This window comes from Bos grunniens, chromosome 11, assembly GCF_055505025.1.
Source record: "Bos grunniens cultivar Pamir isolate PY7600 chromosome 11, Bosgru_T2T1.0, whole genome shotgun sequence".
In the NCBI taxonomy this organism is placed as follows: Eukaryota; Metazoa; Chordata; class Mammalia; order Artiodactyla; family Bovidae; genus Bos; species Bos grunniens.
In genome coordinates, this window is record NC_141175.1 from 83,551,688 (window position 1) to 83,795,480 (window position 243,793).

Below are 243,793 nucleotides of genomic sequence, written 5' to 3' on the forward strand. Positions count from 1 at the left end.
CTTAATATTTTGGTCATGGCTATAATTTATTTGATGTTGGTCATTAATCAGAGATGCAATCCTCCAGTTACAGTACTGTTAATATGGAGAAATGCAGTCCAATTAATGTCTTAGTTTATGACAATTTCTAGAAGAATGCTTTGATGAAAATTAGAAGTAGAATATTTGTGTATTTCACTTAATGCTTCCTGTAAGGGTGTCCAGCACATACCAGGTGACAAGTTTAATAAATATTCCAAGGTATATTAAGCAAAAAAAAAAAAAAAAAAGAGCAAGTTTGTGACTAGCATGTATAGAATATTTACATGTGTGCAAAATGGGAGGGGATAGGTAAATTCATATTAGTATTTGGTTTTTGTGTATATAAACATTTTTTGGAAGGACACATACACACAGTTACTTATAATAGCCAATCATCCTGTTTGAAGTTGTGGAAGGGGCTGCATAGACAGAGGGCCAGACTGGGGGAGTGGCTGTCACTGTGGGCATTTTCATACTTTTTTGAGTTTTGAACTTTGTGACTATATTATTTGTTCAAAAATGAATTAACTGCTACTGCTAAGTCGCTTCAATTGTGTCCGACTCTTAGCGACCCCATGGACTGCAGCCTACCAGGCTCCTCCGTCCATGGGATTTTCCAGGCAAGAGTACTGGAGTGGGGTGCCATTGCCTTCTCCAAATGAATAAAAATAAAAAACAAATAGAAAATTTTATGTTTTAAAAATGAAATCAAAGAGGACACTAATAGATGGAGAAATATACCATGTTCATGGATTGGAAGAATCAATATAGTGAAAATGAGCATACTACCCAAAGCAATTTATAGATTCAATGCAATCCCTATCAAGCTACCAACATATTCTTCACAGAGCTAGAACAAATTATTTCACAATTTGAAAAAAAATAAAAATAAAAATGAGTTATTACTCTTGTGAAACTTTTCTTATAAGCAACAGAGCTATAATTTTCTTTTTTGGTACTCTTTACTCTTGTTCATTTTACCCAAGCCATTCTAAATAACCAAACTGCAACATCTGGGACATAAATTACAAAAAAATTTTGCTGTAATTACTTTTATGTTGGTATGTTATTTGAAAACTATAAATTTAGGGGGACTATCAATATGACCAATTTTACAGTCTGTAAATTTGATGGCTTTTTCAGAAACTATGGCATTAATGGTCCACAGAAGAAAAAAATAATGAAAAGATTAAGAACTACATAAAAGGGAATAACCAAATACATGGGCCTGAAATGCAGACCTCAAGTTTTTATAAATGTTAGCCTTCTGGGAAGCTTTCTGGGTTCATGGTTGGGAGGCAGAGAAGATGTCTGTGAAAATCATGGAGACTTTGCAGAGTTCATATTGAAAACCACTGAACTATATAATTTAAGGGTTGTTTCCAGCTCAACCAGCATTCCACTACAAGAAAGACAAAGAAAAGCAATAAAACGATATGTAAGATGAGTCCTTTTAGAGGAAGTTAAAATAACTTGGTTTATTGGTAAGACTTGACTATACTATACAGTTTCTTGGGCTCCAAAGTCATTGCAGATGCTGACTGCATGAGATTAAAAGACACTTTCTCCTTGGAAGAAAATCTATGACAAGCCTAGACAGCATATTAGAAAGCAGAGATATTACTTTGACAACAAAGATCCATATAGTCAAAGCTATGGTTTTTCCTGTAGTCATGTATGGATGTGAGAGTTGGACAATAAAGAAGGCTGAGCACCAAAGAATCGGTGCTTTTGCACTGTGGTGTTGGAGAAGACTCTTGAGAGTCCCTTGGACTGCAAGGGGATCAAGCCAGTCAATCCTAAAGGAAATTCAGTCCTGAATATTCATTGGAAAGACTGATGCTAAAGCTGAAGCTCCAGTACTTTGGCCACCTGATGTGAAGAGCAAACTCATTAGAAAAGACTATGATGCTGGGAAAGATTGAAGGCAGAAGAAGGGGACGACAGAAGACGAGATGGTTGGATGGCATCACTGACTTGATGGACAAGTTTGAGCAAGCTCCAGGAGTTGGTGATGGATAGGGAAGCCTGGCGTGCTGCAGTCCATGGGGTCGCAAATAGTTGGATATGGCTGAGTATTATATCAGTACATATTTTGATCTACTCAGTTTAAACAAGAAAAATGGTATTAAATATAACAAAGGATAATGTGTATAAACATAAGAAAGAAGCTCTTGATTATAAAAGTGTTAGTTAACAAGGAAGATCTTCAACCTTATAAATATTTGACAAAATCAGAAGTTCCTTAGGTGATGTAGGCATTTGATGGATAAAGTATTCCTTTTGAACCTTGAGTAACGGTCTCCATAGACCATTTAAAATGTGTTTCAAACAAATGATTACTTGGTGAAATAATTGTTTTTTTTCTTTATTATGTAAATAATTCAATATTTAGGCAAGATTACTTGTTTAAGGCTTCATATTTTCAAGTTGTATACTACCTGAATGGTACATAGCAGATCTTTCTGACCCAGGAATTGAACTGAGGTCTCCTGCATTGCAGGCAGATTCTTTACCAGTTGAGTTACCAGGGAAGCCCACGTATTTTGTAGATTGTTTAAATCATCCACTGTTTTAATCACTATAGCTTTTTTTTTAGTGGTTATAGGAATGATTTATGTTTATCTTTAATGCAGATGAGAAAGAATTTACAAAATTATAAATCAACATTCATTTAAATTTGTATTCTGTGTCATAATTTCCCTTATAACCACCTCACTGTGTCACAATATTATATGTTTGTACAATATTTATTTCCCCAATAGCTTTTATGATCCCTAACATGCTACCAATATGCAGAGTAAAAATTAATCTTACAGTCAACCTTAAAGTTTTCAAGTTTGTATAAAACAGCATAAAATGTATACTAAAACACACTTTTTAAGCTAACCAATGTCTTTAGCATGAAATGATTCAACAATACAGATTGGCCAGAAACTGATTTTTGGTTTGGGGAAAATATTATTTCCCTAATCTATTGGTAGCACAATTGACTACTATCTTAAACTACTCTGAGAGGTATTAAATATTAAAACAATTTAACTATCAGGAGTCTATTGCATCAGTGTGTGCTGAATCACATTTTGAATTCTGAATGTAGTTTCACAGACCCTCAATAATGTTATTTTGCTGTATTATATTTTGAATTCTCAGATAATTATAAGATAATAAGTGTTCCTGAAGTAAGTTAATGATCAGAAACTCCTAATCCAAGAGGATATTTAGGTGTTAGCTTTCAACTAAAAATTTAGTTAAATGATTACAGTAACATCAAGTCAGGCCAGATAATCACACGCTAAGTTTTTAATCATTCTCCCACTAGGAGATGCCACAACTTATTCAAACATTTGTTTCAGTGTTTATCAGCTTTCACTATGCAATGGATTCCACCTAAATCTCTTAGGCTACATTTCAGTGAAGGAAAGAAAGAGAATGGGTAATTTTCTAAGTATTTCCCCCAAGTTTTTATTTTGACAAATTTTAAGACTAAAGAAAATGGACACATATATCTTTCATTTAATTGCAAACATTTACCACATTTGCTTTCCCCTGCCCTCCCACCCATCCACTCATGTGTCAATCAATCAGTGATTGATACTCAAGGTTCAAAAGGAACACTTTATGCATCAAATGCCTACATCACCTAAGGAACTTCTGATTTTGTCAAATATTTATAAGGTTGTCTCTATCATCTACCTATCTATCCATCTCTGTGTCTAAGTTGCAACCATCACTACAGTTCACACTTAACTACTTCTGCTTATAAATCATAAGAAAAAGAACATTCTCCTACAATACCAATCTCACTCTGAAAATTAGCACTCATGCTGAAGCTGAAACTCTAATACTTTGGCCACCTCATGCGAAAAGTTGACTCACTGGAAAAGACCTTGATGCTGGGAGGGATTGGGGGCAGGAGGAGAAGGGGACGACAGAGAATGAGATGGCTGGATGGCATCACCGACTCGATGGACGTGAGTTTGAGTGAACTCTGGGAGTTGGTGATGGACAGGGAGGCCTGGCGTGCTGTGATTCATGGGTTTGCAAAGAGTCGGACACAACTGAGTGACTGAACTGACCTGAATATTACATAGTGTATCATTCATGTTCAACTGGGAGAATGTCTTTTAAAGCTACCTTTAAGAATTCAAGAACTGGCCCAATTTCTTGCATTACATTTGATTGTTATGTCATGTCAGTCTCAATCCAGAACACTCTGATTGCCTTTTTCTTGTTTATTTTTCTCAATTGTTTCATGAAAACTTTTAATGACAAAATAGGACACTGCATAGATAATTAATAAAGAACTTTCTTCTACTGAGACACCCTTTATATTAAGAGGATACCTTTCTTTAAAAAAAAATTTTTTTTTAGTTTTTATTATTTTTTAAAATTTTATTTTATTTTTAAACTTTACAAAATTGTATTAGTTTTGCCAAATATCAAAATGAATCCGCCACAGGGATACATGTGTTTCCCATCCTGAACCGTCCTCCCTCCTCCCTCCCCATACAATCCCTCTGGGTCGTCCCAGTGCACCAACCCCAAGCATCCAGTATCGTGCATAAAACCTGGACTGGCAACTCATTTCATACATGATATTATACATGTTTCAATGCCATTCTCCCAAATCTTATCACCATCTCCCTCTTCAACAGAGTCCATAAGGAACTGGAGGAAGACTGCTTTGCACTGTTGGGTTGGTTTCTGCCATACAACAATGCTAATCAATCATGCTGCTGCTGCTAAGTCGCTTCAGTCGTGTCCGACTCTGTGTGACCCCATAGATGGCAGCCCACCAGGCTCTCCCGTCCCTGGGATTCTCCAGGCAAGAACACTGGAGTGGGTTGCCATTTCCTCCTCCAATGCATAAAAGTGAAGAGTGAAAGTGAAGTCGCTCAGTCGTGTCCAACTTTTGGTGACCCCATGGACTGCAGCCTACCAGGCCCTTCCGTCCATGGGATTTTTCAGGCAAGAGTACTGGAGTGGGGTGCCATTGCCTTCTCCATAATCAATTATAATTATATATATATCCCCTCCCACTAGAGCCCCCCACCCCTTCCTCCCATTTCACCCCTTAGGTCATCACAGAGTGGCTTGGCTTCCTGCATTATATAGCAGCTTCCCACTAGCTATGTATTTTACACATGATTGTGTATATATGTCGATGCTACTTTCTCAATTTGTCCCACCCTCTCTTTCCATCACTGTGTCCACAAGTCCATTGTCTATGTCTGCATCTCTATTTCTTCCCTGCAAATAGGTACCAATTTTCTAGATTCCATATATATGTGTTAGTATACAATGTTTGTTTTTCTCTTTCTGACATACTTCACTCTGTATAACAGAATCTAGCTTCATCCACCTCACTGCCACTGCCTCAAATGCATTCCTTTTTATGGCCGAGTAATATTCCATTGCATATCTTGTTTGTTTTTAATATTATCTTTTTTTGAAGAGCATAAACCTACTGTCTTGTAGAATGTTCTACATTCTGAACTTCAGAAATATTTCCTCCTGATTAGTAATCTTGTATTTAATATGTAATGAGTAGAATTATATGGGAGGTTGTGTGAATATCTTGTTACCTCCAAACCTTTCACCCAGTGGTTTTGGCCTCTAACGATGATCCTTGTCTCCTATTACCTTGATTATAGAAATGGTATTTTGCTGAGTTAGTCCTTCTATCTACACTTATCAGCTATATTTCTGCATATGCATCCTTACTATGGTTGAAGTTAAGGATAAAAATCAGCCTTCAGTGTGAATAATTCATCAGAGTGGTCAACTTAGTGGGTTGGCACAGTTGGTCAGTACATGCAGCTAAGGAAGCCAAAGACATAGCTTTAGTGTTCATATGGAGCCAATTACCTGGGCTCTGTTTCAAGGCCATGGGTACAATTTTCCTCTGCCAGCTCAAGAATGTGTGCCAGCCACCATCTGGGTAACAGGGCATGAAATAGGGCTAGAGCTGTACACATCATTCTATTCAAAACACAAATTCTACTAAGGGTGGATCGTCCTTTTTTACATGAAAGATGACAATTATTACTATAAAAATTCTATTTTCCCAATTTCTTTCTTTAGGTCCTATTTTATGAATATGTAAAGATTTTTGTGACTTGCTTTTCTATTTCTGGCAGGGATTAAGGACCAGCTACTCTAAATAATACTTGTGCTGAAAGAAATTAAACACGATGTAAAATATATTCTAAAAAAGGCATTTGAAGTTTAAAAAAAGATGATGCACACTGCCAGAAAATTTGTTCTCTTAAAACCTCCAAAAATCTAAAGGCCATTTTTAAGAGAAAGCAAAAACAATCATAGAAGTAAAAGAAAAAAAAATGTTGAACAATTCAAACAAACATTGTCTGAATAAAAAAGTTACAATAGTGTCTACTAGTATATAAATTGGAAAAGGATATGATCAGTGCTGCTAAGTTGCTTCAGTCATGTCCGACTCTGTGTGACCCCATAGACTGCAGCCCACCAGGCTCTTCTGTCCCTGGGATTCTCCAGGCAAGAACACTGGAGTGGGTTGCCATTTCCTTCTTCAATGCATGAAAGTAGAAAGTGAAAGTGAAGTTGCTCAGTCATGTCCGACTCTTCGTGAACCCATGGACTGCAGCCCACCAGGCTCCTCCATCCATGGGATTTTCCAGGCAAAAGTACTGGAGTGGGGTGCCATTGCCTTCTCCGATGATCAGTGCTAATGTGTTTTAAATCCTTTTATTGCTTATCTGTAGTTTACTGTTAGACCTTATTATATTAAACAAGCATCTTAAAATGTAATGGTAATCATTAAAAGAATAGAAAGAGTATATAAATTCCAAATCAACAGATGAGAAAAAAGTTCATTAAAAAAAAGAAGAAGCCAAAAACTCAATAGAATAGAAGAAGATGGGAAAAAGGAAGGGGACAAGTGAGATGAATAAAAAGTAAAAGATAGAGTAGGAAGTTCAAATATGTCAGTCATTATAATAAATGTAAATAGACAACTCATTAGTAGAATGACAGATTGAAAATCTATAAATCATTAAGATAAGTGTTATTTCTAAAAAACACATCTATAGTATAAGGACACATAAAATTTGAAAGTAAAAGGTGGAGAAAGTTTAATCAGGCAACTACTAATGAAAGAAATCTGGTGTGGATATATTAATACCAAAAAAACAAAAAAGAGGATTTTAAGGCAGAAAAGCTTATGTATAAAGAAGGTCACAAACCAATGAGAAAGGTTTATATTTTATTTAAATATATATATATTTAAAAAGGCTTATATTTTCACTAAGAAAATATAACAATTCTAAATAGAAGTGAAGAGAAAGTCACTCAGTCGTGTCTGACTCTTAGCAATTCCATGGACTATATAGTCCATGGAATTCTCCAGGCCGTAATACTGGAGTGGGTAGCTGTTCCCTTTTCCAGGGGATCTTCCTAACCCAGGGATTGAATCCTGGTCTCCTGCATTGCAGGCAGATTCTTTACCAGCTGAGCTACCAGTGTGCAACTAATAAAATCATCATGGTGAGAGATTCCATAACTTTGCCCATTACTGATAGGACTATAGACAAAAAGATAAGCAAAATTTTATAAGATCAGATAGGTACAAACCTGACTAAATGGACATATACAGAATTCTGTATCCAACATTAAAGAATACACTTTCTTCTCAAGGTTTTATAAATGGGGCATTTATAAAAAATCATTTTGTACTGGGAAATGAAGCAATTTTTCATCAAATTTTGAAGTTATTGTCCTGGTTAAAACCTCAGACCACAATGTAACTAAATCAAAGCTTAAAAATGAAGGATAAATAAAAATGTTCTTAATATTTGGGAATTAAAGTAAATTTCTAAATTAATCATAAATCAAGGAAAATTATAATGGATATTAAGGATAAATACTGAGAACTGAAAGAAAATAAAAATATTTGATATAAAAATTGAGAAAAGCAATACAAGTAATATTTTGAGAAGAACTTTTAGTCTTAAGTGCTTATATTAGAGAAAAATAAAAGTTGAAAATTAGTGAACTAAATATACAACTTAAGATATTCACAAAAGAATAGCAACATTAATCTAAAGAAAGTTGGAGGAAGAAAATAATGGAGGTGACATAAAAAAATCAGTGAACTAGAAAACAAAGACACAGTAGAGATAATCAACAAAGAATTGAATTAAAAACAAGAAAAACATTTGGCAAAACTGAGCAAGAAATAAAAAGGAGGGAAGACAAATAAAATATTTAAAAATAAATTAAAGGAATAAGATTGGAAAGGAGGAAATGATAGTAATTGAACATTGATTAAAAATTTCAGTTAAAAATCAAATATTTCAGATTATATATAAAATCCAGATTATAAATAAAATTGAGTTTTTAAGATAGAAACCTGGCACAGTAAGGCATGATATTGGAAGTACAATTTTGGAAAAGTGATATAGGAGGGTAATACCAAATAAATTAAAAAGAAACTATATTAATAGCACACCAAGTAAACTTTAAGACACAAAGTTCAAATGATACACTATGAGAGACATAAAAAATTATAACTTAATAGTTTCAAGTCTCTAGCAAGTTGTAGGAGTTTAAAATATTTATGACCTTAACAAAGATGCACACACATATGAAACTACAAGTAGAATTTGTTAAATTCACTGTCACAGTGGAATATTTTAACCCATATCTTTCATTAATTGACAGACTGAATATGTTGATAAAACCTCTTTGGAAAACCACTCGGTATTACCTTGTAAACTTAAAGACTTGTGCTAACCCTGTGGTCCAGGGTTTCCCCTTCTAGGCACATGCCCAAGAGAAACTCTTGCACATGTGAGCCAAGATGTTTGTATCTGCAGTGTTTGTAATTGCAAAAATTTTAAGCAATCCAAATGTCCAACTGAACTGACAGTTGGCTAATTCTATGGTAGAACGATGCAGAACTGATAATTAATGCATTTCAGCGACACAAGTCAACCTGTATAAATTATCATTTTAAAGTAAATAGACCATCTTCAGAAGAATTATGCCATTTAAATAAAGTGTAAATAATGCAAAATAAATATTATGTTATGTTATTATACAACCATATGTGATAAAACCACAAAGAGAAATATGGAACTAATAAGCACAGAATTTGTGGTAGCAAGTCTATGAGACATACAGCAGGTGGGAGCTCACACGAGAGCACACAGGAGCATCAAGATACTGGCCGTATTTTATCTTTCAAGCCCAGGACAGGTAGCAGCTTGGAGATTCATATATTTATTGCATATATTATAAATGTTCTTTTGCACTTATTCAATAATCAGTATAGATAACACGATATGAAATGATTGTAAGTAAGATTGAATAATGGAGAAGAAATGGCAACACGCTCCAGTATTCTTGCCTGGAGAATCCAACGGACAGAGGAGCCTGGCGGGCTACAGTCCATGGGATCGCAAAGAGTTGGACATTACTGTGCTCACACACACACACACACAGAAGATTGAATAAAGATAAGTATGACTTTCAGAATCCTTAGCTGATTTTGCTTGGGGAGGGTCTGGAAGGTATTGAATTTAAAATGTAGATATATTAATGAGATAATTTCTCTTTTTCCAAATGTAATACAGATTCAGAAAATGTTTTCAGAAAAAAACAGTGAAATATCATGAGCCTTTGTATCTTCTCCAAATTCTTTAATGTCCTTTTTGTTTGCAGTAAAAATTAGACCTGCCATGATGGATTTACCAGTCCTAAATATACGTACATAATTTATTTGTTCCTTTCTTTTGCTCATGTTTCTTCTTTCCTGTGTCTTCCTGACCTTTCTAGTTATGGTCCTTACAAACATAAATAATCAGCTGGGATCCCTTGTAACTTGAGTGAGTGGGATGGGATGATTCAGCCCGTGTTTCCCCTGAAGTTCGCAAAACACTCTGTTTGTGGCAACATTCAGGTCCTTGGAACAGACGGAACTTGGTTCCTGTAAGAGTCCAAACAATGAGTCTCTGGATAGCTGAAGAAAAGTTGAGTGGAAAATTAGGCCTAAGGTATCCAGTACTCTTGCCTGGAAAATCCTATGGATGGAGGACCCTGGAAGGCTGCAGTCCATAGAGTCGCTAAGAGTCGGACACGACGGAGCGACTTCACTTTCACTTTTTACTTTCATGCATTGGAGAGGAAATGGCAACCCACACCAGTGTTCTTGCCTGGAGAATCCCAGGGACAGGGGAGCCTGATGGGCTGCCGTCTATGGGGTCACACAGAGTCGGATATGACTGAAGCGACTTAGCAGCAGCAGCAGCAGCAGCAGCAGCAGCAGCAGCATGAAGTCAATAAAGGGGTGATCTGTAAGTGTGTATGCAGGTGGAGACTGTGGAGAAACTGAGGTGCTAGGAAAGCTTAAAGTAAGTAATAAAACAGGGACACATTTGGGGAACAAGGCAAATGTGATAGGCTTTTATTTACTCTCTGTACTGTTTGGAGGATGTGAGCCTGTTTCATTAAACTTAGCAGTCACAAAGGGATGCTCTTTCTGCTTCATCTTTGAAAAAAGTGTTTGTTTTAGATTATTCCATCAAAGTCACTTGTTTCTTTTATTTACAAATTTATATACACATAATATTTCACCCTTATTTCTTAATAGGACATTGAGTTTCATCAATAAAAGTGTCACTATCGCAGAGGGTCGTCAGTGATATGTAAACCTGTAATTTAGGCAGACTACGAATACAAGCCTAACCATCAATCATCCTGCAAAGATGAAAAAAATTAATTTAGTTTCAAAGGAACATTTGAATCATAAAACAGTGAGTAAAGATTGCATTTGAATTAGAAAACCGACATTAGTTTATTTTTAGATTGCTTCACAGCAGTCATTTCAGTTCAAGTCCCTACGTCACTGATGTTTTTCCAATCACGTGCCTATTGATTCCTAACTCTCAAGTCAAGGAAAGATAGCAAATAGATCACCTTTTAAAATGAGTAAATGAAATAGAGTATGCATACTTGTTGCATTCAGAGACGGGGAGAACTATTTTAGTCACGTTCCTTTCACTGCAAAACAAACAAACAAACAAACAAAGTCAGAGATTACCTCTAGTGCCTAAGAACTTTTGGTCAAATGACTTATATCGCAGAATTTAAAGACTCATAAAAATAAATATGTCTCACTCAAACAATTGCTAAGTATCATTTAGAATTACAGAAAAAATGTTATGTTTATTTTCTTAATTCCAAAGTCATTCAATGCCTGTTGGATCAATAACAAGTCTAATAACAATATTCTAACTTTATCAAAGTGTGGGATGAGAACTATGGAGAAAATAAATTGCTGCTGTCTAAAAATGCTGTAGGCCAGAATCTACTGCCTTTTCCCTCCCCTGACTCTTCTCCATCCCCTGATAGTACATTGTGTGTGTGTATGTGTGTGTGTGTGCACTTGGATGTGTCTGACTCTGCAACCCCATGGACTGTAGCCCAGCAGGCTCCTCTGTGCATGGGATTTCTCAGGCAAGAATACTGGAGAGGGTTGCCATTTCCTACTCCAGGGGATCTTTCTGACCCAAGGATTGAACCCACATCTCTTGGGTCTCCTGCCTTGGCCGGCAGATTCTTTACCACTGTGCCACCTGGGATGCCCAGTATTACATTAGGAAACATTTAGTACTATATATAAAAAAAAAAAATGGAGTAAAGTGTTGTCTTGCAGAAAGAAAGCAGAAAACTGTCGTTAAAGCCTAATTTTCATGATGGTTTACTCTTGTCAATATCAGAGGTTATCTCTCCTATAAAAAGTTCATGAAGGCTTGGTTAGCTCTCAAGGAGTATAAACATTGATTTTGATAAAGTTGATCTCTGGAGAGCTTTAAAAAGTATTTCATATGCACAGTTTCCTTAATGAACCCAGATTTAAACAAGCAACAAACAAAAAAAACAAGTACACCAAATTTTGAAACTGTTGTAAGGAGGGTAAAGTGAAAGTCACTCAGTTGTATCTGACTCTTTGTGACCCTATGGACTCTCCATGGAATTCTCCCGGCCAGAATACTAGAGTGGGTAGGGTAGCCTTTCCCTTCTCCAGGGGATCTTCCCAACTCAGGGACAGAACCCAGGTCTCCTGCATTGCAGGCAATTTCTTTGCCAGCTGAGCCATAAGGGAAGCCCAAGAATACTGGAGTGAGTAGCCTATCCCTTCTCCAGTGTATCTTCCCAACCCAGGAATCAAACCAGGGTCTCCTGCATTGCATGTGGATTCTTTACCAACTGAGATATCAGGGAAGCCCTAACACCAAATTTTGAAACTGCTGTGTAATGGTGAAGAGATGAACTGTATCCAGGACTTAGAAGTAATCATTTGGTTTTTAACTTGATGCTAAAATCAATTATGGGTAAAACAGAATTTTTAAAGACAGTTCAGTTATATCACTCAGTCGTGTCCAGCTCTTTGCAACCCCATGGACTGTGGCACGCCAGGCTTCCCTGTCCATCATCAACTCCCAGAGCTTGCTCAAACTCATATCCATCAAGTTGTTGATGCCACCCAACCATCTCATCCTCTTTCTTCCCCTTCTCCTCCTGCCTTCAATCTTTCCCAGCATTAGGGTCTTTTCCAATGAGTTGGCTCTTCGCATCAGGTGGCCAAAGTATTGGAGTTTCAGCTTCAGCATCAGTCTTTCCAATGAATATTCAGCACTGATTTCCTTTAGGATTGACTGGTTTGATCTCCTTGCAGTCCAAGGGACTCTCAAGAGTCTTCTCCAATACCACCATTCAAAAGCATCAGTTCTTCAGAACTCAGCCTTCTTTACAGCCCAACTCTCACATCCATACATGACTGCTGGAAAAACCATGGCTTTGGCTAGATGGACCTTTGTTGGCAAATAATGTCTTTACTTTTTAATATACTGTCTAGGCTTGTCATAGTTTTTCTTCCGAGAAACAAGTGCTTGTCTTTTAATTTCATAGCTGCAGTCACTATCTGTAGTGATTATGGAGCCCAAGAAAATAAAGCTTGTCACTATTTCCATTGTTTCCCCATCTTTTTGCCATGAAGTGATGGGATGGGATGCCATGATTTTAATTTTTTGAAAGTTTTAAGCCACATGAACAGTCATATCAATATAATAGGGTTATATTTCCTCTGCTGTTTTTTACAGGGTCATTGTCATCTGATACTTAAGAGATAATAATGAATCCCTATTTGTACACAGAAGAAAAAAAAAGATTTTTCCTAAACAGTTGCATAAGGGCTCCCTTGCATCTATTTTTAATATGCTCAATCCACTTGTCCACAGCAGATTCAAAAGATATGCTAAAAATTCTTTTTGGATGTACACAAATCCTGATTTAAACTTACTGGAAAAGTCAGCACAGTACTCACCGTACTCTTTGTGGTAAGAAAGAAAAAAAAAAGTTGCTTCGTATCATAGCTATTGGGGATAATGCATTTTGTTTGTTTTAGAAGTGAGGTAGTTGACAAACTTAATAACTTATAATCAATGTGATTACATGATTTACATGGTCTTGGTTGAGATCTGGACTTTAAGTCCTCCCCAGGTAATTCTAATCATTCCCAGGGTTGAGGATCAGTGGGTTAAACCAATGAAGTTTCCTGGAGGCCTATTGATGGCCTTCATTTCTTTCCCAGATGAGAAGGCAGAAAGCAGTGATTCTCTTAAACACAAGGAAGTGTAAGAAGTCTTGACCTTTTAATCACCTGGGGAGCTTTACAAATACCATTGCCTGGGCCACTGGGTAGAGAACCACAAGCATAACAAATATAGGAATGAAAGATTCATATTACTACAGACTTAAACCTCAATGTACCCTAATTTATACTTTAAATCATCTTAACAGTAGTATTAAATTGAATCATATAAAAATGCATACAAATGTGCATAAAAATGGTCAGACATCAATCTAATACTATTAAAAATACTCATGTTCTAAGTGATTGCAGTTTATCAGTAGCAATGCTAAGAAAAGCTGCTCTAAAACAATTTATTAGTTTGTAAAAGGAGAGACTGTCTTAGGTGAGGATTGAGGTGAGGTAACAGGTAGGAAAGCCAGGGGTCTCCAAATGGAGGAAATAGGCTGCAAGTGTCTCTTAAAATTCTGTGTTGCTATGACACCTGGTTCCACCTGAACTGAATGTTTCTCAAGCCTTGAGCTAACAAATGCGTTTTTCTTATGCTCTGTTAATGAAACTATGTATTGGAATTTGCCTTTCTTTGGAATATGCTTTGGAATTTACCTTTCTTCAAAATGGTTCCACCTAAGACTAACTTTTGGCTGGTAATAGTTCAACAAACCAGTATTCATATTAATTGTTTTATGGCTGGGAAATGATACACTTTGTGCCATCCTATCTCAAAAATGCATATTGTGGGAGAGGGACCTGGTGAAACTCTGTCAACCTTGAGGTGTCTCTCTTATCTGATTAATAACTTTCTAACAGACATAAAACGGCTTGTTAAGACTAGCGGTGGGGGGCACTCTCCATCCCCCTTCTGATGTCTATGTCAGAAGCGTTCTCTGTTCCTTTTTATACTTTAATAAAACTCTGCTACACAAAAGCTCTTGAGTGATCAAGTCTGGCCCCTGGTCCTGAAGCTAAATCTTCTTCTTCAGATATCAGGAATCTGACACCATTCACCATAAGCTATTAGGATGATGAAGAAGTTAATAACGATGATTTTGATGATAATGATGATAGTTAATATCTATGGCCAAGTGTTAGTGTGTTAAATATGTATATTGTTGCATTAGTCATCATTGAAGACCTTATAATAGGTACCAAGATGACTCCCTTTTTATAGGTGAGGGAACTGAGTTTGGGGAAATTAAATGGTTTCATCAAGGTTACGGTGATATTCCATGGTAGTGCTAAGTCTTTAATTAACACTTACCCCTCAATCAGCAGGCACCAACTCAACCTGGAGAGAAACTCTATGAATATAATCTACGTGGCAAAGCCACCAGAAGAAATTCTAACCATATTACACCCAAGAGAAATTACACAGGAGAGAAATGCAGTGAATGTAAAGAATATGGGAAAGTGTATAGTTATCCTTCATTGCTTAGGATCCATGTGTGATAGATCTCAGCTGGTAAGAAGTCCTATTTTAATTTTGTGTGTGTGTGGTGGTGGGGAGGCAGAGCTCAGCTGGGGAAGAGAAGCGGGTTGTCAGCCCCCGATCATGAAATTGCAGTCCTGGAAAGTACCTGCTCGGTGGCTGTGAGAGACTGAGTGTCCCAGGGTGGGCTCAGTGTGGGAGTCTCCCCTGAGAACTCTTCCCAGCCGTGCGTCATGAAGCATCAGCCTGAAAGGCAGAGGCAGGCAGTAGGGGATCCCAGAACACTGTCCTGATGAAGGGATGTTTTTTTCACATCCTCTGCACTCCCCAGGCTTCCCTGGTGGTTCAGTGGTAAGGAATCTGTCTGCTAGAGCAGAGGACACAGGTTCAATCCTTGGGTCAGGAAGCCCCCTGGAGAAGGAGACGGCAACCCACACCTGCATTCTTTCCTGGAGAAACCCCACGGACAGAGGAGCCTGGAAGGCTACAGTCCATGGGGTCACGAAAGAGTCAGACACGATTTCGTGACTAAACCTCTGCATTCCTCTTGCTGGGCCCCATGCTGGTGAGTAACTTCATATCTGAATTTGCAAAGATCACATTGTAGAAGATGCACTAGTTTTTCTTTACCTAAGGTCAAAAATAGAGGTCATTATCATTATTATTTTCAAATGTCAGAATTAGGAAGGCCTGGAAGATATGATCTAACACTACCTACAGGCATAGAGTTTTATGTTTTATTTTGAAAGAACCCAGGTTGAGAACAAAAGGTAAAATTCTATATCAGTTTCCTGAATAGTTGGTGTAGGGAAATGAAATAATATTGCTTGAAGAAAAACTGTTGCTTCTTGTTATACTTAAATAAGAATTTTATTTTTTAAGAATTAGAAGTTTGAGATTTCTTAGGTGCTGAGTAAGTCAGAAGAGGATTTTCTAGTTTTTAGGGAAATTTTAAGCAACTCAGGCATAAATCAAAAGACAAAATTTGTTGGTTACCTAGTTTGAAAAATGAATTTTGCATAAAATTGTTTAATGTCACAGACAAATCCACAGAAGTTTAATTCATAACAGCTGAAATTAGCATTCTTTTGGATGTTATTCAAACTAAAAGTGTGATGATGGTGTGGGAATAGGGGGATGATGTAGATTTAATGGCTCAGCAGCTCTGCCAGGGCAGAGAACATCTCTGTTTTGCTCACAGTTGCATCTTCAGTGCCTAGCAAAGTGCTGGGCATATAGTCAGTGCTCACTGAATATTTACTGAATGAATGAAATAAACCAACCACAGGAATGTCAGGGTTTTGCCTGAACCATAGACATGATGGCAGCCAAGGATTTGAATGTCTTGAGGATTATCTTTCTTAGCATTTCTATTATCTGCCTCTTTGTGTCTTGCCTTATTCTTTCAGTCCAGGTCATCCTTGTGACTGGAAACTTGATCATATGGAACACGTGTGTCCACATCTTACATATTTTGCATTAAAAATGTCTCTACTTTTAGAATTCAAACTCTAAGGAGAAAGTTTCTGATTAACTCAGGTGGAATTCAGCACTTACTATTAGAACAGTCACAGCAGTTGGAATTATGTAAGAGCATGAAAGCCTCAGCCTCTGCATGGTTGGAATGAGGAAATGGGCTTTTGCCAGTTTTCTACTCTGCAAACTTCATCATCTTTGAATGATGAAGATGATTCTTCATCTTCAAACTACTGGGTCATGAAAAGAAAAAGGAGATATAGTCCCTGTTTCTAAGGTATATATTCTTTATGATGATTCAAGACGACAAGATCTGAAGGACAGGAGCCTTCAGATGTGCAGAAGACACTAAAGTAAATGCAGGTTATTATGATGGAAATGTACAAGATAGAAAATTATAGGAGATCAATTGAGAAGTAATGAGAATAACTTTCCCGATTATGCCTAGAGAAGAAAAATGTGATTTCAGCAACATTTGTCACTTAAGTGTTTCTGTTGAGCAACTACCATGTGGCAGTTATTGCAAATGGATCATGTTTAGATCAGTATGATCTGTGAGTTTTTCCCCAAACAAGCTGGAATCCACTTGTGTGAAACTGACTCATAGGAAACCAACCATATGATACCAACAAGGAGAAACCACAAAATCTACTTAAAGAATTATATAGAGCTCCTTTAGACAATGTTTATCAAGTTAAAAACAATAAGGTTGGCATTAGGAATTCTTCTTTTCATTTTCATCAACAATCCCTTACCCTCACCCAACCAATGATGTAGCTATTAATATATGTATGTTGAATGTACAGTAGACAATAACAAAGTTGCTAATCTCTTTTGCTTTTTGAACTTTTTCATAAGCCTAAACTTCTAAGGACTATTTCTTTCTCTTTACTCCTTTTTCCTCTTTTTCTTTCTTTTCTCTCTCTTACATATACACTCCCTTCTGATGTGCTTCTGATATACCCACTTAAAGAGGCTAAATGATCCCTGAAAACCTATTGTTACCTATAATTTCTACATACCTTTCAAGTCACCAGTGTAAAGCACGCCTTGGATTTTTAAGCCATACTGTTGCAACTTGCTTGGTTTAAGGAGAGGTCAGAATGAGAGATAAATTTTAGCCTAGTTCCACAACTATCCATGTGGAGCTTCAGTGTGAAATTGTGCTTTTATTAACTAGATCCTGTTTGAGCAACTTCCTAAATATTATATAAATTCAAAGCATTCTATTGCACATACATCAAGTGAATGAATGCCAAAGAATGTCTCATTTTTCCTCATTTTCCTCAAGTCTCATTTTTCTTCTATTTTTGAACAGCTTAGGTTGGGAATCTCTTCAGGCTTGCTTTCTGCAAATCGCTGGGTACAAAACATTATTGCAGATGTGGAAAAAATGTGCAGAGAACCTGTGCTTCTGATAATGCCTGACATGAAGAAATGCATCTGAAGGTTAGTCCTTGAATACATTTTAATCTTTCACTTAGGTCAGCCAGTGTTTGCCAAGTATGTGCTATGTGCTAGAAGCATCTCTGGACATTGAGGGTACAAAGATGAATAAGACATGGGTGCTGTACTTGATTGATAAACATCAGAGGTAAATTTTCATTAGAGAATTCACGTGAGCAAGTTAGGGTATAGTTGACATAAAACATTATATTAATTCCAGGTGTACAACATAATGATTTGAAATTTGTGTATGCTGCAAAAGGATCATCATAATAACTCTAGTTAATATCCAGTTATCTTAATTATTAAGCCAGCAGGCAATGAAGCTGGTTCTACTGCACAAGTTTCCCCAGTTTGTTCTCTGTTGGTCAAAAAGAAGTCACCTGAATGGGTCTTTCCTTTACGAAGGGTAATAAGGTGATGCCGATGGGGGCTACCTTGTTTCAGGTATCATGTGCTATTGGTCTAGGATTGGGCTCCACGAGCTTCAGGTGCCAACTGAGTAATTGGATACTGACTAAACTAAGCAGGATAACAGAGAGGGGGCAGGGAACTCTCTTTGCCTTTGAAGTTCTGACTCAAATACTGTGCTAAACCACCCTTTAGAGCTGATGAAAGTCCTCTTGACCTTCACGTCCTATCTTCTGAGAATGAGCATCTTCAGAGAAACCACCATCTCCTTGTGGTAGAATTGCCTAAGGCCTTGCCAACAGGCAGCTAACTGGGAATCAGGAGAGATCCAGAAGCCGGCTTTTTCCCTGTATGTCCTCCTGCAGGCCTTTATCCAGACCCTGTCTGTGAAGTGAAGCAGCTTTCTAGTTATAGTAACATTTTTAGGCACTAGTTTTCCTGAGCTTGACCTGAGCTTAAGAACTATATCAGAATGGGATGGGTTGCTTGGAAGGAAGTTAATATGGTTCCCTCGTTGAAGTGGTTGGGGTTTGTTACAGAAGAAATTTCTGTATGGAGTGAGTGGATAAAGGTCACTCTTTCTAACTCAGCAAATCTATTGAGATTATTATTCAGGTGGTAAAAGCAGATAATGCCCATCCCTTGAAGAGATGTTTTAACTTTTGTTTTAACTAGGCTTGTATCTGTCTAGTATTTTTATAACTGACCTAAAAGAGGTTTATCAACAGAAGGGAAAATTCAAGGAGAGGACCAGTATAATGTTTGAATTTTTCTTATACCCCCCTCACTGCAACAATGATCTAATCACTTATTTTATATCTTCTTAACTGTTGCTTCCCTAAATGTTATTTACATGTAACTGGTTAGAATTACAGACTTGGTTTCAACAAAGGGAAAATAGAGGTTTTGGAAATAGTTTCCTGTTTCTGTTACAAATATAAACTGTTAAAAATTGTAAGCTGCTAAGCAGTGCTGAATTTTGCTGTTTTGCTGAAAATGTGATCAAACAGGGAAAAGATGCCTTATTCATCACGTTTCTTTCTTTATGTTCTCTTGGGGTTGCCAGCTTAGCAGATTATCTGAATCTTAATTATGTTAGGAACTAAGTACAAACAAATCCTCTGGTTTCCTCAGGTGATTTTTAAAGAATAAATAACTATGAGTTACTACCCAAAATCAAAAGGGAAAATAATTGAAAATTAACCAGAAGAGGGACAGAGATGATGTTTCATTTAGTCATCTTAAGAGACCTACTTAACCAAAGCACTTATGTAACACATTTCAATGATATTAAGCATTATATAATTAAAATGTACAGAAGCTGCTCAGGTGAAGAACTATGAATTTGTATGCAGAGTATTATCAAAAAAAAAAAAACTGTTGTTCTTCCATATTTTTACTTATAGTCAATATAATACTCAGATGGCTTCAACTTTTCCCATCTTGGTGATAAAGTAACTGAGGTCTAAAGAGGTAAGAAGCCTAAATTTTCATAGCTGGAGCCAGAAGCTAACCCTAGGTCTGCCTTCACTACAAACTCATGCTTTTGGTGGGATGATATGAAAGAATAGCATTGAAACATGTATATCACCATATGTAGAAGAGATGACCAGTACAAGTTCGATGCATGAAGCACAGCACTCAAAGACCATGCTCTGGAACAACCCAGAGGGGTGGGGTGGGGTAGGAGGGGGGTTCATGATGTGGGGACACGTGCACCCATGGCTGATACATGTCAATGTATGGCAAAAAGTACCATAGTATTGTAAAATAATTATCCTCCAATTAAAATAATTTTAAAAAACCCCGGTTTTGGGGTAGGCATGGTTTCCATTATATCAAATGCATGCTGTGATTTTCTAAGAATTGTACAGGCTTCCTGAGAAGTCTCTTGAGAATCTGATTATGTGTTATGGTGAAATGATGGGAGAGACAGAAGAGCGCTAGTAAGAAGTTAGGTTCTATTCAATGGGAAGTGTATGTGGGACAGTGTAATACTTACAGCTTTTTTCCCTACTCCTGCCTCTTAAAAACATCATCAATTTTTAAAGACAAAAGTATCTCAAACAAAACTAAGTATAAAGGTTCATTTTATGGTGTTAAAATCGTATTCAAACATTTTATGATGTTTTGTTCATTGCAGTTTATTCTGATGAACGTTTCTTTCCAATCTGGTTTTTTAGCTGTCTTGTGAGTAAGAGAACTTGGTATTTTGTTTTGCAAGTTGTACACTCATCCCAGTGATGGTGGTGGTCATGGTCATGTTGAGCTGTGTGTGTGTGTGTGTGTGTATGTGTGTGTGTGTTGGCTCACACACACATACAGAAATGCAGGTTCTGTATTCTGTAAAACAAGGTTACTGCATTTCTCCTGAAACATAAAGTCTTGGGACCACATAAGTAGAGTTTATGACTACAGTATAATGTAAGAGGTATTGAAAAGAAAATGTGTGGAAGAGAATATTTTCCTTTTAAATATTAAATTTATATTAGACAACAGTGCTTAATGAATATTTGTTTGTTAATATTTTTCCTATACCAACAGTTGTGGGTGGCTGTGGGCCAAAAAGACCAGCACAGTGGAATACACTAAGTTGAATATTGGTGATTCAAAAGCCAAGGTAGGTATAGAAAGAGGACTGCATACCCAGGAGCAGAACTAATCTTGGGGTTAGTTCCAAGTTTCTGACAAAAAGCCAGAAGCCGGGGGATCTTGACACTTGACCAATCATGAATTTGATTTCTATCTCATGAAGACCTTACTGTGAGACTCATAAAGAAAAGAGTACAGTAAAGACAGTAAAAATAGTTCATGGCACTCACGTCTTTAATACTTCACCACATTTCGACTGAGCTCTGCTTCCATGATGCACCTCTGGTCTAGTGGGAACCAATCCTAAATTGAGCCTGGCCTGGAGATCTGTTAGTGCTAAGATTAAACTTTATGCTAATTGAACAGGAAAGGAACAGGAAAGATTTTTCTTATCAGAGTCATTGCTGGAACCTATAGATCTGATACAGTGTTTCAGAATCTTTTCAGAAGAATTACCCTTTGAAAGTGCAAATATGGCCCTTAGACTGGCTTTTCTGAGTCCTCAACATTTTTATGAGGAAGGTTTTCCTTTTCTCAAATCTTGTGTCCCCAAAGAGTGTGGGTAGTGGATGCAGAAGATGAAGATAGAAAGGATTGTTATCTGGGCGTTAGGTTACCTGTCCCATGGTTGGGTCCCCCTCCTTGCTTTCAAGCCTTAGGAATGGATTTGGAAACTGGTTAGGAAAACGAAAACAAGTAGGTAGGGGTTTGAGGTCTACAGCCAGGTTCCAAGCAATGGTTTGTCATTATTAAATTCAACCACTGACATGAATTGATGAATCCCTGGGTAGCCACTGAATCACAGGACATAAATGTAGGATACAAGCTAGAAGTCAGTCTTTGTGGACACTATGCCAGGGTACATTTCTAGGCTCATGAGAAATTGAGCACTTGTTTCCTAACACTTAATTAACTTCTAAAGGTCAAATTTAGAAAGTAAAGCTTGATTTTGAATTCTGGTAAATAGGCTCAACTTAGGTGCAAATTTAAAATGAATTTACTTTTCTTTAATCATTGCCCTCAACTCTGATTTTAGCTTTTCTTGTGAGTAGCATCTTAAATGATGTTTTGGGCAGGATCTGATATCTTCCAGCAGTTTCTAGCTTAAAAAAATCCATACGGGTTAAAATTCTAACCTTCTATATAACTTCAGTTTTGTATTTCTTACCACCTGGAGTGGCAAGCATTGTGTTACCTTTGATACTCTTTGTTATTGTCCTCCTCCTCTTTGTAGTTCCCCTTACATTCCTATTAATTAATACTGGTAAGCCAGGAGGAGAAAGGTACTCCTATCTCTTCCTTAACTGACCTCCATGTGGTTTATTCATTATTACTACTGGTCTGGACAACACTACCTAGCCACCGATGACCTCCAAGTGACAGGTGTCCATAGGCTGGCTATCTGGAAATGCACATGTGTTTGGGATGATCTTTTGTGGCAGGGCCCTTTTATGTGGGACTGAAGTGTCTTCTTATCACACAGGTGCCCCTGAAGAAAACCTGGCTCTGGTTTAGGATGAATCTCTGTGACCTTCCCTGGCAGCAAGCCTTCGTTGGTCTGGTACAGCTTAAGTCTAACTTCTCTCTCTGTCTACATGACCCTGAAAAAACACACTTTCTACTACTTCAAGTGGAGGATGTTCAGGCCCTTCCTGGTTTCCTCCTCTCTTTATCCTGCTTTCTCTTGCTAGTTTCCCACCTCCCTGGTTCTAGAGGCATGGAATGGGGGAGATCTCTACAGCCGCTGTATAAGCAGACATCCTTGGGGGAATGAGATCATGTTTTCTTAAGTAAAAATTGCTCAGCATTGTCCAACTCTTTGTGACCCCATGGACTATACAGTCCATGGAGTTCTCCAGGCCAGTCCAACTCTTTGCGACCCCATGGACTATACAGTCCATGGAGTTCTCCAGGCCAGAATACTGGAGTGGGTACCTTTTTCCCTTCTCCAGGGGATCCTCCCAAACCAGGAATTGAACCCAGGTCACCCGCGTTGCAGGCAGATTCTTTACCAGCTGAGCCACAAGGGAAGCCTGTTCTTTTCTTAAATTGCTGAATGAGACCCTGGGAGCCTCCCTCTTCACTTGGGGAATGTCTACATTTCACATAGGTTTCTGGTCTATTCTCTAGGTCAGTAACTCAGGACTCCCACAGTTACTTTTGTCCCATTTATAAGTGAAAAGGAGAGTTGGAGCTGGGGATTGGGATGAGGCTGAATTGATGACTTGAGAGTGTTAGGACAGGTTTGTCTGCTTCCTAGTAAATTCTGACACTTGTTTCTGGATTCTTGATGTTGGCCATCCTGTTTAAAATGTGGCATGGTCTATGCCTCTTGATTTTCAGCTTTGGGTCTTAGGTGCTGATTCAAGAGCAGCAGAAAATATCCCACTCAGCTTTCTGTTATACTATCTTTTCTTTCTGCACAATTTTGCCTATCAGTGTGTTTTTTCAGAACTTACCCTATCTCCAAGTAGAGAATAAAAGGACACAACTGAAGCACATTTATTAATAGAGGATCATATAACTTAAATCCAAAAGGCAATACTTTTAAGGGTAAAAGAACTTCTCTAGTCAAACAAGGATGCTAGGATAATGCCTGTTCATATCATTTGTCCCTGGAAAATTGGGATCTGTGTTCACAGTAGCTACTGGCTCCTTGAATGTGTCAGTTCTTCATGGAATGCCTGTATGTGGTTGTGCTGAAGTGAGGATAGGGGTACCAGGTGTGTCCTGGTCTCCAGAAGGAGGCAGACTGTGCAGTTGTTAATGGCTGCTGAAGGTCATGCTCTCTGGAGTACCTAAGTCTCCACAGGAGGTTAATAATACAGAGGATAAAGTTATATAATTATAGCATACATCACTTCTGTAAACTTAGTTCCTCAAATACTTTTGATACACTTTTGGGGCCAAACTCTTTGGATCATAAAGGTGGATTGATTATACATGGACCCTATTGTAAGGAGTTTATGATCCAATGTTGGAGAAGGATGAACAAATACCTACATCACAGTAGGATGATAGTATCTTACAAAAAGTAACATGGCAGAGTTTCTGTCTCAAAAAAGTAGAAGGCAAGCTATTTTAAAAGGGTACTTTTGTGGTATCTTATAATTTGGTGACTTATTTCAGAGCTTAAGCTGGAATTGTAAGACAATGGGGTGATGTTTCACAAACTGCACTAATATGAAAGTTTATATTTTGAATCGTTTGTGTAAACAAGGATCAGTAATCTTGTTTGGTGGCTGCACGACTTTGAGGAGATATCCATGTCCAAGGGCAAAGGAGAAGCCCCAGAAAGATGGTAGGAGGGGTGAAATTGCATTTAGAATCAAACCCCATACCTGCCAGAGACTCTCAGAGGGCTCAAACATACGTTGTGTGCACCAGGACCCAGAGACCACATACAGACTGAGACAGAACTGTGTTTGAGTGTCTCCTGAGGAGGTACCCTGGAGAAGGAAATGGCAGCCCACTCCAGAATTCTTGCCTGGAAAATCCCATGGATGGCAGAGCCTGGCAGGCTACTGTCCATGGGGTTGCAAAGAGTCGGACACAACTGAGTAACTTCACTTCACTGAGGAGGTATGGGTCAGCAGTGGACTGCTGCAGGGGCAGGGGCCCTGGGTGCAGTAGACCTGGGTACGGCATAAGCCCTCTGGGAGGAGGTCACCATTAATCCCACCATAGAACCACGAGAACTTACACTAGACTGGGGAAACAGACTCTTGGAGGGCACAAACAAAACCTTCTGTGCACCAGGACACAGGAGAAAGGAGCAGTGAGCCCACAAGAGACTGACCCAGACTTGGCTGTGAATGTCCAGCAGTCTCTGGTGGAGGTGTGGTTGGCATTGGCCAGCTGCAGGGTTGGGGACATTGAGTGTAGCAGTGTGTGCATGGGATCTTCTGAAGGAGGTCACCATTATCTTCATTACCTCCACCATAGTTTGGCCTCAGGTCAAATAGCAGGGAGGGAACACAGCCCGCCCACTGACAGAAAATTGGATTAAAGATTTACTAAGAATGGCCCTGCCCATCAGAACAAGAATCAGATTCCACCTCAGTCAGTCTCTCCCATCAGGAAGCTTCCATAAGCCTCTAATCCTTCTCCATCAGAGGGCACACAGACTGAAAACAGCAATCACAGAAAACTAACCAGTCAGATCACATGGACCAGAGCCTTGTTTAACACAGTGAAACTATGAGCCATGCTGTGTAGGGCCACCCAAAATGATGGGTTATGGTGGAGACTTCTGACAAAACATGGTCTACCGGAGAAGGGAATGGCAAACCACTTCAGTATTCCTGCCTAGGGAACCCCATGAACAGTATGAAAAGGCAAAAAGATAGGACGCTGAAAGATGAACTCCCTAGTTCAGTAGGTGCCCAATATGCTACTGCAGATGAGTGGAGAAATAATTCCAGAAAGATTGAAGAGACAGAGCCAAAGCAAAAACAACACCCAGTTGTGGATGTGACTGGTGATGGATGTAAAGTCTGATGCTATAAAGAGCAATATTGCATAGAAACCTGGAATGTTAGGCCCATGAATCCAGGCAAATTGGAAGTGGTCAAACAGGAGATGGCAAGAGTGAATGCTGACATTTTAGGAATCAGCGAACTAAAATGGGCTGAAATGGGTAAATTTAACTCAGATGACCATTATATCTACTACTGTGGGAAAGAATCCCTTAGAAGAAATGGAGTAGCCATCATAGTCAAAAAAAAGAGTCAAATGCAGTGCTTGGATGCAATCTCAAAAATGACAGAATGATCTCTAAACAAGACCAGGAGCTGACTGTGGCTCAGATCATCAACTCATTGCCAAATTCAGACTAAAATAGAAGAAAGTAGGGAAAACCACTAGAACATTCAGGTATGACTTAAATCAAATCCCTTACGATTATACAGTGGAAGTGACAAGTAGATTCAAGGGATTAGATCTGATAGACAGAGTGCCTGAAGAACTATGGACGGAGGTTTGGGACATTGTACAGGAGGCAGTGATCAAGACCATTCCCAAGAAAAAGAAATACAAAAAGGCAAAATGGTTGCCTGGGGAGGCCTTATAAATAGCTGTGAAAAGAAGAGAAGCAAAAGACAAAGGAGAAAAAGAAAGATATACCAATTTGAATGCAGAGTTCCAAAGAATAGCAAGGAGAGATAAGAAAGCCTTCCTCAGTGATCAAAGCAAAGAAATAGAGGAAAACAACAGAATGGGAAAGACTAGACATCACTTCAAGAAAATTAGAGATACCAAGTGAACATTTCATGCAAAGATGGGCACAATAAACGACAAAAATGGCATGGACCTAACAGAAGCAGAAGATATTAAGAAGAGGTGGCAAGAATATGCAGAAGAACTATAGAAAAAAGATTTTCACGACCCAGATAATCACAATGGTGTGATCACTCACTTAGAGCCAGACATCCTGCAATGTGAAGTCAAGTGGGCCTTAGGAAGCATCACCATGAACAAAGCTAGTGTAGGTGATGGAATTCCAGTTGAGCTATTTCAAATCCTGAAAGATGATGCTGTGAAAGTGCTGCACTCAATATGCCAGAAAATTTGGAGAACTCAGCAGTGGCCACAGGACTGGACAAGGTGTTTTCATTCCAACCCCAAAGAAAGGCAATGCCAAAGAATGCTTAAACTACTGCACAATTGCACTCATCTCACACACTAGTAAAGTAATGCTCAAAATTCTCCAAGCCAGGCTTCAGCAATATGCGAACTGTGAACTTCCAGACATTCAAGCTGGATTTAGAAAAGGCAGAGATCAAATTTCCAACACCTGCTGAATCATCAAAAAAGCAAGAAATTTCCAAAAAACATCTACTTCTGCTTTATAGACTATGTCAAAGCCTTTGACTGTGTGGATCACAATAAACTATGGAAAATTCTTCAAGAGATGGGAATACCAGACTACCTGACCTACCTCTTGAGAAACCTGTATGCAGGTTAGGAAGCAACAGTTAGAACTGGACATGGAACAACAGGCTGATTCCAAATAGGAAAAGGAGTACGTCAAGGCTGTATATTGTCACCCTGCTTATTTAACTTATATGCGAGTACATCATGAGAAACGCTGGGTTGGAAGAAGCACAAGCTGGAGTCAATACTCCCAGGAGAAATATCAATAACCTCAGATATGCAGATGACACCACCCTTATGTCAGAACATGAAGAAGAACTAAAGAACTTCTTGATGAAAGTGAAAGAGGAGAGTGAGTGGCTTAAAACTCAACATTCAAAAAACTAAGGTCATGGCATCTGGTCCCATCACTTCATGGCAAATAGATGGGGAAACAGGGGAAACAGTGACAGCCTTTATATTTTTGGGCTCCGAAATCACTGCAGATGGTGACTGCAGCCATGAAATTAAAAGATGCTTGTTCCTTGCAAGGAAAGTTATGACCAACCTAGAGAGCATATTAAAAAGCAGAGACATCACTTTGCCAACAAAGGTCCATCTGGTGAAAGCTATGGTTTTTCCAGTAGTCATGTATGGATGTGAGAATTGGACTATAAAGAAAGCTGAGTGCCAAAGCATTGACGCTTTTGAACTATGGTGTTGAAGAAGACTCTTCAGAGTCCCTTGGACATCAAGGAGATCCTACCAGTCCATCCTATAGGAAATCAGTCCTGAATATTCATTGGAAAGACTGATAAAACTGAAACTCCAATACTTTGGCCACCTGATGTGAAGAACTGACTTATTGGAAAAGACCCTGATACTGGGAAAGATTGAAGGCAGGAGGAGAAGGGGATAACAGAGGTTGAGACGTTTGGATGGCATCATCGACTCAGTGGTCATGAGTTTGAGTAAACTCCAGGAGTTAGTGATGGACAGGGAAGCCTGGTGTGCTACAGTCCATTGGGTAGCAAAGAGTCGGACACGACTCAGTGACTGAACTGAACTGAACTGAATCTTGTTTGGAACCATCTTTGTGTGTCATAATAGTAAATTTGAATAATGCATAAAGATTAATCCTGGAGAGAAAAATGAATTCAAAAGAGATACAATGTAACATTGTTCAGTTAATCAACATGTGAAATAATTCTCTGATTGTCCCACAGCATTAAATTTTTTTTATAAAACCTTTCTTTAATCTGAACTCAGTAACTTATAAAGCATCAGGAAATGTGTTCTATAGTAAGTTCATTTAAAAAAAATCAAAATCCAAAATAAAACCATACCTTAATAAATAAGGTTCATTAGAAACTTTGAAAAAATTTCAAGCTGGTTTTTTTTTCTTTTTAAAGTTGAAGTATACTTGATTAATGGTGCTTTCCTGATGGCACTGGTGGTAGAGTCCACCTGCCAATGCAGGAGACCTAAGAGATGCAGGTTTGATCCCTGGGTCGTGAAGATACCCTGGAACAGGAAATGGCACTCTGCGCCAATATTTGTAGTTTTTAAAAAAATTTTGAAGGAACCTTCATACTGTTCTTCATAGTGGCTACACCAATCTCCATTCCCACCAACAGTGTAGGAGGTTTCCTTTTTCTCCACATACTCTCCAGCATTTATTATTTGTAGACTTTCTGATGATAGACTAGTTTTCTTAGTTGGTTAATGCTCAAGAACATTTTGGTCAAGACAGAGAGATTAATTCTTAAATACAATCTTTGTTGCCTAAACAGGGCAAGCAACAGCTATACCCAAATGTTAGACTTGGAAGTAAATGTTTTTTGGCTGTTATGGAAAATGGATGAGAAACTAGAAATCAGTAATTGCTATGAACTAGTCAGTGAGTCATTTTCAAATACATAGAGCAAATGTGCTCTGTTTCACAGTAAATGTAATTGAGCAGTAATGTCTATATATATAAATATTATTTTAATCTAGTTATGCATATAAATATTTTCTTTCTTCCTTTATATTAGAAAATAGAATTTCCAGTTGCATAGTATTCTATAGTCTTCTGATCAATATTTTGTGTACCGAATTTACTTAAATAGGTAGTGAGGTAGAAGGGACTTGAAGATAATTTCTAGCCTAGTTTCTTCCAGTATATAATAATATGCTGGACATGCAGGTATAAGGCACTTTACCTTTCTGTCACTCACTTTTCAAGACCAAATATGCTTATCTTAGTTGAAAACTCTTTGCTTTGAAAAGCATTTCACAACCATTTTCCCATTTTATTGATTTAAATATCTCTAGACAAAGACATAATGTTATTTTTTGCTGTTGTTTTTTCCCCAGTGGGAAATTGAAGTAGAGGGGTTAAGGTGTTGCTGTAAGCTACCCAGTTATAAACTGCGAGAGCCTGGAAAGTGGATCTTGTGGTTCCCATGCATTTTTGCATTCCTATGTCACCACGGCACTTCCAGTCCATGGAGGCCAGGAAAGAGGAATTATTGAAGAAATCTCTATGATAAACAGTCATATTTTATATCATACAATAAATAGTTTATGGGTTGTTTTAATATACACTAAGGCATCTAGTCGGAGAAGGTAATGGCACCCCACTCTAGTACTCTTGCCTGGAAAATCCCATGGACGGAGGAGCCTGGTGGGCTGCAGTCCATGGGGTTGCTAAGAGTTGGACACGACTGAGTGACTTCACTTTCACTTTTTACTCTCATGCATTGGAGAAGGAAATGGCAACCCACTCCAGTGTTCTTGCCTGGAGAATCCCAGGGACAGAGGAGCCTAGTGGGCTGCCGTCTCTGGGATCGCACAGAGTCGGACACAACTGACGCGGCTTAGCAGCAGCAGCAGCAAGGCATCTAGTTATTTTAATAACCTTATAGGCAGAGATGATAAACATTGTTTTATAGATAAGGAAATTAAATTCATAGAACTGAAGTGACTTGTACAAATTGGCACAGAGAGCGAGTGATAAAAAGGGAACTTAAATTCTATGTTTCTAATTCCTGGACTGTTATAAATTAGTTGTCTCTTAGATCAGTTGTCTTCTTGGATCTCAACTTACTCTTAGAAATGGGCTACTTGGTGATGCTAACTTTAGCGTGGTGGACAGAGAAACACAATTCACAATTCTGATTCTTATTATTTTCACCCACTAGAACTTTTTATCTTCTTTCATTAAATTTAGTACCTGTTACTAAAACTATGGACTAGAAAAATTTTTTTGTTTTAAATTTAAATGATAGACCTCCTTGGACCCTGAATTTTAGTCTGTTCAGTAAGCCTAAACCTGAGAAAACAGGCCCCGAAGAACTAGGTCTTGTTTAGTTGACACACTTTCACTGACCCTTAGCTCAAATTGTTGCTTTCCACAGGTGCATATGTTTACAGCATGCCGTGGGATTTTCTATTTCTTGGTCCTCATATTTTCAATGGCATAAAACATCTCTTGAACAAAGATTATAAGGTGTCAGAGTCCATCACAGTGTGTTTCAGAGATAAAATATGCAGAGCCACCTCCTCATGCCAGGCACTATAATAAGAATTTGGGTGGAAATACAAAAGAGCATTGTGGTTTCCCTGGTGGCTCAGCTGGTAAAGAATTCACCTGCAATGTGGGAGACCAGGGTTCGATCCCTGGGTTGGGAAGATCCCCTGGAGAAGGGAACAGCTACCCAGTCCAGTATTCTGGCCTGGAGAATTCCATGGACTATATAGTCCATTGGGTTGCAAATAGTCAGACATGATTGAGTGACTTTTACTTCACAGAAGAATAAGACAAAGTCTCTCTTTGGGCCTACGCAGTGAGAGAGAGACGTGTGAACACGGTTATCTTACTCTGCAAGTGATGGAGTGGAGCTGCATATGAAGAGCCAAGGGAGGAGGAGAAAATGATATGAGCAGGCCATGGGAAGTTAGTAGAAACTGGATAAGCAGACAAAGGGAGACAACATTAAGACAACCCGAAATCTTTTCTAAGAAAAATTATACAATATCAGTATAGCTGTGGAATAACTGTATATCTGAAATTCAAAAATAGTAATTGTTGAAAAAAGCATTAAATTCAATATGTGCACTGCAGTTTTCCTATATATTAATTTGGTATAAGCTATTTTAATTGCAGAAGTTACATGTTCATGCTATAAACATGTTTACATTTCAGGAGAATATAAAGAGACGATGTGCCTCTGCCTTACCTAACACCTCTTTCCATGGACTGTTCTGAATCTTTCTGAACTTGTTTTTAATATACATTCAAATGGCTATATTCTTACCCTAATTATCTTTAAAAACATTCATAGGAAAATTAGTTTCATGTTAGGAAGTTTCTGAAGAGGTCTCCTAATATTTACCAGCTATAAGTTCAAAGACTGACATTGGGAATCATTTAGTTCAACCTTGTCACTTTGTCGTGTCAGACACTGAGACCCTGAGGGATTAAATGTTGCTGTGGGTCATCCATGCAGTTAATGACAACACTCCCTCTCTCCTGTCCACCAGGACCATGATTTGATGGTCCTCTTCACTTCATGGACTCAGGCTATCTCAACCAACCATCCAAACAAAAAAATAAAATAAAACACCCTATGTTTCAGGGTATTATTAAGATTTTTTTAAACATGCAGATAATGAAAGCAAGGTGCTGGTGGTCTTGAATTCATGCCTGTTCCCTAAATTCTGTTTCTTTTCTTTTTTTCCCTGAAACTATATTGTGGAAACACACCAAAAAGTCTCTCTGAGATGTAGTGGTTTCTATAAATGTTCCTATTTTTAAGATATATTAAAATAATGAAACCATTCACCAAGTTGATAACTGATTATTCCCAATAAAAATGGGGATAGAGGTAGCAAGTGTGTATATTGAATGATTAGGGCATTGATGACTCAGGAAAACTGATCATTGGAATCCCTGGAATGAATGCTGCTCAGGGTATCTCCTCAGATTTACCTATCATTAGAGTAATATGGCCAAGAGGCAATTTATTCTGCATTAATTATGTATTAACTTTGAAAAGCAAGTAATTCTTCTTAAAATGGCCTTCTCAAGTGAAGACAAGTTTGTAGTTGCAAGAACATCACTAGCAATTTTTTTTTCCCTTTAGGAAAAACTATTTTTAGGAAAAATAAGATTTGCATGTATTGAAGTTAACTGTAATCTCTTAAACATCTGTCCTGCTTCAGGGGCAAATAGCAAAGCTAAATTCCTTATTTTTGTGTGGCTTTTATAAAAACCCCACAGAACCCAGAGTAATAGATTTTTTTAACTGAAAGGAAAACAATTATTGTGAGTGTAAAATACCAAGGTGGGTTGTGAAAATTGGAAAAATGGCCCTACCTTGAGTACTAACCCGTGTCTCTGGCTTAATCCCATTTTTGAGATGTGACATTCTCTCCCAAGCTCATCATGACTCATTCCAATTCTTGACTAACAAGAATAAACTTATTCTCACAATGGTGATCGTGACCTTTGTAGCGAGCGAAGCCTCATCTTTGCTGTTTATTCCCTTTAAAAGCCCATGTGTATTCATTGATCAGAAAGTAAATCTGTAATCCTGTGGGTCCCAAGGAGTGCCCACACCATATAGCAATTAAACAATGAAAGCCCTTTAAAGAATGGCAGAGGTCCAAGGTACCGCCAAATATAAATGGTCATTTCTTTCACAAGTACTTTATGTATCTGGTGTAGCATTTCTGCATAGACTGGATTATGGAAACCTGTATAGAAATGCTTCTGCTGTATATTTATAGTTTACATTTTTGAACTATCAATGAAGAATACTGATTTGCTTTAAAGGTCCTACAGTAATGCCCAAATGACCCCAAACTAGGATTTCATATGATTTTCTTGTTGTAAATTTTCAGTTTTACATACTGACTTTTTTTGACTCTGAGTTGTCTTATATTGTCTGAATTTTTTCTTATTTCAATGAAATGTATACAATTTATAAATTTGGATTGTCTTCTGTGTCGAAGTGCCTTAAGTGCAAGCTTTCTTTAAAAAAAAAACAAAAACAAACCTACCAGCCCGTGAAAGATTTATCATTCTGAGAAGTGTCAAAAAAGATGTATTTGGTGGCCATGAGCCCGGGGAAGTACAGCATTTTGCCTGTGTAATATCTCATGCTTCATTTTTATTACAGTGACTTGCCTGTAGCATGGTTTCATTTCAGTGTATCCTGTTTCTTTCAGAACTCCCACCCATGCTAATTGTCATGGCTAATTAGTCTTACAGCAAAAAGCAGACAAACCAACAGAGGATAGGCTCTTTCAAAGAACAGCTTTGTAAAGGTACATTTTCCTGCACAGCAGTGTGGCTGACGAGTAAAACAACCTGACAAACACTGACTGCTTAGTCTGGAAGTGTCATATATCTTGACATTAACCTGTATATCATACATTTTGTATGTCAGGATAGGCTTTTATTCACCATTTAAATTGTTAGGAAATACACATATCAGATGAGTTGTTCAAAATAACTCTCCCTTTAATGAGAAATAAGTGATTTGATTAATAAGTTATTTAATAAGTAAGGGTTGATGTACATAAAATTTGCAGGCCAAGTTCCTCTGCCAAAGAGGCCTTTTTAGGATGGACAAGGATCCCTTACCTTTACCCTCTAAGATGAAGGGAGAAAAATCTCTGAATCGTAAATTCCATGTAGGCATGCTTAGAGACATTGGGATGAAAACCTTGTAAACTGGATTCGGCTGGTATTGTGTTGACACTCAGCCACTGCATGTGTGTGAAAGCGTCAGTCATCCAAGATACATTTACAAGGGAAAGTTAATAGGAAATCTCCCAAACCTGTGAACTCCCAGAACCAGGGAGTACAAACCGAAAGAGCACCAGAGCAGTGGTCTGGGTTGCAAGTGCTCTCAGGGCACAGCTCCTGCTATTGCAGGTATTACCTTGTTACCACCACTTACTCTACTGGGTGCCAGCTCTATGTCAGGCACTGTAAGTATAGCATCCCTTTACATCCTAAATGAGTTCATTTTGAAAAAGAAAAAAACTGAGCCTCAGAAAGATTGTAACACTCTTATGGCCACAAACCTAGGAAGGAAGCAAAAAACCAGAGTGTCTCTGTCTCATCAGATAGTGAATATCACAGCCTTATTTAGTTGGAGGAAGGGAAAAGGGACATTTGAAAGAGAGATGTTTTTTTCCCATAGCAAAAACTTGGAAACCTTTTACTGTTCCGGAAATGGTTTTCCTCCAGAGCAAATCTGTTAACCATTTCTATTTCAAAAGCCATGATGCATCTGACTCACTTTAATGAAAGAAACATAATAGGAAGAGGGTTTTCTTCTTTGAAACTCAGGTATTTTAATAGCTGAGTTTCCTAAAAGTGATCGCTATGTTATTCTAAAAAAAGAATGAGTCATGTAAACAGTGCATTTCCTGAGAAAGGTCATTATCAACAGAGTACAAGATCACGTGTAATACGCCTATAGGTGACTTTTTTGTGTTTAGCTGAAAAAGGCTTCTGGCAAAGACAAAAGATATCTGAAGTGACATATTCCTAAATCTGTTCTGAGAACTGCCACGTGAAACTCTGTTGTGGAAACTTGGTTTCTTAGCAAGGGTCTAATACTTTGGCTACCTCATGCGAAAAGTTGACTCATTGGAAAAGACCCTCATGCTGGGAGGGACTGGCGGCAGGAGGAGAAGGGGACAACAGAGGATGAGATGGCTGGATGGCATCACCGACTCGATGGACATGAGTTTGAGTGAACTCTGGGAGTTGGTGATGGACAGGGAAGCCTGGCGTGCTGCGATTCATGGGGTCACAAAGAGTCGGACACGACTGAGCGACTGAACTGAACTGAATGTGGTTTAGTGCCAGGCACATTTGGAATAGATTTGCTTTGTGGCAGTTTCAGACAAGGGGCCCTTGGGTTTCTGTTTCTTTAGGCTAATGTTCTTGACCACAAGGTGTTCCCTTTTGGCTTAATGTGCGAACCTGGCAGGCTTCCCATGAGGACCAACCGTTTTACACAGACAGCATTTTCTGCTCAGTGCTTCTGCCTACAGTGTAACCTTCCTATGAGTCTTTAACAAGGTGCCTTTCTCCTTCAGCCAGATGAAACATCCCAGTGGAAGAGAATTAAGCAGGAGTAGAACATCACACCCTGAAGAAAGGCAGGGCAACCTACTCCAGTATTCTTGCCTAGAGAATCCCATGTATAGAGGAGCCTGGCAGGCTACAGTCCATAGGGTTGCAGAGTCAGACACAACTGAAGCCATTTAACACACAGGCATGCACGCAGAACATCACAAAGAATTCTGGGAGCTCTAGGGGATATTCAGTGTTCTCATCAGGGTAAAAAAGAAAGTGCTGGGGGAGGAATATGCCAGTTTATTAAAAAGACTCAGAAGCTTTAGGAGCTTTAGGATATGATTAAGTATCAATTTAGTATGAGAATAATTTACTTCCTGTGGAATATGACACATATAGAAGTTCAAGATTTTACTTGCATGGCACTAGAGGAATGATGTGGAGTGGTCAGAAGGATCACTCCTGCCCATACTTACCGCCCCAACCACCAATTGTCTACTCAGCCATAAATTCCTTAGAACTGGGGGCAAATCTTATTCTCAGATGTAGCTATCCTTTTTTTTTTTTTTTTTTTTTTTAACACCGTGCCTGGAACATACTGGGGACTTAAGAACTGTTTGTTGAAAGAATAATAGAATCCTAGTTTAGAATTCAAACCATTGAATGATAAAGACACAATATTTCCACTTAGGAACTGCTTAATCTCTTAGTATCTTATAGATAAACATTCCGTTCAGTTCAGTCGCTTAGTCATGTCTGACTCTTTGTGACCCCATGGACTGCAGCATGCCAGGCTTCCCTGTCCATCACCAACTCCTGGAGTTTATTCAAACTCATGTCCATTGAGTCAGTGATGCCATTTAACCATCTCACCCTCTGTCGTCCCCTTCTCCTCCTGCCCCCAATCCCTCCCAGCATCAGGGTCTTTTCCAATGAGTCAGTTCTTTTCATCAGGTAGGGCCAAAGTATTGGAGTTCCAGCTTCAGCATCAGTCCTTCCAATAAATATTCAGGATTGATTTCCTTTAGGATAGACTGGTTGGATCTCCTGCTGTCCAAGGGACTCTCCAGAGTCTTCTCCAAACACCACAGTGCAAAAGCATCAATTCTTCCATGCTCAGGTTTCTTCACAGTCCAACTCTCACATCCATCCATGACCACTGGAAGCACCATAGCTTTGACAAGATGGACCTTTGTTGGCAAAGTAATGTCTCTGCTTTTTAATGTGCTGTCTAGGTTGGTCATAACTTTTCTTCCAAGGAGCAAGCGTCTTTTAATTTCATGGCTGCAGGCCCCATCTACAGTGATTTTGGAGCCCCCAAACATAAAGTCTGTCTCTGTTTCCATAGTTTCCCCATCTATTTGCCACGAAGTGATGGGACCAGATGCCATGATCTTAGTTTTCTGAATGTTGATTTTTAAGCCAATTTTTTCACTCTCCTCTTTCACTTTCATCAAGAAGCTCATTAGTTCTTCTCTTTCTGCCATAATGGTGGTGTCATCTGCATATCTGAGGTTATTGGTTATTTCTCCTGGCAATCTTGATTCCAGCTTGTGCTTCATCTAGCCCAGCGTTTCTCATGATGTACTCTGCATATAAGTTAAATAAGCAGGGTGACAGCATATAGCCTTGACGTATTCCTTTCCTCATTTGGAACCAGTCTGTTGTTCCATGTCCGGTTCTAACTGTTGCTTCTTGACCTGCATATAGATTTCTCAAGAGGCAGGTCAGGTGGTCTGGTATTCCCATGTCTTTCAGAATTTTCCACAGTTTGCTGTGATCCACAGAGTTAATGGCTTTGGCATAGTCAATAAAGCAGAAGTAGATGTTTTTCTGGAACTCTCTTGCTTTTTCGATGATCCAGCATATGCTGGCAATTTGATCTCTGGTTCCTCTGCCTTTTCTAAATCCAGCTTGAACATCTGGAAGTTCATGGGTCACGTACTGTTGAAGCCTGGCTTAGAGAATTTTGAGTATTACTTTATTGGCATGTGAGATGAGTGCAATTGTGTGGTAGTTTGAGCATTCTTTGGCACTGCCTGTTTTAGAGATTGGAAAGAAAAGTGACCTTTTCCAGTCCTGTTGCCACTACTGAGTTTTCCAAATTTTGTGGCATATTGAGTGCAGCACTTGCACAGCATCATCTTTAAGATTTGAAATAGCTCAACTGGAATGCCATCACCTCCACTAGCTTGTTCATAGTGATGTTTCCTAAGGCCCTCTTGACTTCACATTCCAGGATGTCTGGCTCTAGGTGAGTGATCACACCATCGTGATTATCTGGGTCATAAAGATCTTCTTTGTATGTTTCTTCTGTGTATTCTTGCCACCTCTTCTTAATACCTTCTGCTTCTGTTAGGTTAACTATCTTATAAATGCTTATTTAATTTTTCAGTGGAATATTTGGATGTTTCTTAGTCTTCAGTTCAGTTCAGTCAGTCAGTCGTGTCTGACTCTTTGCGACCCCATGAATCACAGCACACCAGGCCTCCCTGTCCATCACCAACTCCCGGAGTTCACTCAGACTCACGTCCAGCGAGTCAGTGATGCCATCCAGCCATCTCATCCTCTGTTGTCCCCTTTTCCTCCTGCCCCCAATCCCTCCCAGCATCAGAGTCTTTTCCAATGAGTCAACTCTTCGCATGAGGTGGCCAAAGTACTGGAGTTTCAGCTTTAGCATCAGTCCTTCCAGAGAAATCCCAGGGCTGATCTCCTTCAGAATGGACTGGTTGGATCTCCTTGCAGTCTTAGCACTATGTATATGTTTTTAACCTTGAGTTCTTCTTTTGAAGACTTTCAATGTGGCTAGATGTCTTGAGAGAGAACAAAGACAACACGGCTTAACTTCTGATTTGTCTTCCTCTTATCCAGCAAGAAGGACTTTTATACTGTAAACTAGAATAAACCTGACTAAGGGCCAGGAAATCAATGTGGAGCAGTGGTCAGAAAGGACCTATGCATAGGTTTTCAGTGATTTCCAGTCTGTATACACAGACGCATTGCATCTGTAGGTAATGAAATGATGATTGATGTGATGGGGCAAATGCCTTCAGCACATTTAGGAATATCACAGAGATGAAGTCATCTGGGAGACTGCAAATACTCTCGTAGTTTTGATTCTTTTCCAGAGATGAGGATGTGGGTGCAAGTAAGTTTTAGGGATGTAATCCCAGGAAGCACAGAATGGGAGTAGGAAAGTAAGCTGCAGGGAGAAGGAAAGCCAGCAAAGGTGCATTGATTAGTGAATTATTCCTGCTGAAAATTAAGCTCATCTCATCTTATATTGTGAGAGACTGTCAGATATGCCTCAGTTGTCTTACCAAGGGGATCCATCTGGGGTTTTTAATCCATCAAACTTTATCCCTCATTAGGATGGCCTGGAGCATTAACCCTCTGGCAAATTCTACTCTGCTTTGGGGTCTAGAAGTCTTCTTTGTCCCTCTGGCAGATATGAAGGAAGTATGCAGTGACCTTCAGAGAAGACTGAGGCGGTAATGAGTGGGGTTCTCTTGACATCTGCTACAGAAAGATAAAAGTAATCTTAAACTGCTATGGAAAACTCCAGAATCTTTATACCAGTGAAATGGATGTTCATTTCCAGAAAAAAAAAAAAAAAAACAAAAACCCAAAAAACCCTGCCTATTGTTTTTGAGCTCTTAGAGAAAAAGCAGTGAAACTAAACGATGCCAAGTAAGCCTTATTTAAAAAAAATATTAGAATGGTTCATCTGATGTCTTGATTTAGAAGCTTATGCAATCAACATTTCCCTCCCTATATCCTATAGACAAAAATGGATGAAAGTGCAGATGGGCAAATTCACAGGTAATTGATCACCATACCTAGCCTGTTGATGACTTATTCTTTGTCATCCTGGGTCAGTGTGTTTAGTCCTTTAAAGCTAATACTTTTTATTTTGAAAAATATAAAAATATCTCATGCCCACAGGGATTTTGATGTGTCCTTTCACTAAGGCAAGCTTTTCCTCTCAGTCATGAACATCTCTGACCTCGATGAAGGTGTCTGGTGGCATGCCCTAAAGCCTTTCCTGCACCGTTGTTTGTTTTTTTGTTGTTTTTAAATGCTTTGATTGAAGACATGGAAGGCATATCTGAAAAATTTCCATCAGATAGCCCCTATGAAAGGTGACATAACTGGGTTCAATAAAAGCTCTCAACAGACTGGAATGATGACCTGAACCTCATGATTGATTTTTATGAGGGAGGAAATGTAAAATCTTTCACACAAGTTCAAAAAAATTAAAATATGCCCGAATAAGGTGAGGTGTATTCTGGTTTACAGTAGTTACTATAAGAAAAATCTAGGGCTTTTAGTTCATTGCAAGCTGAAAATGAGCTAATTTATTTTAGCTGTCAAAAAAAAACTAATGCAGTCTAAGATGAAAGACATAAAAGCTTTATGTCCAGAACATAAGAGGTTGCACTGCGTGTCTCACTAGTTCAGTTTTATCTGGTGGATTGTACTGTTCCAAAAACTTTTTCTGAGCTGGTGAGAACATTAGAGGTCACTTAGATCCTGAGTGTGTGTTCCCATGGTGGTGTTCAAGGTATGCTGGGCATATGAGCAACCTAAGGATGAATAGATCAGACCTTCCAGGAGGACCCATATCACTTATCTGGTGAGAGAAAGGGGACCAAGTTGCTTGAGTTGAGTAGTTTGAAAAATGATTTTCAGGTGAAACCACATATTGATATAATTATTAAATCACATATATGATATTATGAAGTAGAATACAAAGTCCACATCACATTTTAAGTTAAAATATGAGACTGCAAAAACATTTCAGCTTGTAGAAGGTGACTTTTGAGAGCTATTTCGAGAACTCTTAAAGCCATGGGTTCAATTTCCTCTGCTAGTACTTTTATTCAACAAATATTTGCTGAATACCTGCCGTGCGCTAAGCACTGGTGCTAATTGCTTGAGATATATCAGTGAGCAAAAGGAATGATGAGTCCTGCCTTGATGGGAACATAAGTAAAAAAGTTGCAAAGTAAAGTTTATTTTGTAGGTGAAAGGGTCAGGACACACAAAGTTAGTTCTGTTATAGTCCTAGTTAGAGTCCTACACTTCTACCCTTTGCTGGCTCTGTAATCTTCGTCATTTCTTTGTCTCAGTTTTCTCGTCTATGTAATGGCAGAATGAGACATATCTACTTTTTTGATGGGAGTATTCAATAAGATAACCTGGGCCAAACACTTGGGAAAGAGACTGATCTAGAGCACATGTTCATTATGTCAGCAGACGATGGTCATATTACAGAGGTCAGGTGACTTGCTTAAATTCACACCATTAGACAGCTACAGCTTTGTACTCAAGCTCCATCTTTCAACTCCCACTTCTGACCTCTGTGTGTGACAACACAATTCTGGGTGTTATGACCTATAGAATAAACAAGGTTTACTTTGACTGTTTCTGTTATTAAAATCAGATATAGTGAGAAAAAAATCAAGAAAACACATAGATGCAGAAAATGAAATAACAATAAAAAGGACACAAAAAGAAAAGCTTTATAATCATAATATCTTAGCAGAAATTTAGATGTGATCTATCAACTTTTTATTTTTTAATTTTTTTTGTTATTTACATTGTATTAATTTCAGGATACAGCAAAGTAGATCATATATAATATTCATATGTTTTTTTTTTTTTTTGGCTTCTCTGGTGGCTTAGATGGTAAAGAATCCTCCTGCAAAGCAGAAGATTTGGATTCAATTCTTTTCCATTATAGGATATTATAAGATATTGAATATAATTCCATGTGCTTTACAGTAGGTCCTTGTTTATCTATTTTATATTTAGTAGTGTCTATCTGTTAATCCCAAACTCCTAATTTACTCCTCCCTCCCTACCCCTTTGCCCTTTGGTAGCTATCAGTTTGTTTTCTATGTCTGTGAGTCTATCTATGCTTTGTAAATAAGTTAATTTGTATTTTTTTTTTTAGGTTCCACATGTAAATGATACTATATATGTTTATCTTTATCTGCCTTAACTTCACTTAGTAGGATAATCTCTTGCCCTATCTGTGTTGCTGCAAATGGCACTATTTCATTCATTTGTATGGCTGAGTAATATTCTGTTGCATCTTTGTCTATCTTCCACTTCTTTATCATTCATTTGTTGATGGGCCTTTAGGTTGCTTGCATGTCTTGGCTATTGCAAATAGTGCGATCAGCCCTCTTTTTAATGCAGAGTCTTTAGCAGAGTTATATTCTGTACAATCCTGACTTTTCCTATTTATTATTAAAGCACATGCTTTGCCCCATGTAATCAGAAGCTTTCTCTTTTTTTCTTTTATAAGAGGGTTGGACTGGACTATCAGCAGGGCTCTTTTTCCATTTTGCTTTTGTTGTTGGTCATGCCGTGTGGCTTGTGGGATCTTAGTTCCCTGACCAGGAATTGATCCTGGGCCCCCAGCAGTGAAAGCACCAGGTCCTAACCACTGGACCATCATGGGATTCCCTCAGAAGTTTTTTATTACCATCATGCTTAGTAACTACAAAATAGTCTTCTGAGTGTGTGACACTTTTCTTAACCATTTTCTTCAGAGTGCACATTTAGTCTGTGATAATAAAAATCTTGTATGTGAGTATCTTTTATGGCCCTCCTGTTGTAAAAGTGCCCTTCTTACCAACAGGGAAAGCCCAAACTTCTGCAGATGGTAGTTCTGCTGTGTATACTGCTACTTCATGGAACTCAAGCCTGAGTCTTCTATTTACCCTCTCAGACTTATTTAACCTCCCCAGGCAAAAATCTTTCTTTTTGGACATAGTTTTTCACCTGGTTCCCTTTGTCTTGGATAACCTCTTTAGATAACTTCTTTGGCTCCCATGTCATTGCTCTTCTAGAATATTCTCTCTGAATATCCTTTGCTCCTCATTTAACAAAAACAAATTTATCGTGTCCCCACTTGTGTCTCTTGCTTTTCAGAACTTACCCATGATATCCATTGGTGAGATGGCTGAAAGAGTGTTTAATGGTGTGTGTGTGCAGCTGTGTGCATGTTCAAGTGTATAGTTTTGAACTAAAATTCTGAAAAGCCTTGGAGCACTTTTAAGTTTATGGCTTGTTAGACTCTGAAAGAAAAATTATATGAGTTGCTTTTGGGTTAGGTGTTAAAAAAAATATACTGCTTGGGGTGTTTATTGGGGGAAGTTTTATATAAGCGGAAAACATTCCCTGCCACTCTGATATATACTGTACACAAAAAGATGATCAATCCAGATCTTCTCTAATATAAAGAAAATACGATCCATAGCTTTTGGTCATAGCATTTCAACTCTGTGGCTCAAAAATTGAAACAAATTTTTCCATAAAATGCTAGAGAATGATGAAGGCCTCAGGGAAGCAAGTGTGCACGGGCCTCTCATCCTGGTGCTTTTTGGAATAAATATACAATATTACTGATGTTTTATCTGAAGGTCACAAAGTGTACACAGTGAGGGCTTATATGAGTATCAGGCTTTCTGAATTAAGATTCAGAATTCGTACCTAAATTTTATGGCTGTGTACCGTTCCACATGACTGACTTTTTCAAATACATCAAATATTCTTTTCCAGTATAATTAATGCTAACCTACTGACATTATCAGAATGCACATGAAACTCTAAATGAATATGCCTTTATATTTAACTCTTAGTTCTTACTTAGAGGCAGGGAATCATCACAAAAACAGAAATAACCTTCCATTATACCAGCAACTGTCAGAGCAGCATGTTTGTTGAATTGTAGAGATAAGGCAATTATGTACTCAAGATCAAATGTTTATAAATCTGGAGACCAGGAATGATTCAAATTTGAATTTTTTTGCAGAATTCCATAAGGTATTACAATGATGTATGATCACTCTGCTAACTAATACAAGTTCTGAATCTAATTTTGTCCAAATTTCTTTACTCGTTTCCCTTTTGATATTTTTGTAACTCTAGCACTCCTGGACACTAGTTTTTAGACACACTGGAACAATTGGATATTTTCTCAAAATAATCATACAACTTCTGGAACCTCTAGTGAACATTTTTGGGGACGCATTCCTATTTTTTCATTGCCATTATCTCTCAGTATTCTTTCTTTGTCCTCACAAGTTTAATGTATCCGAGGTCAGGAGTTAGAGAGTCAGAGCCAGGACTTGGGTCACCAGCCATGGCATTCCTGGGACCTCATGGACCTCAAAGTGGATAACCTCCACTGCTGATGAGCTCAAAGGTTTTCTTTCCGTTTGTCTTGTCACTTCTAAGTCTACTAGATGACTGGAGTCTGTTCTGCCTCCCCTTGGTTTGATTCTAAGACAAGACCTGCAGACAGAATGCAAGAGCACTATAGACCCCTGCCCCTCGCCTGACTACACTCCGATGGATGCCAGAACAAAGATGAAGAAGACCACTGTCCTTGTATAGGTTATACGATTTTGAGGGAGAAGAATTCTAAGCTGGATGAGAGAGGAGTATGAGACAGCTGCCCTCCATTTCTCTCTTAAGAAAGCCAAGATGCTCCTCTCATGTAGGGTACAACAACCAAGCATTTCTCTATTCAGATGGATATGTATTTAGTCTCTCAGATGCCTGCCATTGTGATTGGTTCTAAAAAGACATAAATGTGAAAATATATGTCTTCAGTGAACTTACAATTTAAGAGGGTGTGACGAAGGTGACAAGTGAAGGGACTGAGAGGAACAAAACTATGATGTTAGTGAAATGCATGGGAGGTCTTACTAAGACTTGCTGGAAGAGTGACCAGGTGTGTGCATGGTTAGTGTGCCACTGGGGGTCAGAGGCCAGAGACATCATATCTGTTTTGGGAAATCAATTCCTGAGATAGTATTTTGAACTTATCTTTAAAGTAGAAATAAGATATTAAAAGGTGGCTATGGAGGGAAATCTGGGTGTAGGGTACGGCACAAGTGAAGAGCAGCAGGGAAGTACCGTGATCTGTTCAGAGGGTGGTGGGTCACTTTTCAGGCTGCAATGAATATGTGGTGGGGGGGCAAGGACTAGGATATTAAAAAGGCTGAAAGATAGTCTTGGATCCCAGCATGGAGAACCTTGAATACTTGGCATGGGAGTGTGGCTTTTATTTTTTGAGCTATGGAGAGCCTTCAAAGAATTTTTAAGGAGGGCAGCGGCCTGAGGAGAGGTCTACTTTGGAAGATCCCCTGGTGGCATTTCATTAAATGTATTTGGAAGGTGAGAGCCTAGAGGGAGAGGTGTGCCAAGAATCTACTACAGTTGTCTAGGCAAGTGTAGAGGAATAAGAAGGCAAGAGGGAAAGGAAACAAAGCAAGCTAATGGGGCTTAATCATTGATTGAACTTAGGAGGATGTGAGAGAGAAGGCATTAAGGATAACTTTGAGGATTTGAGTTGGAGTAACCAAGAATTTTGGTGCTTAGAAAAGAAATTGTGGAGTCATAAAGGAAAACTGATTTAAGAGAGAAGGAAGAAAATTGGCTTGTTCATTGATACATTGAGAAAGTAGCACATAAAGGCAGACAGGGAGAGATGTCTCTTAACAAAACATGTAGGCATAAAACACAGGAGAGAGAGCAGGCATTTGGGATCAATTTCTGCAAGGGGGAGAATGTAGAGAAGAAGACTGTAGAGGGAGCAAGTTGGAGGTGGAAAGGAGTCTACTAGAGGGGCAGGGAGAAGGAATTTTAAAACTGTAACTGTGGATTCTCCTGTATTGAAGTGCCTGTTATTTTTTAAGCACCTTGTGAGCTGAATATTTTTGAGACACTCACCACCCCTAAAAAACCAAATCTCTAGAGATCAGATCATATTACCATCTTCTGGGTCAACCTTAGCTATCATTTAGCACATAAAAATTGGTATGCCTTCTTTTTCTTTGTGGCTTTTCTTTATCACCTCCATGACTATCCTCGCTCATTTATTTGTTTCTTTTGGTCTCCTATCTAAACTGTTCGCTGTCTATCATTTTATTATGACTCCAAGTTTTCAGTGTTCTCTAGTGATAAAAGCTAGGTCAGGCTCCAGTTATAACAGGGGCCTGGCTGTTGCTTTAAAATCAACAAAAGCTGTGACTTTGGGGGTCTCTGTGGTGCTATTTGCTCTCACTGCTTTACTGTTACTGTCTGCAGAAAATAAAAAAAACCCAAGACTTCAGTATAAAACACAGTGGAGACAAACTCTGTATGGGTACATGTGTGTGTGCATATGTGCACATGTGTGCTCATATGGGAGTGAAATTAGCTCATCTGATGATATAATCCATACCAGTACCATGAATGATACCAGGAGTCCCGTGTGATAAATATTAGTAGAAACTATTTAAAATTAACAAAGAGTGATGCCAGTCTCCCACGCCATTTAGGGGTGACTCAGCCTTAAAACTTTGCTGTCAATAATAGTTTCCAAAATGCTTTCACACATACACCATGTCTGGCTCTAGCCTTTTTCTAACCTCACTTCCTCCTTCTCTTGCTTCCAGTAATTTGGCTCCAACAGCCCTGGCTCCTTACTGTTCCTGGAAAGTACTAAGCATGTGCCCATCTCAGGGCCTTTTCCTTGCAGTTCTTCTGCCTGGAATAGTCTTACAGATGCCAATACAGTTTGCCTTCTTGCTGCACTCAGATCTCCTCTCAGAAAGCAGTTCTTCAGATGAGAACCTGCCTCCCTTTCTCCACAAAATACAGACCACCTTGTCATTCTTTACCCCCTAACCCTGGTTTACTTTTCTTCTGAGCTCTCATCACTCCTTGAAGGTGTCCATCCACCCATTTATTTGATTTGTCTTTCTCAGTAGAATGTAAGCTCCAGGAGGCCTGGAACTTGGCTTTTGAACAGCTGCATCACTGATGCCTAGAATAGTGACATTCAAAAAATATTTGTTAAAATAAATGTTCAAATGCATGAATTTGATTTCTTAAAATAATTTTGTGAGGCAGGCTGGGCAGACAGCCCTGTTTATAAAGTGGAGACTGGGATGAGGAGACTTTGAATGACTTGCCCAAGGCAAAGACTTGAGATCAAGGTCTCTTGGCTCCAACTTCATAGATGTCATAGTTGATCACTTACATGCCCATGTAAAGGGTACCTCTGACAAGTTTTTAATCTTGGGCTTTTGGACTAGATTTAATTTCATGCATACTTTCTAATACGTTGTTTTCTTAAGCCAAAGCTTTTTGCAACTATTAAAAATTCTTTTGAAATTTTGTTTTCTTTCTTCTCTGGAGAAATCCAGGGCAAGAGGATTGTTTTATTTTTGCTGTGTTCAGTAAGTGTCTAAGGCATGTATTTATGAAGAGCTGAGCTACAAAATGGCTTTGTCTTTCCTAGCATTATGCAAACAATCTTTACTGTTGAAGGAGAGTGAAAAAGATTTCGTGTTCCTTCCAATTCATTCTGCCACCAGCTCAGAATCTAAAGAGAACTCTGTGCTGTGATCAACTATCTGAGATTCAGGAGCAAGGCCAAAATAGTATGCATAGAAAGGCTTCCTATTAGTTGCCACTGTTGGTATAGTTGTTATTGTTGTTCATTCACTGAGTTGTGTCTCCCTCTTTGAAATCCCATGAACTACAGCATGCCAGGTGTCTCTGTCCTTCACTATGTCCCGGAGTTTGCTCAAACTCATGTTTGTTGAGTTAGTGATGCCATCCAACCATCTCATTGTCTTATCTCCCCCTTCTCTTGCCCTCAGTCTTTTTCAGCATCAGGGTCTTTTCCAATGAGTCTTGCTTACTCTTTGCCTGTTACTATTTTAAATTATGGAAATTTAAAATGTAATGTGGTACTGCCTCTGCCCTCAACAGACTCACTTTTTATAAGGCAGGATAGTCAAGTGAACCATTAATTACATAGTACAAATCAATTCTGAGCACTGAAGAATTGATGCTTTTGAACTGTGGTGTTGGAGAAGACTCTTGAGAGTCCCTTGGACTGCAAGGAGATCCAACCAGTCCATCCTAAAGGAGATCAGTCCTGGGTGTTCATTGGAGGGACTGATGTTGAAGCTGAAACTCCAATACTTTGGTCACCTGATGCAAAGAACTGACTCATTTGAAAAGACCATGATGGTGGGAAAGATTGAAGGCAGGAGGAGAAGGGGACGACAGAGGATGAGATGGTTGGATGTCATTACCAATTCAATGGACATGAGTTTGGATAAACTCCAGGAATTGGTGATGGACAGGGGGGCCTGGTGTGCTGCAGTCCATGGGGTCGCAAAGAGTCAGACACAACTGAGCGACTGAACTGAACTGAACTGAACTGACAAATCAATTCATGCTCTGAATGCTCTGACCCCAAACAGGTTCTTCATCCAGATTGGGGCATCAGGTGAAACTTTCCGAGAGGGCAATTAATGCTTGATATGTTTATGACATGGAGCTAGATAAGAGCCAGACCACATAGATATTTGTGTGCCATATTCTGTTTACTTGTTTAAAAAATATCATTGGCTTGGGAGGAATTTTAAGTAGGAATTGATGTGACTAGATCTTTTTCTTAATAGCTAATAAAATAGTTAATGCAATCTAGGAGAGAAGTGATGATAACAGCAGTAAGAAGGAAGGGAGAAGAAGTCAGGTTTTAAGGATACTAAGGAGAGAATTTATTGCCAAGATATATTGATTGATGGAGGGTGGTTAGTGAGGAGGTGCGGCCCTGTGTGATGATGCCCAAATTCCTTCCTTAAGCTGTATGTGGACAGACAGCTTGCTGTTTACTGAGAGAGGGGCTAGAGGGAAAGGAATTTTGTTGGGATGAAATGACAAGTTTGTATCTGATCATGTCATGTTTGACATCTAGTTAGAGATATCTCAAAGTTATTTGGATTACATACCAGGAGCTTAGGATCAAGAATGGTTAGATGCATATTTTGGGAAGTTTATCAGTGGGAAAAGGAGTCAATACCTTCAAAGGAGAGTCTGTAGAATGTGAATAGAGGAGGTTTGAGAGTAGACATTTCAGGAAAACAAACATATTAAAGGAGAGAAGAATGAAAAAAGTTAAGGAGAGAAGAAGATGGCTGAGAAAGGGTGATTTGAGAGTACAAGGTCACCAGTAATTGACTCTTCGTTCTTTCTGCAATGTTCTTATATTCTGATACTTCTTTCTTTAAATTGGCTCATTTGAGTTTTTCAAAACATGGACTTCTATCTTCTTACAGGGTTTTTAAAAAGTCACCCAACTTACTTATTTCCCATCAAGGAGGCAAAAGGTATGCGTTTATCTTTCCTAGAGACAAATCAAGAATATCTGAATCCAGACAGGTAAGAAATTATCTGTCACCAAAAAAGGAAGTTTACCATTATTCTAAGTAGTCACAGTTTGAAACATTCTCTTGCCTAGAATTGAAAGTGGCATTTTCAAAACTGAAACAACATGACACCTAGAATTTAGCTGCTACGCCTTGTCACAGCATTACATAGAGTAAGACATAGACATTAAAGAAGGCACAGATCAGAACACTGCACACGTGCGGAGTGGAAGACAATACAGCAGTGAGTGGCCCCCTTTCATCCAAGGATAAAACATACAAGCATGGAAAAAACCCCGAAAATCGAGTCTTAGACAACCAAAAGTAAGTTTTAGATCTTTGTAGTTCTAATATTGCTGATTATGGTCTGTTAGTCCTCTCTATCTCCCCCAAATCTTATCATCCCTGTGTATTTTAAGTTTAATCGCTATATAAAATGAGTAGGGCCCAGAGCTGACTGTAATTGTATGGGGAAGGGGAAACAAGGTGGCAGAAGTTCAATAAGAGAGTGGGATAGGTCATGAGACCAAATTTAGGGAATGTGGGAAAGCATAAGCATTTATTTTCATTCATTCATTCATACAGTAAATAGGTATTGGGGACTTAATGTGTGTAAACACACATCTTCTCCAAGGGCACAAATGTAGTCAAGTAAATGATGCATCCATGCAACTGGATTACCAGATAGATCAAGAAGTAGTAACAGGCAAGATACAGGTGGTCATCTACACAGGTTGTATATACAGGTGGTTATATATGCAGGTAGTTTGGAGAACAAAAACATTACTTTAAGCAGAACTATACAGAGAAGGTTAAAAGAGGGGATAAAGTTTGAACTGTATGGAGTAAGACTTAGGAATAGTAATTCTCAATTGTGGCTGCTCAACAGAATTGCCTAGCAACTTTAAAAAATGGTCAGTAAGTAAGTATCTCATCAGACCATCTAAGACACAACCTATGGTAGAGGGGGTCAATTACTTAAAAAAAAAAATTCTCCAAGTGATTCTCCTATGCATTCAAGATGGAGAACCACTGAATTAAGTTAGGGAGGAAAAGAAATTTCGAATTCTTTTCTAGTCTATGTTTCGATTGTTATTAACTGAACACGCTTAAGTAAAATACTCATTCTTTTATAACCAATTTATTCTTCTATGACTTATAACTCCTTATAATTTATTTTTTATTTTATTCCTTTGCATATAGCATTTAAAAATAGTTTCAAATTCAAGAAATCAAGAATGCAATTGGGCTTTATTTTAAAAAGTCTTCTAAAATTATTCTGAATTTATTATAATTCACCTTAATTTCTAATTAAGCATGTACTTTTGATTATTTCTAATTATGAGAGAACTGTTCATTTATGGTCACTCTGTCTTAAGGCAGGCAAGTGCAGGAATAAATTTTGAAAAACAGATGTTTACTGTAGGCTTTGGGAATTTGAATATTCTAAATTATTCAGGAATTAATAATTTATAATTAATAAATTAAATTAAATCAATTAAACTAATAATAAAGAAGCTACTTTCCTAGGTCATTATGCATAATTGTAGTTATTATATGTGCCATTCAGTTGTCTATAGGGGAGAATTATATTATGCTGATAAATAGAGCAAATGGAAAGCTATGGAGAAAGTTTAAATGCTTTTTATTTTTAGAGAACATAGGTATTACATAATTTTTAAATTATATCTCCACTGTAAGTAAAGTAAGCAAAACTAAATGAATAAATAGCCAGACAACATCAGTCTAATTGGTCCAAGTTCCACTGTTACAAAGATGACGAGGGAATATCCAGCTATATTTGCAGATAAATTGATATAAAGTAATTGGTAATATTTATTTCTCTACTCCTAAATAATTTAGAGATAATCATATATGGGGTCAACCATCTTCAAGTGGGGCCACCATTCCAAATGGATTTGCCTTACAAAGACTGTCAGATTTTTGAAATTAGCAAAAAAAAAAAAAAAAAAACTTCTACAGCTACCGTAATAAAAAGCATTTTATCAGATTTTTGTTCTTGAAGCCTGCTTTTGAGTAATTTCCTGTAGTCTTACTGTACTGTTGCTGATGTTTCATAGTGAAATTCGTTAATAAATGTAAAGTGATGTTGACCTTAGACATGTTCTTCAGCTGAAGCATCCTACTGGTACCCACTTCAAGAAGTCAGTCCCTGAACTTGATAGAAGCCCTATTTCCCTTGCCCACTTCTACAAACAAGATTAAATTACCTGTTACTGGCTTCCTTGCTATTAACCCTGAAGAAAGTTTTTAAGATTGCATGTGATTGTTTATATAATCAGAACACTAAATTAATTTTATTGCAGGTATGTATTCCCTCATAGCTCAGTTGTTAAATCATCTGCCTGCAAGGCAGGAGACTGGGTTCAATTCCTGGGTCAGGAAGATCCCCTGGAGAAGGAAATGGCAACCCACTCCAATATTCTTGCCTGGAGAATCCCATGGACAGAGGAGCCTGACAGGCTACAGTACATGGGATCGCAGGAGTCAGACACAACTTAGCAACTAAACCACCACCAAACCACCATTAATATAATATGTTAAGTAGGTTATTAGGGAGAAGAATGATTATTTATTGAGCTGTAATTCACATAAAATAAAATCCATCTGTTGGGAGTATACAGTTGGTGGTTTTTAGTACATCCATAAGATTGTTAAACTGTTACCACAGTCTAATTCTGGAGCATTTTCATTAACCTAACAAGAAACCCTGTACTCATTAGACTACTCTGTTATGGTTGCTATGTACCACTTATAGTAAAAGCTATCTCCAGCTTTCCCATTATCTGTTACCTTCATTTCTGTGACTCTATTCATCTTTCACAATTAATAAAATATATCATTTGACCTTCAAAATGATAATCTCAGGATTTGGGAAGATTTTTGATACATTTTATAGTCAAATAAAGATTGTCCATGTTCAATATGTTTAATGTTAAACTCAAGTAAAAATGCATATATATGTATATATAAATGCATTTACCTATAGAAATATAAATACAAATGACATTTTGTTAATCAGAGTTTGTGGTTATATAGGATTCTCCATTCTACAACATTCACTTAATACTGTTTTTTTCCTTGCCTGGTATAAACTGAGACTCTAGAGTACCTTATGACTCAAACAGATGTGTATGACCTAATAGTCTTGTTTAAATGTGATATTGTAGAAAGGCCTAAGAATATCAGATACAAAAGAAAATTATATCTGGCATATTTTATTTTTGCTATTATTGTCCAGAAAGAGATTAATATAGCAAAATCCGGCTAAGCACAATAGTTAATTAATATTTTGTAAAATGGAGGAAAATGGTCATAGCAGGCACTATTTAGTTTCTATTCAGACTAATTCTGGTCCTCCGTTAATATCCAGTTGAGCATCTAATACATACAAGATCCTGTCATGTGCGTTATGGCAAACTAAGAATTACTTTTCAACTGAAAATTGGAAGGGCTAGTCTGTAAATTGTAAACATTGGCTTCTAATCTTCCAGGTGGTATTTGAAAATGAGTTCTCCTGGAGTCTGATAATTAAGTCCCTTGCAGAAGCTTCCTAATCATCAGAACCATCTGTAAAGGACAGGGTTAAATTTATTTTTTTCTATCATGCAACCACAGATTGGTGTGACTGATTTTTCTTTTGTCACATAAATAGATTGTTTACTTATTCAGTGACAAAATAATTTGTTTAGTCATCTACCCATCTTTTGCAGCTTAGCCTTTTAACAACTTCGCCATGGTTTCCCATGTGATACTCTCGTTGTTGGTGTTTTCTTAGGGGTTGCCCTGAAGAGCAGTTCTGCAAACACATTAAGCAGCCAGACAAAACATGGTTAAGAGTACCAAATGTAATTCAGTGAATAAAACTAAAGTGAGCCACTAATAAAGAATGGGTTGGAAATGATGGAGCAATTCTGGAAATTCCAACAAAGAATGAATAGAAGAAATTCCTATTGAAAGTCCAACAGGGAAATAAAAATTGTTTTCATTGAAGTTATTTTTAATAGTATGTATCTTATAGATGTTTTTGACTTATTTCTATAGTATCCATGTTGAGTCTATACTTTTTATGTTGTATAATCCATTGTTTCTAGATAATTTGCCTGATCATTGGTTTGATCTGATTGATAGTACAGATGTCCTAATTGATTGCTCATGAATTAATCATTATATCAAAAACAAACAAAACCAAAATTAGCCCAGCTTAGCCTGGTGAGGATGGTGGTAGACTTCATCCCATATTCTGTAGATATGAATTGCTATATGTCTAGAAACATTTATGAAGATTTTAGATATAGAATTTAAAATACAGGAAATAGTATCTAAATATTTCCAAAACCTCAGTGGAGTTTATGCATTAAAAAATTCTTGGTTTAGCCTGTTTAGCAAAGAAAGGCACTATCTCCTGGTAAATAATCCTAATTTCAACATTTTATCCTTTTGCAAATTGTAAATCTAAACCACTGAGAGATTATTGTTTGTTTTAGTTTATATCTACATTTCAGAAAATTGCTGAAGAAACCATTTGCAATAAACATAATAAAGTGGATTCTATGAAAAGATAGTTAAATGTGTTCATAGGATATTGGGAAAGAAATTAAATGTGTCTACTTCCTGGTGGCTCAGACTGTAAAGCGTCTGCCTGCAATGCGGGAGACCTGGGTTCAATCCCTGGGTCGGGAAGATCCCCTGGAGAAGGCAATGGCACCCCACTCCAGTACTCTTGCCTGGAAAATCCCATGGATGGAGGAGCCTGGTAGGCTACAGTCTATGGGGTGGCAAAGAGTTGGACACGACCGAGTGACTTCACTCACAGGATATTGAGAAATAAGTTATTAGAACTGGAAAAATGTACATAATAATTAGCATAATTATATAATTAAGATTCTGTTGACACTACATAAAAGTTCTGAAATCACTGGTAATGTAATCATTTTAACCAAACAGGTGGGGCAAATTGGCCAATCATCATGTGATCTTTTATAATAGGCTCTACATATAATGTATTAGAGAAATTAGGATAGTTCTGAGAATGGAAAATGGTACCATTAGGTATTTGTTTTCCCCAAGAGACACTCTACTTTGTTCATAATTTGTATTCTATACATCTAGTTGATTTGTATATGCCATTGCAATTAAGAGTTTTGTTTTTATGTAAAGAATACATATTTATCTGTGTTAGTTTGTTAGGAGAAGGCTAGCACAGCGTGTCACAACAAATATATTACTTGTGGTGGTTGCTATGCACTTAGTACTCAAGAATTGCCTGTGAATAATCCAAGCCCTTCTCTGAATGTGAATTAAGGCCCAAGAAGGTTAAGGGATTTATCTGAAGAGGCAAGACCAGAATTTGAACCCAGTCACCTAGCCCGCAGTCCAGTGCTTCTTTATCTATGCATCTAGCACATATTTTAAGGCATGCATTTTGTGCCAGATACTGTTAGAGTCAGTTATTATGTTACATACTCTAAACACAGGCCACCTCTTTTACTGTAATTTTCTATCTTTTTATTGTCTGATCAGATAATAGCTCTTTATTTTATCCTGCTCAGCAATCATGTTAATACAGAGTTGATTTTATTTCTGCCTGATCAGCTTATAAATCTTACAGTCAAACTGTAAGCCTCAAGTTAAAATCTCCCTTTGTTATGTATTTTTAATTAATATAACCTAATATAGAATGAGGGGCTTCCCAGGTAGTTCAGCTGGTAAATAATCCACCTGCAACATGGGAGACCTGGGTTCGATCCTTGGGTTGGGAAGATCCCCTGGCGGACGGCGTGGCAACCCAGTCCAGTATTCTTGCCTAGAGAATCCCCGTGGACAGAGGAGCCTGGTACAGTCCATGAGGTCACAAACAGTTGGACATGACTGAGCAACTAAGCACAGCACAGCATAGTATAGAATGAAATAGAATGTAACTTCATGTTCATCAATCAGCAATGCATTCATTAGTAGGGCTTTTGTCTCATGTAATTGAAGCTACTTCTGATATGAAGAAAAGGCCAGTTTTATGCCCTTTTTTTTTTTTTTTTTTATCCTGTGGGCATGGTAATAAAGACTACTGGCTAAATGTTTGATCATAATGACATGAGCTTTCTGACTCTAAGGAGTTTCAGTTCACTTGGGAAATTCACTTATAAAATATACAGATTGTTAAATTAGCAAGTTAGATATAAGTCATAATTATAGGCGATAGACTGTTATTTTCATGCAGGCAGAAACTCTGTCCTGTTTACTGCCCTGGAATCCAGCATGATGTCTGATACAGAATAGGTGGGCTTCATAAACATTTGTTAAAGGAGTAACTGAATAAATACATGAGAGACTCCTTGTTATAGTCAATAAGCTGAAAGAGTTCAAAGGAGAGAGAGAGAAGGATGGAGGGAGGGAGGGAGAGGAAGGCAGATGCAGAGAAGGGGAGGGAGAGATTGATGATGAGAGAGAGCTGGAATGATCAGAAAAAGCTCAAGGGCAGGTAACGCTTATAAGAAAAGGTTACCTCAGGGATAGAATCTTATTGATTCAACATTTTTTATTTATATGTTTTTGTATTCTAAAAGTTTTGACAGTGAACATGTATTTAATTCTAGTCAAAGTTATTAGTTAAAAAATTGCTGGTCCTGAACAAGGATGAAGATGTGAGGGTTTGGATAAAGAAGAGGAAGGAGAGAATTTCAGGTGGGATGTGTGGCAGTAGCCAAATTACAGAATAGAAAAGGACAACTGATGTTAGGAAGGGCTGGATGGAGGGAAGAGAAGCAGGAGATAGGCAGATAAGCTATGTTGGGGCGATTTCTGGGCTGGTGGTGTACCTTTGGCCTTCTAAATGTCCCATCTGTACAGACTGATTTCAGGACCCAAGAGGGGTCCTGGTTCTCTGAAGTTTATCCCTAACTACTGACAGATTGCTGAAAAAATACAGATAATTTTCATACTTTAATCAACCTCTCATCAGCACACAGTAAATATCTCTTTTAGATTTGTCTGCTTGGTATGAATTATTTCCATTCTAACATGAACAAAGAATTTGAGAGCAGAGGCTGTTAACTGTATGGGCCAAGAAACAGGAAAACAAGGAAACGTGAAAGCATTGCTGGGTAGGAGAAAGATCCAAGAAGGGGACTGGGGGCCAGGCACATCACTCCTTCACAGTAGTTCTGTCTTGTGACTTCGGTAGCAGCAAAGGTCAGCAGTGTTGGAAATGAGAGGTTGCTTGGGCGGACCCATTTTCTATGTAGGTTCTCCGGATATTCATCTGCTTCACTCCCTTGGAATGTAACATCCAATTTCTTTATTTTGGCTTTGACTGTGCTTCATGCTATGGAAAGAACTCAGGCTTCATATTCAGGTCTAGCTGTGACTACAAAGGCAGATCTCAGTTCAGTTCAGTTCAGTTCAGTCGCTCATTCGTGTCCGACTCTTTGCGACCTCATGAATCACAGCATGCCAGGCCTCCCTGTCCATCACCAACTCCCAGAGTTCACTCAAACTCATGTTGGTGATGCCATCCAGCCATTTCATCCTCTGTCGTCCCCTTCTCCTCCTGCCCCCAATCCCTCCCAGCATCTGGGTCTTTTCCAATGAGTCAACTCTTTGCATGAGGTGGCCAAAGTACTGGAGTTTCAGCTCTGATGCCCATTTATTTTATGATAATGATCAAATTCTGTAACATCTGTTAGCTTCTATATCTCTAATAATGGGACATAATAATCCTTCACTGATAGGGTTTTATATGAGTGAAATGACCGAGCTTTAAGAAGTACCTGACATGTGATCCTTCCTAGTTTCCTTTTCCACTTCTGAAGTTGACCTCTGTGGGCTTATTTCACCTTGGGGATTTGTTTTTCCTTGTTTGCTCCAGCTTGTTGAGAATTAATAACCATTAAGAATGATCATTTACAGGACTACAGCCCATAAAAGTGTGCCTTTTAAACAGTAGGCATTTGGAAATATCAATCACTTCATGTTCTAAATGAACAACAATCAGAAATATTGTATGTGACAAAGCATTTTTCCCCTGTGCTAGGAAACGATCCATAATGTTTTGCATTTACATTCAGTACAAGTAGACTTGCGACTTCTTGGTACAATCATTGAATGCTGCAAACCAGCATTTATTATCTTCCTGATCTTTACAGATTGGGTTGCTTCAACATTTTATAGGCATTTATGACAGTATAACTTTAATTGTTGTCCAGATACAGACTGTCCAGTGGGTGGGTTTCCTTGTATTGTTGGCACTTTATTTCATGAAATGACATGGCTTAAAGTGACAGGAAGTGACCTGAAGCCTCTCCTCTTGCCTAGAGAGCAGGCTGTAGCTAGCCTCAGCCATGATATATAGGTAATGAATGGGGTGTCCTCAATATGGTACTTTGAGAGAGAGGGAGCCTTAGGTCATCTTAGTCCAGAGAAATCACAATTTACCTGACCTCTCAACCCACTGGAATAGAAAACTTTGTGGGAATGACCTTTCTGGTCTCAGAAGCTGGAGAGAAATAAAAAAATTTAAATCACACCACATTAATTCCCTTAATTAAATTACTCTAGTGGCTTTTCATTGTATTCAGAATAATATTCAACTCCTTACAATGGCTTTTGAGATCCTCCCTAATCTGTTCTTGCTTTTTCTGATTTCATCTCCAACCATTTCCCCTCCTCTCCTGTGGGAGCTAGTCATTCTGAGATTCTTTCTGTTTCTGCTGCTGCTGCTGCTAAGTCGCTTCAGTCGTGTCCGACTCTCTGCGACCCCATAGATGGCAGCCCACCAGGCTCCCCCATCCGTGGGATTCTTCTGTTTCTAGAGTGCGCCAAAGTCCTTCTACTTTAGTATGGCACTTCCTGTTCTCCCTGCCTAGAACATTGATCCATGAGCACTTACTTCTTGTTATTCAGTCTCATTTCAATGTCATCTCCCTTGAGAGCTGTTTCTGACCCCACTAAGCTAAGCTACAATCACCTTTTATTTTTATTTTTTTAAATTTTTTTTCTTTTTTTTTTTTCTTTTAATTTTTCTTTTTTTCAATTTTAATTTAAAAAAATTATACATGTGTTCCCCATCCTGAACCCTCCTTTTAGATCTCTAGCACATCCTGTGTTTCATTTTCTTCACAGCATTGAACACTGTCTGAAATTATATCACTTAGCCTTTAACTTGTTTATTATCAACATCCCTCCTGCAGAATGTAAGTTTCATGACTATAGAGGATTTGTGTGTGTTGCTTGCTGTTGCCTCTCCACTGCTTACACTGGTGCCTGACCCACAGTCAGGCGCTCAATACATACTTAATAAATATGTATTAAATAAATAAGTTGTGGAAATAAGCAATAGAGAAATGGAAGACAGAAATGAGGTTTGAACTGATCACCTTTATATTCATAGATATGCAGTGCATAATTTTTTTCAATTATTAATGATTTGTGAATGGGAACAATCTACAGATTGTGCCATCAAAAGATTTCAAGTTTGTTTTCCCTTTCCCTGAATAGGAACACTGGCCAATGATATAAAATGAGAATATGTATGTCTCCATGCACTTTCTAAATAGGTTAGAGCTTACTTTTGGTATTTATACCATGTTGGTCTAGTCCTGCTCCCAGAAAATCCCAGGCAAATGAACTTGAATAAGAGACCTCCAATAAAGATTTTATTATTATAAAAACTCAGCTATTTTCAAATATGATTGGGATCTAATGATTTTATAAACTGTCAAATTACATCAACAAGAAATATTTTTTGAAGGTGGGCTCTAAATCTATTGCATGAACCAGAGCTGCCTAGATTTAAGCAGTAATATATCCTTGGTAAAGTATAGATTACTTCAGTCAAAATAGCTAAACCAAGCAAAAGTTTCTGGCATGATGATTAATTCTGCAAATGGGTGAAAGAATAATAACCTGGTTCCCAAGATTGCTGTCACTAAGCCTTGAGAGGTGGCAGTGAAGGGAAGAGGAAGATGGTTGCTGGGTCCCCAGTAGAAATATTGGGCTGGCCAAAATGTTAGTTCAAGTTTTTTGTGTTATGGTAAAACCAGAATGAATTTTTGGGCTAACCCAATATCACCGTAATAGACCTCAAGTTCTCAGCCTCCTTACCCTGTCTCTTTACTTCTGACTCTGCAAAAATAACCTAACAGAGGCACTTGCATGATAAACGCCTGCAGGAAAGATTAAAATTCTTTATTAAAAGGGAACAATAGACTATCTCATCTGATGTTTACTCACTGTGGAAATGGAATTAACTTTATTCTACAGACTTCATACAGAATAAAGAAGATGGCAGATGCATAGAGACTTGCCATTCCTTTTTAAAGGGTTTAATTTAACAAAAATGAGACTGCATTTTTTTCCTAAGAAATTAGCTTCTTAAAATAGACGAAGAATCTGGAATGAACATTTGAGGGAGCATAACATTTGCTTTTGACTGATATATAATATATAAGTACGTCAAGATCACTGAAATCTAAACTAAAATACAAAGGATGATTAATTCCTCAGGGATGTTTTAATTTTGCATACCTATGTGTTAGTTTTGTGTACGTTGTATGAAATAAACAGCAATTCTTTTTTTCTGTCTTCTTGAAATATCAGGATTTTAGTAATGCCTTTTAACTTAAGATCGGTTGCTGTCATTTCAGTATATTTAGGTCTGGTGACTCGGAAAGCTATTTGGGGCTTTGTTAAACTTCAAATGTTATCCTACATAAAGAATTAAGGATTGTTGAGGTTAATTTGTATTCTATTGCTATTTTTCTTCACCACTGAGCAACTGAAATTTTCTAAACTACTCTTATTCCATTTCAGCAGGATTTATGTTTTCAGAATAATAGCTAAAAAAATGGAAAGATGCATTAATTTGGTGCATTAGGAAAAAAGTAGAACACAAGATATTGTATTGTTACTACCTGTATAATTCATCTTTTTATCCAAAAGAATAAATTTTCTTTGTACTCCAATTTTTATCTTTTAGTTTATAAATACTTAATGTGAAGCTTATAGGTTCCTCCAAAAGCCTCCTTTTCTTCTTAAAATGGACTGTTAAGTTTGTTTATTTGTATGATGGTTTTGATTCAGAGGGAAAAAGGGCCACTAAGTAAGCATTGCTTCCTGCTGAAAAAGTGACATAGCAGACAGGTTTCATACCTAGGGCTCAGATTTCAAAGAAAACTTTAATATCAATTTGTGAGATCTGCATCAAGAAACACATAGATTCTTGCTAAAAAGTGAAAATCCTGATAAAGCACAAATTATTTCAAATTATCCCCACTTTAGAAGACAATAAAATTAGGAATTTTTGAGTCTTGGATTTCTACTTTGCAACCCGTTCTGTCTTGCAAGTTCTGATACTAGTACATTCCCTAAATCTTGATATCTGACTTACGATCCTGATAATGCCCTACTCAACATAGTACCCTTGATACCGGTTCAATAGCACAGTCACCTTGCACGTGTGTAATGGAGCAATCACATGTGAGAATTAATATTTTTGTTCTTAATTTGCACTTAAGGAAAAATCAAGGACCTCATAAATTCGGTTCAGTCTATAGCCTGTTGCATATAGAAACTTCATCTTGGTCAGTGCCTTAAGTTCTGACTCAAATTTTTTTCATCCTTAAACTGCATCAGTTTCCCTGGAAGACCAGTTTTATATCTCTCTCTTCAATGCGAAAGGTAACAAAAGAACAATAATCTCTTAACTTCCTCTTTCATTGAAAAAGAGGATATCTTCATTTTCCCTTAATAGTTTCTCACCCTGAGGTGGAGAAGTTGCAAATCATATGAAGTACCCACTGATAAGTTCTTGGCTGTAACAGAACAGTACGGCTCTCAGCATCTCTCATTGGCTGTAGTTCTCATAGGGCTTGGCAGTTAAGTGGAGTCTGTTTACTTTGGCAGTGGCTCTCCCAGGGCCTCCTAAACTGGTGCTGTGTTCCCTCTACTCTTGGCCAACTCAGAGTGACTCTCTCCATCCTACCTACTAGAAGGTTATTTATAGTAGTCCCCCTTCTGAGGAACCATTTCCTTAAAAAAGAAATATTTCCAAATACTTTTGAGTTGTACTAGGGAAGCATTGCAAGGAGATCCAACCAGTCCATTCTAAAGGAGATCAGCCCTGGGTGTTCTTTGGAAGGAATGATGCTAAAGCTGAAACTCCAGTACTTTGGCCACCTCATGCGAAGAGTTGACTCATTGGAAAAGACTCTGATGCTGGGAGGGATTGGGGGCAAGAGGAGAAGGGGACGACAGAGGATGAGATGGCTGGATGGCATCACTGACTCGATGGACGTGAGTTTGAGTGAACTCTGGGAGCTGATGGACAGGGAGGCCTGGTGTGCTGCGATTCATGGGGTCTCAGAGAGTCGGATATGACTGAGCGACTGAACTGAACTGACTGAGGGAAGCATAGCCCTTCTCTAGGGATTGAACCTGGGTCTCCAGCATTGCAGGCAGATTCTTTACCATCTGAGCCACCATAGAGGTCCAGTATAGCCCTATATCAAGGAAATAAAGTAACTGATTAGAAGAAATTGAAATTCCATTAAAACAGTGTAAGGGTGTTTCATTATGAAGAAAGAAGAATATTTCAGAGAAGCGAAGGTAGGATATACAACTGAACACCAAGAAAAATCAGACCTGAGAGCAGGGGTACCAGCAAAAACCAAGAAACTTTTCTCCCTTACCCTTTCCACTTACATAGATGTCTTGTCTGTCCTTTGCTACAGATGCAGTCTTGCTGGCCATCAGTATACACGGTCTGAGCATGGTTTCCCCAGCTTCTAAGTTTATGAGAACATCTAGATCCAGAGGCTGTTTCCAGCTGTTACTTCTTAATCTCCATTACACGTCTTAATTTGAAATCCTGAGAAGAAAGAATACATCTTGGCCCATAGACCAGAGATCTGAAACTCAGTTTCATCCAGTGTGGTCAGGATTGGTAGAATGTGATAGAAATATGGTGTCAGGGTCCAACTGTATTAACGGAGGCTATCAGTGGGAATGGCAGTTTGCCAAAAAGAAAATGTAGAATAAACAGGTTTGCTGCTTGAAGTGTGTACTCTAACTATAGTTTAGTGTTATGATCCTTGGTGCCTGTTAATTTTTTTTATTTCAAAGAGGGGCCTACATCTAGTGAGTTTCCTTTGCCTTAAAGAGTATGTCTAACTGGTCAAGATTGCTAAGTTGTTCTCACCCTCCTGTCTTTTTGATATTAGGGCATCTTGGCAACAGCTCCAAATTTCTCTTGAAACATTTAATCCACAGGGTACAAGAACACTTCCAATTAAGGCCAGGGTGTCCCAAAGTAAACACGCAAACAGAATTATAATAAACACTCAAGTCTATAAGAAATAAGTAATTATAAAGCTTGATATCAGATTTTCTCCTTGCTTTGGCATTTGCTGAGAATCATTTGGTGGTATTGGTTTGTAGATACATCACTCCAGTCCCTGCCTTTACCATCATGTCATGTATTTCTGTCTCTGTTTAGACAAGGATATCCGTCATTGGATTAGGGTTCTTTCAAATTCACTATGACCTCATCTTGTTGACTACATCTGAAAAAACCCTATTTTCAATAAAGTTCACAGATACCAAAGGTCAGGACTTCTGCATATCTTCTTAACAAACACAACCTGCAACAGAGATCCTGCTTCAGGGTCACATACATTTATTTCTCTTGTTGTTTGTTGGGAGATGCAGTCCACCAAGGGCCCCTGAATGATCTAAAATACAAGGTCTGATATGCTCTAAGCCTGAGCCATTTCTGTAGTTGATTGAGCAAGCAATGAAGGCAATCCCAATGCCATGGCTATCTGACCTCTCTCTGTGTGGGAGGGGGACAGGCTTATTTACTGCTTGCTATAAAAGTTTCTGAGCCCTTTGCCCCAGGTTCCTCTAGTGTGGTGCAGCCCACAAGGTACCTGCAATCTAGGACTTACTGTCACTCTGCGGAGGCGGGGACAAGTGAGATGGTGCTACCATGCCAATACTGCAGCTTGTCTGCTGTGTGTGAGTTTCAAACTGTCTTTCTCTGATCCAATCTCTCATTGTCTTCTTTTGACAACTGTGGGGTTATGCAAGCCAACCTGCTGTGTGCTTCATCATCTCCCTTGGGATCCTGTTACTCCTTGCCATATATGAGACTGGAGTTCTTCCCTGACACTGGGCTTCTTCTTTTTGGCCTTTCATTCTTTTTGCATTCTGAGGCTTTACATATGCCATTTCTCCACCTAGGATGCCCTCTCTGAGGGCTCCATGCATGTGTAATCACAGAGGGTTCTGCACCAAGAAGGGAACAGAGCTTGCTTTAATGCCTACTTTAAATGCTCTGCTTTTCCTGTTTTCTGGTCTTAATTTTTGAATAAAGGCCTCAGCATTCTTATTTTATACCGGGTTCCACAAATTATATAGCTTGTCCTGCCTCTCTCTGGTCAGGTGATGGATTTTCAAGGCTCAGCTTAGAAATAATAATCAATTGCCTCTCTTCCTCCTCCCATCACTTTCCCATTTATTTCTTGCTCTTGTTCCAGTTGCTAGACGGATTTGCAGCTGTCCTATGGAAATCACATTCGTTTTAATTCTAAAGGCTTCAGTTGGCAAAAATCCAGGGGTTAAATAAATTCACTTGCTTACAAAGTATATGTCTGTTTTGGCTTCCATATTAAGAAATCAGCATCATGAACTCAGGCACCACTCAACACCTGAATACATAGTGCGGAAGATATCTTGCTAAGGTGCTAAGGCTGAGTACCTACTGGAAGAATCTCTATGTTTAGAACAAAGACAGTGTTATTCATTTCTTACATCTGTATATATTTCTATAATTTATCATTTTGATATATATATTTTTATCCTTTTCAGTTCTATCTGCACTTATTTTTTTTTTTACCCCAATCTACCACCCTTTATTCACCCCATTATAAGCACTGTGAAAACATTTAACTTGTATTTTTCACTGGTAAAGCCCTCCATGACTTGGGAAGTATCCTGTTGGGTGATTCTATTGCTTAAACTTAATTTTACTAGGCTTGTTCTGAAGACCAGCATACAGCTTTGGCATCCAGGCAGAGACGTCTGGTCCACAGATCTTTTTGCTTTAGTGAACAGAAGAATGAGGCAGCTGTACACTGCTTGTAAAACCTGTGGCCACAACCTACATAATGAAAGGAAAAAACTGACACTTGCCAAAATATGAAAGACCTGACCACGGGAAAAATAAATTTTTCATAAACCAACTGGATTGGAAGACATGATTATTCAAAATGGCCAGGTTTGTAGGTTATAGAAATCCTGATAATTATTCTTACTAACTTTGCCTTAACTAATATGAGTTTACTTACAACATGCATTGTGAAATGAAGCAAAATACTTCATAACATTAGTGATGTAAACTGTTCTCAACATCACTGTTTTCTGAGGGGAAACAATGGGATATCTCTAGCATTAAAAATTTACTTCAAATAATGAAGTCACTTGAAAAAAGAGGTACACCCACACTTTTTTCTTTTATGGAATATTCCTTGTAGACTATCTGATAAATGTCTTATTAAGTGACTCAGTATATCTATGGAAACTTAAAAAGAGTACATTTTTAGTTTGAAATTTCATACAAAGGTAATCCAAGCTCGGTATACTTTATGCCAATTGCTATTGGCATTTTATGCCTATATATGGAATGATTCCTGATGTTATTAGCATTTTACTTTCAAAACTTTCTCCAGGTGCCAATTTGACTTCCATTTCTTTTCTGCTTTACTCTACCACTGGGTTTCTGTTTTAAATAGGACCCACTAGAAAGAGGAAACTGGAAGTTTTAGCACTTGGGAACTTCTGTGTGAAAAGAATTGCATGTTCTCTCTTTGTTCCATGAGAACATTAGCACGTCCCCTTCTCACTTTACTTCCACCTCCCTGTGTTCTGATTAGGCTAGTGAACAAGTTGACAGGCTTTCACTGTGTTCTTTCTAGGGGAAATGAATGTGCCCAGTGCATAATAACAAAGGGATGAACTTGATATACCAGTTGTACCTTTTCAGTATAGGTGCAGAAAGAATTTCTGTTGATACAAGTTTTCACCTTTAGGAGATTCTGAGTTTGTTCAGTCACTAAGTCGTGTCTGAATCTTTGTGATCCTATGAACTTCAGCATGCCAGGCTTCCCTGTCCTTCACTATCTTTCTGAGTTTGCTTGAACTCACGTCCATTGAGTCAGTGATGCCATCTAACCATCTCATCCTCTGTTGCTTCCTTTTCTTCCTACCCTTAATCTTTCCCAGCATCAGGGTCTTTTCCAATGAATTGGCTCTTTGCAAGAGGTGGCCAAAGTATTGGAGCTTCAGCTTCAGCACTGTCCTTCCAATGAATATTCGGGGCCGATTTCCTTTAGGATTGACTGGTTTGATTTCCTTGCTGTCCAAGGGACTCTCAAGAGTCTTCTCCAACACCACAGTTCAAAAGCATCAGTTATTTGGTGCTTAACCTTCTTTATGCTCCAGCTCTCATATCTGTACATTAATAGTGGAGAAACCATACCTTTGACTATATGGACCTTTGTCAACAAAGTGATATCTCTGCTTTTCAATACACTGTCTAGGTTTGTCATCACTATTCTTCCAAAGAGCAAGTGTCTTTTAATTTTGTGGCTGCAGTCACCATCTGTATTGATTTTGGAGCCCAAGAAAATTAAATCTGACACTGTTTCCCCATCTATTCACCATGAAGTGATGGGACTGGATGCCATGGTTTTAGTTTTTTGAATGTTGAGTTTTAAGGCAGGTTTTTCACTCTCCTCTTTTGCCTTCATCAAGAGGCTCTCTAGTTCCTCTTCCCTTTCTGCCATTAGAGTGGTATCATCTGCATATCTGAGCTTGTTTCTATCTCTCTTTTTAATCTTGATTCCAGCTTGTGAGTCATCCAGCTCAGCATTTCATATGATGTACTCTGTATGTAAGTTAAATAAACACGGTGATAATATACAGCTTCGACGTAATCCTTTCCCAGTTTTGAACCAGTCCATTGTTCCATGTCCAGTATGAACTGTTGCTTCTTGTGCTGCATACAGGTTTCTCAGGAGGCAGATAATGTGGTCTGGTATTCCCATCTTATTAAGAATATTCCACAGTTTGTTGTGATCCACATAGTCAAAATCCTTAGGGTAGTCTATGAAACAAGTAGATGCTTTTTTTGGAATTCCCTTGCTTTTTCTGTGATGTAGTAGATATTGGCAATTTGATCTCTGGTTCCTCTGCATTTTCTAAATCCAATTTATACATCTGGAAGTTCTCAGTTCACATACTGCTGAAACCTAACTTGAAGTATTTTGAACATAGTCTTGCTAGCATGTGAAATGAGTGCAATTATACAGTAATTTTCCTGGAAAAGGCAATGGCAACCCACTCTAGTACCCTTGCCTGGAAAATCCCATGGATGGAGGAGCCTGGTAGGCTGCAGTCCATGGGGTGGCTAAGAGTCGGACAGGACTGAACGACTTCACTTTCACTTTTCACTTTCATGCATTGGAGAAGGAAATGGCAACCCACTCCAGTGTTCTTGCCTGGAGAATCCCAGGGATAGCGGGGCCTGGTGGGCTGCTGTCTATGGGGTCGCACAGAGTCGGACATGACTGAAGTGACTTAGTAGCAGCAGCAGCATACAGTAATTTGAACATTCTTTGGCATTGCTTTTCTTTGAGATTGGAATAAAAACTGATCTTTTCCAGTCTTGTGGCCACTGCTGAGTTTTCCAAATTTGCTGGCATACTGAGTGCAGCTCTTTCACAGCATCATCTTTTAGGATTTGAAATAGCTCAACTGGAATTCCATCACCTCCACTAGCTTTGTTCACAGTATTGCTTCCTAAGGCCCACTTGACTTTACACTCCAGGATGTCTGGCTCTAGGTGAACGACCACGCCATCATTTGGTCATTAAGAGCTTTTTTGGTGTACATTAAGGATTTTTTTGTATCTGAGTTTGGATATTCTGAATTCATTTCTTTTGAATGCGACATTTAGAATTAGTCTTATACGTGTTGCAGCTTCTCAAGTAAGAATAATCTGGCTTATTTAGTTGTTAACTTTTACTTTGACACATGCACAGAATAGATTTAGCATCATTAAAGTCACTTTTTGAAGTAGCAAATATCAAATGGGATTCCTGGAATCCTCAAAAGCGGCTAAAACATAAGTAATTTTTAGTTTTCCCACCACGAGCTAAATATAGTTACTTTGGACCTTGCAGAAATCCAAATACAAGAAAGTAAAAAGTAAGTAGTAGTCAGAGTGCAACCCATGATATATGAACAACAAATACCCGTTGGTCCCTTTTCCCAAAACATCATTGTCATAAGAAAGATACTGTGGAAACAACTTGTGAGCATTTGATCAGTTTCCCACTCTTGTGGGCTGAGAATATCTGTAAGTTTAAGAAAATGCTAATACATTTAGAAGTGAAACATTACCAAATCACATCTCTTGGTCTACTTGAGCCCCATGTAGCCTGGCCCATCTGTCTCCAGATCAGACCTGAAACCCTAGTTTCAGGAGAAGCCACTTAGTTATATGCTTTAATAGCCAGTAGTTGTTATTCTCCCAAAACTTCTCTGTCACACAAAACTGCATTTCCCAGAGTTATGCACTAAGTAGAAAGAATGAAGTAGCAGCAGGTCATACCCTCTAATAGGACAGTCCTTTCTATAACCAAGGGGTTGATTATATCTATTTGCAAGAGTCAACTGAAAAGGTAAAATACTTGCTTTCCTCTTCTTTTCAATAATTAGACCACCTGATGCAAAGAGCCGACTCATTGGAAAAGACCCTGATGCTGGGACAGATTGAGGGCAGGAGAAGAAGAGGGCAAAGGGGATCAGATGGTGGATAGCATAGCCTACTCAATGAACGTGAGTTTGAGCAAACTCCAGGAGATAGTGAAGGACAGGGAAGCCTGGCTTGCTGCAGTCCATGGGGTAAAAAAGAGTTGGACATGACTTAGCGACTCAACAACAACTTCTTTTCTACTAGGAAAACAAGCTGTGATTTGTGTGCTCTGGTTCATATTCTTTGTCACTTTGAGAATGGAAATTTCTTTTTTTTTTTTTTTTCTCCAAGTGGTACAATGGAAACTGATATTTTCCTTTTTATTGACTCTTGCTAAAAAATTTCTATATTTCTTCCCAGAGTGATCATTTAAGCTAGAAAACATGTCAGCATGATCATCATCAACTACATATGCTTGACTAAAATTTTTACTTTTACATTTGTGTTTGCTTTTCTGAAATAATCTTCCATTTAAAAAATCTTTAAATTCCATAATGTCAGCACTACTTAAGATCACATTATTTAAAGAGATTTTAATACATTGACTGATAGGACTAGATCCTTAAAAAGATGACACTGAAATCTTTTGAAATATATGTAAACTATATTTTGTAATCCTACATAGTGTCAAAGTGAACTGGTTTAGTCAGGTCGACAGTTACATTAGCTTAGAATTTGTAAATATCAGCAATTCATTTTGTCACTAGCGGAATTTGCTGTCAGGGATTTTGACTTTAGCCAGCAAAGTGAAGGGGCCCGGCATGCAATCAAATACTTAAAATGCAATGTGAGTAATGTCCCCAAAGAATTGTAAAAGCATAGAAGGAGTTTCTAATATAGTAAGTCATTCTTCTCCCCAGAAAAAAAAGATTCTACTCAAGTATCCCCAATAAGTGAGGTGACTCAATAAACATAACTTGAGAAACTTTCTTGATATAAAAATAAAATACTTTGAAGCCTCAAGTTTAATTTTTAAAAGTCACTTCTATTTTGTAGTATACTATGCTTCATAGTGGGCTTCCCAGATGGCTCAGTGGTAAAGAATCCACCTGGAAATGCAAGAGACATAGGTTTGACCCCTGGGTCAGGAAGATCCCCTAGTGGAGGAAATAGCAACCCACTCCAATATTCTTGCTGGGAAAATTCTATGGACAGAGGAGCCTGGTGGGCTATAGTCCATGGAGTTGCAAAGAGTTGGACATGACTGAGTGACTGAATATTCATACTTCATAGTATGTCAATGTTTGCTTAAATAAAAATATTTTTCCATTTTGCTATCAGGACAAGAATTGGTTCTTTAGGAATTTGCATCATTATTTATCCTATGGTTATAAATATTTTGATTTAATTCTGTATACAGGCTGAGGGTTTCCCTGATGGTTCAGTGGGTAAAGAATCTGCCTGTAATGCACAGGAGATGCAGGTTCAATCCCTGGGTTGGGAAACGTCCCCTGGAGGAGGAACTGACAACCCACTCCGGTATTCTTGCCTAGAAAAGTCCCATGGTCAGAGAAGTCTGGCAAGCTACAGTCCAAAGGGTCAAAAAGAGTCAGACATAACTGAGCATGCGTGTGTGTGCACATACACACACACAAACAAGATTGGTTAAATACACTCATTTAAAAAGTAAGAGTATAAAACAAGTCTTGGGCCTGGGCAGTTAAAACTCAAGTAAGATCTAGGTACCTGAGGTCACAATGAGGGAAAATTCTAAATAAAAGGAAGTAACCTCTTTTACTACTTCCTTTCTAATGGAAAGTAGCCTCTCACTAGGGACCCAGACTGTTTGTCATCTAGAACCTGATTCCAATGAAAGTAGCTGCTGATCTCCAAACTTTGCTAGCCAGCAAGGACATTCGAGCCTGCTAGGAAAGATCATAATAGATAACCTTGGGACATCAGAATAAGAGGCACAATGCACACACAGTCCTCTTTACTCACCTCAGATAATTGCTTTTTGTCACTTTAGACAGAGACAGAGACAAGAGAGACTGTGATTATAATATGAACAGGCCCAGAGAGGGCATTGACTTTAAAACTATGGTTCCCTTTCTTCTAGGTGGTTGCTGTTCAGTTGCTAAGTCCGACTCTTTGTGACCCCATGGATTGCAGCACAACAGGCTCCTCTGTCCTCCACTATTCCCCAAAGTTTGCTCAAATTCATGTCCCTCAAGTCGGTGATGCTATCTAACCATCTCATCCTCTGCCATCCACTTCTTTTGCCTTTAATCTTTCCCAGCATCAGGGTCTTTTCCAATGAGTCGACTCTCCGCATCAAGTGGCTGAAGTATTGGAGCTTCAGCTTCAGCACCAGTCCTCTCAATGAATACTCAGGGTTGATTTCCTTTAGGATTGACTGGTTTGATCTCCTTGCTTTCCAAGGGAATCTCAAGAGTCTTCTCCAACAGTTCAAAAGCATCAGTTCTTTGGTGCTCAGGCTTCTTTGTGGTCCAGCTCTCACATCCATACATAACTGCTGGAAAAATCATAGCTTTGACTAGACGGACCTTTGTTGGCAAAGTGAAGTCTCTACTTTTGAATACACTGTCTAGATTTGTCTTAGCTTTCCTTCCAAAGAGCAAGTGTCTTTTAATTTCGTAGCTGAAGTCAACATCCACAGTGATTTCGGAGCGCAAGAAAATAAAATCTGTTATTGCTTTCACTTTTTCCCCATCTGCTTGCTGTGAAATTTTGGGACCGCATGACATGATCTCTGTTTTTTGAATGTTGAGTTTCAAGCCAGCTTTTTTTACTCTCCTCTTTTACCCTCATCAAGAGGCTCTTTAGTTCTTCTTCACTTTCTGCCATTATCATCTTCATATCTGAGGTTGTTGATTTTTCTCTAGGCAATCTTGATTCCAGCTTGTGCTTCATCCAGCCTGGCATTTTGCATGATGAACTCTGCATATAAGTTAGATAAGCAGGGTGAGAATATACAGCCTTGACGTACTGCTTTCCCAATTCTGAAGCAGTTTGTTGTTCCATGTCTGATTCTAGGTTCTAACTGTTGCTTCTTGACCTGCATACAGGTTTCTCAGGAGACAGTTAACATGGTCTCATTCCTACCTCTTTAAGAATTTTCCATAATTTGTTGTGATTCATACAGTCAAACGGTTTATTGTAGTCAATGAAGCAGAAGTAGATGTTCTTCCAGAACACTCTTGCTTTCTCCAAGATCCAGCAGATGTTGGCAATTTGTTCTCTGGTTTCTCTGCCTCTTCACAATTCAGTTTGTACATCTGGAAGTTCTCGGTTCACATATAGCGGAAGCATAGATTGAGGACTTTGAGCATAACCTTACTAGCATGGGAAATGAGCACAATTGCATGGCAGTTTGAACATTCTGTGGCATTGCCCTTCTTTTGGACTGGAATAAAAACTGGCCTTTTCCAGTCCTGTGACCAGTGCTGGGTATCAAGACTTTTTTAGAAATAATTTTTTAAGGTGCTTTTAAAAAATCTAGGTTCAATTACAGTTTTTTTCAACAGTAAATTTTTAAAATTATTTTTCAAAAGGTTGCAATTGATAAATGTGTAGTGGGTACAAGTTATAATGTCTTCTGAAGTTGTGACGTATATGTATTCCAAGTGGAAATGCAGTTGTTGAACTAAATTTCAGACCTGAAGTACTTGTCATTACTTTTTTCTTTTTTTCATCTGCAACACATCCAGTGAGTCTGCCTTCATGGAATGTAATTCTTAAGTTAGAAATATAGGCTTGGTCAGAAAGCAGTGAGTGATGGGAAAACATACTACTTAATTTACTCAGTGGACATTCAGTATTTGATTTGCTTTTAAACATGCTTGATTGATAAAATTAAATACTTTTCCTATTAAAATAAGCATAGTTAGTAGTTTATAGTTGAAAGGAATTTAGAGATCAGTCAAGCTTACACTTAATGAATGAGGAAAAGAAAGGCCAACAAACTTTATGTTATTTAAGGTGACACTGCTACTTGACAGTAGAACTTGGACTTGAAACAAGTATTTTGGTTCATTACTTATCATGATACCATACAGTTATCCCAGATAAAGAACAAGTTAATTTACAGAGTGAAGAGGAAAATGTATAATGACAACCTCAGACAGCCTTCTGAATATTTCATCTGACTTTGCTTCTATTTTTCTGAATTATCACAATGATTATTTGTCAGACAAACTTCACAGGATTTTTAAACCTTCCACCTTAATATATTGATAATAACAGTCACTGAAGAAAATAATAGTTTACAAATGAATATATATGTGTGTGTGTGTGTGTGTATATATATATATGTAAGTCTTTCTTCTTTTAGAGAGTTGGAATAATGGAACGGTACCATCAATTCCTCAAGAAAGTGCTACTTTCTTCTCTCTGGTGATTATTTAAATTACTGATCAAAAATTTTAACTCATATTGCTTAGTGATACCCTAGTGTGTTATAGGGCAGATTTTCTCTCTAGTCCTTGTAGACTGTCATATCATTTTTGGAAGCTGCAGAGAAACTCTTTTCTCCATTTCCTCCTAGGGAAGTTCACCACCACTTACAGTCAGGGCACAACAACACACTTGGACTATGTCTGTACCACCCTTAAGACAGGGTTGTCCCAATTGGGGTTCCTAAAGTTAGTAATGGAGATTTGTACATTACTTTTAGTATTATAGGAAGCCTAATTGAAACTGAAGATTTATTAATTTGCACAAGATGACTAAAATGCCAAGCAGGTTCTTTGCTTTTGTTTTGGAGTTACATTAACTCAGGGTGATTATTCATGCTTGTCAGTGCTTCTGATTGGCGGCCACAAAGACTCTTGATAAATAAGGATAGAGAAAGAAATCAATTAATATGTAATGAATGTATTTTTTTAGTAGACAGTGATCACTAAAATGTAGGTAATAAAAACCTCATAGATGAGAATCATAGAAATAGTAACTTTGTCTATCAAAAAGGTATATAAGACCAGGTATATATTTTATTGTGTACACAAAATTATAGATTTCTGTTTTTCTCCTTCCATTTTACCTTTATAGAATCTTTAAGATATTTTTACCTTTATAGAATCTTTAAGATATTTTTATTTTGAAGATGAATATACTCTTAACATTTGCCAGTGAGTTCAATAGTGTATTTATTTATTTTTTAAATTTTATTTTATGTTTAAACTTTACAATATTGTATTAGTTTTGCCAAATATCGAAATGAATCCGCCACAGGTATATCCGCGTTCCCCATCCTGAACCCTTCTCCCTCCTCCCTCCCCTACCCTCCCTCTGGGTCGTCCCAGTGCACCAGCCCCAAGCATCCAGTGAAACGAGTCGCCAGTCCAGGTTCGATGCACGGTATTGGATGCTCAATAGTATATTTAAAATGGTTTAAAATTGTTGAGATTATAGTAAGTAAAAGTTACTATGAAGACATCTATAATCTCTGTTTCAAATCCCAGGAAATCATAATCTGATGGGTAATAGATGATCAGTTCAGTTCAGTTCAGTCACTCAGTCGTGTCCGACTCTTTGTGACCCCATGAATTGCAGCACGCCAGGCCTCCCTGTCCATCACCAGCTCCCGGAGTTCACTCAGACTCATGTCCATTGAGTCAGTGATGTCATCCAGCCATCTCATCCTCTGTCGTCCCCTTCTCCTCCTGCCCCCAATCCCTCCCAGCATCAGAGTCTTCTCCAATGAGTCAACTCTTCGCATGAGGTGGCCAAAGTACTGGAGTTTCAGCTTTAGCATCATTCCTTCCAAAGAAATCCCAGGGCTGATCTCCTTCAGAATGGACTGGTTGGATCTCCTTGCAGTCCAAGGGACTCTCAAGAGTCTTCTCCAACACCACAGTTCAAAAGCATCAATTTTTTGGTGCTCAGCTTTCTTCACAGTCCAACTCTCACATCCACACATGACCACAGGAAAAACCATAGCCTTGACTAGGCTAGAATAGATGATCAGAGGAAGAAAAATGAATATTCTCCCTGCCCTAAGTCCATTTCCTTTAAAAGGTAGCTTCATTAGTACACTCAGTTAGATGATTATATTAACAAAGCTACCTTTTCTTGCTTTGATCTAGTCTCCATGCTGTAGTTATTAGAAGATCCTTTGCAGATCACTTTCCAATGACTTTTCATTGCCTTTGCCATAATCCTCAAATTTTTTGAGGCTGACTTTGTCTTCTGCCTCATCTGTTATTTTGCCTTGTTCTTTCTGCTGTAGCTTTATAAGATTTCTTCTAGGTCCTCACATGTGTGAATCCATTTCCCTCTCTTTACCAGGGAGATTCCTACTCATATTTGGGGTTCATCTTCATCTTCTGGTAGTGGGGCTGTGTTCATATGTGCCTGGCTGCTTAGCCTGAAGTGGTCTTGGAACTGTTGCCAACTGTCTGGTTGGTGGGTAAGACCACCAACCCAATAGGCTATCAGGAGGATTCCAAAATTGAACTTGCTGGTGCCTTTGTCCTTATGGTAGAACAAGCTCCCCCGGATGGCTACTACCAGTGTCTGTGCCCCCAGGAGGAGTCCAAGTTGCCTCTTGATCTCCTAGAGGCTTTGTAAGGTTAGCAAGTGGGTCTGGCCCAGCGTGTTTTTCAAATGACTGTCTCTGCACTAGGTCTCAGAGCATGTGAGATTTTGCGTGTGCCCTTTAAAAGCTAACTCTGTTTCCTACCTCCTTCTGCCTCTCCTGTTTGCAAGCCTCACTGGACTTCAAAGCCAGATATTCTAGAGGTTCATATTCCCAGTGGAGCATCCCCAGACTGGGAAACTGGATGTTCAACTTGGACCCTTCATTCCTTGGGGCAATGTGATTGACTTTCTGTTTGTGTGTTGCCTACTAAGGGTGTGGGTCCTGACTATGTTGTGTCTTTGCTCCTGCTACCCATCTTGCTGGGGTTATTTCTTTATATCTTTAGTTGTGGAAAATCTTTTCTGCTATTCTTCAGGTAGTTCTTATATATAGTTGCTCTATAAATATATTTTGGTGTGCCTATAGTGCAGAAGCAAAAGATACTAAGAAAAAGGTGGCAAGAATACACAGAAGAACTGCATTAAAAAGGTCTTAATGTCCCAGATAACCACGATGGTGTCATGGTTAGACCCAGACATCCTGGAGTGTGAAGTCAGGTGGGCCTTAGGAAGCATGAGCAAAGCTATGCGCAAAGCTAGTGGAGGTGATGGAATTCCAGTTGAGTGATTTCAAATCCTAAAACATGATGCTGTGAAAGTGCTGCCCTCAATATGCCAGCAAATTTAGAAAACTCAGCAGTGGCCACAGCACAGGAAAAGGTCAGTTTTCATTCCAATCCCAAAGAAGGGCAATGCCAAAGAATGTTCAGACTACCACACAGTTGCACTCATTTCACGTGCTAGCAAGGTAATACTCAAAATCCTTCAAGCTAGGCTTCAACAACATGTGAACCAAGAGATCCAGATGTACAAGCTGGATTTAGAAAAGGCAGAGGAACCAGAGATAAAATTGCCAACATCCATTGCATCATTGAAAAAGCAAGGGAATTCCAGAAAAATATCTGCTTCATTGACTATGCTAAAGCCTTTGACTGTGTGGATCACAATAAACTGTGGAAAATTCTTAAAGAGATAGGAATACCAGAATACCTTACCTGCCTCCTGAGAAACCTGTATGGAGTTCAAGAAGCAACAGTTAGAACTGGACATGGAACAATAGACTGTTTCAAAATTGGGAAAGGAGTACATCAAGGCTGTATATTCTCACCCTGCTTATCTAACTTATATGCAGAGGACATCATGCAAAATTCCAGGCTGGATGAAGCACAAACTGGAATCAAGATTGCTGGGAGAAATTTCAATAGCCTCAGATATGTATATGACAACACCCAAATGGCAGAAAGTGAAGAAGAACTAAAGAGCCTCTTGATGAAGGTGAAAGAGGAGAGTGAAAAAGCTGGCTTAAAATTCAACATTAAAAAAGCTAAGATCATGGCATCCAGTCCCATTATTTCATGGCAAATAGATGGGAAAACAATGGAACAGTGAGAGACTTTATTTTCTTGGGCTCCAAAATCACTGTGGATGGTGACTGCAGCCATGAAATTAAAAGACATGCTCCTTGGAAAAAAAGCTATGATACACCTAGATGTATTAAAAAGCAGAGACATCTCTTTACCGACAAAAGTCCATCTAGTCAAATCTATGGTTTTTCTATAGTCATGTATAGATGTGAGAGTTGGACCATACAGAAGGCTGAGCACTGAAGTTTTGATGCTTTCATACTGTGATGCTGGAGGAGACTCTTGAGATTCCCTCGGATAGCAAGGAGATCAAACCAGCCAATCCAAAAGGAAATCAACCTTGAATATTCATTAGAATCATTGGTGCTGAAGCTGCAGCTCCAATACTTTGGTCATGTGATGTGAAGAGCTGACTCATTGGAAAAGACCCTGATGCTGGGAAAGATTCAGGGTGGTAGGAGAAGGGGTTGACAGAGGATGAGATGATTGGATGACATCATCACCTCAATGAAATGAATTTGAGCTAACTGTGGAAGATAGTGAAGGACAAGGAAGCCTGGCACACTGCAGTTCATGGGGTCCCAATGGTCACAGTCAGACATCACTGAGCGACTGAGCAACGATGTAGTGGGGGCTGAGCTCAGGGTCAGAGCTCTACCATCTTGCCCACCATCATAAGCCATATTATTTTTTATTTTAAATTTATTTGGGTATATGTTTTGTTGGAAGGAAAAGAAAGGGATATTTAAGGCCCAAAGTAGACATCAAAGAGGTGGGGAGGGGATGGGGAATTAGTGTTTAATAAGGACAGAGTTTCAGTTTAGGAAGGTGAAAATTCAGGAGATGGATGATGGTTAGAGTTGCACGAGAATGTCAATGTACTTAGTGCCACTGAACTGTGCAGTTAAATGTGGTTAAAATAACATGTTTTATATTTTGTGATTTTTACCAATAAAGAAATTCTCCCTCTTTAGCACTACATTGAACAGAGGATCTCAAGTCAGTTTAGAGAAAAGCAATATTTTTAATTTAAAAAATCTACAAAAGTTCTAATTTTGAATTCCCGAGACAATATATAAAAGAGAATGAAACTTTTATAAGTATTACCCACACAGATCCTCTGAATCTAGAAAAAAAACTGATATGGTAGAATAGATAATGCAGAAAATTATGCTTCCCATAGTTCTGGATTTCAGTTGATTGAATATACACAGAAGAATACAAATTTTTCTTTCTTCTAATTGGAGTTCATAGCAGATAGTTCATTCATTCATTGAGTATGCATTGAATACCTATTGTGTACTTGGAAATGTAGATAAGTAGACTTGATAATTAAAAGAAAATCTTGAGTTACTTATAGTTTTATAGGACAGATAAATAAATGAGCAGGAAAATAAAATTTAGTCTTCTAAGTCCTATAATATGGTGTTGTTGGAATTCATAGGGGAAATATCAGTCTTGGAGTGTTTAGGGATGGTATATAAATGATTGAGACACTGAATATTTAATACCAGGGATGACATGATCAGATTTTCATTTAGAAAGTTGTCGCTGACTGCCGACAGGGGAACAGATTGAAAAGAAGTGAGGTTAGAGGAACGGAAACCAGTCAGGTGGCTGTTGTCGTGCTGATAATAGCTCACGCTGAATGAGTGCTCACTATGTGCCAGGCACTTTCTGAAAGCACTTTACATATATTTATTTAATCCTCACAGCAATATTATGAAATGAGTTGTTTTTTCCTCCCTGTCATTCTTGCTTTGCAATAGAATAGAGATTTTAAGAGTTTTCCAAGGTTGTACAGTTGGTAAGACGCAGAGCTAGGTTTTGAATGCAGTCAATCTGGCTCCAGAATCCAGGCTTTCAACCTTTATGATATGCATTTGCCTCACAGACTTATCCAGAAGAGAGATTAATAAGGTGAAAGAAGTGGCATTGGGGCTGGTATTGAGAGGATTCTTGGAAAGATACTGGCGAGCTAAAATCAACATGACTTGATGCTTGATTAGATTAGGAGGCTAATGGAAAGGAAAATGCATGAGACTCTTAAGTTTTTGGCTTTGGCAGTGGGGTGAGCGGAAATTCCTTTCACTGCAATTGGGATCCCAAGAAGTGGGCTGGTTTTGTTGTTAAAAAATAGTGAATTCTGTGCATGCTAAGTTTGAGGTCTCTGTGGAATATCTTAGTGGAAACATTTAGTAGAGTGTTAGAAATGTGTGGAGATTGAGATCTGGATTGGAGATATATATTTAAGAATTACTGGCATATTCATACATATATGTGTGTGTATACATATATATGTGTGTGTATACATTTACATATATGCATGCATATATACCATATATATGTATATATAGTTAAAGTAATTGAAGTGGGTAGGGTCATACTAGGAAATGTTTTAGAGTACAATGAGAGCTAAAGAGAGAACTGTGGGCAAATCTATTAAAGGAAGGGTACAGGAGAAGATTCCATAAAGACACTGAGAAGGATGGAACAGAGAAGTAGGAGGAACATGAAGAGAGTCACGGAAACCAAAGAAGAGTTTTAAGAAAGAGGAAATGGTCTTAGAAGAGTCAAGAGCTATAGAGGAGCTAATCTGAAGTCAGAAAATGAAGAAGTTTATAATTTTGGTGAGAACAGTTTCAGTAGAGTAGTGATTGTAAAAGCTCCACACTTCACTGGATTAAAAAGTAAATGACAACTGAGAATGTATAGACAGTTACTGTATATACATCTTCAAGAGTAGTTTTATAAATTTTCAGATGGTAACTTTTATTCATGTCTTATGAAAATAATTTTCCACCCTAGAGAACCAGACAGGGTTATTTATTACTACCTACTGGGAATTAGCAGATATCCTCTATTTAGTGAGATTTGAGATACCAACATTTCTTTCCCATCAGCATATCACTGGTACATGAAATTCTATCATTAATATTGCATGGCTTTGAGCTAATGCTCCTGGAGAGGGATAACAGAATTAAGCTTCAAATAGTTATAACCCTTATATGAAAACACATTTATTTTGTCTTTTTCCTGGAAGTGATAAGAAGAGAGCAATTCCATACAGGTAACTTAGGATGAAAGTCAGTGAGGGAGGAGGCACAGAACTGGGGGGAAGCAGCTGGAATTCAATACATGGAGGGTATATCTGAAGAATATATGTTCGTGTATTTGGATGCAGAGGAGGATGGGCAGGAAATGATAGTCCAGAAGATAAATTGTAATTCCTTCATGCTCAGCTTTGCATAGAGCTCACCCCTGTCTGCAAGCGTCTACTGCCCTGACTGTGTAAATAACCACAGCTAATTAGTGCAATTTACAAGTAGCAGTACATTTCACAAAACATTTCTGAATACTTCTCGAGTTTCTCTTTGTGTCCTTAAGGGAGCAGTTATTAGTACGCATGTGGCTTGTGAAAGTGCCTTTCTTTCTCAGGTACAGTTTGAATGATGAGGAAACAGCAGCAGAATACTGGCTATTTTGAGGGAAAGGAATATAACAGCTGATGAGATAGCTATAGAAAAATCTTTTGTCTTCTTTATGAGTTTAGATACTATTGATGTTCAGAATAAATTCTTGTCAGTTATGTGTGTGTGTGTGTGTGTGTGTGTGTATTTAATCTTAGAGGTGTACTTTTCCCATATGCTGGGAGTGTGTTGACAGACACCACTGATGGCCAGCTAAACACCTCATTCCACTTTGGAAATGTGCTGTTGGAAGAAAGAAGCATGGGTCTTGAAGTGAAATCAATGTCTGTGGATACAGGGCAGAATTCTTAAAAAGACGATGGAAATTCTCCTGAGGAAGGCTGGAAAATTGAGACAGTTTAAAGGGAGGACTGAGAGGAAAGAGCTCATCCTAAAGCAATTCCCTGAGAAGGTTTAATTCCTTGGATCTTTCCCTCTACCTCCCATGAGGTGACAAACAATGAGAAAAGTCACAGTTAACTTATAAAGTTCAGTTTAACCTTATGATGTTATTTATAAACTTCATAAAAATTCTGATCCATCTCTGTGTGCTGGTAAAGTTAACATGGAGAGAAGGAAGTTAGGAAGGTAGATCCTGCCTCCTCCATATCAGAGTTTCTTCTGCTGCCTGTGGAATATTACCCTTTACAGCAGATCACAGAATACTGTAATTGCTTCCTATGCCCACTGTCCCAAAGTTAGACTGCAAATTGACATGATATTCAGAGATATTCAGAGGGGCCTGTGACTGTCACAGGAAAGGCAAGGGGATATTTATAGAACAAAAATGAACTCAAAACCACAGTCTGTCAACAGACTGAGGGTGTACATGTTTTTAAGAATAAAGAATGCAATGCATGGCATCTGAAGGAAGGCTGTGGAGTAAATGTTTTTCCTAGTGTTGGTTTGTGGGCTTCAGAAGCTCTGGCAGCTCTTGAGTCAATAGGAAGAATGAACCCCGCCCTTCAGTGTTATTGGTACTTTTGTTCTCAGCGGTTGGAGCAATGGGTAGCCATACTTTCATTGGTTCCCATGCTGCTGCTGCTGCTAAGTCACTTCAGTCGTGTCCATCTCTGTGCGACCCCATAGACGGCAGCCCACCAGGTTCCCCTGTCCCTGGGATTCTCTAGGCAAGAACACTGGAGTGGGTTGCCATTTCCTTCTCCAATGCATGAAAGTGAAAAGTGAAAGTAAAGTCGCTCAGTCGTGTCCGACTCTTGGCAACCTCATGGACTGCAGCCCACCAGGCTCCTCCATCCATGGGATTTTCTAGGCAAGAGTACTGGAGTGGGGTGCCATTGCCTTCTCCAATGGCAGTGATCTAATTTTTGTCTTTTAATCCATTTAAATATACCAACATGTATAATCTGGTCACTGCTGCTGCTGCTGCTGCTGCTGCTAAATCGCTTCAGTCGTGTCACTCTATGCGACCCCTGAGACGGCTAGTAACAGAAAAATTCGTTTGGGTTTCTCCTTAAGATGGCATGGAGAATCCAAAAGAACTTTTTGGCCAACCAAGTAATACTGGTTATCATCCTTATGAGAAGTCTTAGGAAATAATCTCAAAGCTTCAGCTCGAGGCGCGTTTCACTTAAAAAAAAAAAAAAAAACACACCCTATCTTTCAGCTTAGTATGTTATTTCATGGATTTTATTTCTATGTGAAAAAGAAAGTGAAAGTGTTAGTCATTCAGTTGTGTCCGACTCTTTGAATCCCCATGGATTGTAACCTGCCAGGCTCCTCTGTCCATGGGATTTTCCAGGAGTGGGTTGCCATTTCTTTCACTAGATATCTGCATACCCCTCTCTCAATTTGAAGAAATATTTTACCATGTTTGCTTCAAATCTCTGCCCTCTGTCTTCCTTTGTCCTCTTTCTCCACTTACCCCTTCTCCTCCTCTTCTTTCTTTCCCCACCTCCATCTCAAAGAAATACAGATTACAAATATAGCCAAAGCACCATCCCTCTCCCTTCTTTTTCTCTCTTCTTCCCCAGAAGCTGGTGTGTATCATAATAAACATGATGTGGAGTAGAAAGCATGTTGCCAAAAGATACTTATAGTTCATTTACATCTATGTAAATTTTAAAAGTGCATAGAACAATACTATGTATTGTTTGATTAAAGAAATAGGAAGACTCTTTCTGCATAATAAATAGAAAAAAAACAACCAATTCATGAGGATTTATGTTCACAAGCAATAAAAAACTTGCAGCAAGTCAAGATATACTGAACTGACATATCCACTCAAGGACATCTTAATGTTCTAAATTATTAGTCAATAGTAATCTGTCTTCATATACTTAATAAGAATACTTTTAGTACTAGAGCTACAACTACTCCTTTTTTATCAGTTACATATCTTTTTTGGTATATAAACCTAAAGCCTTATAGATATGAAATATACTGCATAATAAAATGCTTTCCTTGGTTGGGTTTAGCTGGTAATAAAGTAATTAAATGCCCTGACTTGGAATTCCAACTGATTTACTTCAGTAGAAATTACCCCATAAAATTCTCACCCAGTTGTATAAGCTAAGTCTCCATTCTATTGCATTTTAAATTATTTATAGGGATGCTGAGGTCTAGGAAAATGGAAACAGCAGAACTATATAATATACTAAGGTTAGCTTTTTCAATGATTGGTCAAGGTATATGTACTTAATAAAGTTAAAGATAATATTAACAACCTAGCAAGTCAATTTTCTCTGTGAAGCATGCCTAAATGCATGACCCCCAATAAACTTTCTTTTCTTATTCTTATCATTGAATTACATTATTTTTGTTTTTTCTCTATTTTGTATGTTTACTTTTGTCTTTTCTATACTAATAGTGTCTAACACAGTACTAGGCACTAGTAGGTGTTGATGAATAATTATATTTTGCATGGTTTTAAATATTTTAAAATAAGAATTTATCTTAGGTATAGGATTATGTAAATAGGAAACACGAAGGTTGTGGTCCTTTAAGAATGTAAATTTACTGTTTCATCCATCTGATTCTTCATTCTGCTTGTTAAGATACTAAGAAAAAATTGTAGAGTAATCCTAAAGAAAAATATAATAGGAACTAAAAAATAGAGTCTTTTGCATGGTATTTTAATTATTATGCTCTGGGTTATTATTTGTGGTAAAAAGTGTTCAACTAAAAAACTAGATTCGATTCATTGAATAGTATCAACTCTTTGCCATCACAAACATGAAACCATTCTTATTTTTATTCTTCTTACTGCTTTTTTCTATCATTTTCAACTAGGTCTCCCGACTTTCCCTTTCCTATTCCTCAACAGAACTTGGTCAGATTGTGTCATTTCCTAGTGACATCCAGTATTTAGAGGTTTTATCCATTTTAAATCTCATTCAAAGTTCTGTCTCTCATTTTTCCATATACCAGGCCCCAGAGTGTTAGGATGGGAAGAAAGGAGAAAGTTTCTTTATACAAAAGATCACTATGCTAGTCTCCTTCCTTTGAGTTGCTGCTGCCGCACTGGTTAACAAGTATTAGTCATCTATATCCTCTGCATGGTTGGTGCCCACATGTTGGCTGTCTTATGTATATATATATGTACAGTGGGTCAGAGGCTTGGAGGAGCTATGGGGTCTTCTCACTGCACAGATTCCTACGTTGGCAGCTATAATGCCAGATTCATCACTTCTACCCAATTTTTTTGCCTTAAACTGCTGCCACTGATATGTACCCCACAGTCTTTTGCTCCTGTGTATATATAGATGGTTGGATGGCATCACTGACTTAATGGACAGGGGTTTGGGTGGACTCTGGGAGTTGGTGATGGACAGGGAGGCCTGGCGTGCTGCAGCTCATGTGGTCGCAAAGAGTTGGACACGACTGAGTGACTGAACTGAACTGATATGTGTATATGTGCCTACACATGCATGTATGTGTGTGTGTGTGTGTGTGTGGTGTGTTTTCTTCCAGCATTGACATTTTTTATGGTTGTACTAGTCAAATGACTATAGCCCACTTACCACCCATGATGTCCATTTGACCTATGGGAAACTTACTTACCTTGAGCACCCCAGAAAAAGTGGAGATTTCTTACCCGCAGGGCATCCCAGATCCTCTGCCTGTCATCTCTCTCCAGCTGCCTTTTCTCCTCCAAAGGCACAGGGGAAGATCAGCAATTCCCCTTTCTTGATCATAACTCCACTACTCAATGAAATAGTAATCACAATTTTTTTCAGGAATCCCCAATCTCTACAGTGATTCCCTTGGCATCTTCCCTCCTACTTGGTTCATGGAATTGTCTGTGGATGGGGATAGGAGGTAGGAAGAGTAGCTTCTTCCTCATGTTCCCCATCCATCCTTAGTCTTAAAGGCTGTCTTAGAGGCTGGGGAGGTGGGTAGGAATATATGCTTGTGGTAGCAAAAACATTTCTGTGGCCTCCTTGTGATTTTATGGAAACTTTCTGATTCTAACCTTTAGTGGTTCTCCTTGTATGCGGGCATATACATTTAGTGCCTCTTAGTCCTCAGATTTAGGCCAAATTTCCTACCATATTTTGTATTATAGACAGTTTCCAAAATAGCTGGCAATAGTCAATTCTTCCTGCTATACATGCCTTTCCTTGTGAGGTACCTTCTCTTTGTGTGTGAACTGGATCTAGAAACTCACTTCTTTTTTAAAAATTTATTTTTAATAGGAGGGATATTGCTTTACAATATCGTGCTGATGTCTACCATACATCAACATGAATCAGCCATAAGTACACATACGTCCCCTCCCTCTTGAACCTCCCCACCATCTCCCACCCGTTCCCACCCCTCTAGATTTTCACAGAGGACTGATTTCAGCTCCCTGAGTCATATAGAAAATTCCCACTGGCTATTTTATGGGTGGTAATGTATATGTTTCAATGCTACTCTCTCAATTCATCCCACCCTCTCTTCCCCACCCTGTGTCCACAAGTTTGCTCTCTATGTCTGTGTCTCCACTGCTACCCTACAAATAGGTTCATCGGTACCATCCTTCTAGATTCCATATCTATGCACTAATATATGATATTTGTTTTTCCCTTTCTGACTTACTTCACTCTGTATAATAGGCTCTAGGTTCATTCACTTCATTAGAACTGACTCGAATACATTCCTTTTTATGACTGAGTAATATTCCATGGAATATATGTACCACAGCTTCTTTATCCATTCCTCTACTGATGGACATCTAGGTTGTTTCCATGTCCTAGCTATTGTAAATAGAGCCACAATGAACATTGTGGTACATGTGTCTTTTCAATGATGATTTCCTTAGGGTATATGCCCAGTAGTAGGATTGTTGGGTCACGTGGTAGTTTTATTCCTAGGTGCATAGCATCTGGCAAAAGTGATGAGATATGACTCTGGAAATTAGGTTATAAAATCCTGGCACTTCCATCTTATTTGTACTCTTTCTCTGAATCTTCTCACTCACTTGCATTAATGAAGCAAGGTGCCATATGTGAGCTACATTATGGAAAGGGCCACATATCAAGGGGCTGAGGGAAGCCTCTGGTCAACAGCTGCAGGGAGTAATTCCTACCAAGAACCATGTAAGCGAGCTAGAAAATGAATCCTTCCCCAGTCAAGCTCTGAGCAAAATCTTGATTGCAGCCTGTTAACTCTGAAACAAATGACATACTTATGTGGCACTGGGATTTCTGACTCATTTATTATCCTGTGAGATAACAAATGTTGTTTTAAGTCACTAAATATTGGGGATATTTGTTACACAGCAGTTGATAACTATTACAAACTGCTAATTCTCTTTGTATCTTCTTTATTGATATTGCAAGGAGTAGCTAAGATATAAGCATTTCATTTGTACTCATCTCATTGTCAATTATCCTATAACATATGGTTTAATAAAGCTTATTTCTTAGGGATTTTTTGAAAATTTCTTTTAGAAATTTGAAGTTTATTCTCCTCATTTTCCTTGTCTGGCAAATATCTTAATTATCTTTCTGACCAGGCAAGATTTCAGGTGATTTTGCTTCTGAGTTTTTTGATGGCAAATCTAAGTATTAATACATTGCTAGATAAGGAAAGTTTGACTGGAAGACTATTTTTCTTTAGAGGTCAGTAGATTACTAGGAATACCAGGCTTTAACCCAATATCTGCTTTGAGTATAGCCTATTATAATATAGAGTTTTAATTAAAATTTTTAAAGAAATATTTTCAGTCCCTTTTCTCTAATGCTATTCAAGAAAGGAGCGAGATGAGAAGGAAAGCAGATTTTCCCTTTCCCTAACCAAATATACATACCTGACCTTTCTCCTTGATGTGTCTGAAATACAGTCCTTGGGAAAAAAAACCTGCCAGATTAAGTCTCTTGAGAATTTTTCCAGTTCTAAAAATTTCCCTTGCTCCAGATATCATGGATATATATTTTAAATTGCTATTGCTTAGAACAGGCAGGCAACATATTTTTCTTCTCTTTTTAAAAAATAAGTGTTCTGTCTTTCCTTGTTTTTTATTCTGTGTGTTTTATTCAGTAATATGTACATAAGATAGCATAGCAATCCTCCTAACATCCTAGCCCTTGAGGGAAAACTGTCTTCTTGCCCATTCAATGGCATTCATACTGTATTTCTGAAAACAACTCTTTAGTTTCAGTTTTATAACTCATGTGACTTCCTCTTGGATTGACCCCTTGATCCATATGATCATCTCAATAGATGCAGAAAAAGATTTTGACAAAATTCAGCAACTGTTTATGATTAAAACTCATCAAAAAATGGGCATAGAAGGAACCTACTTCAACATAGTAAAGGCCATATATGATAAGCCTACAGCAAATATTATTCTCAATGGGAAAAACTGAAAGCATTCCCCCTAAGATCAGGAATAAGACAAGGGTGTCCACTTTCACCACTATTATTCAACATAGTTCTGAAAGTTCTAGCTATAGTAATCAGAGAAGAAAAAGAAATAAAAGGAATCCCGATTGGAAGAGAAGTAAAATTCTCACTCTGCAGATGACATGATACTGTACATAGAAAACCTTGATAGCATCAGAAAATTACTAGAGCTAATCAGTGAATTTAGCAAAGTTGCAGGATACAAAATCAATACACAGAAATCACTTACATTTCTATATACTAACGATGAAAAATCAGAAGAGAAATTAAGGAATCAATCCCATTCACCATTGCAACAAAAAGAACTAAATATCTAGGAATAAACCTACCTAAGGAGACAGCAGAACTGTACACAGAAAATTATAAGACACTAATAAAAGAAATCAAAGATGACATAAACAGATGGAGAGATATTCCATGTTCCTGGGTAGGAAGAATCAATATTGTAAAAATGACTACTACCACATGCAATCTACAGATTCAGGGTGATCCCTATCAAATTACCAATGACATTTTTCATAGACCTAGAACAAAAATTTCACAGTTCATATGGAAACACAAAAGACCCCAAATAGCCAAAGCAGTCTTGAGAAGAAAGAAGAATGGAGCTGGAGGAATCAACCTTCCTGACTTCAGGTTATACTACAAAGCTACAGTCATCAAGACAGTATGGTGATGGCACAAAAACAGAAACATAGACCAGTGGAACAAGAGAGAAAGCCCAGACATACACCCATGCACCTATGGGTACCTAATTTTGGACAAAGGAGGCAAGAATATACAATGGGGCAAAGACAGCCTCTTCAATAAATGGTGCTGGGAAAACTGGACAGCTACATGTAGAAGAATGAAATTAGAACACTTCCTAAGACCATACAAAGAGATAAACTCAAAATGGATTAAAGACCTAAATGTAAGACCAGAAACTATAAACCTCTTAGAGGAAAACATAGGCAGAACACTCGATGACATAAATCAAATCAAGATCCTCTATGACCCACCTCCTAGAGTAATGGAAATAAAAACAAAAGTAAACAAGTGGGACCTGATTAAACTTAAAAGCTTTTGCACAGCAAAGGAAACTATAAGCAAGGTGAAAAGACAACCCTCGGAATGGGAGACAATAGTAGCAAATGAAACAACTGACAAAGAATTATTTCCAAAATATACAAGCAGCTCATACAACTTAATGCCAGAAAATCAAACAACCCAATCAAAAAGTGGGAAAAAGACCTAAACAGACATTTCTCCAAAGAAGACATACAGATGGCTAGCAAACACATGAAAAGATGCTCAACATTGCTCATTATTCAGTTCAGTTCAGTTCAGTTCAGTCACTCAGTCGTGTCCTACTCTTATGCGACCCCGTGAATTGCAGCACGCCAGGCCTTTTTGTCCATCACCAACTCCCGGAGTTCACTCAAACTCACGTCCATCGCGTCGGTGATGCCAACCAGCCATCTGATCCTCTGTCGTCCCCTTCTCCTCCTGACCCCAATCCCTCCCAGCATCAGAGTCTTTTCCAATGAGTCAACTCTCCGCATGAGGTGGCCAAAGTACTAGAGTTTCAGCTTTAGCATCATTCCTTCCAAAGAACACCCAGAGAAATGCAAATCAGAACTACAATGAGATATCACCTCACACCGGTCAGAATGGCCATCATCAAAAATCTATAAACAATAAGTGCTGGAGAGGGTGTGGAGAAATGGGAATGCTCTTGCACTGTTGGTGGGAATGTAAATTGATACAGCCACTATGGAAGACAGTATGGAGATTCCTTTAAAAATTAGGAATAAAACCATCATCAGTCAGTTCAGTCACTCAGTCGTGTCCAACTCTTTGCGACCCCATGAATCACAGCACGCCAGGCCTCCCTGTCCATCACCAACTCCTGGAGTTCACCCAAACTCCTGTCCATCGAGTCGGTGATGCCATCCAGCCATCTCATCCTCTGTTGTCTCCTTCTCCTCCTGCCCCCAATCCCTCCCAGCATCAGAGTCTTTTCCAATGAGTCAACTCTCCGCATGAGGTGGCCAAAGTTCTGGAGTTTCAGCTTTAGCATCAGTCTTACCAAAGAACACCCAGGACTGATCTCCTTTAGAATGGACTGGTTGGATCTCCTTTCAGTCCAAGGGACTCTCAAGAGTCTTCTCCAACACCACAATCCAAAAGCATCAATTTTTTGGTGCTCAGCTTTCTTCACGTCCAACTTTCACATCCATACATGACCACTGGAAAAACCATAGCCTTGACTAGATGGACCTTTGTTGGCAAAGTAATGTCCCTGCTTTTTAATATGCTATCTAGGTTAGTCATAACTTTCCTTTCAAGGAGTAAGCATCTTTTAATTTCATGGCTGCAGTCACCATCTGTAGTGATTTTGGAGCCCCCAAAAATAAAGTCTGACACTGTTTCCACTGTTTCCCCATCTATTTCCCATGAAGTGATGGGACCGGATGCCATGATCTTCGTTTTCTGAATGTTGAGCTTTAAGCCAACTTTTTCACTCTCTTCTTTCACTTTCATCAAGAGGCTTTTTAGTTCCTCTTCACTTTCTGCCATAAGGGTGGTGTCATCTGCATATCTGAGGTTATTTATATTTCTCTGGGCAATCTTGATTCCAGCTTGTGCTTCTTCCAGCCCAGGGTTTCTCATGATATACTCTGCATATAAGTTAAATAAGCAGGGTGACAATATACAGCCTTGATGTACTCCTTTTCCTATTTGGAACCAGTCTCTTGTTCCATGTCGAGTTCTAACTGTTCCTTCCTGACCTGCATATAGGTTTCTCTAGAGGCAGGTCAGGTGGTTTGGTATTCCCATCTCTTTCAGAATTTTCCACAGTTTATTGTGATCCACACAGTCAAAGGCTTTGCCATAGTCAATAAAGCAGAAATAGATGTTTTTATGGAACTCTCTTGCTTTTTCCATGATCCAGCAGAAGTTGGCAATTTGATCTCTGGTGCCTCTGCCTTTTCTAAAACCAGCTTGAACATCTGGAAGTTCATGGTTCACGTACTGCTGAAGCCTGGCTTGGAGAATTTTGAGCATTTCCTTCTAAAAAACCATCATATGGTCCAGCAATCCCACTCCTAGGCATATACCCTGAGGAAACCAAAATTGAAAAAGACATGTGTATCCCATTGTTCACTGCAGCACTATTTATAATAGCTAGAACATGGAAGCAGCCTAGATGTCCATTGACAGATGAATGGATAAAGAAGTTGTGGTACATATACACAATAGAGTATTTCTCAGCCATAAAAAAGCATGCATTTGAGTCAGTTCTGATGAATTGGATGAATCTAGAACCTATTATACAATGAAGTGAGTCAGAAAGAGAAAGATAAATATTGTATTCTAAGGCATATATATGGAATCTAGAAAAATGGTACTGAAAAATTGATTTAGAGGGCAGCAATGAGAAACAGACATAGAGAATAGATTTATGGATATGGGGAGAGGGGAGAAGAGGCTGAGATGCATGGAAAGAGTAACATGGAAACTTACATTACCTTACGTAAAATAGATAGCCAACGGGAATGTGCTGTATGTCTCAGGAAATTCAAACCGGGGCTCTGTATCAACCTAGAGGGGTGAGATGGGAGGGAGGTTCAAAAGGGAGGGGATATATGTGTAACTATGGCTGATTCCTGTTGAGGTTTGACAGAAAACAACAAAATTCTGTAAAGCTATTATCCTTCAATAAAAAATCAATTAAAAAAACTCATGTGAGACAGCTGTTTATGCTCCATTGGTAATGTACTTTTGTATTTAACATCATATTCTAGTACGTCAGATAAAAAAGGATAATTAGTCATTTCTTTCAAACAGTGTCCTGGCTCTTTTTCTGGGTTCCGTGCTTCACAGGTCTCCTCTCAGGCTTGTCAGCGTCTTTCCTTCAGTCTGTATTTCCACCTTGGAAGGAACTCTTTTCTTTTTTTGTGTTGTAGTTATCAGGGCTCAGTCTGAGTTCTAGTTCCTCCAAAAAGTCCTTTAATACTCTTCCACTTTTCTCTCTAATTGGCTACTGCTAATGAATTGTTGAAAATTTTTGATTGTTTTCATTTCTTAACTTAGACATCACAGTCTAAGTCCATGCCTTTTCTATGTAGTTATTTTCTTGAGACTAAAAGTGACCAGTAATTGGTAGAATTTTAAGCTTTGGAAGGTTGATGGGATGGACATTTTAGGGTCAGGCTATCTTCCTAGTTAGGCTTCCGTGGTGGTTCAGCTGAGAAAGAACCCACCTGCCAATGTAGGAGATGCAAGAGACACAGGTTCGAACCCGGGGATGGGAAGATCCCCTGGAGAAGAAAATGACAACCTGTGTGGGTGAGGGTAATTTCAAATGGGAAAATTTCCTCCTTCCTCATACCCTTTATATCTCTGCTGGATCCTGTTAGTATACTTCAAGATTTCTCCTTAACTGCTTGTTGATCACTGAACCAATCAATATAATTTTAAAATATAGTTCTGTTCTTAGCAAGATTATTGTGAATGTGTTATTGATATATTGAATTTATAGAGCAACAGTTGTGAGTTTTTCTGGTCAAGATTCTTTTTGGTAGCCACTTGTGAGTCCAATATATACACTGCAGCTTAGTTATAACTTTTTAAGAGACCCTTGAAAAATCACAGGATATAAGATGGTTAACTGCTAGAATTGAAACCTATGGGTGGAAGTGACAGTTCACATAGAAGAGGAGGACCAGATTAGACATCCCTCCAAATGTTAGCCTAAATAGGATTTTAGTTCAAGCTCAGGGTGTGTCTGGGGCATGGGGAAGGTGGAGGGAGGGGGAGAGAAGGAAGGAAGACGATGGAGAGCAAAATTGAGAGGCAATGTTATCAATATAAGTGAGTAATAGTGTGAGTTTTATGGAGTTGAACATTCAAATACAATAAATGATTCATGAAAATTGAACTGAAAATATTGACCAACTTTGTTGACACCTAAGAGGCATAAATACAATTATTCATTTGACATGAAAAACTATTTTTCCTTTAGGAACTGGAAATATACAAAGATCTCAGTGTTGGTAAAGTTCCACCTTTATGTAGAGAAAGTAGAAAAAAATGCCCATTCAGATGTTTGCAAATGTTTTAATATTTGGAATTGAATAGATAAGACATCTATTTGAATTTTCATGTTAGATATATTTCATTACATGTAAATGTAAAATTGGAGACTTAAATCCCACAAATATTTATTAACTGCCTGCTGATGATGATATGCTGAGAGAAGGTAAGAAAGGTGATAGAAGATGAAGTTTGAATTTTATTTTGTATAAAATGAAGAATCTTAAAATGAATAGTAGAATGCTATACAATATACATTTAGCATTTTATTAAATATTTCCTACAGCTTAATTGGATTTTTCTTGTGTACAGTTCTATTGATCTTAATACATGTATAGATTAAAGTAACTATTACAACAATTAGGCTACAGAACTGTCCCATCACTCCCAACACTCCTCTTAGCGTCACAATGTTACCCACACCTAAGCCCTGGCATCTATAGTTTGTTTTTCTTTTTGAGAATGTCATATAAATGGAATCATAGACCATGTAACTTGTAGGGTCTAGCTGCTTTCACTCCACATAAAGCCTTTGTTGTGTGTATCAATAGTTTGTTTCTTATTATTGCTGAATAGTGTTCTACTGTATGGATATATCACTGTTCCGTAATCCCTCATCTATGGAAGAATATTTGGCATTTTCAGTTTTGGTGATTATGCATAGAGCTACTATAAACATTCTTGTGTACAGATTTTTGTGTGAATGTAAATTTTAATTTCTCTAGGGTAAATCAAGGAATGGGATTGCTTGTGTCTGTACAATTTATAAAAAGTGTCTTATAATTTATAAAAAATTATAAGAAATTGCCCAAGCTTTTGCCAGAATATCTTTCTGTTTTGCATTCTTACCAGTGGTGTATCAGAGTTCTAGTTGCTCTGGATTCTCCCCAAACTTGATATTTCAATAGAAAAATTAGCTGTTCTTATAGATGTATAGTGATGTCTCATTTTGATTTTTAGTTGTATTTCTCTAATCACTAATGATATTGAACGTATTTTTGTGTGTGTTTGCCATCTTTCTGTATATCTTTTTTGCTCAAGTGTCTGTTCAAGCTTTTTACCCATTTTAAATTGGGTGGATTGTTTCCTTTATGCTGAGTTCTGAGAGTTTTATATTTTGGAAAGCTCTTACATTGGTATCAATGCAGACAGCAGATTAGGCAAAAATATCTAAAGGCACAGAAAGAAGGGAGGGGGCAGTAACTGATTTTCTACTATGTATGGCTTCTTCTGTTCTGAAATGTTCTTGTACATCTGTTAGTATTTTGGATTCATGCTTATTTCTTGACTCTGAATATCTACTTGAATAGTGAATGGCTGACCTGACTTACTGGTTTTGACAGACTGCAGCTTAGTAACAGCTTATATACTTGCTTCTCTCAACAACGAGTCAGTTATCACCACTCCCATGTCACAGATGAGGAAACTAAAGGGCTCGGAGAGACCAGCACTTGTCCAAGGTCACTTAGATGGTGAGCTGGAACTGGAACCCAGCAATGTGGTTTGTACACCATGTCCTCTTTCCATGGTACCAGAACAGATTGAAAAGCAAAATATATTCCATTATCTGCATGTAACCACTTAGGGAGGGCAGAAACCCTGTGACCAGACCGTACATTAACCATTTATACCGTATGTATATGTGGTATATATTTTGGTGATGGTCTAAGATTCTTGAGTATTTTGGGGTGGGAAACTCAAGACCTGATCTCCAGTATGCAGCTCCAAACTTACGTGAGATCCTCAGTCATATTTCAACCGTGTGCTAGCTAATAACTCTGCTTTTTTACAAGTAGAAATTATTCATAATTTTTTCCCATCAAAAAGTGCCAAAGTAAATTTATTTAATTTTTATTAAAATAGATAGAAAGTTCTGTACAGATTAGTAAAATTATATGTAAAACCAGTTACAGTTTAAAAATAAAATATAGCTGGAACCACAACACAGCCTATTAAATTGGAACATTATTCTAAGCTTGGATGTGAATTACACAAAATGACTTGAGGAAAATCATATTTTCCAAACCTAGCAGATGTTATTATGCCTCTCAAATCCATTTCCATTTTTTTTTTAACTCCTCTGAATACAAATTTCCCCAACTGGTATTTATGGTCTTTGGAAAGTCATTTAGTTGTTCCCAAGGACAGAGAAGGTATTAGAATCTTTGTAGAGTGGTTCACAAAAGCTAAGTGAAAGAGCTGGGAGATTACCCTCTAGGACTGACCCCTACACTGGGTTAAACCTCCATTCTTTACAGACCAAAGGCAAGTATTTTTCCCTGTCCCTCACTGGAGAATTACGGATTTATAGAGAAGTCTTTACACGTGATTATACCATGAAATTTGAAGGAGTGTTAAACTTACTTGGGCTTAAGAAAGCTTTTCTAGGAATACTGCCCTGGCAAAGGTGAGGTATTTTCATCAGATTTATTAGCCAAGAGAGAAAAGCTTACTTTAATGTTCCCACTGGCCCCTTAAGTTATTTCTGTCTATCTGCTGTGGAGGAAAATAATTAAATTATTGATGTTTGTTAGCCCCTATGTGCAACTGCTTTTTCATTTATATTGTCCATACACCCAATGTAAATATTCCAGACTTCAAGTAAATCAGTGACTCAAGACCAAAGATATATTAGTTTGACTAGTGATGCCAATGTTTTCATTCCATCCAAGGTAAGTGGTATGGACTGATTTTATCTGCTGCCAACATTAATCCCAGTGTGATTAAGTTCAGAATATTTAAGTATGTATTTCCAGGGCTTGAAAAATTCCCGTGCCTTGGATTGCTTCAGAAATGTAAACCAACCTTTCTTTAATTATCACCCTCTAAACAATATCAAAGGGTAAATACAAAGGCCCAACTATCCCATTACTGGTTCTGTGTGCAGCCTGCCAAATACTCCTGGGGAAATGAGGTGGCCAGGGAGAAGGACTGGCAATCTGTTTTCCTGGAGTCACAATTTAAATGTGATCTTGAAAAAAAAAGAAATGTCTTATCTCTCCATCCCACTTCTATTCTGGGGCCCTTTGTTCTGGGTTCAGCTGAGTCCCATCTGAGAGTCTATACTATGCTGATATCATATAAAATATGATTGGACATTTGGCACTCTCCTCCTCTCCCCAAAAGACTTCATTTTCCAAATATTGGGTGAAAATATTTCCAGATTATATTGAAAGCTATAAAGTGGCTTTAAAAAAAGAATTCTGTTGAAATAAGATTTAAAAAATGTCGTTCTGGAAACATTGGCAAACACCTCAATGAAGTTTTAATAAGAACATTTTTTGGTGATCCCTTAACTCGATGGACGTGAGTCTGAGTGAACTCTAGGAGTTGGTGATGGACAGGGAGGCCTGGCGTGCTGCGATTCATGGGGTCGCAAAGAGTGGGACACGACTGAGCGACTGAACTGAACTGAACTAACTGACAAAGCACTTAGAGATCCTTCATCTATCTGAGGTATAAGGGAAGAAGCCCAGAGTGTTTGTTTCCACAGATAACCATTCACTTCACTTTGCTACATTGATACACTTTGCAATAGAACTGTTAAGAAGCAGAGAATCCAGTGATTTGAGATATCTCTAAAGAGAGAAGAAAGTAGTATTGTGCTTTGTATCACCAAGGAGCCACTGATGCAATAATTCAGGACAAATCCTTTCTTGTTCCCTTTGAAGATGGCAGCAAAAAGACATTTCTCAGGGGCACTTGCAAAATACTTGAGTGGCTTTGATTTGCGGTGTGAACCTTGGAGATCACACTAACCTGGGCAGGGGCAAAGCTTGATGTCCCGAGGAAGTTGTTTTACTTCTTGGTGCTTAAGTAGGTAGTACAACATGGCACTTCCAGCATTCTTAATAAAGAGCTTCTCCAGTGAATTACAGTAGGAAATCTCTGCTTCATCACCAAAACTTTTAAACTATTTACTCCTTAGACAAACTATAGCAATGTAGTAAAATAGTTCAAAGGGGGAAACACCCAAAACAGCATGTCTCCTTTAGTGAAAATACTTTGGATCTTTTAATGGCAAGAAATTGCTGACTCTCTCCTTTTATTACTTAAAAATGCTTTAGGGCTTTCATTTTTTTTTTTTTTTATGGATAGAAGGGGAAATAGCCACATGTAGCCATTTAGGAAAATTTTATTGGAATATAGTTGATTTACAATGTGGTGTTCATTTCTGCTGTACAGCAATGTGTATCAGTTACACACATATATGTATCTACTCTTTTTTAGATTCTTTTCCCATGATATGCCATTACAGAATATTGAGTTCCCTGTATTATACAGTAGGACCTTATTAGTTATCTATTTTATACATAGTAATGTATATATGACAATCTCAGTCTCCTAATTTATCCCACCTCCCCATCCCTGCTTTCCTCTGGGCACCCATAAGTTTGTTTTCTACTCGTATGACCCTATTTCTGTTTTGTAAATAAGTTTGTTTGTACCATTGTTTTTAGATTGCACATATACGTGATATCATCTGATATTCGTCTTACTTCCCTCAGTATGACAATCTTTAGATCCATTCATGCTGCTTCAGCTGGCATTTTTTTTTTATGGCACTGTAGTCATTTTTGAGGAGAATAAAGGAGCATGGGTCATTCCATAATTTCAAAACAAATGTCGTGTTATTTAATGTATAAAAGGAACAAGATAATGGGAGAATTAATTACTTGGCAAAATGCTTAATGCAATAAAATAAGAGAATCGGCCCTAGGATGAGGTCATGTCCACAGTGTTGTGGGGCAAGTGGTGTAGGCTCTCTGTTTTTGTCTAGTGTGTCAGGGAATTTACAAGCAAACCGACAGTTTTAGATTTCTGCTCTCCCCCCGTGTTCTACTACACAGTCTACATAAATGCCTCACAGTCTTGGTGTCAAATAAAAACGGTCTCACTTGACTTTGGGGGATTATTAAATAATCTTTCCATACACAGAGAGCTCACACACAGTCCCAGGGCTGGAATCTCACCAATTTACTTCATCAAAATGTTTTCTTATTCCTGTTGAGCAAAATAGGGTTTAGCCAGTTTGAAAGTTGTTTTGCAGTTGATTTGTAGTGTTTTTTTTCATTCTAATGGATTAAGATAAACACTTACACACATACATTTACTGCATGAATTCTACTTCTGACATTACATCATTATTATTGTTATTATTCAGTATTATTAACATTGTGTGTGTTGTCACGGGAGTCATGTCCAACTCTTTGTGAGCCTGTGGACTGTAGCCTGCCAGGCTCCTCTGTCTGTGGGATTCTCCAGGCAAGAATAGTGGGGTAAGTAGTTTTTTCCTCCTCCAGGGGATCTTCCAGACCCAGGCATGTAACCTCCATCTCTTAAGTCTCCTGCAATGGTAGGTGGGTTCTTGACCACCTAGCGCCGCCTGGGAAGCGTATTGTTAACCTTGCTGTAGTCAAATGTATACATAGAGGAATCAAGTATTAAAAATGAATTTAGAATGTTAAGAGAACCATTACGGTGTTGGTTTGGATGCTGCAAGACAGGCCTTGTATCCTATGGATCACATGTTCCAGTTTCAGTTGGGGCGTATTTCTAATTGAAACAGACTCCTGGGCTTTGTTAAGTTTGAGTTTAGGTTCTGAGCCTGGGTTTGGCTAAAGTTTTTTTGGTGACATCTCTGTCGTAGTCCCTAACACTTGATTTTAGCCACCACCAGCTGTCGTGTGAGCCGGCAATCTCAGCATTGGGACAGGGCCCTGAGACTCCTTGGATCAGCAACATTTAAATAAATATTTACATAGATATTTCAGATTTCCAACCTGATGTGCCTAACTCATCCTTTCCCCCCAATTTCCTACTACTTTAAATCTGTTCTTTCCTGGCAAAATAAATTTTACGAAGGCAAGTTTCTTTTCTAGGCTTTCAGAAATTTTTACAGAGAATAAAAGTTTAATCAGTTTTGCTCTTTATGAGAAAAATTCCAATAATGGAAATGGCAGATTTCTAGACTTACACATTATGTTTTCTACATTTAACAAGAGGAAAGCTCTTAAGCAAGAAGGAACACAGATGGTTTTTATTAATATTCATACAATGTTACTTCCCACTCACAATAAAACACATTAAAATTGAATCAACTAGTTAGCAAATATACCTAATGTTAATTCTCCAATCATGCTGTTCATATTTAGATCTTCACTCTGATGTTTCTTTCTTTGTTAGAAGTTATAAAAACACCTGCTTTCCACATCATGTCTGTGTACAATGTCCACAGCCTAATACCATATAGAACATTAATTCCCATAAATTATAATTAGTTTTTCAAGCTTCTTCTGCAATGTTATTGTCTATAATTAATATGCAACATAAATTTAAATGAGCAGAATAGTAAATAAGTTTTAATACTCAAAGTGCTTTAAAATTGGGGCAAAACTTTCTGTATGTGCCTAAAATCTTAGGTCTTCAGTCACTGGCAGATTTTGTAAACTACGCCTTTATCAACAATATAGAGACTTCAAATGTAGGATAATCATTCTCAGTCAGAGGTAATTTGGCCCTCTTCCCCAGAGGATAAATGGCAAAGTCTGGAGACCTTTTTGGTTGTTGTAACTGGGACGTGTTACTGGCATCTAGTGAGTGGATGCCAGAGATATTGCTAAACATCCTCCAACACACAAGCCAGTCTTCTCCCACCCCAACACACAGACATACAAACAACAACACACTAAAACATTATTCAGTCCAAGGCGTAAACAGAGCCATGATTGAGAAATCTTCATTTAGGACAATACACAATATAATTTTGTGATAAATAAACTGGGCAGCTGGGATATGTTAATTTAAAGTACCAAGGAGTCTTAAAATATATTTCTTTGATTTTTGGAACCGGATATTATTGATTTTAAATGAATTTTAATTTAATGTCTTGTCAGGGAGGAAAATGTAGAACAATGGAGGAGAAAAGAAAAAAAATAACTGCAGTGTTTTGTTTTCATTAATAGATCAAATTTCAAGTGTAAATTCTCTGAAGGCATTTTGAGTCAGCTTTAGTAGATACGTAACTAGGAGAAAAGGTCAGTGTAATTCTGCAGGACAGCCTCTTTAAAGCTCTGTTGCAGAGCTATAGCTTAAGAGAAAAAGTGTTGTAACGTTGTTTCTTGGAATAGGAGTAGTTGTCAATACTGAAAAGTTTATTTGATTAAGTCTTACTCATCCTAAGAGTTTTTCAGATTTCCCCTCCTTCCCCAAATCAAATTAATGGATAGCTTTTCCCCCTAGAGCTCTTAAACAGCAAAGTATTTTAAAATTTCTTGTTTTACATAATCATTAACAATAGATACCTAATTTTTTTTTTAATTGTACTTTTAAACAGCTCTGGTGAAGTTTGAGATAAATGCTCCTCAGATACAGAATATTAAAACTCAATTTACTCACAAGCAAAACTAATTCCATAGAATATATGCTGCATGAAGGCAGGTACCTCCACTACCATGAAATTAGGTCTGGTTCCCAATACCTGGAATAATTCATTGCTGTTGTTCAGTCGCTAAGTTGTAGCGGTCTTTGTTGTAAGGTCTTTGCAACCTTACGGATTGCAGCACACCAGGCTTCCCAGTCCTTCACCATCTCCCCAGTTTGCTCAAACTCACGTCTGTTGATCTGGTGATGCTATACAACTATCTCATCCTCTGTCACCCTCTTCTCCTCTTGCCTTCAATCTTTCCTAGCATCAGGATAAGATGAATTCAGGAAATATTAGTGAAATTAGCATACATAATCTAGTTGTGCCAGTCTGTGGATGATTCTGTAATGTCCCTATGTTTAAGCAAGTAAAACTTGCACTCAGAAGAGACTACTTAGAATGAGAAGCTGTATCAAAGAGTCTGCAGATTTAGTTATATATTCAAAAAGCCTGGAATAAGCAAGTCTAGGGTAGTGGCTTCCCTAATGCCAAAGTTTTTTAAGTGCTGGTGGCTCATATTTGCTGTTGAGACCACTTTTTCTCACTTCCTTTCCCAGAAATGTGAGGATTGTACACTGTAGACACGACTGCAGTCAGAGTGAGCGATAGAACTTACATTCCTTTTGCTACAATAGCCCCCTATCCTATATACTGTGGAGTGACAGCTGCCACCAACACGACATTTACTTACACAAAACAGTTTCACTTAAACTGGAAATATTCTGGTTTCTTCAAAGATATTTTATCCATTTTAACGTTTATTCCTTTGGCTCTTTTAAAAGCTTTCTTTATTCACTTTTGAAGTGCATTTAATCCTATTTTTCCAACTATAACTCATAGTGGCATATGAGCCATTAGAATTTTCTTGGGTACTTCATCTGAAATGAGTGAATGGACAATATCTTCACTCCCGAAATTATAACTTCTGCCTAAGAACTGATGATTCCCACCTCTTAACTCTATTCCAGGCCTCTCAAGCAGCTCCCATGATACTTCTCTAACTTTATACTGGAAAACTATTTGGATCTCTATTGGTTTCCAGTTAAACTTGCCTTAAAGTAGACTCACTATATTTCCCCTCCCAGAATTTATTTCCCATGTTTATATTACACTTAAATAAATAGATTTTCTGTTTCTATCCATGACAAAATCTGACAAATCTTAATTCAGCCTTGTTTCTCAGCATATTACAATTCAATCATTAACAAACAGATTAAGTTTTTCATGACTGATGCTTATGTTCTACAGTTGATTATTCATGTCACCTGGTTAGCAGCTGGCCATTTAATATAAAATTAAGAAAATATTTACTATCTGTAAAATGATCCCTTAGACCTTTCACATTGATTTATGAATCTTTATTGCTGGTATGTGGAGAAGGCAATGGCACCCCACTCCAGTACTCTCGCCTGGAAAATCCTATGGATGGAGGAGCCTGGTGGGCTGCGGTCCAAGGGGTCACTAAGAGTCGGACACAACTGAGCGACTTCACTTTCACGCATTAGAGAAGGAAATGGCAACCCACTCCGGTGTTCTTGCCAGGGAGAATCCGAGGAACGGGGGAGCCTGGTGGGCTGCCGTCTATGGGGTTGCACAGAGTCGGACACGACTGAAGCGACTTAGCAGTAGCAGCAGCATTGCTGGTATGAGGAAAGTTATATGAAAGCTAACATTCTGGAAAGCTGCTGCTGCTGCTGCTAAGTTGCTTCAGTCGTGTCCGACTCTGTGCGACCCCATAGATGGCAGCCACCAGGCTGCTACTTTTAGTTAAAAATCCAATAGGACAAAATATCATCAATAATAATACTTGACATTGGCCCAGGGTGGCTTCCCACTAAATCTGAATTACAATATACTCTCAGGGTTATGGTGAAAACTGTAGTTTAGTCTACTTTACACATTTGGAAAGGCAAGTACATAAAGACTGTTCTTTTTAAGAGTCATACAATAAATTAAAAGGAAGAACTAGGATTCAGTTCATATTTATATATTTCCAATTCAGTATCTCCTCTAAATCCTATTGCTTTCCACCTTTGAAAAATTGTACTTAGTGGGAATTTAGGATTAATTTTGTTTTTATTTTGTCCTTTGAATATACCCTGCTCCTTCTTGTCTCAAAGCATTTGCACATGATATTTTCCTGCTTGAAAAGTTCTCTGCTTTCTCCCAGCTTTATTTCCCTTTAGCTAATTAAATGCCTTGATTTTCATATCCCAAGTCCAGTATCTTTTCTTCAAGGAAGCCTTCACTTACATCCCTTAGTAACTCGAATGCTTGCTATAAATATCTGTAATTTTTTTCACAACATGTTACAGTATTCTGCTTTTCAGTCTCTGTATGTGTGTGTGATTATCTATTTAATGACTTTGTTTCCCCCTTAGACTATAAGCATTATAAGAGCAGAATTTGTGTTGATTTTGTTCTCCATCGTGTCTGCAGGGGGAAGGATGTCTAGTACATATTAGAAATACAACTGTATACGGGAATATAATACTTGAAAAAAGTAAGATGATATGTTAAAGGAAATTGTATTTAAATTGTGTAAGAAAAATAAATAGAAAAAACACAAGGAGAGAATGTTTGTTTTGGGCAGAAATTAGCTTCTAAAAATCCTGAGACCAAAAAAGGAATTCCATGAACCCCACTGAAATTTTCTTAAACCTGGAGATAGTTCTATAAGCTGCTTTCTATTATTTATTTACATTACTAGCAACAGTAAATGTTAGTGTGCTTACCATAAGTTTTACCATCTTATATCTGCCTAAAGATTTTGATCACTAACTACTAAATAATGGATTCATTTGGGGTGCCCTGCGTAAATGAGGCATTTTATGCAGACAAGAGTAGACACTCCTTTAGCATAAAGTTGTTCTCTGTGATTTATTTTATGGTTGAAATCTTTCATTAAACATCTTCTCTGGGAATGGACACCGTATGCTAGAAAAGAAGTGAGCGGAGAAGGTCAAAAAAGGATTTTTAAAAATGCTAATGAACTATTTACTTTGATTTACTTGGCCTTTCAGTCCCATATAGTTTCATATTGAATTTTTTATTTCCATCAATGAAATTTTCTTCAAAAAGTGTAATTTCTTTCACTAGTTGACCAGAGTAGAATTCTTCAATGAGTGTTTATTATGTGCCAGGTACTTACTAGGTCATGCTGATAGTAAGATAAGATGCATCCTTACTCTTCAGAGAGATGGCAGACTCTTGAGAAGTGTTATGGGGAGGAAATTTCTCTTTCCTCTGGATTTGAATCTGAACAATGTTAACTAGGAGCTGTTGGGGTCTACCTTGAATAGCCTGAGGAATAAACTCTGGCCGTAGGATGGATTTTGAGACAGAGGGGTGTCCTGTGGGTATTATGAGGGTGCAGAGGAAGAGGACTAGACTTACAATGATTCTGGTTATGTTTCCCAAGGAAAATGAGACTTAAGCTTATTCTAGAATAAGCAACAAGAGTTGACCATGTGAAGAAGGAAGAACTGGCATCTTAGAAAGAGGGAAAAGTATGGGCAGAAGGACAGAGGAAAGAAAGACTTTTGAGGAGAGGGGTATATATTTCTTCAGGAGTAGCAGGGACCTTGGGAAGCATCTTGAATATCTTCATAGGATAGTTGAATTTTATTCTGAAGGTGGCAAACATCATTTGAAGAATTTTAAATAGAGGTGATTGGTGATTGATTAGACAATTTGATAAGATTCAAGAAGGAGTGTAGGATAATCCTTTAGATTCTGATCTGGGCAAGACAAAGAATATAGAAGGAAGAGTAGGTCTGACAGGTAGGTAATTAATTGGTTTTTCTCATTAAACTAAAGCTGTAGTATATCCAAGTGGAATTGTGAAATAAGCAGTTGGATTAAAGGATTTGGAGACCAGGAAAGCATTTAGGGCTACAAACAGACAAATATTTACAAATGGATGATTATAAAGGTGGTAGTTGAAAGCAGAGGTATGAATATGATATTCTTAGCACACACAGGGAGAAGGGAAAGGATCCCTTATTTGTCTTGTGTTGAAAGTATTTTGATTTTGCCATCCAGCATTCATTCATCTTACCCTTTCAAAGAATACCCCATGTTTCCTTTGGGTTGCTACCCCTAGCTTTTATCAATTGACATTGATAGTGTGATTGGCTGTGGGTCGCTATGTAAGTAGGCATCAGTCAGTTGGCATATTCCATTCCTCTGGCCTCAGTAACTGGTTCATTGGTGGGCATGTGACTGAAAATAGGCTATTAACAGTAAGAAACAGGACGTATTTGGGCTGTTGTGTGCATGCATGCTCAGTCACTTCAGTTGTGTCTGACTCTTTGTGGCCCTGTGGGCTGTAGCCTGCCAGGCTCCTCTGTCCCTGGCATTCTCCAGGCAAGAATACTGGAGAATTGTTGCTTGCCTTTCTCCAGGGGATTTTCCTGACCCAAGGATTGAACCCAGATCTCCTACATTACAGGCAGATTCTTTACTGCTGAGACATTAGGGAAGCCCTATTTAATCTGGTGGGGGGAAGAAATTTCTCTTTTCTTCTGAACTTGAGTCTGGAAGCTGTTAACTAGGAGCTGTTGGGGACTACCTTGAATAGCCTGAAAATAAAACCAACACCAAAGAATCCAGAGGAGGCTAGAGATGGAGAAGAACAGTCATGACAAAAACCTCCCTACACTGCTGTACTTAAAAAGTACTTAAGATCCATTAGAAAAAATCGAAAACATTGTTAATGAGAGTTAGAAGATGCTGCATGATCTTGTCCCCAGCTGTCTCACCAGCCTCACTTTTCTCTCATGTCCTTGTAATGTGCCATGTTCCTTTCCATATGGGGCCTTTCTATATGCTATTTCTCCGTTTAGAGCTTTATCTTTCTCTCTTTGCCTAGTAAGTACCCTCTATTCCAGAGACCCGAGAGCCAGTGCCCCAGGAAAAAAGGCCTCTCCTGACCAGCATATGTCCAGTTGGGGTTATGTTTTTTTATTATATGCAGGCTTCCCTGGTAGCTCAAATGGTAAAATGCCGGGAGCCGGCATATTGCATATTGAGTGCATATTGCATATTGCATATTGAGTGCAGCACTTTCCACAGCATCATCTTTCAGGATCTGGAATAGCTCAACTGGATTTCTATCACTGCCGGGAGCCAGTGTGAGGAACTCCGCCCATGACAAAGGTCATGAGGAAGGAGGCTCGGCAAACGCAAAGGCGGGATCAAGCCTCAGGAGTCCCCCTGGAAATTCTCGAGCATCTACCCCAAAACCAGAGTCTGCCTACTTTCTGCTTTGTGCTTTCACCTACACCTCTGACTTTACGGGGGGCTGTCCCCGACTACCTCTCTCTGAAAAAAGAGTTAGCTTACAGCTCCAGTTAATAATTCCTGGGTGTGACAGTGTTTAACCTACAAACTCCTTTGGAAATCCTCTAGCCTGCCTGAATAGGTTTTTCCAGCCACATGTGATTGTTCAGAGCCTCCCAACTGTGAGAGGCAGGAGATGTTCTAAACTGTCTAAACACAGATTCCTTTGAGTAGTTAAAAGATTGATTAGACATTGTATTGGTGAAGAGTTTTTCACTTATTGGGCCAATGTTTGCTGCTAAGTCTCCATACTCCTTACCTACTGTGTCCTTGGCAGTGTATTGATTGCTATAATGGGTGTATAGAAATGTAAGTAGTAGCCTCAATGTTTGTAAACCTTGGACCCTTGAGTTAATTCTTTTCTTGATTGAGCCCACCTCACCTTTGCCCTATAGGAATGCAGCTTTATCCAGTGCTTTTTTGGAGGCTGGTGTCTGACTTTGGAATAATCACCTTTAGAGAAAGGTAAGTTTCTCAAAATGTTAACAGGCCTCCTGGCCAGAAGATGATGTAATTCACCTGAACTTTTGCATATGATAAGTTTGAAAACCTGGCTTCGATTAGGACCAGGAACTGCTGTCCTTGCATGACTCCACCCCTTCCCCCATTATTCTCTATGCACAACTTAAGGTATAAAAACTACTTTGGAAAATAAAGTGCGGGCCTTGTTCACCGAAACTTGGTCTCCCCATGTCGCTCTCTCTCCCAAATTCTGGCTGAGTCTCCATCTGGAGCGCGGAACCCGCCATGCTTGCTAATTATGCCTGGGCTTCTAAGATCTGACCGGGGAGGCCTTAGTGTCTCCTCTCCTTCGGGAGAACGGGAGGACGCCTGTGGCCTTCGTAGGTGACGTTAATTCCCTGTTTTGGAATTTTATTCAGCCTCTTTTCTTCACTGAATTTTCCTATTGAGCTATCCTTATTTCAGCCGCTTTTCTCCACTAAATTTCCTCACTGAGCTGTCCTCATTCTATTACTCTTTATATCCTTAATTAACGTTTAATTAAGCAATTGTTTCCTGATCCTCGCCGACGCCGTCTCTCCTTCGAATACCCTGGATCAGTCGGGGCTGGACCCCGGCAGTAAAGAATCTGCCTGCAATGCAGGAGACTTGGGTTTGATCCCTGGGTTAGGAAAATCCCCTGGAGAAGGGAATGACTACTCACTCCAGTATTCTTGAGGAGCCTGGCAGGTTACAGTCCATGGGGTTGCAAAGAGTCAGACATGACTGAGCGACTAACACTTTCACTTTCCTTATTTTAGACCAGGAGTGGTAAATGTTTTTCTGTAAGGTAGGTGCTTGTGTTCAGCTGTGTCCAGCTCTTTGCAACCCTTTGGACTGTAATCTACCATGCTTCTCTGTCCATGGGATTTTTCAGGCAGGAATACTGGAGTGGTTTGCCATTTCCTTGTCCAGGGGATCTTCCCAATTCAGGGATTGAATCCACATCTTCTGCAGCTCCTGCATTGCAGGCAGATTCTTTACCCACTGAGCCATTGGGGAAGTCCACTTTTCTGTAAAAGACCTATGTTAAGCTTTATAGGCCATGTGGTCACTGTCACAACCACTCAACTCTGTTGCTGTGGTTTGAAGGCAACCATACACAATATGTAAATGAAGATACATAACTGTATTTCAATAAAATTTTATTTACAAATACCATCAGTGGCCATATTTAGCCCACAAGCCACAGTTTCCTGAGCCCTTATATTGTTTTCACAGCTCTGATCCTGGATTGCAATTAAATATTCATCATGGTAATTACTTGATTAATGTTTGTGTCTACCTCCAGATACTAATCTCTATGAAATCAGGGACTATGTGCTTTTGCTCACCACCATATAAGAAGTATGGTGTCTAGTATATAGTACAGCTTTGTGCATGTTGAATTTGTATGTTTAAAACATTAGAGGAGAAGGAGCCCATGGAGAAGACTGAGACGGAATGAGCCGAAGTCAGTTGTAGAATATAGGTGAAATAGAATTCTGAAATTTTTAAGGAGAACGTTTAATGGAAAAATTCCTGTTTGGAAACTAGGGAGATATGGATTAGCCTGGAGAGAATACTTTTATTGGAGTAGTGAGGTGGGGAGGGACAATCAAGAGTCAGCTTATTTTTAAAGACAAGAAGGTGGAAAATATAGACAGGTGTTTTGTGAAGTTTACTGTGAAGGGAAGGAGTGGGAGATACAGCCAGAGGGAGATTTAAGCCACTTAAATGAAACCAACGTTTCTAGAATAAAACAGGGCAATATTTTCTTGACACTACAGTAAGTAAAAAAGGTCTTAAATAGAACATAAAATCACTAAACATGAAGGAAAATGATAACTTGGACTCCATTAAAATGAAACACTTCTCTTTCTCAAAGGACACTATTAAGAGTATTTAAAGAAAAGTTACAGTATAGAAGATCTATAGGTATAATATAATTCAGAAAACTAAGATCATGGCATCTGGTCCCATCACTTCATGACAAATAGATGGGAAAACAATGGAAATAGTGACAGACTTTTTTTTTTTTTGGCTCCAAAAATCACTGCAGATGGTGACTGTAGACATGAAATTAAAAGACGCTTGCTCCTTGGAAGAAAAGTTATGACCAACCTAGACAGCATATTAAAAAGCAGAGACATTACTTTACAAACAAATGTCCATCTAGTCAAAGCTATGGTTTTTCCAGTAGTCATGTATGGATGTGAGAGTTGGCCTATAAAGAAAGCTGAGTGCCAAAGAATTGATGCTTTTGAACTGTGGTGTTGAAGAAGACTCTTGAGAGTCTCTTGGACAGCGAGGAGATCCAACCAGTCCATCCTAAAGGAAATCAGTCCTGAATATTCATTGGAAGGACTGGTGCTGAAGCTGAAACTCCAACACTTTGGCCACCTGATTCAAATTACTGACTCATTTGAAAAGACCCTGATGTTGGGAAAGATCGAAGGTGGGAGAAGGGGATGACCAAGGATGAGATGGTTGGATGGCATCAAAGACGCAATAGACATGAGTTTGGGTAAACTCCGGGAGTTGGTGATGGACAGGGAGGCCTGGCGTGTTACAGTCCATGGGGTTGCAAAGAATCAGACATGACTGAGCGACTGAACTGAACTAAATATAATAATATATACTATGTATGTATATATTATGTGTTATAAATTATATAAGAATTTATATATAAAATATAATTGTTATATATACATGCATATAGGCGTGTATATATGAAAGGGACAGAGACAGGGACATTGGGAGAAATATATCTACAGTATGTAAAGAGAAATAGAAAGCAGGTACCCCAGAGAGAACATGGACAAAATATTTGAACAGATCCTTCATATCTAAATGATCAATTAGCCTGGGAAAAGTTGGTCAATCTCATTACTTGTCAGGTAAATGTAAATTAAAACTGTAATTAAGATATCTCTACACCTGTGCCAGAATAACCACCATTACATACAAAGTTGAAAATACCAAGTTTTGGAGAGGACGTGGAACAACTGGATCTCTGTATATTGCTAGTGGGAGAGTAACTAAATCCATTTACTTTGGAAAACTGACAGTATCCACTAACACTGAATGTGTGCACACTGTTATACAGAAATGCTACTCTCAGGTATGTATCCCCCCAAAACGGATGTATATGTCAGCTAAGAATGTTCCTGGTAGCCCTATTTTACAGTTCCTACTAGAAAGAAATCTCTGTCACGTATGGAATACATTGTAGATTATTCATATAGTAGGATACTCTACTGACTCATTTGGAAGAATTGACTTTCAAACTGACTCATTTGAAAAGACCCTGATGCTGGGAAAGACTGAAGGCAGGAGAAGGGGATGACAGAGGATGAGAGGGTTGGATGGCATCACCAACTCAGTGGCATGAGTTTGAGTAAACTCTGGGAGTTGGTGATGGACAGGGAGGCCTGGCGTGCTGCAGCCCACGGAGTCACAGAGTTGGACATGACTGAGCGACTGAACTGAACTGGAGGATACCATACAGCAATGAGAATTAATGGGCAAAGCTACATGCATGCAACAACATGGATATTTTTCATAAGCACAATATTGATCCAAGAAACCAGACACAAGAGAGAATATATGGATTAATTCAATTTAGAGAGAATTGTAAAATAGGCAAAATTAACCAACTGTGTTAGGGGTCGGCATAGTGGGTATCTTTGGGAGAGGGAATCCCTGGTGGGGCAAAAATGGAGGTTTCTAGGGTGTTGGTAACCTTCTGCTTATTGATCTGGATGGTGTTTACACAAGTCCATTCACTCTGAAAATTCCTTTTATGATTTGTGCACTTTTCTCTATATCCTATTTCAGTAAACAAGTTTATTAAGTGGATGAATGCTTAGAATTGTTTGCTACCATTTGTATGTTGATTGGAAAGGGCCAGTGAAAGGGAGGGAGAGGAGGAATTTGATGGGATGCAGCCCGGAGGAGGTGAATAGGATGAGGCGGGGGCATAGGTGTTTTTAATTGGATAGAAGGTCTCCTTTCCTTTACATCTTTTATCCTAAACTTCTCTTACTTGTCTGTCTCTCCCATCTTCACTCTTTTGGGTAGTTCAAATTTGTCTAAAGAATTGCAAATTAATGTGAAATTCTTAGAAGTGTTGAGGCTGTTTTTTTTTTATTTTTTTTATTTTTTAACTTTACAATATTGTATGGGTTTTGCCATATATCAACATGAATCCGCCACAGGTATACATGTGTCCCCCATCCTGAACCCTCCTCCCTCCTCCCTCTGCATACCATCCCTCTGGGTCGTGCCAGTGCACCAGCCCCAAGCATCCAGTATCGTGCATCGAACCTGGACTGGTGACTCATTTCATATATGATATTATTCATGTTTCAATGCCATTCTCCCAAATCATTCCACCCTCTCCCTCTCCCACAGAGTCCAAAAGACTGTTCTATACATCAGTGTCTCTTTTGCTGTCTCGTATACAGGGTTATTGTTACCATCTTTCTAAATTCCATATATATGCGTTAGTATACTGTATTGGTGTTTTTCTTTCTGGCTTACTTCACTCTGTATAATAGGCTCCAGTTTCATCCACCTCATTAGAACTGATTCAAATGTATTCTTTTTAATGGCTGAGTAATACTCCATTGTGTATATGTACCATAGCTTTCTTATCCATTCATCTGCTGATGGACATCTAGGTTGCTTCTATGAGGCTGTTTTTTTAAAAGGTTTCCCAATGGTTTTGTTCTTGGTTAGACCATCCTTGGGCTTCTCTGGTAGCTCAGCTGGTAAAGAATCCTCCTGCAAGGCAGGAGACCCTGGTTCTATTCCTGGGTCAGAAAGATCCCCTGGAGAAGGGATAGGCTAACCACTCCAGTATTCTTGGGTTTCTCTGGTGACTCAGCTGGTAAAGAATCCACCTACAATGTGGGAGACCTGGGTTCGATCTCTGGGTTGCAAAGATCCCCTGGAGGCGGGCATGGCAACACACTCCAGTATTCTTGCCTGGACAATTGCATGAACAGAGGAGCCTGGTGGTCTATAGTCCATTGGGTCGCAAAGAGTTGGACGCAACTGAGCAACTAAGCACAGCATAGCACACAGACCATCCTTACATTGATTAGGAACTAAGACAGATTGTGTTTTCTTCTTCTCTTCCTTCTGTGCATATGAGAATAAAGATTTGATTGGGCGCTCTGGTGTAGGCACTTATAATAGGATCAAGTACAGAATAAAAATATCCTCTGCATGAAATTAAAAGATAATAAGGCCCCAATGTATACTAAAAGCAATTTATTACGTTCTAACAACTTGATTATCTCCTTTGGAAAGAGTGAACACTTCTGCCTACTTCTTTTCCGTTACTGCCCAGACTTGCCTGAAGTGACTTACCACTTTACAGTTGCAACTGAATTAATCTTATAATTGTTTTGGTTTTCCACCTGGCTGAAGTCATGGGGGCTTTCTTTCAGAACTGGGCCAAATTAGGCAGAATTTCTTTGGAATGACTATACATCATGGTATACAGAACATTTAAGGACTAAATTTGCAGAGGAAATGAAAGTAATTTCTTGGGAATTAGAACTCTGTCGCTTGAGCTTTCTGAAATTTTTTGACTGGCACAGTATCCCTGCATTTGATCATAAAGGGGGGGTGATCTCTTTTCTTTAAGGGCTTTATGGATAATCTTCCTTTCCAACCAGTTATCTCTTGACTACTGGAGAGTGAGGATGTGCAGATCATTTCACAGAGCCTTTGTAACCAAGTCACTGAAGATTAAACAGGCAAGAAAATAGTATCCTGATGTATTCCGATTGTCATGGCTCCTAGATTTGTTTAATAATGACACAAATTGTCTTTATATTCTTTCTTTCTCTCATCAAGGGAACCAATCCCCCCCCCCCCCCCCGCCTTTTTTTCCTTTCTGGTAAAACACAAGATAAACCTAGCCACATGTATGCAGGACAAATTCTACAACTTATGAGGTCTAGTTCAAGTTCTATATCTACATGAATGCTTCCAACATTGCTACAAACCTTAACTATCTTTTTTTGTGAATATGTAAAATGTATACACACTCCACCTGCAAGTGATTGTCTAACAGTATAACTTTATCACATGTACTTATCTGATATTTCCAACTGGATTAAAGCTCTCTGAAGATAAAAACCATGCATTATGTTTCTGATTTGTAAACTCAGTAAATGGTTTATGTTTTTTCATGGCATATTAAAAAATAAGTATAAGAACTCTATTAATATTAAGAAAGAAACCTACATTCTCAAGTCAATTTCATCAAATTTTAGAATTAGGCATTTTTATAATAACTCACTTCTTGTTTGGAATCCATAAGAAAAATGAAATGGTAAGCAAGAGTTTAAATGCAGACCTCAACTTCAGTCAAGATGAAAATAAAGAGAACTAGGGAGTTATGAGTAGCTTGGCTATTTATGTTTGAAAATTTTTTTCTTCAATTATTTGGAACATAGCCACACACATCTGCTTATGTGCCAGAATTTGGGTTTACACCTTTGGTGTAATGGAACTAATTTTACTAAAAATATCTTGACTCAACAATTTTATAACTTTAAAACCAAATGTTGCTTTTATGAGTTCTAGCCATTTCCTTTTTTCCCCCAAAGCATTAGAACTAAGAAAATACAATTGCAACTAACCATCAATGGGAGCTATTTGTTATAATGACAAGTGGCAGTTGTTTATATCATTCATTTCCGTGAAAAAAAAAAAATAATAAGGCTTGGTGCAGAAAACATCAATACCAAAGTACAAACACTTTTCAGCTTTTCTAAGCACCAGTTTTATTTATTTTTTTTAAATTGAGCTTTACTTTTGAGTATACAACGTTATTTTTATTTTGGGGGTTTTGATTTTCTGAAGTCCTGTGAGTGGTCCAGGATACATTTAGCAGAGCACACATATTTGATTAAATACTGGTGAGATCAATCAATGTCATGACGACAAAATACAGCTATTATCCCAGTCTGGCATTACAAAGATGTTTTCTAAAGCCACAGGAAAGATCAGAGCAGGACAGAATGGCAACCAAAGGTCTCCATGTGGAACAGGGGAATTGATGTGGGGTGTTGGGGAGTCAGGCTGAGATGGTAGAGCTCAGCAGCAGCAGGTGTATTATGACTCACTTGAGAGCACTGAGGTGCCATGTCTCAATGCCCATGCCTCCTCCTGTCTCATACTCTTGTTCATGTTCCATACTTTATTGTTCAGTCCTATTCCACACCCTAGTTGGCCAAGAACTTTAACAATTTCAACCACTTCTTATTTTCTTTACAAAATTTCTTTTTAATTGAAGGATAACTACTTTATAATATTGCATTGGTTTCTGCCATACATCAACATGAATCAGTCATAGGTACACATATGTCCCCTCCCTCTTGAACCTCCCTCTCACCTCCCACCCCTTCCCACTCCTCTAGGTTGTTACAGAGACTTGGTTTGAGTTCCCTGAGTCATGCAGCAGATTCCCATTGGTTATTATTTATTTACATATGTCAGTGTATTTGTTTCCATGCTACTCTCTCCATTTGTCCCACCCTCTCCTTCCTCTCCCTCTATCCCGTGTCCATAAGTCCATAAGTCTATGAGGTGGATGAATCTAGAGCCTATTACACGGAGTGAAGTAAGTCAGAAAGAGAAAAATATCATATATTAATCCATCTCTCTCTGTATAGAATCTACAAAGATGGTACTGATAAACCTATTTTCAGGGCAGTAATGGAGACACAGACATAGAGGAAAAAATTATTTTTGTCTCTGGGTTTCTGTTCCAATTAACCCTTTCTCTTCTTTTGCTTTGTCTCTGGTATTGAATGCATCCGTTGTTTGTCACTTTATCTCTTGATTTCTGCAGAAATGGATCTCAGTTTCTTATTCAACCTCAAGGACCAGTAAGCCATTCTTTATGTAGAATTTTTAGAAACATTATTGATCTAGTTTTTACAAGGTTTCTGCGTCTTGACCAATTTGTGCCTTGAGCACTACTTCCTTGTAAATCCACAGAGCCCTAAAATCCACAAAATAACTCAATGGGTGGAGTGCTATAGGTTCAACTGTGGTAGCAGTAAGTAATTCATAATGTGTACATGGAAACTAGAGAGAGAAAATTGCAGGAAACGCTGGACAGAGGTGTGATAGTGGGTGATGTGATTATGAAAATTACATTTGGGGAAGTAACAGAATTGGAGGACTATAGGGGCTGAGATGACTTTAGAGGCCTAATTCTTTGGCTGTGGGAGAGGAAAGATTAAAAGGAAGGAAAGGGAGAAATATGCTACTGAGGGGAAGATTTATTTCCTCTCCAATATGCCTATAGAATTGATAAGAGATTATGGTGGCAGAATTGATGAATCAGCAAGCCAGATTAACAGTGCACAGAGGTAGGATAGCTACAGGATGTGGCCTCTGGAGGTTTTGGTGCAACTGCCCAGACTGTCATTAGGAAGCTGAGGACAACTCAGTGTTCATGGGGTCTATTCTATCATATTTATTTCTGGTAAATATATAGTACATTGCATTTTTGTTTAATTTACACTAAACACCTATGATGGGCTAGGCCTATGCCATACACTAAGGACAGAAGAAACAGAGAAACAAAGGAAGAAATGATAAATAAGAAAGGGAACAAGGGGGAGTTCCCTGGTGGTCTAGTCATTAGGATTTGGTGTCTTCACTGCTGTGGCCTGGGTTCAATCCCTGGTCAGGGAACTCCCTCAGGCCTCATGGTGTGGCCAGAAGAAAAAGAGGGTAGGGGAGGGAGGTAGAAAATTTGGAAAGAAGGAGGAATAGAATTAATTCCTTGGTTCCTGTCCTCAGAGAATGTATCTTCTCATAAATTTTGTCATCACTCTTAGGTTGTATTAATAAAATACTAAGTTAGAATGAAGTCACACTATTGTAAATATAAATATTATAGGTTACTTCATGTGGATGGTCCAGCAACTCTCACTTTCTCAAATTGTATATGTTGATCCAGAGACAGCTGAGTGATTGCCTCAGCTTAGGTGTTTCATCTTACATTTGGACACATTTACATTTTACATCTTACACGTTTATAAATGTGCCCTTCTGATGACAGCTCTAGTTTTTCTTTTCCTTTCTTTAACATTATCAGATATTTGATACATGGTTTTTTGGTGCTGCAGATTTTGGTCAGATGGTCAAATGGGTATGAAAAAAGTCAGATCAGTGGCATCTGTCATTTTCATGGTCTGAAGTAGGCCTGGGACAGAGACAGAATCCGTGAAGTTAAACATAAAAAAACTCGCTTAAGATGGCAAAGTTAGGAGTCCCCATGTAGGAGGATTGTATGGTAGTTTGAGCATTCTTTGGCATTGCCTTTCTTTGGGATTGGAATGAAAACTGACCTTTTCCAGTCCTGTGGCCACTGCTGAGTTTTCCAAATTTGCTGGCATATTGAGTGCAGCACTTTCACGGCATCATCTTTCAGGATTTGAAATAGCTCAACTGGAATGCCATCACCTCCACTAGCTTTGTCTATAGTGATGGTTTCTAAGGCCTACTTGATTTCACATTCCAGGATATCTGGCTCTAGGTGACTGATCACACCATTGTGATTATCTGGGTCATGAAGATCTTTTTTGTACAGTTCTTCTGTGTATTCCTATTCTCTTCTTAATATCTACTGCTTCTGATAGGTCCATACCATTTCTGTCCTTTATCGAGCCCATCTTTGCATGAAATGTTCCCTTGGTATCTCTAATTTTCTTGAAGAGAGCTCTAGTCTTTCCCATTCTGTTGTTTTTCTCTATTTCTTTGCATTGATCACTGAGGAAGGCTTTCTTATCTTTTCTTGCTATTCTTTGGAACTCTGCATTCAGATGCTTATATCTTTCCTTTTCTCCTTTGCTTTTCACTTCTCTTCTTTTCACAGCTATTTGTAAGGCCTCCCCAGACAGCCATTTTGCTTTTTTACATTTCTTTTCCATGGGGATGGTCTTGATCCCTGTCTCCCGTACAATGTCACAAACCTCATTCCATAGTTCATCAGGCACTCTATCTATCAGATTTAGGCCCTTAAATCTATTTCTCACTTCCACTGTATAATCATGAGGGATTTGATTTAGGTCATACCTGAATGGTCTAGTGGTTTTCCCTACTTTCTTCAATTTAAGTCTGAATTTGGCAATAAAGAGTTCATGGTCTGAGCCACAGTCAGTTCCTGGTCTTGTTTTTGTTGACTGTATAGAGCTTCTCCATCTTTGGCTGCAAAGAATATAATCGACCCGATTTCGGTGTTGACCATCTGGTGATGTCCATGTGTAGTGTCTTCTCTTGTGTTGTTGGAAGTGAGTGTTTACTATGACCAGTGCATTTTCTCCACAAAACTCTATTAGTCTCTGCCCTGCTTCATTCCGTATTCCAAGGCCAAATTTGCCTGTTACTCCAGGTGTTTCTTGACTTCCTACTTTTGCATTCCAGTCTCCTATAATGAAAAGGACATATTTTTTGGGTGTTAGTTCTAAAAGGTCTTGTAGGTCTTCATAGAACCGTTCAACTTCAGCTTCTTCAGTGTTACTGGTTGGGGCATAGACTTGGATTACTGTGATATTGAATGGTTTGCCTTGGAAAGGAACAGAGATCATTCTGTCATTTTTGAGATTGAATCCAAGTTCTGCATTTTGGAGTCTTTTGTTGACCATGATGGCTACTCCATTTCTTCTAAGGTATTCCTGCCCACAGTAGTAGATATAATGGTCATCTGAGTTAAATTCACCCATTCCAGTCCACTTTAGTTCGCTGATTCCTTGAATACTGATGTTCACCCTTGCCAATTTGCCTTGATTCATGGACCTGACATTCCAGGTTCCCATGCAATATTGCTCTTTACAGCATTGGACCTTACTTCTATCACCAGTCACATCCACAGCTGGGTATTCTTTTTGCTTTGGCTGCATCCCTTCATTCTTTCTGGAGTTATTTCTCCACTGATCTCCAGTAGCGTATTGGGCAGCTACTGACCTGGGGAGTTTCTCTTTCAGTATCCAATCATTTTGCCTTTTCTTACTGTTCATGGGGTTCTCAGGCAAGAATACTGAAGTGGTTTGCCATTCCCTTCTCCAGTGGACCACATTGTGTTAGACCTCTCCACCATGACCCGTTCATCTTGGGTGGCCCCACGGGCATGGCTTAATTTCATTGAGTTAGACAAGGCTATGGTCCTAGTGTGATTAGACTGACTAGTTTTCTGTGATTATGGTTTCAGTGTGTCTGCCCTCTGATGCCCTCTTGCAATACCTACCATCTTACTTGGGTTTCTCTTACCTTGGTCATGGGGTATTTCTTCATGGTTGCTCCAGCAAAGCGCAGCTGCTGCTCCTTACCTTGGACAAGGGGTATCTCCTCATCACCCCACCTCCTGACCTTGAACGTGGAATAGATCCTCTAGGCCCTCCTGTGCCTGTGCAGCCACTGCTCCTTGGCCCTCGGCCACCGCCCCTGGACTCGGGCGTGGGGTAGGTCCTCCCAGCCGCCGCCCCTGGCCTCGGGCGGGGGGTAGCTCCTCTCGGCAGTTCCTGTGGCCATTCCTGTGCCGTCGCAGCCTGCCACTCTCAGCTGCTGCCCCTGACCTCGGACGTGGGGTAACTCCTCTTGGCCGCTGCCCCTCGGGCATGGGGTCCTCCCGGCTTCTGCCCCTGACCTCAGACGTGGGGTAGCTCCTCTCAGCTGCACTCTGTGCGCCGTTGCAGCTGCCTGCACTCTGTGCGCAGTCTCTGTGTTCAAGCTGGTTTTATAAAAGGCAGAGGAACCGGAGATCAAATTGCCAACATCTGCTGGATCATCAAAAAAGCAAGAGAGATCCAGAAAAACATCTATTTCTGCTTTATTGACTATGCCAAAGCCTTTGACTGTGTGGATCACAATAAACTGGAAAATTCTGAAAGAGATGAGAATACCAGATCACCTGACCTGCCTCTTGAGAAACCTATATGCAGGTCAGGAAGCAACAGTTAGAACTGGACATGGAACAGCAGACTGGTTCCAAATAGGAAAAGGATTACGTCAAGGCTGTATATTGTCACCCTGCTTATTTAACTTCTATGCAGAGTACATCATGAGAAACGCTGGGCTGGAAGAAGCACAAGCTGGAATCAAGAATGCTGGGAGAAATATCAATAACCTCAGATATGCAGATGACACCACCCTTATGGCAGAAAGTGAAGAGGAACTCAAAAGCCTCTTGATGAAAGTGAAAGTGGAGAGTGAAAAAGTTGGCTTAAAGCTCAACATTCAGAAAACGAAGATCATGGCATCTGGTCCCATCACTTCATGGGAAATAGATGGGGAAACAGTGGAAACAGTGTCTGACTTTATTTATTTGGGCTCCAAAATCACTGCAGATGGTGATTGCAGCCATGAAATAAAAAGATGCTTAGTCCTCGAAAGAGAAGTTATGACCAACCTAGATAGCATATTGAAAAGCAGAGACATTACTTTGCCAACAAAGGTCCGTCTAGTCAAGGCTATGGTTTTTCCAGTGGTCATGTATGGATGTGAGAGTTGGACTGTGAAGAAGGCTGAGTGCTGAAGAATTGATGCTTTTGAACTGTGGTGTTGGAGAAGACTCTTGAGAGTCCCTTGGACTGCAAGGAGATCCAACCAGTCCATTCTAAAGGAGATCAGCCCTGGGATTTCTTTGGAAGGACTGATGTTAAAGCTGAAACTCCAGTACTTTGGCCACCTCATGTGAAGAGTTGACTCATTGGAAAAGACTCTGATGCTGGGAGGGATTGGGGGCAGGAGGAGAAGGGGATGACAGAGGATGAGATGGCTGGATGGCATCACTGACTCGATGGATGTGAGTCTCAGTGAACTCCGGGAGTTGGTGATGAACAGGGAGGCCTGGCGTGCTGCGATTCATGGGGTTGCAAAGAGTTGGACACGACTGAGCGACTGAACTGAACTGAACTGAACTGAACTGATGTAGGAGGATATATGGTTTTCAGAAATTGAGAACTAAAGCCTATAGCTGCAACAAAGTTTCTCTACTCCACATTTAAATTTTGGGGTACCCATCAGCTGTCAGGCTATCCACTTTCCTACAAGGATGGCTAAGAAATGCCTGTTTATCAGAGGTAGGCCCTTTCAGCCTGGCTCTGCCCCTTTGAGTTCATGAGTTCGTGTAAAACAAAGGCTGAAAGTGAGCTGATTATACCTTTTGCAGAGAGTGATTCTTCATGCAGGGAAAGTATCACTTTTTTTTCCCCCTGGCCATGCAGTGTGGCTTACTGGATCTTATTTCAGCAACTGGGGATTGAACCCAGGCCCTAGGCAGTGAAAGTGCTGCGTCCTAACCACTGGACCACCAAAGAAGTCCCAGAGAAGATATTTCTTTCATTCTCTTTTCTATGGGAGTTGAAAGGTATCCAATTCGTTGCTGTCTGTCAAGGCAAGGGAAGGGAATCACAGAGTTTGGGCAAGTCTATTAGACTGGTAAAATGACCTCCAGTGTCCTGTAGAATCTCTGCCAGGCAGCTAAGCTTGCTGATCTGCCCTGATATTGCTGAAATCAGGCACAGAGCTCTGAGATGCTTGACATCCTGGTGTGGTGCCTTAAGTTCTCGGTCCCCAGAGTTAAGGAGAATGGACTTATCTATATCTTTAGTTTCCTGAGTTGTGGGTTATAGTGGTATATGGGCCTTGGCTTACAAGTTTACTGGGGTCTGCTATAGTTAGGAGCAAAAGCTCGTGTGCCAAAAGATTGCTGCTTAAACCAAACACAAAATAAGCAGAGGAATAGCCTTGCCATAGGCAGCACATAGCAAAATACCTTTCTTTCTCCCTTTTTCCTATAGTATCAATGATAATCTCAATGAAAGGGTCAGGGACCGAAGACTAGGGTAGTTCTTGTTTAAAATATTCTCACTTACTGTGTTTAAAGAATTTCCCCTAATTGTGAGTTAAGTATTTTAAATGAGCAGAATAGAGTGTTAACGATAAAAATGGAACTGCTTTAAAAAGTGCATGTTAAAATTTTTGAAAAAGAGTCAGATTCGTACGTCATAATGAAACTCATTGCCCAGAGAAAAGGGGAACTCAAGACAGCATTTTGGTTACAATTATTGGCAAAAATAAAGTTGTTTTATATTTATACCACACTAATTGATATTGCTCAGTTTCAGTAGTTCAGAGTTCTGCTCAGTGAGCCCTGCAGGAGGTGGATAGCCACAACAACTGGTGCTATTTGGAATCTTTCACCCTTGGGTGTGAGTTTTAATGATTGACTCTGGGAAAATAGGATATATTTCACTAAGAATTACACATTATCTTATCACATTAAAAATACGCTAGATAAAAACATGAAGGTCAGGCATCCTACTTGATAGTGACACACTGAGAGTTTTCTTTTTGTTGCTACATGTAAGAAAAGATGCCATTAATCAAAACTTTCCTTCAGGAGTGTATTGAAAGCATTAGGCAGCAGAGGAAAACATACAAAAGATAAAAAGATTGGAAAGGAAGATACAAAACTGTCATTATTCATGGATGACATGATAATATATTATTTCAGTAATAGTTTAGCAAGTTTCCTGAATACTAATTAATGGATAAAAATAATGGACTTTTCTATACATTAGTAATTATAGATAGAGAATGATACCATTTAAATAGCTTTAAAAATACCAAATGGGAATTCCAAGTTCCTGGAAGATTATGGTATTTAACTACCTAAATCTGAACTTGTCTCTGTATCTTCTAAAAATATTTAAGGTTAAAAACAGGAAGAAAAGATGCACTCTTAATTCACACCTATGGCATAATTAGGAGAAAGAGAAATCTACAAACTGACTTGAACTTGTAACTGGGAAAATCAATATTTAAAACCATCAGAGTCACCTCTAGATCCCAATCTAGGACACAGTCAAGTAGAGGATATGTAGGAACAGGAGGGGAGGCAGGTGTTAGGAGGAGTGAAGCACAGATCAAATCACTCTCTGAACAAAGGATTCCACTCAGTGTGAATCCTGAAAATCCATGTGAATCCTAGTGTAGGAGGGTACCAGTTACTAGGGAATCAAAAGGAAGAGGCTTGAAAGTTTATGCGACCAGCAGTGACCAACATGAGATGGCCTCTATTCTGGGGAATTGGAGGCAGTTTGGAAGGAAGAAGTTTTTCTTTGAAGGCTGATTGGTGAAGGAAATTAAGGGAACAAGCAAGATATAAACATTACTTAAATAAGAATATTACTAAGTTTGAAACATCTGCCAAAGGTACATCTATTGAGAAAGCTCAAATTTTCAATACCGACTAAAAACTAAGAAGCCATTAATCCACCTAAAACCTTCACTTCAATCTCTTCCCATGGAGAAACACCTGTTATTTATGGTTCAGGAAAGTCCAGAACATTTAAAACTGAACAGAAAATGACAGGCAACACCTACCCAAAGCTAATTTTAGAGGGAAATTAGAAGTGAAAGATCAAAGTTTTTCACACTGTAAAAACATTTCTTACCTCCCACACCACTAGAAGAGCAACTAGGAAGTAGAGGACAACTGAACCGCATTTCAACATTCATTAAATACCATTAAACAAGTATTTTTACATGTGAAAGAACACTTTGAATCAGAAATTAAAAAACCTAGAATGGAGAAGAACAACAGCATAAAAGGAGAAGAAAATCAAAAAAGAGGAAGATGTGAGAAAAAGTTGATCAAATAACCTCAGGGGAAACTGTTGAGAAAAATATTTTTAATAATCATCTCAGAGACAAAGACAAAATTATAGCCTACTCAAGGGACAATGGTTAGACTGAAAATATGAAGGTGAGGCATGGCCACAGCCAAGTTTTTTTTTTTCTAACTTGCTTCAGTCATGTCTGACTCTGTGCGACCCCATAGATGGCAGCCCACCAGGCTCCCCCGTCCCTGGGATTCTCCAGGCAAGAACACTGGAGTGGGTTGCCATTTCCTTCTCCAATGCATGAAAGTGAAAAGTGAAAGGGAAGTCGCTCAGTCGTGTCTGACTCAGCGACCCCATGGACTTCAGCTTACCAGGCTCCTCCACCCATGGGATTTTCCAGGCAAGAGTACTGGAGTGGGGTGCCATTGCCTTCTCCATAGCCAAGTGTAGGAAAACCAAATAAGAAAAGTAAATGAATGAGAAAAGATTCAATGTAGAATACAGGCAAAGAGAGTCCAACATACAAGTGATTGTGGTCTCCAAGGAAGTACAAATAAAGTAATAGAACTAATATTTAAAACTATAATTCAGTAAAAGAAATTGTGGAAATTTAAAACTACACTTACATTTATTTGGTGGAAGGGCCTACTGTGTACCTGGAAATCTGACCATAAATGTCACCTCTGAGACATGTCCTAGTTTAACTTTTAGACTTAAGGAAAATTCTTGAGATAGGCAAAAAGATCATCTGGTATTCTCTTCCAGAGTACACATGTTGAAGGGCTAAAACCATCATTCCTCAGATGTCATTGTGGCTAAGGTTTTGAATAAGATTTAATTTCCACCAATAAGATGCACACATGAAACTGTGAATTCAGAACTGAGCTAAGTGGAGAGAGATGCAGTGGTAGACAGATATCTGCTTTTCTGGCATTGTTCTAGCATGAGAGTCAGCAGTTCTGGCAGCAGCTTCTAGCCATCCAGGTTGTGATCCCAGTGGTGTAATGTTAGAACCAGCTGTTGGCACAATGACTTGAAAATTTTGCACTTCTCTGACAATCGTGAAGAGAGCAATTTCCCTGGTGGGCCAATTCTGGGGTGTTCTGGGAGTCAACTTCGGAGCACAAGAACACTTAGTCCTCTGAACTAAGACCTCTTCATTCTTAGAATAGTTGGAAAGAAACTTAAAAAACTGAATCCTAACTGGTAAAATATCCTATGGGAGAAAATATCTTAAGGAAAATATCTTGAAAAGTTGATGTGATATGTGTGTGTATATTGCTGATTCACTTCACTGCACAGCAGAAACACATATAAATAAATCATACTCCAATAAAAACAAAAAAAAATAGTTGATTGTATTCTCTTGAAGTTCCTAAGCCATAGAATTCATTATAGAATACCCTGAACTATTAGACTACCAATATTTGCAGCCTTCAATACGCCAAGTAACCTGGCTATTCATCCTCCAGTCTCCATTGAAATGGTCATTAGAGAATCAAGCCCGAATCAATCATTCCCTTACTATCTTGCTCCTACCTCTTGTCTTGTGTTCATTACTTTCCAGTGATTACAGCAGCTACTACCATATCAATCACAGCAAGCCACCTCTATTAATTCTGCAACCTGCATTACAGAGGGATCGTCTAGGCTTTTTTAGGAAATGTTAGGACCAGACTCTGGCCTGTCATCTTGGCTAAGGCTAAGACAAATAGGGCTAGCTCTTCCCATAAAGTTCCCTGTTATGGGGCTTTGGGGACTGGCAGAGGGGCTTAAAGCTTTGCTTTCAAGTGAACACTGTTCCTAGCTCTGCTGTTACTGTTTCCTAGGGATGGCGAGTTCTTAGAACATTGTTGGAGAAAAAGAGGATTGTATTCCCTTATAAAAGTTAAATAGTCTATCTAGGCTAGGACCTAACAGAGACCTGGAGCTTGATCATAGAAGAACAATTGCCTAGGCCAAACCTAGAAAATGAAAGGATAATTTAGGTTGGTCCCAAGGCAATGGAAATCAGAGGGTAAAGGCAAAGACAGTGGTGGGTTGTCTGTCATGCACTTGTCACAGCAAGGTTGTGAACTTAGGAATGAAAGGGTAAAACTCTTCCAAAGGAGCATGTGTGTTGGCATAATAAGGCATGCTTATTTTTGTCTCTTGCCTTTGTGCTTACTGCAAAGTCTTCCCAACAGTTTTATGCAGCTGGTCTCGCTCCTATCTGAGGTAGTATTGGTTAATTATCAAGAACATGAATGCTGCCATGAACATTCCTCCAAATCCCCATTTTACCCTTTAACATATCTGTGACCTAGGGCTTTCCGGTGGCACAGTGTTAAAGAATCTGTCTGCAATGTAGGAGACATAGGAGAATCGGGTTCAATTCCTGGGTTGGGAAGATCCCCTGGAGGAGGAAATGGCAACCCACTCCAGTATCCTTGCCTGAAAAATCCCTTGGACAGAGGAGCCTGTTGGGCTACATTGTGTGGGGTTGCACAGAGTTGGACATGACTGAATTCTGATATTTCAGAATTCAATATAGATACAAATGTATTTCATTTATTTGTCAAAATAGCTACGGTTGTTAGAATGCCTGAGGAGAGGTTTATGGAGGGCAGTGGGATTTTTGGGTGCATGGAGGAGACAGACCTCATGGCAGGCAGCAATGGGGCTTCTCAGTCCTGGGAAGAGAAATTGTGGGAAGATGGGAATAAATAACTCTTGCAGTTAAAGAAATGATGGAGAATACACTTATTATGCAGAACAAAGTAGGTCTTCTTTGGTAGCAAAGAGGAGGTCAGGATAATAGGGCCACTGTGGACAGCTTTAATCCCTTTGTCTTCTATTTAATCTATTTAACCTCCTTTGGTCACTACAGCCTAGTAAGTCACATTGAAAACTTAACTTTACTGGCCCAGGCCAAATAGCCTAGGGGAGTCTTTGTTTCTGTAATTGAAAAGCAATATAAGAACCAAAAGTTTTCAGGATGAGCTATCATCTACATCCACAAAATTCAATACTCCACTAGAAGTGAAAGATGCACTCGATTATTAAATGTCCACTTTATTTAGAGAAACATGCTTAGGACAAGGCTAAACAGCAAGCTTGCAAATTTTTATTTGCTGAATCAGTGAACAGGCTGATGATAACTCTATTCTTTATGGTAATTGATTCACAATGGTTGTTTTTTTTTTCCTGGGTATGTGATGAGGAAAGGAAGACGAACAAACATTTTCTCTCTCTACAATGCTTAAATCAACTTTCTAGTATTTTAAATGTTTGGACTCTTAAGCCAATGCATTACATAACTGAATGAAGTGGGGTTTCAAATGGCTGCACTCATTTCTACCCCCAGGTCAGCTAGCTTATCTCACTGAGGTAAGAGAAACCTATACCTTACTACTCAAAACCTCTCAGTGTCCTTTTCAGCTGAGTCCCACCAAAAAAAGAAAACAACAACAACAACAACAAAAAAACCACATTGCATAGGCAGGGACCATGGCTTATGCCACTTATTTTTTCAGGTATATTTCATATCTATATCAGACCAGTTCTCTGACTCCTTTGTATCCAGCAGTCATTGTGCTAATTTTTATGCAACTGATTTAAAAATGTGGTTCCAAATTTAAAGATGGCCAGAAAAAAGGAGAGGACAACTTGTTTGATAGATCTACTTCCTTTGCCATTTTAAGACTCTTATAATTATCTGTATAATGTAAACATCTGCAAATAAATTAATTGGTTTACTATAGTCTGGGCTTTAGACTGGGGCTTTCCAGGTGGCTCAGTGGTTAAGAATACACCTGCCAATGATGGAGACATGAGTTCGATCCCTGGGTTGGGAAAATTCCCTGAAAGAGGAAATGGCAACCCATTCCAGTATTCTTGCCTGAAAGATCTCATGGACAGAGGAACCTGGTGGGCTACAGTCCACAGGGTCATAAAGAATCAGGCATGACTGAGCCACTGAGCATGCACACACGCACTCAAGGAACTTAGATTGAAAAATTTCACTTTTTTACAATAGAAAAATAACAGAAAGGAAAGAGAGTAGCTATTAACTTGGCCTTGTGAGAGCTATCTTCTGGCTCTCAGAGGGTAAAGAATATATTGACTTAGTGAATTTTCACCTCCATTCATCCTTTGGGCAGTTAAAATTTTTGTACCCACTGTGTGCCATGCCATCATTCCCATGACTCTGAGAGGCTCCATGCAACTTCTGAAGGTGCGTAACATCAGCACGTTATAGCTTACTGCCTTAAAATTTAAATCCTTGTTTCTTTTACATGCTTAGTATTGGCTGCTTTTCTTTCAAATGCTTGGAGAATTTATTTTCAACCTTTCTCTCCTGGACTCCACTGCTCCTGCCCTTTCCTGCTCCACCACTCCCCTTGAACCTTTCAATACCTCCAAATATTCTGAAATAGGTGTGGCACATCAAATCTTTTTCTCTACAAAAGGGATCACTCTTCTGTTGCAGAACTTAGGACTTTATTTGTTGAGGAAAGCACCAGAATGTTCCCTGATGGAAAAAAATAAAAAAACTTAATTTTAAAATCACTTATTATCTCTTAGCCTGCAGCCACCTGATGTTTAAAACAAACAAACAAACAAAAAAAGAAACAAAAAACCCTCTAGAGTCCAACTTTCTGTAAATGATCCTTTTAATTCACCTTTGCCAGAAAACACTTACTTTTTTTGCTGAAGGAATGCCCACGTTTTTTACCATTTAACCTCCAAACCACATCATTGATTTACCTTTTCTTCTACCTGCAGATATTTATGACTCTCCATCATTAAGAACACAGACCTTAGACTAAAAAAAAGGTTAAAGATGAATAGGCTTAACATACATACACCATGGAAGATAGCTGCTCTGTCTTGTCACTTAAATCAAGCTCTGTAAGAGTTTCTTTCTTGGTTGGCTGACAAGAGAGCAGTGAGCTATGTGAGGAGAACGCTGCACTATTTCCCTTGGGCACTTTGACCGACAATCAAGTGTGATAAGTCACAAACCATTCCAAGTACCAAGGTAAATAAAATTTATAAAAGAAAGCTCCTCTTACTTGATAAGATTAGTAGGAGACTTTTCTTAGAAGACTAATTGTATTAGAACGCCTTTAAAAAGTCTTTTTTTTGCACCTTTCTGCAAACTAAAAGTAGATATCCATTAAAAACTCTGGGAGAGGGGAAAAATTCACTTTTTTGTTTTTAGATGATAGATGTTGTATTTTGGTCTTTTATATAAAATAACAGATTGGTCCTTTCTGGGTCTACATGAAAATCTATCTTATAGGCCCAAAGGATCACACCAGCCCCAACTATGTGCGTGCACACATGTATGCATGCACGCACGCACACACACACACCCTGCCAGTATATATTTTCATAAATAATAACTCTATTGGGGAAAGAGTTGATGAGGATAGAAATTTTGTGTATGGGTATCTAAGGTAAGAAGGAGAACACTAGAGAGAGAAGCCTCTAGTTCTGCAAGGGTTGTGTCAGGCTAAGTCTGCCACTCTTTCTCTCTGGTTCTATTTGAAATACATCTTAGATTGGGTACAATCAGGACTGAAAGGTGATCATCCTGTCTTGGGTATCCTGTGGGTTTTCTGATTCATGCATCCCAGGACACAGCACTCTGGGCAAAGTGATAATCCCCGGATGAACAATGCAGAACATAGATGAGAGCTTGATGCCTGGTGGGGCCTGGCAGATGTTCTCCATCCACACTGGATGCCATGCTGAGGCCTGGTGGGTGAATGGCAGTGCCTGGTGAGCACAGACTATGCGAGTGCTGTGTGAGACATCTCCCAGGCACTTGCAGGAATATTCCCTAAGAGGCTGCCCAAACAGGGCACTGTATTCCCTGCCCGATTTGGATGACCTCATGAACTAGAGCAGTGGTTTCAGTTAGAGGGGACTGATGACTGCAGGGAGAGGACATGACTTGTGCAATTTTGATGAGAACCAGTTAATCAGAGTTAATTAAGACATAAATATCTTTTTATGTAAGGTGCTTTTTCTGAAAATACTGTGGGTTTGAATTTACAGATTTAATTATAGTGTTTATGTTCCTAATCTTTAAAAACTTTGTTAAAAAAAAAATACTCCTTTAAGAATTGGGTTCCAGGCAAAAGCAGTTTACCTTAAGCAAACTTGGGACTTTGTGTCATAAAACATCCCCAAAGCCCCACTAGACGATTGGGAGAGGTGAAAACACATTAGTATGAAAACTCAAAATTCACTACCTAAAAGCCTCTGCATCCTCACAGAACCCTCCTTCTGTGGCTGGTGGGATTTGCAGTAATTTGAATGTGAGGAGGTTGAGATATTGATTTGTGTTAGTGATGAGTCTGCTTTCCTATATAATCCCCGAGTTATCTTGCTTTCTTGCCTCCACCATGTTGACTGAAACTCTCAAACCAGGCTTCTGCTTTGGTTGACCTTCTAAGCACTCCTGTTCCTTAAAGGGACCAGAGCCTTTTCTTTAACCCCACTCTCCATGCTTGGTGTTCTGGTAACTGTAGTAGTAGCTTTGACCAATTTTTGTAGAGGTCTGGACCCAGAGGAGGGAGTACTTCCCTGATCTTCCATCACTGCTATGAATTCATCCTTGGGGCCATGATGTCATTGCTAATCAGATTTGACATGGACTGTCTGTCCATGTGGTATCTCACCTTCCAAGTGACTTTCCAACCCACCCAGAATATCATTAGTGATTCTAAACTTCATGTGAGTCTTCCTTGCCCTCCCAGAGCTTCACTGATGCTTCTCAAACTGAAACATGCACACGAAACACGTGGGGATCTTGTTACAAAGCAGAGTCTGTTCATTCGGTCTAGGGTGGAGCCTATAGTTCAGCTGATGCTGCTGGTCCAAGAACCACACTTTGAGTAGCAAGGCTTTTCTTTTTTTTTTTTTTTTTTACCCAAAGTGCTTTTTCCTTAGACTTCTCCCTGTTGGACCTCAGATTCTTCCTATTTCTTTCTGACACATTTCACCAAAGTCTCTACATACTTTTGCTTGAGGTATCATGCTGCTGCTGCTGCTGCTAAGTTGCTTCAGTCGTGTTCGACTCTGTGTGACCCCATAGACGGCAGCCCACCAGGCTCCCCCATCCCTGGGATTCTCCAGGCAAGAACACTGGAGTGGGTTGCCATTTCCTTCTCCAATGCATGAAAGTGAAAAGTGAAAGTGAAGTCACTCAGTCATGTCCGACCCTCAGCGACCCCATGGACTGCAGCCTTCCAGGTTCCTCCGTCCATGGGATTTTCCAGGCAAGAGTACTGGAGTGGGTGCCATTGCCTTCTTCATGCTTTCTAAATCAAAAGTACCAGACCATTTGTTGACCCAAAGTGAGGTGACCTTCTTCAAGTCAGCTGAGCAGATTCTCATTGCAAACCAGAAGTTCTCTTTCCTGCAGTATATTATTACCTTCTGTAACCTCTGAAGATAATTCAAGTTCAATAGCATTTGTCTTGTCTGCAACATTCTGGTCTATAATATAGAGTCCCAAGCTACTATGAGAATGTGCCTCCAAGGTCTGCTAACAATCCCCTAGAAACATGAATCCAAGTTCACTCAAAAAGGCTAACACTTTGTCTCCACCGAACCTGAAATATAAAGTAGCATATTCTCTTTGCCATGTTGTACCTTCAGTTTCCTCTAAACTAGCATGCAAAACTGATGAAGGGCCTTCATTAGAGGGTTAAGATACTTTTGGAAAGGAATGACAACTGGCAGGGAAAATTGTTAAAATTTCTAGCAAAATCGAAATATTTCCTTGAATGGCCGTAGAAGGGTACTTAATGATAAACCTTTGCAATGATAATGGACACTCCTGCCAGCATTAACCTCACTTTCTTGATCTGAATTTTTCTCTAGGCTTCCCAAGCATCCCTCTGACATCTCTCATCCTAAAGGAAAAGATAACTTCCCTCCTTTGTTTCTTTTGTATCCTTGTCCTTTATCTGTCCCTTACAATGTCTCAAAGCTTTGGGGAGTGGCATGGATTTCAGCTGGGTAGGCAGCAATTCTTTTCATTGTCTGCTTTCAAAAGCTGTTCAACTTTACTTTGCACTTCGGTATTTTCATCAGTTTGAACTATGGGTTTGAATGTTCTTTAATGGATTGCCCTTTGGGAGACTTGGAGCACAGAATACACTTAATTAAAAAGAAAAAAAAATTTTAAAATCCATGTTGAGAAAAGTGTATTTCCTCAGTGAACAAGGGCATGTGGTATCCTACACTTGAAGTTGATTGACATGTTACAGTGATCATTTGTTTTCTTTTTGTCTCTGCTAAGAGTCTGTTGAAATGACAAACAGCTAAGTCAATCTCTAATGGACCAAAAAAAGTGTCAGATTTTGACCCATTATGTAATTTTTACCCTGAGGCATGGTTTCTTTATTGGTAAATAGAAGCTCTCAGAATATCACAGAATTTCACAGAGGGATCTAAACCTACCCTTGATATGGTGCCATGGGAGAACAGATAAACCTTCATTTTGGTCCTTTGGTACACCGGGGCTCATCAGATTGCTAAATCACTCACTAACATTATGTTCTAGAATTGGTATTTTCACTCTGATTTATATCCACATGAGATGATTCATGAATTAAAGGAGATAAATCTGATGTTACCAATTGTCAAGTGTTTCATTATTAGTGGCCTGCCTTTCATCCAGTTTTTAATTGAAAAGGGCTTTACCCTTCAATCAATTATCATTGACATAATCATCATTAGAGATGCAACAAGATGTCTCTCTCTCTCTCTCTCATCTGAGAGGAATATGACATTTAGAGAGATTCTATAAATTTCTCAAGGTCGCACATGATGTGAGTAGTAATCAAGAGCTCGAATGTTCACTTCTTATTAGAGTACTTGTTCATAAACCAGTCTATACACATTTCTAAAGCCTAATGCAATTTTCAGAGTACTTAATTTTCTCTGTTATTAAAAACCTCCATTTCAGCAGGCCCTTTGGCTATAGTCTACATCTCTATAGACACCAGGCCCAGAAAGTGTGCTTAAAAACTAAAATATACTTCTGGGAAGTGAGAATATGCTCCAAACTCTGTTCGTGCTTTTCCACTTGCAAAAGAGTTAAAAGTGTTTCTTACTGTTCATTTTTTCTCACGCTTCAAATACCAAGCAGCTCAGTGTTATTATCATTCTAGTTTGGCAGTAACCATGTCAATGACTATCTCAGTCATCAGTAAGCTGATAGCATCACGGAGATGGTTTGTCCGAACTATTAAGTATGTATCATTGATGGACCGCAACATCTGGTTCTTGCAACATCTCTATACCTTACTTTCTAGACTCTTAGGTTTCCTCACAATACCAGATTTTTAAAAATCCTATTATACACTATTTAAAATTTTTACTTTAAAAACCTTATATAATATTTACTACTTTCCAGGCACTGTTCTAAGAACTTTACATACTTTATCTACTTTTATAACAACCCCTACTGTAGGTAAATACTATTGTCATCTCTGTTTATAGATAAGAAAACTGAAGCCTACAAAGACTAATTGTTTAAACCTACACAGCTAGTTGGAGGAGGGCATGGCAACCCACTCTAGTATTCTTGCCTGGAGATCTTATGGACAGAGGAGTCTGATGGGCTACAGTCCATGGGGTCACAAAGAGTTGGGTACAACTGAAGCAACTTGGGACACACACAGCTAGTAAATGTTTGAATTGCCCTTGGGACCGAGTCTCATTTCTGAATCCATGCTCTTGATCACACTATTCTCCATTATGAATTACTACCCTTGCCTCAATCCTTACAGTTCTCAATTTCTTAACTTGTGGCTTGAGAGATCTTTCTTTTCCTTACTTACCAGTGCTTTGAGGCTTGCTCTGCTAGATTCATCATAAAATACATCTGGATTTAATGATGAAAGATGTCACCACGTCCCTTGGTTAGCCTTGTAAGTTACCAGTCAAAAACATTCAAACCTTTCAGAAGATTCTCTTTGGAAAGTTCTCATCTGTTAAGTGAAGAATTATACTTAATAGAAATAACATGCCTGAAGAACTCCAATCAACTGTCCTTTACTCTTCCAGCCCCTTTTCTGGCTAACATGGACACTGGCAGGCAATTGATATAATTGGAGATTGGACCTTAACAAAAGTGGATTCTGAAACAGATTTGATTCATAGAGAAGGTGACTTGAATATTCATCTTGAACTACCAAAGTCGTTTAATTTCCCCCTGAGTTTCTCAAAACCGAATTGTATGGAAGCTCTTTCTTTTTAACGATTGAAGTGCTATCAACATAGTAGATAGAAGTCAAGTAATGTCGGGAGTTCTGTAGGAAAATTCTTATGTGAGATTTTTGAACTGAGAGGAACTGTGGTCCTTAGGTGTATAATAAATCAGCCCTACATATCAGGAACATGGAATATATTTCATTAAGAGTATTTTTTTTTTTTTTTTTTGTCGGGAGTCCTTTGCTTGACCTAAGGCTTTATTGTGGGAACTAGGAGAGTTCAGCTGTATTGGAATTGAAAAGGTAACACCTGCGTTTGTTTCTCAGCATTTAGTTGGTGAGGAAAAGGGCCTAAGTGCCTTGTCCTTCCTATGAGGCCAGTGGTATTTCTATTGTGAGGCCAATCCAAGAAAGACACAGGCAATTTCACAAGGAAGCTCCCACATGCTGCTGACGGCAATATAGTTGTGACCCACTTGCCGATAACATCATACACAAAACCTAGGCTTTCAATAAAGATTAGTGATTGTCTATTTCCATTTCTGATGTATTCTTCATAAAGGGTTCAACAGGGAGTTACTTTAAATAGCTCGTTTCCTTAATGTGCTTAAAATAAAATTTGATTTAAAAACCACTTCACAGAAACATAACTACAATAAGGGAAGTATAATTATAACTTTAGAAAGAGAATAATATAACTCTTTATATAGAACATGTCAAAAGGAGATAGATGTGTTTTTGTTTCCTTTAAATCCTTGTTTGATATTCATATTACCTGATATGTAAAGTTATCTTACATTTTTATCATGGTTTATAGTTTACATTGATTTCAGATGTGTTCCTACTGTGACTGGACCCTCACTGTAATATCCCTGTGAGGTCAGTGATGGAGGAACTAATAGCTCATTTTGCAGATAGTAGAGCTTGCTACAGTTTTGAAAGGTTGGGACATGCCTCTTAAGAAACAGCTGGAACAGCTGTTTTCAGCCTTGTGAATCTATGTAAATGGTATCTGTCCATGCTTCACTCCTGTAAGCTTCAATTCAATAGGGTGAACCTTGGGAATCTATGTGTTCAAGGCTCTTTGGGTGAATCTGAAGAACATCTAGGGTTGAAAATAACTAGGAAGATTTGAAGGACTTCAATTCAAACTTAGATCTTTGACATCAAGTCTTCTATATTCTCTTATTTACTTTGCTGCTTCCCTGAACCTAGATTCTCTCTGTTGTAGTTACTAGTTAAATTGCTAGGCACTCTTCAAAGTGTGAGTAGAAAACCACAGGAAGGCCATTTATGAAAGGGTGATGATGCCAAAGCCCATAATTCAAATCCTGCTTCTACCAATATCTTGTACAAAACTTTTACTTGAGGAACTGGTTTCTGCCTTGTGTGCATCTAAGTGCTGACAGACAGGAGACGGTTGTCAGGGTGGGAGCCCCGGAGAGTAAAGGTGGTGGTCTGGAGCACTAGTTATACTCACCACCCCCAGCTAAGCACAGAATAAACAGGAGAAAACATGCAACTCCTGGCTTCTCTCTGGTGATGTAAACAGCTGGAGCTTCTGTCTAATGACTTTATGAAGAGCTGTTCCAGGGACTGGTTTCTGCCTTTTTTGACTTAGGGTGTTGAGGCAATCAGTCATTCTCTAGAAGTCAGGGGGCTGCTGAAAACAAAAGAGAGCTGGGTGAATAGTGGCAGCTCCAGAGACTTGCCATACTACAGATTTATACCAGAGGGAGCGAGAGATGACAAGCAACTGAAAATAAAACCAGCAAATCCTCTAATTTGAAATTGACAAGCATAAGACCAGAGAAGAGGCAGCCAGAGAAAATTGAAAGGCCGAGAAAATCTCTAGCTGTACTAATTGGTAGTTTTCCCTATATGAAGTCAGTCTTTAACGACTAGGAGGGTGGCTGTTGCTTCAAATACAGGTATCTCAATTAAAAGCTACAAGGCACACAAAGAAATAGGGAAACATGGCTCAATCAAATGATCCAAATAAATCTCCAGAAACCAACTTTTAAATAAAGGGATTATATGGCTTGACAAAGATTTCAAATTAGCCATCATAAAGAGGATAAATAAGCTTAGGAATGCAGTGCATAGACAAAATGAGAATATCACAGAGAGAAAAAAATTTAAAACCAGAAATTTTGGAACTGAAAAATACAATAAATAAATTAAAATATTTGCTAGAGGAGTTCAACAGAAAACTCAATCAAGCAGCAAATGCAGAAAATAGAATGGTGGTTACCAGGAGCTTGAGGGGAGAGAAGAGCAGACATAGAGAGTTGCTGTCCTCAACAGATAGAGAGTTTGTCATGCAGGACGAAAAAGTTCTACAGATCTTTTGAGAAATAGGGTGCATATAGTTAACAATACTGTATTATACATAAAAAATTAAGAGGGGGGAGATTTCATGTTTTGTTTTTTTAAGCACACACATACAAACAAGCTAAAAAGTGAGTGGTCATGTCTCTTTTCTTCCAGGAGCTAAAATCATTTGTAATTCCAGCCTCTAAAAGTGACACCTTTTCAAATAAGACTTTCTTATTTCTCCTATCCAGAAATAGTACCTCTTCTCACCTTCTGTCACCTTATCTGGCTTTATTTTTTCCCTAAGATTAATTGCAATGTGCTACTATGTTCTATGTTTATACGATCTTCAAAATATTCATTTTCCCTTTCCTCTATAAGACTATAAGGTATCTGAGAACATTCTGCCTGTTTTGATTAAATTTGTGACATAGCAAATAGTGCCAGGCACCTTTTTGAATGAATGAATCAATAAATGTTGAATGAATGTATTTTTAAATTTAAATTTTATTTTTTTTAATTATTTTTTTTTAATTTTATTTTTAAACTTTACAAAATTGTATTAGTTTTGCTAAATATCGAAATGAATACACCACAGGTATACATGTGTTCCCCATCCTGAACCCTCCTCCCTCCTCCCTCCCCATACCATCCCTCTGGGTTGTCCCATTGCACCAGCCCCAAGCATCCAGTACCGTGCATCGAACCTGGACTGGCAACTCATTTCATACATGATATTATACATGTTTCAATGCCATTCTCCAAAATCTTCCCACCCTCTCCCTCTCCCACAGAGTCCAAAAGACTGTTCTATACATCAGTGTCTCTTTTGCTGTCTCATACACAGGATTATTGTTACCATCTTTCTAAATTCCATATATATGCATTAGTATACTGTATTGGTGTTTTTCTTTCTGGCTTACTTCACTCTGTATAATAGGCTCCAGTTTCATCCACCTCATTAGAACTGATTCAAATGTATTCTTTTTAATGGCTGAGTAATACTTCATTGTGTATATGTACCACAGCTTTCTTATCCATTCATCTGCTGATGGACATCTAGGTTGCTTCCATGTCCTGGCTATAAGAAACAGTGCTGCGATGAACATTGGGGTACATGTGTCTCTTTCCCTTCTGGTTTCCTCAGTGTGTATGCCCAGCAGTGGGATTGCTGGATCATAAGGCAGTTCTATTTCCAGTTTCTTAAGGAATCTACACACTGTTCTCCATAGTGGCTGTACTAGTTTGCATTCCCACCAACAGTGTAAGAGGGTTCCCTTTTCTCCACACTCTCTCCAGCATTTATTGCGTGTAGACTTTTGGATTGCAGCCATTCTGACTGGTGTGAAATGGTACCTCATAGTGGTTTTGATTTGCATTTCTCTGATAATGAGTGATGTTGAGCATCTTTTCATGTGTTTGTTAGCCATCTGTATGTCTTCTTTGGAGAAATGTCTATTTAGTTCTTTGGCCCATTTTTTGATTGGGTCATTTATTTTTCTGGAGTTGAGCTGTAGGAGATGCTTGTATATTTTTGAGATTAGTTGTTTGTCAGTTGCTTTATTTGCTATTATTTCCTCCCATTCTGAGGGCTGCCTTTTCACCTTGCTAATAATTTCCTTTGATGTGCGGAAGCTTTTAAGGTTAATTAGGTCCCATTTGTTTATTTTTGCTTTTATTTCCAATATTCTGGGAGGTGGGTCATAGAGGATCCTGCTGTGATGTATGTCAGAGAATGTTTTGCCTATGTTCTCCTCTAGGAGTTGTATAGTTTCTGGTCTTATGTTTAGATATTTAATCCATTTTGAGTTTATTTTTGTGTATGGTGTTAGAAAGTGTTCTAGTTTCATTCTTTTACAAGTGGTTGACCAGATTTCCCAGCACCACTTGTTAAAGAGATTGTCTTTAATCCATTGTATATTCTTGCCTCCTTTGTCAAAGATAAGGTGTCCATATTTGCGTGGATTTATCTCTGGGCTTTCTATTTTGTTCCATTCATCTATATTTCTGTCTTTGTGCCAGTACCATACTGTCTTGATGACTGTGGCTTTGTAGTAGAGCCTGAAGTCAGGTAGGTTGATTCCTCCAGTTCCATTCTTCTTTCTCAAGATCGCTGTGGCTATTTGAGGTTTTTTGTATTTCCATACAAATTGTGAAATTATTTGTTCTAGCTCTGTGAAGAATACCGTTGGTAGCTTGATAGGGATTGCATTGAATCTATAAATTGCTTTGGGTAGTATACTCATTTTCACTATATTGATTCTTCCAATCCATGAACATGGTATATTTCCCAATTTATTAGTGTCCTCTTTGATTTCTTTAACCAGTGTTTTATAGTTTTCTATGTATAGGACTTCAGTTTCTTTAGGTAGATATATTCCTAAGTATTTTATTCTTTCTGTTGCAATGGTGAATGGAATTGTTTCTTTAATTTCTCTTTCTGTTTTCTCATTATTAGTGTATAGGAATGCAAGGGATTTCTGTGTGTTGATTTTATATCCTACAACTTTACTATAGTCATTGATTAGTTCTAGTAATTTTCTGGTGGAGTCTTTAGGGTTTTCTATGTAGAGGATCATGTCATCTGCAAATAGTGAGAGTTTTACTTCTTCTTTTCCAATTTGGATTCCTTTTATTTCTTTTTCTGCTCTGATTGCTGTGGCCAAAACTTCCAAAACTATGTTGAATAGTAATGGTGAAAGTGGGCACCCTTGTCTTGTTCCTGACTTTAGAGGAAATGCTTTCAATTTTTCACCATTGAGGATAATGTTTGCTGTGGGTTTGTCATATATAGCTTTTATTATGTTGAGGTATGTTCCTTCTATTCCTGCTTTCTGGAGAGTTTTTGTCATAAATGGGCGTTGAATTTTGTCAAAGGCTTTCTCTGCATCTATTGAGATAATCATATGGTTTTTATTTTTCAATTTGTTAATGTGGTGTATTACATTGATTGATTTGCGGATATTGAAGAACCCTTGCATCCCTGGGATAAAGCCCACTTGGTCATGGTGTATGATCTTTTTAATATGTTGTTGGATTCTGATTGCTAAAATTTTGTTAAGGATTTTTGCACCTATGTTCATCAGTGATATGGGCCTGTAGTTTTCTTTTTTTGTGGGGTCTTTGTCAGGTTTTGGTATTAGGGTGATGGTGGCCTCATAGAATGAGTTTGGAAGTTTACCTTCCTCTGCAATTTTCTGGAAGAGTTTGAGCAGGATAGGTGTTAGCTCTTCTCTAAATTTTTGGTAGAATTCAGCTGTGAAGCCGTCTGGACCTGGGCTTTTGTTTGCTGGAAGATTTTTGATTACAGTTTCAATTTCCGTGCTTGTGATGGGTCTGTTAAGATTTTCTATTTCTTCCTGGTCCAGTTTTGGAAAGTTGTATTTTTCTAAGAATTTGTCCATTTCTTCCACGTTGTCCATTTTATTGGCATATAATTGTTGATAGTAGTCTCTTATGATCCTTTGTATTTCTGTGTTGTCTGTTGTGATCTCTCCATTTTCATTTCTAATTTTATTGATTTGATTTTTCTCCCTTTGTTTCTTGATGAGTCTGGCTAATGGTTTGTCAATTTTATTTATCCTTTCAAAGAACCAGCTTTTGGCTTTGTTGATTTTTGCTATGGTCTCTTTTGTTTCTTTTGCATTTATTTCTGCCCTAATTTTTAAGATTTCTTTCCTTCTACTAACCCTGGGGTTCTTCATTTCTTCCTTTTCTAGTTGCTTTAGGTGTAGAGTTAGGTTATTTATTTGACTTTTTTCTTGTTTCTTGAGGTATGCCTGTATTGCTATGAACTTTCCCCTTAGGACTGCTTTTACAGTGTCCCACAGGTTTTGGGTTGTTGTGTTTTCATTTTCATTCGTTTCTATGCAAATTTTGATTTCTTTTTTGATTTCTTCTGTGATTTGTTGGTTATTCAGCAGCGTGCTGTTCAGCCTCCATATGTTGGCATTTTAAATAGTTTTTCTCCTGTAATTGAGATCTAATCTTACTGCATTGTGGTCAGAAAAGATGCTTGGAATGATTTCTATTTTTTTGAATTTACCAAGGCTAGATTTACCGCCCAGGATGTGATCTATCCTGGAGAAGGTTCCATGTGCGCTTGAGAAAAAGGTGAAATTCATTGTTTTGGGATGAAATGTCCTATAGATATCAATTAGGTCTAACTGGTCTATTGCATCATTTAAAGTTTGTGTTTCCTTGTTAATTTTCTGTTTAGTTGATCTATCCATAGGTGTGAGTGGGGTATTAAAGTCTCCCACTATTATTGTGTTATTGTTGATTTCTCCTTTCATACTTGTTAGCATTTGTCTTACATACTGCATTGTTCCCGTGTTGGGTGCATATATATTTATAATTGTTATATCTTCTTGGATTGATCCTTTGATCATTATGTAGTGACCATCTTTGTCTCTTTTAACAGCCTTTGTTTTAAAGTCTATTTCATCTGATATGAGTATTGCTACTCCTGCTTTCTTTTGGTCCCTATGTGCATGGAAAATCTTTTTCCAGCCCTTCACTTTCAGTCTGTATGTGTCCCCTGTTTTGAGGTGGGTCTCTTGTAGACAACATATGTAGGGGTCTTGTTTTTGTATCCATTCAGCCAGTCTTTGTCTTTTGGTTGGGGCATTCAACCCATTTATGTTTAAGGTAATTACTGATAAGTATGATCCCGTTGCCATTTACTTTATTGTTTTGGGTTCGAATTTATACACCATTTTTGTGTTTCCTGTCTAGAGAATATCCTTTAGTATTTGTTGGAGAGCTGGTTTGGTGGTGCTGAATTCTCTCAGCTTTTGCTTGTCTGAAAAGCTTTTGATTTCTCCTTCATATTTGAATGAGATCCTTGCTGGGTACAATAATCTGGGCTGTAGGTTATTTTCTTTCATCATTTTAAGTATGTCTTGCCATTCCCTCCTGGCTTGAAGAGTTTCTATTGAAAGGTCAGCTGTTATCCTTATGGGAATTCCCTTGTGTGTTATTTGTTGTTTTTCCCTTGATGCTTTTAATATTTGTTCTTTGTGTTTGATCTTTGTTAATTTGATTAATATGTGTCTTGGGGTGTTTCACCTTGGGTTTATCCTATTTGGGAATCTCTGGGTTTCTTCCCATTTTAGGGAAGTTTTCAACTATTATCTCCTGAAGTATTTTCTCATGGTCTTTCTTTTTGTCTTCTTCTTCTGGGACCCCTATGATTCAAATGTTGTAGCATTTAATATTGTCCTGGAGGTCTCTGAGATTGTCCTCATTTCTTTTAATTCATTTTTCTTTTATCCTCTCTGATTCATTTATTTCTACCATTCTATCTTCTAATTCACTAATCCTATCTTCTGCCTCTGTTATTCTACTATTTGTTGCCTCCAGAGTGTTTTTTATTTCATTTATTGCATTATTCATTATATATTGACTCTTTTTTATTTCTTCTAGGTCCTTGTTAAACCTTTCTTGCATCTTCTCAATCCTTGTCTCCAGGCTATTTATCTGTGATTCCATTTTGATTTCAAGATTTCGGATCAATTTCACTATCATTATTTGGAATTCTTTATCAGGTAGATTCCCTATCTCTTCCACTTTGGTTTGGTTTGGTGGGCATTTATCCTGTTCCTTTATCTGCTGGGTATTCCTCTGTCTCTTCATCTTGTTTAAATTGCTGAGTTTTGGGTGTCCTTTCTGTATTCTGACAGTTTGTGGAGTTCTCTTTATTGTGGCATTTCCTCGCTGTGTGTGGGTTTGTACAGGTGGCTTGTCAAGGTTTCTTGGTTAGGGAAGCTTGTGTCGGTGTTCTGGTGGGTGGATCTGTATTTCTTCTCTCTGGAGTGCAATGAAATGTCCAGTAATGAGTTATGAGATGTCTATGGTTTTCGGGTGACTTTGGGCAGCCTGTATCTTGAAGCTCAGGGCTGTGTTCCTTTGTTTCTGGAGAATTTGCTTGGTATGTCTTGCCCTGGAGCTTGTTGGCCCTTGTGTGGTGCTTGGTTTCAGTGTAGGTATGGAGGCATTTGATGAGCTCCTGTCAATTAATGTTCCTTGGAGTCAGGAGTTCCCTGGAGTCAGGGTTTGGACTTAAGCCTCCTACTTCCAGTTATCGGTCTTATTTTTACAGTAGTTTCAAAACTTCTCCTTCTATACAGCACCATTGATAAAACATCTATGTTAAAGATGAAAAGTTTCTCTACCGTGAGGGTCACCCAGAGAGGTTCACAGCGTTACATGGAGAAGAGAAGAGGGAGGAGGGAGTTAGAGGTGACCCGAATGAGTTGAGGTGGAATCCATAGTGGAGAGAGTAGGCTAGCCAGTAATCACTTCCTTATGTGTGCTCCACAACTGGACTGCTCAGAGATGTTCACGGGGTTATACAGAGAAGAGAAGAAGGAGGAAGGAGACAGAGGTGGCCAGAAGGATAAAAGGGGGGAATGAAAAGGAGGGAGACAGATCCAGCCAGTAATCAGTTCCCTAAGTGTTCTCCACTGTCTGGAACACACAGAAATTCACAGAGTTGGGTAGAGTAGAGAGGGGTTAGGGAGGAGACACAGGCGACCTGGTGGAGGAAAAGGAGAGTCCAAAGGGAGAGACAGCAGTCAAGCCAGTAATCTCACTCCCTAGTGAAAAATGGGTACTGAAGATTCGGTTCTTAAAGGTACAAAATTGGTAACAAATACATAAAAGCAAAAATTAAAAATCTAGAGTTTGGAATTTCAAAAATACGATGTTAAAGAAAAGAAGAAGGAAAAGAAAGAGAGAAAAAACAAACAAACAAACAAATCACAAAAATTATGAAGAAAATATAGGTACAAAATTGATAACTAATACCAAAAAGCAAAAGTTAAAAATCTAGAGTAGAGTTTGAATTTCAAAAATACAATGTTAAAAAAAAAGAAGAAAAAGAAAGAGAGAGAAAAAAAAAACAAACAAAAACAAACAAAGTCACAAAAATTATAAAGAAAATACAGGTATAAAATTGATATCAAATACCAAAAAGCATAAATTAAAAACCTAGAGTAGAGTTTGGAATTTCAGATATACAATGTTATATAAAAGAAGAAGAGAAAGAAACAGAGAAAAAAAAAGTCACAGAAATTATAAAAAAACTATAGGTACAAAATTGATAACAAATACCAAAAAGCTAAAATTAAAAATCTAGAGTAGAGTTTGGAATTTCAAAAATACAATGTTAAAGAAAAGAAGAAGAAAAAACAAAAAAGGTCAAAAAATTATAAAAAAATATATATGAAGTTTGCTGAAGAAAAAAAATAGGGTCTTTTCTTTTTTTGCAAAGTAATAGGTTATAAAGGTGAAAATTAAAGGAATAATAGAGGACTTAAAATTTTTTTTAAAATTAAAAAAAAAAGAAAAGAAAGAAAGAATGATCGTAAAAATAGTAAAAATATATCTAGGACTTTCTCTGATTTTGTTGTGAGTATTGTGGGTTCAGTTCATTTTTGGCTAGTTCCTTGGTCTGACTTATATTTCTCAAGATCTATAGGCCCCTTCCTATGTAGTCGGTAGTAACCACAGGGTTTTAATCTATTGCCTGTAGCTTCCAAGGCGGTTCCCTCTGTTATAGCTTTTTCTGTTTGCTGGTCTCTTCAGTGTCTGGTTTCCGTCCTGACAGAACGGGGACGGTGGTGGACACTTTTTTTTTTGGCTCACTTGTTCAGTCACGCTGTGGGGAGGGACGGACACTGCAAACAAATAACACTGGCATGTGCTCGCAGTGCCTCAGCCACACTGGGCCTGCCCTCGCTCACCGCGCGTGTAGCCTCCCTGCCCACACTGCTCAGGCTCTAGGTTGCTCTGCCGGGAACCATCTGTGGCTGGCCCTGGGCTGCCTGCACCTCCCAGGTCCAAGCTGCTCAGGTTCAAGCACTCGGGTAGTCCTCAGAGGCGCAGACTCGGTTGGGCCTGCGTTTTGTGCCCTTCCCAGGTCTGAGCAGCTCAGGTGATGAGGTGTTTGGCGAGTGCGATTGCTGCGACTTACCGCCTCCCCACCGCTCAGTTATCTAGGTGTACAACCGGCGCACCTTCTCAGGCAGATGTTGACCGTCCAGACCCCTAAGAAGTAGTTAGCAAAGAAGCCTGCTTACAGTTTTATAGATAATGTCTCTCTGGGGCTGCGATTGCCCCCTTCCGGTTCTGGCTGCCTGTCACCAGAGGGGGAAGGTCTGCAGCCGGCTATCTCTGTTCAGTCCTTTGTTCTGTGCGCAGGCCTGGCGGTGTCTTAGGTTAGGGCTGGCTTTTCGTGTGGTAGATATCCCACAGTCTGGTTTGCTAGCCCAAATTATTTCATTCAGATAGCGCTCAGGGTATTCAGGCCAGGTCCTTACTCTAAGCGATGCAGCCTGCGCCGCACCTCCCTGCCCAGCCCCCGCTTGCTAATGGCGTGTGCAGGCATCTGCACTGCTTCTCTGCTGGGGGAGTTACCATAGGGCTCGCAATCTGCGGGTTTTAATTGTTTATTTATTTTTTTCTCCCTGTTATGTTGCTCTCTGTGCTTCCAAAGCTTGGCACAGATTCAGCAGTGAGAAGGTTTCCTGGTGTTTGGAAACTTCTCTCTTTTTAAGACTCCCTTCCCGGGAGGGAACTCCGTCCCTCCCTCTTTTGTCTCTTTTTTTTGTCTTTTATATTTTTTCCTACCTCCTTTTGAAGACTTGCGTTGCTTTTCTGGGTGCCTGATGTCCTCTGCCGGCATTCAGAAGTTGTTTTGTGGAATTTACTCGGCGTTTAAATGCTCTTTTGATGAATTTGTGGGGGAGAAAGTGTTCTCCCCATCCTACTCCTCCGCCATCTTGGCTCCTCCCCCTGAATTTTTTTTTTATGAGTCAGAGTCTGACTTTTGATATTCCTGATTTGTTGAGCAGCATGACCTGGAGCTGATTTGTTTCCTGGACATGATTCCTGATTTCTGTCTCCTTTACCCCAAACCTTACTATTTAGTCTACCTTGAATCTGTTCATCTGATCCAAGACTCCATATTTTCCTTGCACATGTGCTAAGTCACTTCGGTCCTGTCCAACTCTGTGACCTCATGGACTGTAGCCTGCCAGGATACTCTGTCCGTGGAATTCTCCAGGCAAGAATACCGGAGTGGGTGACCATGCCCTCCTCCAGGAGATCTTCTTGACTCAGGGATCAGACCTGTGTCTCCTGCATTGCAGGAAGAATTTTTACCACTGAGTGACTGGGGAAACCCATTATTTTCTTTGGTGTTCTTGAATCAGGCAATCTGGTTGTAGCAGCAGCCTCATGGGAAGCACATGACCATTACTTTCTGATGTTAAAGCTTGACCACTGGTGAACAGATGCACAATCTAGAGCCTGGCCTAGAGGAACCAGTTGAGTTCACATTGCCTTTAATGATATTGATAAACTAAGTTCTTCTCAGATAGAATAACTGACAGGATTATATTGGCATGGAAGACAACTATAGTGATTTGGAAGATGAGAACTCTTTGAAAAGAGTTAGAGGAAATTTTTATCATACAAATGAGTAGGTTAAATCTAACATCTGTAGCACCTTCTCTTACATATTTTTGAGAAAAAATTTTTTGAAAATGGGCAGAGGTAGATACCACATAAAAATAGTTTTTGTTTCAGTAACGTTAATTAGCACTGATGTTTCTGTTCTTAGAAAATATAAACAAGAAAATAATAGTAATAGTACGTAATGGTAAAAATACCTATAATAGTAATGTACATAATAATAAGAATGATGATGTAAAATACCCTTTACAGGCAAATGTCAAGAGTGTTTGAGTAATGCGTAGAGCTTTGAAATATGTGGGACCTTCATTCTATGTAAACTGGGTCTGAACTTCCTTCTTGACTTTTATGCTGGTAATGGTGGTTTCGTCGCTAAGTCATATCCAACCCTTGTGACCCCATGGACTATAGCCTGCCAGGGTCCTCTTTCCGTGGGATTCTCCAGGCAAGAATACTGGAGTGGGTTGACATTTCCTTCTCCAGGGTATCTTCCTGACCCAGGAATCGGACCTGGGTCTCCTACATTGCAGGTAGATTCTTAACCAACTGAGCTATGAAATTCAATAATATGGTTCAAGTACAGTTCCCTAAGAAAATCATAACAGTGTGAGCTACTTTTAAGTAAGCTGGGTCATTAAAAGGATTTGTGTGTGTGTGTGTGTGTGTGTGTGTGTGTGTATGTGTTTCTGTTTATGTGTAGGATATTGATATTTCACTGGAGGAATTAGGGGTCCAGTGTGGGAAGACAAACTATTTCAGCGAGACACTGTAACAACCATAGAGACAGAGGTGTTTTAGAATTGGGATGGAGTTCTCTGGGCAATGCTCATCCAGAATGTGTAGGATTATGAAACTCATTCCACCAGAGCAGCAAAGGCAATGAAGCCATGTAGGGCCTTTACAGAAAGTTCCACAGGATATTCAAGCCTCCTACAAATTTTTATGATTGCAATTAGTAGAAAGCAAATAAGAAACACCATGTATCTGGAATCTCAGTTATTGTCAGGGAAAAAAATATTGTTTTGTCCTCTTTTTATTATGAAAATTGTTTTTTCCTTCCTGCTTTCTGGATTCTCATTAAAATACTTTTTTCGCATCCTATTTTAACAGCAGCAGCATCACCACCACCACCACTGACACCACCATAGCTTTCTTTGACCCTCACTCTCCTCTACATGCACAATCCTCATTTTTGGTTCCACTTCATCATACATTCTTTTCTCTTGACCTCACATATGTCAGACTTTTACCCTCAAAACTCCCCTAAAATAGATTTTCTAAAATCAACATCTATAATGACTTTCACACACCTTCATTCAATCACTGTTTGTCTCTTACTGTTGTTGCTCAGCTGCTAAGTCGTGTCCGACTCCCTGTGACCACGTGAACTGCAGCATGCCAGGCTTCCCTTCCATCACTAACTCCCAGAGCTTGCTCAAACTCATGTTCATCAAGTTGGTGATGCCATCCAACCATCTCATCCTCTGTCATCCCCTTCTCCTCCTGCCTTTGATCTTTCCCAGCATCAGGTATTTTCCATGAGTCAGTTCTTTACATCAGGTAGTCAAAGTATTGGAGCTTCAACATCAGTCCTTCCAACGAATATTCAGGGTTGATTTCCTTTAGGATTGACTAGTTGGATCTCCTTACAGTCCAAGGGACTGTCAAAAGTCTTCACCAATACCACAGTTCAAAACCTTAAGTTCTTCAGTGCTCAGTTTTCTTTGTGACCCAACTCTCACATCCATACATGACTTCTGGAAGAACCATAGCTCTGACTACGCAGACATTTGTCAGCAAAGTGATATCTCTGCTTCTTAATATTCCTGTCTACGTTTGTCATAACGTTTCTTCCAAGGAGCAAGTGTCTTTTAATTTCATGGTTCCAGTCACTGACTGCAGTGATTTTGGAGCCCAAGAAAATAAAATCTGCCATTGTTTCCACTTTTTCTCACATCTATTTGCCATGATGTGATGGGACCAGATGCCATGATCTTAGTTTTTTTGAATGTTGAGTTTTAAGCCAGCTTTTTCACTCTCCTCTTTCACCCTCATCAAGAGGCTCTTTAGTTCTTCACTTTCTGCCATTAGAATGGTATCATCTGCATGTCTGGGGTTGTTGATATTTCTCCTGGCAATCCTGATTCCAGTTTGGGCTTCATCCAGCCAGGTATTTTGCATAATGTACTCTGCAGGGTGATAACATACTGCCTTGATGTACTCCTTTTGCAATTATTGTTCCATGTCCAGTTCTAACTGTTGCTTTTTGACCTATATACAGGTTTCTTGGGATTCAGGTAAGGTGGTCTGTTGTTCCCATCTCTTTAAGAATTTTCTAGTTTGTCGTGATTCACACAGGACACGGAACAACAGACTGGTTCCAAATAAGAAAAGGAGTACATCAAGGCTGTATATTGTCACCCTGCTTATTTAACTTATATGCAGAGTACATCATGAGAAACACTGGGCTGGAGGAAGCACAAGTTAGAATCAATATTGCCGGGAGAAATATCAATAACCTCAGATATGCAGATGACACCACTCTTATGGCAGAAAGTGAAGAAGAACTAAAGAGCCTTTTGATGAAAGTGAAAGAAGAGAGTGAAAAAGTTGGCTTAAAGCTCAACATTCAGAAAATTAAGATCATGGCATCTGGTCCCATCACTTCATGGCAAATAGATGGGGAAACAGTGGAAACTGTCAGACTATTTTTGGGGGCTCCAAAATCACTGCAGATGGTGATTGCAGCCATGAAATTAAAAGACGCTTACTCCTTGGAAGGAAAGTTGTGACCAACCTATATAGCATATTAAAAAGCAGTGACATTATTTTGCCAACAAAGACCTATCTAGTCAAGGCTATGGTTTTTCTAGTAGCCATGTATGGATGTGAGAGTTGGACTGTGAAGGAAGCTGAGTGCCGAAGAATTGATGCTTTTGAACTGTGGTGTTAGAGAAGACTCTTGAGAGTCCCTTGGACTGCAAGGAGATCCAACCAGTCCATCCTAAAGGAGATCAGTCCTGGGTGTTCACTGGAGCGACTGATGTTGAAGCTGAAACTCCAATACTTTGGCTACCTGATGCAGAGAGCTGACTCATTTGAAAAGATCCTGATGCTGGAAAAGATTGAGGGCAGGAGGAGAAGGGGCCGACAGAGGATGAGATGGTTGGATGGCATCACGGACACAATGGACATGGGTTTGGGTGGACTCTGGGAGTTGGTGATGGACAGGGAGGCGTGGCGTGCTGTGGTTCACCGGGTCACAAAGAGTCAGACACGACTGAGTGACTGAAGTGAACTGAAAGACTTTTGAGTAGTCAATGCAGCAGAAGTATATGTCACTTTAAAGTATCAATTATTTGATATTATTTCCCTTTAATTAATTAAAAATAAAATTAAATTCATTGTTTTTTACCTTGCTCCTGCTGCTAAGTCACTTCAGTCGTGTCCGACTCTGTGCGACCCCATAGACGGCAGCCCACCGGGCTCCCCCGTCCCTGGTATTCTCCAGGCAAGAACACTGGAGTGGGTTGCCATTTCCTTCTCCAATGCATGAAAGTGAAAAGTGAAAGTGATGCCTGTTTAAAACTTGGTTTTCTTTTATAATTACAGTTTTAGAATATAAGGTGAAGTGTATGAGGAAAAATGCAAGACTCTGAGCTCCTTATTCATGAAATCCATTAATGGAATCATTTGGCTATTTTACAGCCAGACAGCTGAGCTAATCACAGCTTTATGACTGGGAAAGTTAAGAATTTTTCCATTTACAGATGACTTGCTAACTCAATGAGCCTGTAGGAGATGAACTACTTTATGGTCTCAGTCATGTATCGTATATACAACCTATGGCTTTTTATCTGTCTTCAGTGGCTTGTTAAGAATTTCTGAAGCAGGCAATAGTGCATAAAAAATCCCAACTCATGCAATCTCAGAGACTGAAAAAGGATTTAGAAGTTTAGTTGGACTCTATTAACATTTTTAATAAGTAATGACTTTAACATGAAAATTAGCAGAATCCTTTAAGATAGCAGGTAAACCTTACAATTTTTTTCATATCAGAAAAATTGTCCCTATATACTGCCTTTTTATTTTTTATTTTTTTTTTTATTTTCTGGCAGATGGGATCAAGCTGCCTTGGTTTTATTTTTTATTTTATTTTTTTTTTTTTAGGATTTTTTAAAAATTTTATTTTATTTAATTTTCAGATAAAGAAATACCTGTATAAATTCATTGTCTGGGTTTCTGCTGTATTTGTTTATTCCAGTGCATGCATTCTTGATGTCTTGTAGTTTCTGTAGGCCAGAGATCACATTCCTGTTTTCAGTAAATGAAGGCTTACATTAGACCTGGCCTTTTTAAGGAAAAAGGTTAGAAAGAAAAGGATATGTTTAACAGTCTCATCACCTTCATAGAAGACTCTTTTCATTGCTCATTTAAAATAGTACATTTCCAAGTTTTGTAGGTACTATTATTATCAAAATTAGTTGTAACAATTGTTATGGACAGTTACAAATAATAATACACTAAAGGGGATCCTACCATTTTTTTGTCATGGTCAATCCTCATATATTGCAGTTCTGATGCTAGTGTTTATTATGCAGTGTTGTAGATTGATGGCAGAGGGTGAGGATGTCAAGATCCAGGTTCACAGGGTCCCACTAGCTTTCCATGTATAGATATCAACTCAATCTATTTTGTGCAGGTACTGCGTGAGTACTGTAAAAATATATATATGATATGCTTATAGACAACCAACCCATCTGGGCTACACAGCAAGTATATGAGGAAGGTAGACCAGGAAACAAAAACAAAGGAATAGAACTAATGACTGAGTATGGAACAGTGACCAATTTACTTTGGAAAACATCTTCATTGTTTCTTTATGAAATTCAGGTAAACAATATGCCTCTTTATTGAGTTGTGCTTTTATGTTTGACTCACAGGAGCAAGTGACCACTGAGTCTTCTTTTTAATTTCTGCCCAAATCATTAAAAGCCATAAAAAATGGCTCATTGACTTACTCCTTATGATCAGGGTTCCTTATGAAGACTCGTTATAGCTTTCTCTTCTTTCACTGAGGAGAAATTTTCTAATTCCCTGAGAGAAACCAAACCTACCTGCATTGTCTATTTCTACCAGCCAGTTCATGTTCCTAAATGTCTAGTAGTTTTCAGTCATGGAAACTATTTTTTGCAAAAAAAAAAAAAAGTGATGGAATTTTGTTCACACAATTGGGATACATTTTTTATTAAGATCTATAAAACTATAATATCATTTTAATGTTTTTTTTCTGGAGTAATATCTGAAGATATTTGATGACAGAATAGGAGAATGGCATATTAAAAGGAGTTTTTAAGGATAAATGTAAAAATGGCAATGAAATATGGTTAACTGAAGAAATAAACACAATAGGGATAGTTATTTGGGTATAATAGCCTCAATATCACTTGGAGAAATGAGTATGTCATTACGGCAATATATGAATGTAATATGCAGAAATTAATAACTATTCACATAAAATTGTCCTCCAAAAGTATAAAATACGGTGCTGCTGGTGAATGCTATATAGGGCTACTTCTAAGACTGGATTGAACACGTTTAAATATATATAGAATCTCTGTGTACCTTTCCTTCCCTGAGTATATTAAGGACTTTCTTTTAATGATGAGTGCACCCTATACATAGATCATAGGTCATCTCATTTGATAGAAAGAAAATCTTATTTGAATCTCTCATTTTAGGCATACTTTATGATTAAGTTTATTTATCAGAGATATATGGAAGCAACATCTCTGGATGTTATTGTCACCCTGCTTGTTTAACTTGTATGCAGAGTACATCATGAGAAACGCTGTGCTGGAAGAAGCACAAGCAGGAATCAAGATTGCTGGGAGAAATATCAATAACCTCAGATATGCAGATGACACCACCCTTATGGCAGAAAGTGAAGAGGAACTAAAGAGCCTCTTGATGAAAGTGAAAGTGGAGAGTGAAAAAGTTGGCTTAAAGCTCAACATTCAGAAAACGAAGATCATGGCATCCGGTCCCATCACTTCATGGCAAATAGATGGGGAAACAGTGGCAGACTTTATTTTTTTGGAGGCTCCAAAATCACTGCAGATGGTGATTGCAGCCATGAAATTAAAAGACGCTTACTCCTTGGAAGGAAAGTTATGTCCAACCTAGATAGCATATTAAAAAGCAGAGACATTATTTTGTCAACAAAGGTCTGTCTAGTCAAGGCTATGGTTTTTCCAGTGGTCATTTATGGATGTGAGAATTGGACTGTGAAGGAAGCTGAGTGCCGAAAAATTGATGCTTTTGAACTATGGTGTTGGAGAAGACTCTTGAGAGTCCCTTGGACTGCAAGGAGATACAACCAGTCCATCCTAAAGGAGATTAGCCCTGGGATTTCTTTGGAAGGACTGATGCTAAAGCTGAAACTCCAGTACTTTGGCCACCTCATGCGAAGAGTTGACTCATTGGAAAACACTGATGCTGGGAGGGATTAGGGGCAGGAGGAGAAGGGGACGACAGAGGATGAGATGGCTGGATGGCATCACCGACTCGATGGACGTGAGTCTCAGTGAACTCCGGGAGTTGGTGATGGACAGGGAGGCCTGGCGTGCTGTGATTCATGGGGTTGCAAAGAGTCGGACACAACTGAGCGAATGAACTGAACTGAACATCTCTGGATACTTAAACTTATTTTAACTTCACTCATTGCCAATTATCATAAATCAGGAGGGGTGTCTAATAATTTTAATTCAGAGACAAATTCAAGGAAATGTTGATTGCCATTGTATGAGTTTCCTCAGGGCAATAGGAACATGCATCCCCTTTTTATTCTTTTACAAAGTCATACACACATAATAAAGTAGACCCTGCTTATCCACGGCTTCTCCTTTCTTAGTTTCAATTACCTGAAATAACTTCAGTCTGAAAATATTAAGTGGAAATTACCGGAAATAAACAACTAACAGGTTTTAAATTGTTTGCTTTTCTGAGTAATGTTTTGAAATCTAGCACTGCCTCATTATGTCCTACATGGGACATGTGTCATCCCTTTGTCCAGCCTAGTTATTGATACATTCAGCTGCCTGTTAGTTACAGGAAAAAACATGGTATGTAGAGGGTTTAATATCATCCATGGCTCCAGGCACCCACTAGGGGTCTTAGAATGTGTTTATGGTGGATAAGGACGGCTACTTTATGCATTTCAGGGTATTAACTATATTCCAAAAGCAAAATTAATCTGCATAACTCAGGGGAGATAATGGGAAAGGGAAAAGGTAACAGAAAAAAAAAGGAAAATATATTTAATTTGTATATCTAATGGTGATTTAATAATACCCTCAAACATAAGGTTTTTTTAATTTCTGAAGGAAGAAACAAATTCTTAATTATGCTTAGCTGGCAAGGGAGTTATGTACCATCTCAGAGAACATATTATCAGAGATCCATACATCATAAACATGTTCTTAAATAAATGTTGCATTAATAAATTTCACCAGCATGTTGACTGCTCTGAATTCAGTTGCAAAGGAAAGCATTATATTACTGGCAGTTACAAATGGATCAGAAAAACCGACAGCATCTCAAAGGTGGTAGGTACTAAATGATACATAGAGCAGTTAGTATTTTTAAGAATCTCTTAAACCAAAACGCCTCTCCAGTATCAGATAAGCTGGCAGGATAATAGTAGGCTTTATTATCATCAACAAGACTGTCAGTATATAAGCAGAATCTAAGATGCTATTCCTATACATAAATACACTGTTAGCTTTTTTAAGCAGTATGATTCACTGCCTCATGTACAAATAGCAAGGGCATCCAGAGTGAGAAACCAATAGTCTGCCATTTCCCAAACTTCATTCACTTCGCTGGAAACAGGACCAGCTTTCAAACTGCTAAAAATACCCTATGAGTAACTTATGAAAAGACAGTGCTTCTTCCGGAGCGAGTCAAATGTTCTATTTAAGCTATGTTTAAAGGGCATCAGTGATTAAGTTCACACATACAGTTGAAGGAAATGACTAGATTCATTGTTATTATTTGACATGAAGAAAATAACTTTCAAATATCAAAGCTTGTTAAAAAGAACTATGGTAAAGACTTACTGTTATTAGGACATCTCAATAAAGACAACAAAATTCATGTACTAGTAGAGTCAGCAAATAATTGTCTTCCTGGAACATTAGAGAAAGTCTGAGATTCTTTTTTCAATAACTGAATCATTTTTGATACTCTCCTTTATTACATGCAAAGATTATATATAGTTTTATTTTCATACCACTTTTATCCTTCTAATATTTAAAAGTTAGAGTTCTGGTCTGTGTATACAGATATAATTATTCTCTTTCTGTGGATTTTCAGGGTGGCTCTGGATGTGAAGCACCTGGGTTAAGGTCAGGATTTCCCTCTTTTTCTAGGAAATATCTTGGATATATCAAAATTTAGGGCTTCCCTGATGGCTCGGCTGGTAAAGAATCTGCCTGCAATGTGGAGACCTGGGTACGATTCCTGGATTGGGAAAATCCCCTGGAGAAAGGAAAGGCTACCCACTCCAGTATTCTGGCCTGGAGAATTCCATGGACTAGATAGTTCATGGGGTTACAAAGAGTTAGACACGACTGAGCGCATTTTACTTCACTTCATATCAAAATTTAAATTTATATCAAACTACCTGTTACTTTTCTTTGGTAAAATATACATAGCATAAAATTCAGCAGTGTAACTGTTTTAATGTCTATAGTTCAGTGGTGTTGAGTACATTCAGTGTCGTACAATCATCGTTATCATTCATATGGAGAAACTTTGCATCATCTGATACTGAACTCTGTACCCATTAGATAAGAACTCTCCATTCCACCCTTCCCCACCCCTGGAAATCACATTCTAATGGATTTCTCTATGAATTTGACTGCTCTAAGTACCTCATATAGTGAATTATACATTGCTTGTTCTTTTGTGATTGGTTTATTTCACTTAGCATAATATCTTTACAGATAATCCATGTTGTAGCATGTATCAGAATCATTCCTTTTTAAGGCTGAATAGTATTGTATTGTAGATGTATAGACCACATTTTGTTTATTCATTTATCTGCTGATGGACATCTGGGTTCTTTCTACCTTTCAACTATTGTGAATAATGCTGCTGCAGAAACTGAGTAGTTTATTTTCTTTCTCTCATTTCATCCATACTTTCTGCATTATATTTATGTTCATAATATATCTTCTGTTGTGTATTGTAAACTTCTTGAGGACAGAGTCATTGCTCTGTTTTATGTTTACAATGCCATAATATCCAGCACAAATTCTACATATCATTTCAGTTCAGTTCAGTTCAGTTGCTCAGTCATGTCCGACTCTTTGCAACCCCATGTACTGCAGCAAGCAAGGCCTCCCTGTCCATCACCAACACCAGGAGCTTACTGAAACTCATGTCCATTGAGTTGGTGATGCCATCCAACATCTTATCCTCTGTCGTCCCCTTCTCCTTCCACCTTCAATCTTTCCCAGCATCAGGGTCTTTTCAAATGAGTCAGTTCTTCACATCAGCTGGCCAAAGTATTGGAGTTTCAGCTTCAGCATCAGTCCTTCCAGTGAATATTCAGGGTTGATTTTCTTTAGGATGGACTGATTGGATCTCCTTGCAATCCAAGGGACTCTCATGAGTCTTTGCCAACATCACAGTTCAAAAGCATCAATTCTTTGGCACTCAGCTTTCTTTATAGTCCAACTGTCATATCCATACATGACTACTGGAAAACTCTAGCTTTGACTAGATGGGGTTTTGTTGGCAAAGTGATGTTTCTGCCTTTTTTTTTTTTTAATTAATTTTATTTTATGTTTTAAACTTTACAATATTGTCTCTGCTTTTTAATAAACTGTCTAGGTTGGTAAAACTTTTCTTCCAAGGAGAAGTAATCTTTTAATTTCATGGCTGAAGTCACCATCTGCAGTGATTTTGGGGCCCCCAAAATAAAGTCTGTCACTGTTTCCACTGTTCCCCATCTATTTGCAATGAAGTGATGGGACCAGATGCCATGATCTTAGTTTTCTGAGTGTGTAGTTTTAAGCCAACTTTTTCACTCTCCTCTTTCACTTTCATCAAGAGGCTCTTTAGTTCTTCGCTTTCTGCTATAAGGGTGGTGTCATCTGCATATCTGACGTTATTGATATTTTTCCCAGCAATCTTGATTCCAGCTTGTGCTTCATCCAGCTCAGCATTTCTCATGATGTACTCTGCATACAAGTTAAATAAGCAGGGTGACAATATACAGCCCTGATGTACTCCTTTCCCGATTTGGAACCAGTCTGTTGTTCCATGTCCAGTTCTAACTGTTGCTTCTTGACCTGCATACACATTTCTCAGGAAGCAGGTCAGGTCATCACGTATTCCCATCTCTTTAAGAATTTTCTGCAGTTTGTTTGGATCCACACAGTCAAAGGCTTTAGCATAGTCAATAAAGCAGAAGTAGATGTTTTTTCTGGAATTCTCTTATTTTTTTGATGATCCAGCAGATGTTGGCAATTTGATCTCTGGTTCCTCTGCCTTTTCTAAATCCAGTTTGAACATGTGGAAGTTCATGGTTCACGTACTGCTGAAGCCTGGCTTGGAGAATTTTGAGCTTTACTTTACTAGATGTGAGATGAGAACAATTATGTGGTAGTTTGAGCATTCTTTGGCATTGCCTTTCTTTGGGATTGGAATGAAAACTGACTTTTTCCAGTCCTGTGGCCACTGCTGAGTTTTCCAAATTTGCTGGCATATTGAGTGCAGCACTTTCACAGCATCATCTTTTAGGATTTGAAATAGCTCAACTGGAATTCTGTCACCTCCACTAGCTTTGTTTATAGTGATGCTTCCTAAAGCCCACTTGACTTTGCATTCCAGGATGTCTGGCTCTAGGTGAGTGGTCACACCATCATGATTATCTGGGTCGTGAAGATCTTTTTTGTACAGTTCTTCTGTGTATTCTTGCCACCTCCTCTTGATATCTTCTGCTTCTGTTAGGTCCATACCATTTCTGTCCTTTATTGTGCCCATCTTTGCATAAAAAGTTCCCTTGGTATATATAATTTTCTTGAAGAAATGTCTAGTCTTTCCCATTCTATTGTTTCCCTCTATTTCTTTGCAGTGATCACTGAGGAAGGCTTTCTTATCTCTCCTTGCTATTCTTTGGAACTCTGCATTCAAATGGGTATCTTTCCTTTTCTCCTTTTCCTTTCACTTTTCTTTCATAGCTGTTTGTAAGGCCTTGTCAGACAATCATTTTGCCTTTTTCCATTTCTTTTTCTTGGCGATGGTCTTGATCACTGCCTTCTGTTCAGTCATGAACCTCTATCCATAGTTCTTCAGGCACTCTGTCTATCAGATTTAATCCCTTGAATCTATTTGTCACTTCTACTCTATAGTCATAAGGAATTTGATTTAGGTCATACCTGAATGATCTAGTGGTTTTCCCCACTTTCTTCATTTAAGTCTGAATTTGGCAATAAGGAATTCATGATCTGAGCCACAGTCAGCTCCTGGTCTTGTTTTTGCTTGCTGTATAGAGCTTCTCCATCTTTGGCTGCAAAGAATATAATCAATCTGATTTCAGTATTGACCACCTTGTTATGTCCATATGTAGTCTTTTCTTGTGTTGTTGCAAGAGGGTGTTTGCTATTACCAGTGTGTTCTCTTGGCAAAACTCTATTAGCTTTTGCCCTACTTCATTCTGTACTCCAAGGCCAAATTTGCCTGTTACTCCAGGTATTTCTTGACTTCCTACTTTTGCATTCCAGTCCCCTATAATGAAAAAGACACTTTTTTTGGGTGTTAGCTCTAGAAGGTCTTGTAGGTCTTCATAGAACCGTTCAACTTCAGCTTCTTCAGCATTATAGGTTAGGGCATAGACCTGGATTACTGTGATATTGAATGGTTTGCCTTGGAAATGAACGGAGATCATTCTGTCATTTTTTAGTAATTTGTAAAATAATTATGTGTAAAATGCAATACTTGGATGCAAACTCAAAAATGACAGAATGATCTCTGTTCATTTCCAAGGCAAACCATTCAATATCACAGTAATCCAGGTCTATGCCCTAACCAATAATGCTGAAGAAGCTGAAGTTGAATGGTTCTATGAAGACCTACAATAATTCATTAAGGTTTTACACATTTTAAAACCCCTTCATCTTCTTTATCAACCTCTCCTTTTATATCATAATTTGAGTTCCTTTTTCCCAGCTGTAACTTTGTGAATACCTTCTGGTTGTTGACAGAAAACTGAAGGTGAGAATTCGGATGGGGAAAGGGGACCAAAGACTAAGAGACTGACTTCTTCTAATGAATGTTAAATGCTACCAATTAGATCACTAAATGCATCTCAGATAAACTCTGGACTTTGTTCATAGCTACCACTATCATCAAAGACAAGGAAAGAAAAATAAACAAAACTTCTATTAATGATCATGGTCAAGTTCCTCTGCTCCTTTCTTGAATTTCCAGTTTCTTAAAGAATGCTCAGAATAAGTAGGGAAAAGGAACTACTCCAGGCTATACATCCAAGTGTGATAAAGTACATTACACAACTACCAAAAGCAGTAGAAAATTATATCAATGTTATCAGCATGAATCTGAAAGATACAGCATTTAAGTTTCAGCCTGACTCAATGAGTTGTTTAACAGCTTTCTTTGTGACTATAGGATAAAATCTCAATAGATGACAGTCACTCCTTGCCAATCTCATAGTGCAGCCTTGCAGGTGAATTAAATACCTAACTAGCCTGCCAATAGCTATTTTTTCTTAACCTGATATCATTTTCACTACCATACATGCATACCTATATTACATAAATTTAGAAATATTCTTTAGCAAGACTGATGTATAAAAATTGATTATAAATCTAGAGAAAGAGCTAAAAGTTAAATGATAAAAATTATATAATTTATTGAGCCTTTTCCCTGGCCCAGACATGATGTACCAGGGTACTTGGCATTCAGAATTTTACTTGATCATCATATCTCTGCAAGGTTTCTGAAGGTTTCCGCGCATATATATATATAGTTTACTTTTTCATTTCTAACCACATGCTTTTTAGTAGAAAACAAAGGAGGCTATTTCTTTTGTAACTATTTTAAAGTAAATTTAAATTATCTTAAAATAAGTATTCTATATACACAGAATAATATTCAGTAGGCATAAAGCAATGTGTATAAATGAAATCTTCCCAGCCCTGTGTCTAAATACTTATTTTTCCTTTCTAGGAGCAACCACTGTTATGGGTTTGGTTTGCATTATTCCATAGATATTTTCTGAAAATATAAACATAGTACTCTATGAAGTTGTTTTTGTTTAAAAGCAGATGAATGGATAAGAAAGCTGTGGTACATATACACAATGGAGTATTACTCAGCCATTAAAAATAATACATTTGAATCAGTTCTAATGAGGTGGATGAAACTGGAGCCTATTATACAGAGTGAAGTAAGCCAGAAAGAAAAACACCAATACAGTATACTAATGCATATATATGGAATTTAGAAAGACGGTAACAATAACCCTGTATACGAGACAGCAGAAGAGACACTGATGTATAGAATAGTCTTTTGGACTCTGTGGGAGAGGGAGAGGGTGGGAAGATTTGGGAGAATGGCATTGAAACATGTATAATATCATGTATGAAATGAGTCACCAGTCCAGGTTCGATGCACAATACTGGATGCTTGGGGCTGGTGCAATGGGACGACCTAGAGGGATGGTATGGGGAGGGAGGAGGAAGGAGGGTTCAGGATGGGGAACACATGTATACCTGTGGTGGATTCATTTTGATATTTGGCAAAACCAATACAATATCGTAAAGTTTAAAATAAAATAAAATCTAAAAAAATAAAAATAAATAAAAATAAATCCAGAATTAAAAAAAAAAAAATCTTAAGATATTGTTTTATCTCAGTACAAATGGTGCTGCTTCATTGTTTTAATGGCTGTGTCAGATTATACTTTGTGGTTGAATCCTAATTATTTAACCAGTTCTCTGCTGATCAACATTTAGATTGCTGCATTTTTCTTTCATTATGAAACTAAAGCTTCAATGCATATCTTTGTGTTATATCATGTGTGTGCTAAAATGTTTCAAGGATAGTTTCCTAGAAATGAAGTTTCTGGAGATTATATGTAGTTTTAATTTTGTGACTATAGTATAAAAACTCAATAGATGACAGACACTATTTGCCAATCTTGTAGTGCACAGATGTTTGTTTGAATTTCTTTAAATATTTTTAAGGTTATTAAAAATGAATTTCCTCTGAAAAATTTGTTTACAGATTTCATGAAATCAATATTAGAATACAGGGAGGAGACAAGCAGCAATTATTGCATTAAAGCTATAATTAAATTAAAAACCAGTGGCATCTTTTGTAGTGTGGTTGATGTCATTATAGATCTTGTATATCTGTTAGGCTCGGAAGAGTAGCAAAATGTTAGGAAAGGAGCATTTTAGAGGAAGAGGAATAAGGATAGAAGTAGAACCTAATATCATAGACATATCCTTTGAGGCCTGAAGGACAGAACCATACTGGGGCAGAAGAAGTCAACCTCTGAGTATTTGGCCTCCTTTTCCCATCCAAATTCCCATCTTCAGTTTTCCACCAACAACCAGAAGGCATTGACAAAGTTACAGCTGGGAAAAAGGAACTCAAATCATGATTAAAAAGGAGGGGTTGATCAAGAAGATGAAGAGGTTTTAAATGATATCAAGTAGTTAAAGGAACTGGTGCTTAACTTAGGGAAGACAGGCCTCAATATGACACGTGGTTTAAATAGAGTGCCCATGGACAGATTTAAGTAGAGCAAAGAGAACATGGTTTGTTGCTTTCACGTTTTCTCAGAACGCATCCATTAGCGCTTATCCATAAATATCAAGAATAATGCCTACAAGCATCAACCTTGATCTCAGGAACAGTAGTGGAACACTACTGGTACTGCAGTGCAGACCTAACCTATTGTAAGAGATGAAAAAACACAGCTCCTCATTTCCTTGTCAAAATGGCCTTCCATGCTGATTTTCTCACACTCTGGACACAAACCTATTCTTCTGTATGTGAATACAAGCAGTGCCTCTTCCAGTTTTTTTCTGGTTGCTAGTCTAATGCTTTCTCTGAAATTCTGTGCTTCTGTTTCTTAATCCTTCTGTGTTTTTTCCAGGTTTATTTTTAGATACTTATTTTTTAGAGTGGTTTTAGTTTACAATAAATTTGAGGGAAAATATAAGATTCTCTTATATAGCAATTCCCCACATATGCATGAAAGTGAAAGTTGCTCAGTTGTGTCCAACTCTTTGCGAGCCCATGGACTATACACTCCGTGGAATTCTCTAGGCTAGAATACTGGAGTGGGTAGACTTTCCCTTCTCCAGGGGATCTTCCCAACCCAGGGATCAAACCCAGGTCTCCCGCATTGCAGGTGGATTCTTTACTGGCTGAGCCACAAGGGAAGTCTGCTCCTTCATTTTCAACATAACTTACCAGAATGGTACTTTTTTTTTTTTTTAAACCAAGGATGATCCTATCTTGACACAATATAATCACTCAAAGCCCATGCTTTACCTAAGATTTCACTCTTAGTTTTGTATATTCACTGGGTTAAGAGAAATGTATAATGACAGGTATCCATCATGATGATATCATATTCTACTCTAAATATCCTCTGTGCTCTGTCTATCCATCCCTCCACACATGCCTCAATCCATGGCAATTGCTGATCTTTTTATTGTCTCCATATTTTTGCCTTTCCCAGAATGTAATATAGTTGGAATCCTACAATATATAGCCTTCTTAGATTGGTTCCATTCACTTAGTAAGATGCATTTAAAGTTCCTCCATGTCCTTTCATTACTCGGCAGCTAATTTCTTTTAGCACTGAATAATATTCCATTGTCTAAACTATCACTATCATAGTTTACCCATCCATTCACCCACTGAAGGGCATCTTGGTTGCTTCCAATTGTTAGCAGTAATAAATAAAGCTACTGTAAACATAAATGTGTAGATGTTTGGACATAAGTTTTCAACTCCTTTGGTTAAATAGCAAGGATTAATAGTGTGATTATTGGTTCATATAAGAGTATGTTTAATTTTGTAAGAAACTGCTAAACTGTCTTTCAGAGTGGCTAAACTACTTTGTATTCCCACCAGCAATGTGGTTCCTGTTGCTCTAAGTCCTCACCAGCATTGGATATTGTCAGTGTTTTGGGTTTTGGCCCTTCTTATTAGTGTGTAGTGGACTCTCACTGATGTTTTAATTTGCAATTCCCTAATGATACACTTTGTACATAATCTTTACATGTTTATTTTCCATCTGCGTATCTTCTTTGGTGAGGTTTCTATTAAGATCTTTGACCCAATTTCAAAACAGGTTATTTTCTTGAGGTTGAATTTTAAGAATTCTTTGTATATTTAGGATAATAATTGTTTATCATATGTGTCTTTTTACAAGTATTTTCTACCAGTTTGTGTTTTGTCTTCTAATTCTTCTTATAACTTTTTTTTTTTTTTGCAGGGAGGAAATTTTAAATTTTAATGAAGTCCTGTGTATCCGTTATTTCTTTCATGAATCATGCCTTTGATATTGTGTCTAAAAAGCTATCACAATACTCAAGATTATCTACATTATGTTATCTTGTAGGAATTTAGGAGTTTTATAATTTTGCATTTTATAGTTAGATCTATGCTCTACTTTTGAGTTAATTTTTGGGAAAAATGTAAGATCTGTGTCTAGATCTATTTTTGCATGTGGATGTGAAGTTGTTTCCACACCATTTGTTGAAGAGACTATCTTTGCTCCATTGCAGTATCCTTGCCCCCTTGTCAAAGATCAGTTGAGTGTATTTATGGGGATCTGTTACTGTGCTCTGTTTTCTGTTCTACTGATCTGTTTGTCTATTCTTTTGCCAATAGCACACTGTTCTAATTACTGTAGCTTTATAGTAAGTATTGAAATTGGGTAGCATCAGTCCTTCAACTTTATTCTTCTCCTTCATATAAACTTTAGAATAAGGCTGTTGATATCCACCAATAACCTGCTGGGATTTTGATTGTAATCCAATTGGGAAGAACTAATATCTTGACAATCTTGAGTCTTCTTATCCTCGAATATAAACTCTTTCTCCTCTTACTTTTTTGAGTTTGTTCATCAGAGTTTTATGGTTTTCCTCATATAGATGTTGCCTAAATTTTGTTAGATTTGTACCTAAGTATTTTATTTTTTGAGGAGAGGTGCTATATAAATGGAATTGTACTTTAATTTCAAATTCTACTTGTTCATTGTTGATATATAGAAAGTTCAGTTTTGTATGTTAACCTTGTATCCTACAACCTTGCTATCACTTGTTAGTTTCAGGAGTTCTTTTATTCACTTTAAAATTTTTTTCTACATAGATGATCATCAGATCAGATCAGATCAGTTGCTCAGTCGTGTCCGACTCTTTGCGACCCCATGAATCACAGCACGCCAGGCCTCCCTATCATATCATCTGTAAATCAAGACAGTTTTATTTCTTCCTTTTTGATCTTTATTCCTTTTAATTCCCTTTCCTGTCTTACTGAATTAGCAAGAACTTTTAGTAGCATTGGAAAGACTGGTGAGCGGGACATCCTTGCCTTGTACTTGTTCTTAAAGTGAAAGCTTCAAGTTACTCATTCTTCTCTTTTTTAGCTCGAGGGTAGAGACTGGGGAGAGAGGCTGACGATATAGCTATCTTGAGCATGAGTTCATGTCTACTTTGGTCTAGGGCAGAAGTGGAACCTTTGGCATGGAGCCCCACAGGAAAATAGAGGAGGGAAGGGCTCACCTGTTTAGGTTGGGTGGGAATAGAAGCAGAGGTACAACAGGACCCTGCTACCGTCATGACGACTATTGTGCCTAGAACACTATTGGAGGAAGAGAGTGACTAGACCCATTTGCTGGATCCTGGTTCTGAAGGAGAAATGATGTGTATATGAATACCGTTTGGGACCTTGAAACTATTTCCAAGGCCAGGAACCATATGTACAAAGTTCTGAGTTCTGACTTAAAAGAGCCTTGCTTCAGTGGGAATGTTGGTCCTGAGACTTTTCTGGGATAGCTTCATTTGTGAGCTTCCTGTAGGAAAGCTTTCTGTATCTATTCAGGATAGAACTTAAAACTTATTAAACATGGAGCAGAGTCATTTAACAGGACTGGGGAAAAGCAACTAATTCCATGATTAACCTTCAGAATGATCCAACCCACTTAGAAAGCCTAGGAAATTCCTGGTGTCAAGCAGCCAATATCATGACTAATTATGCTTATAGGCCTTAAATGGATGGTCTCTTGATGGATTCATTGATGTATTCTGTTTCTGAAACCTATATTTTGACTTGGACCTTGTATCCACACCCATAATCTAATACTGATTTCAGTTATTTAAATTTAATATCTTCTTGCTACAGATTGCAAACTTGTGGCCACTGATTTGATCCAAAGGGATCAAGACCATCCCCATGGAAAAGAAATGCAAAAAAGCAAAATGGCTGTCTGGGGAGGCCTTACAAATAGCTGTGAAAAGAAGAGAAGTGAAAAGCAAAGGAGAAAAGGAAAGATATAGGCATCTGAATGCAGAGTTCCAAAGAATAGCAAGAAGAGATAAGAAAGCCTTCCTCAGTGATCAATACAAAGGAATAGACGAAAACAAGAGAATGGGAAAGACTAGAGATCTCTTCAAGAAGATTAGAGATACCAAGGGAACATTTCACGCAAAGATGGGCTTGATAAAGGACAGAAATGGTATAGACCTAACAGAAGCAGTAGATATCAAAAGGAGGTGGCAAGAATACACAGAAGAACTATACAAAAAAGATCTTCATGACCCAGATAATCACGATGGTGTGATCACTGACCTAGAGCCAGACATCCTGGAATGTGAAGTCAAGTGGGCCTTAGAAAGCATCACTACGAACAAAGCTAGTGGAGGTGATGGAATTCCAGTTGAGCTATTCCAAATCCTGAAAGATGATGCTGTGAAAGTGCTGCACTCAATATGCCAGCAAATTTGGAAAACTCAGCAGTGGCCACAGGACTGGAAAAGGTCAGTTTTCATTCCAATCCCAAAGAAAGGCAATGCCAAAGAATGCTCAAACTACTGCACAATTGCACTCATCTCACACGCTAGTAAAGTAATGCTCAAAATTCTCCAAGCCAGGCTTCAGCAATACGTGAACCATGAAATTCCTGATGTTCAAGCTGGTTATAGAAAAGGCAGAGGAACCAGAGATCAAATTGCCAATATCCACTGGAACATGGAAAAAGCAAAAGAGTTCCAGAAAAACATCTATTTGTGCTTTATTGACTATGCCAAAGCCTTTGACTGTGCGGATCACAATAAACTGTGGGAAATTCTGAAAGAGATGGGAATACCAGACCACCTGACCTGCCTCTTGAGAAATCTGTATGCAGGTCAGGAAGCAACAGTTAGAGCTGGACATGAAACAACAGACTGGTTCCAAATAGGGAAAGGAGTACGTCAAGGCTGTATATTGTCACTCTGCTTATTTAACATATGCAGAGTACATCATGAGAAACGCTGGACTGGAAGAAACACAAGCTGGAATCAAGATTGCCAGGAGAAATATCAATAACCTTAGATATGCAGATGACACCACCCTTATGGCAGAAAGTGAAGAGGAACTAACAAGCCTCTTGATGAAAGTGAAAGTGGAGAGTGAAAAAGTTGGCTTAAAGCTCAACATTCAGAAAACGAAGATCATGGCATTGGGTCCCATCACTTCATGGGAAATAGATGGGGAAACAGTGGAAACAGTGTCAGACTTTATTTTTGGGGCTCCAAAATCACTGCAGATGGTGACTGCAGCCATGGAATTAAAAGACGCTTACTCCTTGGAAGGAAAGTTATGTCCAACCTAGATAGCATATTCAAAAGCAGAGACATTACTTTGCCAACAAAGGTTCGTCTAGTCAAGGCTATGGTTTTTCTTGTGGTCATGTATGGATGTGAGAGTTGGACTGTGAAGAAGGCTAAGCACCGAAGAATTGATGCTTTTGAACTGTGGTGTTGGAGAAGACTCTTGAGAGTCCCTTGGACTGCAAGGAGATCCAACCAGTCCATTTTTGAAGATCATCAGCCCTGGGATTTCTTTGGAAGGAATGATGCTAAAGCTGAAACTCCAGTACTTTGGCCACCTCATTCGAAGAGTTGACTCATTGGAAAAGACTCTGATGCTGCGAGGGATTGGGGGCAGGAGGAGAAGGGGACAGAGGATGAGATGGCTGGATGGCATCACTGACTCAACGGATATGAGTCTGGGTGAACTCCAGGAGTTGGTGATGGACAGGGAGCCCTGGCGTGCTGCGTTTCTTGGGGTCACAAAGAGTCGGACACGAGTGAGCGAGTCAACTGAACAGAACTGAACTGATTGACCTTTGACTTCCATTTCATCCCCTCTGGATATGGTACCTGCCTACATCTTCTTTATATGCTGCTAAGTTGCTTCAGTCATGTCCGACTCTGTGAGACCCCATAGATGGCAGCCCACCAGGCTCCCCTGTCCCTGGGATTCTCCAGGCAAGAACACTGGAGTGGGTTGCCATTTCCTTCTCCAATGCATGAAAGTGAAAAGTGAAAGTGAAGTCGCTCAGTTGTGTCTGACTCTTAGAGACCCCACGGACTGGAGTCTACCAGGTTCGTCTGCCCATGGGATTTTCCAGGCAAGAGTACCAGAGTGGGGTGCCATTGCCTTCTCCAGTGAATAAAGTAGTAAGCAATAAAAGAAGCCAAACTAAACTTAACTAGCATATAAGTTCATACTGCCTCTAAATTTCTCCCTAATTAGATTCTTTTCAATCTAAGTGTAACTCTTTATTAATGCACCTAGGTAGAAACATACAGTATTAAAGGTTACTCTATTTAAATGAGGCACATATTTTAGGGTGAGGGTATAATGAAATAAATTTTTGACACAATCAAGCACTTTGATGCTTAAACTATCCTAGTTTCCTCTTCATCTTGAAAAGAAGAAATCTGTTATAAGTCAGTCAAAAGCTTTGCTGTAGACTGTGAGATTCTGGTTCTTGTTTTCAAGAATTTAGGGGCAGAGTGATATTATAAACTCTTCAATATTCTATGATAACACATGCCATTATCCAGCTTACAAATAACAGGGAAAGGGCTTCTGCTTGCCCTGCAGTTTCCTATTCGCAATTCTCATTCCTATTTCCTTGTAGCTCATCAGAAATTTAAAAAGAATATCTTGGCATTCTTTTCATTTTTAAAATAATGACTTATAGGAAAAAATATTCTTCATAAGTTTCTTGCTTCTTAGATGATCAATCATGCGTATTCATAAGATTCTATTGAATATTTCACTTTGGTAAGAGCAGGGCATCAAGGTTTTAAGTATACAGAAGCTTCAAGGAGAAAAAATGTTTTGCTTCTAATTTTTTTTGTGTCAAAGTAGTGTAATACTTGGGCTTCTCAGGTAGCTCAGTGGTAAAGAACCCACCTGCCAATGCAGGAGACTTAAGAGACACGAATTCGATTCTTGGGTCAGGAAGATCCCCTTGAGGAGGGCATGGCAACCCATTCTGGTATTCTTGCCTGGAGAATCCCATGGACAGAGGAGCCTGGCAGGCTATGGTCCATAAGGTCACAAAGAGTCAGACACAACTGAAGCGATTTAGCACAGCACAGTACTGTGTAATACTTAAAAATTTTCTCCCAAAGTTACTATAGACACGAGATGTCATTCCAATCCCAAAGGCAATGCCAAAGAATGCTCAAAGAATGCACAATTTGCATTCACCTCACACGCTAGCAAAGTAATGCTCAAAGTTCTCCAAGCCAGGCTTCAATAGTATGTGAACCATGAACTTCCATATGTTCAAGTTGGATTTAGAAAAGGCAGAGGAACAAGGGATCAAATTGCCAACATCCACTGTATCATCGAAAAAGCAAGATAATTCCAGAAAAACATGCTAAAGGCTTTGACTGTGTGAATCACAACAAACTGTTGAAAATTCTTAAAGAGATGGGAATACCTGACCACCTGACCTGCCTCCTGAGAAATGTGTATGCAGGTCAAGAAGCAACAGTTAGAACTGGATATGGAACAACAGACTGGTTCAAAATCGGGAAAGGAGTACATCAGGGCTGTATATTGTCACCCTGCTTATTTAACCTGTATGCAGAGTACATCATGAGAAACGATGGGCTGGATGAAGCACAAGCTGGAATCAAGATTGCCAGGAGAAATATCAATAACATCAGATATGCAGATGACACCCTTATGGCAGAAAGCAAAGAACTAAAGAGCCTCTTGATGAAAGTGAAAGAGGAGAGTGAAAAAGTTGGCTTAAAATTCAACATTCAGAAAACTAAGATTATGGCATCTGGTCCCATCACCTCATAGCAAATAGATGGGGAAACAATGGAAACAGTGACAGAATTTATTTTGGGGCTCCAAAATCACTACAGATGGTGACTGCAGCCATGAAATTAAAAGTCACTTGCTCCTTGGAATAAAAATTATGACTAAACTAGACAGCATATTAAAAAGCAGAGACATCACTTTGCCAACAAAGGTCCATCTGGTTAAAGCTATGGTTTTTCCAGTAGTCATGTATGGATGTGAGAGTTGGAATATAAAGAAAGCTGAGCACCGAAGAATTGGTGCTTTTGAACTGTGATGTTGGCAAAGACTCTTGAGAGTCCCTTGTATTGCAAGGAAATCCAACCAGTCAACCTTAAAGGAAATCAGTGCTGAATATTCATTGGAAGGACTGATGCTGAAGCTGAAACTCCAACACTTTGGCCACCTGATGTGAAGAACTGATTCATTAGAAAAGACCTGGAATCTGGGAAAGATTGAAGGTAGGAGGAGAAGGGGTCGACAGAAGATGAGATGGTTGGATGGCATCACCAATGCAGACATGTGTTTGAGTAAACTCCAGGAGTTGGTGATTGACAGGGAAGCCTGGCGTGCTCCAGTCCATGGGGTTGCAAAGAATTGGACGTGACTGAGCGACTAAACTGAACTGAACATTACCTTTTCACTCATCCTGTTCTACCCATTTCTTATTCTCTTGTACAGTTACCATGACTCAGTAGTTTCCTGTTCTTATTCCAATTTTAACCCTTCCCCTCTTATCCCATTACTGTTTTTGTTGGCATTTCTCATATCCTGTCCCTTAACTAATACAAATCTGTGGTGTATTAATATACAAGCAATGGGAATGGTATGGAATGCTGCTTCTCCACATACTTTTCTTGGGTTAAAAAAATAGATTTAAGACACTATATTTCAAACAACTTTGTTTTTGTCAAACCCTAATATGAACAGGGTGATATTTTCCCACCAACTTTGACTTGTTGAGAGAAGAGTTTTTAAAAAGTGCCATTTAAATAGCAGTCATTTTGTTTGGAAAAAGGCTAACTTATGCTATAAATCATAACAGAGCTTCCAAGAGAGTAGAGCATTATTCTTCTGAATGATGAAAATGAGCGTCTTTGTGTTATATATAATGGCAGGAAAGGGAAAACATGTAGTTTTCAGGCCTACAAAATGTATATATTGCTGCTGAAGGCATGGGAAACTCACCAAGGTGTGGGATGATTGCTTACCTAATGATTGTTCCATAGCCCACTTCTTGTGTATGTGATGCATTATTGATAGACACCAACAAGGCCCCAGTGGGAATTATATAGACTCAATGTGGTAATCATGGGCAATTTAGACATGGAAAATTCTTGGCACTTAAAAGATCTATTGTTAAACTATAGAGTATAGTGTGGTAGCAATACAAAACAAAACCAACAAAAGAAGAAGGATAAATGTATTCCAAGAGTTTTCAAGATAGACTGGAAAGACTGGTGGCTCAACTTTTGCTGCATTATTCATCTGAAAAGGTCTTGTGAAATGTGCTTTTTTGTAAAATATATTAGAAACAGTGATCAAAAATGTGAATGTCCTTCCTTTTTTGTTTTCTTTCTTCTCTCCTTTTTTCCTTTCTCTCCCTCCATCCCTCCCTCCTCATCTCTTTTTCTTTCTTTCTTTCTCTCTCTCCACCTCTCTTCTTCTTTCCTTCCTTCCTTTCTTTCTGATGATCAGTCTATGGATTATTTGGAACAAATTTAGTCAAAATGTGGTTAGCTTCATTGAAAATAGCTCATATGCAGCAAGGGGTTGACTATTTGCTGAGATGCTTTCTTTAACTCAAGATATTGGGATGATAAGGTTCTGGAACACTAAAATTATTGGATCTCTTGTTGTTTGCAAGACGATGTTTTCATTCTACTCTCATAGGGTATATAAACTTCCTAAACTGGTGATTACAACAAAAATCTAGAACACTGTTGAATTCCAGAATGTACAGAAGTTCAGAGTCCAAACAGAAGTTGAACCAATAACAATGAAGACTGCTTTCCTTATAGTCAAATTCCCCAAGTTTTAGTTCTGTTATAGAGTTTGAAGAACTCCAGAATTTTTCTCTAAAGATGAAGTCTCACAAAGGATCTGATGGGACTCCTCATGAAAGAAGGATGGAATGTGATAAGATGCTGAAATTTGTGTCATTATAGAAACAACAATGAGCTATCACTTTACACCTATGATCGTGGCCAAATCTGAAAAATCAACACCAAATGATGGCAAGGATGTGGACTAACAGGAAGCTGCTTATTCATTTCTAGGGGAATGCAAATAGGTAGTTAGTTTTTTTTTTTAATAAAATAAACATATTCTTACCGTCTATTGTATTCCTTGGTATTTATCCAAATAAGTTGAAAATTTATGTCCATACAAAAACCTACACACAGATGTTTATAACAGTTTTGTTTGTAATTGGCAAAAGTCGGGAACAACCAAGATGTCTTTCATTAGGTAAATGGATAAATTTTGGTATATAAAGACAATAGAATATTATTCAGCACTAACAGAAATGAGCTACCAACCTGTGAAAAGACATGGAGGAACTTGAAATGCATATTACTAGTGAAAGAAGCCAATCTGGGAAGGTGGCACTCGGTGGGATTCAAACTGTATGCATTTTGAAGTGACAAAAGTATGGAAGCAGTAAAAAAGGATCGGTGGTTGACAGAGGCTGGAAGAAGGGAAGGATAAATAAGGATATAGAGAATATTTCGGGAGAGTAAAATACTCTGTATGGTACTATAATGGCGAACACTTGTCCGAACACATAGAATGTATGATACCAAGAGTGAATCCTCACATAAAGTATGGAATGTGGGCGACAATGATGTGGCAATGTAGGTTTCTTGATTCATGATCATGATCAATTGTCACAATGATCAATTGTGACAAATGTATTACTCTGGTGAGAAAATTTGATAATGGGGGAGGTGGTGTATAAATGAGAAGAGAAGGTATATGAGAAATCTCTGTACCATTCACTCTGTTTTGCTATGAACCTAAAACTGCTCTTTAAAAAGTCTACTTAGAAAAAGAATGTGAGATTTAGTTAAATGGGTGGATAGAAGATAAATATACATGACTGAATATTTTTCTTTGTTCTAGCACTAAGCACTTAGATGTATAAATGGGAAAAGTGTTCCATTTTCTCCACCAAGTTTACTTCAGTTTACCTTGTTCTTTTTATAAATTTTTAAGACACTCCTTGCCAAGAAAATGCGCTGTCATGGCAAACACCCTCTTCCAACAACACAAGAGAAGACTCTACGCATGGACATCACCAGATGGTCAACACCGAAATCAGATTGATTATATTCTTTGCAGCCAAAGATGGAGAAGCTCTATACAGTCAACAAAAACAAGACCAGGAGCTGACTGTGGCTCAGACCATGAACTCCTTATTACCAAATTCAGACTGAAATTGAAGAAAGTAGGGAAAACCACATTCAGGTATAACCTAAATCAAATCCCTTATGATTATACAGTGGAAGTGAGAAATAGATTTAAGGGCCTAGATCTGATAGATAGAGTGCCTGGTTGAACTATGGAATGCGGTTCATGACATTGTACAGGAGACAGGGATCAAGACCATCCCCATGGAAAAGAAATGCAAAAAAGCAAAATGGCTGTCTGGGGAGGCCTTACAAATAGCTGTGAAAAGAAGAGAAGCAAAAAGCAAAGGAGAAAAGGAAAGATATAAACATCTGAATGCAGAGTTCCAAAGAATAGCAAGAAGAGATAAGAAGTCTTCCTCAGCGATCAATGCAAAGAAACAGAGGAAAACAAGAGAACGGGAAAGACTAGAGATCTCTTCAAGAAAATTAGAGATACCAAAGGAACATTTAATGCAAAGATGGGCTTGATAAAGGACAGAAATGGTATGGACCTAACAGAAGCACAAGATATCAAGAGGAGGTGGCAAGAATACACAGAAGAACTGTACCAAAAGATCTTCACGACCCAGATAATCACGATGGTGTGATCACTGACCTAGAGCCAGACATCCTGGAATGTGAAGTTAAGTGGGCCTTAGAAAGCATCACTACGAACAAAGCTAGTGGAGGTGATGGCATTCCAGTTGAGCTGTTTCAAATCCTGAAAGATGATGCTGTGAAAGTGCTACACTCAATATGCCAGCAAATTTGGAAAACTCAGCAGTGGCCACAGGACTGGAAAAGGTCAGTTTTCATTCCAATCCCAAAGAAAGGCAATGCCAAAGAATGCTCAAACTACTGCACAATTGCACTCATCTCACACGCTAGTAAAGTAATGCTCAAAATTCTCCAAGCCAGGCTTCAGCAATATGTGAACCATGAACTTCCAGATGTTCAAGCTGGTTTTAGAAAAGGCAGAGGAACCAGAGATCAAATTGCCAACATCCGCTGGAACATGGAAAAAGCAAGAGAGTTCCAGAAAAACATCTATTTCTGCTTTATTGACTATGCCAAAGCCTTTGACTGTGTGGATCACAATAAACTGTGGGAAATTCTGAAAGAGATGGGAATACCAGAGCACCTGACCTCCCTTTTGAGAAATCTGTATGCAGGTCAGGAAGCAACAGTTAGAACTGGACATGGAACAACAGACTGGTTCCAAATAGGAAAAGGAGTACATCAAGGCTGTATATTGTCACCCTGTTTATTTAACTTATATGCAGAGTACATCATGAGGAACACTGGGCTTGAAGAAACACAAGCTGGAATCAAGATTGCCGGGAGAAATATCAATAACCTCAGATATGCAGATGACACCCCTTATGGCAGAAAGTGAAGAGGAACTAACTAGCCTCTTGATGAAAGTGAAAGTGGAGAGTGAAAAAGTTGGCTTAAAGCTCAACATTCAGAAAACAAAGATCATGGCATCTGGTCCCATCACTTCATGGGAAATAGATGGGGAAACAGTGGAAACAGTGTCAGACTTTATTTTTGGGGGCTCCAAAATCACTACAGATGGTGACTGCAGCCATGAAATTAAAAGACGCTTACTCCTTGGAACGAAAGTTATGTCCAACCTAGATAGCATATTCAAAAACAGAGACATTACTTTGCCAACAAAGGTCTGTCTAGTCAAGGCTATGGTTTTTCTTGTGGTCATGTATGGATGTGAGAGTTGGACTGTGAAGAAGGCTGAGCACCGAAGAATTGATGCTTTTGAACTGTGGTGTTGGAGAAGACTCTTGAGAGTCTCTTGGACTGAAAAGAGATCCAATCAGTCCATTTTGAAGGAGATCAGCCCTGGGATTTCTTTGGAAGGAATGATGCTAAAGCTGAAACTCCAGTACTTTGGCCACCACAAGCGAAGAGTTGACTCATTGGAAAAGACTCTGATGCTGGGAAGGATTGGGGGCAGGAGGAGAAGGGGACGACAGAAGATGAAATGGCTGGATGGCATCACTGACTCGATGGACATTAGTTTGAGTGAACTGTGGGAGTTGGTGATGGACAGGGAGGCCTGGCGTGCTGCGATTCATGGGTCGCAAAGAGTCGGACACGACTGAGCGACTGAACTGAACTGAACTAAAGACACTCCTGCCTCTTATCCCAACCTACCTGTTCCTCCTTTGATCTTTTACCCTGGTTCACTTAAATCCTCTCCTCACCACTCTTTTATTTCATCTCCCTCTTCTCCACAGCCAAAGGAAGCTAAAGTTTAAAAAAATGTATATTCCTCTCCAAGTCAAACTTTACTAAATCACAAAAATAACCGCTATGGTTAGTGTTTTTGTTTTTGTTTTTAATTAAAGTCATTGAATGTGGAATACAGCCCACAAATATTCATTGAGCCTCCACCGTGTTCTCTTAACTATGAGTGGAGTCATGGCTTTCCCCTAATACATTTTATGTTTAAAAAAGGTACAGTTTCAGAATAAAATCTTAGTTCTTGATGATATAGATAATACTTTAAGATGTTTCAGCTTCTTTAGACCATAAACTTTGTGATGCTGCTGCTAAGCAGCTACTGCTGCTGCTAAGTCGCTTCAGTCGTGTCGGACTCTTAGCGACCCCATGGACTGCAGCCCACCAGGCTCCTCTATCCATGGGATTTTCCAGGCAAGAGTACTGGAGTGGGGTGCCATTGCCTTCTCCGAACTTTGTGATAGGTCTGTATTATTGGGAATCTGCTTTATCCATGTAGATAAAGTAAAATGGCTGATGGGGAAGCAAACTGCCTCTTCAAAGATAGAATACAACTAGAATTTTGGCACAGATACATTGCTCCTTAAATGATTGACTTTGCAAACTTACTTCTAGAATTATTCTCTTTTGAAATTGCTAAGCTAAATTTAGGAAAATTTGAGAAATTAAGAAAATTTAAGGTAAAATTAAGGAAATGAATCTGCCAGTTTTAGTTTTATGACCTAAAGTTATTTGTATTTTCTGAGTCTTCATTTCTTTAGTCTAAAGAGAGACTAATAATTATATGTCCCATATTTGGTTTTCATATGGAAAAATGAGATAATTATTCCAAGGTCCTTAGTATAGTATGTGGAGTTCAAAAACCATAAAGTTTCATTAATTATAATAAATTAGAAAATATGATAGGTGAATCCATTGCATTTAGCAATAGTTGTAAGTATAAGATACTCTAGTAGATATTACAAGGAATGTGTGAGAAGAAAATTACAAAACTTTTTATGAATAAATAAACAAATTTAGTGGGCTTGCTTGGAGAAAGTTCGTACTACAAAATGTTATTTCCAATGGAATGTAGAGACAATACAATTCTAATACAAATTTAAATAAGAATTGTAGGGCATATTTATGCTTAGAATTTTATTATAAATGAGAGCCGTATTTGATTCTGTAGTCAAATGAGTTTAAATTAAACTTTGCTCCTACTTAAAAAGCATGAACCTAGCATTTGTTTAATTGAAATAATATATTTTTGCCATTAACGCAGTTCTGGTGTGGAAGAAACTATTCACAAATGTTAGGTACTATTATAATTCTCTCAGTGACATTTAAATTCTAGGCATGCAGACTTTGAAGTAAAGTCAACAGAAATCACCATGAAAAAAGAAAATGGTTCACTAGGAACAGTAAAGCAATAAAACCAGAAAAATTAGAGTCAAAAGCAAATAGAAAATATATGTAGTTCTTTTAAGGCCATTATTTGAATTAACTCAGAAAGTAAGTCTCTTGTCATAGAATATAATTTTGTAATGTACAGAATTGTGTATCTGGGAAATTCATTTTATAGAAATAGGCAGATCAGAGGCAAAAGGATGCATACAGAATGAAATCATTAATCACTGCTGCATTAAAAAGTCATATTTTAACATCTGACTGGTTGAGAGATTTGGCTTAAATCAGTTTTAAAGCTTTTAGTAATAGCTGCTGCTGCTGCTAAGTCACTTCAGTCATGTCCGACTCTGTGTAACCCCATAGATGGCAAACTACCAGGCTCCTCCATCCCTGGCATTCTCCAGGCAAGCATACTGGAGTGGGTTGCCAATTCCTTCTCCAGTGCATGAAAGTGAAAAGAGAAAGTGAAGTTGCTCAGTCCTGTCCAACTCTTTGCGACCCCATGGACTGCAGCCTACCAGGCTCCTCCACCCATAGGGTTTTCCAGGCAAGAGTACTGGAGTGGGGTGCCATTGCCTTCTCCTTAGTAACAGCATGGTCATACTATTGTTTTATTGGTATTTTACGTATATATTCAAGGCATATTAATTTGCCACCTGCTTCGTGATGATATGCATAAATTGCAAATAATTATCCAATAAGAGATGTGAATTTTCAGCATGAATGTGATTGATTAGGAAAAAAAAAAGGTATTTGAGAATGAACAGTTTTGGCTATACCTATTGAGTATAAAGGCAAAATGATAGGATACTGAAAGAGAAACTCCCCAAGTCAGTAGGTGCCCAATATGCTACTGGAGATCAGTGGAGAAATAACTCCAGAAAGAATGAAGGGATGGAGCCAAAGCAAAAACAATACCCAGCTGTGGATGTGACTGGTGATAGAAGCAAGGTCCGATGCTGTAAAGAGCAATATTGCATAGGAATCTGGAATGTCAGGTCCATGAATCAAGGCAAATTGGAAGTGGTCAAACAAGAGATGGCAAGAGTGAATGTCTACATTCTAGGAATCAGCGAACTGAAATGGACTGGAATGGGTGAATTTAACTCAGATGACCATTATATCTACTACTGCGGTCAGGAATCCCTCAGAAGAAATGGAGTGGCCATCATGGTCAACAAAAGTCTCTGAAATGCAGTACTTGGATGCAATCTCAAAAACAACAGAATGATCTCAGTTCGTTTCCAAGGCAAACCATTCAATATCACAGTAATCCAAGTCTATGCCCCAACCAGTAACGCTGAAGAAGCTGAAGTTGAACAGTTCTATGAAGACCTACAAGACATTTTAGAACTAACACCCAAAAAAGATGTCCTTTTCATTATAGGGGACTGGAATGCAAAAGTAGGAGTCAAGAAACACCTGGAGTAACAGGCAAATTTGGCCTTGGAATACGGAATGAAGCAGGGCAAAGACTAATAGAGTTTTGCCAAGAAAATGCACTGGTCATAACAAACACCCTTTTCCAACAACACAAGAGAAGACTCTATACATGGGTATCACCAGATGGTCAACACTGAAATCAGATTGATTATATTCCTTGCAGCCAAAGATGGAGAAGCTCTATACAGTTAGCAAAAACAAGACCAGGAGCTGACTGTGGCTCAGACCTAGAACTCCAAATTGCCAAATTCAGACTTAAATTGAAGAAAGTAGGGAAAACCACTAGACCATTCAGGTATGACCTAAATCAAATCCCTTATGATTATACAGTGGAAGTGAGAAATAGATTTAAGGGCCTAGATCTGATAGATAGAGTGCCTGATGAACTATGGAATGAGGTTCGTGACATTGTACAGGAGACAGGGATCAAGACCATTCCCATAGAAAAGAAATGCAAAAAAGCAAAATGGCTGTCTGGGGAGGCCTTACAAATAGCTGTGAAAAAAAGAGAAGCAAAAAGCAAAGGAGAAAAGGAAAGATATAAACATCTGAATGCAGAGTTCCAAAGAATAGCAAGAAGAGATAAGAAAGCCTTCTTCAGCGATCAATGCAAAGAAATAGAGAAAAACAACAGAATGGGAAAGACTAAAGATCTCTTCAAGAAAATCAGAGATATCAAAGGAACATTTTATGCAAAGATGAGCTCAATAAAGGACAGAAATGGTATGGACCTAACAGAAGCAGAAGATATTAAGAAGAGATGGCAAGAATACACTGAAGAACTGTACAAAAAAGGTCTTCATGACCAAGATAATCACGATGGTGTGATCACTGACCTAGAGCCAGACATCCTGGAATGTGAAGTCAAGTGGGCCTTAGAAAGCATCACTACGAACAAAGCTAGGGGAGGTGATGGCATTCCAGTTGAGCTATTTCAAATCCTGAAAGATGATGCTGTGAAAGTGCTACACTCAATATGCCAGCAAATTTGGAAAACTCAGCAGTGGCCACAGGACTGGAAAAGGTCAGTTTTCATTCCAATCCCAAAGAAAGGCAATGCCAAAGAATGCTCAAACTACCGCACAATTGCACTCATCTCACATGCTAGTAAAGTAATGATCAAAATTCTCCAAGCCAGGCTTCAGCAATATGTGAACTGTGAACTTCCAGATGTTCAAGCTGGATTTAGACAAGGCAGAGGAACCAGAGATAATTTGCCAACATCTGTTGGATCATAGAAAAAGCAAGAGAGTTCCAGAAAAACATCTATTTCTGCTTTATTGACTATGCCAAAGCCTTTGACTGTGTGGATCACAATAAACTGTGGGAAATTCTGAAAGAGACGGGAATACCAGACCACCTGACCTGCCTCTTGAGAAACCTGTTGCAGGTCAGGAAGCAACAGTTAGAGCTGGACATGGAACAACAGACTGGTTCCAAATAGGAAAAGGAGTTCGTCAAGGCTGTATATTGTCTCCCTGTTTATTTAACTTATATGCAGAGTACATCATGAGAAATGCTGGACTGGAATAAACACAAGCTGGAATCAAGATTGCCGGGAGAAATATCAATAACCTTAGATATGCAGATGACACCACCCTTATGGCAGAAAGTGAAGAGGAACTAACAAGCCTCTTGATGAAAGTGAAAGTGGAGAGTGAAAAAGTTGGCTTAAAGCTCAACATTCAGAAAACAAAGATCATGGCATCTGGTCCCATCACTTCATGGGAAATAGATGGGGAAACAGTGGAAACAGTGTCAGACTTTATTTTTGGGGGCTCCAAAATCACTACAGATGGTGACTGCAGCCATGAAATTAAAAGACGCTTACTCCTTGGAAGGAAAGTTATGACCAACCTAGATAGCATATTCAAAAGCAGAGACATTACTTTGCCAACAAAGGTTTGTCTAGTCAAGGCTATGGTTTTTCTTGTGGTCATGTATGGATGTGAGAGTTGGACTGTGAAGAAGGCTGAGTGCTGAAGAATTGATGCTTTTGAACTGTGGTGTTGGAGAAGACTCTTGAGAGTCCCTTGGACTGCAAGGAGATCCAACCAGTCCATCCTAAAGGAGATCAGTCCTGGGATTTCTTTGGAAGGAATGATGCTAAAGCTGAAACTCCAGTACTTTGGCCACCTCATGCGAAGAGCTGACTCATTGGAAAAGACTCTGATGCTGGGAGGGATTGGGGGCAGGAGGAGAAGGGGACGACAGAGGATGAGATGGCTGGATGACATCACTGACTCGATGGACGTGAGTCTGAGTGAACTCCGGGAGTTGGTGATGGACAGGGAGGCCTGGCGTGCTGAGATTCATGGGGTCACAAAGAGTCGGATACGACTGAACGACTGATCTGATCTGATCTGATTGAGTATAACTTAAGAAGGCAAGGGCACCCCACTCCAGTACTCTTGCCTGCAAAATCCCATGGATGGTGGAGCCTGGTAGGCTGCAGTCCATGGGGTTGCAAAGAGTCAGACACAACTGAATGACTTTGCTTTCACTTTTTACTTTCATGTGTTGGAGAAGGAAATGGCAACCCACTCCAGTCTTGCCTGGAGAATCCCAGGAGTCTGATGGGCTGCCGTCTATGGGGTCGCAGAGTTGGACACGACTGAAGCGACTTAGTAGTAGTAGTAGTAGTAGTAGTAGTAGTAGTATTGAGTATAAAATTATTGACTGTAAAATTATGCACATGAAAACCTTTGTAAAGGTTATTACACACCCAGAGCATATCAACAGCTGTGGCACAATTCTGTGGGAGCTTCTCGTCTTAAACTGTTTGTCATTTGTGCTCCTTGGTTTAGTTCTGCTGGACCTAAAAAAAAGGTAATTTTTGTTTTTAAAAATGAGTTTGTAATAGAATGTGTTACGAGTCTACAAGTTTACTCAATTATGTACATGCTAGGTTAGTTGTGAATATTTCCTATTCAGAAATGTCACAGCTGACTGTGGTTTTTTTCCTCCATGAAGGAAAATATAAATCATAACAGATAAAAATTTATATTTCAAAGATGGGTAGATATTGACAGTTTCATGTGGTTTAATCTAATACACCGGAAGAGCTATAACCATATGCAAGCTTTGGTGTTCTGTGTTCATTTGAATGATTGAGAGGCTCACAAAGTTGGCTAATTGTCATTTTTTCTCAGTATTTAACTCATCCAATGAATAGTCACATTGTAAAGATAAGTACGTTATTTCTGATGCATGCTAAGTCACTTTAGTCATGTCCGACTCTTTGTGATCCTATGGACTGTAGATGCCAGGCTCTTCTGTCCGTGGGATTCTCCAGGCAAAAATACTGGAGTGGGTTGTCATGCCCTCCTCCAGGGGATCTTCCCGACCTCATCTCTTATGTCTCCTGCATTGGTAGGGTGGTTATTTACCACTAGTGCCACCTGGGAAGCCTATTATTTGATTGTATTGCTTTACTTGAAAGGAAAGTTGGATGAAGGAAAATAAGTCTCTGAGGATGCAGTGATAAAATGAATAATCCTTCATGGTTTCCTTCTATACATATCTCTTTGAAATAACAAAAGAGACCGTTCTTTGGATTTTTTCGATCCACTATTGTTCAAACATATTGACCCATGATAGCTTGAAATGTTGAACCAGATTTTCTATTTGCTCACATTAGGATCATTCTACATCTTATTACCTCTATATGCCACATAAAGCAACCAAAAAATCCAGTGTTTTAATTCACAGGTCCACTGGAAATTGAGGACCTTTGGAAACAAGTTTTCTCATTTTTTAAAGAAAGTTAACCTCCTTTATTGTGTAAGTACTGGGGTTAGTTCTGTTTTCTTTGAGGAAATCTACCTCAGAACTGTCCCAGGAAAGGATAATTAATTAATTAATAATTACAACTCTAAATTATAATTACAACTCAAACCCCTGAAATTTAGCAAGAGCTGGCTCCTTCTGTTTTTTTCTTTTTTTTTGAAGCAAAATCTGACATAACAGTTAAGTGATTTATAGATTGTGGATTCACAGAAATATAGTCAAAAAAGAACTTAGAAGTGATTGAGCCTAGCTTTTTCTTTTTTCTTTTCCTTTCTTTTGGATGAGGAATTGAAAATCTCTGTATCACTCAAATAGTATTAAGGCCATGACACCAGATAAAGTTTTCTGACCCTATGTTTTGTGCTAAGGAACCCTAGAAAATTCTGAACAATGTTCTGAGAAAGCTCTAGTTAAATTGGAGGGTAAAGCATATGCTTCAAATAATGCTTTTTACTCATTCTAATTGTAGGCTTGAGTTTTTGGTCCTTGAGAACAGCTATGAAGTGAAGTGAAGTGAAGTGAAAGTCATTCAGTCATGTCCAACTCTTTGTGACCCCATGGACTATACAGTCTATGGAATTCTCCAGGCCAGAATACTGGAGTGGGGAGCCTTTCCCTTCTCCAGGGGATCTTCCCAACTCAGGGATTGAACCCAGGTCTTCCGCATTGTGGGTAGATTCTTTACCGACTGAGAACAGCTATAAGTCTCCATTAATTTTAGAGACTTCCTGGAGAATTGTGATCATGGCAGTTAGAGTCCTGATCTGGTGAGTGATGGGGAACATGCAAATTCCCTATGTTGTTTAACCTATTGTGTAAGTAACAGTTGTTCCCTGGTTTCTCAGAGAGTCCCTGAGGGAAGCCCATTGGATTGCGTTTTGCTGTGATCAAAGGAAGCTCTACAACTTCTAAATAGGAGGGGCTTCAGAGTGATAATCTGATTGAGGATGTTTAAGGAACACCCTCTTAAGCTGTATCATTAATTTAGATTTTATACTGATTTGAAATAATATTGAAAGAGCTGATGAAGATTACCAAAGGGATCAATTTCCTTCCAAGCTACCACTTCCTACTGTCTCTGCTGCAGTAAGTGTTGGCTTCAGTCTAACTCCCCCTGGACATTGAACCCAAAGGTCCTCCTGGATTCTAGTCTAAGCAGTAACTACAGCATTTTTTTTAGGAATGAAGCTCATTAACATTCTATTTAAACATAATTATACTACGACAGTTTTTGCAAAATAAATGTAGACCTTCATTGCATCAATTTTTATTATTACATGTATAAAATAATTTCTGTTCATTGTGTTTTCTGGAAAGTGTTTTACTCTTGTTTGAGTCCAGGGAAATGAGAAGCCAAGTTTCTGAATAGCATTCTATCAATATAAGATTGCTTTTTACAGGATAGTTAGGGATACAAGTTATTTCTAACACGAAGTTTTAGGAAAATGAGACAAGAGAGATGTGGCATACAACTGATTAGCATTTAGAAAGTACTGAAGTAAAGCCTCAAAGTGTTTGCATGTTATTTGGGCCAGGTCACTTATATTTGTAACCACTTAACATGGGGCTTTTTACTAGTGATGAGAATGGAAGTGATTCCAAGTTAGAGGCTGAAGGAGGCTTGGTTTGTTCTCCAGCATTCTTGGGCTTGGCAAAATAGATGGTATAAGGCTCAGAGCCAGTCTACTAAGGTCTAAAAATAAAAAGGTTTAGCTAACATTCATGCTTTTAAGTATTGTTATATCCAGTTAATAAGCAGCTCACACCTACCTCACCATGAGGAGCTATTTGAGAGGGCAAATATGCCCACCAGAGGTGACCTCTCAGCCTAAATATATCTTTTCTCCCAAACATTTACAATTCTATCTGTAAAACACTTTTTTTCAGTCACAAAAGAGTCTTGATTTATCTTTAAAAATAAGTGCCCCATGCTTCCAAGTGCTCAATGATAAATGAGGTTGGATTGCAGATGTGATTCTTTGCTAAGTTTGAGGCTTCTTGTCAGAGTTTTCTATAGAATATCTGACATCATTATTTAAGGAAACTCAGGAATGTGCCTCTTGTTATTTTTAGAGACATAGCAGGGATTTCTTTGAGGAAACCTTTCATAGACACTGACACTAAAGTTAGAATAACTTTGAAAGCAAGTAATGGAAAATGTTCAGAAGAGAGAACAGTAGTTGAATAAGAAAAATAAAATTTTAGGGAAGTCCCTGGCATCATAGAAAAGCAGTTTATTATCTCATTAATAATCCTGTAAATGAAAGTTAAAGGACTTTTTTAGCCTACTATTTTGGTAAAAGTGAAAACAAAAATGCTGTTGACTTGTTGAAGGGTTTAGGTACTCTCGAAACAATCTAAATGGTAATTTGGGAAAAGCTTCAGAAATGTACCTCCTCTCAGACTCAGAAAGGCCTCTTAGAGGAATTTATCCTAAGGAAATAAATATTTGCAACAAGATTTCATCATAAAGATTTTCATTACAGTATTCTCCTTATTATTGAAAAATGCAAATAAATAGCTTGTCTTATAGTAGAGATTGTCTAAATAAATTCTGATATAATGTGTATAAAACACAAAATGAAATTCTACTAAAATATTAAGATACTTGCAATGATTATTTATTGACATAGGCATTCATATATTAATGAAAAAACAGCTTAAAAGGCAGTGTGAATCAATGAAAATGTCTAGAAGGGTATACAACTGACTTTGTTCCTTTTTGAAAGTAAGCTATAGATTTTATTCTGATTTCACCAGATTTTCTGTTAGTGTCCTTTTTCGTTTTTTATTAAAGTATAGTTAATTTGAAATGTTGTGTTACTTTCAAGTGAATAGCACAGTGATTCAGTTTTATATGGTGGCTCAGATGCTAAAGAATCTTCCTGCAATTCAGGAGACCTGAGTTCGATCCCTGTGTCAGGAAGATCCCCTGGAGAAGGGAATGGCAACCTACTCCAATATTCTTGCCTGGAAAATCCCATGGACAGAGAAGCCTAGCAGGCTATTGTCAATAGGGTCACACAGAGTTGGACATGACTGAAGTGACTTAGCATATATTATATATATGTATATATGCGTGTATATATATATATATATATATATATGAATCTGAAAAAGAATATATATTCTTTTCCCTTATCAGTTCAGTTCAGTTCAGTCCCTCAGTCACGTCTGACTCTTTGTGACCCCATAACGTGCAGCACACCAGGCCTCCCTCTCCAACACCAACTCCCAGAGTTCACCCAAACTCATGTCCATTGAGACAGTGATGCCATCCAACCATCTCATCCACTGTCATCCCCTTCTCCTTCTGCCCTCAATCTTTCCCAGCATCAGGATCTTTTCAAATGGGTCAGCTATCTGCATCAGGTAGCCAAAGTATTGGAGTTTCAGCTTCAACATCAGTCCTTCCAATGAACACCCAGGACTGATCTCCTTTAGGATGGACTGGTTGGATCTCCTTGCAGTCCAAGGGACTCTCAAGAGTCTTCTCCAACACCACAGTTCAAAAGCATCAACTTTTCCCTTATTGGTTATTGCAAAATAATGCGTATAGTTCCTATGCTATATGGTAGTAGATCCTTGTCAGTTATCTATTTTATATATAGTAGTATGTATATGCAGAGAAGGCAATGGCACCCCACCCCAGTACTCTTGCCTGGAAAATCCCATGGGCAGAGGAGCCTGGTAGGCTGCAGTCCATGGGGTCTCTAAGAGTCGGACACGACTGAGAGACTTCACTTTCACCTTTCACTTTTATGCACTGGAGAAGGAAATGGCAACCCACTCCGGTGTTCTTGCCTGGAGAATCCCAGGGATGGAGGAGCCTGGTGGGCTGCCGTCTATGGGGTCGCACAGAGTCGGACATGACTGAAGTGACCTAGCAGTAGCAGCAGCAGTATGTATATGTTAATCCCAAACTCCTAATTTATACCCCTCTTCCTCTTTGGTAACCATAAATTTATTTTCTGTTTACGAGTCTGCATGTTTTATAGATAAGTTCATTTGTATCTTAGTTTTAGATTTCACATATAAGCGATATGGTATGATTCTTTATCTCTGTCCAGCTGACTCCACTTAGTATGATAATCTCTAGGTCCATGCATGTTGCTGCAAATGGCATTATTTCATTACACTTTATGGCTAATGTTCCATACCACATTTTCTTTATCCACTCATCTGTCATGGGTATTTGGGTTCCTTCCATGTCTTGTCTATTGTAAATAGTGCTCCATGAACATTGTGATGCATGTTCTTTTATTTTCCAGAATGCGGTTCAGGATACCATACTGCATTCACTTGTCATGTCTCCTTAGGCCCTGCCAGTCTGTGGCAGTTCTTCAGTCTTTCCTGTTTCTCAAGACCTTGACACTTTTCAAGGGCAATGACTGGGTGTTTTGTAGAACATGTCTCAATTGGGATTTGTCCTGTTAGGTTGGAGTTATGGATTTGGGGAAGAACACTACAGAATTTAAGTGCCATTCTCATCTCATCCTATGAGAAAGTATGTGGTAGGAATCTGAGAGCTGGGAGATGGCATGGAGATGGCTGGGGTTAGGTAGTATCTCCCTGGGTTTCTCAAACAAGTTTGTGCTGTTAGCAATTTCACTATAAAGTATATCCTGTAAGTCTCACCTTACAGAGAAGCATTCTCTAACTAGGTGATGAATTTGAACTGAACAAGTAGAATTTTCTGGACAGAATTTCCTAGCTAAGAGAGTTCTGGTGACAGGAGAGGAATGAGCTGACTCCTTGTACAGTATTGTTTCCTGGAAATGTGGCCAAGGGATTCATTCCTGACTCCCACCAAATTCCTCCTGTGCCCCAAACTGCATTTTGGTTCATTCTCTACAAAACAAAAGTTATCAAAATCTGCTTCCAACATTACCACTTTGAAGTTGACATATTGAGTTGAAAGAGATACTGGGCTTTGATGATGTATTTTTTGCACATTCAAAAGTTAACTTCCTTAAGTTATAGAGAACTGCTATACATATTTAACAAAAATGGGCAAGTGATATGTTTATATAATTCATAGCAGAGGAAATAAAACTGTCTTTAACACATTTAAAATAATATTCAATATCTGAATAAGATAAATGTAAATCAAAATGACAATAATAACATTAAGAAGTTATTAGAAGAGCAAAGAATGCTTGATTCCAAACTATATTCACAAAGGTTTGGGAAAACAGATGCTTCTCATTGTTTATGAAAGAGTAAATTGGTACAACTACTATTGAGAGCAATTAGATGTTATGTCTCACCAAAAAAAAAATAATTTGACCCAGTAGTTCCACTTTTATGTTATATATTTAGTATGTATCCTTTTTTACAATAAATATTGTTGATATGCTAACATGTAAAATGTATATATTAGTTACCCAGGTTTCCCATGTTGTAAGTGGATTTTTTACCCTCTGAGTCACCAGGGAAACCCAAGAATACTGGAGTGAGTCACCTATCCCTTCTCTAGGAGGAACTTCCCAACCCAGGAATTGAACTAGGGTCTCCTGCATTGCAGGCGGATTCTTTACGAGGGAAGCCCCTAATAGTCTTTGTAGCAAGAGAGTAAATATTGGGTTGGCCAAAAACTTCACTCAGTTTTCAGGAGAAATAAGACACATTTTCATTTTCACCAAGAACTTTAATGAACAGTGTCTTCATTAACCAAATGACCTTTTTGGCCAACCCAATAAATTGCTCCATCAGCATACAGCGAATGCTAAGAACTGTATGTGTATCATTAAGGGAAAAATCTTCAGCATATTTTGTTGAGTTTGAAGAAAGCCAAAAGTAAAACATAGGGCAGACTGCTCGTTTAGTCACTAAGTCTTGTCCAACTCTTGTGACCCCATGGACTGTAGCCTGCCAGGCTCCTCTGTCCTTGGGATTTCCATGGAGCAGACTAACATGTAAGATATGCTGCTGTTTGTACAAAAAATAAATATTTAATATGTTATTTTAATATTCTTAGGTTCTTTCCAGTAGGATATACAAGAAACTAGTAACAGTAATTGTATCTGCAGAAGGGAATTGGATGGCTGGGGTCAAAGGTGCATGGAGGCTTATTTTTCACTGCATACTGGTCAGCACCTTTTGAATTTTCTACCACTAACATGTATAACTTATTCAAAACTAAGTAACACTTTTTAAATAAAAAACAAACCAAACAAATGATCTACCACCTCTTATTTTGAAGAGTAGAGCAAATATACATTTTGGAACTGAGCCTGAAGGCTTAATTTCTGTTCTGTCTACCACTCATGATCTACTGCTCATTTTGTGTCATGGTTAATTTTATGAGTTAACTTGACTGGGCCACAGGGTACCCAGATATTTGGTCAGATATTATTCTGAGTGTGACTGTGGGGATGTTTTTGGCTGAGATTGAAGTTTGAATTGGTAGACTGAGTAAAGAAGATTGTCTTCTCTAATGTGGATGGGCCCTATCCAATCAGTTGAAAGTAGACTCTCCTGACAATAAAAGGGAACTTTTCCTGCCTGAGAGCCTTAGTTATGCAAGGACATTGTCTCCCCCGCCCCCCAATTTTGTAGTCTAATTGAAAATTCGGCTCTTCCTGGGTCTTGAGCCTGTAAGCCTTAGTACTAGAACTACACCTTTGTCTCTCCATGTCTCAGGCTTCTGGACCTGAGCTGGAATTACATCATCAGTTTTCCTGGATTCTCAGTTGCTGTCTGCAGCTTTGACTTGTCACCTTCCATAACCAGTAGGTCAATTTCTTATAATCTCTTTCTAGTATATATAATATCATATCCAAAGGAGATCACATGTGTGTGTATAAAATATTTGTGTTTCCCATTTATCCTGTTGTGTTTCTCTGGAAAAACCCAATACACACTTTGGAAAAGTACCAAAATAACAGAGATAACAACCGCCTCTCAGTGGTTCAATTGTGTGTATAAAATGAGAGACTTACACTAGAACAACCACATATTCCCTTGTAAACTTCTGTATAATACAGTAATTTCTCTGTAGATGATCCTTGAGCCTGAGTTCTAACTCGCTCTCTGCTTACTGATTATTTTCTTTAAGTAGTATGCTCAGCATATCCCAAACTGAGCATGTCTGTAAGCAAAGTTGTTTTCCTCTCTTATGTTATTTTCAGTGGCATCAGTTCCTTGTTGTAGGAACAACCATATTTGACCTTGCCCCTTCTCTTTGGGCAAGGTAATACTTTGATATTTGTGATGGCAATCAAACAACTACAGAATACCAAGAGAAGAGGCAAATCAAAGGCTTATGCTTGCTCTCAACTCTGAATAAATTGCAATACCAAGTAACACAGAAGTGCTATACAGAATTCTTCAGTTGTCTGAATAGTTCTGTGTGCTAGAGTTGATATTCATTTCCAGGCAATGGGAGAATATCATCAGAGGTTTGCTTAAGCCTTGTATAAGGGTCTCTGTTGAGACTACTCATCTGTAGCTGTGCTCAAGAGAGCAAGACAGCCATTTTATTGTCTTGCTCATAGGCAAAACGCTGGACACTTAAATAGCAAATAACAATCTTCTTTTACCTTGGTATATCTGGCTTATGAACAGTTAACAAGACCTCATTTTATTATTAACAATTTATGCTTCCTACAACAAGGAAATGATTGTTTCATGATCTTTCCAGGGGTCTTGTCTCCTTTGTGAAGGATTTCCTCAGAAATTTTATTGTAAAATGTTACCAACATTCTGATTTGTCTTTTGTTCATCCCTCTTTCTCAGTCTGATGCCCAATCCTTGTGATGTCCCCTTTGAGATGAATTTATCCTAAGAGCTCTATAACTGCTTCTCTATGTTGGAACCTCAGCATTTCCTATCCAGATTTCTGCAACAAACATTCAGAAATATCCTTTAATTCTGACTCTACCACTAAAAATCCATGCTCCATTCCCATCATTTCATGACTAATTTGCTGTAAATCCTGCTTTTTTTCTGTCATTCAATTGCTGACAAATCCTGCAGTGATTCCAGAGTCCAAAGTGATTCAAGTTGTGTTAGTTGCTCAGTCGTGTCCGATTCTTTATGATCCCATAGACTATAGCCCCAACAGGCTCCTCTGTTCAGGCAAGAATACTGAAGTGGGTTGCCATTTCCTTCTCCAGGGGATCTTTCTACCCAGGGATTGAATCTGGGTCTCCTGTATTACAGGCAGATTCTTTGCCATCTGAGCCACCAGGGAAGTCTGAGTTGTAAGGAGTATCTGTAATCAATTCCACTTCCCATACTCTATCAGTATCTTATTATTCCACCTAATAAACCACAAAGACTTGATAATTTTATGCCTAAACTTCTGTTCTCTCAATATTCATTCTCTGAAGTGCAGACACGATTTAGAAAGATACACAACTTCATAAATATAAATATATAACTTGATAAATATTTAAGTCAAAAGTTAAAACTATTTGTATTCAGATGGACAAGGGTTGGAAATGTTTTTGTCCCTTCCTAAGCTACATAAGGCTTCCCTGGTGGCTCAGACAGTAAAAGCGTCTGCCTGCAATGCGGGAGACCCAGGTTCGATTCCTGGGTCGGGAAGATCACCTGGCAAAGGAAATGGCAATCCACTCCAGCACTCTTGCCTGGAAAATCCCATGGCCAGAGGAGCCTGATAGTCTACAGTCCATGGGGTCACAAAGAGTCGGACACGACTGAGCGACTTCACTTCACTAAACTACATAAATCTGGACAAGTTATTTAATCTCCCTGAACTTCAAATATTTAACCTTGAATTTTTCTGAGGATTAAATGATATAAAATATTTAAGTTGTCTAACATTGTCTGGCATATAGTACTTAATAAATTAATGCATATTTCCTTATTTTTAGTTTTGTTTTCTTTCTGTTTTTCAAACTGCAGTAGTCTGGGTTCAGTCAGGAGAGAGAGGTCAACCATAAGTTAAACATGTATAGTTAATATGAAGAATTATTAATTATGATAAAAGATGAACTATGTGATTTAAAGAAACTCGGTATGTTACCTTGGGGTTGAGGGAGAATAACCAAGAAAGGATAAGCTTGGAAGAGTTTCAGATCCGCTAAAGGAGGTGGATTCCAGCCCACTTGATAGCAGTAGTGTTTATAGGTTTGGGCAGGCTGGGCTGGTCTGGAGTTCCTGGGCAAAGAAGGGGCCAGGAAAGCAGGCCTGTGAGCAGGAAGTCAACAGGTGACATGGATGTGCAGCAAGTCTTGTAGAAGGCCTTTACAGCATACAGGCTTGCATGGGTGTGGGGCATAAATGACTGCTTGGTATGTGACCCTCCAGGATACAGATAGTTGCTAGCAGACCACATTGGGGATCTCCAGGGCCTGGAGTACAGGAGGCCTTCAGAGCAAAGGATTCTGTGAGTGTGTTTGTGTGGGGGGAGGGGGCAGGGAGAAGGGAAGAGTGGGTTGTGGTTTCTGTGTCTATAGCACCAAGGAAAGGTTGCTGCTGCTGCTGCTGCTGCTAAGTCGCTTCAGTCATGTCCGACTCTGTTACTGACATTCATTAAGATGTAATGTCATGGAGGGACCATGCTCTATCTAGGCCAGTGGCTGGGCAGGCTCCACAGGATGTTTTCACAGCCACAAGGCTGACCCCCTGGCCTTTACAGGAAATTGCAGAAAGCTTCTTCCTCTGGTGATATCTCTTGAATGCCATCTACTGAAAAGGCTTGACATTGTGTTACTGTCCAGGATTCTTGGTCTTCTGCAATAAATAAAAATTGACTAGAGACCAGAAAAAAAAATTCAGGCAAGGCTTTATTGGGCCTGCTGCAGCATGGCAGAGAGAGAACAAACAGGTTCCCTTGCTTGTTCACTCCCCAGAGGGGGCGAGCTTGTTCCTTAGATGGAGTGATAGTACGAGTATGTCCAGGGTCAGGCCAGAAAGGTGTCTTAGGTGTTTTGCCAACCCCTCTGGTGGTGGTGTTGAGTGGAGGAGGATATGTACTTCTTTAGCTGCCAAAACCTGTTTTTACTCCAGGCTCTTCAAAAGTAGAAGCTGGATTTTTTTGGTCACTTTCGTATCTTTTGTGTCCAGAATTTGTTCCAACTGTTCATGCACACAGTTATTTTTAGTCCCAAACAGTTTCTTTGTATTTTGTTGCTGGAGGAGAAGTATGTCCAGGTGCAAGCATTGCTACACTGTGGCAAAGGATCCCAGGTCCCAGGCTTGTCTCAATTGTGCTTGCTTTAAAGACAAAGATTTCCAATAATTCGCTGGTTTATCACAGAGTATACAGTAAAGTATGTATTTGAAGCTGAGAAGCAATATTTTGATAACTGGCACAAGAGCTATACTATAAAACCAATTAGCAATGTCTAATTAAGATGTAACTTTTTCCTCATCATATTTTGTCTGAAGAAGTGGTAGGCTTTCCCTGTTGGGGGGTGGTATTTCCAAATGATTAACCAGGAATCCAGCAGGTATTGCTTCACTTTGTAATAGCTGAGTCAGGGTTTGAAGACAAATGCAAGTCTTATTTATGGAATTATATGTTAAACGTGTTTAGCACCATTTTGTGTATTGGTTTATTCCAAAGAAGATGGAAACTGCATTTGGCAAGGGTCCCAAAGAGTCGGACGTGACTGAGTGACTTCACTTTTCATCAAGAATACATGTGAAATATCCAAATAGTCTTTCTGTGGGCCCTTAGTTTTTTAAAACTGTAATTTACTACTTTTTGTGTATTAATCTCTCTTAGAAAAATTACAGTTACTCCTTTGTTGTTAAGAAAACATGCTTCCACAGCAGGCTGCAACATTTCCACACTTGTCCCTGGCCTCAGATTTCTATCCTTTAAGGTATGTGATATTATTTCTTCTGTGTTTTGGCAAGAGCATCAGGTTCTTTTTCTTAGCTTGACTACGGTTTCTCTGTTGCTGTCTGAGCAAAGTGTCTTACAGACTTTGAATGGGTACACTTTGAACCCATTCACTGCTCATCAAAACATGCCAAGCTCAATCAATAAAGTTTGATTTTTTTGTCCTTCTTCCTTTAAAGGTATGCCTATAGCCTAGGGATCCATCTGATGAGAGATACTAGTAACTTTTCATTCTTTGCTGGACTCATTTTCCTGTGAGTTTGTCCATGTGTGGGGTCACCTTTTATACACAATTTGACCTCATCAGCCTATAGGTACAATAACTTCCCACCCTCTTTTACTTAGGCGCTCAACTAGGTTACTGTGAAGTGGAAAAGTGGGTTTGAACTCTAGTGCGTGTGTGTGCTGTTCAGTCATATCGGACTCTGTGACCTGTACTCTATTAATTGTGTGATTTTCTGAAAACTGAAGGATAATTTATTATGTGGAAATGCTTTGCACAGATTATAGAAATTAAATTGTAAAAGTGCAATGCAGAGATACTGGATGATAATATTGAAGCTGACAGTGATGATTCTATGATGACAATGATGGTCAAAATTATCTAGACAAATCTGCATTAAACTTCTATTTTCTGCTTCATGGGAAGAATAGTTCAGATTTTATCTTAGTTTTTTTTCTCCTGCTACTTGCCATTTTGTAGTTATTTAATTTTTTTGTGGTATGTCATCCATGGCATTTTTGTAGAATCTACATAAAACAGAAGATAGTATGATTTCACAACAGCTGGTTTCTGGGTCAACTTATCTCATATCTAGTACATTTCCAATTTAATATTTAATATTATAAATATGTTTATATTGATTTTAAACAACAGAGCAAAGTGAGAAGAGTTATAATTTAATAGATCTAAGAACTATTGGAGAGGAAAACTACAAGTAGTTAGTTCAAATTGACATCAATTCTTCATGAGATGAAGAGATATAAATGTATTTGAGAACACTGATTTCATGTTCATGAAAGGGTTATAAACTTTTTATCTTCATAAGTGGATTTAATATTAGACTTTTCATGTATAACAGTTGTTTTGTTGTTCAGTTGTTAAGTTGTGTTCAACTCTTCGACCCCATGAGCTGCAGCACACCAGGCTCCTCTGTCCTCCATTATCTCCTGGAATATGCTCAAACTCACATCCACTGAGTTGGTGATACTATCCAACCATCTCATCTTCTGTGGCCACCTTATCCTCTGCCCTCAGTCTTCCCCAGAATCAGGGTCTTTTCCAATGAGTCAGCTCTTTGCATCAGGTGGACAGAGTATTGAGCTCTAGCATCAGTCCTTCCAATGAATATTCAGGGTTGATTTCCTTTTGGATTGACTGGTTTGATCTCTTTGCAGTCCAAGGAACTCTCAAGAGTCTTCTCCAGCACCATAATTCGAAATTATCAATTCTTCAGCATTTAGCCCTTTTATGGTCCAATTCTCACATCCATACATGACTATTGGAAAAACCATAGCTTTGACTATATGGACCTTTGTTGGCAAAGTGATATCTCTGCTTTTTAATTTGCTGTCTAGGTTTTTCATAACTCTTCTTCCAAGGAGTAAGAATCTTTAATTTCATGGCTGTAGTCATGGTGAAATTGCAGTCACCATTTGCAGTGATTTTAAAGCCCAAGAAAATAAAATCTGTTACTGTTTCCACTTTTTCCCCTTCTATTTGCCATGAAGTGATAGGACCAGATGTTATGATCTTAGTTGTTTGAATGTTGAGTTTCAAGCCAGCTTTTTCACTTTTCTGTTTCATCCTATTCAAGAGATTCTTTAGTTCCTTTTCACTTATTAATAATTGTATCTTTTGTGAACAAAAACTTAGCCCCTGTTTTCTGGAAGAGTCAATTTTGACTTTTCCTTGCTTAATCTGTTTCTTTGGCTGCTTTTGTCACTATAATCACACATAATGGCCAGCCTCAGAGAACGCTGTCCCTCTCCTTGACTATTAAGCTAAAGTGCCTTTGTTCAGAACCCTGTCCACTTAGAGATGGCTAGAAGACAGAAACTAACAAACCCTGCTGCCTAAGGCTTACCATTCTAGGAGATACTTGAAAGATTAAGTGGCCTTTTTATTTTGTTTCCTCACCTCCCCCAACATCTGATCCATAAAAGATGCTGGCATCCAGACTCAGACAAAATGGTTTTTTGAGATATTAGTCTGCCATCTTCTTGGCCAGCCAGCTTTCCTAATAAAGTCATCTTCCTTGCCTCAAGACCTCATCTCTTGGATTCATTGGCCTATCGTGCCATAAGCAGAGCAACTTTGGACTCAGTAACATGCTGAGGTTAGTGTTTAATTCCCTACAGATATTTTAGGTGAACAGAGTTAGGCCCAGTTTCTAGATGAGTAAATACGAATGTAGATTGCACTTTGTACCTGATGACAACAAAGCTTAAAAGTCCCCTACATAGGAACCTTCAAATTGAGAGCTTTCAAAAAGGTAAACATGCATTTTCACGTCTAATTGTAAGTTAGTTCAAGTTGTCTTGCATATTTTTCAAATAACTGTGCTGAAAGATTAAAAATGTTTTCTTTATTTTTTGTATATTATTTTCGTGAAATGTATAATAAACCTACTACAGTACAGGACTATATATAGCCAGCTGTGTTAATTAGGTACCTAGGCTAACTTTGTTTGAATTACAAACTGGACTTAAGGACACTCTCTGAACAGAACTCATTTGTATGTAGGGAACTTAGTGTATGTCCAGATCCATCTTTGGTTATCCCTCTCTCTTCCTGGTGGTGGTGGTGGTTTAGTCACTAAGTTGCATCTGACTCTTGTATTATGACCCCATGGACTGTAAGCCCAACAGGCTCCTCTGTCCATGGGATTTGCCAGGTGAGAATACTAAAGTGGGTTGCCATTTTCTTCTCTAGGGGTTCTTCCCGACCCAGGAATTTAAGACATGTCTCCTGCTTGGCAGGTGTATTTTTTTTTTTTTTACTACTGAGCCACCTGGGAAGCCCCTGTCTCATCCTATCCATTTTTAAATATAAGAAACAGTGATTAGAATATAAAACAACATTTGTGGACATAATATGTTGAATTAAGTGTGTAAAAACTGCCTTCCATAAAGTCAATAATTATAGGAAAATAATTCTCAAATCAAAATAATATGCAGATTTATTTTTAAGGAAAATTTAGCTTATGGAACTCCAGTGTCAAATTATTTTGATAATATTACAAATGCATAAAGATTAAAAGTAGATATAAATTCCTTAGGTTTATGATTCTCATTTTACTTAAACCCAAATCAAATATATAAATTAAGTACTAACAAAATTACAAATCAGTAACACCCAATTTAGAAACATTATGTGACATTCTAGATTATATTTTGTGGAAGTCAATTTTCTATTTGAAATGAGAGTATGCTGCTGCTGCTGCTGCTGCTAAGTCACGTCACTTGTGTCCGACTCTGAGCGACCCCATAGATGGCAGCCCACCAGGCTCCCCTGTCCCTGGGATTCTCCAGGCAAGAACACTGGAATGGGTTGCCATTTCCTTCTCCAATGCAGGAAAGTGAAAAGTGAAAGGGAAGTCTCTCAGTCGTGTCCAACTCCTAGGGACTCCATGGAGCCTACCAGGCTCCTCCATGCGTGGGATTTTCCAGGCAAGAGTACTGGAGTGGGATGCCATTGCCTTCTCCTGAGACTATGTTATCAACTGCCAAGTCTCATGTTTTTTTATGTTATGACCTAAATGTTTTATATTGACTTAATTCTCTCATTCTTTTTTTTTTTCTATTTAGACATTTGTGAGCTTTTATTTTATATACCACGCTGTGATGTTATTCATCCTTCATTTGTCATCAATGCATTCATTTATACATTAAGCACATTCTATTCTTCAAATTTTTTTTATAACAATTCATGTTTATAGTTTAAAAGTATAGGTGGATTATAAAGATTATAATAAGAATGCAACATCTATTATCCTCTTAGCACTCCTGAGACCCAGTTCCAGGTCACTTTCAACTATATTTTAGGTGTTTTTAACCTTGGTGTTTACATCCTCTGGCAGAGACTGCAAGCTGCCCACACATATCCATTCTCTTGTGATTTTCGTTTTAACTAATGAAATCTCAGCTTTGTTAAATTTGATGATATATCTAGCTAAAAAATTATGGTCATTTTTTTCACAAACACATAAAATTTGGCCGTCTGATTGTCAGAAAATTAGTCCTAAAAATTTGTTTCATATGCTTTCTTTTGCTTTATGCCCTTCCTCCAGCCTGGGATGCAGGCTTGATGGGTAAAGCTGTCATAGCTACTTTGTGACTGACCTGAGAAAAAGGCTAGAGGACCACAGAAATACTGGCCTTGACACTTTTGTACCACTGTTCAGGACTGGGACTGAGTGCCCCTGAATTTCTTGTTATGTGAGCAAAAAGCAAAACCCCACTTGTTTAAGCCTCTGGTAACAGCAGAATTATATCTAAATCAATTACTAGCTAATTAAATCTATTTCTCAATCCGTTAATCATTTCTAGGTAATATATTTACCCTATTATGTCCTGATTCATCAAATTTAGACATTACCTATTTAGTTCCTAATATGGGAGATATACTATTTTTCTATCTCACCACATGGCATTAGTTTATTTTACTTTTCCCAATATTATTGTGTAACACTATTTGTTTATATCAATTTTCAGTAATTTGACTTACTGAATAATTGCAGTCTGTTCAGTCCTGAGTCAAACTATGTACTATGACAATATTTCTTAAACAATTTTCTGTTTTTCCTGAAAAAAATAATTCTTATATATAATTTATTACTGTGTGGATCACAACAAACTGTGGAAAATTCTTAATGAGATGGGAATACCAGACCCCCTGACCTGCCTCTTGAGAAATCTGTATGCAGGTCAGGAAGCAACAGTTAGAACTGGACATGAGACAACAGACTGGTTCCAAATTGGGAAAGGAGTACATCAGGGCTGTATATTGTCACCCTGCTTATTTAACTTATATGCAGAGTACATCATGAGAAACTCTGGGCTGGGAGAAGCACATCTGGAATCAATATTGCCAGGAAAAATATCAATAACCTCAGATACGCAGATGAAACCACCCTTATGGCAGAAAGTGAAGAGGAACTAAAAAGCCTCTTGATGAAAGTGAAAGAAGAGAGTGAAAAAGTTGGCTTAAAGCTCAACATTCAGAAAACGAAGATCATGGCATCCGGTCCCATCACTTCATGGGAAATAGATGGGGAAACAGTGGAAACAGTGTCAGACTTTATTTTTGGGGGCTCCAAAATCACTGCAGATGGTGACTGCAGCCATGAAATTAAAAGACGCTTATTCCTTGGAAGGAAAGTTATGACCAACCCAGACAGCATATTAAAAAGCACAGACATTACTTGGCCAACACAGGTCCACATAGACAAAGCTATGGTGTTTCTGGTAGTCATGTATGGATGTAAGAGTTGGACTGTAAAGAAAGCTGAGCACTGAGGAATTAATGGTTTTGAACTGTGGCATTTGGAGAAGACTTTTGAGAGTCCTTTGGACTGCAAGGAGATTCAACCATCTTACAGGAAAGCAGTCCTGAATATTCATTGGAAGGACCGATGCTGAAGCTGAAACTCCAGTACTTTGGCCACCTGATGCGAAGAACTGACTCATATGAAAAGACCCCGATGATGGGAAAGATTGAGGGCAGGAGGCGAAGGGGACGACAGAGGATGAGATGGTTGGATGGCATCACCGAATCAATGGACATGAGTTTGAGTAAACTCCAGGAGTTGCTGATGGACAGGGAAGCCTGGCATGCTGCAGTCCATGGGGTGGCAAAGAGTTGGACACAACTGAGTGACTGAACTGAACTGATCATGTAAGTAACCAATTAGTTAAAAATTTTTTTGAGACATCCTTCTGGAAGACACCATCTTCCTACCTCAGTCTGAACTGTCTGCTTGTTAGTCTCTGCATGTGGATCCCATGTGTTAAACTTTCTCCTTTGCTTTGGTGAAGCCCATCGTTCAGTAGATTACTGAGAAGGGGTACAGAAAATTTGTTGATCTGAAAGTATCAGTATCCTAATTTCAAACTAATTGATGATTGCCTGGATTTAATTCCAAATAGAATAAAGAGTGTTTTATTAAAATCTGAAAGTATTTTTGTAGACTTGAATGTTTAGGTTTGCTGTTGAAACATGTTTAAACATTTTAAGGTAACCCATTTTATCTCTTTACCCTGGGCTTTATATTTCCAGTCCTTTACATGCAATCTTTTTTATCTTTGCAACTCTCTGAAATGGTCTAAATATTTAAAAAATTTTTTTCTTTTGTTGATCTTTTTATTTTTCTTTCTGAGAGTTTTTTTGTTTGTTTGTTTGTTTTTCCTCATGCTTTGGTTGACTGTTCTGTATTCTCAGCTCCCAAGGTGTTGTTACAGTTCTGATTGCTGCTGCTGCAGCAGTCATGTCCAACTCTGTGTGATCCCATCGTCTATAGCCCACCTGGCTTCTCTGTCTATGGGATTCTTTCGGCAAGAATACTGGAGTGGGTTGCCATGCCCTCCTCCAGGGGATCTTGTGGATCCAGGTATTGACCGTATGTCTCTATGTCTCCTGCATTGGCAGGCAGATTCTTTACCACTAGCGCTACCTGGAAAGCCCATAGTTCTGAAAAACCTCTTTTAAATATAATGCTAATCTTTTTACATGCAATATTATGAATACAAACCTTAGCATATTGATTGTACTTTTTGAAGTCTTATTTGCTTCTTATGCTATGTCGGAGAAGACTCTTGAGAGTCCCTTGGACTGCAAGGAGATCCAACAAGTCCATCCTAAAGGAGATAAGTCCTGGGTGTTCATTGGAAAGACTAATGCTAAAGCTGAAACTCCAATACTTTGGCCACCTCATGTGAAGAGTTTACTCATTGGAAAAGACTCTGACGCTGGGAGGGATTGGGGGCAGGAGGAGAAGGGGACAACAGAGGATGAGATGGCTGGATGGCATCACTGACTCGATGGACATGAGTTTGAGTGAACTCCGGGAGTTGGTGATGGACAGGGAGTCCTGGCGTCGTGCAATTCATGGGGTCACAAAGAGTTGGACACGACTGCAACTGAACTCAACTGAATCTTTTTACATGCAATATTATGATTACAAACCTTAGCATATTGATTGTACTTTTTGAAATCTTATTTGCTTCTTATGTTATATTTATTTGCTGGTTTAAACCTCTTTGATATTGAAAACTTTCCTCAAATGCCGAGTGCCACTGATGATTTGTGTGATGATAATGATGGTGTGATCACTCACCTAGAACCAGACATCCTGGAATGTGAAGTCAAGTGGCCTTAGAAAGGGCCTTAGGAAGCATCACTATGAACAAAGCTAGGGGAGGTGATGGAATTCCAGTTGAGCTATTTCAAATCCTAAAATATGATGCTCTGAAAGTGCTGCACTCAATATGCCAGCAAATTTGGAAAACTCAGCAGTGGCCACAGGACTGGAAAAGGTCAGTTTTCATTCCAATCCCAAAGAAAGGCAATGCCAAAGAATGCTCAAACTACTGCACAATTGCACTCATCTCACAGGCTAGTAAAGTAATGCTCAAAATTCTCCAAGCCAGGCTTCAACAATATGTGAACCATGAACTTCCAGATGTTCAAGCTGGTTTTAGAAAAGGCAGAGGAACCAGAGATCAAATTGCCAACATCCGTTGGATCATTGAAAAAGCAAGAGATTTCCAAAAAAACCCATCTACTTCTGCTTTATTGACTATGCCAAAGCCTTTGACTGTGTGGATCACAATAAACTGTTGAAAATTCTGAAAGAGATGGGGATACCCGATCATCTGACCTGCCTCTTGAGAAACCTGTATGCAGGTCAGGAAGCAACAGATAGAACTGTACATTGAACAACAGACTGATTCCAAATAGGAAAAGGAGTACGTCAAGGCTGTATATTGTCACCCTGCTTATTTAACTTATATGCAGAGTATATCATGAGAAATGCTGGGCTGGATGAAGCACAAGCTGGAATCAAGATTGCCAGGAGAAATATCAATAATCTCAGATATGCAGATGACACCACCCTTATGGCAGAAAGTGAAGAAGAACTAAAGAGCCTCTTGATGAAAGTGAAAGAGGAGAGTGAAAAAGTTGGCTTAAAGCTCAACATTCAGAAAACTAAGATCATGGCATCTGGTCCAATCACTTCATGGCAAATAGATGGGGAAACAGTGGAAACAGTGTCAGACTTTATTTTTTGGGCTCCAAGATCACTTCAGATGGTGATTGCAGCCATGAAATTAAAAGACGCTTACTCCTTGAAAGGAAAGTTATGACCAACCTAGATAGTATATTAAAAAGGAGAGACATTACTTTGCCAACAAAGGTCCTTCTGGTGAAAGCTGAGGTTTTTCCAGAAGTCATGTATGAATGTGAGAGTTGGATTATAAAGAAAGCTGAGTGCCAAAGCACTGATGTTTTTGAATTGTGGTGTTGGAGGACTCTTGAGAGTCCCTTGGACTGCAAGGAGATCCAACCAGTCCATTCTAAAGGAGATCAGTCCTGAATGTTCATTGGAAGGACTGATGTTGATGCTGAAACTCCAGTACTTTGGTCACCTGATGCGATGAACTGACTCATTTGAAAAGACCCTGATACTGGGAAAGATTGAAGGAAAGAGGAGAAGTGGAAGACAGAGGATGAGATGGCCGGATGGCCTCACCAACTCAATGTCATGAGTTTGATTAAACTCCAGGAGTTGGTGATGGACATGAAGGCCTTGTGTTGCAGTCCATGGGGTCACAAAGAGTTGGACACAACTAAGCAACTGAACTGAACTGAATAATGATTTATTCATAATTAAGGCAATGTCATTAATAAATTATTAAGTGCTCCATGTAGGATCATAGCTTGTCAAGTGGTGGGCTTCAGTTTAGGGCTGGGTTTCTAAATATCAGCATTATTGCATTATTACCATCTTGTGCTGGATGATTCTTTATTATGGTGAGTGGGGTTGTCTTGTACACTGTAGTAAATTTAGTATCATCCATGTCTTATGTGTGTTAGTAGCATTCCTTCTGAATGTGACAACTGAAAATATCTTCAGATATTGCCAAATGTCCTTTGGAGGAACATCCTCATCATAATTGATAAGCATTGCTAGGGAGTTGGTCGTTTGATGTTTCTGCCCACTTTCTTGTATGTTGACTACAAATGCCCACTGAATGTTGGCTTCTGTAGCTATATAAGAGACAGGGTTCTCCAGAGAAATAGAACCTAGGAAATCTACTACAAAACTTTTAGAACTGATAAGTGATTTAGCATGGTTGCTAAAGCTGAGGTTAATGTACAGATATAGTACATTTGACCTATATCTTATATTTGTTACCATCCTTCACAATAAACTGTCAAGAGTTCTAGAGAAAGCCTGAATACATAATGCAGAAGGAGAAATGTGATTACATTGAGTTTAAAATTAGAGTTTTAAACTGGATTAAATTAAATGAGAAAGAAATCTGAAAAAGAGAGCATATATGTATATATATGGCTGATTTAGTTTGCTATTCAGTAGAAATTAACACAACATTTTATTTTATTTATTTTTTCTTACCTAACCTGCACTTTATTTTTTATTTTAATTGGAGGCTAATTACTTTATGATATTGTAGTGGTTTTTGCCATACATTGACATGAATCAGCCATGGGTGTACATATGTTCCCCATCCTGAACCCCCCTCCCAACTCCCTCCCCATCCTATCCCTCAGGGTCATCCCAGTGCACCAGCCCTGAGCACCCTGTCTCATGTATCAAACCTGGACCTGCAATCTATTTCACGTATGATAATATACATGTTTCAATGCTATTCTCTCAAATCATCCCACCATCACCTTCTCCCACAGAGTCCAAAAGTCTGTTCTTTACATCTGTGTCTTTTTTGCTATCTTGCATATAGGGTCATCGTTACCATCTTTCTAAATTCCATATATATGCATTAATATACTGTATTGTTAACACAACATTTTAAAGCAACTGTTCCAGTTCCAATGAAATTTTTTTAAAAGATAAAAGTTGACATGGTACCTCATTGTGGTTTTGATTTGCATTTCTCTGATAATGAGTGATGTTGAGCATCTTTTCATGTGTTTGTTAGCCATCTGTATGTCTTCTTTGGAGAAATGTCTATTTAGTTCTTTGGCCCATTTTTTGATTGGGTCATTTATTTTTCTGGAATTGAGCTGCAGGAGTTGCTTGTATATTTTTGAGATTAGTTGTTTGTCAGTTGCTTCATTTGCTATTATTTTCTCCCATTCTGAAGGCTGTCTTTTCACCTTGCTTATAGTTTTCTTTGTTGTGCAGAAGCTTTGAAGGTTAATTAGGTCCCATTTGTTTATTTTTGCTTTTATTGCCAATATTCTGGGAGGTGGGTCATAGAGGATCCTGCTGTGATGTATGTCGGAGAGTGTTTTGCCTATGTTCTCCTCTAAGAGTTTTATAGTTTCTGGTCTTATGTTTAGATCTTTAATCCATTTTGAGTTTATTTTTGTGTATGGTGTTAGAAAGTGTTCTAGTTTCATTCTTTTACAAGTGGTTGACCAGTTTTCCCAGCACCACTTGTTAAAGAGATTGTCTTTAATCCATTGTATATTCTTGCCTCCTTTGTCAAAGATAAGGTGTCCATAGGTGTGTGGGTTTATCTCTGGGCTTTCTATTTTGTTCCATTGATCTATATTTCTGTCTTTGTGCCAGTATCATACTGTCTTGATGACTGTGGCTTTGTAGTAGAGCCTGAAGTCAGGCAGGTAGATTCCTCCAGTTCCATTCTTCTTTCTCAAGATTGCTTTGGCTATTCGAGGTTTTTTGTATTTCCATACAAATTGTGAAATTATTTGTTCTAGCTCTGTGAAAAATACTGTTGGTAGCTTGATAGGGATTGCATTGAATCTATAGATTGCTTTGGGTAGGATACTCATTTTCATTATATTGATTCTTCTGATCCATGAACATGGTATATTTCTCCATCTATTAGTGTCCTCTTTGATTTCTTTCACCAGTGTTTTATAGTTTTCTATATATAGGTCTTTAGTTTCTTTAGGTAAGAATTTTAGCAATTAAAAAATAAATGACTAAATTTTAAACTAGATTTTTTTTGAAATTATTACATTTGACCAGTTTTTCATTAAGTGATGTGAAAATGATATTCCATATATCATCACTGATGATTGATTGGAGAGGCATAAAACTATATAATGGTGTACATTGCTTAGTTTAGACAGCTCAAGAAACCAACCATATAAATATAGTAATGTATGCTGTTTCTTTAATTATTACAACATAGGTAGTATCATTTCAAAATATAAACTCAGTAATATTAATTTCACTGAAAAATATTGTTTATAGAATTATTATTGTATAAAATTCCTTGAATACATTATTCTTACAATTTGAATTTTCCCCTTTATGTTATTTTAGCTGAGGGTACAAATTCTTAACTCAGTTACTAGCATAAATCTTTAATAAAACTACACTTGTGTTAAAACATCACACAATTTGACCCTTTATCTAAATTGTACCAACACTTTTTATTGCCCAAGGATCTGAGGAAAGGATGATTTTGATGAATTACTAATGCAATTCCTGCTGTAAAAAATGCAAACCAGTGGCTATTGCAGGCCTCTTGGAGACAGTTCCTTGGTCCTGATCCACCAAACTGTGATGTTCCACTCCTGGAAAGGATCCAGTGGCATTGATCTATAGTACTGGGAAAGATTCAGGATATATAAGGTTTCCCAGAATTTTTTGATTAACTCATGCATGTGATAATGCTAATAAATTCAAGGAAGAACCATGCATCTGATTTATTTTAACTACAATCTATAAGCTATCATTTAAATTTATGCTTTATCTAAGTGCTATCTGAGATCTGGCCAGGGTGGGGACAGTTAAGCTGTCCTAATAGTCAACAGTAAGGGCAATTCTATGAGGTTGCTGAAGCGTGTTCTACGAATGTTGTTGCTATTGATGGTATAATCTTCAAGAAGTACTTCAGAAGCATTTCTCTTGTGTCACATCTTCAAATAGTCTTCCTGCAATTTATTGATTCCTAATGCTGTCTCCCCAAATCAAAAACAAACAAAAAAAAAGCCCATGGAATTTAAAAAATTTCCTTCTACTTGATTGCTCTCTGTGGCAAACTGGCTTTCTCTAACTTAATATCCTGTATTGTGGTTTAAATCTATATTTTAATGCATAGCCTCTTAGTGATTATTAATTTAATAGTTTCTAAATATTTTTTATTAGATCCTTTATGAAATGAAACTACTTTTTAAGAAAAACAGCCACTGAGGTGTTTATACAAACAGCCATACTAAGCAGTTTTAACGAAGATCGGCTTCAACAAAAGGAATTCACTTATTCAGTAGGTAAGCAGAGTGACATGTTTCATAGTCATTGTGTTTATCATGAAAGTCAGTCTGATATTCTGCCCCATTGTGAAACCAGGGTAAGTCTGAAAACACTTTTAAAATCTGTCTAGCCAAGTGGTTGGAATAGCTGCAAGCAGAAATAGCGTCGAGTTTGAGAAATGACAAGCCTAGAAGTATAGGTTTGTCAGTGTTTCAATGAGAAATTATATTTTCCATTCCCTTCCACCCAATGATCATATGCATATATTACATTAGTTCAGTTCAGTCTCTCAGTTGTGTCCAACTCTGTGACTCCATGGACTGCAGCATGCCAGGCTTCCCTGTCCATCACCAACTCCTGGAGCTTACTAAACTCATGTCCACTGAGTCCATGATGCCATCCAACCACCTCATCCTCTGTCATCTCCTTCTCCTCCCACCTTCAAACTTGCCCGGCATCAGGGTCTTTTCCAATGAGTCAGTTCTTTGCATCAGGTGGCCGAAGTATTGGAGCTTCAGCTTCAGCATCAATCCTTCCAATGAATATTCAGGACTGATTTCCTTTAGGATTGACTGGTTGGATCTCCTTGCAGTCCAAGTGACTCTCAAGAGTCCCTTGTATTTATTGCATACATATAGTCATATTTATTAGATAAACAAAACATATATATTCATATTTAACTTTTACATTTGTGCCTAGGTTTATATGTAGTTATAAACCTATTTATTAAAATGAAATTAGTTATTTAAATTAGACTAGTTATTTAGATTTTAAATAGTTTTAAGATTAGACTAGTTTTAAACTAGACTAGTTATTTAAATTAGATTAGTTATTTTCTTTTTTTTTTCAGGTGCACACTTTTTATTTGCAATATTTTTAAACCTGATACTGAACAGATTTATTTTTAGTTTCCTTTTTAAAAAATTTTAATGGAAATATAATTGATTTACAATGTTGTATTCATTTCAGGTGTATTATTTGCATTTTTTTTTCTATTTTTTATTTTATTTTTTAACTTTACAATATTGTATTGGTTTTGCCATATATCAACATGAATCCGCCACAGGTATACACGTGTTCCCCATCCTGAAGCCTCCTCCCTCCTCCCTCCCCGTACCATCCCTCTGGGTCGTCCCAGTGCACCAGCCCCAAGCATCCAGCATCGTGCATCAAACCTGGACTGGTGACTCGTTTCATATATGATACTATACATGTTTCAATGCCATTCTCCCAAATCATCCCACCCTTATTATTTTCTTAAAATTTAAAAAAGCAAGTAAATTCATCCTCAGAATGTCTTTCTTATAAATTAAATCTTAGTGTGATTATACAGACTAACATACTTAAATATTTTAAAACCTGACTAAAGGAATACAATGATAGTAAATCATTGAGCTTTAATTTCCTGCTACAGCAATGATAAGACTGGGATGGGCAAAAAATAGGGGATGGATTCTATTCTTAAATTTGTGCTGGACCTGCCAATACTCTCATTGACTACTGTGCAGCATCACTCCTGACAGTGTAGAAGCTGAGTTCTCTCTGGAAAACATCAGATCAGATCAGATCAGTCGCTCAGTTGTGTCCGACTCTTTGAGACCCCGTGAATCGCAGCACGCCAGGCCTCCCTGTCCATCACCAACTCCCGGAGTTCACCCAGACTCATGTCCATCGAGTCCGTGATGCCATCCAGCCATCTCATCCTCTGTCGTCCACTTATCCTCCTGCCCCCAATCCCTCCCAGCATCAGAGTCTTTTCCAATGAGTCAACTCTTCGCATGAGGTGGCCAAAGTACTGGAGTTTCAGCTTTAGTATCATTCCTTCCAAAGAAATCCCAGGGCTGATCTCCTTCAGAATGGACTGGTTGTATCTCCTTGCAGTCCAAGGGACTCTCAAGAGTCTTCTCCAACACCACAGTTCAAAAGCATCAATTCTTCGGCGCTCAGCCTTCTTCACAGTCCAATTCTTTGGTCTTTCATTAAACTGTAAAATTTTAGATAAATATTTAACTCCTCCATATGGACAAACTTTACAAAATTTTTAAAAGATTAATGCTTTTTGCATATGATGATAGATGATGCTATCATTCTGGATGTTCTTTTTTCAAAAGAAAAATATTCAATAAGCATCAATCATCCACAAAGTGCAAAGGCTACAGAGATATAAAGCTGAATAAGAATGTTCTAGGCCTTCCAGGAATATCCAGAGCACACAGTTTAGGAGACAAGTCATTCAACCCACACATTTCTAATTATATTTCTCAGATACTCAAAGAGTTTAGGTTCATGACTGCTACATACCACCATGCATTATCTAAAAAAATAGAACTTTGAGAAAAAGAAAAAACAATATAAAATTATAGCAGGCTCTTTATCTTTGCCTATACAGAGCACAACATAAAAGGAACTTAGAAGAAGCAGGTAGGTAAGTTCTTTTGCATCATTTTTTTTAAGAGTCTGCATATAAGCAATATCATACAATATTTCTGTCTCTGACTTCACTCAGTATAACAATCTCTAGGTCTATCCATGTTGCTACAAATGGCATTATTTCATTGTTTTTAAGGCTGAGTAATATTCCAAAGTATATATGTACCACATCTTCTTTATCCTTTCCTCTGTTGTTGGACATTTAGTTTGCTTCCATGTCTTGACTATTTTCAGCTGAGCTGCAATGCACATTGGGGTGCATGTTTCCTTTCAGAACAAGTTTTTATCCAGATATATGCCCAGGAGTTTATCAGGCACTCTATTTATCAGATCTAGGCCCTTAAATCTATTTCTCCCTTCCACTGCATAATCATAAGGGATTTGATTTAGGTCATACCTGAATGGTCTAGTGGTTTTCCCTACTTTCTTCAATTTAAGTCTGAATTTGGCAATAAGGAGTTCATGGTCTGAGCCACAGTCAGCTCCTGGTCTTGTTTTTGCTGACTGTATAGAGCTTCTCCATCTTTGGCTGCAAAGAATATAATCAATCTGATTTCGGTGTTGACCATCTGGTGATGTCCATGTATAGAGTCTTCTCTTGTGTTGTTAGAAGAAGAGGGTGTTTGTTATGACCAGTGCATTTTCTTGGCAAAATTCTATTAGTCTTTGCCCTGCTTCATTCCATATTCCAAGGCCAAATTTGCCTGTTACTCCAGGTGTTTCTTGGCTGCCTACTTTTGCATTCCAGTCCCCTATAATGAAAAGGACGTCTTTTTTGGGTGTTAGTTCTAAAAGGTCTTGTAAGTCTTCATATAACTGTTCAACTTCAGCTTCTTCAGTGTTACTGGTTGGGGCATAGACTTGGATTACTGTGATATTGAATGGTTTGCCTTGGAAATAAACAGTGATCATTCTGCCGTTTTTGAGATTGTATCCCAGTACTGCATTTCGGACTCTTTTGTTGACTATGATGGCTACTCCATTTCTTCTGAGGGATTCCTGGCCATAGTAGTAGATATAATGGTCATCTGAGTTAAATTCACCCATTCCAGTCCATTTTAGTTCGCTGATTCCTAGAATGTAGACATTCACTCTTGCCATCTCTTGTTTGACCACTTCATGGGAAATAGATGGGGAAACAGTGGAAACAGTGTCAGACTTTACTTTTTTGGGCTCCAAAATCACTGCAGATGGTGACTGAAGCCATGAAATTAAAAGATGCTTACTCCTTGGAAGGAAAGTTATGACCAACCTAGATAGCATATTTAAAAGTAGAGACATTACTTTGCCAACAAAGGTCTGTCTAGTGAAGGCTATGGTTTTTCCTGTGGTCATGTATGGATGTGAGAGTTGGACTGTGAAGAAGGCTGATTGCCGAAGAATTGATGCTTTTGAACTGTGGTGTTGGAGAAGACTCTTGAGAGTCCCTTGGACTGCAAGGAGATACAACCAGTCCATTCTGAAGGAGATCAGCCCTGGGATTTCTTTGGAAGGAATGCTAAAGCTGAAACTCCAATACTTTGGCCACCTCATGCGAAGAGTTGACTCATTGGAAAAGACTCTGATGCTGGGAGGGATTGGGGGCAAGAGGAGAAGGGGATGACAGAGGATGAGATGGCTGGATGGCATAACTGACTCGATGGATGTAAGTCTGGGTGAACTCCAGGAGTTGGTGATGGACAGGGAGGCCTGGCGTGCTGCGATTCACGGGGTTGCAAAGAGTCGGACACGACTGAGTTACTGAACTGAACTGATGCCCAGGAGTGGGATTGCAGGTCATCCTGTAGTTCTGTTTTTAGTTGTTTGAAAAGCCCCCATATTTTCCACAGTGGCTGCACCAATTTACACTGCCACCAACAGTGTAGGAGGGTTCCGTTCTTTTCACATCCTCTCCAGCATTTATTGTGTGTGGATTTTTTGATGATAACCATTCTTATGGTGTGAGGTGATATCTCTTTGTAATTTAGATTTGCATTTCTTTAATTATTAGTGGTGTTGAACATCTTTTCATGTGCCTTTTGGCCATCTGTATGTCTTCTTCGGAGAAATGTGTATTTAGGTCTTCTGCCCAATTTTTGATTGGGTTGTTTATTTTGATGATGTTAAACCTCATGAACTGTTTGTAAATTTTGGCAACTAATGCCTTGTCGGTCATATCATTGGCAAGTGTTTTCTCCCAATCTGTGGGTTGTCTTTTCATTTTGTTTATAGTTTCCTTTGCTGTGCAAAAGCTTTTGAGTTTAATTAGGTCCCATTTGTTTGTTTTTGTTTTTATTTCCATTTCTCTGGGAGATGGATCGAAAAAGATATGCCTGTGATTTATGTCAAAGAGTGTTCTGCCTATGTTTTTCCCTAAGACTTTTATTGTGTTTGGCCTCACATTTAGGTCTTTAATCCATTTTGAGTTTATTTTTGTGTGTAGTGTTAGAGAATGTTCTCATTTCATTTTTTACATGCAGCTGTCCAGTTTTTCCAGCACCATTTATTGAAGAGACTGTCTTTCCTCCATTGTATGGTTGTGCCGTCTTTGTTGTACATTGATTGATCATAGGTGTGTGGGTTTACTTCTGAGCTATCTTTATAAAATAGAAACAGACTCACAGGCTACAAACTCATGGTTACCAGAGGGGAAGGGTAGGTGGAGGGATAGTTACAGAGTTTGGGGGTTTGATATGTACGCATAGCTGTATTTAAAACAGATAGCCAACAAAGACCTACTTAGTGTATAGCACAAGGGACTCTGCTTAGTATTCTGTAACAATCTAATTGGGAAAAGAATTGAAAAAGGATATGGGTGTATGTATAACCATCACTTTGTTTTATATCTGAAACAAACACATCACTATTAGTCAACTATATCCCAATATAAAATAAAAAGTTTAAAACGAAAGCAAAACAAAACAAAACAAACAAAAAACAAAAAACAGGTGGGAACTCTAAATATATTCTTCAGGAAAAGATCCCATTATCAAATATATCAAACACTTCACAGAAATTCACAGTGCTTGATGGTTATAAGCACTGTGGTGATAAGTAGGTTCCTTATCAGACCTACTATTTCTGATATCATCAGAAAGGCAGGGGAGGGAGTGGGACTGCAAAGTGCGTTGAGGATCATATTTGCTTCTACTTGATGTTTGATATTTCTAGGTTGACTGGTAGCTGGGGTCCAGAAGCTACCTATAGGTGCAATGAAATTCTCTAACACTGCCTTTGCTCTTTCCCTAAAGTCTGCTGCATTTGCCCTAGATCCCCACTCTTGCTATTCAGGTGGTATTTTAGACGCTCATGATATGTAGACTGAGATTAAACAAACACTGCATTTAGAGACTGATTCAGTGGAAAGAGGAGCTTCAGATAGGATGTGGTCCACCATCCACTGACATGCTGACTTGGAGTTTCTCTTTCCCTTGTCTGTCTTTGATTGGAAGTCAGTTTTCACCAACAGTGTTTGACTTTCAGGGTTACTTTTCTTTCTAATATCTTAGACCACGTTATATACTAAATTCTTTGCTGTTAAGTAAAATCTGTATTTATAATTCTTAAAATATTAAGAATATAGCACAATAAATGAAAGAAGATTATAGGAAATATTCCTGCTTCTTCCCTCCTTTTCTCCATTACCTCCCTTACTCTCTTCCTGTATTTCTTACTTTCTTCTTCTTGCCTTTCTTCTCTCTCTCCTCCACTCCTTTCCTCTCATCTATAATCTGTTCCTATTCCCTGCCTCTGTTAGACTAAACACTGAAAATTTATTCAAGAAACTATGAACAAAATTTGTTCTAATTATCCATTGATATTTAACAAATCACACAAAACTTAGTGGATTAAAATAACATTTAAACTTATGAATCTTCAATTTGGACTTAAATTAGAAGAAAAGGCACACCTGTTCTTGTTCTGGGCTTCCCTGATGGCTCAGACAGTAAAGAATCTGTCTTCAGTGAAGGAGACCTGGGTTCAGTCCTTGAGTCTGGAAGATCCCCTGGAGAAGGAAGGATACCCACTTGAGTATTCTTGCCTGGAGAATCCCATGGACCAAGGATCCTGGCAAGCTACAGTCAACGGGGTTTCAAAGAGTCAGATATGACAGTGACTAGGCATGCAAGAATCTTCATGTTCTATCAGCTGAGGTAGCTTGATTTGGGGCTGGAGTATTTGCTTTTAAGATGGCTCACTCATGAAAAGAAAGTTGATACTGGTTGTTGGCAGACTAGAGGCTCAGATTCCTCTTCTCAAGCCTCTCCATGGGCTTGATCTTCTTTCCACCATGTAGGTGAACTTCTAGGGAAATGATTTTAAGAGAGGGATTTGGGTGGAAGCTATACCACTTTTAATGATATAACCTCAGAACTTATATAGAATTATTTTCTACTCTTGCATAAGCTGAAGCAGTTACAAATGCCCACCCAGATTTAAGGATGAAAAGTGAAAGTGAAAGTCAATCAGTTGTGTCTGACTCTGTGACCCCATGGACTGTAGCCTGCCAGGCTCCTCTGTCCATGAAATTCTCCAGGCAAGAACACTGGAGTGGGTAGCTGTTCCCTTCTCCAAGGATCGAACCTAGGTCTCCCACATTGCAGGCAGATTCTTTACCAGCTGATCTACCAGGGAAGTTCAAGAATTCTGGAGTGGGTAGCCTATTCCTTCTCCAGGAGATCTTCCTGACCCAGGAATTGAACCAGGGTCTCCTGCATTGCAGGTGGATTCTTTACCAACTGAGCTACGAGGGAAGGCCCTGAATTTAAGGATAGGAGGGGATAAGGATTCCACTTCTTATTGAGGGAGTGATAAGCTTCTGGAAAAGCACATGAGGTGGAAAACATTGCTGTATCCATATAGACTACAAAGGAAGACACATTTCCTAGCCTCAGGTTGGGATTTTAGACAAGTGAACAATTCCATGGTACTGTGTCATTGTGTGACTAGAGGAGGACAGGATCTATGGAAACCTAGTACTAAAGGTTTCCTGGAGGAAGTGACAGCCATGCTGAGATCTAAAAGCTGAGTAAAATCAGAAATTTAAGTTTGAATGGAGGCAGAAAAATGTTTCAGTGGTTTAGTTACCACCAGGATAATAACATTCTGCTATAATCTTCCCAGAGTTTATAATTCTGATCCCTGTAAAAATGCTGATACTCTTAGAAACAGTAGCAATTCTTCATGGAAACTCACCTTAGTTGAGTACCTCCCATGAGTCAGACATTGTGCTACTCACTTTCTTTGTATTCTTCACCTAAAATTTTTACGAAGATTTCACAGAATAGTATTATCCTCTTATATAATTGAAGAAACTGAGGCTTAGATACAATTTAGCTGATGCATGATCTAAATCAAGGCCTGCCTGACATCACATCTTCAGCTACCTCATACTCCACTTTCAGAAATATGTGTGGCCCTCAGAGGATTAACAGTTTAACAGCCAGAATAATATCAATGAAAATAAAATTAACAACTATTAAATGCTGACTTTATGTCAGACACTGTTCTAGGTTCTTAGAATGTATAAGCTCCCTTATTTACCAATTCTGTGTGAAATAATTCACACAGAAAGAACATTTTCACTTGGGTGGTTAGATGGAGAAAGATGAGAACAGCAGATACTTGGGACAAGTAGATAAGGAGGAAGACTATGAATTTGGTGTCAGTGGTGGGATAGCAGGGCATAGGGAGAGGAGTGGGGATCCAAATATACACTGTCCACTGTTCAGTTTTGCTTGAACTACTCTGAAGATGATGATGAACTAACCTTTGTGACCAAAAACAACCATCTCAAGGTTTCAATGGTAGCTATCCTGCAGTGTTCTTTGGAGGAGAGTGTGTGAAAGTCCCCTGCAGCCGACCCACATCTTAACTGTGATGAATTTCCTTTCTAGGTTCAGTACAATGTTCTGATATCTAAATTCTTTGCTATCAGGAACTTTAACTCTCTGACCAGACAATAAGAGACTTCACAGTTTACTCTTTTTCTTTGTCTCAGATCAGCAACATAATTTGTGGGGCTTCTTGTTTAAAGTGTATTAAGATCTTCAAGACAGCAATAGTAGAGCTTTAAACCAAGTGTGAGACCCTGTCAAAATGCAGGCTACACACTCATGAAGCCATTCCTATCCCTGTCATTGGAAAACTACATATCCTACTGATGTCCTCTGTGTCTCAGTTGTACATGGTTTCTGAATGCAAGGCTCACCTGTGAATTTGGGTTTGAGTGGTGACATCAGTGCCCTATAGGAGATTCTTCTGTTCTTCTGAGAACAGGTAGCACATAAATCCTTGGCACTACTGGCCACAGTAAACCTCTTTTTAATTAAGTGCATCACTTTTCTTCCAGTGTTCTGACACCCTGAGGTTTTTAGGAAGATTTATCACTCTGGGGACCTGGCTTAATATATATTTCTTGTGACAGGTAGGAATATACCAACCCAGCAAGTTGGGCATAGAGAAACATGAATTGCTGATGGTCTGAAACCTTCCACTTCTTTAAATTTTGCTGATCATCAGGCTCCCTTTTCATAGGCAGTGCAGCTACCTGCTATTAGCTCTTACTTAGTTTGTGCTTCTTAATATGAAGACTACTTGCCAGGTTACCTTTGTAGCATTAAAAAATTTCTGACTTCAGAGCTAATTTCAAATAAAAGTGTACTTGGACTTATAATCAGACCAAAGATTGGGGAGTGCAGTGAATGGGACCGGAGATTAGGGAGTGCAGTGAATAAAGTGTAAGGAAATAGACTCTGTATCACAATTTCCTTCTTAGGAATGCATACTGTGTTCATTGGTTTAAAATAGTTACCTGCCCGAGTCTTATTTCCCACTGACTTTATTTAAATATAGAAGGGTACAAAATAGTGAGTGCCTAATTACAATTCAATGGCCTGCCTTGCATATCACTGCTGATCATTTTATCGGTATTCTACTTGCTTTGCAACTAGATTTTACACTTCTCAAGCACCATGTTTTATAAAAACTTGTTTTATTAATATAGTAGAATGTTAGAATTGAATTACTTTAGAGGATATTTATTTTTACTCCATCCAAGAAGCATCTGTAGATTGGTTTTCCATAAAAGTGCTGTGATAAATGTTTGGCTGCCTAAATCACTAGATCCTGATTCCTCTTGCCTCTCAAAAGACTGCCTGCCAGTCAGGTGGAAAGAGCAAAATCCAGGGTCAAAATAGGAGAAAAGGGCTGCTCTGATATGAATTTGTATAATGGGAACACAAAGAAGAGATTGGATAATGATTTAATTAATTCAGTTATAATTATTGAGCTTCGACTATATGCCTGGCATGCTACCAGGTGTGCATGATGAAGCAGAAAAGAAGATATACTTAATCCCCTCCTTCTTGGGGGAGAATGATAGCAAATAGCTTTTCCTGGAGGAGTGAGAAGTCTTCATGCAGAAGGTGAAAGTTGAACTGATTCTTCAAGCTTAAATAGAAGCTCAGTGAGTCACAGGGGGCTTCAAAAAAGAATCAAAGGACAGAGTTTTTTTTTGTCCCACTTCTCACCTCCTCTAGCTATTTCCTTTATAGTGTTTATAATGATGGCTGGGTATATGAACTGACAGTTTTCATCGACAAATTTTCAGTTAGCTGTTTTAGTGAGCTGTGGCAATTTCTTTCCATGGTGTCATTTATTTCCAATACTTTGGACTTTTTCAGTTTTAGCATACACAGTGCTATATTCTAGTCTTATTTCCCCTTTGCTTCATGGGAGGCTTGCTCATCCTGTTGTATTCCTAATAGTAAGATGAGTGATTCATCTGCAACCAATGTCTTTGTATTTTGCAGGTGAATGTAATGTATGCTGTGGGGTGGGGTGGAATACGAGTGGGGAGATTAGGGTTGGCTTGGCTATCCTGGAATGAGTTCTCCCTGTGTAAGACTAATGGGCCCAGTTTTTCTTCCAGGATCTTTGCTGCTGCCAGAAAAATGCTAAATATATAGCCTCAGCAGCATAGATCAAGTAGATGAACTTTTGGGGAAATGAGAGATTTTACATTTGTAATGTCAGCAAAGGGAAATGGGAGCTATAAAATTCTTACTTGCCATTAGTGTCACGTTTCCAGCAGGTTTCGATAATGTGACTGAATCTATATCCCAGGGAGATTTGGAGTCTTGATAGCTACTAGATTGTATATTTTGATGATAACTTCTTTGAACTGGCTTATCCAGCCATAATACCTGCAAGATGGAAGCACAGAAGACCACAGGGTGATCAACAGGACTATTGTGGTAAAAAATATGTATATCTAATTTTCTGAGAGATTCAAAGCCATTTGAAGCATTTCAAGTCTGTATTAGCAACAGACAAGTGCTCTGTTTTAAAGGTGAGTAAGTCAAAAAGGCCTGAGCTTTGATTTCGTTTACTGAAAAAGCACCAGACCTAGACTCATATCTGTGTTCAAATCTCACCTCAACCACGAATTAGCTGTGTTCACTGAGGCAAGCTATTAATACTTATCCTCTCTGGGCCTCAGGCTTCCCTGGTGGCTCAGATGGTAAAGAATCTGCCTGCAATGTGGTAGACCCAGATTTGATCCCTGGGTCAGGAAGATCCCCTGGAGAAGGGCATGGCAACCCACTCCAGTATTATTGCTGGAGAATTTTATGGACAGAGGATCCTGTCAGGCTACAGTCCATGGGGACACAAAAAATCGGACATGACTGAGTGACTAACACTTCTCTGGGCCTCAGTTTCTTGTCTTAAAATGGAGCTAAGGCCTGACTAGTAGGTGCTATATAATAGTAAAAGGAAATAGGGGGTATAATGATAAAACATTTCATTAATAGTGCTATACAAATACTTTTTTTTCCTCTCTTGCATAGTCCCTTGAGATGTCATGTACAGCTCACATTTGATCAAGAGCAAATTCTGTTTATCAGTTGGAGGTGATTAAGCTAAGTGCTAGGAAATTTGAGATCTAGTTATCTCTGCCGCTTGAGCCAGTCATTCATTTATTTACTCATACATTCATTTGCTGTATTAGTTTGTAAACTATTTAATGTGCTTTGTCTCCAGTCACTTGATCTTTTGATGCTTCAGTTTTCAAACATATGAAAGAATGTTAGTACTATTCCTCAAATTTCCTAAGAGGATCAAAGGAAATTCTATGGACCTACCCAAGGGATGACCCTTATCTCAAATAATAATAGCAACAACAATTTCAGAGAAATTAAGTTGAGATTGCTAATGGAACTCAAGGACTGGAAGGCAAAGGGAGAAGATCAGTTTCCAGGCGAGAGCAAGGCTTCCAGGAGTGGCCTCCTAGGGACTCTAGGATTCCCTGTGTTAGATACTGGGAAGTGTGTGTTTGAACACTATCTTGAGTGTAGTGGGATGACAGAAATTGAAAAGAGGCACCAACCATGCTATGGTTGACAGCCATGCTTGAAAATATTTCTTCGAACAGGTGAGGTAAAAGAAAGGACACGTTTTAAAATTTGGACTGCAAGGACAGGCATGTGACTTCCCCTGGCTGCTCAAGTTCAGTATCCAGCTAGCACCTTGCCAAGGAGGGCCATCAGCAGAGTTTCTAGGAAGACTAGGCATGAGTGGGATGAGGAACTTGTATCCCTGCAACATGAAAGAATGGCACCTGGTTCTGAAATATCTACTTAAAACTGAAGGGGAAACTCAAATGGGGGCTGAATTTCCCTCATTATAGTTGGAAGGGGCTGAGTCTTAGGATAATGATATTGTTAATCTTTTGTACCCTGATTCTATCCATCCTCAACCTGTTAAAGTGCTTTCAAAAATATAAAACAATAAACAAAATATGAAAGAAAAAGGAAACATGTTATATTCCCTTTCATCCAGCTAAAGGTCAGGTAAGGGTAGAAGATTTCTTCTTTTTTTTTTTTCAGTGTTCTGGAGCTGTCCCTTACCAGGATACAGAGGTCTTACTTCCTTTCTTCATCCCTCCATTCCCTCCTTCCTTTCCTTCTTTATTTGTTTTCTTTTTTCCCCTCCCTCTGTTCTTTTCTTGCTCCCTTTCTTCCTTTCATTGCAGTAGGTGGGCTTAGTTGCCCCATACCATGTGGGATCTTAGTTCCTTGATCAGGGGTCAAATCCATGTGCCTTGCATCAGAAGGCAGATTTCTTAACCACTCCACCAGGAAAGTCCCATGGACTTATTGAAAACAGACTTTTAAAGATTTTTCCAACACCCTAACCCTTCCCATTATTTCTCTCATTCTCTTCCTCCTGTCTCCTCTTCACTCCTCCCTGCCCCCAAATCTTTCACTTTTCTCCCAGCCTTCACATTCTACTGAAGTTGATGCTTGGTCAAGCGAGCATCTTTACCTATCCTTAGTATGGAGTTCAGAGAAGGCAATGGCACCCCACTCCAGTATTCTTGCCTGGAAAATCCCATGGATGGAGGAGCTTGGTGGGCTGCAGTCCATGGGGTTGCTAAAAGTTGGATACGACTGAGCGACTTCACTTTCACTTTTCACTTTCATGCATTGGAGAAGGAAATGGCAACCCACTCCAGTGTTCTTGCCTGGAGAATCCCAGGGATGGGGGAGCCTGGTGGGCTGCCGTCTACGGGGTCACACAGAGTTGGACACGACTGAAGTGACTTAGCAGCAGCAGTATGGAGTTAGAATAAAGAGGGAAAATCAGATGGGATCAGCCTTTACCATGAGGTTCAGGGGATATAATTGATGAACTTAATCAACACATATCATTTTTAAAAAGATGGCAGTGTTATCAATGCCCCTTCTCCTACCCATGAGATGGCTATCTAGGAGTACCTTATTTAAAGGTACTGATTTATGACTCCCCCTTAAATTGGATGATGAATTTGGGACATTCACTTATCCTTACTGATTCCATTGGCTTCTTGCCTCATGGAATGTCAACCAGGGAATGTTTCTCTGAGGAGTTTATTCTATCCTCTTCCCCATTTCCAATGTGTTGTATCTTCTTGTGCTAATGTCTTAGGGGCATGCAAACCACAGTAGGTGGGAACCCTGGGAGACTGAACATTTAGAAGACTGCCCCAAATCTTAGCATTTATCTGTTCTCTGTTTAAGTTTCCAGGCTAAGAAGAAAAATAGCTTGTGTCATTATATATTCCTTTTTATTGCTTGGATGAAGTTAGGTACGAGGGATTCATATTATAGGTATGATTTCAGGTTGTGAAGACTTTCATCTTTCTAAAACTCTGTGTTGACTCTTTTAAGTTCTAGTTCTAAAAATTGGTCCTTCTTGTGGTTCTCGTGTTTTATATGTTAAGAGGCAGACACTGTTGGCTGTGGTAGCACTAAACAGAGGCTTTTCATTTATATTTTTGTAAAAGAATAAAATAATTATGTTTGGCTGTCAGGTAAAAGATGAAAAGCTAAGTATTGGCCTATTCTTTGTCCCTTCCCAACTTTCTTATAACTGGAAAACTTATTTTACAAATCAAGTAAGAACACATATGGGAAAACGGCCCTTTGAATGATTCTTTCAGCCATGGTAATATGATACTTATGCATAATGTTAAATTGCCATGATCTATTGTGTCCTTCCTCCTTGATACTTTAATTAATCACACATGTGATACAAACTATGTCTTGGCCGTAAATAATGCAGAGGAAATAATGCTAATATATAATGAAAACACACAAAGGGAATTCAAATCCAGCAACAGAGTCAGAGTTCATCATAACACACATAAATATTTTACTTTAACTTTGTTCCTCATTAGGAAAGTTTGGCTTTTAGATTTTCATCATTGAAGAAGTTACCTTGTTTTTCTTCTGTTCTAAGATTTAAATATTTTCACATCATTCTTCCAAGGCTATTTTTTTTTTTCTGAATTGATACCTCTAGTATGTCTACATTTCTCTCCTCTCCTTTAATGAAAAGCTACAGTTAACTTTTAGTGGCATCCATGTGTCACATTGTAGAACCCTTAGATACAGGAATAATAATAGCAATAATAAAAACCAGAAGCCTGAAAAAAGAAGACAAATCTTCCTAAATGTTAAACTTTTATTTGTATCTGAAGTTTTGAAAAAGGTCATCCAAAAATTCAAATGCATATTTTCTTACCTTTAGAATTCGCAAAACTCTGATAGTTTGTTGGTTAAGTTAAGAAACAAGCATCCTTTGCTTTTGCTTTTTAAATTTATGATATAAAGTGAGATCCTAAATCACAAACCTAAATGTAAAATGCAACCGCATAAAACTCCTAGAAGATAACACAGGAGAAGATCTAGATGACCTTGGATATGTTTTTAGATACAACACAAAAGACATGATCCATGAAAGATATAATGGATAAGCCAGACTTCATTAAAATTTAAAAATTTTGTTCTATGAAAGACAATATTAAGTAAATGAAAAACAAACCACAGATTGATAAAAACATTTATTAAAGACACTAGTGATAAAGGACTACTATTTAAAATATACAAGAAACTCTTAAATTCAACATTAAGAAGTCATTCTGATTGAAAAATGGGCCAAAGACCTTAATGGGCTTTTCACTAAAGTAGGTATATACATGGCAAATAAGCACATGAAAAGATGTTCCACATCATATGCCATTGCTGCTGCTGCTGCTAAGTTGCTTCAGTCGTGTCTGACTCTGTGCGACCCCATGGACGGCAGCCCACCAGGCTTCCCTGTCCCTGGGATTCTCCAGGCAAGAACACTGGAGTGGGTTGCCATTTCCTTCTCCAATGCATGAAAGTGAAAAGTGTAAGTGAAGTCGCTCAGTCATGTCTGACTCTTCGCGACCCCATGGACTGCAGCCCACCAGGCTCCTCCATCCATGGGATTTTCCAGGCAAGAGTACTGGAGTGGGGTGCCATTGCCTTCTCCATCATATGCCATTAGGGAAATACAAATTAAGACAATGAGACAACACTACACTCCTATTAGAAGGGCCAAAATCTAGAAGACTGTCAACAGAAAATACTGACAAGGATGTGGAACAATAGGGAATTTCTTGTGGGAATGCAAAATGGTATAGGTGCTGGGTAAGACAATTGGGCAGTTTCTTGTAGAACGAAACATACTCTTACCATATGATCTAGCAGTCATACTCTTTGGTATTTACCTCAAGGAGTTTAAAACTGTATCCATACAAAAACCCGCAGGTATATATTTATAGAAGCTTTCTTCATAATTGCCAAAATGTGGAAGTGACCAAGATGTCATTTGGTAGGTAAACGGAAAAATAAACTCTGGACCATCCAGACAATTGGGTGTTATTCAGTGCTAAAAGAAATTAGCTATTGTGTATATTTTGGATATGAATTCTAGGTCAATTGCTTCATTTACAAATATTTACTCAGTTCTGAGGGTTGTCTTTGTTTTGTTTATGGTTTCCTTTGCTGTGTAAAACTTTTAAGCCTAGTTAGGTCCCATTTATTTATTTTTGTTTTTAATTTCGTTCCTCTAGGAGGTGGGTCAAAAAAGATCTTGCTGCGATTTATGTGAACGAGTGTTCTGCCTGTATTTTTCCTCTAAGAGGTTTTTTTCCTTTTCTTTTTAATTTAATTAATTAATTTATTTATTTATTTTTGGCTCTGCTGGGTCTTTGTTGCTCTAGTCAGGCTTTTCTCTAGTCGCAGTGAGTGGGGGCTACTCTGGTTGCAGTGCATGGATTTCTCATTGCCATGGCTTCTCCTGTTGCAGAGCACGGGCTCCAGGGCACCTCGGGCTTCAGTAGTTGTGGCACATGGCCTCACTAATTGCAGTTCCCAGGCTCTAGAGCACAGGCTCAATAGTTGTGGCCCCCAGGCTTAGGTCCTCAGGGCATGTGGAATCTTTCTGGATCAGGGATCAAACCCATGTTTCCTGCATTGGCAGGCAGATTCTTTACCACTGAGCCATCAGGGAAGCACCCTCTAGGAGTTTTATAGTGTCTGGACTTACATTTAGGTCTTTAATCCATTTTGAGTTTATTTTTGTGTATGATGTTAGGGAATGTTGTAATTTCATTCTTTTACATATAGCTGTAAAATTTTCCCAGCATCGATTATTGAAGAGACTGTCTTTTCTCCACTGAATATTCTTGCCTCCTTTGTCGTAGATTAATTGACTATAGATGTGTGAGTTTATTTCTGGGTTTTCTATTCAATGAGTGAAAAAGATGAAGATAAAGAAGATGTGTTAATAAAATAAGCCAGCCACAAAAGGACAAAAGCTGCATGATTCCATTTATATGAGCTCTGTAGTATAGTCAAGTTCAAGGAAACAGAAAGTAGAATGGTGGTAGCCAGGAGCTAAGAGGAGAGGCTAATGGGGATTTATTGTTTAAAGGGTATAGAGCTTCAGTTTTGCAAGAGGAAAAAGTCCTAAAGATGGGTTGCACAATGGTGAAGGTGGTAAATTTTATGTTACATGTATTTTACCACAATTAAAAACAAAAAGTAAGGGAGAAACCTTAAAGTTAGTATATTCTCAAGTTTTAAGTTGAAATTTCAAAAGAGTTTTTTTTAACTTGAATACCATTTATCCATATGTCTATGAATTCATTCAGCAAATATCGATCAACTATTGCATAACAAATTGGGCTGCCCCTTGCCATTTATTTTATGTCATCTTCCCAATAATTCTAGGAGAGAGAGATAATTAGCTACATTGTTTTCTGAAAAAAGGAGACATAAAAGAGATACTTGTTGAGAGTTACAGTGTCGCTTGACAGGAGAGCTTCGAGGATAGCCACTAGAATTTATCTGGCATGTCAGTTCTGATGGATGAGAAGGGCCTCCTGAAATGCTGCTTTGAGAATAAAATTGAAGCTATATTTGCACTCAACTGCCAGGGACAGGAAGAGGAGAGGCAGTTGCAGCTCTCATGCTGAGATTTGTAATCCTTCGCCCTTGTCCAGATCTAAATTCCTTTTATTATATATCAGCTGAATTTTGACACTGCAGAAAGTGTCAAGAAGCAGAGTTCCAGTCAACATAGATTAGTTAGATTGCTGTTTTTCAGAAAGTTGCAAAAAGCAAAATATTTAAATCTATAGGAAAAGGTGGGCTATGCATTTAATAAGCCTGACAACAGTAGCTATACTCATGGTGAAGGGTAGGTTTGTTCTTTTTTCTTCTCAAGAGAAAGCAAGTTATGGAAATAAGCACAATTTACTTTAGTTTATTTTCACACTTATGTGTAAAAATATGGTTCTTTATTCATCTAAAGGCAAAATTGAGTAAGTGTGTAATTCTGGCTAATAGTTCAGCAGAGTTTTCAGAAATTCAGATATCCATCAGGCAGCCTCTGTAATGTGTGTTCACACATTGCTTTAGCTCCCAATTCACATATTCTAACTCTAGGCAGTATATTTTCATCACTTCTATTAGGAATTAAAAATCTGTGAAATTTAATTTGAGTAGCGATTAAAAATAAAATTAAGTGCACCTCTAGAAAATGCTCTCTTTTTTTTTTTTTTTGAATGTTGTTGTTGTTCAGTCACTCAGTCATGGCTGACTCTTTGAGACTGCATGGACTGCAGCACACCAGGCTTCCCTGTCCTTCACCATCTCCCAGAGGTTGTTCAAACTCATGTCCATCGAGTCAGTGATGCCATCCTACTATCTCATCCTCTGTCATCCCCTTCTCCTGCCTTCAATCTTTCCCAGCATCAAGGTCATACCTAATGAGTTAGCTCTTCTCATCAGGTGGCCCAAGTGTTGGAGCTTCAGCTTCAGCATCGGTCCTTCCAATGAATATTCAGGGTTAATTTCCTTTAGGATTGACTGGTTTGATCTCCTTGCAGTCCAAGGGACCCTTGAGAGTCTTCTCCAACACTACGGTTCAAAAGCAATTCTTTGGTATGAATGTACCATTTGAGAATTTCTCAGCCTTAGAAAACTTGCTTTCTAGGACATTACAGAATTGAATGGACCATGAGCATCTTAGAAAGATGCTAGATAAATTTCCCTAAAGATATTTGAAGTATTGCAGATCAAGACTCTTGAAAAGTGATGAAATTGGGTAAATATTATACTGACACTTTCTTGTAAGATATAAAACCAAGAGTCTGAAAATACCTCAAATAGTAAATTACTAATGTTGAAAGATATCTATGAGGCCATTAAGTGACAAAGAAAGGAATCATATTAATCATGATATAGCAATTTTTATAACCTTCTGTATACATGTGTTTGTAAATGCATAAATAAAGATTTAAGAAATACACCCACACTAAAATATATAAAGCTACTTCCAAATAGGTGGTGAAGGCATGGGGAAGAACAAAGAAAAGATTGAATATTTTATTATATGTTTTTTTATTGTTTGCTTTATAAGATACATACTATTCAATTTTGTGACTTTTGAAACTTAAAAGGAAAAAACATGAACTTATTTTTGAAATCCTGTCTATATTCTGGCATTGTAAGTGAATAATACACAGTATAAAGAGACAATATATTTCTGTTGACACTAATTCTTCCAATCTCTTAGTCATTTGGCCTAAAGCAGTATTTTCTCCAGATTCTAAATCAAAATATATCAGTAGATTAAATCAATATAATAGGTCATTTCTGTTTCCTTCATCTCTGTTGACAACTTTTCTATTGAGTTGTTTGTCCTTTTCTTATTGATTTGTCAGAATTACATAAGAATTAAGTATACTAATCCTTTGGTAGTTTATATATTTTTAAAGTTTCATCCAGTTAAGTGCTTGAATTTTCTCTTTTTTACAGTTTAATAATGAACAGAACTCCTTAATTTTAGTGTGAAAGTGAAGTTGCTCAGTCGTGTCCGACTCCTAGCGACCCCATGGACTGCAGCCTACCAGGCTCCTCTGTACATGTAACTGAGTATTTATATGTGTGTGTGTTTAATTTATGGTGTGTTATTGTGGTTGTGTATAATCCAGTGTACTCAATCCTTATATCACTGCCAACCATATATTTTCTTGACTTATAATGACTTACAACTGATTTTAGTTTTTTCTTTAATATTTGAATTTCTGATCCAGTTGGAGTTTGTTTACACTGTGATATAAGATCTCATTACATTATGGAAGGTGTTGTTTGGAAACACCTATTGTCCCAGTAATCATTTATTGAAAACCCTGTGTTTTTCCAACTGACCTGCAAGCTATGCCCATTCTATTGTAAATAAATTATAACTGCTATACACATGTGTCTGCTTTTGGGCTCTTTATCTTGTTCCATTATTCATCTATCTTTGTACCAGTTTCTCAATGATTTTTGCTTATTCCTTATCCCTAAAACAAGACCAGGAGCTGATTGTGGCTCAGATCATGAACTCCTTATTACCAAATTCAGACTAAAATTGAAGAAAGTAGGGAAAACCACTAGACCATTCAGGTATGACCTAAATCAAATTCCTTATGATTATATAATGGAAGTAAGAAATAGATTTAAGGGACTAGATCTTATAGATAGAGTGCCTGATGAACTATGGAATAAGGTCCGTGACATTGTACAGGAGACAGGGATCAAGACCATCCCCATGGAAAACAAATGCAAAAAAGCAAAATGGCTGTTTAGGGATGACTTACAAATAGCTGTGAAAAGAAGAGAATGAAAAGAAAGGACAAAAGGAAAGATATAATCATCTGAATGCAGAGTTCCAAAGAATAGCAAGGAGAGATAAGAAAGCCTTCTTCAGCAATCAATGCAAAGAAATAGAGGAAAACAACAGAATGGGAAAGACTAAAGATCTCTTCAAGAAAATTAGAGATACCAAGGGAACATTTCATACAAAGATGGGCTCAATAAAGGACAGAAATGGTATGGTCCTAACAGAAGCAGAAGATATTAAGAAGAGGTGGCAAGAATACACAGAAGAACTGTACAAAAAAGATCTTTATGACCAAGATAATCATGATGGTGTGATCACTGACCTAGAGCCAGACATCCTGGAATGTGAAGTCAAGTGGGCCTTAGAAAGCATCACTACCAACAAAGCTAGTGGAGGTGATGGAATTCCAGTTGAGCTATTTCAAATCCTGAAAGATGATGCTGTGAAAGTGCTACACTCAGTATGCCAGCAAATTTGGAAAACTCAGCAGTGGCCACAGGACTAGAAAAGGTCAGTTTTCATTCCAATCCCAAAGAAAGGCAATGCCAAAGAATGCTCAAAGTACCGCACAATTGCACTCATCTCACACACTAGTAAAGTAATGCTCAAAATTCTCCAAGCCAGGCTTCAGCAATATGTGAACCGTGAACTTCCTGATGTTCAAGCTGGATTTAGACAAGGCAGAGGAACCAGAGATCAAATTGCCAACATCTACTGGATCATGGAAAAAGCAAGAGAGTTCCAGAAAAACATCTATTTCTGCTTTATTGACTATGCCAGATCCTTTGACTGTGTGAATCACAATAAACTGTGGAAAATTCTGAAAGAGATGGGAATACCAGACCACCTGACCTGCCTCTTGATAAATCTGTATGCAGGTCAGGAAGCAACAGTTAGAACTGGACATGGAACAACAGACTGGTTCCAAATAGGACAAGGAGTACGTCAAGGCTGTATATTGTCACCCTGTTTATTTAACTTATATGCAGAGTATATCATGAGAAATGCTGGGCTGGATGAAGCACAAGCTGGAATCAAGATTGGCAGGAGAAATATCAACAACCTCAGATATCCAGATGACACCACCCTTATGGCAGAAAGTGAAGAGAAACTAAAAAGCCTCTTGATGAAAGTGAAAGAGGAGAGTGAAAAAGTTGGCTTAAAGCTCAACATTCAGAAAACGAAGATCGTGGCATCTGGTCCCATCATTTCATGGGAAATAGATGGGGAAACAGTGGAAACAGCATCAGACTTGATTTTTGGGGGCTCCAAAATCACTTCAGATGGTGATTGCAGCCATGAAATTAAAAGATGCTTACTCCTTGGAAGGAAAGTTATGACCAACCTAGATAGCATATTCAAAAGCAGAGACATTACTTTGCCAACAAAGGTTCATCTAGTCAAGGCTATGGTTTTTCCCGTGGTCATATATGGATGTGAGAGTTGGACTGTGAAGAAAGCTGAGGACCAAAGAATTGAATCTTTTGAACTGTGGTGTTGGAGAAGACTCTTGAGAGTCCCTTGGACTGCAAGGAGACCCACCAGTCCATCCTAAAGGAGATCAGTCCTGGGTGTTCATTGGAAGGACTGATGCTGAAGCTGAAACTCCAATACTTTGGCCACCTGATGTGAAGAGTTTACTCATTGGAAAAGGCTCTGATGCTAGGAGGGATTGGGGGCAGGAGGAGAAGGGGATGATAGAGGATGAGATGGCTGGATGGCATCACCTACCTGATGGACGTGAGTTTGAGTGAAATCCGGGAGTTGGTAATGGACAGGGAGGCCTGGAGTGCTGCAGTTCATGGGGTCACATAGAGTTGGACACAACTGAGTGACTGGACTGAACTGAATCACTATGTGAGAATCATTCTGTGTCATAATTTCATCATCTATCTTCTATAGTGAAATGTCTTTTCAAATCTTTCTGCCTTTTGTTTTTAAACTTTGGTTTTTATTGAGTTAAAGAATTCTTTACATTTTGTCAGCAAAAGAGACACTGATGTATAGAACAGTCTTTTGGACTCTGTGGGAGAGGGAGAGGGTGGGATGATTTGGGAGAATGGCATTGAAACGTGTATAATATCATATATGAAACGAGTCTCCAGTCCAGGTTTGATGCATGATACTGGATGCTTGGGGCTGGTGCACTGGGACGACCCAGAGGGATGGTACGGGGAGGGAGGAGGGAGGAGGCTTCAGGATGGGGAACACGTGTATACCTGTGGCGGATTCATGTTGATATATGGCAAAACCAATACAATATTATAAAGTTAAAAAATAAAAAAAAAGAATTCTTTACATTTTGGATACAAACTTTTCATCAAAAATATGTCTTCCAACTATATTCTTCTAGCATGTGACTTTCCTTTTCATTGTGTAGCAGTGTCTTTTGAAGTATAAAGGTCTATAAATCTGAAGTCCAATCTGCTGATCTTTTCCCCCTCTAGTTTGTAGTTTCTATGTTTTATTTGAGAAATCTTTGCATAACCCAAGATCACCAAGATCTCCTACTGAACTTTTCTCATAAAAGTTTTACAGTTTTAGTTCTTACATGCAGGTCCATAATACATCTTGAATTACTTTTCTGGGTCGTGTTTTGCCTCTTTTTGTTGTTTCTTTGGTTTTGAAGAGGTTCTTCATAAACATGGACTGGTCAGTACTGAGCTGAAGACTTGAAAAGAAATTTCTGAAGATCTCCAGAGATTTTCCTTGCAGCTTACTTCTGTCTGATACTTTGTTTTACTGATTCTACCTGCCTTGGCCTCGCCAAATTGCCTTGGCCACCTCTTCTCTGTTCCCTCAACTCAGGGAAACTGCTCAGGTCTGTGTGGCTTCTCCCTCCCTTTTAAGTAGCCCACAAACTTTCTCTAGGCTGTAAGTTGTGGCCACTTTTGGGCATACCTCATTTCTTTCCTTTTTCTCAGGGATCACGATTTTGTGCTATTTTTTTGTCCAGTCCCTAAGAATTGTTGTTTCCAATATTGTTTCCCAATGTTTTAAGTTGTTTACAATGGAAGGATAAATCCTGTGACTGAAAGCGTGAAGTTCCTAAAGAGGTTCTTGTATGTAAGACCTCAAAAATCTTAGTGACTGAGGTCCAACAAATATAAATGAGACAATGAATATAAGAAAATACAATATTAGTGGACTTATTTACTATAAATAAAATTAGATTTCATAACAGAAGAGAAACTTTTTTAAAAGTTTCATAGAATCTCTTGAACTTTTTGACTAATAGTGACTTGTTTAATAGATAGGAACCATTATGATTTTCAGTGAAGAGCTTGACCCAAGACACAAAGGGAAGCATGCATGAAAGATCTGAGTATCAGTAGGATGAGACAGAAGAAAAGTTTACTTACAGTGGGGTCAGGTGATGTGAGTTCTTGAAGCACTCTGGTAAGGCATTGACAAAGGAGGGACATTTGTTTTTATCCAAAATCTTACCTATATTCATCTGGCAGTGATGTGGAGAGGTAAAGACAGATTTAGACTAAAGGAGATAAACCAGATGGCTGCTACAATTCAGGCTTGTTTGTTAGTGTGTGGTTACATAACAAAACCTAAGAGAAAGGGAACAAGTTTGAAACGTATTAAAAGGTTGGAACAAGAGGATTTAGTAACAAGGTTAGAAGAAGAAGAATGATTTAATGAATACAGGAAGCATTTTGAGGAGAAGGTATTTTATTTTAAATATTCTTTAGCTTCATTTTGAGAATTCAAAACTCACTGTATCAGAGTAAACTGGGAAAAAATAATAACGGTGTTCAGATCTAGTCATGATGTTATCATAACATACAATTTATGATTATAACATATATATATATATATAAACTTATATAAAACTTATGCAGTTAATGATTAAATTTTCTAATTCACTGGTTTTGTTTATTTTATACAAATGAGAAAGGCTTCCAGTTTCCAGAACAGAAAATCATAAAAAGAGATTTATCCAAAGTGCCCTAAAACATAAAGAGCCCTAAAAATGGTAGATGTTTTCTTCTAATCTCAGTCATGATCAGGATTAACTAGAGTCACAAGAAGCAATGGCAAATGAAATGAGTGTTTGATTTTTGAGGGAAGGTACCATGGGAAGGCATATTGGGATGGTATTCTCAATGAATATTAATATTAATGGAAATAAAACTTGCATTTGGTTTGCATGCCACATGCAAGGAGAAAAGGCAAAGAGGAAGGAAGGGGGTTGAGATGGCTTTAGCAGTTAGGTCTGTTTAAGTGCCAAAGACATTTCTCTTGGAAAAGTCCAGCTTGTTGTGTGATTGCTAAGCTGCAAAGCTAAGGCAGGGACCTTTTGCCCCCTTCATGCATAATGATACCCTTTCCCATTTTCACTTCAGACTTGAATTTTCCTTTTCTTGACATCTTATTGATTTATTCTTCTGGGGATTCTTTCAAGAAGAAAACTCATCCTGAGGAAAAAAATCAAGCCAAGTCTAATTGACTAAACTTTCCTAGTGCTCAATGCTGAAAAGCAAACTTTTCAAGTTTTTGCCAATTGGCAGGACTTTTAATGACAGGCTTCTAGGATCAAAGTAAACCTTTTAACTTCTTTTAACAGTAAATTCACTGGTGACTATTGACATGTAAAACACTCTCCAGGCAGAAACAGAAATCTGAGATCAGTTGAATATTACCAAGTATCCTAAATGGAGGACAATTCAGCATGCTCCCCATTAACCAGGAACAAAGCCTCCAGACCCAAGGAGAGAAGAGAGAGCATGTGATTGATGAGGGAATGTAGAGGAGCAAGCACTTTACAAATCTCACGGTTGGGGTGGGATTTAATGGCACAGAACGGTTTGTAGTCATTTATTGAAACACCAATAATTAATAATAAAAAGGAACTACTGTGGAGATGAAACAGGCCTACAATAAATGTGTTTGCTTCCAAAAGGCACTATTTCCTCTTGTTTTCAAGAGAGAGGACTCAGAAAAATGTGAAGGGTCTGGAAAGTAGAAGGTACACGTTCTATTATCTAGCTCTTACTTTGTCCGTCAAGATGTTGTGTCTTTAATCAAATCACTTATCCCTTCTGGGTCTCAGGTCTTTGCTTTTCACTTCAGATTTAAACTTCCTTTTCTTGACATCTGCTACCAAGTGAGGCAACAGATGCTTTCTACCTCTCAAAACAAAAACTTTGCTTTTTTTTGTTGGTCTAAGGCTTCTGTAGTTGAGATAAGTGAAGTTTAAAAAAAAGGGCATTATTTTATGACAGACTTTATCAAGTTCTAGTAACTGTGGACCTCTATCCCCAGAAGTATTGGCTTGGTAGATTTAGAATGAAGTTCATTAATTCATATTTTAACCAAGTACTCAAGATGAGCAGTTGATACTTAAATGACATGTTAGTAACAGTTTTTCAGATCAGATTCTTCTTTCTCTCATATTTAGTCTAGCTCCATCAATCGTTCTCTTTCATATTGAGATTGCAATTAAATTCCCAAAAATGAAACAGCAGGGACCATAAGAGAGATGATGAAGAATCTTGACAGATCTCTGCCTCACTTTCTTGGGGCAGGGGGTGGTTGGCAGGTGGGGAGGGTATCCTACAAGCATCAGTTCCCTCTCTCTCATGGACTGTATAAGCAAAAGACTAGAAATGTGAGAATTTTTGGATAGTCAGACTGGGGATAGGAAGGGAGAATGAAGAGCGAGTTCTTCAAACATATTTAAGTTCTATCAGTCTCCTATCACTGCCATAACAGATCATCACAAACTTAGTGGCCTAAAGCAATACAAATTTATTGTTTTATGGTTGTGTGGTTCAGGAGTTCAAAAAGGGTTTCACTGGCTAGGATTAAGGTGTCAGCAGCGCTGAATTCTTTTTGGGAGACTCTAGGGGAGAAGTCATTCCTTTGTCTTTTCCAGTTGCTAGATGTTGCCTGCATTCCACTGCTCCTCATTCTCAAACCCAGTTGACATGGGTTGAGACCTTCTTACATCACAGCACTCTGTCTCTTGCACCTCTCTCTTCTAAGTCCATGGACCCTTGTGATTACATTATGTTAATCCAGGTAGTCCAGGATAATCTACTTATTTTAAGATCAGCTAATAATAATTCTAATTCCCCTTTGCCTTTTAATGTAACATATTCACAGGCTCTTGGGATTAGGGTGGGGACTTTTTTGGAGGAGGCAAGAGTCTGCCAGCTACACAAACCAAAATAAGAGGTCTCTCAAAGAATCATTTTTCAAAACTGAGGAGTCTGTGAAAAGAGAGACTGGCATCTCTACCCAGGTAACAGTTTTATTTAACCAATCTCGTCTGCCCTGCATCTCTCAGCAATAGAAAATATTAGTAAGTGGGATGACGTACTTATTTCAATATTTTAGTATTTTATTTCAATATTCAGATTATATGTATTTAATAGAGAGGAATTATTTACATTGCTCTTCTGTAAAACTATGTATATGTGTGTGTGTGTGTGTGTGTGTGTGCACACACACACACTATGTTTTGGAACTTTAATTCATCATAAGCAGTGAAATGAACAAAGATCATACTCCTGCCTAATACCTGGTGGCTTTTGCCTCTGTACAACATCAAAGATATATTCTGTCTAACTTCTTGCCTTATTTTTAAGTTTTGGATAATGTTTCTGGCAATGTTTTTAAGGATAGAAAATGAAGAGTTAGAGCTTATTTGAAAGGAATGAAAGGGAGAAGCAGCAGTTTTTAACCTCACTGAGTTCAGGTGTGATCAGCAAAAATACAGCAAAATTTAATATTATGAAGTGATGACAAAATACAGCATAGTTTAGGGCTGCATTTCCTGAAATGTAACAAATGTGCTCTTCTCCAAAATAAATGTCTATGAAATATGGGATTGTATTTCTGCACTGCTGACTCCTAAGGTTGGCTTTGTGACAGGTCATACCAGACTGAGTCAAGTCTGTAACCTAAACTGAGATCTTTCATAATCATTACTACCCATTCTCTGATAAGATACAGTCCTTCCAGGAGTACTTCATGTACGTAAAGTGCAAACCCTCAGTATTTGGCTATTAGCTCACTTAAAAATGTCTTGCCTGGTGGATACATTTTGTATTCTATTTTACCAACCAGAGTTTAGGTAAATGCTTATTTTTCCAAATTGTCTCCAGTTAACACTTCTTTTATTTTGCCTACCACTTTTCATAAACAGTTCAGTTCAGTCGCTCAGTCATGTCTGATTCTTTGCAACCCCATGAATCTCAGCACGCCAGGCCTCCCTGTCCATTACCAACTCCTGGAGTTCACTCAAACTCACGTCCATCGAGTCAGTGATGCCATCCAGCCATCTCATCCTCTGTTGTCCCCTTCTCCTCCCGCCCCCAATCCCTCCCAGCATCAGAGTCTTTTCCAATGAGTCAACTCTTCACATGAGGTGGCCAAAGTACTGGAGTTTCAGCTTTAGCATCATTCCTTCCAATGAAATCCCAGGGCTGATCTCCTTCAGAATGGACTGGTTGGATCTCCTTGCAGTCCAAGGGACTCTCAAGAGTCTTCTCCAACACCACAGTTCAAAAGCATCAATTCTTTAGCTCTCAGCCTTCTTCACAGTCCAACTCTCACATCCATACATGACCACAAGAAAAACCATAGCCTTGACTAGACGGACCTTTGTTGGCAAAGTAATGTCTCTGCTTTTCAATATGCTATCTAGGTTGGACATAACTTTCCTTCCAAGGAGTAAGCGTCTTTTAATTCCATGGCTGCAGTCATCATCTGCAGTGATTTTGGAGCCCCCCAAAATAAAGTCTGACACTGTTTCCACTGTTTCCCCATCTATTTTCCATGAAGTGATGGGACCAGATGCCATGATCTTTGTTTTCTGAATGTTGAGCTTTAAGCCAACTTTTTCACTCTCCTCTTTCACCTTCATCAAGAGGCTTTTTAGTTCCTCTTCACTTTCTGTCATAAAGGTGGTGTCATCTACATATCTGAGGTTATTGATATTTCTCCCGGCAATCTTGATTCCAGCTTGTGTTTCTTCCAGTCCAGCGTTTCTCATAAACAGTAGATGGCCCAATTTCTGACTTAGGGCTTATGCTACAATAGTCCTTGAATGTGAAAAACAGTTGAGTAGAACAAAAGTTACATTTAATGCTACTAAAATATGTCTACTGAGACTTGGACGCCAGGAGAAAAGTAGGATTGGACTTTGAAAAGTGGAGACTGGTGAATGGTGTTTCATTCCTTTACTCACAGCAGATTTGTGTTTATCTCATGTTGACTTCTATTCTTCTTTAGTTTCTCCCACTATTATAATTCTTTTGTTCTTCACTTTCTAGCCAAGACACTCAGGCTTTATCATCCTAACTGTCCAATTTCCTGTGTCCTTAACTTCTTTCTCCCTTTCAATATTAGTGTCCAGAGAACCCAACTTTGTTTTAGTCAAACTATCAGTGTTCTGGAATCATGTGGAGGATGTATGAAAAGAGAGCGCTGGGCCCCACTCCTAAAGATTCTTATTGAGTAGTTCTGGGGTAGGGTCTGAACAAATATGGAATCTAAAAAAAAGCAGAACTAATTGAAATAGAGTGTATATCAATTGGGAGCTGAGGTGGGGTAATGGGAGATGTTAGTCTAAGGGTATAAACTTTGATTTACAAGATGAGTAAGTTCTGGGGGTCTAACGTACAGCCTGGTGATTATATTTAATCATATTGTATTATATACTTAAAAGTTGCTATCTAAGATAGAATAGATTGAATATATAGGTAAGGATCTTTTATTCATAAACTATAAAGCCCTTTTGTGAATAATCCTTTATTTTTAAACTATACCAATATATGTTGTCATCATAAATACTATGTGAAAACAATAATGCCACATTTTTGGTAAGCTACACTTTTGATAAGTTTAAAGTTCTAAGAGCCCACCCCACAAAAGACAAGACAGGAAATGATATAAAATGTGGTTATGTTGTATATAGGCTATAAACTGTAAGAAAAAAATGTGTTTCTAGAGTTGGTTTTTAGATGTTTTTTTGAAAGGTGATTACTAATTTTCCAGATTCTACCCTCCAGGCCAATATTCTTAAATATTAAATTCTTGGGGGAAATTCTGTGTTTCTTTATGTACTATTTATTGTTAGGTGAGGACTGACATGAGATATGTACAACTACATCTAAGGATGAATTTGAGGTTGAGGGAGATGAAATCCAGTCAATGTGGTTCTGTCCCAGAAGTCAAACAGTACTGTCCAGGGCAGAAAATGTTTGCCTGAGCCTTTGGCCAATATAAGTGTATACTTCTCTTTAGTTCTTAATATTTAGTGTAATTGACTCTTTTGGGAAACAACTTTCTAGAACCCTTTTGTCAAAGGAGGAGGAGATTCCTTAGCCATTCTAAATGATGTCAAAATAACATTCCTGAAACATTAAGAAAATGATGTAAATTGTGGTTCCTAATGAGATATGTGTCAAAGTTCATTTATCACCAGGTCTGTCTGAAAAGAAGAGGTGGGGAGATACATTGGTAAACAATTTGTAGTGTAAAAGGTGATGACCAAAACAAAATGGTCATTTTTACATGGATAAAGTGAAAAGTGTTAAATGTGTACAAAAAATAGGGAAAATAAGAAAATCTAACAATAACCCATGGATTTCTTAAGAAAATCTGAACTGATGGTTACATGTATCCTGCATTATGCTTAACAACAAAACATCTTTAAGGAACAAAAAGAAGTTTCCTTTCTTTTCTGTTTCTTTTGGTAGCTGAAGAAACCTAAGAAATCATTCTAACCATAAAGTACAGAGCCTTCACAAATCAGCAGAAAGAAAATAAAAAGGACTAGCAGCAGGGAATGTCTCATACTAGTCTATTCTGTGTCCAAGTTTATCTCCATGGAAAACACTCTGTCTCCTTTTGACACAGGCATTCTGCTCTCTTTGGCTGCTTCTCCCGGTTCTAGCCTTGTTGGTATTTGGAAATGGATAAATCAAAAACAGCTTAAGTATTCAAATGACTATTTAGCATAATGTCTGCCATAAGTTAAAGGCCATTATGCAACTATTTTATAAATACTGGTAGCACTCACCTGAGTGAATTACCTGAGAGGCAAACATAATTTTTCTTCAGGAATATGTAGTATCTGTTTGATTGGCATGACACTCGACTGCTAACGTTTCTAGGACACAGGTGTATAGTGGTATGTGTACATGTGTGTGTAAGTATGTGTGAGACACTACTAGTTAACTGGACTAGTTAATGATAGACAACACTAGTTAAATGCAGTCTTTAAAACACATTCTAATATTTCAATATTGTATCATTCTTTTGCTTTTTTGAACATAGTATTTTTATGTATTTGGAAAATGCAATGGCCTATGTGCAGTGATTTCAGTGGCTCAAGGAAAGAGCATTTTCTGTTCTCAAACTTCCTCCCTCTGGTACTGATACCTGAAATTTTTTTCTTTAAAAAAATTATTTCTTTTAATTGGGGGATACTTACTTTACAATATTGTGGTGGTTTTTGCCATATATCGACACGAATCACCCACGGGTGCATATGTGTCCCTCCATCCTGTATCACCTTCCCACCTCCCTCCCCACCCCGTCCCTGAAATTTTTATCCTAGAGATAAAATAAGATATTCCATATGCAGGGATACAGATTTTAAAGACAATAACTCTAGGAACAGCTATATAACTTATTCTATTCATTCAGATGAAAATGCCTTTCCTGAGGTTGGGAGAAAGCCAGATGACCAGAAAATAATGGAAAAACTCTAAGACTATTTAACTTTGCCTACAACTGTTATACTTCTGTCATACGACAAGTATGCATGAAGAATACTACGTTTCTTAATGCATTAGTAATTGTCTTCTAAAATGTCCCAGTGTACTGGATACATGCTTATATATACATATACATACATATATATATATATATAGAGAGAGAGAGAGCACTGATATGCAGACAATATATTTCTATTCTAAAAGTCAAACAGCAACAACCAGCATTAATTTTTTTTCTAAAAATTCTTTTAGGACTTTAAAGATGCTACAAAGCCAAACAGAAACATCCAAACCTGAATTTTAAGACATGCTTTAGAATTTTGAAAACGTTTCTCACTCTCTGCTGGCCTTCGTGTTTCTGGCGAGTATTTCACCTTTTGTCAAAACTCTTTTTGCTAGTACGTCATGTCGGGGTGCATGTGTGTGTGTTGCTGCTTTTAAGCTTTATTCTGTCTTTTATGTTCAAAAGCTTGACCACAATGTGGCTCAGTACAGTTTTTTTATTTATTTATTGTCTTGTTGTTTGTTGAGAATCCGTATCTAAAATTTTATCTTTTATAAAACTTAGGAAATTTTTGACATTATTTTGTGAAATACATATTTTTTGCCCTATTTTTTTCCTTCACCACTTAGGACACCAATTATATATATGTAGGAGTATTTGATGTTATCTACTAAGTCCTAAGGTTCTAGTCAGTTTTCTATCATTTTATCTGTGTTTTTCTTATTGAGTGATTTCTATTGTTCTGTATTCAAGCTACCTTAAACTTTCCTATGTCATTACATTAAAATATCAGTCAATCTAGGAAATTTTTAATTGCAGGTGTTACATTTTTCATTCTAGAGTTCCATTAATTCTTTTTCTCATCTTTTCAATTGAGTTTTTGTTTTTTTATTTGTATATATTTACTTTTTATTTTTTTTTTTGAAGGATAGTTATCAAAGATAGTTTAAAATCCCTGTCTCCTAGTTCTAACATCTGATTCATCTTCAGATTGGTCTCATACCATTTTCTCAGATAATTACTCTTTAGAATGTGTTTTATTTTCCTCATCTTGTATATGTTTGGTAATTTTATATCATATTTGAGAAAATTAATTTATAGATAATAGGGATTCCATTATTTATCTCAAGTGGATAGTGTTTCTTCTGTTTAGCATGCAGTTGACTTGTTTGGACATGAACTGTTTTGGGGGCATTCACTCCAGTCCAAGTTTAGCTCTTTGGTCACGATGGTGTGATCACTGACCTAGAGCCAGACATCCTGGAATATGAAGTCAAGTGGGCCTTAGAAAGCATCACTACGAACAAAGCTAGTGGAGGTGATGGAATTCCAGTTGAGCTATTCCAAATCCTGAAAGATGATGCTGTGAAAGTGCTGCACTCAATATGCCAGCAAATTTGGAAAACTCAGCAGTGGCCACAGGACTGGAAAAGGTCAGTTTTCATTACAATCCCAGAGAAAGGCAATGCTAAAAATGCTCAAACTACCGCACGATTGCACTCATCTCACACGCTAGTAAAGTAATGCTCAAAATTCTCCAAGCCAGGCTTCAGCAATATGTGAACTGTGAACTTTCTGATGTTCAAGATGGTTTTAGAAAAGGCAGAGGAACCAGAGATCAAATTGCCAACATCTGCTGGATCATGGAAAAAGCAAGAGAGTTCTAGAAAAACATCTATTTGTGCTTTATTGACTATGCCAGATCCTTTGACTGTGTGAATCACAATAAACTGTGGAAAATTCTGAAAGAGATGGGAATACCAGACCACCTGATCTGCCTCTTGAGAAATTTGTATGCAGGTCAGGAAGCAACAGTTAGAACTGGACATGGAACAACAGACTGGTTCCAAATAGGAAAAGGAGTACGTCAAGGCTGTATATTGTCACCCTGTTTATTTAACTTATATGCAGAGTACATCATGAGAAACGCTGGACTGGAAGAAACACAAGGTGGAATCAAGATTGCTGGGAGAAATATCATAACCTCAGATATGCAGATGACACCACCCTTATGGCAGAAAGTGAAGAGGAACTAAAAAGCCTCTTGATGAAGGTGAAAGAGGAGAGTGAAAAAGTTGGCTTAAAGCTCAACATTCAGAAAACAAAGATCATGGCATCCGGTCCCATCACTTCATGGGAAATAGATGGAGAAACAGTGGAAACAGTGTCAGACTTTATTTTTCTGGGCTCCAAAATCACTGCAGATGGTGACTGCAGCCATGAAATTAAAAGATGCTTACTCCTTGGAAGGAAAGTTATGTCCAACCTAGATAGCATATTGAAAAGCAGAGACATTACTTTGCCAACAAAGGTCCGTCTAGTCAAGGCTATGGTTTTTCCTGTGGTCATGTATGGATGTGAGAGTTGGACTGTGAAGAAGGCTGAGCACCGAAGAGTTGATGCTTTTGAACTGTGGTGTTGGAGAAGACTCTTGAGAGTCCCTTGGACTGCAAGGAGATCCAACCAGTCCATTCTGAAGGAGATCAGCCCTGGGATTTCTTTGGAAGGAATGATGCTAAAGCTGAAACTCCAATACTTTGGCCACCTCATGTGAAGAGTTGACTCATTGGAAAAGACTCTGATGCTGGGAGGGATTGGGAGCAAGAGGAGAAGGGGACAACAGAGGATGAGATGGCTGGATGGCATCACTGACTCGATGGGCGTGAGTCTGAGTGAACTCCGGGAGTTGGTTAGGGACAGGGAGGCCTGGTGTGCTTCGATTCATGGGGTCACAAAGAGTCGGACATGACTGAGTGACTGATGTGATCTGATCTAAGTTGCTTTGAATCCGGTTCTCACATGAGTGGTTCCAGTACCAGTCAGAGATTGGCTATTTAGAATTTGGGAATTCCCTTCTGTCTCTCTTATTTTTCTTCAATTCCTCCATTCTCTTCTGTGACTATGATTTCTCCAAGGGTAGTTTTCTTATTTGGAGAAGGAACTGGCAACCCACTCCAGTATTCCTGCCTGGAGAATTCCATGGACAGAGGAGCCTGGAGGGCTATAGTCCATGTAGTTGCAGAGTCAGACGTGGCACTTGCCAACTTGCGTGTTGCATCTGCTGTAATTGGCCTCAGGTTAAAAACCATGAAAATGAGAATCTAGTTTATTGAATGTTCCTCGCCAGTACAATTTCTTCACTTTGCTGATTTTGGTTTTATGTCAACATTTTATAGTTTCTTTATGAGGGAAAATTATTCTGGTAGGATTTTACTCTATTCTTACTGGAGGTGGATATCAATAGTTTTTTTTTTTTTTCACCTGAACTGATTATTAAAATGTTTCTTTTATGTTGCAAGAATGGATTAAACACATATGTATTGTATCAAATTGATCTGCTAGATAGCATAAGATTGGCACTTAAGATCATGGAGAAATTAGCAAATCCGTATTTGTCTTTCATAAAAATCAAATATTAAATGTCTTTAGGTTTAATAACATCTTTTAATATGCTACCATGAAACATCCAGTGTACATTTGTGTAATATGAAAAATTTTTATAATATTTCCCATAATATTGCACAGAAATGGCAGCAATCAGTGTCAAGGTAAAGTGTACATCAGTTGTCAAACATGATTATAATTATTGCAGTGTTAAATAAAGGTATTGTAGATAAATAATATTTACAAAATACTATTATTACAAAAGCACCTTGATATCCCACAAGGATGAAATTAAACTTATTGAAATTGTGCTTAAAAGAGAAAAACAAATAAAGGAAGAGGAACTTATTTTAATTTGGGGCTTAATTGCCTAGGCAATATAAAGAGGTCCCTTGATTAAAACGGATACAATTTTAAAATGCTGAGCGTTTAACAAGGGAAAAAACAAAGGATTATTATCCATTAACTTTATGTTGGATATTAGTCAGGGTCTCCTCATGGAGTAGAGAGCACAATGAACAAAGACACTGAAAATAATGTAATGAAGTAACTATTTGCAGAGGAAGATGCTGTTCCCAAAACTTTGTAAAAGCTCTGCTTATGGAAGAAGGGCTACCCTTTAGGGGCAGTGACCAGAGATACCATTCAGACTAGTCAGACCAGAACAGTAGCCTGATAGAGAGGGAACAGAGGGTAAATATGATCCGATCTTTGTTTTCCAGCCTTTGCTTGTATGTTCCGTTAGCTGAAACCAATCAGTCTATTGGGGATGCAGTCTACTGGGGTCAGTTTCTTGAGACAAATGGTATTGGGAGGATTAAAGATATATGAGAAATTCTCAATACATGTTGATATTATTTTTAAAAATGTGATATTATTAATAATGTTATGATTTTCCTAACTTCAATCCTGAGGCTTTATTTTAAATAATTGCTATATCAAAACAAGTTAATTGATTTCCTAATAAAGATAGTCTAGCTAGGTGTAAAGTTCATACCTAATGCGTTTCTGGGCCACTGTGGAGAAGCTGGTGATATTTCAAAGCTGTCAGTATCCTGTTCTTATGAGTCTTGATTGTATATTTTAGATATACTTGTGTTTCCTAAATTCTACACAATCTAAGGATTTTTTTCTTCAAACTTAGAATGATTGATTCATAGGAAAACTAAACATAATTTTTGTCTGATTAACAGTAAAATAGATAGCTTCTGTTTTAATTCTAAGTGTGGTAGTTTTTTAAAAAATTTTAGAGTAATTTCAAATTTATAGAGAAGTTGCAAACATCGTACATTTTGTATATTCTTCACCCGGCTTCCCCTAATGTTAAGCATCGTACATAACTATGCTGCAGTTGTCAAAACTGAAAATTAACACTAGTGCGCTACTGTTAACTACATATTTTATTTGGATTTTTTTGGTTTCTCCAGTAATGCCCGTGTTAGTTCCAGGATCCACACAAGTATGCTGTGTTTAACTTAAGGCAGATTTATTATTTCTGTTTTGCTTATTTCATGTTTGTATTGTGGGGGAAATACATAGAACTACAAACGTGGGGAAAAGGGAATATGCCTTATCAAACTATCTCAATTTCTAGAGGATTCTGTAATAAGTTGTCATAAATTTGATGGCTTAAAGTTGAGAAATTTTTATCTGGTTATGCCTAACATGTAATATTGGGAAGCATGGTATAGGTTTTTGTAAGTATTAATCCCAAATTCTTTGGTCTCAATTAGGAAGCCAGTGAAGCCTCAATTCAACTTTTAAAGAATTAAAGAATGTGATTTATATAATTTTATAATCACAAATTCAAGCTAAAAGCTGCAATAGAAGCAGAACTGAATATTGCATTCATTTTAAAGGGCATATACAATATTTATAATAGTTCAGTGTCTTCTTTTGCAGTAATTTATGTCTGTTCTTTTGTAATTCAGATAAAATTGCTTAATTTCAATATGCTTCAAAATTTTAAATTTAGCAATGGATGTGATCTAAAAGAAATCATTGTAACTGAAATGAAGGAATTAGTAACACAAGCTTTCCTATAATGCAATGGCAATTAAAAATAAACACATAATCTCTTATTGATGGCATATTTTAAATTTTGTTGTTGTTTAGTTGCCAAGTTGTGTCTGACTCTTTGTGACTCCATGGACTGTAGCCTGATAGTCTCCTCTGTCCATGGGATTTCCCAGGCAAGAACACTAGAGTGTGTTGCCATTTCCTTCTCCAATTTTATTTTTTTTTTTACCATGTTTTAATTTTTATTGAAGTGATCTAAACCTGGATTCATAAACTGCATTGTTAGGACAGTGTTTAGAGATTTCGGTTTACCATCAGTTCATAGACAAAGAACTGAAGTCTAAGGAGATTAGGGGCTGGACCTTCAGGTCTCCCACCTTTCTAATTTTGACCTTCTTTTATTGCAAATATATTAATTTGGGTAACCTAGATAATAAGTCTCTCCTTTGTAGGCCTTACAAAAGGTTTAGATGATAGGTTCTATTGACGATTTGATCATTTGGCTGAAACCTTTATTAAAACCCTAATGTAATGCTATATAACAAGTGGTTCTATTTTACTGATAACTCTGACTTTGGAGTCTAAGAAAACCAGTTTTGAATTCTGGTTCTTTTATTTAGCTAAGTAGAAAGAAAGGATAGTAATAGTACTTGGGAGTAATCCATAGATAACTCCTGAAAATCCAGAACTCAATGAACATACACATACCACGACATTCCTATTAATAACCATAACAGGTATGGGGATGTTGACAAAGGTAAATGATTCAGTGGTCACAAGGAAAGTCTGCACTTTGGTCACAAGGAAAGTCTGTACTTCGCTTCAGTCATGTCCGACTCTGGGCGACCCCATAGACGGCAGCCCACCAGGCTCCCCCGTCCCTGGGATTCTCCAGGCAAGAACACTGGAGTGGGTTGCCATTTCCTTCTCCAATGCATGAAAGTGAAAAGTGAAAGTGAAGTTGCTCAGTCGTGCCCAACTCTTAGCGACACCATGGACTGCAGCCCACCAGGCTCCTCCATCCATGGGATTTTCCAGGCAAGAGTACAAGGCTTAAACTAGGGCAATTCTACATTTGATAGGATATAAAATGTCAATAATTTGAAAAATGAAGTGTTCTTAAGAATTTATTAATCTTAGAGTAGGAAAATCAATATATATAACATGAAATATGTCAATGAACAGATATAGCAAGTCATAAGTCTTAGATTTTATGCAATTCAAGTAATGAAGGAAATTTTTGAAAACCTCAGTGTCACCAAGTATTCTACTTAAAGAATATCTTTCCTTATTACATTTTGCACGAAGCAAAATGAGACTACTGGAATTGTGTACCAGAAAAGGATTTGGCCTGATATAAAATCAGAATGTCTCTACTAACCTTATACAAGGACATTCCTTTTTTTAGCAAGAATATATTGCTCCAGAAATCTCCTAGCTAGAGAATGTTTGAGGGCAGATCATACTAAGTATAGAGAGTAATACTGTCAACATTAACCTAAATAGCTGATTTTAGAACTTGTAAAACAGTACAACATATGGTGGTGACATCACAAGATTTAATTTGTGACCATACTATTTAAAGTAATTGAAGTCACCTTATTTCTTTCTGTAGTCTTTAAATTCTTGTAGATTTACTAAGCTAATCACTATAGAGGAAAAGTGTTTTACATTTGGGAGTAATGATGAATGACAAATGTGAAAATGATTTGACAGAAAGAACTATCAGAGACAAAACAAACAAATGCTGTTGTAATATCAGGAAATGTTGGTATTTGAGAAGTAATCTGTTGCTCAGTGAAATATTTTACTCTGCTCTAAGACACTGCATAAACAGATATCCTGCACCAATTACAATGCTTATCTATCATTTTTGAAATACCACAGTCTTAGTCCACTGACCTCAAACACACTCTTTATTTTTCTATTCAATGAAATCTTACTTAAATATATAGCTACATTAAATTTTTAGGCAAAAGTAAGCTTTTCAGGGAAAAAAAATTCATTGGAATGGATCTTTATTTTACTTGATACATAATTTGAATTTTATGGGTGAAATAAAAGGCTAAAGCTGATAGGTAACTGAAACAGAATATGTGCATCATGGGAACTTTTAATTTTTTATATACCTTGGTATTATTAATAAAACATTTCTTAGAGCAGAAAAAAAATTTCTCATTGACTATTGTTCAGAAAATAAAGACTAAGGCTAGATTTTTTAAAGAGTTAGAAAAGTACACGAGGAAAATTGCTTGTTGGAAAGTAGTCATCTTATGTCAGCAAGGGCATAATGCAATTTTTCATTCATTAGTTTATTCAATTGGCTTCCCAGGTGGCACAGTGGTAAAGAATCCACCTGCCAACGCAGGAAACACAGATTCGACCCCAGGGTCAGGAAGATACCCTGGAGGAAGAAATGTCAACCTATTCCAGAATTCTTGCCTGGAGAATCCATGGACAGAAGAGTCTGGGAGGTTGCAGTCTGTGAGGTCACAAACAATCAGATGCAGATTTATTCAATAAACATTTGTTGATCTCCTAAAATATGCCATGCATTATTACAGGAAATGTTTTTTTGTGTGTGTGTTAAATAAAAAAGTTTGCAGTTTTGAGAAGTTCAAATTTTGACCTTCTGTGGTTGGAAGAAATTCTCCCCAAGGGACAACAAACAGACTTGTTTACACCAAAGTAGTGATAATTCATAATGGTGGTCTGTTTGACAAAATCGTCTATTTTTTTAAGCTATAAAGATTACTTGGCTATAATGATGGTAGTATTTATTTTCCAAGTTGACAGTTTCTAAGTTTACACAGCTAGAAAATTCATAGTGATGTCTCTTGCTTAACAGTTAAGCAACATAAATACCCAGACTGATCCTCCCAGTGAAAAACAACAAAATGTTGAATTATGAGCAGGCTAGCATGTACAAATAATCAGAGGCGAAATAATTGAATAAAAAGGGGAACAGGGAGATGATTTTAGCACTAGAACCTGCTTTCATCTGAGAGGCATTTGTGAAACCCTGTGAGCCTGCGATTCAATTCATATTAATTAAGGAATGTGGAGTCAGGAGTGGGGAGTCTAGCAGGAAATTCTGGTTCATGAAGCTAGAGGGAACCTTGAGAAAACAAAATAATATTATAGAAGAGTGAAAATATATCAGAAATTAGAATAAATGTAAAAGGACTAAATGTTGTAAAGACAAAAATGTCAAAATGGTAAATTACAAATTCCAAACAATCAATATTCATGAGAAGCAAACCTAAAACATTAGGGCAAAAAAAGATCGATTGAAAAAGAATAGAAAGTATATATCAGATGAAACAGATACAATACAAAGAAAAGTTTTGTAGAAGTTTAGTTTTTAAAACAAGGTAAATTGTAAGTGAAAGTCTCTTCCTGAAATGTGTTACTACTTAATTTCAGTTTACCAAGAAAGTATAAAGACTTAAATCTGAATCCAAGAAATATAACAACCTCAAAATATATGAACCTAAAAAAATTATGATTGAACTACAGGGAGAAATAAACATATCTACCATATAGCGAGGCTTCCCCTGGTAGCTCAGATAGTAAAGAATCTGCCTACAATGTGTGAGACCTCCGTTCTATCCCTGGGTTGGGAAGATCCCCTGGAGGAGAGTATGGCAGCCCACTGCAGTATTTGTGCCTGGAGAATCCCCATGGACAGAGGAGCCTGGCGGGCTGCAGTCTATGGGGTTGCAGAGAGTAGGGCACAACTGAACGACTAAGCACGAGCACCATATAGTGGGATCTTGAGAAACCTTTTATTATAGCCTTAATAAACCTTGTATTTATAGATCAAAGTGCCAAGCATAATTAGGATAGAGAAAATTTAACCGGGCTAATAATTTCATCTAATAGCAGCTATAGAATATTGTACTCAGCAAGTTAAAACTATATGTTATTTTGAAACACAGAGAGGTTATTTTTTAAAGATGATCATATACATACATGAAAAATGATATGCTGCTGCTAAGTTGCTTCAGTCATGTTCGACTCTGTGCGACCCCATCGACGGCAGCCCACCAGGCTCCCCCGTCTCTGGGATTCTCCAGGCAAGAACACTGGAGTGGGTTGCCATTTCCTTCTCCAATGCATGACAGTGAAAAGTGAAAGTGAAGTCGTTCAGTCATGTCTGACTCCTAGCGACCCCATGGACTGCAGCCTACCAGGCTCCTCTGTCCATGGGATTTTCCAGGCAAGAGTACTGGAGTGGGGTGCCATTGATATAATTCACACCAAAAATCTCTAACTACAATGTAAGAATTCAGTCAAAAAGATGATGAGAGTAAAATTGGTATGTTTTTGAATTAGGAAAAACTTCTAAGTAATGCCTACATAAATAAGAAACCAAAAATAAAAATTTTTAATTCTATAAACAACAAAAAGACAAAATATTAAAAAAAATATATGATGCAGGTAAAGTGACACTTAGAAGGGAAGCTATAGGTTATATTGGTTTTGTATTGCTGCCATTATGGATTGCCTAAATTTAGCTTAGAACAACAAAATTTTTTTATTTTACAGCTCTGTAGGTCAGAAGTCTGGTATGGTTCTCACTGACCTATAGTTAGGGTGTCAGTGAATCTTCTCAAGTTGTATCACTCTGCCACCTCTTATCTCTTTCTCTTTCAATTTAAAGAGCTCTTGTGATTAGACCCGAAACTCTGCTGGATAATCCAGGCTAGATATATATCTAGATCTATGTCATCTACCTTCCTACCTACTAATTTATCTTAGCAACATGGATTATAAAAAAGAGTGTCCAAAAGTCTACAAGCAATAAATGCTGGAGAGGGTGTGGAGAAAAGGGAACCCTCTTACACTGCTGGTGGGAATGCAAACTAGTACAGCCACTATGGAGAACGGTGTGGAGATTCCTTAAAAAACTGGAAATAGAACTGCCTTATGATCCAGCAATCCCACTGCTGGGCATACACACTGAGGAAACCAGAAGGGAAAGAGACACGTGTACCCCAATGTTCATCGCAGCACTGTTTATAATAGCCAGGACATGGAAGCAACCTAGATGCCCATCAGCAGATGAATGGATAAGAAAGCAGTGGTACATATACACAATGAAGTATTACTCAGCCATTAAAAAGAATACATTTGAATCAGTTCTAATGAGGTGGATGAAACTGGAGCCTATTATACAGAGTGAAGTAAGCCAGAAAGAAAAACACCAATACAGTATACTAACGCACATATATGGAATGTAGAAAGATGGTAACAATAACCCTGTGTACAACACAGCAAAAGAGACACTGATGTATAGATCAGTCTTATGGACTCTGTGGGAGAGGGAGAGGGTGGGGAGATTTGGGAGAATGGCATTGAAACATGTATAATATCATGTATGAAACGAGTCGCCAGTTCAGGTTCGATGCATGATACTGGATGCTTGGGGCTGGTGCACTGGGATGACCCAGAGGGAGGGTATGGGGAGGGAGGAGGGAGGAGGGTTCAGGATGGGGAACACAGGTATACCTGTGGTGGATTCATTTCGATATTTGGCAAAACTAATACAATATTGTAAAGTTTAAAAATAAAATTAAATTAAATTTAAAAAAAAGAGTGTTCAATAAAATGTTAGTAAAAATATAGACATAACTAGAGGTGATATAATAATTAGATAAAGAATAACAAGTATAATATTAAGGATTTTATGACAACATATTTGAAAGCTTTAGATGAAATGACAAATCCCTAGAAAAATGTAGTTTATGAAAACTGAGGTAGGATAAAAGAAAAAGATCCAAATAATTCCCAAATGAAAGAATTTTATCAGTAGTTAAATGCCATCTTGCAAACATAACTTTACATATAGATGGTTTTATATGCAAGTTCTCCAACCATTCAGGGAACAGTAACTTCAGTCATTCACAAAATATTCCAAAGAATAGAGAAAAACACAAACCAACACATTTTATAATGCTAGCAAAATTTAGGCACAAAAATCTATCAAAGATAGAAGAAGAATGAAAATTACTTATTAAACACACTGGATATAGATGAGAAAAATTCTAAATAAAATATTGGCAAATTGCATCCAACCACATTTAGCTCAATAAAGGGTATTTAAGACAATACCCTCTATTTAAAGTAGTGTTATAGGTACATAATTGTCCATTGTATTGTTAATCTTTTCCCCTTACACATATTTTATAACTATTGATTTGAATTTAACCAGCAGTTAGCAATAACAATATGGTTCTCATTTTGTATGCTCCTTATACAGTTATATCACATTTATAAATGTTAAATTAATGTTTTTCATGAGAGCATATAAGGAAGAGATATTGCTCCATACCCCTAAACTACCCCAAACCCTTATGCTACATATATAGTACATAGTGTGACCTACTAGAATTAATAAAAGCATCTATGTATCTAAGGGTTGCAATTCATCAAAATATTTAGGAAATTAGGAAGAATGTGATTTGAAAAGAGAATATGCAAATATGAAAAAGTCATCCATGGAATAGAGAAGTATGGCTGATCATTTTTATTTTTATGTAAAGGTGAACTTTTTATCCAAGGGCTGGCTTGTGGCTTCTCTGGCTCCTGAAAGTATACACATTAGGAAAACTTGATATGAAGATTTTGAAAAACTTTTTCAAAAAAATAGTTCAAAATAAGTTTCTTGTTATAGTGATGGGTTACATTTTATTTGTAAACCAACTTTACAATTCCATTAAATTTCATGTATTTTCTTGAATAAAGTTGACACAACCTCCAGTTTGAAAAAGAAGGAAAATTGCAAAGGTGCATGATTCCAAGTAGCCTCTAGAGAATGAAAAGGAGGCCAAGTCTATATATGTTTAATTAGTAAAAAAACTTTCCTAGGATAATGAAGATGGCAAATAACCCCATAGTGACACTGGTCATGAATGTGATAAATTAGAATATGGAATACTCATTCATATAGCAACCGTAGTCAAGTTTCTAACTGACATTTAAAGCAGAGAATCATAAAACAAGGTTTGGAATTATCCATATGATGAAAATAAAGCAACTGGGAATGTAATGCATTTTTCTTTTCCTAGAAGATGAAGTAATAGTAATTACTACAATAACTATTCTTATTATCAGTTGTCATGCTTGAAAAAGCATGAAGACAAAGTTTTTCTCTAGTAGGAGTAGTTTTCAGAAAGACAAAGATATGTTGGATTTTAAAGTTTGCTTTTTTTAAGTCAGAATAGCAGACCACACCACCTGAGATAGATGGCTGCATTGAGAAATCTAATACACATTAGTTTGTCAGAATTTTGTGTGTGCCTAAAAATATTTTTAACAACAGCATTGCTTTGTGCTATTTGAAACAGATGTATGTCTAAACATAGCTGTTTGCTTCATGTCATAAAAAATATGGTAAACATGATAATTATATACTCAACATTAATTCCAGTATGTCCTACTTTTCACTTTATCAAAAAATAATTTTGGTATTTCATTCCACAGTTTATGCAAATTCATACACACCTGTTATAAAAATGTTGTCCTTATTTAGTGTTTGAATATAAACAGTGTAAAAGAAATACCCCACTCTCTGAAAGGAAGGTCTTTTTCCCAAGATAAGTGGCATGCCTTATCATTTGCATTACTTATCCATCTGATTTCATATTAAAATCGTATTTTAGGCATTTAGGTCATAGGCTTTTCTTTTCCTCTGGAAATATTGCAGTGATACTAATAAAGCTCATCTTAAGGATTCCTTTTTAAAAAATAATATACAGGAAACGTTTCTTTTCATCAAATACTAATATGTCATCTTAAAATTATTCTAAACAAAAGCAAACCTATCCAGGATCTTGTTCTTATAATTGTGAAATAAGAAGAGAAACAATGAATAGAAGAAAACAAAATAATTATAATGTGAGTAATTCTTAAAAGCACATACAGTTCTATTCATTATATTTAGTGTCAGTGTCCTTGGGCTATGAATTACCCAACACTAAAGGGATTTTTGTTTACCACCAAATAACATTCTAGTTTTTTTTTTTTTTTTTCAGAGGCGCAGACACAAAAGTAATAAAACTTTGCCTAGAATTGTCAACACAATGAAGACTGAGACATGACTACGTTAACCTTAATACTGATCAAAACCCCTTGATCATAGATGGGACACTTCTAACAAATTTGAAAAGGGAAATAGTAGTTAACCTATAAAGTTAAAAGTTTTATAAGAAATGACTCAAAGCAATATGTTTAACTAATTTGTGTCTTATACAATACTGACAAGTATAACATAATTTTTGTGCATTACTCAATCTTGGCAGTGTCTGTGACTAGAGATCTTCATAGAATGCATTGCAATAATAGCTTTTAAGAATCTTGAAATTGTCAAACTTACTCAGGAATCCATGTACCTGAGGGAGGCCCTTAGAGGAGTTGACTAC

At 38.2% G+C, this 243,793-nt stretch overlaps 1 long non-coding RNA gene across 10 annotated transcripts; it reads left to right on the forward strand.

Moving 5' to 3' along the window:
* Positions 1–14,880: 14,880 nt before the first annotated feature.
* On the forward strand, positions 14,881–237,982 carry LOC147363450 (uncharacterized). Of its 10 annotated transcripts, XR_015137125.1 has the most exons (5): positions 14,881–15,119; positions 15,418–15,651; positions 17,886–18,011; positions 199,173–199,294; positions 218,366–218,791. It is a non-coding gene; the product is annotated as an uncharacterized LOC147363450 (long non-coding RNA). The 10 variants fall into 10 exon arrangements; XR_015137124.1 differs by lacking the exons at positions 14,881–15,119; positions 218,366–218,791 and adding an exon at positions 237,700–237,982 and having other exon boundaries at positions 15,149–15,651; positions 17,881–18,011; XR_015137118.1 differs by lacking the exons at positions 14,881–15,119; positions 218,366–218,791 and adding an exon at positions 237,700–237,982 and having other exon boundaries at positions 15,149–15,651.
* The last annotated feature ends 5,811 nt before the right edge of the window (positions 237,983–243,793 follow it).